This window comes from Pseudorca crassidens, chromosome 15, assembly GCF_039906515.1.
Source record: "Pseudorca crassidens isolate mPseCra1 chromosome 15, mPseCra1.hap1, whole genome shotgun sequence".
Classification (NCBI taxonomy): Eukaryota; Metazoa; Chordata; class Mammalia; order Artiodactyla; family Delphinidae; genus Pseudorca; species Pseudorca crassidens.
The window spans coordinates 6,687,110-6,956,881 of record NC_090310.1 but is presented as its reverse complement, the minus strand read 5'-3'; the positions used below and the strand labels follow the sequence as shown (position 1 = coordinate 6,956,881).

The window sequence follows — 269,772 nt, the reverse complement described above, 5'->3', positions numbered from 1 at the left end:
ACGCCGTCCTCCCGGGCCGGCCCGCCTCCTTCCCACCCCCGCGCTCCTAACGGTAGCTCTCCGGCCCTCGGAAGCCCGGCCCAGGCCCCCCGCCTACCCCCGCCCGCATCCTCCGCCCGGGGGCCCGGGACCCTAATGCCCGGTTCTCCCCGGAGATATCCACCAACGCGCCTCCGGTTTCTTATCGGCCTAAGCTGGGCCTGGCGAGTCTTAAAGTCCAAGCTTTCCGTGACTTCTGGCTAACGTGGAAGCCTCTCCTCTTAACCACAGCACTTCGCCTGGGTCTTCGCCTAAATTTCCTTTCAGCGAGCGACATTAGTGCTTGGTCATTGGGGTCTTCTTCCTCCCGGTTGCCCGGCCGTGTGAAACACCTTAGTCTGTCCTGTCGCCAGGCTGGGCCCTTCCCAGCCCATCTCCCCTGATGCAGCAGCTCCCCAGTCACGGCCCCTCACACTTTGCCTTTTTTTTTTTTCCAAGTTAACTTTAAAAAGACCCTCATCTCACACGTCTTACCCAGCCATTACTAGAATTCCCAGTGAGAGTACAGGTCTGGTCCATCATAGGGCCGGGCCTAGCCCCGGGGATAGATGCTCAACCAGTACTTGTTGGCCAGCTCTTTCTTCCAGTCACCCCAGTCTCACTCCCCTCTTGCTTCTCATTGCTGCTTTTCCAGAGATCAGCCTCCACAGCCTTTCTGCTGCCCGAGAGCTGACACGCGGTTGCAATTTAGCCCCCGCCCCTTGGCTTGCATCTGAAACACCTTGGGTACCAACAGGCTGGTCCCCTTAGCTTCTCACAGTGTGGGTGTTTGCTCTCTGGTCCTTCATCGGTACCGTTCCCTGTGCAGTCCCAGGCCACCCACCCTCACCCCAGACTCAGTTTTATTTCCTAGATGGTAGGTCTAGTGTGTCACTGGGCAGGGTTGGAACAGATCTGGGCGTTGTGTGGCTGCCATGGCCTGGACCAGGGACCTCGAGGGGTCCCACATGGTGATTACAGTCAAGTGAGTTCTGTTCTTAGACTCCTGGCCTGTCTTTCTCAGCCAGCAGATATGTCAGTGTTGTCTGTGGTTTGATGGATTAAAGGACCCCAGTTTGCCCTGGCTTTTACATCTGTAGTTGGAGTTTGGGATAGGAAAAAAAAAAAAAAAGCCCCACTTTAGAGCAGAGGAGGTGAGAAGTGGCTACGGGAAGGATTTTTTTGTTTGTTTTTTTTTTTGATGTGGACCATTTTTCAAGTCTTTATTGAATTTGTTACAGTATCGCTTCTGTGTTTTTTTTTGTATTTATGTTTTGGTTTTTTGGCTGCGAGGTATGTGGGATCTTAGCTCCCCAACCAGGGATCGAACCCACAGCCCCTGCATTGGAAGGTGAAGTCTTAACCACTGGACAGCCAGGGAAGTCCCTATGGGAAGGATTTTAAAAATTCTAACGAGAAATTAAAAATGGTTTAAAACTCACAAAGTGTGCTTGTGAATTCGGGGTGGTTCCTGCTGCACATGTGCCCCTTCTCCAGTCTCAGGTAGGGTGTCGGAGACGTCAGTGTCTCCTATCAGGGCAGCTGCAGCCTCTCTTCCTTGTTTTCTCTGCCTGGAGCCCAAGACTGAGCAAGTGGGCAGAAGGGATCAAATGAGGTAAAGTGTGAAAGTGTTTTGCAAACTTAACTACGAGACATGCTGCGGGGCGTTGTTATGATGGCTCAGAGGGCAGAGCTGGGAAAACTGACCAGCTGGGAAGAACATGGGCTTGCACCTCTTTTTAAGTCTCAAGAGTTCTCCTACCCCGCATGGAGAATCTTTCCATCCTGAGAAAGGGTGGAGTCGCCTCCAACAGGCTTGGGGCTGGGTGGTTGCTCAAATGTTGGGGAATTTGGTATTGTACTTCTGTTAATAGTGGTGCCTTCCTGTGCCAAAGCACATTGCTCTGGATTGGGGCTAATTTTCGCGGTGATGGAATGAGGAAATAATGTTCTTAACTTAGTGTGTACTGGGACTGCCTATTCTCTGGATTTTTTCCTTCTCCTGTAAGTTCTGAACCCCAGAGAACAGGGTCCCCTCGTGTTCCCTCAAGCCTGTCGTGAGCACCCAGGACCAGTGTGTGTCCTCTCCCTTGGACTCCGGCAGGGGGCAGTCTTTTAAGAGCAGTAATTCAGGTGTTCAGGGAGTGAGGGTATGCTGAGGCTTGAGAAGGAGAAGGGGGCGGGGTGTGGATAGATGTGGCAGACAGATGCTGAGAGGTGGGGGCTAAGCACAACATCCTTAGGTCAAGTAGCCGGGGAGGGATGCTGTCTCCGTCCGCTGCCTGCCACCTCCTCCTCTTTCCTTCACTGGAAGGGGATCCAAATGCTGGGCTTTCAAAGTTTGTGATAGACTCAGGACAATTTTGTTTAATCTATTCTTTTCCCGAGGATTTCCCTCCTGGCAGGATTGCAGGTTTCTCTCATGGGACAGTGTAATTAGGGAATGATTTCCTTGCTCTTCAGAGGCAGGAATGAGCTGGAGTAAATTTGGTTTCTCTTGTCTTACATTCTTCCCCATAAACAGACAGTAGGTATGGTTACCTTCTGCCTGCGGCACACAGTGGGGTTTCTTAACTGTGCCCCTGTTGGTAATCCGGGCCCAGACAGCTCTTTGCAGTGAGGGCCGTCCTGGGCAGCGTAGGATGTTGAGCAGCAACCCTGGCCTCTGCTCACTGGATGCCAGTGGCATTTCCCAGTCATACTGACCATAAATGTCCCCCGACATTGCCGCATGTGTCCTGGGAAGCAGAGTTGCCCCCAGCTGAGAAGCGGTGGCTTTGACGAAGGGCGTGGGAAAGACGCACGCCTGTTTGGAGCTAGAAACGGTGGGGCGCGTGTGTGCTGCCCACAGTCGGAGGGCCAGGCAGCCACCGGGCTTCTGGGAGCCAGGCCTCCCCTGGCTGGGCCCGCCTGGACGCTTGACCTTTCTCACCGGCCGCTCCTCCACTTCCTCTCGCCTGATTGCCTGTCTCTCTCGCCTCCGCAGTTTCCCTGCTTCTCACACCGGGAGCCAGCGCTTTTTCTCAGTTCGCTCCTTGCAACCAGGACAGAAGGGCGACGGCTGAAGTGGGAAGCGCCCGGCGGCCAGCCGCCTTTGCCACTCCCTGGAGGGGTGGGAGGGTGAGTTGTCCCCTTTCTGTCCTCTCACCCCGCAGCAGCTTTCCATGCTCGCAGGACTCTTTGTCCCATCCGTCTAGGATGGGGCTCTTCTGGGGTGGCCTGGAAGAGGCTCAGAACAGCCTCTCCTGAGTTTGTTTGAAGGAAGTGGGGTGTTTTTCTTGGAGTGACAAAGACTTAGTATGTGATAGCTATCCCCAAATGTCTTCTTTTCCCCCTAAGCCTTTTTTTTTTTTTTTACCAGTAATGTTTATTTTATTATTATTTTTTTTTGGCCGCACCACGCGGCATGTGGAATCCTAGTTCCCCGACCAGGGATCGAACTTGCGCCCCCTGCATTGGAAGCATGGAGTCCTAACCACTGGACTGCCAGGGAAGTCCCCCCACAAACCTTTTAAAAATGGTCAAATATAACATATACCATTTTAGCTATTTTTTAAAAATTATTTTTATTTTTTTGTTTTTGGTTGCATTGGGTCTTTGTTGCTGCGCGCGGGCTTTCTCTAGTTGTGGCAAGCGGGGGCTACCCTTCGTTGTGGTGTGCAGCTTCTCATTGCAGTGGCTTCTCGTTGTGGAGCACAGGCTCTAGGCACACGGGCTTCAGTAGTTGCGGCATGTGGGCTCAGTAGTTGTGGCTTGCGAGCTCTAGAGTGCAGGCTCAGTAGTTGTGGCTCACGGGCTTAGTTGCTTCGCAGCATGTGGGATCTTCCCGAACCAGGGCTTGACCCCGTGTCCCCTGCATTGGCAGGCGGATTCTTAACCACTGCACCACCAGGGAAGCCCCCACGCTAGCTATTTTTAAGGATACAATTCTGCAGCGTTAAATACATTCATCACGTTGTTGTGCAGCCATCCACCTCATCCCCAGAACTTTTTCATCTGCCCCATTTCAGCTGGAACTGTCCCTGTTAAACAACTCCCCACTCTCCTTGCCACCCCACCCCCAGCCCTGGCACCCACTGTCTACTCTGTTCTTCTGAATTTGACTCCCCTGGTAATCTCACGTGAGAGGAATCATCCAATATTTGTTCTTCCGTGACTGGTATGTTTTATTTAGCTAATGTTTTCAAGAGTCATTCGTTGGCCAAATTACATAAGGGTTGTAGCATAGACAGAACTAACCGGACTCGGCTGTTCTGGGAGGCCTACTCGAATTCAGTGACAGGAAGAGCTTTTCAACAGGCCTGTCTTCTCTGACGGCCGTGTGGGCTGTGGCGTGCTCCAGCTCCAGAAGTGGCTAGCTGAGGCTGTTGTAGAAGAGACGCCCGTGCCGGGGGAGGTCAGCCCTGCTCTGGATGGTCTCACAAGCTGCATTTCGCCCTAGGACGCTGGGATTCTGGGAGTGGGTCCCGTGGCTGTCGTGGAGTTTGCTCTGGGCTGCAGCTTTCCCCTGGCCCCTTTGGTGGAAACCCTTCTTCTTCCTTCCTTCCCAGAGTTGTGGAGTCTTGGAGTCGATGGGAACTGTGGAGGTGCTCCGGTCCCGCCTCCGCCCCAGCCAGTGAGGGAAGCCCTTACACGGCTCCCTGAGACCCTGCCCTCCCCCCATCTGCTTGGCACCACCAGGGATGTGCCGCCTCCTGAGAGCCGCCTCCGCTGTTCCTTAGAGGGACGGGTCGCTGCCACCACCACAACCGCTTCTGTCAGCCTCAGTAACTCTGACCTTATTCCCGCTTTGTGGTGAGGGAGCCTTCTTCCTAGCTTGTATCACGGTAACGTCGTTCCCTCCTTGGCTCTCTGTCCTTACGATCGGGCTCTTCCAATCCCAGGGACCGGGCCTCGGTGTTGACTCCGGTCTGGTGAGTGAGCCCTGGGCACGCTGGCTGGAGTGGCCGGCCACGGCCTTCAGCGTGCCCCACCTCAGGCTCTGGAATAGCCCCCGCTCCCCTTGTACTGGGTCTCTCCCCAAACTGAGTCTCTGGATTCTAGCTGCCAAGCGGCCAGACCTGAGTGTTCTCAGGGGAGAGGTAATTTTGCTCCCAGACAAACTTCTCACCCTCTTAATAACTGGCCTTTTCTCTCTCTAGAACATTTGGGACTCCAGTGGGTTTTTTGCTTGTGTGTGTGTGTGTTTTATCTTTGTCCTAAACATCCACGTGTATCTCAGGCACCCCTTCACTGAATGCTGGGCCACTTGGCGAGAGTGCCGAGCTGTCGGGAGGTGCCTGGCGTTCCCTGCCACACCCCCAGCACCTCCGCCGGGCTCGGCCGAGTGAACTGACTGCTCGAGAGGCCTGATGAGTGGAGGGCAGTGATGAGGAGGAGCAGGGCCTGGGCTGCCCTGTGCTCCGTAACCAGCGGCCTCCAGGCAGCTGTGGGCCTTCTCGTTATGCAGGACGGAGGAGGGCTGGAGGCAGGGAGGTCTGTCTCACCTTTAATTTAACCCCACTTTCTTTTCTTCGCCCCTCAATAAGGATCTTTCCCAGATGTGAAGGTCCCTCCCTGGGCACTGCTCTGGTCAGACCAACATCCAGTTGCCTGGGGACCCTGGTTCACTCCAGCACAGGCCCTTGCCTGGAGAGAGCCCAGCCCCTGCCCTGCCTGCTTCCCTGGGCAAGGCTGCCAGGTGAGTCTGGGCCAGAGGGAGGGCGTCCCCCTGCGGAAGCTGGAAGGGGCTCTGCCTGCCTGTTTTCCTCCCCTCCCCCAGGCCTTCCTCCACCGTGACTGTTTGGTTAACTCATGGTGTGAGTGGCACGTGGCTGGCTTAGGCGAGTCCTTACAGAGCCCATTACTGTACCCACCTAGTCCTCATACCCTCGGGCTCTCCGGCTGTGCTGTCTCCAAGGCCCAGTGTCCCCCACGTCTCCACAGGTGTTTGGAGAGTGAACACCCGGTACCCCCTCCCCTGCTCATCCCCTCGACCTCTAGGACACGCCCAGCTCCACAATGGCAGCAGAGACCCTCAACTTTGGGCCTGAGTGGTGAGTCAAGTGTGCTTTGGGTGGCGTAGAGAAGCCGGGAAGGACGGGGCTGCTCAGATTTCTGTCCCTCTCCTTCTCGTGCCCCTTCTGCAGGCTGAGGGCCCTTTCTAGTGGTGGCAGTGTGGCCTCCCCACCCCCATCCCCCGCCATGCCCAAATACAAGCTGGCCGACTATCGCTACGGGCGAGAGGAGATGCTGGCCCTCTATGTCAAGGAGAGCAAGGTAGGGGTGGGCGGGCGTGGGGTGTGGCCCAGTTGCCCGCTTGGCCTTGGCCGGTGGAGAGGGCCCCGGAGCATGTGATACCTCCTGCCCCCGTTGACAGGTCCCCGATGAGCTGCAAGACAAGGAGTTTGCTGCGGTGCTGCAGGAGGAGCCGCTGCAGCCCCTGGCGCTGGAGCCTCTGACTGAGGAGGAGCAGGTGGGGCCCTGCCGGCGGGTGCCACGTCTCCACCGTGGAGGGGGCTGGAGTTGGGAAGGCAGGTGGTGGAGTTGCGGTTGTGGATGGAGTGGGAGCGGTCAGGTGCCTGGGTCCTCACTCCCACCCCTGGCTCCCTCCTCAGAGAAACTTCTCCCTGTCAGTGAACAGTGTGGCTGTGCTGAGGCTGATGGGGAAAGGGGCTGGTCCCCCCCTAGGTGGCGCCTCCCGTGGCAGGGGCAGCACGCGGAGCCGAGGTAGAGGGGGGTTATGGCGTGTTCTGGGGCGGGCAGCGGTGGGATTCGCGGTCTTGAGGACTTGGAGGGGTGAGCCGGCAGGTTTCCCACGCGCACCTCATTCCTCCTCCAGGCCGCGGCCGCGGTGAAAGTTGCTTTTACCAAAGAAGCATTGAAGAAGGCGATGGGGCCTTTGGCCGAAACCCCCGGGAGATCCAGCGTAGCCAGAGTTGGGATGACAGGTGCAGGCTGGGAGAAGGGGGCACAGAGGCAGAGCAGAGAGGGGCCCCGGGGTTAGGGCCCAGGGTCTCACGGAGGAAGGCTTGGGTCTTGTCGTCAGAGGGCACCAGGAGACCCACCAGATCAGCCCTAGTCAGAGAGCTCTCTCTGTGCCCTCTGACCCCCTATGACCCTGCCCTTTTCCTTCCGATTCTCTGGGCACGCCCTTGGGCTTCCTTCCAAGCCCCCCCCCCCGTCCCCCTGCCCCCCCCGCCCCCTCCCGCACCTCTCGGGGCAGAATGAACAAGGTGAGCAGAGATCCTGCAGGTTGGGGGCGGAACTGTCCTCTGACCCACACCTGTCCCTCCCACAGAAGCGAGAGGCGGTTTGAGAAGTCGGCCAGGAGGGATGGAGGTATGGAGAGTGGCGAGGGTGGTGGCCAGGCCCTGAGTTCGTTAAGAGGTGGGGGAGGACTGAAATGGGTGGCCCCGGTTGGGGGATGTTTCCTGGGGGAGGTGGTAGGGGCAGGAGGGCCCGGAGCTGGGCTCCTCTTTCCCAGCAAGGTGTATAGTAAGAGTCTTGCAGGGACCGTGGCCGCCGCCCGCTGACTGTGTCTTCCCCTGCTCCCAAGCGCGATCCGGGTTTGATGAGGGAGGGGCTGGCCCGAGGAAGGAGCATGCCCGCTCAGATAGCGAGAACTGGCGTTCTCTCCGGGAGGAACAAGAGGAAGAGGAGGAGGGCAGCTGGAGACTTGGGGCAGGACCCCGGCGAGATGGCGACCGCTGGCGCTCTGCCAGCCCTGGTGAGATGGGGGCCAGGTGGGCGCCGTCGGGGGCGGCGGGTGGCGAGAACTTCCTGTGAGGGTGGGCACCTACGGCCAGGCAGAGGGAGCAGAGAGTTCTGGAGCGGGGCGGGTGGGAATGCAGTCCCGGAAGTGCCGGTTCCGGGCCGGGGGTCCCAGTGGGCGGCAGAAGAGTGGGGACTCTGGCTTGACTGGGATACCGATTCTCCTTCTCCGACTTTTCCTGCCCAGATGGCGGCCCCCGCTCTGCTGGCTGGCGGGAACATGGGGACCGGCGTCGGAAGTTTGAATTTGATTTGCGAGGGGATCGAGGAGGGTGTGGTGAAGAGGAGGGGAGGGGTGGGGGGGGCGGCTCTCACCTCCGGAGGGGCCGAGGGCCTGACGGCTTTGATGACGACAAGGATGGGCTCCCGGAGTGGTGTCTGGACGATGAGGATGAAGAAATGGGCACCTTCGATGCCTCCGGGGCCTTCTTGCCTGTCAAGGTATCTGCGAGGCGGCGAGGGGGAGACTTTTCTTAGAGGTTGGTGGGAACCTGCCCTGAGGGGGTCCTCTCACTCCACTCTTTTTTCCTCTGCCGTTCACCTCCCTGTCATATCCCCTAACCTGTGCAGAAGGGCCCCAAGGAGCCCATTCCTGAGGAGCAGGAGCTCGACTTCCAGGGTCTGGAGGAAGAGGAGGAAGAGCCTTCCGAAGGGCTGGACGAGGAGGGGCCTGAGGCGGGTAAGCCTGCGCGGTAGGGCAAGGAGGACGCCTGCAGCCTCGAGCGAGCGGGGTCCGCGGGCAACACGGAGGGAGGCCGGTGCCGACACAGTGTGGGGAGGAGCCTGCAAACAGCAGGGCTGTGTCCAGAAGGCCAAGGTTCAGATGAAAATCAAAGCAGAATCAAAATGACCTTCGACAGTCCCTCGAATCTGTCGAACACGGTATGAAACCAGTGGTATTGTGTGTACAGCCCCGGACGGTGATACGGATGCGTGTCCATTACCGCAGGGGCAAGAGAGGAAGTGTGCAAAGTGGGGTTTGTGGTGTCAGTTCACCGAACCTTAGTTGTGTTGACCAAAGATACGTGGGTGGACTCAATACCCAGAGGCCCTTCTGACCACAAATGGAAGGTTTGTGCTAAATCATTTTGAAGGCCTTCCGGCTCTTTGGTTTTGAATTCTGGTAATTACCCTTCCCTTTCAGGTGGGAAAGAACTGACCCCACTGCCTCCTCAGGAGGAGAAGTCCAGCTCCCCATCCCCACTGCCCAGCTTGGGCCCACTCTGGGGAGGCAACGGGGAAGGCGATGATGCTCTGGAGAAAGACCTGCCGGCAGCTGAAGGTAGCCAGAGGGCAGGGCCGCCCTTTCCCTGGAGCCTGGGGCTGGTGGGGAAGATGCTCCCCTTCCCTGTGGGAAGGAGGTGCAAGGAGTGTTTGTGGGGGGGCCAGAGTTAGCGCCGACTTTTCTGGAATAAGGGTGGTAGAAGGGGGACTGTCTCGCTCCCTTCTCTGGACTCACCCATTCCACCTTCCCTTCTTTGCTCCTTCTAGGAGACGATATGAGGGCAGTGCAGCTGAGTCCTGGGGTGGGTTCACCCCCTGGCCCACCTGGAGATCTGGAAGATGATGAAGGCTTGAAGCACCTGCAGCAGGTGTGAGGGGGCCTGAGAAGGCTCTGGGGATCCTCCCCTCTTGGAGGGACAGAGAGTCTTTATTCCGTCTGTCGTTGCCCCGGTTCCAGGCTCTTCCCCATTGGTCCCGCTGTGTTAGGACCTGCTCTCTTGACCCCACCCCACCTTAGCCCCAGCCCTGTCCGATGTTGCTGGGCTTGGCCGGTTAAGGCTTCCCCTCTCTCCCTGGGTTCCCAGGAGGCGGAGAAGCTCGTGGCCTCCCTGCAGGACAGCTCCCTGGAGGAGGAGCAGTTCACAGCCGCCATCCAGGCCCAGGGCCTGCGCCACTCTGCAGCTGCCACCGCCCTCCCCCTCAGCCATGGCGCGGCCCGGAAGTGGTTCTACAAGGACCCGCAGGGGGAGATCCAAGGTGCCCGTGGGAAACAGGGCATGCAGGAGGGGCTCCTGGGGCGTGGGGACAGCACCGTTCTCATCAAGGGCTCCTCTGGCGCACCTTTCTGACCACAGCCCCCTTTCCCTTGGCCCAGGCCCCTTCACGACACAGGAGATGGCGGAGTGGTTCCAGGCGGGCTATTTCTCTATGGCCCTGCTTGTGAAGCGGGGCTGTGATGAGGGCTTCCAGCCGTTGGGTGAGGTGATCAAGATGTGGGGTCGTGTGCCCTTTGCCCCTGGGCCCTCACCACCCCCACTGCTGGTGAGCATACCCCCCTTTGCACAGAGCAGGGACGGGAGGTGGGAGCCTGGCGGATGGCAGCGGGTGCTGCAGAGCAAGCCAAGGTCAGAGCCGCCGGAACTCTCTGGCCCTCACTCAGGGAAACATGGACCAGGAGCGGCTGAAGAAGCAGCAGGAGCTGGCGGCAGCCGCCTTGTACCAGCAGCTGCAGCACCAGCAGTTTCTGCAGCTGGTCGGCAGGTATGGGGGGCCCAGCAGGGCTTGTCAGTAGGGCTGCACTGGCCCTGTGGCCGGCCCACCTCATGCCCGTCCACTTCTCGGCAGCCGCCAGCTCCCGCAGTGTGCGCTCCGGGAAAAGGCGGCTCTGGGGGACCTGCCGCCGCCGCCGCAGCAGCAGCTCACCGCGTTCCTGCAGCAGCTCCAAGCTCTCAAGCCCCCCAGGTGTGTGGGATGCTCCATCCTCGCTCCGTGTTCCCGTGGCCACGCGCACAGCCCTCGGGTGGTGGGGGCGTGGGGTGCAGGCTGGAAATGGCTTTAGGGTGCTGAGTGTCAGTGCTTTGCTCCCCAGGGGTGGGGACCAGAACTTGCTCCCGACGATGAACCGGTCCCTGTCAGCGCCAGACTCGGGCCCCCTCTGGGACATACATACCTCAGCCTCATCACAGTCAGGTGTGTGGCCAGCCACTGCCCGCCCGGCCCATCCTGAGCCCTGAAGTCCCCTCCCTATCCCCGACGGCCGCGGGTGAGTGGGTACCCTGAGGCCTGAGCTCCCTCCTGCAGCTGCCTTTGTTCCCTGCAGGCGGTGAGGCCAGTCTTTGGGACATACCAATTAACTCTTCGACTCAGGGTCCAATTCTAGAACAACTCCAGCTGCAGCATAAAGTGAGTGGGCGTCTGGGGCTGGAGTCCTCGGGTATCGGGGGCCGGGCCACGGCAGGGAAGGCCTGACGTCAGGTCTGATGTCGACCGCTGCAGTTCCAGGAGCGCAGAGAAGTGGAGCTCAGGGCAAAGCGGGAGGAGGAGGAGCGCAAGCGCCGAGAGGAGAAGCGCCGCCAGCAGCAGCAGGAGGAGCAGAAGCGGCGGCAGGAAGAAGAGGAGCTGTTTCGGCGCAAGCAGGTGGGGGCCCGGCCGAGCGCACATCCTGCCTGGGCCAGGCGGGGGTGCCCGCCGGCCCTCACCGCGTCTCTGCCTCAGGTGCGGCAGCAGGAGCTCCTGCTGAAGCTGCTCCAGCAGCAGCAGGCGGTGGCTGCCGTCCCTGTGCCTCCTGCGCCCAGTTCCCCGCCCCCCCTGTGGGCCGGCCTGGCCAAGCAGGGCCTGTCGATGAAGACGCTGCTGGAGCTGCAGCTGGAGGGCGAGCGGCAGATGCATAAGCAGCCCCCACCTCGGGAGCCTTCGCGGGCCCAGGCTCCCAACCACCGCGTGGTGAGCAGGCTGGGCCTGGCCCCTGCTGGCTGGCACCTTGGGGCCCTCGGGAACCCCTTCCGGTCAGCTCCCGGGGTGACCCGGGGTGGGGGGCACACTGGTCCCCATGTGACCCTGGAGGCGCTCTCTTCTGTGAGGCCCTCACCTCACCTCACCCACCCGTCGTGCCACCTGAACGAACCTCCCACTCAGCGTTGAGTGTGTGTGTCCCGGCCTGGGCCACCCTAACTTACTGCCCTCTGTAGCAGCTCGGGGGCCTGGGCGCCACCCCCCTGAACCAGTGGGTGTCTGAGGCTGGGCCGCTGTGGGGCGGGCCCGACAAGAGTGGGGGCAGCAGCGGCCTGGGGCTCTGGGAGGACACCCTCAAGAGCAGCGGGAGCCTGGCCCGCAGCCTGGGCCTGAAGAACAGCCGCAGCAGCCCCTCTCTCAGGTGGGCGCCGGGGCCTGCGGGGGTGGGCGTGGGAGGGTGCGGGACTCCTGAGCTCATCAGGTGGGTCCCGGGGCCTGCGGGGGTGGGCGTGGGAGGGTGCGGGACTCTCTCAGGTGGGCGCCGGGGCCTGCGGGGGTGGGCGTGGGAGGGTGCGGGACTCTCTCAGGTGGGCGCCGGGGCCTGCGGGGGTGGGCGTGGGAGGGTGCGGGACTCTCTCAGGTGGGCGCCGGGGCCTGCGGGGGTGGGCGTGGGAGGGTGCGGGACTCCTGAGCTTCACCTCCATCCCGCTCAGTGACTCGTACAGCCACCTGTCGGGTCGGCCTGTGCGCAAAAAGACGGAAGAGGAAGAGAAGCTGCTGAAGCTGCTCCAGGGCATCCCCCGGCCCCAGGATGGCTTCACCCAGTGGTGTGAGCAGATGCTGCACACGCTGAGCACCACGGGCAGCCTGGACGGTACAGGCGGCTTTCCCCGGGAGGCCGGCTGGGGGTACCAGACCCGCATCGGTGGGCTCTGACAGCCCCATCCTGCCCCGCAGTGCCCATGGCTGTAGCGATCCTCAAGGAGGTGGAATCCCCCTACGACGTCCATGACTATATCCGTTCCTGCCTGGGGGACACGCTGGAAGCCAAAGAATTTGCCAAACAATTCCTGGAGCGGAGGGCCAAGCAGAAGGCCAGCCAGCAGCGGCAGCAGCAGCAGGTGAGGTTTCACAGAGCCCTGGCCAGAGGCAGTGAGGGCGCCCAGCGCTCCCCTGACCGCCCCCCTCCCTCTCTTCTGCTTGGCAGGAGGCTTGGCTGAGCAGTGGCTCCCTGCAGACAGCCTTTCAGACCAACCACAGCACCAAACTCGGCTCTGGGGAGGGCAGCAAAGCCAAGAGGCGGGCACTGATGCTGCACTCGGACCCCAGCATCTTGGGTGAGTTTGGAGTGGGGAGGAGGCTCCTTGCTCAGCACTGGGCAGGAGCCTGGGTGGGTGAGCTCAAACCCAGCTTCCCCTGGCTTCAGGGTACTCCCTGCATGGACCTTCTGGTGAGATCGAGAGCGTGGATGACTACTGACCAGCCCGTCCCACCAGCACCCTGGGCTATAGGCCAGGGGCAGCAGCAACGGCTTGGACCCCTGGGTCCCCGGCCTGCAGGCTCCCCACGAGGAGCATAGGAGGAAGCAGGGGCAGGGTCCCCAGCACTTGTTACAAACCACACGATGCACCTTAACTCACCCACCACGAGGCACTTTACAGATTGGGGGGAAGGGTTTTTTTGTTTTGTTTTTGTTTTTAATTTTAAACAACATTGAAGAAAACATTAGAGACAAAAAAAAATTGTTAAGAAGGAGACTCTAAGCACTCCCTTTCCCTTTTGGGGATGGGGGAGCAACAATGGAAGATCCACAGAGGTTTTTGTTTCGTTTTTTTTTCTTTTTTTTTCTTTTTTTTTAAGAAAAAAGAAAAACAAAAAAAAATGGTTAGGAGACTGAAAGAAAAAACACACTGTTATTTTGGGGCAGTGGGGACACGGGCCCCACGGACCTGTCCTGCCTGGCCCCCGAGGCTGCACTTACCCTCCCTGCCCCACACGGTGGGCCACTGGGGTAACTGGAAGCTGGGGTGCCAGCAGTTTGCACAGCGAGGCCCCCTCAGCCCCGCCGGCCGGACCCGCTGTGAACGGCTCCCTTGTTGCTGTGACTGTGGCAGAGGTGTCTGAGGTGGGGGCCGAAGTAGCCCCTTGGCTTCGCTGCTTCTGGGGAAAGTTGCACAAATGGGCCAGGCCGCCTCAGCGCCCCAGGCTGCCGCCCTGCACTGGCTGACAGGGTGGATGGGAGAGGGCCGGCAGTGCCAACCTCATCTGGCTGTCAGGCCGGCAGAACTTCCACTCTGGCCCTGGTGAGGGGCTTCCCCCTCCGCTGCCATTCGGGGGGCCGGCCTGGGTGCGAAGCTGAAAGTTCCAGCTCCCTGCCTTGCCACATGAATGTATTCTCTGGGCCACGAGCCCCTGCTCCGCCCGCTGCCTCAACCCGAGAGAGGTGGGGGCGGAGCAGTTCCTCCAGGAGCTGGAGAGAGAGGCGCCACTTCATGACTGTTGTTCCTCCTGTGAAGGGGGCAGGCGAGGGGCCAAGGAGGCCACGGAGTGGGCCGCTTGGGGCTTCTGGTTGCAGTGCGGGGCTGTTATAAGGGAGCCCCCCACCTGCAGCCAGCTGTGTGGGACATGGACCACCCAGCTCGGCCCTGACCCCTCCATTGACCAAATGGGAGAGGAGCAAGCGGCCTCTCCCCTCCCTGCTCCCCTCATGTTTTTAAATGTTGGGTAGGGTGGGGTGTCAAGAATGGGAGTGTCTATCTCTCCTGGGTCGGGGGTAGGCTGCCCTTCACCAACTTATTCCCAATCACCCACCTGGGTTTGTCTCCATTTGGGTTGTTTGTTTTTTTTTTTTTTTAAGTTTGTTGTATCTTTTGGATTTCTCATTTAACTTCTCCCGTGGACCTCATTGCTCAGAGCGCAGTATTAGGGCAAGATTCTGCCACTGCCTCCCCTCCATGAATGTATTTATCCTTCCTGCCCTGGGGAAATGGGGAGTGGCCCCAGTTTTCTTTCCCCATCTATCCCTAGAGAGATGATTTTTTAACTTTTTTTTTTTTTTTTTTTTTTGCACCAAAGTGGCAACTGGGTCAGTGTTGGGGGATAAAGCTGGCCTCGGGGGTGGAGGGGCCCCCTCCACCTGCTTCTCCCTGGTTTCAACAGTGTTAGCGTCCGTGAAAAGACAATATTCTCTCTAAAGCAATAAGGGGGTGATGGGCCAGGGGGAAATGTCTTGCTGCTGCTGGCCCCCCAGCTCCCCCTTTCCTCGAGCCAGTATTTGGTGGCATTAGAGGTGTTGGGGGAGTACTGTTGTGACTGAATGTAACTGCCCCCACCCCTGCCGCAGCCAATGCAGGGGGAGGGGGGATGACACTCTTCCCCGTCTCTTCCTTCCCCTCCCCCCCCAGCTAAAGAGACTTTGAATTTAGGGGGCCCTTGAGCCTGGAGAGGCCTTAACCCTGTGAGGAAGTGTAGGGGGAGCCCTCTCCCACCCCCATCCCCTTCTGAGAGTGGTCAATGTTTACAAGCCCCTGAGCCCCCCAGCCCAGGGACTCAGGCCCCTTGCTGTCCTTTCCCAGCCCGTCTTCCTGGGCCCCGGCTGCTCCCCCGCCCTTCCTGGGGTTAGGGTGGGTGCAGGGGTCATTCTGTATCCTTGTCTGCCTTGTACCCACCATCTCCCCAACCTGTGTGACTCCCTTCTCGTCTACCTGCCTCTGTAAATACTCCGCTTCCCCCCAATAAAACTTGGTGTGTGTTCTCCCCTTCTGCGTCTGAGTTGTTTCTTGGGGTAAGGGGATGTTGGGAACGAGAGGCACAGCTCAAAAGAGCTGGGAACTGAAAAAGCCACAGGCAAGGGGTGGCTATGGTCGGCCAGCCTAACCAGGCCAGACTAGAAATGGGAGGGCTGTGTGTGTGGAACACCTGTGACCTGCGGGCCAGAGAAGGTCCTCCCACCTGTGACTCCGCTTCTGGCTGAGGAGGAGTGGTAGTCCCCACCCCACTATTTGGAGCCCCACATCCCCCCAGCTGGTCTGCCGCTGGGGACAGATACCTAGAGCGAGGAAGACATAAGCAAAGGTAGAGACCAGGTACAGAGTTGGAATTGGTTCCTTTATGGAAAAACTGAAAATATAATAAAAATTAAAATAAAACCAGTTTTAAAAAAGCCAGCCCCTGGAGTTTCCACCTCCTGCCTCTGGCCCTCCAGAGGGATGAGGCCCTGACCCCAGGGCAGCAAAAGGATGAGGGCTTTCTGCCCCTCCTCTTCCCCCATTCTATTCCCATCTTAATCTCCACAGTGGGGGCCCCGGGAGGAACCAAACCTGGGTAGGGGAGCAGGGACCCGAGGCCCCGTGGCCCGAGGAGGGAGGCTCGGTGTGCACCCAGCCCCAGAGCTCCCGACCTGTAGTGTGGGCATGGGCAGGGCCCCTCCTAGCCTGGGCCCAGCTGGGGTCGGGGCTGTTAGTTCCAGATCTTGAGGAAGGAGTCCCAGGAGCCTGTGGCCACAGCCATGCCATCGTCAGTGACCCCAAGGCAGCTCACTCGGTTGTCGTGGCCTGCGAGGACACCTGGGACGGAGCGGGACGTCAGAACTCCAGCCTCGTTTCCCTGTCCCCACCCACCCCCTGCTCAGCTCCCAGCTCTCACCTGCACGGTCGCCCTTCATGGCATCCCAGATGTTGCAATTGAAGTCGTCGTAGCCAGCGAGCAACAGCCTGCCGCTGCGCGAGAAGGCAACAGAGGTGATGCCGCAGATGATGTTGTCATGGGAATACATGAGGAGCTCCTGGTCGGCCCGCAGGTCAAAGAGGCGGCACGTGGCGTCGTCAGAGCCCGTGGTGAAGGCATAGCCGTTGGGGAAGAACTGCAGGACACAAGACCAGAGTGGGATGAGGGTGCAGGGCAGGGCCTGGAGCCTGGCAAAGATGGGCCAACCCAGCTCGCCCAGAACTTACAGCCACGGCATTGATGTCGGACTCGTGGCCGATGAAGGTCTGTCGACACATCGAATCCCGCACGTCCCACAGCTTGATGGAGGCATCACAGGCGCCTGACACAAAGGTGCGGCCATCGGGGGCCAGTGACAGGGACATCACATCCCCACTGTGTCCAGCAAAACCCACCGTCTGCTGGCCTGTCTCAATGTCCCACAGGGCACTGGAGGGGTGACAGGAAGAAGGAATGGATCAGAGACGGGTGCAGAACAGACTCCCTCTCCCCTACCCCTCCACCCTGTGAGCCCAGGCCCAGTGAAGCCTCCACACAAGGGGCACCGGGAGCCACTGGGTGACAGAAGCCTGCTCCTGTCCCAGGTGAGAAGAGGTCCCCCACTTCCCCCTCCTTCCTGCCACCAGAGCAAAAGGCTGAGTGTTCAGAACAAGGGCTCTGCCGGTGCTTGCGCAGGGTGGGGACTACCGCCTGAGCACTGAGGCGGTGCTCCCTCCCCCGGCAGGAAGTGTAGGTGAGTCCCGACTGCCTAGCCCTGGCAGGGCCTCACCAGGTGGTGTCCCCAGAGCTGGTGATGATTTGGTTGTCATCCAGGAAGCGGCAGCATGACAGGTACCCTGGGGAAAGGGGCTGGTCAGCCGGGTCTTTAAGGGAGGGCAGCACAGCCCCTCACCCCGCAACAGTGCCTGTGCCTTGCCAGGCGCCTCTCACCAGTGTGGCCAGGCAGCTCCCGGCTGACCCTGACATTGCCCTCACGGGTCTTGAGGCTGTAGATGGAGCAGATGTTGTCCAATCCCCCACAGGCCACAAAGTTTCCTGAGGGCGCGTAGGCACAGGTCATGACCCAGGAGGAGCGCAGCGGGATGGCATGGACCTATGGACGAGGGGCAGTGCCCAGGGTCAGAGCCAGCCAGGGCCTGCAGCCCAGCCCCATCCGGCCTCAGGTGCCACCTCTACCTTGTTGGTGGTGTAGCTGTCCCAGATGATGAGCTTCCCGTCCTGGGAGGCACTGACCAGCAGCCTGTCGGAGAGTGGATGGAGACGCAGAGGGGTCAGGGTGGGAAGCCCCCTCTGGAGGCAGGACACCCTTCCCCCTCTCCCATCTGGTGGGAGACAACTCCCGGCAGCAGCTGAGAAGTTCCTGTCGGTATGGCCCTGTTTCCCATCCCCTGGGGATGTCTGGGAGTCATGGGCTTCCCAAACAGACTTGGCAACAGGGGCATCCTGTTTCTGGCACCAGACGTGCAAGGTTACCCCTGCCCACCCTGCCTGCCATAAACTCAGCCCAAGGCAAACACGACAGCTCAGCACACAGCCCCAGCCGCACCCACCTTGAGTCTGTCCCCCAGTGCATGGCGTAGATTTTTGCCAGGTGCCCACGGAGGGTCCTCCGTGTCCTCATTTGGATTCTCCCCACTGGGTCCAGCCCAGCTGTGATCTGGAGGTGGAGGCAGAATGGGCTCAGGAAGGTTCAGGCGGCAGGGCCCTCTGAGAAGTATGCTTCCAACCCGTGCTCCTTCCCTAAACCCAAGTCCAGCCCTGGATTCATCTCACCTGGGTCAGTGTTGAATCCCCACATGCTTTTCGGGCATCCTATAAGAGACGGCAGAGCCATTCATGGAGAGGCACGAAGATAAGACAGGAGGAGAGGAAAGAGAACAGGAAACAAGGGAATGGAGAGGATGAGACAGGAGTATATTAGGGTACCCCACCACCACCCACACACAAACCCCTCCCCTGGCCCGGTGCACACAAGCCACCCGGCCCTGCCCGCTCAGCCGCCGCAGCCCGGCGGCCAGGCCCTCACCCGGATCTGGTTCCGGAGCTGCTCAGCCTCCTGTCTCAGTTGCTCCAGCTCACTCATGGCGCCGGGCCCGTGGGGCGGGGTTGGGGGCGGCTGGGGGCCGCGGGACGGGGGCTGGGGGAGGCAGCTCCTCGCCGCTGGCCCGAGGCCTGGGGGATGCAGGGCTGACGTCAGGCCCAAGGCCGCCGGGGAAGAAAGGGGAAAGGCGGGGTTGACGCGCGGCCCGGAAGGGGTAAGTACAGGTCGGAGGGGGAGGGGGGCGCCAGCGGTGGCCGCGGTCCCCCGGACAGAGCACGGGCCTCTGGCACGGGAGAGACGTAGCCGGGGAACAGCTGACTTCCCCAATCTTCCTCCCGCCCCCCGGAAACGGAGCGGGAAGCTCAAGAGGAAGCGCAGGGGAAACTCCTCCCTCGGACAGCAGCCCGGGCGGGACACCCGCGGCAGGAACTGGGGTGCGGGAAGGGGCGGGGAGAGTCCCTTCGAAAACAGACCGGGCGTCCTCCCCGGCCCGCAGAGACACCGCCCTCCTAGCACCTAATTTTAAAAGGGACGGTGCCTCTTTAAATTCACCCCCATACACCGCACACCCTCCACACACACATCCCCAGCTTCGACTGGGGGTGGGGGAGACCAGAGGGGAAAGCTGGGCTGTTCGTGGGGTTGCCTAGGCAACCGTCACCCGGACTGAGAGCACCTCATTGGTGAAGTGCCCCCACCCTAGCCCGGTTGCCGAGGCAACCGCATCCACGGCTGAGACCTGTAGGGTGGATGACCCCACCCCCGGCCCCATCGCCCCCGCCCGACCCAGCCTCCCGCCCCTCCCCAGAACCAGCCAGGGTGGCTGTTTACAGGATTTGGGAAAAGCCGATTGGGCACTAATAGGTTCGGGACGGCTCACCCCGGATTATCCCTGGGCCGGCTGCGCCCCATTAGCCGCCCGCGGCGGGTGGAGGCGAGGTAGCCAGCCCCAAGCCGCTGCTCCCTCCAGCGGCTAGGCCGCCCGCTCCGGCGCGCCCGCAGAAAGCCCGTGGGAGCCGCTCTCGAGTAATTAGGACTCCAAAGAGAGGTCCCGGGCCCAGAGGCGCGGAGCTGCTCTCTCCCAGGCGCCGGCGGGCGGGCGAGCGGGCGGCCCCAGGCGGCCCGGCTCCCCAAGAGCCCAGCCCGCGGGCTCCGCGCCGGGGCCCCAGGGGCCTGGCTGGCTCCGCTCCAGGGCCCGGAGTCCTGCCCCCCCTCCCCTTTAGACACCTGTGTGATCTGGCCATGCACACTGCACTCTGCCCACCCAGGCGTCCCCCATCCTGCTCCCACTTCCCCCGTACCCTGGGCGTTCCTCTTCCCCACTGACATTTCCCCTCTGTTCAGCTTTTCTACACCCGCGCCCGAGGACGCCCCTCCAAAAAAGGGAGGGGGCAAAGCCCCCCACCCCACTTCCCCAGCTCCGGAGAAAGCCCCTTCCTTCCAGCTGCCGGCAGCCCAGGCGGGGCGGCAACGCCAGACGCCCGGGGCAGAAGGAAGCAGGCCGGGAGGAAGCCGCTGGGGGCGGGGGCGACGCTCCCAGACCTCAATCCCCATCACTCGCCAGGGCCCCCTAGGCGGCCCCGGGTTCTGGGCATACAGCAGCCGGGGGTACCACGGAGAAATGGGGGTGCAACCACCTCCGCAGGTCTAGTGGGGAGAAGGGGAAGGGACAAGGGAGGGTCCCCGGATCTGGCAGCTGGAAGGCGCGGGCCGGTGCCGCGCTGCTAAGCGCAGTGGGCCTGGTCCTCCGGCCCCCACGACCTCCATTTTGCCCAAATGAAAGCTAGGCGGGGGGGTGGGGGTGGGTGGGGGCCGCCTGGGAGCTAAGCGTGGGGTTAGGACTACTAAAGGTAAGAGGGTGCCGAGGTGTCCGGTCTAGGGTAATGTGGCCAGAAAACACGGGCAGACCCCAAATCGAGGTGGCGACGAGGAGAAGGGTAGCCTCGCGGCCCTGCCTGCCTCAGTGAGGATTCTGGAGTTTTGCAAGGCGAATGCCGGCGGGGGTGCGAAATGGGAGGACACGAGGGGTGCTACCCAGGGGCAGGCAAGGGGGTGGTAGAGGTGGGGAAAGGGGGCGGGGCGGGGCTTAGAGGAAGCCCCGAATTTAGACCCCCAACTTCTCAGGGAACAAGAGGTAGGTGGGGCTGGCCTGGGATCTGGGGTCAGGCAAAAAAACCCCGATGGTGCAGCGAGAGCGTGCGTTATTGGAGGCGAGGGTCCCCTGGTTTCCCTTCCGGGTTTGGGAGCGACGGGGCCAGAAAAAGGGAGGGGAGGTCTGGAGAGTTACGTCCGCTCCCGAGAGGCCAGACCGGGGAGACAGACAGAAGAGAGGTTCCCCCCTGGGAATTTGGGGCTTAGGGGGGGAATGAGGACTCCTTTTATCAGCGGAGGTACCTGTGGCGGTGGGACTCTGCGAAGGGTCGCTAGAGGAGCGCGAGAGGTCCTGTCTTCCTCCGCGGCGGAGGCGGCAGCGGCGGCGGCGCGGATGGATTTCCTCAGTCACCGCAACTCACCGTCCAGCTCTGCTCTCCCTAGAGCGGAGGGATCCCGCCCGCCAGTGACGCGGCCGTCGCCGCCGCGCCCAGGGCCCGGCTGGGCGAGACCAACTACTTAGTGGGGGGAGCCCGGAAGGGAAAATACCACCTAAGGGGCAAATATTGGCCCTGTCACATCAAAGATATTACTCCACGCTATTTCCACGCAAAACGGACCAAAACAGATGCTTTGCCTCCCCAAAAGGCGCAAGACATCTCCCCCGGGACTGGCAGAGATGGTACCGGCATAGGGGAGGGTGAAACCGCTGGATGATCACGTGACCTACCCTCCCGGATTGGGCGGCTCCAGACTGGGAAGGGGAGTTCGACGTCCCAGTTCGCGCCCTGGCTCCGCCCCCTGCACGTGAGGCCACGCCCCTACTTAGGGGGCGGAGTTAGAGAGTTCCTCACCCACGCAGGGCTAGCCCGCAGGCCTCAGCGCTGCAGAGGAAAGGGCAACGATGCCGAAGGTACCCGAGCAGGAAGGAGTGGGGGCAGCTTCTGCCCCTGGGAACTCAGGTGTGCTGGGAGAAAAGTCCTGCCCAGGCAGTGTCCCCACGTTGCTCAGTGGGCTTTTGTAGAACTCTTTACAGGGCTGCATGACACCGTAATAACAACTCATATTTATTGATTTCCATACTTATTTAACGCTCACGACAATATTATGAAGTTAAGTACTGGCATTGTTACCATTTTATAGTAGTGGAAACAGATTCCTAGGGCTGCAGAGTTAAGATGTGAACCAGGGCAGCTTTGTCGACTTTACTGTGTGCAGTGCTAGCCTCTTGATGAACCCCTGGACCATCCCTGTAAAGGGATGAGAATGTAAGTATAAGCCTCAGTTTCCACATTTACAAAATGAGGCTGTTGATAGCTAACTGCCCTGCAAGTCACCTTGGATTGTCATGAGATCCCCACAGATTGTGAAAATGTTTTGGTAAGTTCAAGTCAGTGAATAGCCTTCGCCTCCTCATGAAATTTAAAAGTATCAAAACAGACACTTTTCATGTAACCTCTGTTGAAGGCATTACAAATAGTTTTCAAAGCACCAATTTTTTTTGGGGGGGGTGCAGATCTTAGTTCCCCAACCAGGGATTAAACCCGGGCCCCAGCAGTGAAAGCACTGAGTCCTAACCCACTGGACCGCCAGGGAATTCCCGTCAAAGCACCAATTTTTTAAGAAAATAAGAAAAAAAGTCATTCTTACTTAAGCACAGATTCCATGTATGTGCACTCACCAATTCAGTGATATATTAGCAGTAGGTAAGAGATGTCAATTAGAATTTGGAAAGGACCTTATATTTACTTCAGTTTCAATCTCCAGATGGGCGAAGAGACTTCCCTAAAGTCATTTAGTAAACTAGCAGCCGATGACTAGAACCCAATTTTGTTAATCTCTATAGGGCATCTGACACTGCTTCCTCTCACTTGGGTTCTGTGCTAATATGCTTCCTTGTTTTAACCCAATCAGCAAATATTTATTGAGTCCCAAAGATGTATCAGGCACTGTCTTAGGCCCTGGTGATACAACCTCGAATTTGTGCACCCTCCTCTGCCTGCAGGGAGCTTACAATCTACAGAGGAGACAGATGGTAGACAACCATGGAAATAACTATTAGTACTGGAGGCTTGAAAGTGCCATTTACTGAGAGCAGAGCAGTTGGAAGGGGACATATTTGGGGAAGAAGATCAAGAGTTTTAAGTTGGGACGTGTTAGGCTTGAGGTGCCTAGGAGAGGTGCAAGGCAGAATGCTCAGTAGTGGCTGTCGAAGCAGGTCTGGGGCTCAGCAGGAGTCTGGGTTGGAATAGAGCCTTGAGAATGAGTGGCATTTTAGAGCAGATGAAATCATAAAGAGGTTCAGGGAAAAGACAAGATGGCCTAAGACCAAGCCCTGAGGAACTCCAACATTTAAAGGTCAGGCAGAGGAGAACAGGCTGCCAAAGGAGAAGCCAGAGAGCTAAGAAGAAAATCAGGAGAACGTGGAATTCTGGAACCCAACAGAATTTTTGGAAAATTCTGTTCCGAAAAAGGAATGGTAAACTGTGCTGAATGCTGCAGAGAGGTGAAACAAAGCTGGACTGGGAAGAGGGCATAGGACTGACTACCGGGGAGGCTGCTGCTGGCTTGGTCTGGAGCATCTGCAATGGATGCTTTGCTAGCAGCGGGCTGAGGACAAGTGAGAAATGAGGCGGTGGAGACAACCAAGGTGGCCAAGGCTTTGGGAATCTTGGCTGCAAGGGGGTATAGAAAGGTGGGGCGGCAATGGGAGGAGAATGTGGAGTCAAGAAATATGTGTTTTGATGGGAGCTCCTGGAGCTTGTTTAGATAATAATGAGAAGGGCTTCCCTGGTGGCACAGTGGTTAAGAATCTGCCTGCCAATGCAGGGGACACGGGTTCAAGCCCTGGTCCGGGAAGATCCCACATGCCGTGGAGCAACTAAACCCGTGTGCCACAACTACTGAGCCTGTGCTCTAGAGCCCGCAAGCCACAACTGCTGAGCCCGTGCGCCTAGAGCCCGTGCTCCGCAACAAGAGAAGCCACTGCAATGAGAAGCCCACGCACCGCAGCTAAGAGTACCCCCCACTCGCCACAATTAGAGAAAGCCCACGTGCAGCAACAAAGACCCAATGCAGCCAAAAATAATAAGTAAATTTATTAAAAAAAAACAAACCTTGTTTATAAAAATAATAAAAAAGATACTAATGAGAAGGACAGAAAGGAGAGAGAGGTGAAGATAGAGACAGGTAGGGGATGACCAGAGGATGACCAATCTCTCTGAGAAGGCAGAAGCCCTGGAGCACATGTGGAAAACCTGGCCCTGGTGGGTCATGGGACACTTTCTCCTCCCTCTGACTGTTCTTTCTCAGGCTTCTCCTCAGCCTTCTCCTCCTCTTCAGGACACTCTGTAAACGTTGATTTTCTCAGGATCCCAGCTTCAGCCTCCTCTTCTCACTCTCCATGTTATTCACTGGTGACTCCAGTCACTACTGGGACTTTCATTACCCCTTAATTGCTCATCACTCTCAGATCTCTGTCTCCACATGCAGACTTGGTGTCTGTCCAACTGCAGACTGAACGTCTCCACCTGCATGTTCATGGACAGTGGTGCACTGGAGTCAGCTCGTGCTAGCTTGGACCAGCTCACAAGAGGCCATTGTATACCTCTCTTCCCAACTCCTTATTCAATGATGTCATGTTGATAGTAGTAACTTGTAATCGTTGTGGTGAGAGTATTTACACCATGGAAGTCAGCAAATGCTTCAGATCGAAATTCCCCTTTCCCGAAGAGTTGATTGTTAAAACAGTGACTGCACATCACTGTTGACAGATGTCTCACATTCAACATATTCAAAACTAAAGTAATCCTCTTCCACCCTACCCCATCCTACCCAACCCTACTTCTCCTCTGAATCTCTTGGCCCAGTTAACAGCACCACCATCTGCCCAGGAGCTTCTCACCCCCTCATTCCCCATATCCAAAAGATGGTCAGTTAGTTAGGCTATAGTCCAAGCTGCTAGAACAAAGAGTCCCCAAAATTCAGTGGCTTAAGTGACAACCCCAGAATAGATCCTCCAGGACTGTGGGGCATCTCAGCCATCCTCAACCTGTGGCTTCCATCTCTGTGTCCAATGTGGCCCAGGCATTTCCCACTATTGTATCTGAATCCATCTCTTGGGAAGGGGGGTGGCATGGAAGCATGAGTTCTTTCCTGTTTAAGGACACCACTAACTTCTATTCAGAAGTTGGCCAGATGCAAGGAAGGCTGGGAAATGTAGTCTGTAGCCATATACCCAGTTAAAACATTGTTCATAAACAAAGAAGGGGGACTTCCCTGGTGGCACAGTGGTTAAGAATCTGCTGCCATTGCAGGGGACGTAGGTTCAGTCCCTGGTCTGGGAAGATCCCACATGCCGCAGAGCAACTAAGCCTGTGCGCTGCAACTACTGAGCCTGTGCTGTAGAGCCACAACTGCTGAAGCCTACGCGCCTAGGGCCCGTGCTCCACAGTAAGAGAAGCCACTGCAATGAGAAGTCCGCGCACCGCAATAAAGAGTAGCCCCCGCTCGCCACAACTAGAGAAAGCCCGCGCGCAGCAACAAAGACCCAACGCAGCCAAAAAAAACTAAAGTAAATAAACTTATTTTAAAAAAAAAGAAAGGAGGGAGATGGCTATTGATGTAAGGCTAGCAGTCTACGTCATCAGTGAATACATCTTGTCAGTGCTACCTCTCCAATATTACTTAAATCTATCCGTGCTACTGTACGCCAGCTGCTATTACCTTGGTTCTTGCCTATTTCCTGGCCTTTCAGGATAGTCCCTCTCTAATCAACCTACCAAATAGCTGCCAGGAGGTATCTTTCTAAAATGCAAGTTGGATCGTATAACTTTGCTGTTCAAAACCATGCAGTAGTTCCCCACTGACTCCATGACGAGGGCCAAACTTCTTTGCAAGACAGAGAGGCTGGGTCTTTTCCCCTCTATTAAGAATGCCTTCCACCCCCCATTCCAATTCTACTTCCTGTCAGCTGGGAAATTTTTCATTTTCTCAGTCTTAGTTTAAATATTGCTTCCCTAACTATGTCACTGTTTGTGCCCCACTGCAGTGCTGGCTCCGTGCCTATTGCAGTCTTTACTGGACTTTCTTTCTGGGCACTTGCCACCTGCACTAGGGGCTCCCTGGGAAGCCAGGGCACTTGGCTTGTCTGGAAGAGGGCTGGGTGAGAGCTCACCAAGCAATAAATAGACACAAACAAGATGCCAAATCCTATCCAAGGTGTGGGGTCTGGGGGTCATGGTCCTACCACCTTCAATATCATTACCAGGTGCTCAGGTTTGGCCAGTGTGAGAACCTCCAGATGACTTTATTGAGCTAATTGTTTAATCATCCATCTTCTAAAATAGACATTAAACTCAGTGAGAGTCACATCAAGTTATATGAGCCATTTTATTCCCAGTGCCTATCAGGTACCTGGAGAACATCTATGAAATGAATAGAAGTATGGCAACATTTTCCCCAGGACCAATACTCTTTACATGCCACAGTTCAAATCTCAGCTGTCCCTTACCAGCTGAGTGAACTTGGGCCAGTCATTTACCTCTCCATGCTTCTGTTTCCCTTACAAAATGGAGATGATGATCGGGTCATTATGAGGACTAAATTACTTAATATTTGTAAAGCATTTATGCAGTGCCTGGCACATAGCAGATGCTTTGTGTGCTAAGTAAAAACAGGGTTCAGGCATAAACGAGTTAATTTTTTTTTTTTTTTTTTTCCTGAGGTACGCGGGCCTCTCACTGTTGTGGCCTCTCCCGTTGCAGAACACAGGCTCCGGACGCGCAGGCTCAGCGGCCATGGCTTACGGGCCCAGCCGCTCCGCCGCGTGTGGGATCTTCCTGGACCGGGGCACGAAGCTGTGTCCCCTGCATCAGCAGGCAGACTCTCAACCACTGCGCCACCAGGGAAGCCTAACGAGTCAGTCTTTGACTATTTTTCTAGTTTCATCTTCCCCTGACGCTGGTCTCTGCCACCAGCTCATCTCCAACTCTCCTATTTCCACATATGGACCTTTGCTCACACTGTTCTCTGGGTGGAAGACCTTTCCCACCTTGTTCACCAGTGACCCCTATTTATCCTTCACAATTCAAACTTCACTTTTGGAAGCCTCCCTGGACTCTCAGAGACAGGTAGCCACTCCCTCCTCTGGGCCTCCATTTCACCCCACTTTCATGCATGTCTGAGCTCCCCACTGCACCAAGACTCCTTGAGAGCAGGGATATATCTTATGCACCTTAGTATTCCCATACCTTGTACAATGCCTGGCACACCGTAGGCATAAAAGATGTTTGTTGAATCAATGAATGGATGAATGAAATATATGAATAAACTTCACCTTAACCACTTCCATCATGCAACAGCATATCATGTCAGATCCTACGACAAATGGAAACTGGCCACAGTTGACTGGGCGGTAAATCAAGTCTAGTCGGTAGTTCGCTGACTTTAGCTTTTCTACCAACCATGAGAGGAAAAATCATTTTACCAGATAGACTACAGATTTCTATGAAAAAATGGATAATAATATTAAAGCCTCAAAAATGCCCTAGGGATTTTCTTAAGACCCAGTGTTTGCTGAATAGCCCTGTGTGCCCAGCTCTTAGCCAGGAACTTGATTCTTGAGTCCTCACCACCACCTGTCCTACAAATGGGGACAGTGAAGCTTGCAGAGGGACATAGAGGTGTTATGAAACAAGGTCATCTGTCAACTGGCTGATGAGAGATGTGAGTTCTAGTCCTGGCTCTGCCCCAGTGGGCTGTGTGACCCAAGACAGGGCCCTGCCTCTATCTGGGGAAATCCCTATAAAATCTAGGAGTTGTATCCAGGATCGGTAAGGTTTCCCCTGACTGGGGTAGTTTCTGAATCTGAGATCCTGACTGGGATGGGGGAGGGGATAGTGGGAATTGACAAGGTGAATTTACAAGGGGAGCGAAGCAACACTATTCAATGTCAACAAAAAGGAGAGGTGCAGACCATGAATAGAATCACTTTCCCCTCCAGTGTTCTCCTTTAATTCTCACCTCAGCATTTTGAAAGATGAAGAAATGAGGCGCTGAGAGGTTAAAGGGGCTGTTCCAATTCATCCAGGCCTCAATTTATAGAGGACAATGGTTGACCTAGGCTCACGCTGGGATATTTCTGTTTCCCAACTCCTGAATCAGCTCACCCCTCCCACTGAAGCCTCCAGTCTGGGGAGCCAGGCCTGGGCTCAGAACCACCCCTGGGCATGCGAAATGCCACTGTCGCCAGTGGGTAACGGATGAGCCAGCTCAAACCATCTGTCCTTTGGCTAAGGAAGGGTGGAGTCCCTTACAGAATGAGTATCTGATGAGCTGAGAACCTTCAGGGGCATTCGGCCGGCCATCACACAGAACCCTCTTCCAATGCTATCTCTGGTCTTATTGCCCCCCACCCCTAAACAAGTAGGTGGGAGTGCCCCCAACACATGCACATAGGCATATGCACACGAATGCTGACACACTCACATACGTACAGGCACACACCTACCCAGATGCTCACATAAGAGTCTCTCAGCTGAGCCAGGCTGTCAGAGCCACTCCTTCACCTTCTCTTTCAAAACTGCTGTGGAGATGGCCTCATGCCAGGAGCCAAGAAGGACCTAGGAGCCTATGAGGGGAAAATCTACTTGCTTGATAAATAACTCCTGAGAAGAACAGATGAAAAGAGAGGGAGAAGGAAAGGAAGCTAAAGCTGGGTTAGCTGAGCGCCATGTGTGAACGTGTGTACAGGTGCATAAACGTGTGTATGTATAAGGCCCAGGCACCAGAGGACCAGCGAGGAAAAGAGGGACCATCAGAAAGACAAGGGTGGCAAGAAACAGGGAGAAAATGGAGACGACCCCTTCCCGTACCTCTCCCCCTCCTTCCCTACCCTCCCTCTCCCAGTGATTTCATTCAGTCCTGGGTATGGCAGAACCTTGCTCAGGAGCCTGAGAATGGACGCGTCTCGGAGACGATGGCGCCCTTTTCTAGACCCCATTTTAAAAAGTAAGGGAGCAGGGGCCCAGTCAGTCACCCTACAGTCTCCGAATGGACAAGGTCTCCATCTCTTGCGTACTCCTGCTCTCTGCCAGCCTATCCCTTAGGGCCGGCCTCGAGGTCCTTTCTAATCCCCTCCCCGGCGCCTAAGGTTGAGGTTTCTGGCCCTTTAAAGCAGCGGCCCCCTGCCGGGTTATTGTCTGGCTTCTCAGCCTATCGGCGGCGCCGTTGGGGGCGGGGAACCTGGCCTCCCGATTGGCCGCCCCGCGCCCCGCCCCGCCCGGGGTCCCGGGAGCTGTCCGGCAGCCTCGGTGCTGATCCCGCCGCTGCCCACGGGCCGCGAGCAGCGCTGAGGGCACTATGAGCGGGGGCGTCTACGGCGGAGGTGAGCGAGCCTCGGGCTTCGGGCTCTCCAGCCTGGCGCGGCCTCGCCCGAATCCCAGCGCCCCGAACCCGCGAGACCCAAGCTCTGGGCACCCTGGGGCCTGGCACCTCGGCGCTCGAGCAGGTCTAGCCCCTGGTTTGTGTCCTGCGCCACTCCCACCTTCGACCCCCGACCCCGGACGTTCGCGCGCACCGGGCCCAACCTCTCTACCATTCAACCCACCACCGCCCGGCCCCCAGCCCAGCAAGGAGAGTGGCCTGAAAACGGCCACTGAGCAGAAAGGGACTTTGGGGTCTTGACCCCCACTCCCAGGACCCTAAACTGTTGGCCGAGCTCCCACCCGCACCGTCCGGCGTTGAAGGTGGCTCTGCCCTGACCTCCTTTCGGAACAATCCAAGAGGAGAGAGTTTGGGAGAGATCCCCTCACAAGTCTGTCTCCCCGCACAGATGAGGTGGGGGCGCTGGTCTTTGACATTGGCTCCTTCTCAGTCCGCGCTGGGTACGCTGGGGAGGACTGCCCCAAGGTGAGCCTTCCAGCCCCCTCCCCAAAACCTAGGGCTCCCCTCCAGGCTTCCCAGTGATCCAGGGCTCTCGGAGCCCAGAGAGAAGCTTTGCTGAGTGGGAATGAGGGAGTAAACCCAGGGGTGGGCTGAGGGCCCTGCCATGGGCCTGGAACCGGGCAAGAGATTGATTTCTCTCCGCCCATGCCCCCCTCCAGGCTGACTTTCCCACCACAGTGGGGCTGCTGGCCGCGGAGGAGGGGGGCGGGCTGGAGTTGGAGGGGGAGAAGGAGAAGAAAGGGAAGATCTTTCACATCGACACCAATGCCCTCCACGTGCCTCGGGATGGAGCAGAGGTCATGTCACCCCTCAAGAATGGCATGAGTACGGGGCCCCCACCCACTGCCTCCTGACACAGACTCAGAGCCCACACCCAACAACCTGGGGCACAGCACCCCACATCCACAGAGTCTTCCTTGCAGCGACCCAAGTCCCAGGGATGCCCTTACTTCTTCCCACAGCTGCCTGGTTCCTAACCAGGGGCCACCAGATTCCTGGGAAGGGGGGACTTCTGCTGGAGCTTGTCTTATTTCCCCTCCCCCGGATTTTCCTTCCCTCCTTCCTTTCCTTCCTGTCCCTGGACTCCTGCCTGCCCACCCTCATCTCTCCACTGATCTCCTGGCCCCAGTCGAGGACTGGGAGTGCTTCCGTGCGATCCTGGATCACACCTACAGCAAACACGTCAAGTCTGAGCCAAATCTACACCCAGTGCTCATGTCCGAGGCCCCGGTAAGTGCCTCATCCAGCTGCTAGTCAAGCCCTGGGGCCCACCATTCACCTCTCTCCTCAAGCCATCACTCACTCCACTTCGCTTTTCAAACTTTCCTTCCAACTCCATCATCTTCAACCACTTTCCTTCCTCCCTGGTTTAGTGTCCATGCCTTCCTCTCTCCTCCAGCTCTATCCACTTGCCCTTCCCCCAGTCAACCTTATACACTGCCCCACCACCCCAAGTCCTTTTATGACCTTTTAACTTACATTCTTTGTCAATATTATATATACATGTAAAGAATCAATTTGTTTTATAAAGTATGTTAAGAAAAAAAATGCCATTCATAGCCTCCTCCTTCTATTGCCCCTTTTCCAGAGGCAATTGCTCTTCTCTGTTTTAGCTTTTTTTTTTTTTGCTATTACCTTTTAAAAAAATATTTATTTATTATTATTTCTTAATGAATTTATTTATTTTTGGCTGCATTGGGTCTTTGTTGCTGCGTGCAGGCTTTCTCTAGTTGCAGTGAGTGAGGGCTACTCTCTGTTGCAGTGCGCAGGCTTCTTGCGGTGGCTTCTCTTGTTGCGGAGCGTAGGCTCTAGGTGCGTGGGCTCAGTAGTTGTGGCTCACGGGCTCTAGAGTGCAGGCTCAGTAGTTGCGGCACACGGATTTAGTTGCTCCACGGCATGTGGGATCTTCCCGGACCAGGGCTCGAACCTATGTCCCCTGCATTGGCAGATGGAGTCTTAACCACTGCGCCATCAGGGAAGCCCCTGTTTATTTATTTATTTATTTATTTATTTGGCTGCGTTGGATCTTAGTTGCGGCATGCTGGATCTTTCATTGCGGCACGGGCTCTTCGCTGTGGCCCACAGGTTCTCTCTAGTTGTGGTGTGCGTATTTTCTCTCTCTCGTTGTGGCATGCAGGCTCCAGGGCGCATGGGCTCTCTAGTTGAGGCGTGTGGTCTTGTTTGCCCTGCAGCATGTGGGATCTTAGTTCCAAGACCAGGGATCAAACCCATGTGCCCTGCATTGTAAGGCAGATTCTTTACCACTGGACCACCAGGAAGTCCCGCCATTACCTTTTATATCTCTAAATATCACACTTAAATTGCTGATTGTGAATTTTTTAGCTTTAAACATTATCTGTGGATTTCCCACTATAGAAAATGAGCATTTGGCTCTCTTTCCTCCCCAGCCCACACCACACACATTTCTTATTTCTTACCTAAAGTACAGTTGTAGTTTAGGGTTTTGGGTTTTTTTAAGATCAATATTCAGTATTTACACTCTTATTATTATGTATGCTAATCAGGCCTGAACCAGGCAATGAACTGTGGTTTATTTTCCTTTCCTGTGCAACTTTTTGTTTTCTCTAGCACTGAAAATTGTCTTGGTTCTGTTTTCCTTAGTTTTTCTGTCTACTTAATAATGTGGCCCTAAATTATTCATCAGTTATCTATATCTTTTCTCAAGACATTAATTCTTTAAGGTGTTCTATCAATTTCATCTTCAAGAAGTCTCCTCAGGAGCCCACTGACCTGCTCTACTTTGGACAAGTTACCTTCTACACAGAAGATGTAGCTATCATCCTGACATCTCCCTTCACCATCATCTTAAGGAAACACTTTGCCCCTCTCCTGTATTAGAAGTCCTGTTTCCTGTATCACATGACTCCTTTCCTTTATTTTCTTCCTTGTTTTTATGGGGCACATTTTCCACTAACTGCCTTAGAAAGGTCATAAGAAGTAACATTTTTGACACCTTGCATGTCTAACCTTGGATTGATAGTTTAGCTAGGTATAACACTCCAGGTTGGAAATCATTTTTCTTTGGAATCTTGAAGGCACTTCTCCAATGTCTTCTAGCATCTACTGTTACCATCAAGAAGGCCAAAAACATTTATTTCCTGATCCTTTGGTGTAACTTATTTTTCTTTCTTAGAGTTTATAAAAATTTTCACTTTGTCCTCAGTGTTTTACAATTTCACAATATTATATGGGTTTATTTTTGTCCATGGCTCTGGACACCCAGTGTGTCACTTTATTTTGGAAACCTATGCCTTTCAACTCAGTGAAAAAAATTTAATTACTTATTTGATGATTTATTTCTTTCAATTTTCTCTATTCTCTCTTTTGAGGAATCCTATTATTTGGATTTTGTACCTCCTGAACTGGTCTCCTAATGTTCTCGTCTTTTCTGTTATGTTTTCCAACTCTTTATCTTTTTCCTCTTATTTCCAAGATATTCCCTCACTTTGTTTTTCACCTCTTCTATTGAGTTTTTTGGGGTTTTTTGGTTTTTTTGTTTTTTGTTTTTTTGCTGTACACGGACCTCTCACTGTTGTGGCCTCTCGCGTTGTGGAGCACAGGCTCTGGACACACAGGCTCAGAGGCCATGGCTCATGCGCCTAGCCGCTCCGCGGCATGTGGGATCTTCCCGGACCGGGGCACAAACCCGCGTCCCCTGCATCGGCAGGCGGACTCTCAACCACTGCGCCACCAGGGAAGCCCCTATTGAGTTTTTAATTCATTCCTGCTCCTGTATTTTTATTTTCCGAGAGGTCTTTATTATTCCATGAATGTTACTCTTTAGAGCATCCTATTTTTATTTCATGGGTGCAATATTATTTGTTATCTCATAGGGATATTATTAGTTTTGTCTTTGGAAGTTTTCATCTCCTTGTATACTTATTGTTCTTCCAAGTTGCTTTTTTTCCCTGCCCTTTCTTGGGAGTCTTTATCTCATTTCCTAGGTTTTTCTCAAATTTCCACAAATCCTTGGTTGTCCACATATGTTTAGGAATGGGGGACTAAAAAGCTGATTGGGCAGGGGGACTTGCTGACTGCAGTCTTTGTTATAGGATGGTCTGACTGGGGTGTTGCATCTTTAGATCTTTGATGTAACTCACAGGGAAGACTTCCAACCTGAAGACAGGACTGCCCAACCCCTTTCTGGAAGCCAAGTGAGCAAATAGGGCTGATGTTATCAGCATTCAATATGCATGGCATCACTTAATTCCCCTCTTTTAAGTATAGTGTCCTCACTCCCAACAGTGACAAGTGTCCCACCAGTTCAGAGACCTTCAGTTTTACTCTCTCCAGAGAATAAATTTCCACTCTTCTGCTGAGGTTGGAGTGGGCAATAGCCTAGTGCCATGGAATTAGGATGAGAGTTTAGGGATCTGTTACTTGAATAGTTTTAAACAATCTTATTTTATTTCCCCTTTCCTTCCACTTCCAGAGCTACCTGAAACTACCAATTCCCAATCCCTGTGAGGATTCTGCCATTTAGCACAGGCTGTTGTTGGCTTTTTCCACTACCAGTTTAGGAGTCAGCATTCTTGAATCTGTTAAGTCAGTTACTGCTCACCTAACTGATTTCCAACCTTCAAAAATTTGTTGCTGTTTTCTCATTTCTTGTTCTTCTGAAGCTTTAAGGGTTTATGCCTCTCTGTCTCTCTCTCAGGTAAAATTCGCATGACATAAAATTAACCTTTTTTAAGTTAAAAATTCAGTGGCATTTAATACATTCACAATGTTCTGCAACCATCACCTCTATCTAGTTTCAAAACATTTTCATCGGCTTCCCTGGTGGCGCAGTGGTTGAGAGTCCGCCTGCCGATGCAGGGGACACGGGTTCGTGCCCCGGTCCGAGAAGATCCCACATGCCGTGGAGCGGCTGGGCCCGTGAGCCATGGCCGCTGAGCCTGCGCTTTCGGAGCCTGTGCTCCGCAACGGGAGAGACCACAACAGTGAGAGGCCCCCGTACTGAAAAAAAAAAAAAAAAAAAAAAAAAAAACACATTTTCATCACCCCCAAAGAAAACCCATTTTCATTTAGCAGTTTCTCTCCACTCCCCCTGCCCCCAGCCCTTGGCAACCATCAGTTGGTTTTCTGTCTCTATGGCTATATCTATTCTGGATCATTCATATAAATGGAATCATACAGTATGTGACGTTTTATGTCTGTATTAATGTTTTCGAGGTTCATTTATGTTGTAGCTGACTGAGTGATATTCCATTGTATGGATATACCACAATTTGTTTTACCGTTCATCTGCTGATGGACATTTGAGTTATTTCCACCTTGGCTGTTGTGAATAGAGCTGCTGTGGGCAGCTGTGTACAAGGATTTGTTTGAGCACCTGTTTGCAATTCCATTGGGTGTATAACTAGGAGTGAAATTGCTGGGGCATGTGATAATTCTATGTTAATTTTTTGAGGAACTGCCAATCATTTTCTACAGCTGAGCCATGTAACCTCCGCAACAGCAATGGACAAGGGTTCTGATGTCTCCACATCCTTTCCAACACTTGTTATTCTCTGTTTTTCGTTTTGTCTTGTTTTTAAATTATTATCACCACCCTAGTGGGTGTGAAGTGGAATCTCATTGTCCTTTTGATTTGCATTTCCCTAATGGCCAAAAATATTGAGTATCTTTTTTTTTTTTTTTTTGCGGTATGCAGGCCTCTCACTGTTGTGGCCTCTCCCGTTGTGGAGCACAGGCTCAGTGGCCATGGCTCACGGGCCTAGCCGCTCTGCGGCATGTGGAATCTTCCCGGACCGGGGCATGTGGAATCTTCCCGGACCGGGGCACGAACCCGTGTCCCCTGCATTAGCAGGCAGACTCTCAACCACTTTGCCACCAGGGAAGCCCTGAGCATCTTTTTATGTGCCTGTTGGCTTTTGTGAGTTTGGGGTTTTTTTGTTGTTGTTTTTTAAATTAATTCCCGCTCTATTATAGTTTTGCTGGGAACTTGGGAGGGAATAAAAGTAGATGTTTGTATTCAATCCAACATTTTTACCCAGAAATCTTCTTCCTCAGCTTTCTTGCCTCTGAGATGATTAGAGTGAAGAAGAGGGATGTACTGGCGGCTGGGGGTGGGGGTGCTGAAGTGCATATTGCACAATCAAGAGTCCTGGGCTACGAGTCAAGAGACTGTGACTCTAGACTCAGCTCTACCGAGAGGTTTCTGTGTGATCTGGGCCAGTTTCCCTCCCTGAGTTTTGTTTTCTTCAGTTGAGTTTGAATTGTGATCTTTAAAGCTCTTTATAGTTCTCACATTCTAAAGATCTCTGAGGGTCAGGGGACCTGCCCTCTGTCCTCAGCGCAAGATACGTGTTGGGGTGGCGGGTATGTACGTGGATCGGTGCCTTTCCCTTCCTGAATCTTCCCCTCTTGCACTTTCTCCTCAGTGGAACACACGGGCCAAGCGGGAGAAGCTGACGGAGCTGATGTTCGAGCAGTACAACATTCCTGCCTTCTTCTTGTGCAAGACAGCTGTGCTTACTGCGTATCCACTGGGTTAAGCTACTCTGCCGGAGTGGAGGGTCAGGGTGGGGTGTGTGGCGTTCTGAGCTGGAGGCTGGGCCTGATTCTATGGAGGGTAATATCCTGGATGGGCAGACAGCCCCCTGAGCCCCATTAGTGCAGAGGGCCCCTGGGGGCTAAGCACCTTGGACCTTGGGGTGGCCAGCTCAGCGGCCCTTTCCCATTCCTTGGATCAGGCTGGGCATTGAGAGTAAGGACAAGTAGACAGCAGGGGCTGGGGCTGGAGGGAGGAGGGAAGGGTATATGACACTGAGGTGTTTGTTCCCTTCCCAAGCAACCAATCAGCATTTATTTTATTTAAGGATCTGCCTTGCATTGAACCCTATGCTAGGCGGTGGGGCGATATAGCCCCTAATTTCAGAGAGCCCATGGGACATAGAACTAAACCTAAAGAGAGGCTGGGAGCTCAAAAGGAAGGAATAGAGGGAGAGAGTGTGATTCGGACAAGAAAAAAGTGACAAGGGTCTCAGCTGCCTTTCTCTAGCAGATGGGTCGCAAACTAGAAGGAGAGATTTGCAGACTGGGAATGGGCTGGATCCAGGAAAGAAGAGAGTGACTAGGCCAGACTCGGGTCCCAGCCCCCTCTTGCTGCTGTCTCTTTGACCTACCCATCCCACACCAGCTTTGCAAATGGACGCTCCACAGGTCTGGTGCTGGACAGTGGGGCCACCCACACCACGGCCATTCCAGTGCACGATGGCTACGTCCTGCAGCAAGGTGGGGCCTCGGCAGGGGTCGGGGGTGCCTTGAGGGACCAGGTCCTGACACCCCCTCCTTTCCAGGCATTGTCAAGTCACCCCTGGCAGGGGACTTCATCTCCATGCAGTGCCGAGAGCTCTTCCAGGAAATGGCAATTGATATCATCCCGCCTTACATGATCGCAGCCAAGGTGGGGCCTCTGGGATGTCCTGGACACTGACCCGTCAGATATCAGGGTGGGGAGCAGCCAGGCCCCAGAAGGACCCTCAGCCCTCAATTTGCAATTGAGGCATCAGAGATCTGGACAGGCTGAGGGATATGGCTGAGGTCCCACAGCCAACTGCTAGCAGGATGTGTATGTGAGGGCCAGCGTGGTGGGTACTGGTGTCCAGTAGACCCAGGTTCAAGGTCTGCTTCTGCCACAGAAGAGCTGTGTGACCTAGAGCATGAGACTGAAGCTCCCAAGCCTCAGTTTCCTCCCCTGTAAAATGGAATAACAGCATGTAGGGCTGCCGCGAGTGTTAAATGAGACACTGCATGCAAGGGATCCCCACGTGGAACATGGATCCGTAAAAGGCTGTTTCCTTAAGGTCTGGCCGCCTACTGGATTCCCCAGGCCCTCAGTGTTCTCTGACCAAAGCCTTTCAGATCAGCTGTACCCGCTGCACACATGGCATCTGTGGGGATGGGCTCTCCCCGTTCTCTCTCCTCTAACAGGGAAGGGGGAGAAACACCTTTTCCGGGCAACAGAGCAGAGAACCCAGTGCCCATTAGCTGCAGAGCTGGCAGGTGTGGTCAGGGTAGGCTGGGCCAGTGTGGGATGGGGTAGGGTGCTCACAGGCTGTGTCCCCACAGGAGCCCGTACGGGAGGGCGCCCCCCCAAACTGGAAGAAGAAGGAGAAGTTACCCCAGGTTTCCAAGTCCTGGCATAACTACATGTGCAATGTGAGGCGCTGGAGAAATCCCCCCAAACCCCCGCGCCCCCCACCTCCTAGTCCCCTGCCATGAGCCGCGGGGAGGGACAGAGGCCCAGCAGGTGGAGTGGGGTGTGCCCTGAGATGGGAACCCAGCCCTCACCACCTCCCTGGGTTCTCAGGAGGTGATCCAGGACTTCCAGGCCTCCGTGCTGCAGGTCTCGGACTCTCCCTATGACGAGCAGTAAGTGCAGCTCATGGCTGGGGGGTGGGGGGTGGAAAGGGGGCAGGCCTGGAGCTCAGCGGGGACCGCTGGTCTTTTGGGAGCACCCCCAAGCAGAGTCTTGCTCCTTCCTGGGCAGGGTGGCTGCGCAGATGCCCACAGTGCACTACGAGATGCCCAATGGCTACAACACAGACTATGGTGCGGAGCGGCTCCGCATCCCTGAGGGCCTGTTTGATCCCTCCAATGTCAAGGTGGGGCTGGGTGGAGGGCCCTGGATCCCGGGGTGTGGGAGAAGCTGGGAAGGATCACAGAGGTCTGGGAGAGGGGACAGAGGGCCCGAAGCCCAGTCACCTTTCTCTGCAGGGCCTTTCGGGGAACACCATGCTAGGTGTGGGCCACGTGGTGACCACCAGCATCGGCATGTGCGACATTGACATTCGCCCGGTGAGGCCCAAGCCTGAGTCTTGGCAGAGGGGCCCAGGAGAAGCTGGGGGGGGAGGGGCTGTCCCGTGACTGCTCACTCCTCCTCCCTGCTCTCAGGGCCTGTACGGCAGTGTCATTGTCACTGGTGGGAACACGCTGCTCCAAGGCTTCACTGACAGGCTCAATCGAGAGCTTTCCCAGAAGACTCCACCGGTAGGAACCCACCCCTGGCCAGGGCCCTGGACTCCAGTCCTGGCTCAGCCCTTCAGGACCAAGTCCTTCCTCCTCCCCACACATCAAGCAAACGTTCTGGCCACCAGAGTGGCCCCTTCCTGCTGTGGCTTCCCAGTCTTCCCTACCCCCAGCCCTGTCCCTTCCCAGAAGCCAGGTGTCTGCTTCCCTCAGCCCCTCTTTCTCCCCAGAGCATGAGACTGAAGCTCATCGCCAGCAACAGCACCATGGAGCGCAAGTTCAGCCCCTGGATCGGGGGCTCCATCCTGGCCTCACTGGTGAGAGGGGAGGGGCCTGGCCTAGTGCTGAATGTGGGGAAGGGCAGATCCAGACAGCCCCCATCGCCTTGCCTGCCTCCTCATTCATTCATTCAACAAACATTTATGAAAGGGCAGTCACTGCTCCCAGAAAGGTGGATCCCACATCAGGACACAAATCAGGGAGCGGAGGACAGGAAGCCGGAGAGGTTGGCTGGGATGAGATTGTGGTGGCCCTGTGTGCCAGGGTGAGACCCTGAAGGTTTGGGGCAAGGTGATGTGATGGCCACAGGCACGTTTGGGAAGGTTATGTCAGACATGAGTCTTTGGGGATCAGGGTATGAGCCAGATGTGAGGGGACCTTGCCAGGAGGTTCTTCCTATTGTCCTGGAGTCATGGAATGGGTAGCAGTGGGGATGGGGTGGTGAGCAAGGGGCAAACAGAAGGAGGCTGGCAGGTTGGTTCTGGGGCGGTAGGTGGGGAGTTCAGTCTGGACTAGCTGCTGGGGTAGAGGCAAGACGCTGAGCGAGAGGTGAAGATGCAAACTGCATCTGGGGGTGCAGGTGTCAGCCACACAGAGTGGGACAGCAGGGCCATGACAGGACAAGGAGGATATCCACTGCCCCCAAGGAGACAGAAACAATGGTCAGAGTGACAGGAGTCTGAACCCCTGAAATTAGCTCAGGGCTGAGAGTGTGTCAGTCACACAGTTGTTGAGGGCCTCCTGTGCACCTGAAGTGGACAGACAGCCCGACCTAGTCCCCGCCTCTGTGCGTGGGAACAGTCTGGAAGCCGAGATGATTAAACAGGAGGTCATCACAAAGTGTGGGGTGTTCCTTCAAAGGAAGACGTGATTTTGTTCAGGGGTCATGAAGGGCCTCTAAGGGGCACTCAAGCTGAGATGAAAGAGTGAGTAAGAACTTATGAGGCGAAGTGGGAGAGAGGGTGCTTGGCTCCTGGGGGGAGCTAGGCAAGGCCAAAGGCAGTGGGCAGATGCTGTGAGATCTGAGTTGAGTGAACTCACTTGGGCTGCAGAGCAGAGAGTGGATTGGAGAGGGCTGCTGTGGTCTCCACTGTGACCTGCGTTTGACGGCGGAGCAGATATCGGGGTGGAATTGAAAGCTTATCAGAGGTCTGACTGACAGAATGTGGACACTGTTTGGATATGCGAGGTAAGAGGGAACTGGCTCAAGGACGAGGCCCAGGATGCTAGATCCTGGCAGTGCTGTCCAAGAGGAATGTAATGTGAGCCACGTAGGTCATTTAAAATGTTTTAGTAGCCATAATTAAAAAGAGTCCAAAGAAACACGTGAAATTAAGTTTTAAGAATATATTGTATTTAATCCAATATATCCAAAGTATTATCATTTCAATATGCCATCAATATAAAAGTTAAGATGTTTTACATTCTTTTCCCTGGGTTTAGTCTTCAGTATCTGGTATATATTCGACATGTGGAGCATATCTCATTTCGGACTAGCCACACTTCAAGTGCTCAATAGCTCCATTTCAAATGTTCCATGTAGCGAATGGCCACTGGATTTGGACAGGGCAACTGTAGAAGGTGAGAATGACCAGAGAAGCAGGTTTGGGGCAGGTGTGGGCGAAGATAGTGAACACAGTTGTGGACATGTTGAGGGTGAGGTCCCAGGGGACACTGAGGAGGAGGTGTCCAAAGACAGCTGAGTACAGTAAGTCCCCTACTTACGAACCTTCGGGTTTCGAACTTTCAAAGATGCGAATGTTCGCATGTCCAATCACATAGTTAGTTCACGTGTCTGGCGTACATTGTCACATGCGTGCATCCTCCACAAGTGATTTGCTTTTGTGTACTTTACTGTACAGTACTGTATAGAGTACAGTAGTACAGTACTTGTAAAAAATAGAAGTGTTCATTTCATTGGCACTAGTGCAGAACTTCTTAGAATATGCAACCTTAGCATAAAATATTTCTTTAAAAATTATATTTCAAGCCCATAAAATAATTTCACTCTGAAGAATTTTGAATAGGAATGTACATTAGATATTATAGATATTGGAATGATAGATAAAAATCAGATATCATCTTTTTAATCCAGTTACTCCACTGTGACCACATTTGTTAAAACTGCGTTCAGTATTATGTGTGGTCTTCATGATTTCTTTGGATCCCTAGTATCTATATTTATTTCAGCAGACATAATATACTTGTGGGAAAAGTATTATAAGCCTATTACAGTACGGTACTATATAGCCGATTGTGTTAGTTGGGTACCTAGCTAACTTTGTTAGACTTAGAAACAAATTGGACTTAAGAACATGCTCTCAGAAGGAAACTCGTTGGTATATAGGGGCCTTACTGTATTTGGGTCTGGAACTCAGCGCAGAGATCTGCACTGGAAACCAGAAATGGTGGGAAGGGTGGGGCCTTGGCACGTGAGCAGAAGGGAGGGGAATGACCTGGTCCGTGTTCTTCCTGGACACGCCAAGGGACAGAAGCAGGGACACACACACTAACTTTCAGGCAGAGGCAGGACAACCACAGAGAGGGTACAGTCTGAAATGCCAGGGCTGGAGACCCTCAAGGCGCTTGTTTCAGCGGGAGGGTGGAGGTGGGGCGCCAAAGTGACGACATCCTAATATCCTGATGTTAGGTGGTGTCGGAATGGTGGGGAGGGAGGAGGAAAGATTTTTCTTGGGATGGAGGGCGACTTGGCGTGTTTGGAAGGCCTGACGGAGTGATAGGGTATCTGGTGGAGAATGGATGTGGAGTGTTGGGGCGCCGGTTGGCTGGCCTGGGGCTGTAAGCTCCACCTCCCAGCTCGAGAACAGCCCTCGGCCCCGGGCAGACTGGTGCTCAATAAATACTTGTTGAATGAATGAATCGTGGATTGAACGATATGAAGCAGGTATTCGCCCTCTGAATACGAAGGAGGGGACAGGAAGATGGGGACAGGAAGATGGGGCAAGTTGGTGGCTGCGGGAGGGCTGTGGGCTTGAGAGGAGGAGGTTCCGAGGGGTCGAGCCTGCGCGGGAGGCGTGTGGGGAGGCGCTTCTCCCTCTCTCCAGAGCCTCCCCGACCGCCGATGTCTCCCCCCCGACCCAGGGCACTTTCCAGCAAATGTGGATCTCCAAGCAGGAATATGAGGAGGGCGGGAAGCAGTGTGTGGAGCGGAAGTGCCCCTGAGGGCGCCCGCTCCCCGTCCACAGGCCCGCCTGCAGCGGTGGGGGAGGGAACGCGAAAGCAAGGAGATGGTTTCCCCCACCTCTGCTCCGCCAGCGCAGACCGAAGCCCCCAACGCTCCCAGCGCCCGCTTTTCTTCCCTTCCCCACTCGTCCTCTTAGATTGTGATGTTTCTGGGTTGAAAGGAGTAAAAATGTTTTAAGAAAAAAAAAAGTTGGCCTCTTTGGGGGTGGGCAGTGGGGGCAGGGGTCTGGAGAGAGGAGAAGGGAGGACCACACCTATACCCATTCGGAATCGCACGGTGGACGCCAGGGCAAGGTCTGCGGGCGGGGGCAGAGCCGTAGGAGCCACGGATGCCTCAGGTTTCAAAGGGGCCGCAATCCAGGGAGGATCACGCAGCGAGAACCCAGGAGAGTCGCTCAATTAGGCGCCCAGCGAGGAGCTGAGTTGCGGCGGGAAGTGGGAGCCGGAGAGAGGATGCGGCGGTAGGGGCGGGGCGGAGCCGAGGAGCCGGCCCAGGGGCGTGGCCTGGGCGTGGCCGGAGGTGGGGTCTCGGGTGGGCGGGGCCTCGGGCCTCCCGAGAGGCCGCACTTAAGCACCCCTGGACCCACAGCTCAGGTGAGACGGGACTGCGCTGTCTTTTCCGGGGCGCGAGGCGGTGACAAGAGTGGGGCAGGGAATGTGGCACCGGTACTCCCCAGAAGCTCAGAACTTCTCTCCCAACTTGGGTAGGAACTGAGGTCTCCCAGGAAGACCCCGACAGCGGGCCCTTGAGCCCTTCCATTCCAGAGCTCCTTGCCCCCTGCCTGAAACTGTAGGTGAAACTTAGTAGTTTGTGCCTGTGTTCTGAGGTCCCCAGACCCCAGAGAGATAGAAACCCGTGTGGTCCAAGTCCTCTGGTAACCAAAGAGGCACAGGTGCCCAGGGAGGACCATCACTTGTCCAACGTTACCCAGCTCTGCCCGTGCCTTGGCCAGGATTCTTTCCACTGATGCCTGGTGGGCCTTGACCCACAGATCGCTGACTCCAGGCAGGATCCCCATCCTGGAGCACTCACCGGCCCTGCCTGACCATGTGCTCCCACCCATGCACCTCCCTCCCCAGCAGCTAGCAGGAGCCTGGACCCCCCTTGCAGCCTGATTCCAACGGGACAGGCACCCACATGGCCAGGCCAAACCCCAGGTCACACCACTGTGGCCCCTTCAGCTAAGGATCCCACTGGGAGGGCAGCTAATGTGTTACAGGGCTTGGGTATTGGGGAGCCCGCAAGGCAGATGAGGAAGGGGCAGAGGTGTTCATGGTGGGGAGCTTAGGAAGGGGTCCCCGAGGACATTGGGAAGGGAGGAAGCAGGAGGGTGGAAGAGGCATCCATATCTCTGCCTTCCCCAGCCATCAGCCCTCCTCCCCCAGCCTTGACGGGAACTAGAGGCCAAAGTCTGCCCCAAGGCCAAAAAATTGATTGTTTTGCAAGAAGAGGGCAGGAGTGGGACTGCAGAGGGATTGGCAGGGGAGGGCACAGCCCCTCATCCTCTAGCCTGGGCTGGGGTTCGTGTCTGGAAGGCTGAACTGAAGCCCGGACTGTGCCCCCACCCTGGGACGGGGGAGGCAGAGAAGGGCCTGGGCTCAGGCTGCCTGCCAGGGCTGATAAGGGGCCTCTTGGGGCTCCCACAAACGGTTTATCACTGGGGGTGGGGGACAGACTGCAGGGCTCAGGAGGGGCACGAGCATGGAGCGGCTTTGGGGTCTACTCCAGAGAGCGGTAAGATAGCGTGGGGCTGGGGGACCCTTAGGCCTTCTCTCCAGGTCCTCAGTCCCCTCCCAAACCCCAAGGCGGGCCCCTCCCCTTCCCTACCTCCTACTCTCCCCCCGAGCCTGCTTCTTGGGGCCCTCTCCCCTGCCTTGTGCCCATGGCACCCCGAAGTCACTGACCCTGTTATCGCCAGATTCCTCCCCATCCTCCAGGCCTCTTTCCCCGATTTCATGTCCACCACGCCCCTACAGCAAAGGTTGTCCCCAGGACCCTCTCAGACCATCTACAAGCGTGTGGAGGGCACCCAGCAGGGGCCCCTGGAGGAGGAAGAGGAAGACAGGGAGGAGGGGACCGAGCCACCGGCCCACTTCTTCCCCATGGAGCTGAGGGGCCCCGAGCCCCTGGGCTCTCGACCAGCTCGGCAAAACCCCAGACTCTGGGCAGCAGCAGGACGAAGAGCCACCCCCTACCTGGTCCTGACAGCCCTACTGATCTTCACTGGGGGTGAGAGTCATCCCCACCCCCAGTGGAGGGGCTGGGCTGGGGGAAATATCTGGGGTCCAGAGAGGGGCACAAGGAGACTCTCCATCTTGCCGCCCACCAGCCTTCCTCCTGGGCTACGTGGTCTTCCGGGGGTCCTGCCAGGCATGTGGGGATGACGTGATGGTGGTCAGCGAGGACATGAACCATGAGCTGAGCCCGGACTCCCACCGGGGCACGTTGTACTGGAGCGACCTCCAGGCCATGTTTCTGCGGCACCTGGGGGAGGGGCGTCTGGAAGATACCATCAGGTGAGGATCAGCCAGTCCCATTCCAGGCCCTCAAAAACCATCATCTGCTCAGACTCAGCCTCCCTTCCTCTTCACCCGGGACCCTGAGTCCTTCCACCTGCCGCCCTGGCCTCCCTGTTCAGTGGTCCTGGGAAGGATAGAAGGCGTTTGGAGCTGAGGGGAGGGAGGGCAGCAGATGACATATTTGGAAGCTGAGGGAGCTGCCTGAATGAGCACAGAGGGCTCCAGCATCCACATATGAAGTGGGACAGACCCAGAAAAGTCTTGAATGCCACGTTGAGGCGCTTGGATTTTGACCTGTGGCAGTGGGGAGCTCTGGGGGGCTCTGAGAAGGGGGGACTTAGGGAATCAGAAAAAGAAGCAAATGTATGTGTGGGCAAAGACCATCCCCCAATCTGTGGGGTCTGCCAGCCCAGCGTGAGCAGGCTAGCATTTCTTTTGTCCTGCTGAGGTCACCTTTTCCTACTGGGATGGAGCTGCTCGGGTAGGTCCAGAGAAGAGGTCAGGAATCATTTCTTCAGTGGGTTTTCCTGGGTTTCCTAAGTAGAAAATTATATAATCTATATTTAGTGAGAGACGCATAGTTTCTTTTCCAATGCATATATCTTTTATATCTTTTTCATTTATTATTGCATTGGAGAGGACATGAATTTAGGTAATGAGATAGTAAATATCCTTGCCTAGTTCCTAACTTTCATAGGAATGTTTTTCTAATACTTTGTCATTGTCGCTTTTTTTTTTTGGGAACCCGGGCCCTCGGCAGTGACCGCCAGGGAATTCCCCCAGTTAGGTTTTTAAAAGCAAATTAAGGAAGTTTCCTTCTATTCCTAACTTACTGAGACTTTTTCTTTTTTTTTAATGATCAGGAAAGGAGGAACAAGAATCAATTTTTTTCAAATATTTTTCCAGAATGTATTGATATGATCACGATTTTTCTTCTTTAAAGTTTATGTAGTCATTTGTATTAATAGATTTCCTTGTCTTCATGAGATCAACATAAACTTGATCGAAGTGTATTATTATTTGTTGATACACTGCTGGATCCATTTTGCTTGAATCTGTGGCATCAACAACGTGCATGTTTTTTTGTTTTGGTTTGGTTTTTAAATTAATTAATTTATTTTTGGCTGCATCGGGTCTTCATTGCTGCGCGTGGGCTTTCTCTAGTTGCAGAGAGCGGAGGCTACTCTTCGTTGTGGTGTGCGGGCTTCTCATTGCAGTGGCTTCTCTTGTTGTGGAGCACGGGCTCTAGGCACATGGGCTTCAGTAGTTGTGGCGTGTGGGCTCAGTAGCTGTGGCACATGGGCTCAGTTGCTCTGCAGCATGTGGAATCCTCCTGGACCAGGGCTTGAACCCGTGTCCCCTGCATTGGCAGGTGGATTCCCAATCACCGCGCCACCAGGGAAGTCCCTACATGTATGGTGGGTTTTGTTGTTTTTTTTTCTGTTGAGCAACACTTAGTAGTCTGGGTACAGCCTGAGCAAGTAGATGGTTTGACAGATCTACGGGGGTGGGGGGTGGCACTGTGGATGCCATCAAAGGGCAGGGAGGCAAGACGGGAGCAGTGAGAGGGAGTGGGCAATGAGGTGATGTATGACTCTAGGTTGGTTGGGGAAGGAAGGGAAACCAGGGAGGAGCTGATAGACATGGAGAAATTGGACAGTGTGGAGTGCTCCAAGGAGTTGCAGAACAGGTATAGTGAGACTAAGGGAGTGAGTTCCAACCTGAAAAGCTCCGGTCAGGGAGTGAGATTCTGGAACTTTTAAGATTTATATGATAAACTGTGTCCTATTTATCTTGCAGTCTCCAGCACCTACCACCATGCCTAGCGCTTAGTAGGTGTTCAGTAAATTGGATCAGTATTCCAGAGATGGAGTTCTGGGGACAAGATCCAGGATGTGGCCAGGGAAGTGGCTGGCCAGATGCCAAAGTCTTCACTGAAAGTGGCTAAGTGACCAATTGGCTAAAAGATAACAGCAGCGAGGAAGGACAGAGGGTGGGACTGCTGGATGGCAGGGACTTTGACGGAAGAGAGTTTCGTGGTCAGAAACGTGAACAGTGGAGCCAGAAGCACACCTCCTCTCTGGGCCTGGGTGGTATGAGAGCCTGAGCTGCTTTTTTCACATGTCCCGAAGGAGACCTGGCCTCCCAAGGGACAGCCAGGTTTCTGCCAAGGCAAAAGGTAGAAGGGGTATTCGGTGCTGATGCTGAGAAGGGAAGTTTGTTTGCCATGGAAAGAGCACAGGTGGAGCTGGTTGAGAGAGAGGCCATGCAGGGGCCGTGCTGGCACAGGCAAATGGAAGATCAGGGAGCGTTCCAGTGACAGCAGGCTGGCTAGTTAGGTGGTGACTGTGGAAGAAGACAGGGTGAGGTCTCCAACCAGACAAGTGACCCCAGATTCCACCGGCAACCTTGGTGCAAGGTGTCTCCATTAGGCCCAGCTGGAGGATGAGAGAGATGCAGGGCCCCTCACCTCTGCCCAGATAGCCCTTTGGAAGAAAAGTGTTTTCATGCCTGGGGCAAAGCACAGGCTAGTTTGTGTATGTGTGGAGGGGACAGTAGGTAGACTGGTGAGTTTGGCCTGACCTGTGAAAAACCTAAGGGGTGGTGGACAGGACCCCTGGCTATCAGAAGCTGAGGTTTCAGCAGAAGGAGGCCCTGGAGACCCTCCAGCGCAACCCTGGTAGTGATGGCAGGAGAGCCTTAAGAGCCCCTCACTGCCCGGGGCTGGGGCCACCCCACACCTCTGGCATCCTTCCCCTGCTCCCGCCCTCTCCTCCAGGTCCCCAGAAGTCCCTGCCCCTCTCTCCTCCTGCGCCCCAATCCCCCCTCTCCCTGCGCAGGCAAACCAGCCTTCGGGAAAGGGTAGCCGGCTCGGCCGGGATGGCAGCCCTGGTTCAGGACCTCCGCGCGGTGCTCTTGAGCCAGAAGCTGGACCACGTGTGGATGGACACGCACTACGTGGGGCTGCAGTTCCCGGACCCGTGAGTGCATGGGGTGGGGTTGGGGGGCGAGGAGGGGTGGGCGGCCTGTGGGTGGGTCGCTCACCACCCCCGCTCCTCAGGGCTCACCCCAACGCCCTGCACTGGGTGGATGCCGCCGGGAAGCATGGGGAGCAGCTGCCACTGGAGGACCCGGACGTTTACTGCCCCTACAGCGCCACGGGCAACGCCACGGTGAGCGCCTCCTGCCCGGTCCCCAGGATGGGGCAGCGTGCACTTTCCCTGGCGGCGGAGCAGGGGCGCGCCTCACTGCCCTCCCCATCCTCCTCCCCAGGGAGAGCTGGTGTACGCCCACTACGGGCGGCCGGAGGACCTGCAGGACCTGCGGGCCCGGGGCGTGGAGCCGAAGGGGCGCCTCCTGCTGGTGCGCTTGGGGGTGATCAACTTTGCCCAGAAGGTGAGGGACCCTGGATGCGGGTTGGGGCGGAGCGGGGAGGGTGCCGGCTGGGAAGTCCGGGGATCGGATGGCGGCAAATAGGAAGCGTCTAGGAGGCGGTCACAGAGAGAAAAGGAAGAACCAAATGGGTCGTAAGAAACCGTTGGCAGGGAACAAAATCAGGAGGTTGGGGTGGGGAACAGAAACAGGAGGGGATGTGGGGTACAGTGAGGTCTGGGGGCTGCCGAGGCACTGCGGGAGGGCAGAAGGCGAGGTCCAGGGGGTGCCACAGCCTCTCTGTGGATCCACGGCTGATCAGAGGCCGTGCCATTCCACTTTCACTTGCTCCTTCAGCCTTTATAAATCCGTTTTCTCTGGGAGAAGGGGTCCTTTAGCCACCTCCCTTCCCCAGGTGGCCAGTGCCCAGGACTTTGGGGCCCAAGGAGTGCTCATATACCCGGACCCGGCAGACTTCTCCCAGGGCCCACACAAGCTTAGCCTGTCCAGCCACCGGGCTGTGTATGGACATGTGAGTCTCGGGGAGCCAGTAGTGCCTTCCTGTGGTCCCAGGGCTGCACAGCCTGCCTAGGATGAGGCTGGCGCCCTATTCTGGGGAGCCCAGCTCACAGTTTCAGTGTGGGCAACCCTCTCCCCACAGGTGCACCTGGGAACAGGAGATCCCTACACACCTGGCTTCCCTTCCTTCAATCAAACCCAGTTCCCTCCGGTCCAGTCCTCGGGCCTCCCCAGCATCCCAGCCCAGCCCATCAGCGCGGACACTGCCTCCCTCCTACTGAGGTGGGGGCCATGTGGGGACCAGGAGGGGAGGAGGCAGGGAGAGGTAGGCTGCAGCTAGCCCGTAAGGTGCCTTTGGGTGAACCAGAACAAGGTGGCTCTTCTGGGTGGGCATGGCCTCTTGCCATTTGGTGAGTGGAGCTCCAGCTGGATATCACACCCACCTCTGCTGGGCACTCTTGAGCAGGACACAACCTGCACAACTGTCCAAGGCAGCCCTGGCTGCACTGGCCCCTCAGGCAGAGTACAGATGCAGAGAGCTGGAGCCAGAGGGTGTGAGGGAGAGAAAGAGTGAAGTGGGGGCTTTGGGCTCTTCTATAGCCTGGGACTCTCTGCCACTTCTAACCCTTTCTGCTCTACCCCTCCCCAGGAAGCTTGAAGGCCCTGTGGCCCCCCAGGAATGGCAGGGGCACCTCCCAGTCTCCCCTTATCGCCTGGGCCCTGGGCCAGGCCTGCACCTAGGGGTCAACAACCACAGGGCCTCCACCCCCATCAGCAACATCTTTGGCTGCATCGAGGGCCGCTCAGAGCCAGGTGTGCCTGCTTATCCAGCGTCACCCACACCCTGCAGCAGGGGAGCTGGGGTTAGCAGGGAGGGAGGCTGGCAAGTTGGGGATGGGCTGGAACTGAGGGGGTGGCAGTGAGGAGACCTCACGGTTGAAGCTGTCCCAAGACAGAATGGGCAGTTCTGCACAGTAGTGAGTTCCCTAGCACCAGAGGTGAGCAAGCGTAAGTTGGGTGATGTTACAGCATGAAAGGGAGGTCAGACTAGATAGATGAACCTTTCAAGCATAACTTGTTGTGGATAACAGTGGGGAATCAAATTGGGTTCTTGAGCCAAAGAGTGTGGTACCTAGAAGCACTGAAGGAAGAGGCACAGGGAGGCCTGTGATGAGGCTCAGATGAGGATGCTGGTGGTGGGAGTGTGAGTGGGAAGGGTTAGAGAGACTTTAAACCTGTCAGGACTTTGTGAACAGAGGGGCACCCCGATCAGGCAGGTAATGGAGCCCAGAATGACCCCAGGCAATGTGATGAAGGAGCAGCCCACCCAGGAAGGGCCAAGGGGAGGAGAGGAACTCTCTTTAGGGGCAGCAGGGATTGCAGGGCTGGGGCTGCAGAGATGTGAGGGTCCTGCAGAAATGGACCCTCCCAGGGTCAAGGGAGAAGCCTCTGGGTTCTGCCCATGTAAGAGGTGGGCCCCAACATCCCCTCCCCCAGATCACTATGTTGTCATTGGGGCCCAGAGGGATGCATGGGGCCCAGGAGCAGCCAGGTCCGCCGTGGGGACCGCCATACTGCTGGAGCTGGTGCGGACCTTTTCCTCCATGGTGAGCAATGGTAAGGTCAGGGTCTGGGCCTGGGCCGGGCAGCTGGGGCTGTGGTCTGAGCTAGGACAGGGCAGAGAGGCAGTTACAAGCACAGGCTGGAGGGTGGCCACTGAGACCTGGGCTCCAAACCTGGCTCCTCCGTGTCCTGGCTGTGTGGCCCTGGGCAAGTCACTTCACCTCCATTTCCTCTTTTTTTTTTTTTTTGCGGTACGCGGGCCTCTCACTGTTGTGGCCTCTCCCGTTGCGGAGCACAGGCTCCGGACGCGCAGGCTCAGCGGCCATGGCTCACGGGCCCAGCCGCTCCGCGGCATGTGGGATCTTCCCGGACCGGGGCACGAACCCGTGTCCCCTGCATCGGCAGGTGGACTCTCAACCACTGCGCCACCAGGGAAGCCCCATTTCCTCATTTAAACATGAAAGTACTAATAGTCCATGTCTGAGTGAAGATTAAGCAGGAGATTCCCTATGTAAGCAATCCCCGTCACTGACACAGCTGAGTCAGGGCAGACCCGGGTGAGATGGGCTGGGATGGTGGCTTGATGGGAGGGAAGGAGAGATCCCAGGGGACCAGGACAGAGGAAGACAAAGAGGTGAGTCTTTGCCTGGCCCCCAGCCAAGCCCATCCTCCCTCCTTCCCCCCCCCCACCACCAGGCTTCCGGCCCCGCAGAAGTCTTCTCTTCATCAGCTGGGATGGTGGTGACTTTGGGAGTGTGGGCTCCATGGAGTGGCTGGAGGTAACCTGGGGTCCTGGGCAGGTAGTCAGGCAGTGGGGAGAGGCAGGGGGATTTCATACTCCACACCCCACACCCACAGGGCTACCTCAGCGTGCTGCACCTCAAAGCCGTAGTCTATGTGAGCCTGGACAACGCAGTGCTGGGTGAGCAGGGGCAGTGCCACCACCTGGGCCCCCTCTGGTGCACCCTGCCCTCCGGGCCAAGCCTTGAGCCCGGCATCCCTCTCCGCAGGGGATGACAAGTTCCACGCCAAGACCAGCCCCCTTCTGATCAGCCTCATCGAGAACATCCTAAAGCAGGTAAGAGCCTGGCCAGCAGTGGGGGATGAAGGGAAGCTGGTGGCCGCCAGAGCCTGACTGGTGCCCCCCACCCTGCCCCCAGGTGGACTCTCCTAACCGCAGTGGGCAGACCCTCTTCGAGCAGGTGGTGTTCAACAATCACAGCTGGGAAGCTGAGGTGTAAGTTGGGCAGGGAAGGGAGGGAAGAGAGCTGGGGGGGATATGTGGGGGGACCCTGAACCCACACAGCGCTCCAACCTGCCCATCCCCAGGATCCGGCCGCTGCCCATGGACAGCAGTGCCTATTCCTTCACGGCCTTTGCGGGGGTCCCTGCCGTTGAGTTCTCCTTCATGGAGGTGAGACTTCCGGGCCCTGCCCCAGAACAGCAGCCCCTGGGCCTGTTCGCACTGTGCCCGCGCGCCAGCCTCCGCCCTGTCCCGGCAGGATGGCCCGATGTACCCGTTCCTGCACACGAAGGACGACACCTATGAGAACCTGCACAGGGTACTGCGGGGCCGCCTGCCTGCCGTGGCCCAGGCTGTGGCCCAGCTCGCCGGGCAGCTCCTCATCCGGCTCAGCCACGATCACCTCCTGCCCCTCGACTTCGGCCGCTATGGGGATGTGGTCCTCAGGCACATTGGCAGCCTCAATGAGTTCTCTGGGGACCTCAAGGTCCAAGACGCCAACCCTGCTCCCGGCTTCTGGCGGTGGGGGGTGCTATATCCCATTAAAGTGCTGCCCGGGCCAGGGGATCTGGCCCCTCTCCCCTTGGCCTAGGGCCCCTCTGGCAACCTGGCCCCTTTACTCCTGCCCCAGTCACTAAGCCCCTAGGACCCAGCTAGCACCCGCCCAACAGCACAGGTCTTCTCTCTCCCTTCATTCTGCCCCCAGCATTCTGTCCCCCTATACCTCCCCACTCCTGCCAGGCCCGGGGTCCCAGCTCCGTCCCCCAGCACCTGGACCTCCACCCTAGGCCAGGGTCATGGCCCCTGCCGCTGGCTCCAGCCCGCGCCTTCGCCCTCAGGCCCGCGGGCTGACCCTCCAGTGGGTGTACTCGGCGCGGGGGGACTACATCCGGGCGGCCGAGAAGCTGCGGAAGGAGATCTACAGCTCGGAGGAGAGCGACGAGAGACTGACGCGCATGTACAACGTGCGCATTATGCGGGTGAGGCCCCGCCCAGCCCGGCCGCGGCCGGCGGCGCCGCCCCGCCCTCTTCCGGCGGCGTGGGGCCCCTCCTTTCGGCCCTGCGCCAGTGAGCTGTCCTACCCTCGTTCCGCTTTCATTTGTACCTGTCTTCGGGGCGTTCCCAGTCCTGGACTCACAGTGCTTTGCTCACAGACCCGTCAAGCTGGAGCGACCACAGAGGCGGGCCCGCAAAGTGATGAGACAGGGAGGGTCAGCCCCTTAGCCACAGTCGCCCGGCCACCGAATGGCAGAACTGGGACAACCGCGCCCCCTCCGGTTACCCACCGCCTCCTCTCCCTTCTGGAGAGAAGAAGCATGTCCACGGTGGTCCATGGTCTAAGAGGCACAGGATTATGGCTTGGGAGATGCAAATGGTGTAAACAATTCAGAGCGTAGAGAGCTCTGTTACTTCTGGTGAGATGGATGGAACCCAGAAAGGCTGCCTGGAGGAAGTGTCATGTGAAAGTTATACAAGATTATTATTCCCTCCTGCAGCCTGCACCCCAGCTCCAGTTCCAACCCATCCTCTTCCTTCCATTTCCTTACCCCAAGAACTCAACCCTGCGGCCCTTTGATCTCTGGAAATGGGTGGGTAGGGACTGTAGGCGAGGGGAAAAGTCTATAGGGCAAAATGATAAGCAGGGCCATCCTCAGTGAGTGTGGGGTGAACCGGGACCCCGCAGTGTACACATGCGCGGTTTGGGAAGGTCTTGTTCTTTCTCCCCCCTCCTTTTTCCTGTTGTGTCCCTGCCTGCTTCCCTTGGCATCACTCATACCGTCTTTCTGTTCGCAAGCCCACCCATCTTGCTCTTTGGTCCTGGCTCCTTTCTCCTGGAATGGGCGATTCATGCTCATTCACAGATCTTGCTTTAACCCCTGCTGTGCCAGACTCTAGAGACAAAAAAAGACACCCCCTCACCCTATCCCTCAAGTTGCAATGTGCCCACCAAGGGATAAAGGGCCTCTGTGTGTAAGGGACACGATTCAGACTCAGGGCTGGAGAGTAAAAGATGCAGGGCTTCAGAACCTCAAACAGGGCTGGGCCAGACCCAGGGAACTTTGTGGTTCTAACCCAGGGGTTGGTAAACTAGCCAGCAGGCCAAATCTGGCTTGCCACCTGTTTTTGTAAATGAAGTTTTATTTTAACACAGCCATGCTCGTTGATTTTTCTATTGTGTGTGGCTGCCTGTGTGCTACAGCAGCAAAGTTGAGTAGTTGCAACAGAAGCAGTGTGGCCTGCAAAGCCTACAATAGTTACGATCTGGCTTTTTCCAAAAAATGTTTGCTGACCCCTGCTTTAGACTATAATGTGGGTCTTGAGGAACAGACAGAACTTGGGTTGGTGCAAAAAGAGCATATTTCAGGATGGAGACACCAAGAATAAGGGCATGGCAGTGCACTAGGCCTGGCTTTCCTTGGGAGTAGTGTGTAGACCAGCAGAGCCAGAACAGAAGCCCTGTGGAGGAGTGGAGAGGAGTGGGTTAGGGATCAACTATGGGGAGACTTGAATGCCAGTATAAGAAGTTTGGGTTCTGGGACTTCCCTGGTGGTCCAGTGGTTAAGACTCCTCGCTTCCACTGCAGGGGGTACGGGTTCGATCCCTGGTCAGGGAACTAAGATCCCCGCATGCCACATGGCAAGACAAAAAAAAAAAAAAAAAAAAAAGGATGTCTGGGTTTTGAGGGTCTGGGCATCAAGGAAAGTTGGAAGGTTTTCGAGCAGGCCAGTGATGTGGGCAAAGTGGAATTTTAGGAAATACCTGGCCAGAGTGTAAATGGCTTGAAAAGGGAATGAAGTTAGTGATAGCTGAGCTCTGGGTGGGTGAGGGGATTGAGCTGGTGTGCGACATTTGGAAGGAAAAATGGACGGACTGGGTGTTGAGGGAAGAGGAGGAGAATAATAATAGCAGCTACCATTTATGGAGGGCTATCACGTGCTAAGGCTTCACTTCACTTCCTCCCGTAGGACTCCTCCAAATCCTGTGAGTTTGCTATTATTGTACACAGTAACTGAGGCTCAGAGAGGCTAAGTGACTTATTCAAAATCACACAGTAAGTGGTGAAGCTGAAATTAAGGACCAGGCAGTCTGATCCCAAAGAGAAACTGGAAACCAAAGTCTGACCCTGTGTCCACCCAACTCTTATTCACCTTTGAGGTTGAGAGCCTGGCACCTGGGGTACGCCATGGTGCTCATGAGGGAAGGTGGGTGCGAAGGTCAGGTTTTGGAAGAAGTTGGTGTCTACATGTGTGTGAGGCTGTGGCTGGGTACCCCCTACCCCAGTGGGGAGGTCCAGCAGACTGGGGGATAGGATTCCAGGCGATGATTTGTGGAGTAGACTTGGCAGTTGTCCCCATGAGGTCCCAGTTGAAGCCAGGGGCATGGATGAGCTCTCTGAGTGAAAGGTGGAGGACTTAAGAGACATGAGTGTGTGAGACCACCCCTAGAGATTCTGATTCTGCTGGGGTGGCACCCACGCAATGGTAATTTTAAAATCTTCCTCAAGTGATTCTAATGTGCAGCCAGGGTTGAAAACCATTGGATTGTAGGTAATGAGAAGAGAAGAAAGTAGAGGTCGAACCCTGGGCCTGCCCACAGGTGGGAACAGAAGGAACCGGAGAGGCTGGCAGAGAGGTGGGAGAACTGGGCTGGGAGCGCGGCCATCTCAGGAAAAACCAACAGCATCTGAGTCAAGAGGGTGAGGACCCAGAGTCAGGCACTTCATCAGGGCTGGCCTGTCCCCTTGTCGTTTGACTCTGGGTCGTGGGCATTCACGCAGGTGGGCAGGAATGACTGGGGTATGGGGAGGTGAGGAACAGCAGGACGATAGACGGTTCTTTGAGGCTTTGGGCAGGGAAGTGAATGGGTGAGGAAGAAAGATGCAGGCTTGGAAGCTCAAGGGGTAGAAAGAAAGGGATCCAACCCAAAACACAGTGGGAGGACGCATCCTACCTGACTACTGATGACGTTACAGAACGACCATTCCTGATTGGGTGGCCGAAGGGAGGTGGGACTTAAAGAGGCTGCTCAACAATATTTATTAAGCGCGCGTGAGGTCCCAAGGTTGGTCTGGAACTGGTGTTCGGGCTCCAACCACATCCCCTTCTCGGCGCAGGTGGAGTTCTACTTCCTGTCCCAGTACGTGTCGGCGGCCGACTCACCGTTCCGCCACATCTTCCTGGGTCGCGGAGACCACACACTGGGTGCCCTGGTGGACCACGTGCGGCTGCTGCGCTCGAGTGGCCCTGGGGCCCTTGGGGAGGAGGCCCAGGTGGCGCGGGGCCCGGGCTTCCAGGAGAGCCGCTTCCGGCGCCAGCTGGCCCTGCTCACCTGGACGCTGCAGGGGGCAGCCAACGCGCTGAGCGGGGACGTCTGGAACATCGATAACAACTTCTGAGGCCCGTGGTATGGTGGGGTCACGGCACATGCCCCTGACCCCTGCCGAGAGCGCCTGCTCTCCCTTCGAGTGATTTCTGGGTGACCGAGATGCCTGTGCACCACCTCCCATTGCTGACTCATTTTTAGCCCTTACCGTACCTCCAAGGGCCCCAGCAATGACGCCAGCGCAGACCCCCACACACCCCAGGCCCTGCAACGTAGGAGTAGGTGAGCAGTGCCTTCCATAATGGGATGGTCATACTGTCAGCTAATCAGGGAGCAGCATCTGCTCTCTCAATCACAGCCCCTTCCTCTTCAGGAGCAGGGTCCCCCCTCTACAGCTAGAGACCACTCTGGAAGGTTTCCGGGGACCTGGCCAGCCTTCTTGGTGGGAAAGATCTGCTGCGACCATAACTTTATGGCCAACCCATGTCGTGCAGTGGGAGGGGCTGGGGTTTGAACCTCAATAAACCACCTGTGGCATCTGTTGTTTACGGGCACTTTTATGCGTCTTCCTCACCCTCACCTCACCCAATCATCCCTCCCTTGAGAGCTAGGGAAGGGTTGGGCAGAAGAGGCCAGAGAGGATGCAAGTGGGAATGCTGTCTCCATGGGTTAAAGAGCTGTTCCCGTTACCTAAGGAACTAAGGAAACTGCCTGAGGAAATAAGGAGGGCCCTTCTCCAAAGACCACCATGGGTGGGGGGCTGGCTCTGTACCTTCTCCTGGGACCAGGGACGGCTACGTAATTTGCAAGGCCTGGTACAAAATGAAAATGTGGGGCCTTTTGTTCAAAAAGCAAGATTTCCCTGGTGGTCCGGTGTTTAAGACTTCACACTCCCAGTGCAGGGGGTGTGGGTTCAATCCCTGGTCATGGAGCTAAGATCCCGCATGTTATAAGGCACAGCCAAAAAAAATTTGTTTTTAAAAAGCAAGAACGAAGCTTTTTTCTTTCTTCCACAGTCTCTCAACCTGTCATGGTGGTTTTTAAGTTGTTATTTAATGTCCAGATCCCTGAGACAAGGAAATACTCTGGGGCAGATCCCCTTAGGCACGCAGGGTTCTGCCCCATGACTTGCTACAGATAGCACATGTGCCCAACCCTGACCCAGACCCAGACCTGGACCCTCCGTGTGCCTGCGCCCAGGTCCCTACTGGGGAAGGAAGGTGGCAGCTGTGGTTGGGTGGGGGCAGGGAGCCAACAGGTGAGAACCCATCCAGGGGAGGCAGGACCCCCAGCACATGCTCCACTGTCTCATTGGGCTGCACTTCCAAAACACAAATTCAGAGGTGAAATCATTAAGAATTTCAAGATAGAGACCGCAGGGCACTAACCCCTAAGCACAGGGCCCCATTTGGAGCACAGAGCCCTGTGAGACTGCACTGATTACACAGCCATTATATTAGCCCAGCCTGGGACCTCTCTCCCCTCTTGGGTCCCCTTTGGCCAATTGTCGTCCACTGAGGTGGAAGCTGCAGGAGAGCAGGGAATTACAGGTGCTGCTGCCACCACCTTACCTTTAATCATGGTCTCAGGAGGCTATGGCCCTCGTTCTTCCCGGCAGCTGCATAAATCCTAGGGTCCGCCTCTCAGGCTCCTGGTCCTCTCTTGCTCCCAGTATGGCGTGAGAGGTCCTAGCCTGCTCCTCAGATGCTGGGAAGTGAAGACTTCTTAGTTTACGGCTTGGGATGCTCCTGGGTTCCAAGATGAAACTGCCTCCTCCTTACCTCCCTGAGTCGTACTTGGTGGGTTCTCAGGAGCCTGGACTAGGGGTCAGAAGCCTCCTCGACACCTTACTTCCCTGACATACTGTCCAGAACAAATTTCCCAAAGTTGTTTCTCAGCCCTTCTCCACCTTGTCCATTTGTTCCCTGTAGTAGACAGAATAAAGTTCTGGACAAAGATGTCCACATCCTAATACCCAGAATCTGTGAATGAACGTTACCTTACACGACAAAAAGGGCTTTGCAGAGGTGATTAAGTCAGGGATCTTGAGATGGGGAGTGTTTGGGGCTGAATTGTTTCCCCCAAGTTCATATGTTGAAACCCTAACCTCTAGTACCTCAGAATGTGTTTGTGTTTGGAGATAGGGCCTCTAAAAAGGTGATTAAAGGACTTCCCTGGTGGCTCAGCGGCTGCCGATGCAGGGGACACGGGTTCAAGCCCTGGTCCAGGAAGATCGCACGTGCTGCGGAGCAACTAAGCCTGTGCGCCACAACTACTTAGCCTGTGCTCTAGAGCCTGCAAGCCACAACTACTGAGCCCACGCACCACAACTACTGAAGCCCTTGTGCTCTAGGGCCTGCGTGCCACAACTACTGAGCCCGCATGCTGCAACTACTGAAGTCTGCACGCCTAGAGCCTGTGCTCCGCAGCAAGAGAAGCCACCGCAATGAGAAGCCCGCACTCCGCAACGAAGAGTAGCCCCCGCTTGCCGCAACTAGAGAAAGCCCACGCGCAGCAACAAAGACCCAACGCAGCCAAAATTAAAAAAAAGAAGTGATTAAGTTAAAATGAGGCCATCAGAATGGGCCTAATCCAATCTGACTGACCTCCTTATAAGAAGAGGAAATTGGATGCACGGAGAGACACCAAGGATGTGCGTGCACAGGAGAAAGACCATGTGAGGACAGAGTGAGAAGGGTGCCACCTGCAAGTCAAGGAGAGTGGCTTCAGGAAAAACCAAACCTGTCGGCGGCTTGTCTTGGACACTAGCCTCCAGAACTGTGATCAAATAAATTTCTGGGTTTTTTTTGTTGTTTTTTTTTTACCGTACGCGGGCCTCTCGCTGTTGTGGCCTCTCTCGTTGCGGAGCACAGGCTCTGGACGCACAGGCTCAGCGGCCATGGCTCACGGGCCCAGCCGCTCCGCGGCATGTGGGATCCTCCCGGTCCGGGGCACGAACCCGTGTCCCCTGCATCGGCAGGCGGACTCTCAACCACTGCGCCACCAGGGAAGCCCTAATTTCTGTTTTTTAAGCCACCAAGTCTGTGGCAGCCTTAGCAAAGTGACACAGGGTGATTATGCTGGGGGTGGGGGTGGGGGACGTAATCACCAGGGTCCTTATTTTTATTATTTATTTATTTATTTTGGGTTGCGTTGGGTCTTCGTTGCTGCGCACAGGCTTTCTCTAGTTGCGGCGAGCAGGGGCTACTCTTTGTTGCGGTGCGTGGACTCCTCATTGCGGTGGCTTCTCTTTGTTGTGGAGCACGGGCTCTAGGCGCATGGGCCCCAGTAGTTGTGGCACGTGGGCTCAGTTGTTGTGGCGCACGGGCTTACTTGCTCCACGGCATGTGAGATCTTCCCGAACCAGGGCTCGAACCCGTGTCCACTGCATTGGCAGGCGGATGCTTAACCACTGCGCCACCAGGGAAGTCCTCAGGGTCCTTATTAAAGGAGGCAGGAGGATCAGAGATAGACAAAGGAGATGTGACAACAGAAGCAAAGGGTTAGAGTCAGAGATTTGAAGATGCTACACTCCTGGCTTTTTTTTTTTTTTTTTTAGTGACTTAAAACAGTGATCATTTGTTATTTCCACTCTTTGGCTTTAAAGATGGAGGAAGGGGTCACCACCCAAGGAGTGCAGATGGCCTCTAGAAACTCGAAAAGTCAAGGGAACATCCTCCCCAGGTGCCTCCAGGAACCAGCCCTGCTGACACCTTGATTTCATCCCCAGAAGACTCATTTTGGAGTTCGGACCCCCAAAACCATAAGAGAATTAATTTATGTTGTTTTAAGCCACTAGTTTGTGATAACCTGTTATAGCAGCCACAGGAAACTAACACCCACCCACTCCAATTACTGCCAGCTCAGTATTGTTTTCTAAGAAATTTACTTAAAATAATGTCTGTGGGGCTTCCCTGGTGGCGCAGTGGTTGAGAGTCCGCCTCCCGATGCAGGGGACACGAGTTCGTGCCCCGGTCCGGGAAGATGCCACATGCCGCGGAGCAGCTGGGCCCGTGAGCCATGGCCGCTGAGCCTGCGCGTCCGGAGCCTGTGCTCCGCAACGGGAGAGGCCACAACAGTGAGAGGCCCGCGTACCGGAAAAAAAAAAAAAAAATGTCTGTGACCCAAGCCCCTCCCACCCCTATAGCTGCCCTTCATAGCTTTGTCTCAGAAAGCCTCCTGATCCCGCTGGCAGCAAGGCCGTTTCCTAGCAGATATCCACAAGATCATTAATGTGCGATACTTCAGATGCCTTTTGGGGTCCTGGGCACAGACAGTCCAGTGTGGATGGTTTTGTGAGGGGTTTGCTGGACCGCGGGGAGAGCCCTCACATCCTAGACACAGGCTGCCATTCTCTGCACAGGATCAGGCTCACATGTCACCGGGGCCAGTTCTGGGTGTGGGAAGGGCAAGGTCCCCAGGGCAGAGGGGCAGCTCCCAAGGCCCCCAAAGTAAAGCTGGAACAACTGATAACCTTCCAGCAGCATAACAGACTGAGTCTGTCTTAACGTTATCTTGCTAATTCTTGTTCCCAATCAACAAACTTCCAGTGTCTTTGGCTTCCCTTCTTCCTTTCCTCCCCTCTCGCCTTACATCTGAAGGAGGGCTGGAAGCCTGCCTTTCAAGGAGTCCATTCTTTTCCTTTGCCCTAACTTCTCCTGCCTGGTTAGGCTGAGGTTATGGCAGGCAGTGCCATCTGTCCCCATCTTGTCAGAGACCTTGGTGTTTCTGACCCACAGGGGTTGAGGTCAAAGGAAGAGACAAAATAAAAGCAGGTAAAGGGACAGAAAGGCAGAAGAGGATTCTGGGGGTGGGGGTGGGGGGGGAAGCCCCCAGGCAACCCTGGCAAGAGGCTCTGATGGCTCAAGATGGCGGGACCTGAGTTCTCTAGCAGGTGGGAGTAGGTGGTATCGGGGTTTGTTTCTTTTTAGTTTAAGGCATGTTGGCTTAGGGGCAGGATCCTATCCCGAGGATAGGGCTAAGGGGGATCTTAAGAATCAACTTTCCCAATTCCCTCATTTTAGAGGCAGAAACTGAAGCTCAGAGAAATTCAATGACTTGCTCAAGGTCACACAGTTTTTTTCGGGGCAGAACCAAGCCTAAGACTCTGATCTTCTAAATCCTCACTGGGTCTCTTCGCTCCCTGATGCTCGAGGTCCCCTGGGAGTAGGAGGAACTGGAGGAGAGAAGTGGGAAGAAAGGGGCATGTTCCTTACATTTCTCAGTTCAATTTTACAAATTTATTTTATTCAGCTTGGAAAATGAATACAAACCCCTGGGTTTTGGGGGGAAGGGGACGGGCAGGAAGAAGGAAGTAGGAGTTGAGGCAAGGTTATGAGCATCACAGTGAATGTCTCACGTCCACGTCCAGGTCCACGTCCCTGCCTGGGGAGGGGGCGTGGAGGTCGAGCAGGGAGCTCAGGTCCGGAGGAACACCATGGTCAGGAGGCCTGGAGAGGGGAGGAAGAGCAAGGTCCTATGTGTAGCCCGCCAGCTCTGTACGCCCTCTTTCCAGCCCCGCTCTCCTCTCTTTGGGCCCGGATCCCCTACCACCACCGTGCTCACCCAAGACGTAGGCTGCCACCAACTTCTGTCCCAGGGAGACGTGAAGGATTTGGGGCAGCTGGCTGCCAAGTTCATCCTGGAGTGGCAGCAGCAGGAAGGCCACAGAGACTGTGCCCATCAGCAAGAAGAGGAGGAAGGAGCTGGTGGCCAGGTGTGGGAGGGGGTCTGGGAAACAAGGCCCATCAGGATCTCTAGCCTCCACTCCTGCCCAGCCCAACACCCTTCAGGGAGGAGGCTGAAGATGGAAGGTGTACCCACTTTCTGTTGGACATTGGAAGTGTTCTCTCCTCCCTGGAGCCTTCGTTCCCAAAGCCTCAGGAAACCCTCTCCCCTCTGGTCCCTCATCATTCGTTTTCTCTCAACTCTGCCTTGATTAAAGGCTCCTGTGTATCTGTGTGCCAGGCAGGGACCTCTGTCTCCCACAACTTGGTACATAATTGCTCAACCCGGTTTCTTATTATTTATTTATTTTTTATAAATGTATTTATTTATTTTTGGCTGCGTCAGCTCTTTGTTGCTGCGTGAGGGATTTCTCTAGTTGCGGTGAGTGGGGGCTACTCATTGCGGTGGCTTCTCTTGTTGTGAAGCACGGACTCTAGGTGCGCGCGCTTCAGTAGTTGTGGCACGTGGGCTCAGTAGCTGTGGTTCCGGGCTCTAGAGCACAGGCTCAGTAGTTGTGGCGCACAGGCTTAGTTGCTCCGTGGCGTGTGGGAATCTCCCCAGATAAGGGATCGAACCTGTGGCCCCTGCATTGGTAGGCGGATTCTCAACCACTGCCACCAGGGTAGCCGCCGGTTTCTTACTGAACTGAACTGAGCTGACACATGATGGGAAGTACTGAAGTCAGAGCTAAAGGAAGAATTTTTCTCTTTAAGTGGAGGCCAGAAACCAAGGAAACTGCAAAGTCTGCTTTTTCCCTAACCTGATATAAAATCTCAATTTCTAGAAATGTTTCCACCAAAAAGCAGAAAACTGAAACGGAAGGGAATTCCCTGGCGGTCCAGTGGTTAGGACTCCACTCTTTCACTGCCAGGACCCTGGATTTGATCCCTGGTTGGGGAACTAAGATCCCGCAAGCCACCAGGCACAGCCAAAAGAAAAAAAAAAAAAAAGTACTGAACCGGAAGACCTCTTCAACTCCAACTGAGCTCATCTCTAGGGTCATGCTAGGTCCTTCCTCCTTACAGAACTCAAGAATTCCCATCCCTAAACTCACTCTCTGGGAAGTGCTGAGCCGTGGGTGGTGCTGTCCAGGAAGGAGGCTCCGGGTGCGGCGTTGGGTCAGGCTGTCCCTGAAGCTCAAGGGGGTACGCTGGGGCCCTCAGAACCGAGGTGATGTCCTTGCGCCCCACCACTCGGCCGTCTGTTCCCTCCTCAGACAGCTCAATGCGGAAGCGGTCCTGGACGTCATAGTGGCTGGGATTGGGGGCCACGTGGCGAATCACACTGGTCCCAAGAAAGGAGAGCGGCCCATTGAAGGGCAGTGAGAGGCAGTGATCCAAGAGGATCCAGGCCCCACCCTCCCAGGAAAATTTCCCTTAGGGACACAGACAGAGGGTGGGGTAAACAGGTGGAAGAGGACCTGGTCTGAGGCTTAAGCCACGGCACAGTAAATGAGAGAAAGGTGGCAGCGACCCCTGGCTTCCATCAGCCTCCCCACCCTCTCAACTCACATGTCAATGCAGGACTGAGGCTTCACATATCCTTCCGCGTCAAACACTGTGTATTTGGCAGGTGCTGTGCACAGGACTGAGGGGAAAAGGCACACAGACAGAGACCGACTATTGCCTCAGACAACCTGCACAAGCCCCGCCCATGGAGTCCCCCCCTGCCTTCTACCCCAGGGCTGGACATCCGACCGTACTCATCTGACTGCTCCAGCCCACCCAGCTCCCCAGTGTTCTACCGCCAGCCCCCAGATCCCTAGCACGAAGCGCCCATCCCCATCACCTCGGAAGCGAAGCGCTGCTCCCGTGGGGTTATAGAGGGTCAGCAGCTGCCGAGATCCACTCCGCTGGTCCGCCCTGAATACTAGATCCGGGGGAAAGACGAGGACCGGGACAACAGGTCCCGAGGGAGGAGGGGCGCCCCGGGACCCCCGCCCAGGAGCCCCCGGACCCACCAGCTCCTGGTCCTGGGGCGCCCCACGGCGCATGCAAGCTCTGGGCGGTGGAACATCCGAGGGCAGAGCTCAGGGGACAGGGCCTGGAGTATAAAGCCGAGGGGCGAGAGGGGCGAAAGGGAACGGGATGAGATCGTAGGGCAGGGCCTGGACTGATGCCGCCGCCGCCTCGGAATCCCCCTAGATGAGGGCCCCGCAGGCCAGGCCCAGGCCCCCCAAACCCTTCCTCTCCACAGCTGTGCCTCAGGTCCCTTTAGGCCCCGCCCCCAAGCCCTACCTCGAGGGTCACGCCCACCCCGTAAACTCAGCCCCTCCCGGCTCCCAGCCCTGGCCCTAGTCTTCAGCCCCAGTTCCCGATCTCCATAAGCCCCGCCCCTCCCCGCCCCTTCCGGGCCTCCCAGGGCACCCGCCCCTCTCTTCGGCCCAATTCCGCTGGCCTCCGCGCCCTCTTCCGGAGTTGCCTTTTCCGTCTCCTGCTCTCCCGAGACCTGTATCTGTGCCTCCGATCCCCCCCTGAGTTCGGGCCCGCGCTTCTTCGGGCTTCCGCCTCCGAACGGCCGCTCACGCTATGAAGCTCACCTCTGGTCACAGCACCTGCCAATCAACCTGTGGCCGGACCAGGGCTGCCATCTTCCCGGCAGACCGTTTCTGCTCTTCCGCCGTACGACCTCTGTCATTGGCCAGGGCGGCCTCGTTTCAGCTCTAAGTATACACCGATTGGTGCACCTAAAGAGGTGATTGGCTTGATCCCAGTGACGTAAAACTTTACGAGCGTCTCTGGCTAGAACGCTAATCCTGGAATAAGTCGGGCGGCGAGGTCGGGGGGAGGGGCCCGGGCGAGGATGGGAGTCAGGCTTTGTTCCTTCCTCCCCACTCTGAGGCCGTCCAAATCACTAGAATCACATCCCACAAGGGAGCCCTCTTTCTCCACTTCAGTCCCAGGTTCTCCTAGACGCTTAAAAAGCAACGAAAGCCGTTTTCTGTAGTACGAGTTGGCGGTTGCTCCCAGTTGGACTCGGTTCGTAGCCCAGGGCACTTCTCTTGATTCCTTCCTGCACGGAACTCATATTTGAAATCACTCATATTTGCAGAGGGAATTAGTATTCAGAATCTTCAGCTCCCCTTACAGACGAGGAAACAGCCTCGACAAGGTGAGGAATCTCACGCATTTGGTTAGCAGCGGAGCGAAACAAAGTTACCCGAAAGCCTTCTCTAAGCACCCTATCAAATGTAGAATCTCCCTTTGCCTGTCCTCTTATCATGCTTTTGTTTTCTTCAGAGCACTCCTAGAGCTACTTGACATCATGTTTATTTTAGTTTATCTCTGCTCTGGTAGAATTTACTCTCCTGTCCACAAGAGCAGCGACTTAGTTTTGTTGTATTTTCAGCACCGAAAACAGTGCCTGCCATTTGGAATGCACAAATGAATGGGTGACTAGGATGAACTTCTGAGCTGAGATCTCACTGAAGTTAGGAAGTGAGCCAGGAGATGTCTGTGGTAGAGAATTCCGGATAGAGGGAACAGCAAAGGCAAAGCCCGGAAGCAGGTGTGTACTAGAAATGGCCAAGGAGCCAGTGTGATGGAAGAGATTGTAAGGGAGACAATATTCAGAGATGAGATGAGGTGGGAGGGAGGACACAGATCACCTAGAGCCTTAGAGCCCACAGTAGGACTTTGGATTTTATGCTGAGACTGATGGGAAACTATGGAAGAGTTGTTTTAATTCCTTTTTTTTTTTTTCTTTTTGGCTGCCCCAGGCAGCTTGCAGGATCTTAGTTCCCCAACCAGGGATTGAATCCCAGCCTTCAGCAGGGAAAGTGCTGGACTGCCAGGGAATTCCCTTAATTTCTTTTTTTTTTAAACAGCTTTATTGAGATATCTTTGACATATAAAAATTGTATATACTTAAGGTGTACAACTTGGTGTTTTGATATCTGTAGACATTGTGAAAAGATCAGCACAATCAAGCTAATTTACATATCCATCACCTCCACGTAGTGAGCATTTTCTGTGTGTGTTGAGCATCCGGGAGAATTTTGAGCAAAGGGGTGACAAGATTTGACTTACATTCTTCTGTATAGTAACTGTTGAGTTTAATGAATGAATGAAAACAAATCCCCAGAGGAGCACCAAAACCATACAAATGGACATGTGACCCCTTCCTCAAGTCTAGAAACATTTATTTGGATAAGAAAGGGGTCCCTAGGGCCAGGGTCCGGAGGCTGGCCTAGGCTCAGGCTTGGGATCCAGCAGCCTGAACAGGCTTGGAAGGGCACCTCTTGCTGAGGTTGGTGAGGATCTGGTGCTGGGTGGGCCGGTAGAGAACCACGAAGCTCTCTGGAGGAAGGATCGGACCTCTGTTTTCTTCCACCTGGCCCATCAGCAGATAACTGATTCCTAGGGAAGAGGAGGAAGGGATTGAGAGTTTGTGTAACTGAGACCTTATAGGTGTACCCCCTCGTCCCAGTCCCTCAGATTCTACTGCCTCCATCATTTTCATGAGGCTAAGTCCCCCTCTACATTTTCCCACATCTCCGTTACCTTTCTTCATGGGGGGGCACTGCTTGCAGGGCACATAGAACTTCAGGGAGGTGTCAGTGGGGGGAGAGGGCAGGTCCAGGCCTCCGGTTTTGTAAACACCAGTGAGACTGACAGTGACTGTGAGGCCCTCCCCTGGGCCCCGAACCATGGACTTCATCATTCCCGTCACCACTGTGGGAGAGAGAGGGAGAGGTGAGGAGACAGGAGGCCAGGGCAGGGCTGGAACCAGAAGGAGGGGGGCTTTGGGGACAGGAGGGGAGGTTAGAGGAGCTGGAAGGGCAGAGCTGGGGGATGGGGCTGCTTACCCAGGTCGCTGTTACAGAAGTGGCTCTGCAAGGTGCCTGCCCGCCGGCACTGTTTTGGGCAGGAGACACTGGGTGCATCTGGTGGGGGGGGGAAGGGGAAGGGGGGCACTGTTTGTGGAGGGTAACCTACCCAGGAGGTAGGAAGGACCACTTTCCCCACAAAAACCTCATTGCTTTGAACTTGTTCAGAGCTCTATCCAGCTTCGTGTCCCAGCACCCAGTACCAGCCATTAGCACGGAGGCGGCACCCGTGGGTGCTGTATTGAATGAATGAATGAGCGCAGGAAGGAACTCGGATACAACTCCCTCCAGCCTGCGGCCGCTTCCTCTGCCTTCCCAGACTCACCGGGGCCCACCGGAGTTGCCTCTGCCTTAGGCGCGGCCTTCGGTTTCTCCTCAGGTGGGACTTCGGGCTTGACTTTGGGCCCGACTCCGGGCTTGGGGCCCGGGCCTGGCCCTCCTTCGGTGGCGCCCCGCGGCAGGGTCCTGTAGGAGGCCGAGAAGCCGTCGGCCGTGACGCTGAGGTCCGAGACGAACTGGACGAGGAGCTCGTTCCCTTCGGAGGAGATGGGACTGCGGGCGCGGGGCATTGGGGGAGGTGTCAGGTGGGCAGCGCATCCTGCCCCCTACCCAGGCCGGCGGCCTTTTCACCTCTGCCCCTCGGTTGTCTGCGTTAGCTTCCCGATTTCGCAAGCCCCTCTCGCCTCTCCATCCACGGACCCCAGGCCTGGCGTCAAGCCTCGTCTTCTGCCTGGGCCGCTACCCGCTCCGCCCACCCGTTTGGGGCCGGCAGGTTCGCCTCCTGCGGCTTCAGCTCAGCCCCGCCCCTCCCACCAGCAGCGCTGTCCCCCCCGCTCCCGCACCAGGCGCGGCGGAGACTCCCGGACGCCGTCACCCACCCAGGTGCCGCCCCCTCACCCCGGGGCTGTGTCGCCGCAGAACTTCCCCAGCCGCTTGGCGTCGTCGCTCACGGCGCCGTTGAACACGCTGACCGAATCGTAGCGGCAGTAGGAGTCGGGCTCCAGGTCAAACTTCCCGAAGGTCAGTGAGATCACCTGGCGGCGGGGCAGAGGCGGAGGCTGCGCGGTGGGACCCCGGGCAGCCGAGGGAGCGGAGCTCTCACCTCTCACCTCCTCCGCCCGGCCGCCGCCTCCGGGACGCTCGCCGCGGCCTCCTCGCTCACCTCCCGCGTGCCCTCCAGCCCCCCTCTTAATGCATTCACACCACAGCTCGGAGGAACACACACATCCACGGGGGCCCTGCAGTGGCCTCGGTCGCCGTAGTCCGCAAGGTCAAGTCCTGGCTCATTCTCAAGGAACAGACCCAGAATCCACCTCCACCACCACTACACACACACCCACCCCCCACCCCCACGCACAAATCAGTTTATATATCAGCATCGGGTACCTCGCTCTCGTAAGATTCGTCACAGTCGTAATTTGACATTTTTTGTTTGGGTGCAAGCAGGTCTGGGTCTGTTTTTGCTGCCCACCATGCAAGCTCAGTGCTCGGGACATTGTAGATGTTCAATAAATCTTTGCAGGTTGCATACTGGAGGACGCCGCCTGGGTCCCCGAGGGCAGCCCGGGCAGGGGGTCAGTACCTGGTCCGGGGGCGCGATGATGTGCCAGGAACAGCTGATGCCCGGGGGGTAATCGGACTCGGGCCAGTTGGGCGTGGTCAGGGTTCCCTGGGCCTTCTCCAGCCGCCCCCCGCAAAATTGGTGCTCTGGGGAGGGGAGAGAGGAGTGGGGGTGGGGGGCGGTGGAGACCCTCGGTCAGCTGGAGGAGAACTCTAGGCTGGGAGCCCGTGCAGAAAGCTCAGACGTCTGGGTCTCGGGATGATGGGGCGAGAAGAGAGGGAGGAAGAAGGGGGGTAGGTTAGCAGAGATGGGGCTCGGAGGAGCGGGGCTCCGGGAGGTCTTGGACCGCGGGGGGGTAAGTCTCGGACCGCCGGGCACCCAGGCGGGCGGTGGTAGGGGGAGGAGGAATTGACTGGACACGCTCCCTTCTTGCCCCTCCCCCTGACCCGAGGCCACATCGCGAAGCCACATCGCGAAGCCACATCGCGAGGCCACATCGCTCCTCTTCCCCTGGAAGATCCCATCTCCCCGGCCCGGCAGAAAAGTCCCCGTCGCAGCTGGAGAGTCCCCATGTTGTGAGGGTGCCCTCAAATTGGGGCACAGCCCCGAGGCTCCTTTGGGGAGGTCCCTCCTTAAACATTTTAGGGGAGACTTCTGCCGCCAGGAGGAGGTGATGGGACCGCAATCGGGAGCCCCCGGGCTGGGTGTAGGGGGCTCCGGGTCGGGGGAACCTAGTCCCCCAGCCCGGGGGTGCCCCCTCGCGCCCGTCTGAGGGAGCCCGATTGCGGACGGGGGCGGGCAGTTACTCACCGTCCCAGTAACCCCAGGCCGCCCATTCCACCCGCGGGTCGGTGACCCATTTCCGCCTCGCGCCTGGGCGGGGGCCTGGAAGAGGGGGGGGGTGGGAGCGGGAAGGAGGGGAGAGAAGACGGGGAGGAGGGACTGAAGGGGCGGTTAGTGAGGAAAAAGGGTAAGGGAGATAATGGGGGTCCCAGGCTCTTGGGGTGGAGGTTAAGGCTGGGGTGGGGCCTGCGCCGGGGGCGGGGCCAGGAGAGGGGGACAGCGGAGGTGAGGGAGGTCTCACCAGTGCCTGAGGTGGCCCGCCCGCTGTACCAGAGCAGGAAGCCTCGTCCTCCCGTGCCCTCGTCCGATGTCATCCTCAGGGTCACCTGGTTGCCGGGGGCAACTAAGGGCGCTGGCCGGAAGGTCCCGCAGAAGCGTCCGAGCCGCTGGCCTGAGGTTCCAGGCCCGGCAAAGACCTCCAGAGCGTCATAACGGCAGGATGGGTGCAGCTCCAGGTCAAAGACTCGGAAGGAGAGGGACACAGTCTGGCCCTCAGGGACCTGATGGTGGGGACAGGGTCGGGGACCTGCAAAGTCAGGCCGGACACAACCAGGCAGAGGGGACTCTTTTTCCCCAAGCATTTCCTACAGAAACTGGGCCTGAAGCAGAGGGGACCCCATCAGGGTGCAGAGCAGAGGGCTTGTGGCTTGTGCAGGGGACAAGACCTGAGGTCTGTGGAGAGACCAGAGGGGATGGGGATGAAGGTGGGAATGGAGAAGCAGGCTCTGAGTTAAGGTGTGAGGATGCTTGCCACGTGTTACTGTGGGCACTGATGCTGTCAGTGACCAGAGGGGAGGGGGCTGGGACTTCCCCAGGGAGAAGCGGCGGTGCTTGCCAGGAGGGGGGTTCCCTTAGCAGTCTGGCCTCTGGCTGCCTGGACCCAGGCCTCGGGGAGACTTGGACAAGGGGACGGTGGCCAAAGGGGCCTTCTCACCGTTATCGTCCAGACGCACTCCTTATTGGCGGGGTAGAGGTTAGGGAAACCCTCGCTTGCCAGGTAACCCGACTCCCCAGTCACATCCCCTCCACACAGGAACACAGGTCTGCAGAACAGAAGAGAGGTCAGGCCTGAGTGGGGGAGTAGTGCAGGGACTGGGGTAGGGCAATGAGCATGGGGGCGCCAAGAAGGGCAGCCAGCGGGATGAGGAAGGGAGGCCCAAAGGATTCGAGGCGGCCTCAGCCAGCGGGGCTGGGACTGGGGTGGGAAATACTCCAGCAGGGAATCAGGAAAAAGTGGGACCAGCAACTTGGCTGTCCCTCCAGCCCCTCAGAGTTCCCACCCCCACCCCAGCAGGAATTCCCGGAATCCTCCTCGGCCCCCCTCCATCATTCCCCCGCCTCACCCTGCCTGGCAGTCAGGGCTTGGAGCGGCCTAACTACTTCCAGATGTGGACACAGCCTCGAGGTTGGGGGGGTGAGGGGGCGGGGAGATGAGGGAGAAGCAGCAGCCAGGGCCTTGCGCTCCCAACCTTTGCCCTGCTCCGGCTCCAGCTAACTACTGCGGTGACTGACTCCCACGTCTCCCACTTGCAGCCCCCTCTTCCCCCCACAGTCTCTGATTCCCTCCTGGAATCCAGATGTACAGCTACCAGGCAAGTTCAAGGTCTTGGTGCTCTCAGGTTCCATGGTGGGGCCAAGGGTCTGGATAGGTGGGGAGACTTAGAGGGCAGAGGACGGAGGGTGGAGGAGTGGGGAGCAGTGGTGACCGCAGGAGACAGTGGTCTTGCAGCAGGGAAGGAGGACTTGGGGGCCAGAGAAGGGTGAGGGCTGTGGAAGATCTGCGCGGGTGGTGTGTTAGCAAAAGAATCTACAAGCTCCACAGGCATAGCCCCCCAGGAATCAGGGATCTGAAGTTAACTCAAGCCATCTGGAAGGTGCCGAGAGACCTACCTGGTGTAGTTGGGGCTCTGGCCCTGGGTGAAAGGCAGCAGCAGAGCCCAGGCAGTGAGGAGGGGCCCCAAGAGGGAGGCTGTGGTAGTAGGCAGCATGGCCCGAGGGAGAGGCACTGGGGTCCTCAAGACAGAGGCAGCAGCTGAGTGTAGCAGCAGCAGCAGCGGCAGCGGCAGCAGCAGCAGCGGGGATAATCAGTGCCAGATGAGGCAGCCTTGGGCGTGTGGGCGTGGGGACTGGCCAGTGGGGCGGGCGGCGGGGAAGGCGGGACAGGGAGAGAAGAGCCGGGACAGTGGCGATTCCAGGGGCCTCTCTAGGTCCAGGACACATAAATACTGACCCAGTGTGGGAGCGGGGGTGGAGCAACGAAGGGCAGAGGGAGCATCAGACTCTCAGCATATTCCAGGCAGTCCAGTAACATCATCTGCAAGCCCACTCTGTCCAGTGCCCGAGCATCCTTCCAACACAGCCTCGGGTCCTTCCTGAGGACTCTCCAGCCCACCTGTGATCCTCCCCATTCCTGCTTCCTCAGCACCCAGAGGAAGTCCTTCCCTGGACTCCCAACCTCTAATCACTTACCCACTTCCTGACCACCCCCTGCTCCAGTTTATTTTCCACTTCAAATGTCTACTGTCCTCTCCATACCCGGGCCAGACTAGGCCACGGAGGAAGAATTCTGCTCACCCATCTTCTCTCCCAAATATTTGGAGGTATGGGTGGGGGCAGGGAGGCATGCTCTGTGGGTAAAGGGAGTGTCTTCCTTATTGAGGAAGAGGAGGATGGAGTAGAAAGTAAGGGAAAGGACATGTGAGATCAGATCTGGAAGGGAAACAGGAGGAGGAGAGCGGGGGTGGGGGGGGTGGGGGTGGGGGTGGGTTGGCTTCACAGGGATGAAGGGAAATGGGTAGGAAGCTTCCTGAACTCAGAGGAAGCGCCTTTCTCAGCCTGATGGACGGAGGATCCAAGTGACGGAACCAAGTAGGCATCGGGTCTTGGCGTTGGAGGGAAAAGGAAGCTGAAGGATCCAGGTGCTGTCAGCTCTGCAGCAACTGACAGCCTGAGCTGCGTCCACTCTGCCTGCCCACCCCTCCCCCCGCACCCCGCCCCACGTTCCTCCCAGGCCCCAGGGTTACAAACCGGGCCTCAATCAGCCTTTTATTCTATTTGTCCATCAAATCTTTTGTCCATGTCAGGTTGGGGGCCCCTCCTGGGCAGCTCCCTGAACATTTTACAAAACAGTCCCACCCTGACATGTCTAGCAGGCCCTAGCCCACTGCATCCCCCTCCCCACGCGCAGCATTCATTGCTGTCATTCCACCTCTCCTTAGCCCCTGGCCCAGGGCCAGACCCTCCCTCCAGGGGTGAGACCAGGAGAGGGGGGTCAGCTGTCAGGGGTTGGGGGGCCTTGGCCAACCCCTCCAAAAGCCCTCTGCAGCATGTCCAGGGTCTCCCAGAAGAAATCCTCCTGTGTGGCCATCAAGGGCATCCAGCCCACGATCACCTTCGTCGTTTCCATGCATTCCTGCAATGTGGGGCAACTGTGGATCTGGTCGAGGTACGGCTCACAGGCCTGCGCCGCCACCCCCTCAGGGTCCTGGGCTGCTTCGGCCCCCAGGCTGGGCTTGGGGGTCCCCGCCACCCTGCTGGCTGGTAGGTCCCGGTAGGCGGGATGGTGCTCGATGTCATGGCCGGACAGCACGTAGAGGCACTCTCTGGTAGGACAGAGGGAGCTGGCATACAAAGGGACCTTGGAGGAGAGACAGGGGGGGAGTGGCTGAGTGGGGCCCCGGGAAGGGGTTCCCAGGAAGCCCCAGCTGTTGTGCTTGTCCTGCTCAGACCAGCCCTGAGCCAGCGAGTGAGCTGGCTGGCTGAGCCCCAAGGTTGTGTGAGGTCGGAGCGGGCCAGCAGGGGCAGCTCAGGGAGAGAGCCAGGAGCCATGGTACGTGGCAGGAAAGGGCGGTGGGTGGTGCTGGAAGATGGGGTCCCTGGGTCCCTGTGGGAGCCCCAGCTACAGTCCTGTGGGCTCTACTGCTCTGGCCCTCCCTGGACGCCCGCTCCCTGGACCCTGCTCTGACCTTGATGTGGAGCTTAACGAAGGAGGCACTTCCCCTAGGCCAGCCTGGCAGGCGGCCTCTGGCCCCACATCCACAGCCCAGCAGCTCCTTGCTGAAGTCTGAGCGCTGGCTCAGCACCAGGGAGTGGTTGAGGCCACACCACAGGGCGACGGGACGCTGCAGATAACGTACCTGAGAACACAGGGCAGGGTCCCTAAGTGGGGAACACCAAGGCACCGTGGGGAGGGGCCGGGTTGGAGAAGGGTGACAGCTTCTCCTAGGGAAGCTAGGGGGAGGGAGGAGGTGGGCCCCAGAGTACCCTCCCCCTCCCCAACGAGGTCCGCCCTGCCGACTGCAGACTGGCAGCTATCACTCCTCCTTGGTTCTCCTGCAGCCCGTCTGACCACAGGGGCGCTAGCACGGCTGTTGGTTCCTCCTCTCGGTTCCCTGGAAAACAGGCCTCTTGCCTGAGGCCAGGGCCTGCTATCTGCTCCCTGGTCTCATCCCCCAGGCCTGGGCCTGTCCAGTCTCTCATTCTGCCTTCCAGCCTCGGGGGAGGAAGAGCCTTCCTCCCTGTCCCTGTGTAGTTCCAGGTTAGGCCCCTGGAAGGGCCTGCCTCCCACTGCGTCCTTCCTTCCGTCTCTAGCATTTTCAGTCTGTCATATCTTTATCTTTCAAAATGGCCACTCTTTTGGAAAAACATTTCCACCTGATTTCTGCTGCTTCCTACCTCTGTCTTTTAGGCAGTAGGACTGGCTACGTGATCAGTCTGAAGTGGACCACATTCTTGGTCTCACCACAGCCAGTCTCGCCTGAGACTCCCCACTCCCCACTACACTACGACTTCTCTCCAAAGGCACTGGACCTCCCAGCAGCCAAATCCCAGGGCCTCTCCTGCACGCTTGCTCCCGAGACTGTGAGCGCTTTACTTTTGAAGACATAGATAAGTAATTTCACGGCCATTACAGGAAAATTATAAAATACTGGCAAGCAAGAATTCATTTAAAAATCACTGGAAGCCCCACCACCCACTATTAACATCTTGCTGGACACTCTTCCTCACTGTTGCCTCAGCAAATATATACACGCAAGTTGTATATTTTTAAACCAAGATGGGATTGTGCTGTGTAAACCATTTCACGAATTTTTTTTTTTTTTTCACTGAAAAATATGGTATAGCCATCCTTCCATGTCAGGGAGCATATTCCTTCACTATCACTGTCACCACCCCCTCCTGGGTGAAACTTTCTGTGCCCGTGGCCTGTGAGACGTGGCATTTGAGGGTGTGTGTCTCTCTCAGAGACAACTCTTTCAGTCCCTCCACCCACAATCATGGCGACCACCCAGCTTTGCCCCTCTGCCTCTACTTTTGTCATTTCAACCTTGTTCCAACTTGGAATCCAGCTAGACATTTCTACTTTAGTGTTTTACTCTCACTGCAGAAGAAGCCTAAATTCACATTCTCTCCTCAAACCAGCATTCCTCGCCCACTGGCATGTTTACCATGTCTATTGCCAGAGCCACCTTTGTCCTACCCCACTGTCCTCATATCTAGTCAGTTTCCAGAGACTGTTCGTTTTCTTTCACTACACCTCATGTCTCCATTCCTCTCTGTTCCCGCCGCCACTGTACCAGCCCCAGTCCCCTGTCTCAAATGCTGGTGTCATTCAGCAGCCTCCCGGTGGGCCTCTCACTGTGCCCTCTGGCCACATGACCCGTTCTCCATCATCCAGGGGGTTGCCTTCTCCTGCTCCAGAACCTGCAACGGCTCTTTCCCAAATCGATACTTCTGTAGGCTCGCAAACACCTATACCACCTCGTAGCTACTGAGTTCCAAAACACACTCTGCTCTGGTCAGGCCGGGCCTTCCACCGTCCCAGGGATGTGCAAGCTTCGTCCCCATCCCCATTACATAGGATGCCTTTCCCTGTACCCACCCGAATCCTATCTAACCCACTAGGCCCTGCTTACATCTCACCTCTTGGAGTTACTTCGGCCCACCCAGGTCTCCCTGCTTCACTAAACTCTTACTGCACTTGTAGCATGAGCCACACAGAATGCACCTCGTGGTGCCAACCCCGGGTGAGATACAGTAGCACAGGCGTTACAAACTGGTTGGCTTAACATCCTAGGGAGTAGAAAGTGGATTCTATGGAAAGTAGAGATGTGGAGAGATCCAGGGGTCAGGGAATTAGAGGAAGGGGGGCAAGATGAGAGTAGCTGGGAAGCAATCTCACCTGTGTGGGTTCCCCTCGGTCCATTTTGTCCCCGGTTCCCAGCTGCCCATATCTGTTACTTCCCTGCATAAAGATTCGGCCAAATTCATCCACCAGGCCAAGGTGATTGTAGCCAAGAGCACAGAATAGGACCTAGGAGGTAAGGTAGAAAGGAGAAGTGGGCCTTCAGTCGTCTCCAGGGGAACTCTGAGCTCCAGTATCTCACAACTGCTAACCTGCCACACACAGCTGATCGCTTTTGGTCTTGCCCTCTAGGTCACCCCACTCCCTGGGTCCCTTGTCCCTCGCTGATCAATCATTTGATTCCTGCTCCTGTTTCAGACCTTCAGTACCTTGCGGGCCCCCTAAGGCCCCGCCCCCACTGGTCTGCCCCCAACCCCCCACCCCAGGATCCTACCTTGGCAGGCAGTGAGACCGGAAGTGGCATCTGCTGGTACGTGGGGTCAAAGGCTTCAAGGGTTCCAAAGAGATCACGATACACCCCTGGGGTATGCACCTCAAAATACACTCGCCCCTGGTCTGGGGGGTTTGGAGCCCTCAGCTCAGCAGCTCTGGGCACCCATTTCCTAGGGATCAGGCCCTACTTGGGATGAAAGATGTAAGATCTGGGGAGTCTCACACCCACTAGAAATGCACCAGCTATGATGTCTGGGAGCTTAAACACCTCTTTTGACTAGGATGCTCTACGGGTACCCCACAGAGCTGGAGTAAGGATAAGGGAGGGTTCTGTATCTGGAAGGTCTGTCCAAGGCTGGGGTCTGGAGAAGAAGGGAGGTGGCTCTTACCCGTAATGTAGAGAGTACTTCCCTGGTTGGAAGCCATGCAGGCCACACACAGGTGAGGGAGGTCATGGGACACCTTCCTCAAGGTCAGCTGACCTGTATAGGAGTGTGGCTGGTCCAGCTGGGCTTCATTCACTACCAAAGAGTAGATCTTTCCTTCCTCTGGGGGAGGGGGCGGGGAGGCAGACAATTGTGTGGGGGAGGGGACCCTCCAATAATCACATTAACCTCCCAAGAGACTCCCTAAGCCATACAGCATGAGACATTTGCTGCCCTAGAGTGGGGCTGGAAGGAAAAGGGTAGAGATGAAATAAGGGGGCAGTGACCTCAAGTATCCCAGCCTCCAGCCTTCACCACCGAAAATCAACCAGGGGAGCTCTTCAGTGTGAGGGATGAGTGCAGAGAAAACCGAGCAGTTGGATTTGGCGGAATCCAATTTGAGTGTTGGGAAGAATGATGTCTGGGGGTTCAGGGCCCTGCCTAGCATTAAGAAGTTCAGAAGCAGGGAATTCCCTGGCGGTCCAAAGCTTCCACTGCAGGGGTCCTGAAGAAGCTGCAGGAAACAGTTTGCAAACCACTGCTCTAAGCCTCACCTGTGAGGAGCAGCAGGGTCCGCTGGCTCTCCAGACCAACCAGCACCATCTGTTTGAAGCTCATGGCGCGGTGGAAGGTGATCTTGAAGACCCGCTGCCCGCTGGACTGCAGGTAGACCTCGACACAGTCGCAGGACTGGCTGTGGGCTGTGTCCACCACTCCCGGCTGCTCCCGAGTGGCCAACACATAGAGGTATTTACGGTAAATTGTGTCACCTCTCGGGTCCGAGGCAAACTGTAGGAAAAGACAAAGGTGTCCGGGATCTCCAGCCTTGCAGTGGGATGAGGCTGGGGCAGCTGGATCCTGGGGTGGGAGATGAGATACTTGGGTCCAGGGCTGGGAAAGGCAAACTTGGTTTCCAGTTCCTGGTATCGGAGGGTGGCTGTCCTAAGGATGCCACCTCAGGACTGGTGTGGGCCCTGGGTTCCCGGAAAAGAGGTGGGGTCTCAGCTGCTGGGGTCCTGGTACTCACATCCTTGGCTCCGTGACACAACACAACATAGCAGCAGGCCCGCTTCTGGCCAAGGGTGGAGGAGACCAGGGCATTTTTCAGGAAGAAGATGGTCCCCATGTAATCAAGAATGAAGATGTGGTCCTTGGTGGGCAAGAAGCGGCGGTAGCCATGGGCCAGCACAGGGGCTACACTCTTGCTGAGACAGCGGCGGCGGCCCCCAAATGCCTGGAAATACAGGCCCTTCGTGTCTGCAGAAGGGAAGGAGAGGGAGGTTTAAGGGGTCGGGGAGGCACAAGGGAGATGAAACAGAGCTTGGGAAAGCTAGATTTCTCAATGGATGGGTGTTTAGCTCCTCTCCATCCCCAGGCCTGGGGAAAGACCTCTTCCAAAGGGCACGTGGAAAGCTCAGAAGATATCTGAAATTATGCCCCATGTCTGAACTAAAGTTCTCTGCCCCACCTCAGCCCAGGGCCACACACATGCTTCTAAGTGAGCACTTCTTTGGTCCAAACTTGCATCAGAGACATCAAAGGAAATATAAGAATGCATAGAAAAGCAGAAAGAGGTGTGAAAAGGAATGACTGGGAAAGGCCAGTAACCCTTCCACACCCCTAGCTCTGGATCTGCTATCTGCATCTCCCTTCATCTCCGTTGTGTGAGACGAAGTTATTGGATAGGGGCTCCCTGGGAAGGGAGGGGACTAGAGCATATTTCTCAACCTGGGGGTGATTTTTGTCCCTCGGGGGACATTGGCTGTCAGAACTGGGGGAGGTGCTACTGGCCTCTAGTGGGTAGAGGCCAGGGATGTTGCTAAACATCCTACCATGCAAAGGACAGCACCTGACCCCTGCAAAGAATTATTTGGCTCAAAGTTTTAATAGTGACAATGTTGAAAAATCCTGGTTTAGAGGAGGGAAAGCTCCAGGTTTTGGGAGAGGAGGATATCTCAAGGTAAGATATGGAAGAGCTTGAATATGGTGGGCAACTTGGCAGGGATGCTAGGAATGGGGGCTCTGGGTGACAATGTCTGTCCGAGAGCAGCTTTAGAGACTTGGAGTAAGTCCTTGTTGGAGTATGTTTAAATCTAACAAGTTTCTTCCAGAGAAAGGGGCCCATTAGGCAATTTTATGGAGTAGGAGGGATCCCAGAATACGGTAGGACAGAAGCAGAGAGAACTAGAGGTTCCCGGGAAGGTGTACAGTTCAGAATCGCAGCTCTCTTCCAGGGCTGGACCCCAGAGCCCTGCTCTCGAAGTCGAGGACTGAGCCGGTGACAGATGCGTTTCCACACGCCCTCAGAGTCGCACACTTCGTGGAAGTAGTGGCAGGTCTGACCTAGAGAGACTACATCTCTGACTGGGAGGAATGAAATGATGTGCTCCACCTGTGGGGGCAGGAGGGGGAAAGCAGGGGTCATGGAGGCCCCTCAGCAGCCCCCAGTCCTTTATTCTCAGCACCAACCCGCGCCCCCAAGGACTCACCAGCTCTGGGGGGAACAACTGAATAGATATAGGGTTTCCTCTCCCCTTCTTCTCTTCACCCCCAGGCTCTGGGCCACATGAAGCGCAGCTCCGCTTCACCTACCCAAGGAGAAGAGGGTGCACAGGGGTTCCATGAGGGTCATGCCTCTTCCTTCTGTTAACTACTTATTAACCACTACCTTGGGGGCTCTGGGCTGTCAAATCCTCCCATCTTTCTCTCTAGGTCCGTGGGTTTACCCTTCCCTGTCTGCCTTGTTCCCTGTCCAACTTCTCCACATAACCCCTCCCCTGATCTCTGGCTGCCATCTTGCGGCCTTTGCTTCGCCCCCTGCCCCCTCACCCTGAGCCCCACCTCCGGTCTGCAGAGCCCGGTGACTTTTTGCAGCTTTCGTTTCTGGCTTCTCCTCACCATCCTGACTGCCCCCTCACTGCTCCTGCCCTCAAATCTCTGGGCCCCTTGGCCCCTTGTACTCAGCTCCCTGGCCTTTGTCCCTGCTGCCTTTCCCACACCATGCCCCCCCGCCTGGGCTTGGGGAACCTCTGGGGCCGCTTTGCCTCCTAGGCCCCTCCCCTATGTAGTCCGGGTCAGACAAACCTCTCTGTGACCTCACCACCCAGCCACTGTGACCTATTTCCCCCAACCTTGCCCGGGATTTTCTCTCTTAGCTCCTTGGTTCTAGCCCAGTTCTAGCCACCCAGTGGCTCATGGGATATGCACAGGACAGGAGCAATAAAGTGTGAACTACTGGTAGACGAGGCCTTTACTTTCAGGGAGTAGTAGGAGGTTTTTCCACTTGATACCCTTTTAGCACTAAGTGTAGAGAGACACTGGTGAATTCTTCACATCTCCGCAGTCCAGAGCCTCCAGGGAATTTGTAGCTCAAGGATATAAACTAAAAAAAAAAAAAGGTATAAACTCAGTTTGACAGGTGAGGGGGCAAGGTGACCCTGCTAATTAGACCATCTATCTCATGAAAACAGGCATCACATGAAAGTGGGCACAGCTGAGCACAGACTCAGGCAAAACACATCCAAAAGCAGACTGCTTTCCTGGGACAGTAACATGACTGCATGTATGAAGGGCAACCTCTTAAGGTGGAAGAAAGGGATGGATTTACTCTGAAAGCTTAGGTTATCTCCCGAAGTCTAAGCTATTAACTTACTCTTACGGCGGGGGTGGGGTGGGGGGGTGGGGGGGTGGGGAGAGGGATGACATGGGTGAGAAACAGCAGGAGCTGGGGCTGTGTCTGTCCACATAGGGGCAGAGGATCTACACCAATCCATCCAAGGGGTAGCTGGCTCTCCCATGAACTGAGGAATCCAGGCCTGGACAACCAGCCCTCAGCTGCATAGTATTACAGACTCATTTGTTTTCCGTGTTAGCTAAAAGACGGTCAACCATCCAATCAAACTCCCTTATTCAGAGGGACTAGTAAACAGCTCGTTTGGGACACGTAGGATGGAATTTTCATAATTCGATAAACGTTTCGGAATGTCAACGTGTGAGATGTGACTTATGGGAAAGAACCTTCAGCTATTTGTGGCTTGGCAACTATTAACCAATGAAGCGGATTATATTAGGTCCTATGCCACCTAACAGGATGCTAAGATCTCTCAGCAGACGGAGCGAGTATCTGCAGCTTCCTCTTGTAACTGGGTCCCGTTGATCCACTCCATTTCACCTCGGGAGGCAAAGAAGAGGGTACGAACAGTAAAAGTCCACCGCAAAAGCTGCTGCAGGGGGAAGCCTGGCTTCTAGTGTGAGCTGTCAGTAACCTGCTGTTTGCTCTGGACAGCTCATCGACTTCCCTCCGCCTCAGTTTCCTCATTTGTAAAACGGAGGACTTCTTCTAGGTGGGGTGGTCCCTTCTAGACTAACCCCCCAGGTCTGATCATCACAATTCCTGCCCAGGCGCGCTCCTTTGGGCAGGGGTGTAGGCCGGGCGGTATTTTCGAGGCTTTCCCGGTCTCCCTTAACCTTCCCTCGAGGCGTTGAAGCTGGGCCTTTCCAGCCCCTGGGAAGCCACAGGTCCGCCCGGACTCCGGAGATTGTCGCGGGGCCTCGGTCTCCGCAGCCAGGATGACATCCAAGGTCCCTTCGGCTGCAACGACCCCCTGTACACTAGCCTCAGGCATCACCTTGCCTCCCGCTCCCCCCATCCCTACGGTCACCCTGGCGCCCGCAAAGCTGGCTCGCTCCCTAACACGTCTAGCTCGCACACACTACTGCAATCCCTGCACTGCTTCCAGCCAGCCCAGCGTGCCGCACTCACATTCTTTACCTCTACCTCAAAGTTCTAGTTCACCCATCTCCTCCTGAGCGAAGGGACACACTTCTCGCCCATGCTATTGGTAGGTAGAGCAGTCCCTCAGAGAAGAGGCCGGGCCAGGTTCCCTCTGGAGGGTCTAATTGGCCTTCTTTACAGTCACTCGGCTGTATCTAGCTTGCGATTGGTTTTCGTTGGAAGAGGACAAGGGTTTGCGTTTCTCGGCCTCTATCCCTTCTAGTGGAGGGCCGACGTCCCCGCCTCCTGATTGGACCTGATTGGCTCCATCTCCACTCCTAAGATTTGTGATTGGATGCGGCTGCGCGGGGCGGGCCGGCCTGGAGAGTAGGCCGTTGGCGAGCACTCTATTCTAGTCCCCCTCCCTTCTCTCGCCTCTCTTCAGCGCCGGAGTCTCCACCCCGCCGGCGGGTTCTGATTAGCCACTTCCGACGCGTCTCGGGATCCCGATTGGTCCGTCGGGTCCCTGAGCCCGCTTCCTCCCCCTGGAAGCGACTACGGCGGCTCCGAGGAGGGGGAGGGGCAAGGAGGGACGGCCGGTCCCGTCAGTCAGGCAGCGGGAGCCGCCGGGAGCGGATGGCGGCGGCGGTAGCGGCCTCTCTCGCCGCCGGGGGTGAGGAGGCGGCGGCCACGACCTCCGTTCCAGGGTCTCCGGGTCTGCCCGGGAGCCGCAGTGCAGAGCGGGCTCTAGAGGAGGCCGTGGCCACCGGGACCCTGAACCTGTCTAACCGGCGTTTGAAGCACTTCCCCCGGGGCGCGGCCCGCAGCTACGACCTGTCAGACATCACCCAGGCTGGTGAGTGCACCCGGCTCCGAGCCCCGCCGGGACCCTCATTTGCATAGCCCCGCCCCTCGCTTGTTTCTTCCCGGGCCCGGGAGTCTGGCCCGCCCCATCACCTGGCCGTCGGAGTTCTAGATTCTGCTGATTTGCATAAGTCTGCCACCACCCCCTCCCCACCTTAAGAACTACTAGACAATGAGCGCTTTTCTGGTTTGCACGGAACGGTCAAGAATCTCTGGCCGAGCGTCGTGAGCGCCCGCCTACCCCGCCCCGCTTCTCTTTATTTGCATATCTGCGCACCTGTAGAATGGTCCTGCCCCTCACCTGCTTGGCTCATTTGCGTGATCTCTTCAACCTCAGTTCTGATCGTTCCATAAAGCAGCCCTCACGAGCCCCCCCCATGACTCCTTTCTCTTTCTCCACTTAGTCTCCAACTCTTTCCCCTGTTCCACCAAAGATAAGAGCAGCCCCAGGCCCCCGCTTCCATGCGTTTGCCCCTGACAGCCCCAAGTTTCTGTTTTCTTTGCTTGTAGTCCCGCCCCCTAAGGCCGCTGACTCTCTCCATTCTTCCCCCAGCCAGCCTGTGGGAAAAAAGCAAATCTCCCACCTCCCCCAACTCTTTTCTCCGCGAGCTCTTCCTCCTATTATCCCTGACTCCTTTATCTGCGACTCCTCCTCCTTCTTGCGTGTGTGAGGTCACTGTGGAGCCTGTGATCTCACAGAGACCCTAGAATTCCCATTTCAGTTTCTGCTTTCCCCACGGGGGAGGGACTTGAGGCAGCTGCTGAAAGGAGGGAAATCTTATCTCCCAGCTAGGAGTGCTGGGAAGCTAGAGACGGCCCAACTGTCCTTCCTAGTCCCCCACCCATAGGATCCCTCCACCCTGGTGTCTGTTGATGGTAGGGTGCAGGGACTCCACTGTGACGAGTGAGTCAGGCTCAGCTGCTCAGGAGGCAAACTCTGACCTTGGGCTGGCAGCTGGGGGGTGGGGATTGGAAGAGGGGTGGAGGACTGCATTCCCAAAGCCCCACCCCAGCCGAGCCCAGGGTGGGACTTGGGGCTGGATGAGAGTGTCCCCCTGATGCCACTGCCCTGGGACTGCACTGCCCCCCTAGCAGGTGCCTGCTCGCCTGCAAACACCCTAGTGGGCGCCGACGCACACTCTTTCCTCGACTGTTCTGGAGAGAACCAGTTGAAACCACTCCCGTTGTCTTGGGTTGCTAGGTAAACTCACTCGCCCACTCTTCGGCGAGTGAGTTCAGGGCAGCCTGAGTTCAGGGCAGCCGAGAGCCACTGCTGTCCCTCTCAGTCTCCCCGAGCCGCCTAACCCCCCAGCTCCAGACTGACCTCAGCAGCTGTGTGACACTTGCCGTCTGTTCCCTTTCCCCTCCCCCTTGCTTGTTTTTTGACAGAGACCAAATGTTATTCTTTACTTCCTTAGGGCTCTGTCTGTGTGAGTGGACTCCTGGGGAAAACTCCCAAGACCTCCCGGGCCCCCTCCCAGCTCCCACCCCCTCTCCGCCTCCTCCCCCAGCATTCCGGCTCAGGGTGCAGCCCGTTCTCCAGGGCAAGTGGGACAATCCCAACTTCCTGAGAACCTCTCTCTACCCTGCTCTCCACACAGGAATCCTCAGTCCTTTCAGGGCCCAGGTTCTAGGCCAGGTGGGTCTCTCTCGTCCAGAACTCTCTCCTCCGGCCCCTCTCCCCAAGCAGGGTGCCTGTAGCTTGGGGTGGAAAGAGGAAGTGACAGGAACCCAGTCTGTTGCCCATACCCTGCTCTCCACACTTCCTTGCCCTTCAACCCTGATGGACTAAAAACTTCAGCTCTGCTGACTGAATCTTGTGGAACCTCTCCTCCTGTTTCCGCAGCTCTTTCTGAACCAGCGTTTTCCTTGCACGTGTGCTGTGTGGAAGGTCCCTGCTGTCCCTTGGACTTGGTCCCCGGGCCCTGATAGTAGGATGAATCCTGAGGTGGGGGGAAGGGCTGCTCTCACAAAAGAGAAGTGCAGCTCATTCTCTCGCAGACCGCATCCTGTGCCTCCTGTGCACCGCTCCTCCAGCCCCGCTCCCTTCCGCTCACTCGCTCTGAGCTTTTGCCCCCGCTCCCTGGCCCGCCCCATCACAGCTTGCCCTCCACCCCCCTCATCCACATGCGCGTGCAGCACACACATTTGTGGATGCAGAGGAAGCGGGCAGGTGGAGGGGGAGGGCGGGAGGACTGCATCGCATCCTCCAACCCTCTCTGGAACTGTCTTCTCCTGTGACAGGTCTTTTTTCTGTGCACACCAGGGCTGGGAGCAGAGAGGGTTCTTGGGGCGTCAGGCTGTCGTCCGCCCTGGTAAACACAGGGCCCAGAGACAGAACCTGACAGGTTATTTCTACTTCATTTCCTGTCACAAGACTCATTTCCTTGGGGGATATACCCCCGCTTCCCCTCCCCTCGGCTTTTGCTTGCCCCTCCGTGGAGAGGGCCCTCTAAGAAGCTCACCCAAGCTCTGTTCCCTGGGACTTCCCCAGCAGGCCCTGGGCCCCTCCCAATACAGGCTGGGCAGAGGGAGCAGAGACCCGGGCTTGTAGCAGTCTAAGCAGTGAGAGCCTTCAGACTGGCAGGAACCCCGTACTGGACGCCTTGCACTGGTCTAGCAAGCCGCTGGTTGAGATAAAAGGATGCTAGTAGACTCTCCCGTCCTTTCCGCCCTGTCCACTCCTCGCCCGTGCCCAAGACTCGAGGCAAAGGAGCTGGTCTGAAGTCCGGGTCAGCAAGAGAGGAAGTAGAAGCAGGCCGTTGAGACTGTAAGAGGGCAGGAAGGAGGCCAGCTCTGAGGAAGGTGTGCCTGGGACTCCACCTCCCACCTCCAGCTTGGTCCATTTGCCTTTCTCTCCAGGTCCTTGGGAATCTGTGACTTCATAGTCCCTTGGACCTGGCTTGCTGATCCCAGGGGCTGGTGAAAAACCGGTGGCCAGTGTCAGGTCTCCAGAGCCAGGCTATGATAACCCTTGGTGGCCAGTGTCAGGTCTCCAGAGCCAGGCTATAATAACCCTTGGTGGAAAATAGGTAGAGGTTGGGAGACAGGGCGCCTAGGAGGGGTGAGCTTTCTAGGTCGTGTCCCCCAGGGGTTGTTCATATTCTTACCTTGAACCTCCCAGCCCATCACCTTGCTAGTTCCTTTGGAGCACCAACCTTCTCCTGTGACCTTTGCCTTCCACCTCTCCAGGCATCACAGAACAACAGAAACCACAAGAGTTATAGAATCCAGCCACCCTTACAGGATAGCCCTGCATTTGTGCGTTTGAAGATGGTGTTCATGGCTCGCCCCCTTCCCCCAAGTCTAGGCTTCTCCAGCCCAGAGACCCCAAGGCCTTTGCCTTCCCTTTGCCGCTCTGGCTACGCTTGGAATGGGCTCCAGGTTACGGAAGGCTTTCTTCTTGCTCCAGAGGGTCCAGGTTTATAGGTCTGATTCCTTGGCTCTGGGGAAGTTCAAGGTCTTCCTGTCCAGGGCTGGGTCTTTGCAAGCTCTCCGCTGACACTTGCTTCCCCTAGACCTGTCCCGGAACCGGTTCCCCGAGGTGCCAGAGGCAGCGTGCCAGCTGGTGTCCCTGGAGGGTCTGAGCCTCTACCACAATTGTCTGAGATGCCTGAACCCAGCCTTGGGGAATCTCACAGCTCTCACCTACCTCAACCTCAGGTAGGGAGGCAGGGCCACTGCAGGGTAGGGGGTGGTCCTTCTCGGCCCCAAGTACCAGTGAACAGCACCCTGAGTGACCCTCCCGGTGACCCTGAAAGGACAGCGCCATGCCTGGAGGGTGAGCCCACTGCCGTCCTCCCTCCCACAGCCGAAACCAGCTGTCATCGCTGCCGCCCTACATCTGCCAGCTGCCCCTGCGAGTACTCATTGTCAGCAACAACAAACTGGGGGCCCTACCTCCCGACATCAGCGCCCTGGGAAGCCTGCGGCAGCTCGTGAGGATGGGGAGCAGGGTGACAAGAGGGACTGATGAGCCAGGCACTAGGGACCTCTGGGGGGCGGGGGAGGGCAGGAAAAGGAGGGATGCACCCTAGGGGAAAAGCCGAGACTAAAGCAGGTGGCCAGGTCCAGGAGGTGGTTTCTGATGCTCGGGGTCTGTGGCTCCTTCCCTACTTCTTTCCTCATCCTAGGATGTGAGCAGCAATGAGTTGCCATCTCTCCCAGCGGAGCTGTGTGGCCTCCCTTCCCTGCGGGATCTCAATGTTCGGAGGAACCAGCTCAGCGCCCTGCCTGATGGTGAGGAAAAGGAAGCACTGGAGGGGTGTGAGGATGTGTGTGTGTCTGTGTGTGTGTCTGTGTCTGTGTATCTACCTTGGAGGAGTCACAGACAAGGAATCTTCAAGGAAAAATAATGCCTTAGTTGCCTAGGGTTTTGCAATGCATGAGACATGCTGTAAATTATTTTCTTTGCTCTTGACCAGCAGCCCTCTGAGGCTGGCAAAGCATGGGTTATTAGCCGTGCTTGACAAATCTGGGGAAGGGTACAGGAAGGGGAGTGGTGAGTGCATTGGCACCCTGTAGAATTTCACAGTCAAGAGGAGCCCTCAAGGTCACCCAGTGTTACCATTTAGCGCCCACGAAGCTCTCAAAACCTGAGTCAGGTGAGGTCCTGTGCTGCCTCCCCAGAGATTCTGAACCAGTGAGCTGGAGCTCAGGCAACCCCATTTTAATGGGCTAATTGTGATGCACCCGACACTTGATAGCCTTTGCTCCAAAGCAGGCACACCTTCCTTTATTCAGCCAACATTGTTGTGTGTGTGTGTTTCCTGTGTTTTAGGTGGGGAACAGGTAGATGTGAGTGATGTCACTCAGATCTGGGGCCAACTCTTAAGATTTAGTGGCTTAATGGGGAGAGACAAGCAGAGGGAAGCGCTAGAACAGGAAACTTAGCGCCGTAGGGGCTAGAGGGAGCCGTGTGGCTCTGCTCAGGGACCCGGGGAAGGCCTCAGTCAGCCCAGAGGTGCAGCAGGAGCTGACCTCTGAAGGAGAGTTCTCCATCCTTCTGCAACCCAGGCAGAAGCAACCCTGTGTGTAAAGCACGGAGGTCCAGCACAGACGTGGTTAGAAAGGCAAGCCAGGGCTAGGTGGGAAGGCTGGGGCCATGCTACCCATGGTTTTGAAGAACAAGAGAGGGGAGTCAGGTGGCCATCCATTTTCTCTAGGCTCCCCCCCACTCCTTCTTTCCTTCTAAGACAGTAGGGGTACAAATAAGCATTTGATCAGGGCTCTCTCTGGGCCATAAAAGAGACCCCAGCAAAATGCCCTGGGGGCCCAGAGGAAGGAGCAATAAATTCCAACCTAGTGTTTAGAAAGATTTCATAGAAGAAATGACCCTTAAGCTGAACCTTGAAAGATGCATGGACAGAAAAATGGGGTTCTCCTACCTGAGCAGACAGCATGTGGAGAGGCCCAGAACAAAGGGGGTGGAGGGTTGTCTGATGTGGTGTGAGGGTGGGCAGCGAGGTGCGAGACATGGGCGGAGCCAGATCATGAACTCCTTAACCAGGGAGGGGTGCTTGACCAGAGAGCAGTGATTTTTTCTTTTCTTTTCTTTTTTTTTTTGCTTTTTCCCCACACATGAACATTTATTAAACATTTTGAGTATTATACACAGTTTCTTTCTTTTACTTAGCAATTTTTGGCATTTTCCTGTCAGTACTTCATTGTTTTTAACTGCTGTAGATGTTACATTTTATAGACATATTGGTTAGTTATTTCTTATTAATCAACATTTGGGCTGTTTCCAAGTTTGAAAAAAAAAAGTTGCAACAAATACTCTTGGGTCCATTTCTTTGTTCAGGATTAATTTCTAGAAGTGGAAGTTCTGGGTCCAAACCCAGAATATTTTGAATTTTAATTGATGTTGCTAACTTACACTCTAAAAAGCTTGTACCAATTTATAAGGCAGAAAATGCTTTTTTTTTTTTTTTTTTGGATACATAATCTGAATCTTTGCTAACGTGTTGGGTAAAACATGTTTTAATTTTCATTTTTTAATTCTGTGAAGTTTAGTTTCTAACTTGCTAATTTTGGTTTCTAGCAATATTCATTCTCAATTTATTACCTCTTTGAATTTTTAATTTTAGCCATTATGCTTGATATTAGATTATTCTTTTTTGTAAAGAGCAGCCAATTCTTGTTCTGTCATTGTAACATCCCATGCAATGTTACTGAAGATCAGAAACAAAGTTTTTTAAGGTCTCAGACCTTCTCCTTTAACCACCAAAAAGGTAGTCTTGTACCTGCCTCTTTACTATCCCTGTGGAATATCCTGGATTTTTCAACTTATTGATTCCTGGTCTGAGTGAAGAGAATTTTTTTCAGAAGTGTGATATAAAGTAATTCATAGTCCCTCTTTTGATCTGATTCTAATAACTGAATGCTAGCTCTTCTGTTTATAATCCATTTCTGACCTTGCACCCATCTGCCTAGCTCCTAGCTCTATGGGCTCTGGTTTCAGCTCATGCTGCCAGGGCGCTCTCCCACTTCGGGCTGTCTTGGTAGACGTTCTGCCCTAGGCAGGTGCTGCTCACCTATTCTTGACTCTTGGTGGACATTCAGGAAGTTACAGCAAGAAATGTTTCACAGATGGTATCTGATACAGTCTAGTTAAGATTAATGGGGAATAAAAGTACTTTGCTTAGAAATAATTATCCACAGATCTAAAGTCAACAAAAGTCTATACAACAAAAAATACATAATTTTTTCGGGGGAAGGAGGAGGCTTGAAATAGATCAGAAAACACTTTCACGTTAATTGTTCTTTTCATATACTTCAAATTTGTACTTAATGCCTTTCTCCTCCTGGACATCAGAAGGAACACCTGGATATTCTGAGATAAGTTTATATTTTTCCAAATCAATTTCTGGAAAAAATGTGTCACTTTCAAATTCCTGCATGGTCCTTGTCACAAATACTCTAAGATGGCCTGGCTTGTTCATGGCTTCCTTATAAACAGAACTGCCTCCCACTATCCGGACCATGTCCACTTTATTTGTTAATTCTGGTCGCTCAGTAAGTTTTAAGGCATCATCCAGACTTCTGGCAAGAAAATGAGCTCCCTGTGGAGGTTCCGTGAGTTCTCTACTGAGAACTATATTAATTCTGTCCTTTAAAGGTCGATTCTTCTCTGGAATGGAGAACCAGGTTTTCCTACCCATAATCACCGAATTCTGTTTCCCTTCTACTGAAGAGGTTGTGGTCATTCTTTGGAAATACTTGTATTCGTTCCTGAGCGAGGGCCAGGGCAGGTCCCCGTTCTTGCTGATGCCCATGTTCTGGGACACAGTGATGATGCAGTTTAGCGGACGAACCATGATAGCGGCAGAAAACACTTCCGAGCTAGCATGTCACACTGACACGGGGATTACCTGCCAGCTTGGCGCGAAATTTTTCAGAGCAGTGATTTTTATTCTTATTCTGTGTCTCAGGGCACCACTAATCCAGCTGTGCCTTTCTGAGAAGTGGAGAAGGGTACCCTCTCCTGCGGGTGGGCCAGGGCTTGGCTAGTGGAGCGCTGTACGGTCGCAGCAGCCCCCTCTCCCCGTGCCTTTGTGCACGGTGCAGCCCGCTAACCCGCAGCAGCCCCGCCTGCAGATCCTGGAAGGCTTTTGAGCAACGCGGTGGCACAGCTTGGTTTGGGCCCTGTGACGGACACTTGAGAAGGAGGAAGTGGTGGTGGGGTGGGAGGACAAGGCGAGGGAAGCACGTGGGGTGGGCAGCAGCTGAAGTTGGTCTGAGCGGGAAGAGGAGCAGGGAGGTGGGTCCTGGGGAGTGCCCTCAGCCAACCAGGGCGGAGGCGCGGCGGCCCCAGGGGTGACCCACTAGCCAGAGCAGGGGGCAGAGGAAGTGAGCACAAGGCCCCGCGCCGGGGCATGCTTCTAACTCTTCCCTCACCCACCGCCAGAGCTGGGAGACCTTCCTCTTGTCCGCCTGGATTTCTCCTGTAACCGTGTCTCCCGCATCCCGGTCTCCTTCTGCCGCCTTAGGCACCTGCAGGTCATTTTGCTGGACAGCAACCCCCTGCAAAGCCCACCTGCACAGGTGAGGACGGGCCTGAGAATGGGCAGGAGTTGGGGGCATAGGTCCCTTTGGTAGCCAAGCAGGATCTGGGAGGCCCCCCTCTCTTCCCCTAACTACCCCCCATGCGCCTCCACATCTAGATCTGCCTGAAGGGGAAACTTCACATCTTCAAGTATTTGTCAACAGAGGCTGGGCGGCGCGGGGGGTCTGCACTGGGGGACCTGGCCCCTTCCCGCCCCCCGAGTTTCAGCCCCTGGTAAGTTTCAAGTGGGAAGGAAGGAAGCCCCTGGATACTTAAACCCCTTCCTAGCACCAGGGACCCCATGGTTTCTGGAGGGCGGATGACGGGGTTGCTGCCCAGAATGGAGCTGACCAGCTCTCCCTGGCTGGCCCCAGCCCCGCTGAGGACTTGTTTCCGGGACGTCGGTATGACGGAGGGCTGGACTCAGGCTTCCACAGCGTTGACAGTGGCAGCAAGAGGTGGTCTGGAAATGAGGTAAGGGCCTCCTTTCCAAGGATCATGGGGGATCTCAGCCCCAGGGGAGAACCTCTGAGCCGGGACCCTTCGCCTACTACCTCTGAAGCTCAGAGTGACTGGTGATGGCTGGAGTCCTCTTCCTTCGCTTGCCCAAGTGTCTCGCGGGGAAGGGCTGGCTCAGCAGCAGAGCCTGGGGCCCTGAACCCCATGGGCCCCGGGACTCCAGAGAGGCTGTCTCCTATCTCTGCATTTCTGCATTTACAGTCAACTGATGAATTTTCCGAGTTGTCGTTCCGGATCTCAGAGCTGGCCCGGGAGCCTCGGGGACCCAGGGAGCGGCGGGAGGATGGCTCTGGTGTGTAGTGGGGTCACGGGCTAGGGGCCGGGGGGCGGGGCATGGACGAGGGCCTAACGCCCGCATTGGCTCGCTGATGCGCACTGCTCTCTCTAGCTGACGGAGACCCTGAGCAGGTTGACTTCATCGACAGCCACGTCCCTGGGGAGGACGAAGAGCGAGGTGCTGGCGAGGTGAGGGGAGCCCGCGTCCGCCTGTCCATCCACCATGAGAGAGCTGGAGGAGGGGAGCCAGTGCAGGCTCGGGCAACCCCCTCAGCCCCTCTGCTGTTCTTTCTTCAGGAGCAGCGGCCACCAGAATCGAGCCCTGTGGCGGGGGATGGGGAGAGGGCACCAAGCAGCAGGTACCCGGAGCCACCTGAGGCGGCGCCTCCTCCCTTTACTTACTTCATCGCCCGCCCCCCTGTCCTCTCCTCCGGCCCGCTCCACCTCTCATCCTGCCTCTGCCCCGCAGGCGGGAGGAGCCGGCAGGGGAGGAGAGGCGGCGCCCAGACACCTTGCAGCTGTGGCAGGAGCGCGAGCGGCGGCAGCAGCAGCAGAGTGGAGTGTGGGGTTCCCCAAGGAAGGACAGGTGTGGGCGTGGGAGCAGCTGCCCTGGCGGTGAGGCCTCCTGAGCTTCCCTGCCTCTCGGGGTTGGCGGAGCCCCGCCTGGCACTGCTGACCCCACACCTTCATTTTCTAGTTTTCCGAAGCTGGGGGTCAGGGCTTCTGGCGGGGGTGCTGCCGCCTCGTCCGCTCAGGCCACCTACAAGTATGTGTCCTCCTGGACCCCGCCTCTCTCGGTCCTCGCCTTACACGCCCTTCCCCTGAGCATCCCCTCGATTCCCCTTCTGTCTCTCCTCAGCGGCAAGCCCAAGTCCAATGCCACCCAGCTGGGAGCTTCGGGGGGGCAGGGTGCTCCCACCCCCGCCTCCACCTCCCAGGAGCCCCTTCCTACAGCGGGACCAGGTGGGACGGCGGCGCTGGGAGGAGGGTGCGGGCCTGTGTAGGTGGGGGGGCGGGTTGAGACCTGGTGGCCTGAGGGAGGAGTAGGACACTGAGGGGATGCTTCTCCTGCCCCCTGGCTCCGGCCTCCAGCAACCGCACCTGCTCCCCGGCCACTCAGCTCCATTCAGAGACCAAACAGCTTCCTCTTCCGTTCTTCCTCTCAGAGCAGCTCAGGTGGGTCTTCCCTCCTCCCCAGTACTAACCCGGTGCTAATCCAGCACTAACCCCGGCGCTGGGGCCGTCCCTTCTGGCCTGGGAGTTCTCTGGTCAGTTGTCCCATTGTGTTGAAAATCCCACAAGCGCAGAGGCAGGTGATGTGGGTGCCAGACCCTGCGACCGGGCTGCAAAGTCGATGGTGCGTAGTGGAGGTGGCCCCACACCCTCCTCTCTCTCCAGGCCCTTCCTCACCGGACTCTGTCTTGAGACCTCGGCGATCCCCCCAGCTTTTGGACGAAAAGGAGGTGATGGCTCAGCTGCGCCAGGTATGAGAGGTGGGGTCTGCGTGGGTGGAGCCTGGGCTCCACGTGGTGCCTGGAGGTTCCCGGCTTCCCTCAGCAGCCTTTTTGCCTACCCTGGTACCTCCCCTGAGACGGAAGGGGCAGGAGGGCGTTCCCTGCTGACCCTGACCTCTCCCCCTCCTTCCCCTGCCTCCCAGGTGCTTGAGTCCCAGCTGCAGCGGCCCCTACCCGAGGACCTGGCAGAGGCTCTAGCCAATGGGGTCATCCTCTGTCAGCTGGCCAACCAGCTGCGGCCCCGCTCCGTGCCCTTCATTCACGTGCCCTCACCTGCTGTGGTCAGTTGGGGCCCAGGCAGGAAGTAGGGGTTGGGACGGGGCCTCCTGGGGCCTCCCCCTTACTCTCTTTTTCCTTTCTTACCCACCCCCAGCCAAAACTCAGTGCCCTCAAGTCTCGGAAGAATGTGGAGAGTTTCTTAGAAGCTTGTCGAAAAATGGGGGTGCCTGAGGTATGGGGGTGTGTTCTCAGGGGCCCAGGGCTGGTCTCTCCTATAAAGGGTGCAGTGTCCTGGGCTCAGCGGGGCACCCTGCATGGATGGCAGGGTTCCATTCACGGGGGTGTCTGCTTCTCAACAGGAAGCACATCCGCCAGCCCCTGTCCCGCATGTCTCCCCTGCATGCCTCCCTTCCTTGCACTCTGCATGTCGGCGTGGCTCTGGCCCTGGCACGTGAGGGCAGGGGGTGGGAAGGATTGTCCTGCTGCTGCTGCTGCTGACGTCCTTTGTCCTTGTCCATCTGTCCTACTCTCCCTTCCCAGGCTGACCTGTGCTCGCCCTCGGATCTCCTCCAGGGCACTGCCCAGGGGCTGTGGACCACCCTGGAGGCTGTGAAGCGGGCGGGGGGCAGGTCCCCCCCGCCCCTCTGGCCCCCCTCTGGTCTGGGAGGCTTCGTCCTCTTCTACGTGGTCCTCATGCTGCTGCTCTGTGTCGTCTACACTCGGCTCCTGGGTTCCTAGGACCTGACGTCACCCCTCCCCCTACCCCCTTGCCCTACTTCTATTTATAAGACTCCTGTGCAAACCCCCTTCCCCGCCGGTGGTGCCTTCAGCCCCTACCAAAGACACTAGTGAACCCCCCTCCCCTCATAAACACTGACCTCAGAGGCCCCACTCTGGTGCCCCCAGACCCTGGGTCCCCAGCCTCTGGCCACCCTCCTGTAGCCCCTCCCTTCTCAGTGCTGATGGTGCCTTTTAAGTCCTCTCCCTGCCCTGCCCTCTGCTTCCCTAGAGGGTGGGTCTTAACCTTCCTTCTTGCACCATCCCCCCCCCCAGCTGCTATAGGGGGCTAAATTATCTATATTTTGTAGAGAGAACTCTATATTTGTAGGGGATGCAGGGGCCCAGGCTGGGTCTCTGTCTCTTGTATAAATTGTACAGAGAGAGAGAGAGAGAGAGAGAGAGAGAGAGAGAGAGTGAGAGAGAGAGAGAGAGAGAGAGTGTGTGTGTGTGTGTGTGTGTGTGTGTGTGTGTGTGTGTGGTTGCGTGCGTCTGCTCCTGCTGTGCCGGGGGCCCATCCCTCCCTGGCCATGTCTCCTGGGCTCTATGTGCCAGCTTGCCTACTCCAGCATTTCCCTTTGGAAATGGCAGGTCTGTCCTTCCCTCTGAGCCTTGGCCCCCTGTGTCATCTCCCTTCTGTTATCCTCTGGCAGCTTCCTTGCATCTCATTTGTCCCCAAGCCATGTCCAGGGTGCCCTTGACCCTTGCCTGCTACATTCTGTCAGCTTCCTTTGCCCAGGCTCCTTTAGGGTGTCTCCCACCCTACAGCTGAGAGGAGGTGACAAGGAGAACTTAACCTGGGCCCCTCCCTGTAGGAGTCCCTGTGCCAGCCCCACCACATCCTGGAAGAGGAGGGGGCCCCGGGAAGGGGCCTCCCCTACATCGCTGCTGTCATCCATGCACTGCTGGAACGGCCTTAGGGGTTGAGGTCGGGGTGCAGGGGCCCGACCCGGCGGGAACCCCAGGAACAGAGAAGACAGCCACACCTGGGCTCTGCTCTCTAGCGAGGACTGGTGAGGGCGGCCTCGGGCCTGGCCCTGTGCCTCGGGCACCTGTCTGCCCGGGAGCTTGGAAGCAGGCTGGCCCAGCAAGGCGCGAGGCCGCCTCTGGGCGTGGTCGAGGGTATGGGATGGAAGACTGGGGGCTGGGTGTCGTGTCACGTGCAATAAACGGAAGCCGGAAGCCCTCTAGGTTGCCCCTTAGCTGTGTGTGTGTGTGTCTGCGAACGAGCGGTGTGTGCTGGGGACGGTGTAGCTTCCACGTGCGGGCGCCGCAATTCCCTCTGGCCGTTTTCACCCTTCCGTGCGGCCCCGCTGTCCGCGCCGCCAGGAGGCGCTCGCGGGCTCCCGGCGGGACCGTGCGCCACGTGGCCCGGAAACGCGCTGGACGCCTGCGCCGCGAAGCCTTGAGAGGTGGGCCGCAAGCTGGGCGCGCAGGGCAGCGCGGGCCGCTGAGGGAGGCTGCGCCCGAGTGGGAGCCGGGAGGTGGCAGGCGGGCGGCGAGGGGCCCTGACCTGCCCTCCGCGTGGACGCGGCATGTTGCCCTGGACCCCCCGGCGGTGGGGCGCGGGTGAGGAGCAGGCGCCCGAGGAACAAGGCCCCTCGGCGGGCAGCGACCCCGGCCAGGCCTGGGACTCTGGAGAGGAAGCCCTGCGGGAGCCAAGAACAACCCCACAGGACAGGTGAGGGGCTCTGCCAGCGGCACTTGGGCGAAACCCGACGGGGGCCCACAGTGTGAGAATATCTCAGTTGTTTCTAGTAGCGAAGAAAGGGTATGATCAGCTTCCCCGCACCGGGGACCCTTGGCCCGGCCTTGGAAGTATTCAGACTTGGAGCAGGGAGGTGATTGCGGGAGGCTGTGACCGAAGCATCTCAGTACCGCCCCTTCCCAGTCCTCAGCCCTGGTCCCGAAGGCCTTCCTGGACCCAGAAAGAGCAGCAGCTGCCTCGGCCGCCCCCAGGCCTGGCTGCCGAGCGGTCACCGGGAACCCCAGGTAGGTACAGGGTCCTGCCATCTTTACCCCCAAGACCTTTTTACCGACTCTTGAGCCGATTTTAATCTCTTCAAGTCCTCCCCCCCAGTTCCCCTCCCCCCCCAGATGACCTGGGAGGTGGCCCCGTCAAGGATGACCCTGCTGGCGCCACAGGACCCCAGCTGTGAAGCTAAACCGGGACCTCAGCTGGTGTGGGTGAGTTGGGGGTACCTGTGGCACCAGCCTCGGGTGGGGCAGGGATGCCTTGGGAGGGGGCTGAAGCTCCAGGAATCTTTCCCATCCCTCCACAGGGGCTCAGCTGTGAGTCAGGCACCTCCTTCTCAGGCCGGACCTTGCGCCATCCCTCATTCTGCCCTCTGTACGAGGCAGCCTCAGGCAGAGGCCTCAGGCCCAGTCTAGCAGGACGTCAGAGTGGAGAGCAGGTGCCCAGGGATGCAGGTATGGCCCTTGGTCCCCTCAGGCTCCGCGGAGAACCAGTGCAGCGCTTGCCACCCTAGCAGCTTCTCCTCCCCAGGGTTCCCGGTGATGTGCCGTGAAGATGTCTTTCTTTCTGACCATGTGCTGCCCTGTGGGCAGCGTGTTCCCCTGTACCGGTCTCAGGCCCGTCAGCAGGTGAGCGCTCTTCCTGCCCTGGCCTCACCCCAGCCTTCACGCAGGGCTCGGGGGGAGACACTTGCCTCTCCTTTCTCCTCAGGTGATGGGCTCTCTGAAGCTGCTGCTCCCACCCCCAGTCATGTCCCCCAGGGTCCTCCCCGCTCCATCCTCTGGCTGCTCCACCGCCTGGCTCAGTGGGCCTGAGCTGATCGCCCTCACTGGCCTCTTGCAGATGAGCCAGGGGGAGCCAAGACCCAGCTCCCCGGGGGCTCCCATGCCCCCTGCTGGCCCCCCAGACCCTGCCTCTGACCACCCAGGTGCCAGTGGTGGCCAGAGCTGTTCTCACTGCATGGACCCATCTCTCCCACGGGCCCCAGACAGCCAAGGTCCATAGCCCCTGTGGGGGAGAGTGGGCCCCTTACTTCCCCAGGCAGGTTCTGTTGACAATAAACAGCGTTGGTTTGCAAACTGGCTCCTTGTGGCAGATAGCAGAGTGGGGCGAGGAGGCAGGGATGGGGGTCTCTTCTTCCACCACGGCTTTGGTTGCTCTCCCCTGAGATTCTTGTTACTCATTCCCCCTACAGTCGGGCAGGGGAATCCATGGACCTAAGACTTTTCCAGGCTCACCCAGCAGGGAAACTTTAATGGGGGTGGGGTGCACAGTATAGACCCCTAGACTAGATTAAGTATATTAGAAGCAAGGACTCCATCAGTTCTGCCAGGCCCGGGAGAAGGAGAATTGTGTGAGCACGTAGCTGGCGTTGGGAGAGGCAAAGTAGGGGGTAGGGGGTGTCATCACTTCGGGAGGGCACTAGTGTAAGATACCTGTTGCTCTCATCCTTCTTGCTCTGGGGTCCCAGGAGTTCAGCGGACACCAGGCAAGCACAGCAGGTGTGTGTGTGGGGGGGAGGGGTAGATCTCTGTCTTCGTGGTCGTCATCATTGGAGGCAGGGTGTGGGGCCAAGGCTGACTTGAGACTCTGGAGCGATGCTGCAGGAACTCTGTGGGGAAACAGAGGGTCAGGGCTTTGGCTGAGAAGGTCCAGAAATTTGTAGGGGTTTTGTTTTAAGGGGGGAAGAGTTCTAGAATTTTCTCCCTTAAAAGAATCCAACTTCTTGGGGAACCTCCTCCCGAAGACTTCACAGGTGCCACAGTTGGAAGGGGCAGAGCCCTTAGGCAGCCCGTCCTAAGGGGCAGCTCAGCACTTCTGCTGGTCACACGTCCTAGGGGACATCTGGGCTGTAGAGCCTCTCCATCGGGCAGAAGGGGATTATGGGGTTCAGCGGGGTGGGCAGGAAGGCATTCTTAACTTTGCCCTTTTTTTCTTCCTCCACTCCCGTCTGTCTCTCCATCCATCAGCTATACCCAGGGGCCACGGGGGTCTCCTCACCGGGGCCTCCCTGAGGTTCTGGAACTCGATGTGTGCGTAGCTGTGTGGGCGGTTCCTGGCCCCGGGGGCGTCGCCTTGCACCTCCAGGGGAGGGACCAGGTCCAGGTCTACATAGTTGAGGCCACCGTCAGGGGGCTCGGGGATGTCAGTGCCCATTCCTATGTAGTCGGCGGCCGCGTACTCAATGCACACGTACTCCCCGGCTAACTCTGACGGCGGCTGCAAGCAGCGCTGAGCCCCTGCGGATCCCCAGTCGTCTCCCACGCCTAGATGAGGGCCTTGGAGCCCGGGTCCAGGCTCCCCGGCCCCAGGCCTGTAGGAAAGAGGCAAGAAGCTCGAGGAAAAGGACCGTGGTGCACAGAGGCTCATGGACACATATTCAGTGACCCCTCCATCCTGGAGCAGCTGGTGGGAAGCGGCTTTGGCTGAGGCAGGAAGGCCCGGGGTTGCCATCACCACGTAGCCACTGGCTTGGCCGCCCCCCATGGGTTCGTAGTCACTCCTGGCTCCCTTGGTTATGTAGACCCCGCCCAGCTCCAACCCCTCGGGGTGTGAGGCTGCTGCCCCCGGCCTGGCCAGGCTCTTGAGGGTTGCTTGCTCGCTTCTCTCACTCAGGCGCCCCGGACGGTACAGGCTGCTTGATTGGGCCGCAGAGGCTGGGGTCTCATAAGATTGAGGGACAGAGGGTGTGGAGGCGCTCGTCGGGGGCTTTCTTGGCAGTGGCTCAGCCCTGCCGCCGGCACCACTGTCCCCGATTCGTTTCATGGCGGCCAGGACAGTCTCGTGAATGCTTTGGGCCACGACGGCGTCGGGCGCCTGTAGCCACAGCTCCCCGGGACCCGTGGGTGCCGAGCGGCCAAGCTCCAGGAAGAAAAAAGCGTCGGCATGGCCACAGCGGCGCACGCTGAGCAGGGACAAGCGCAGGGCCGGCGGCGGAGATGGCCGGGAGGCCCTGGAGCTTCTGCCCCCGGGCTTCCGCAGCAGGCTCAGTACCCCAGAACCCAGGCACAGGCAATAGTCGCCGCTGCCCAGGCCTCGTGCCCGCCCCAGCCCCTTGGGCCGCAGCGTCACGGGCCAGACGTCCTGAAACGGAGCGAGGATCCAGGCCCCTGGGTCCTCGTGGGAGTCGGGACCTGGAGAGACAATGGTCTGGTGACAGGGGCTCCCGGGCCGGCAGGCTGGATTCACTGTGGCCCGGGAACTGAAAACGTGTAAACCCTTCACGTTTGGTCTTGATTTCGGAGAGCGGGGGAAGGGACAGACTACGGATAAACCAAATCCACGATCATCCACCTCCCCCGCACCCCCCCCCCCCCGCCGGGGCTCGGGCCTCACCGGCGGCGGCGGCGCGCGCCTGGAGCAGGGCGCTGTACCACGCCTGCTGCTCCGCCTCGCTGGCCGCCGCCACGCCCAGGCTGCGGTCGCGCGTGTACAGGACGATCAGGTGTCGCTGACGCGCGTCCACGCGCTTACTGATGGTGCACGCGCCCTCCAGGCTCACGCTGAACTTAGGCGGCGCTCGGCCGGCGCGGAACTTCTTCTCGCTCTCGTAACACTCGAGGCGCTGCGGGTAGGCGCGGAGCACAAAGAAGCGGCGGCGCTGGGACTTCTGCTTCCGCAGGTGGCCGCAGAGCCGCACGTCAGCCGGGCAGGCCCAGGGCCGCGGCGGACCCAGGGCCACGTCGGCCGACTCGAACTCCGGGGTCGTCGTGGGGCCTCCGGGCTTCATCCCGGACCCAAAGCAGTAAAGTGTCCGGAGCAGGGGCTGGAACGGCAGAGGTGGGGTAGACGTAGCGGCCCCTGGAGAGGGGGGCGGCATCCTGACAGGCGACCACCCGTCTTGATGCCCAGCGTCTTTCCCCCCACTCCCGACTTGAAGTTTGGGGCAGGGGGTCCGCACCGTGTGCCCCAGTGGCTGCCCGGTGGCCTGAGACACCCGAGGCTCCGACAGACTCTGAGGCTTGACCCCTGCGCCTCTCGTCGCCTCCTCTCCTGTCCTCTCCCCTCCCTCCCAGCGCGGATCGCGCCGAAGTCCCCACCCCTGCGAGGTTAACCCTTGCGCGCCCCGGAGCTGGACGCCGGGCGGTGGGAGTGGAGTGTGAGTGGGGAAATCCAGGAGAGGCGGCCTCCGCCTCACCCCACCCCGTGTCCTGGGACTGGGCTTTTGCAGGGGCGGGGGTGGGGTGGCGTCTCTACTGGTCTGAGCTGCCGGCCGGCCGAGAAAGCGGTGAGGTGAGGTGAGTGTGCGTGGAGCCACGTCTGTGGTGACCGCGCTGGTGGCGTCTGCAGTCCTGGAGGTGAGCGGGTCACTGAGCCGGGCCACCCTTACAGTGGCACCCCCTTCCGGCCTCTGCCACTCCCCACTCAGAATGGTGTCTCCTCTTCCCACCCAGGAGTGGCTCTGTTCTCTGCCTTCCCAAGTAATCCCAGGAGCCAGGGCTACGGAGCACTGGCCTATGCTGATCTTGGAGGAGCTGGAGGTTCAGTTTCTTTGCGGGGTTGGGGCCATAGGAGGTGTCTTGGGGTAAGTTAACTTCTGGATCGGTCCCTGTGCACAGACCATACCCACCAGGGTTCCAGTCAAGTGGCACTGAAGGAGAGCCAGTAGAGGAAGAGACCATCTCTCAGGGGCACTGCCCTCTTGCTGCACCATTGCCCTCAGCCCCTTCTCACCACCTCTGTTCAAAAATAACGCTGCCCAGGCCAGCTGAAGGCTCTGATCACATAAGTGCAGACTCTCTGCACTGGCGGAGGTACCCTTTGCCCCTTGCATCCCGGGAGGCTTGAAATGGGGTTGGGATTCAGACATTTTTACACCCCACTTCTGATCCTTCCAAGGACCACTGACTCACGTTGGGGGCGATGGCGCCGGTCAGTGCGCACTCTGTGAGACAAACCGGTAGTTGACACATGGGTGGGGGCCTTAGAGGACCTTATGATTTCACTGTCATGGCAAGTAGGACACCTACAGTGGGGGAGCTGAGGGTTTGGGAGAGGGCAGCTGTGGCCCCTATTAAAGATGGTATTTGGGGAGGAGTGCCTTCAGGTGAGTTAGGAGCTGTACCAGGAGTACTGAAGCAAGGCCACCTGGTTCTTTTTCTCCAGCTAGTCCAAGGGCCAGGAAAGCCTGAGTAGGAAGGGCTGGGCTTCCCACCCCGGCTCCTCCACTTCCCAGGCGTGGGAGGAAGGGGTTGGTCTATGAGCTGGAATACTGGAGAAGCCAACAGTGCGTGCGGTGTGCAGGAAGGCTCAGATTCTTGAACGCCCTTTAAAGGTCATGCTGAAAGTGTGATGCAGGGCACCACCTGGTATCATGAGGATGGGCATCTGGCCAGCAGGCAGCAGCGCCCAGGTTCTGCTCCAGGTGCCCCCCCCCCACCCAGGTCAGCCAAAGCCTCTCCAAGGTGCCAGAGAGGTGGCGGCAGCTCAGGTGGTGCACGTGGGCCAGCGGCAGCCTCCACCGTTGATGGGTGTTGGCCAGGGAGAGGCAGGTATGTGAGAGATCCTGAAGTGGACACCAGAAGTATATTCAAGGTCATAGCCTCCAGTGTGGCCTCAACATATGCGCCATGGAGAAGTGGCAGGGACACAAAAGACATCTGCAGGCCTTTCCCCTTCCTAGTTTTGGTGCTGCCTTGAGGAGCAGGGCACCCATGGGGGCCACGTACCTGCTGCGCTCCTGCCTGGAGCCTTACTCCCCAGGTTTGATTTGAAGCTACGCACAGGAGGGTCTCTTCACATCTGCTCCTTCCCGCTTCCCACCAACCAGTCCACCTTGGAGCACCCCAGTCCTTGTGAAATCACAGCCGCTGTCACAGAGACCAGCTCCAGACAGCCTTGTGTCATTGAACCCCTAAGTGCTGGGTAAAGATAAAGCAGGAAGCAGCAGGGATTGGACAAGCAAACGTGGTCGGGTGGGTTGGTAATCAATGCCAGGTGATTTAGCCTGCTGGGTACCAGGAAAAGCCTGGAGCCAAACGACTGACTTAATCAGTTGCCCTGGCAACAACATTGCCCTTGGCTCTACCCAGACAAGATTGATTTGAGCCTGTTGCCCTGGTAACTCGTGTTGCTCCCCCGGGACAGGAAGTAACAGAACTTCAGCTCCGTTGGGTGAGAACACCTCCCCCAACCTGAGGAGGTCCACCTGTGCATCCCGCTGCCAGGTGCAGGGCAGCAGTGGGATGGGCTCTCCACATTCTAAGTGCCTATGGAAGACTCTTGTTACCAAAGGGGAGCCCCCAGGAAGGAAGCTGGGGCACTAGGGCCAGGCTCTTCCCGTGTGCCCCTCTCTCCTCCCTCCAGGTTCTCACTCCTCTGGAGGGGTCTGCAGGGACAGCGCCAGCCCCTTCCTCCATCGGAGAGCTTGCTAGAGGTCCTGGGCACTGGCTCCTGCTTCCTCACCCGCAGAGGCAGCCATCAGTGACCTACTGAAGGCTGGGGTCAAGCCAGAGGACTGTTGCCTGCAGAGCACTGTCACAGCATTGGCCAGGGGGACATGAGCACTTGGTCAGAAGCCTGGTGGCAGTCTGGGTGAGTCCTTCCAGCCCCATGGTGTGGGTCCAGATTTGTAACCACCAGGCAGGGCCTGCAGGGAGGCCCTGGGTGATGGGGCGGGGGGAGCACAGCCCAGTCATTTAGACATTTCCTGAGGCCAGGGGTTCTTCCATCTTTGCTGCCTGCCTGGAGAGAGGACGCCGGGTGGAGGCAGCACCAGGCTGTTCCACACCGAGACAGGCAGCTGCAGTCCCGGTCTCAGCCTACGCCCTGTGAACTCTTGATTTTTCTGCCCTGGAGTTGGATGCTGACCCGTTGTAACTTCTCTGACTGGTCATCCTGCCCTGGCCAGTGAGCTGGTGGGGGTCCATGTCGGACAGAGTGACTGAGAAGCGTGGAGTGGGGACTGCAGGGAGGTCCTGCGCCCAGGCACTGAGCAGTTGAGGAGATCCCTGGGAAACAGCGGCAGTGTGACTCAAACAGTAAGAAGCACTGCAGCTGCTGGTCCTTTAAATCTCACCTCCAAACCTCAGTGTTTTTGGTTAGGAAAGGAGGCGCCAGGGAGCTGGGGAAAAAGAAGGCTCCTCCTCCCCCTCCTTCTCCACCACAAGATTCCAGCTTCCCTCCTGTCCCTGGCTCTGAGCAGAGAATGGGGAAGACACAGATAATCAAGGGTGACAGAGAATACCCAGGGAAAAAAAAAGATGGTCCACCCTGGGAGCGCCACCAGGAGATGGAAGGAGAGTAGAGGCTGGAGAACGGGAACCACAGACACAAGACAGGATGAGGACTGAGCCCTGGGAAGGTGGGGAGGCCACGCCTGGCTGTGCAAAGAACAGCAGCTGAAGGTATTTACAGGAAAAATCCTCAAAGTAAATCAGTGATAAGACTGTCCCGGCCTCTCCTTGCTGTCAGGTTAAAGGTCATTGGGTGGAAAGACTCAGAGAAATCCCAAGAAGGGAAGACTGAAGGGGCCAGAGTTCCCAGGCAGCCTTAGGAAAGGGAGAGGCGCTCACAGCAGGGCTGAGTTCGGGGCCTCTCCTCCCCCAGGTGAGGTGTCTAACCCAAGCCGGCTGTCTTGTTACCACACACACAGCCTAGACACTGTTGACACAACATCCCCAGGTGGCAAGGGTCTGGGGAGGGGCTGAGGAGGCAGCTGACCTGGGACAGCTGGACTTTGACTAGGCCCTGCCCGACCCCCATGCCGGGTCCTCCTCTGCACCCTCTCCCCCGCTCCCTCCACTGCTAAAACTGGACTCCAGTTCAGACAGGGACTGGCTCTGTCCTTGGCGAACAGCAGCATGGGCACCGACCCAAGAAGTCACGTTGACTGACATGGGGCCCCTCAAGCTGGCCCAAAGCAAGACCACGAGAGCCGTTTTTTCCTTTCAAATGCAGTTCTTTTCCAACATTGCCTGCAACAGCTTCGGTGCAGAGATCTGGGGCCAGGGGGAGGAGCGGGGGAGGCACAAGGGAAGAAGAAAGGAAAAAAAAAGCCAGCTGCACAAAGCCTTTCTCTGGAAAAGCCCAGGCTCGGGGTGGTCGAGAAGTGTGCCTCCTTCCCCACCATCCCCTGGAGCTCCGGCTTTGCGAGGCACAGATCCCATTCCCCGTGTGAAAGAGCTGTCTGGGAGAGGAAGAATGGCTGCATCTGGATACGTATGTGTATGCATATATATAGATATATATATATAATAGGCTATATTAGAAAATTCTCTATGTATAAATATAAAACACTGGTATCCAAACATGACACCACAGCTAACTAAAGTGCTTGACGGAAGTTGGGCATGTATAAGTATGTAGGTAAAACTATTCATCCTGAGGGAGCTGGGGAAGTGAAAACATGGAGAAAGGGGTGCTGTCCCAAGCCAGGGCCCCAAGGGCACTCAGGCTCCCCAGGACCTCCACGTCCCGTCTGATCGCCATCCCATGTCAACACCATGCACGCCTCATCCCCACCTCCGCCCTGCTTTCCCCACTGTGCTTCCTCCCACGAGGAGAACAGTGTTAGACAGCTGGGCAGTGGGGAGTTGTTCCCACAAGGAGCACAGCTCAGCCTGTGCCCCCAGCTTCCTCTGCTCACAGGGTTCGGAGTGAAGGGAGCGCTGGGGGCAGGAGAGGAGGACTCTTGTCATCATAATTAGTAATTTGAAAAATAAAACACCAAGGCTCCTCTAGGCCAGGCTCTGCCAGCCCGCCTCCCGGGCCCCCTGCCTGGGTGGGGGCTGGAGGAAGAAGGAAGAAGCCTTGGGGTGGCTGACCCGGGAAGCTGCCCTTTTATCTGCAAGCCCCAAGCAAAGCATTAGCACCTCCACCATCCCCAGACCCCTACCCTTCGAAACAAGACCCATCTGGTCTCAGACCCGCAAAACTGCCACAGGCAAGTGGTCATCGGAGCTCCAGGGAGTAGAGGGGCCCCAGAGAGCAGCCCCCCGGACACAGTGCTACAAGAATGGGTTGGTGTTTGGAGGGTTGCAGGCAAACGGGATTGATGAGGATCCAGTCTGGAAAGAAACAATCACCACAAATTGTTAGATTAGGGAGGAAAAGCTGGAGGCCACAGAAGAAATGCAGCTCAGGATTCTTTTCTCCCTCAAAATTACTGTGCTGAGGGAAGAGGGAAAATAAGGGAGCTAGGAGGCAAGCAGAGGGGCGGGGAGTGCAGAGGCTCCTTAACTAGCCCACTCATCCCTGGCTGGGCCAAGGCAGTTTCGCGAGGAAGGGGCGTGGTTCCGCCCCACATTGCCCTCTTCTCCTGGAAGGATTCTGTCCCAACCCCCAGAGTGAAAGGCCACACCCACACCAGGCCCGGGCCCTGCACCGGCCACTCACCATGAAGGGGTTGGTGGAGATCCCAGCTGGCTGGCTCAGTGGCCTCTGCCCCAGCTTGGCAGATCCCTGGTCTCCGAAGGAAGAGCCTGGCAGGAAGAGCAAAAACTCAGCTGACGGGAACCCTGCCCCTCGGGGCTAGTGCTGCCTAGCTCGCCTGCCTCCCTGCAGGGCAGGCCCAGTTACATCCCAAGGTGGTCAGGCAGCGGGGGCCTCCCCAAAGCCAGGAAAAAATCTGTGGAACAGTCAGAGGACAGAGGACACAGGCAGGTCTGTTGCTTCCCTGGTCTCCCCCTGCTGGTCCAAAAGGGAACTAGCTCAGATGTCTGGCTCCCTAATACGTATTACACACACACACACACACACACACACACACACACACACACACACACACACACACACACACACACACACACACACACACACACACACACACACACACACACACACACACACACACACACACACACACACACACACACACACACACACACACACACACACACACGTCCCTGGGGGTGGGAATGGGGTAAGAAAGGAGGGCGCGCGCGCGCGCGCACACACACACACAGAGCAGAGTCCCTGGGGGTGGGAATGGGGTAAGAAAGGAGGGCGCGGTCTGAATCCCTTACCATTCTGCTGCTGAGTCACTGAGGTCGGTGGGGGGAAGAGCGGTGGGGGGAAGAGCGGTGGGGGGAAGGGGCTGGAAAAAGCCCCGGTGGGTGGCACCGTCTGGGGGAAGCCAGGCCCAGCACCGCTCATCCCAAAGCCTGGCCCTGTGGCGGGAGGGAGGGACATGAGGTAGGTGAGGTTCTGGAAGGTGGGCAGGAGAACAGTTCTTCCTAAGTCCCTCCAAGACACAGAAATGGGATATAGTTTTTCACCACCCAGAGGTGTGGAAGTACCCGAAATGAGCACGAAACCCTTCAGCGTCCAAGCATCGTGTCAACCCTGCCCTCTCCGGCCTGTGGCCTGTGGCTCGGACAGCAGGGTAGTTATGATCATGGGGTCAGCTTTCTGCCACCTCTTAAACTGCATAAATCAAAGCAAATTACCAGCCCTCTCTGCCTCAGTTCTCTCATCTCTAAAACGGGGACCATGCCTATCTCCTCGGACTGCTGTGAAAATCAAATAATGGATGTAAAGCCCTAAGTGTTGGGCCTGCCACGTGGGTCAGCTTGGTAGCAAATATTATTCTCTCTTCCTGGCCTGAAGGTTTTAGAGGAACAACAAAAAAACAACAAAAAACAAACAAAAAAACGAAGGGGGGCATGAGTGTGAGTTTGGAGAGAGAAAAGCAGAGGCAGGGGCTGGGGAGGGGCAGGAGACCACAGGTCTCCAGCTGAGGAGGGCAGGGAACAGGGCCATGGTTTCAGGTGGGACACAGAAGGGAAGGAGGCTGGGCTCCCAGAGGGAAACTGAGGATTGGAGAAAAAAGAATCACCACCACTACCAGTCAGCCTTAACCCTTCGGAACTGGCTCAGGGAAGGGGCAGCCTGTCTTTTCTAACTCCGAAATTCTGATTTGGTGACTTAGGGGCCTCTAGTTTTTGCCCACTAGGTGGACTGGAAATTAAACCGGCCTGGCCTGGGCTGGTGACTATGGAGAGAGTCAGGGCCAGGGGACAGTCTGGGAGGCTTACCTGTGGCCAAGCCATTGGGCTGGAAAGGGTTGGTGGAAGGCAGCTGGGCGTGAGCAGCAGGTGTGGTGAAAGGGTTGAAGGCTGCTCAGGGTGGAATGGGGTAGAGGAGGGATGAAGAGCTGGTTATTTTTTTCTCATCTGGTTAATATCGTGATAACTGAGCATTCCTCTAAATCCTGGTGTGCATCTCTCCCCACTTCCCTCCCTCCAGGGTCCCCAATTTCCTCTTGGCCTTAGATCCCCTCCCTGGGTCTCTACACACAAGACTCACCTCCAAAGGAGAGCCCTGTGCTTCCGCCTCCACCAGTGGTGGCCGACTGGAGCGTGGGGACCTGGCTGGCCATCCCGAACATGCTGTGATATGGGGAGAAAAGTCGGCGTGCACATCATCTAGCACCAAGGAGGTGAGCTGGGCAAGGAACTAGGAGATGGCAAACTCTGTCCTGCCGGACGGGAGGAGCCGAGTGGCTGGTATAAGCAAGGCCAGGCTTTCCTGGCCGGCTCTCCTGCCCGATGGCAAGCTCCCCAACATCTGGACCTACCTGCTAGGGATGCCTCCAGCTGATGCCCCGGGTCCCAGGAGGCTGCCCGTATCTGCAAGGCTGTTGGGCTGACTGGCAGGTGCCAGAGGAGAGGCACCAAATGGAGTCCCCTGGCTGCTCCCTGGGCAGGCACAGGAAGTAAAACAGGGGGTGCTGGCATGAGACAGGACGGAAAGGGCAGGAGGAGAGATGGAGGCAGAGGTGCAGTGGAGGGGGAGGGGAGGGATGGCACAAACGGGGTCCTCTGAGGCAGCCCGTTCTTCCCCCGGATCGGATCACCCAGTTCAGGAGGGTTTGTCTCCCACCGAGAATTCTAGGCGATGTGAGACTCAGCCCTTCTTAATCTCCCTAGCGCTCAAAACCGCCACCGCAGAGAGAGAAGCAGTTCTTCCTCCTCGTCCAGGTCACCGTCCCTCCTGCTCTAGTCTGGATTACACTTCCCATTTTTGTCCGTAAGAGATGGAAACGTCTGTCTTTTGCCTAAACCAGCATTTCCATTTATGAATAAATCATATGAAGGGGCAGGTAGAGGGGTGGGGAAGGAGCTGTGAAGGGCAGAAAGGCTCAGGGACACTTGGGTGACTCGGGGAACGCGGAGATGGCACTGGAGGTGCTGAGCATAAATCTCCGGCCTCGCCAGCACCCTTCTCACTCCCATCGAGCCGCCTGCTCCCCTCTCAGGAGCCCCCTGACGCCAGGACCTCAGATCAGGGCTGGGACGCACTGCCCACGGCGCAGGGCGGACAGCAGGGCTCTCCTGCCCTCCCTGGTCTTCATAGTCAACATGGAAGAGCCTCACAGGGGAAGTTTACAGAACAGCCCTCGGGGCGGGTTAGGGTTAGGGTTAGGGTCCGGGTCCAATCAGCAACCTGGTCTCGAAGGAAGAGGCCTGAGGCCCTGTCATTTTAAGAAAGCCTCTTTATCTGAGTGTCTAAGTCTCATTTGTAGTGTGGGGTCCTGCCAACTACTCTGGGCTACAGTGAGGGTAAAATGAGGCTACAAATGGGGAAAAGCTTGATTTTTCTGAGTGCTGGAAGACTTTTTGTTACCGAAGGGAAACACACTTTACACAGTGCCCGCCTCCTGACGGTGCTCTGGAAGGGTTTGCTGAATGAACAGCTGAACAGGCAGAGGGAGAAGAACTGGATTCCAGTTGTGGTTCTGCCACCTGCTACCGCTGTGACTTCAGCAAACCATCTCTCTCACTCTCTGGAGCCCACTTTTGTTCTTGCTCCCCAACCCCGCCCCCTGTAGGGTGGCTGTAAAGGCCCTCTGAGATAAAGTATTTTGAAATCTACAAAGCATAACACAAATGTGAGGTATTATCATACCTATGAGATACTACTTCCAGGGTCAGAGAAGCAAGACAAGGTCTCAAAGGAAACACAGGATGGCTGGCTCAGATGGTAAACACGAGCGGAAAGGGCCCGACCCACAGCCCTCAGCTCTGGCCTTTCCACGCTGCCTTGAACAAGAGGCCTTGCCCATGGCCTTGGCCTGCTACCTCCTACTCACCCTGCAGGCTTAACAGAACCATGTCTTCCATGGGCCTTCCTGACTCCAGTGTTTGATCCTGGTTTTCCTCTCCTAGCACCTTGTTCTTTTCCTTCCTAGCACTTGACATATTTATAGTGATGTATTTTTGTTTATTTCTGTATCAACTGGGTCCCCACTATACCAATTCCACTGCCAAGAATTCCCTTACAGATATAACTTGCCAATGTGCCGAAGCAGGGTTATTAACTGCAGCGCTGTTTAACAGCAAAAGACTGGAACATCCTAAATATTCAACAACAGGGAACTGAGCAGATAAATTATGGTCTAGACATAAGTTGGACAGTGGTGCAGCTATACAAAAGAATGAGGAAGCTCTTAATGTACTACTAAAAAAAAATCTAGGGCTTCCCTGGTGGTGCAGTGGTTGAGAGTCCGCCTGCCGATGCAGGGGACGCGGGTTCGTGCCCCGGTCCGGGAAGATCCCACATGCTGCAGCGCGGCTGGGCCCGTGAGCCGTGGCCGCTGAGCCTGCGCGTCTGGAGCCTGTGCTCTGCAACGGGAGACGCCACAACAGTGAGAGGCCCGAGTACCGCTAAAAAAAAAAAAAAAAAAAAAAAAATCTAACAGTACTGTTATTTTATTTATTTATTTTTTTGGCCGCACCACGCGGCTTGCAGGGTCTTAGTTTCCCAACCAGGGATCAAACCCATGCCCCCTGCAGTGGAAGCGTGGAGTCCTAACCACTGGACCGCCAGGGAAGTCCCTAATAGTACTGTTAAGTTAAAGAAAAATCAAGGTTCAGAACAGCTTGTATATTATGCCATAAAATGCTCAGTAAAAAAAAAAGAGAGAAAACAGGACAATAAAAGATGAGTAAGTGAAGGCTACTGACTCCTTTCCCCAGAGGCACAGCTGTGGAGAGGTGAGACGAGAGACCAGCGTGGGTCAGGCTGCAGAGACATTTTGTAGGACGGGAACTTGAAGTGTATTTGTGGGAAAAAGGGGCATGCCGGTAGAGGTGGAGAAAGTGGAGGTGAAATTCAGATAGGAAAGCTGATGGGACCAAGCCCTGCAGAAAGTGGGAAAGGACGAGGGAGGTAACCTTCACAAGGGAAGATACTTCTCTTTCTCAGACACGAGAGGAAGAAGAGGGAAAGGAAAAGATAAAGACACAAGGCAAGGAAGGAAATGGCAGGGCCGGGGTGGTTCTCAAATCCGCGTTGCTCCCTGGTCCCCTCAAACCTCAGCCCTCGTTTCTTGTCAGTACAGTTGTGGGCTTTCTTCTGAGCACCTCAGAACTGCAATGTGGATCTTCCTTTTCTAAGGGGTGAGGCTGCTGTGTTCATCCAAACCCCTCTGTTAAGGGTATCTTCCTGGTGCCAGGCACAGAGCATACCTGATGGGGATGGGGGACCGGCTGTAACGTGGAAGGGCTGAGAAGCCAGCAGGGAAGCCGAGTGCCCAGGGCCTGCCTGCGAGGTTCCAGGGATGGGCCGCTTCTTGAGAGCCAGCACTCAGGGGACAGTGCTCTCCTCAGCCCCTCTCCCTCCCCAACCCCTGGGCTTTCCTGAGGGACAGTGCTAGGCTGTGGCCACTGCGAGCCCTGGTCTTCAGTCCTCTCGCACCCACAGGCTGTGAGGAAGGCTGGGAAGCCACCAGGGCGGTGGTGGATCTTTGGCTTCTCAGACCCCAGGCCTTTCCTTTGCCCGACGGACTCGAGGTACATGGACTTTCCCAGCGGACACAGCTCCCCGTCCTTACTGGGGTCCGACTCCTCAGTCTTGCTCTGGGCCCTTGGGTCAGGGTGCTCCCCTCAGTGAGGACCAGGCTCTCCGCCGAGGGCGGGGAGAGAGTGCTGTGTGCCTCCTGGCCGGCGCTAGAGGGCAGAGCGGCCCTGGCTCAGGCAGGCTGGGCTCCCTGCACCGAGGGCGCGTCCTCAGAAAGGAGGCCGACGCTCCCAATACCTGTGCTCCTTTGCTTCCTATCCACTGCCAGAGCCTCACTCCACACAGCTGGATTAGTAGACTTGCCTTCTAACAGTTTCAGGGGAAACCGCACTTTTAGAAACCCCCCTTCTCCATACTCCCCCTCAGATATATAACAATACAACCAGCCTTGTCAGAAGAGACATCCACCTCTCACCCAAATCTTCCTACTTCCTCCCCAGTGGTTCCTCACGTCACACTCACAGTAACCCCCTCGTGGTCATGGTGTGGCTGGGAATGAATGGGATCTGCCACTGATCACACATTTGATTTTGGCCAAGCTGAGCCAGTTTCCTCAGCTGCAAAACAGAGATCTTCCTTTCCTCATGGAGATGATACGGGGGTGCTCCCCAAGCACCGTCAGCGCTGGTGGGCTCTGGGTCCGGCCGTGGGCTGTCTGCTTCTTGAGATGAGCAGACACTGGACAGACGGTCCATCCCAGGTTCAGCCTGGGATGGCTCCAGGGCTGACGCCTCCCTTCTCTCCTTTAAAGCTTGGCACTTTAAGCACTCCCTTTAAACTAATCAGTTGCGCTAGGAAGGCATCTCTGAACCAACCAATTTATAACCACCTTGTAATAGGCTGTTTCCTTTCCAGATCCCATTCCTGGGAATAGTTCCCTCTTGCTAAATTGATTATTCCTGTACCAGTATACACGTTTGCCAACAGCATACAAAAGGGCCTATTTCCCCACACAATACTGGCCATTATTCATCTTTAAAAATTTTGTGAATATAATGTGCAAAATTACTATCTTATTCTAACTTGTGTTTCCCCTGATTAGTTAGGTTGAGGACATTTTCATGTTTTTTTCTGGGTATTATCTGCTTCTATCCCTTGTCCATTATTCTAGTCTTTCTTATTAATAGGAGTTTAAAAAGGCACCTTATGGTTATTAGCTTTTTGTCTCTTTTCCATGTTGTAAGTGTCTTCTCCTCATCTGCTTCATGCCTTTAAGGACATGAAACATTGTGTGGGGACATTTTTTAGGACATCTTTTACCATATAGAATAACATGTTATATAGAATAACATGTTATATAGAATAACATGTTATATAGAATAACATAACAATTTCTCCTTGTTAGAGTTTATGGAGATTTTGTTTCCCAGTATATGGTCAAATTATAAAAGGGTTATATGTTTGAAAATAATGTATATTCTGTATTTTTGTTACAAAGTTCTACTTATACTTCTTAGGTCAAACTTGTTAAAGTCTTCCTCAAATGGTCAACTCTCTTCCCTCCTCGTCTATCTACTCCACCTATGAATCTTGTGAGAGAATCTATTATAGTCTCCATCTGTTGGTTTATCAGATTTTCTTTCTGTCTAATAGTTTTTGCTTTATGGATTTCAAGGCTACTCTGTCAGTTACTTTAAGTTCACAATGTGAGAACTCTGTTGTGAATTTTAAATTCTGTCAATATAAAATGTCTCTTCCTGTTCCATTCAAAAAATTAAAGACAAGAGCAACAGTGGGAGGTGGGGGCGCTGTGGACAGAGCAGAGAGTCAGGAAGTCTGCGCTGTGGGATGGGCTCTGCTGGGCTGTGGGCTGCATGACTAGGGAAACTGCTAACTGCCTCCTTTGTTAAAGGCTAAATTTGAGGGGTTCCTTCCAGACCTCAAAACTCTAGGGTCAGAGGACCTGAGACAGAGGCTTCTGCCTTGGGTCGGCTGTGGAGTGGGAGGAATAACTTACCGAAGCTGTGACTTCCAGTTAGCATCCGACTGGCTGGCAGTGAGGGTGGGGCAGGGAAAGGGCAGGTAGGTGGGGAGGAGAGAGAGAGTGTCAGTCACTGGCCGGCCCCAGACATCTGTCCTCACAGCGCTCCGGCTGCCCTCCTGTGTGCAGGGTGTCCAAAGGAAGGAGGCAGCCCGAAAGCTCTGAAGCCTGATTGATGTCTGGGAGCTTCGGGAGGGACCGAGTGCTTTAGGGGCCTTTAGACTCTCTTTCCATCCCACAGGAACAACACGACGCAGTGTTGGCAGGCTTCTGCTCTAAGAGGGATGCCTGAGGACTTCTGGAGACCACCTAGGACGCTGACCCAGACCTTGCCCTGGGGGCCCTCTCGGGGAAAGGTCATGTCCATTCTCATGTTTTCTAGGACTCGGGTCTCCATTACTTCCCAGTCAGCGACCTCCTAGTGCACAGCCTGCACAACTCCTGATGCAGTTTTAGCCATTTCCTTACATGAAGAAAGAGAACAGAGTCCCTTCTTCCCGACAAGAACCTCATTAGACTGCCCTCATCCTTTCCTGGAGCTTCTCCTCTTTGTGCGGTACTTTGGATGGGTGCAGATGTGAATGCAGGGTGATGTATGGGTGTGGACATGTGGGTCACAGTTGCAAGCAAGGAAGCCAGAGGGGCAGAGCTTACCTGGGGGTGCTGGCTGCGCCTGGAACGGGGCTTGGCCAGCTGGAGGCATGCTTCCAAATGCAGAAGAGCCAGGGCTACTGCCAAAGGCATCGAAGTTGGCAAAGCCCCCATGGGAAGGCGTCTGACCTATAGGTGGAAAGAATATAAAGGTTATGTTTATATATGATGTATATGTAATCCATACCACACGGACTAGTTCTGAAGGCCAAGGGCTGCTCAATGGGACATCTGCCTTCCTGCAGGGTCCTCTTCAGAGGGAGCTGGCAGGAGCCTGGGGCAGAGAGCCGGACACATGCAGGGGAAAGGGCATCTCAGAGGCCTCCAAGTTCACTCCCCATTTTTTGTCCTTACTCCGTGAGGCATTAACATTTTTGTCAGGGTCTGGTTTAGGCGGAATCATGGGAAAAGATTTTGCCGCGGGAAGGGCTTTAAAAAGGAAAAAGGGAAACTAGATAATCACTTTGTTCCACCCTCTACTGGCTACTACTGATCTTCTGGAAGAGGGCAGGGGAAATGGAACCTGTGACAATCCCCTTGCCCCATTTTAACAGAGAGAGAAACTAAGAAAAAGGCTCTTTCCAATGCTCTAAGAGGGAGGGCTGGGAGCCCCCAACTGCCATGCTTTCTGGTCAAACTCCCAAAACTAATCCCGGCTGTACTCATCTGACCCACACCCTCCCAGCCGTGATACTTCAGAATTACCATCACATTCATTCCTGTGCAGAGAGCTAGGGCCGAGTGAATTCCTTGTGTGATGCGGACATATGTTGTAGGAAGGTTCTCTTCCCAAGTCCCACTTACCCCCAAAGGCTGGGAATGCAGCAAAAGCTGGTGCCACCTGGGGAGCAGCAAAGGGGTCTCCGCCGATGTCGGCCAGCAGGTCAGTACTGGCTTTCTTGACCGAGGAGGGGGGAGGTGGCTGAGAGCTCCGGGGCTGGGACGTCCGGGGCTGAGACTGACTGACAGACTTGGAGGAGAAGGCAGTACATATAGCACTCGGAATCCCAGCCATGACCCAGGCCCTTGCATGGCTCCCCGGGCTGCCCCCAGATAGGCGAGTGGAGAGAGAAGAGAGGCAGAAACTACCCTCAACCCAGAGGGTTCCCGGGCAAAAGGTGCCTGAGCCCTTCTCATCCCTAATTCCTCTGTCCTCTCAGTGCAGCAGCTCCCAGAACCACATATTTTAGAGCACGTTAGTCAAGGCAACCCTGAGATACACAGGGATGTCACCCAACAGCCCCTCCTCATCTTTCCCAGGCGCCTGAAGCAGTGTCCTGGCCCCTGTTTTTCCTTGGAGGAATGGTCACGTTTGAAGTTGATACTCTGACTTCCCTAAATACCACTTCCTGTTGGGGTCTTTCTTCCAAAACATACAGATCCAAGGTGAGAGATGCAAGACATGGGAACAGCAGGGCTGAGAACCTGCTCACACCTCTTGGACCGTCGTCTGCTAAGTTCAGGCGATTGGATTTAGGAAACTGATACCCCTGCCTCCCAAATCCCAAAATAAGTTGCAGGGCACATCTGAGAGTTACCTGGCTGGAAGTGGAGGCAGCAGCCGAGAGAGATGGCACAGGATCCCCCAGAAGTGTCCGCGGGGGCTTCCCTTCTGGAATGGAGCCCTGGACGGGGGTGGAGGTGCCACCTTTGGTATAAGTGGGCCCTTTCACTTGGTCTGGGGGGACATACCTTGGAGAAAGAACAGTTAGGCTAAGAGGAGAGGGGTGAAACCTTGGACCTTGCTCAGCTTAGGTGCTTGAGAAAACACAGGTTACAGCAGTCAAAGTCCTTTCTCACTTTCCCTACTGATTCTCTTTTTTGAACTAAAGGGAATTTAGCAACTTAGCAAAGTTCTGCCTAACTTGAGCTTCCCCTTTACTGTCAGGTGCTCATTTTTTTCCTGCAGGGATGTTCAGTTGGCTCTGGCTTGTGCCCGTCTTCCCCTCATCTCTCCCTCCTCTTTCTGACACATCAAACCATCTGGGTTTCAAGTAATAACACCTGCAATCATGCTGAGCAACAGGTGATCCTATTTTCCAACTTCCTACTCAAGGGCCCCCTTTTATTTCCTGGGAGTATCTTCAGGTTCCTCCTCCTCTGCCACCTCATCTTCTAAGTGCTCACGGTCTATCCTGCCGGCTGCTGCGCCTTCTGATCAAATCCCCTTCCACTCCAGTGGATGCGGTCTCTACTCCGGATGTATTTTCTTTATCCCAAGGACCGCCCCCCGAAGGGACTCCAAAATTCTGTTTTATCCACACCAGTCTCCTTGCTCCCTGAATTCTCTTCTCCACCCCAGAGTTACCCCCAACCATGCACACCCCCCACCCCCCAGAAATCGAACAATAGGAAGTGACACCTGGGGAGAGAAAAGGCAAGAGAGAACAGAGATGCTGTTTCCTCAGCAGGAAAACAGGGGACATATGAATCACGGGTTAAAAGCATGAAGCTAGAGGACATGTGCTCCCAGCCACCTCTCTCCATAAATGAGATCAGCTGAGCTATAAAAATGAACCCAGACTCCCTAGTGGGGGCCCTAGCTCTCCCCTCCAACCAGTCTACTGTCTCCCCAAAAGAGGGGACATCGAATCTGCAAGGTTAGTGACCAAGAGCAAGTTGTTCTTTCCTGTACCTTTGTTATTTTGAAGTCAGAATTCGGCCCTAACTGCATCTGAAGGGAACAGACTCAACCCTCGTCTAGCCTTTGAGAGAAGCCCCAGTTCAGCTCTGGAAACTGGACTGTAAGATGAAGTGTGTCTTGGACACATGTCTCCAGAGCAATCTCTTTCCTCCTCCTTACCATCTCTTCTTCTCATATTTTTCCTGGAGAAACTCCTTCACCTTCTGAGGATCCCTGGAATCTGGTATTAAAGATGTGCGAGCATCGAAAAGACCCAGCCAAATCTTCCTGCAAACCTAAAGGAATGAAGTCAGGTGGCAAAGAAACTGAGGCAGAAAGCATGAAATGGGAGTCAAACCATTTCCAGCTCGTTCATCAATAGACGTTTATCGAGCATGGACACAATGTGAGGATCTGGGTACACCTACAAAACAGACATGATCCCTGTCCTCGCAGAGTGGATCATCTAACGGGGAGGTCATGCCTTAGATAAATAAAAATACATTTATAATGACACACTGTGACACATCTTGTGAAAGAAAACAGAGGGCCATGAGAACTAAGAGGGACTAAATTTGGATGGAGGTGGGGTCAGGAGCCATTTTCAGAACTGTGGCTTCCAGAACACCCCCTAGAGGCCCTTGTTTGCACCCTCCAAGTTAAGTCTGTCACCCATAAGCTAGGGATGCTGCTGACACCAAGGCTGGCATCTTCCCACCAGCAGATTTAGCTGGAGAAGGGGTTTAACTCCCTTTCAAGTAAACGACATGGCTTAGACCCAGTTGCCGCGGCTCCAGTCAGCAGAGCCGGCTCCAGGCGCTCTTGCTCGGAGGGCCTGGCTCAGCCAACCCTGAGCGCTCGTCACTGTGGAGCACTCCCCCTCGAGTGCCCCCGAGCCACCCCCGACAGGGATTTTGCTTCTTCCCCTGATCCTTCCAACAAGGGGCCTGGACAAACCCCAAATTTTATAACTAAGTCTGTAAATGTACACCTGGACATAAGTGAAGATACCTTACATATTAAAAAATAAGGGAAACTCGAACAAAAAAGAAAACTGCAGGGCTTTTCTATACTCTTGAGGCAAAGCTCCACCGACAGATAGGGCAACTGCAGCCTGGAACCCTTCCGTCTGGGGTGGCTCACCTCGTTTCCACGGGATTGCAGGAACACTACTTCAGGCTCAGTGAAAGTTGTCATGGAGATGGACTTGACACGATGAGGGGGGTTCAGGCCTCTCCTGTGGGAGACAAACAGAAAAAAAGAGAAGTAGAATGCCACTAGCACTGCAGGTCTGTTTATGGGAGGAGAGGGAGGGGGAAAGGATAAAACTACACGTACACGAAACTCTCTGACTGAAGCTACTTCCTAACTCAAGGAAAGAAGGGAGGCAAGAATGTTCTGGAAGCTTCTCATGAGAGACAGGGAACCCCAGTCATTCTGGAGAGAAAGGTAGAACCTGCCCATCCAGAAGCCTCCTCTACCTCGGCTCAGACCACAGCAGCTGAGTGTTCAGACTGAGGGGTATTTCTGGGAACTCTGGCATGGGCCCACTTCCCGTTTCCTGCTTCATCACTGTTTGAGACCTATGGCACATCCTCAGGGTCCCAGAGCCCATGGAGACACAAATCCCTCATGCATGAGGGAAAGCAAAAACGAAGGCCCGTGACTATCCCTGATAATACCAACACAGATAAGATTTGGAGACAAGAGTCCCTAGGCTGGCTGCTCCCCCTCTTGACTACACAGGAGGGCGGTGTGGTGGAGGGATGGAGCGGGCCCCCCTTTTTAGGGAGTGATCTCTGGGAAAAGAAGTATTCCAGACTTTCTTTCACTTCTAGATCTTTCAATGAAGCAGGAGGAAATCAGGTTCAATCATGAGTATGAGACGGGCATGAGTCAGGAACATATACCCTGTAGGGATGCTTTTGTGCCAGCTCTGTGTATTCTGTTAACTCCCTGGGAGTCCAGCTCTGCCCACAGATGCCCTGTGGAGATTACAGCTGAGAAGGCTTCCTCACCCCCATTCAGCTGCCCTCCAGAGTGCTCTAACGGGAGCCTGGGGCCAAGCCAGGCAGGCTTTCAGAGGTTCCCCTTTCCTTACCTTCAGTTTTACTCTAGTCTGAACCTATGGCCCTCATCACATGAAAACACAACTGGCTGAACCAAAACAAATAAATTAGACCCTGGGGTCAGGAGTGAAAGACCACGGGCACATGCAAGAAAGACAGTCTCAACTGATAAGCCCTCTTCTGGTTTTCACTCCCCTGGAAAAAATGGGCAAAGCAAGACGTGAAAATAAAAGTAACTCTAGAATACGGTCCTGGCTGACGCCCTCAGGAAAGCGAACAAAATTTACCAGATGGAAATCTTAGGGAAAGGTGGAGAAATCACACATGCAGGCTTACAGGTACACACGATGAATACAGGTGCCCAGGCGAGCCTGGCAGAACGGCAGTGCGTGGGTTAGCATAAGTGAAGGCAGCCTGGGCGGGGAGAATGGACAGAGGACAGAGTACAAGGTAAACAGTGAAGGACAGCTGCTCTTTTGGACAAGTTACCGATTATGGGATTCTAACCAAGGACAGGAAGGACACTGGAGGCTACAACTGGGGGCGTTTTCAGCAATTCTGCTACTAGACTTGGATGGGTTTCAAAATACCCCTTTAAAAGATAAGCAATATCAAAGAGGACGGATGCCCTGAGGAAAGATGAGAGCCGGGAAAACCAAAAGCCAGGCTTTGTAACTCGGTGTCAAACCATAGCTCTTAAACCTGATTTGACCTGAAGACTCTCTTCTGATTGCATTTCAGAGACTTCAGTTTTCTCTCCTAAAGTCTTACCAGTGGCTTGGTTCTGTTTTGGTCCTGAAGTCCAGACATCCCGCAGTCCAGACATCCCACTTTGATACTCTTTCCCTTGCCCTTTCTCACCTTAACCACTGTGCCCTTCCCCCTGGGAATGCCAGGCCTTTCCGAGGTCTAGCCAGAGCAGACCTCTCTGTTCCTATGATCCCGGGCCGCCCTATCACCTCCCACTGACAAATATTTACTTTGCTAAATAAAACACAAGGCATTGCGTTTGGCACTGTGGGGGATGCAAAAATTATAGGACCTAGTCCTCGATCACTTGCTTCCAAGAAGGAGCCAAAGAGCCCGGAGAGGGTACTTCGCAATGCAGCAGGCGCACAGTCAGATGGGGGAGGACGTGGCACCAGGATGCAGCAGTGAGGGAAGAGAAATGGTCATGGGAAAAGTAAAATGTATTATGTTTACACTAGAAAAACAGATTCTAAGCCTATCACAAAAAGGTCATTGACATTTCCTGACAGGACAACCAGGAACTGTTAGCAAAGTATAAACAGGGAGGTGTGCTTCCTTGGCAGGGGTGGGGGGTGGGGAACTTGACCCACTCATCAGTCTAGAGGGGATGCTTAGAGCAACAGAACTTCCTCTGGCTGAGCTTGGATTGGAGGGATTTTGAGGTGGGGTGGAGAAAGGATAAAGGAAAGGCAGAGAAAAGAAGTGATTTAGGTGCTTTGGGCCAAATGAATCTTGTGGAACAGGATGTTTCCATAGCACAGTACAAAAAGCAGTGCTCTGACCTTGATGTCTGTAGACTGGATCATGTATAACCAGAGCCACGGTTTGGGGGCAGGGAGAGTCTACAAGGCAACACTGCAGTCCAGGAAGAGGGCCTCGTTACACGGCCTATGAGTCAGAGCGTTTGTCTCTGAATCACAGGGAGGCCACTGCTGGCCAAGAGAAGCAATTTAGAAATGAGAGCCCCTCTCCTCCCAGGAGCCGAAATCAAATGGTCTAGGAGTGTTGTGTGTTACCGAGTACAAACCAGGGTCATGCACTGGGCCAGATGGGAATCACTGGCCTGGAATTAAACAGACCCAACTCTCCAACTTGCAGCCAGTCTCCCCAACATAACTCTCAGGTTCTCCCCGAAACAAGAAGAAGTGAGAGCTTGAAGGAGGCACTGCTCTTTGGTTATCACAGCAAATTTATTCTATTATTTCTAACCAGGAGGAGCTGGGGAGATAGAGATAAAGGTATTTGCCCAGAATAGGGCAAGTTTCTCTAGTTGAAGGCAAGTACATTACTAGGGCTCAAGCCTTCAGCCCAGTCATGATGTCTTCTTCTACTTCAGTTTCCTTTTCACAGGGCACCTAAATGGCACTTGAAGTACTCTGACTCACTCTCTGAAGCACTCTGAATCACTTGGCAAGTGAAGCGACTTGCAGAGATCCTAAAGTCTGCCCAATCCTCCCTCTCTTTGCCTCTCTCCCTTCCCTTTGCTTGTATTAAGCATACTACTATTTCTGCAAATACCACATCTTTTGTTTCTCTGTGGTCATCACCCTCAAACTGGCCCATGTTTTGTTTCTATCTTGCTTCATAGAAGCCTCAAACCTGCTCAGCTGCTCAGATAAGAAGGGTTCTGCCAGGTCGACAGTGGAAAAAACCAGTTCTACCCAGCACCCAAGTTCCTTCATTTGTGCCAGATTTGGACTCGGGCATTCCTTACCTCTGAATATTTGTGTTCAAATTCATACACTCTAGATTGTGTTTCTTTGCCCCTGGGATTCCATTCCTCTGCCTCTGAGCAGGGTTCAGCTAAACCAGGTTAGCTTTTATCTTGGACCCAAACATTACCAAGAAGAGTTCCTCTTAGGAAGGCTCCCCATTACCCTGCTCCAGGGTCAATTTCACTAATTTTAAGGAACTCCTTCCTAACTGAAAGTCCCCTGCTTCGACCCATTTCCTGAAGTTCTTCCTCAGTGACAATAATAAACAGCTGCCCTCACGTAGAGACACGTGGACTCCTGATACTACCAGCTACCTTCCTCTTCAGGCTCAATCTCAATCCTTTCACATTTTGCCCCCTTTCTTCTCACCCCTTTGTTAAGTTGTTATTTTCTTAGGAGCTTTTCAAGTTGTCCAAAGGCCCTATACAATAAAATGCCTAAATCTGTAATTTTAGAGACTCTGTCCATCTCTGCCTGGCAGAAGTGAATATGAAAGGAGAGGTGCGGACTTCCCTGGTAGAGCAGTGGTTAAGAATCCGCCTGCCAATGCAGGGGACACAGGTTTGATCCCTGGTCCGGGAAGATCCCACATGCCGTGGAGCAACTAAGCCCATGCGCCACAACTACTGAGCCTGTGCTCTAGAGCCCGCGAGCCACAACTACTGAGCCCTTGTGCCTCAACTACTGAAGCCCATGCGCCTAGAGCCCGTGCTCCATAACAAGAAGCTCACATACCGCAACGAAGAGTAGCCCCCTCTCGCCGCAACTACAGAAAGCCCGCACGCAGCAACAAAGATCCAGCGCAGCCAAAAATAAAATAAAATAATTTTTTTTAAAAAAGAAAGGTGAGGTGCGAGGGGATGGAGGGACAGGACTAAAATAAGGGCAAGGCATACGTCTACCTCTCCAGCCCAGACAGATGGAAAAGTACTGAATTATTGAACAACATACTATACCTTTCCTTCCATGGAGATAAAAGTGTTTCGGTTAGGAACAGCTATTAGCGAGCCAGACAGGGAAACTAAGGCACCAGGAGGGTAGCAACTTGTCACAAATAGAGAGCTGTCAAGCACATCTCTTGACATCCAGTCCAGGGCTCCGTCCACCTCAATCCTGACTTAATCCCACTGTCAGAATAAAGTTGTAAAGAAGTAGAAGAGACAAATAGCCACTACTGAGACCTGAAAGATGATGGATTAAAGGATAGACTCAGACAGACAGGTCAGGGAAGCATGTCACATACTTGGCTGAAAAACTGGGTGTCAAAGATAGTGCCTAGCCCAGATGCCAATGAGATCTCAGGCCTCTCCGTCTATTTCCTTTTTAAAGAAAAGTTGAGGCATTTTTCTTTTCTTTTCATTTCTCCATTGAGGCATCCAAGCAAACCAGAACAAGAAGGAACACTGAGGCACTGCTTTGGAAAGAAGTCCTTTTCTGTGGCAATTTTTACCCCCCCTAGCTTCAAATGGCAGATTCGTCTTCTAGTTGAAGAGTTAGAAGTATAACTGAACAGACAAGCGCATGAATAGATTAGGGAGAGTAAAAGGATCTCTATCCAGGTTAAGGAAATTAGGTATTGGAAGAAAACCAAATGAATAAAACTAGGTCAAATTTGGGACCTACCACTGTGGCAGCATGTATGTAAATTTAGAAACGGCAGAAATTAGCAGCCTCTCTCTCAGGCCCTCACACCAACACTGTGGGTTTCTGCTTGAGCTGAGAAAAAATTTCTCATTGAAAAAGACAGAAAGAATGAGCTCGCATATGCAGAGCTGAAGGCACAGCCATACCCACCCCCACTATTAAAATCTCAATTTTTCTTCAGATCTTGGGAAATTCAACTTTGGCTGGAACAGTCAACTTTGTTATTATCAGTCAATCCAGCCAGATGGGAACCCTGGCAATTCTGCTCACTGCCCCAGAACACTCCAGCCCCCTAAGTGGTCGACATATTTGTAACACACTCAACAGAAAACTGGCTTTCAAAAGATAGCCAAGCCTCTGTCTCCTTTCTCTGGCTATGGTGGGAAGTATGATACTTCAATTTCCTCCCCTTCAGTATCCTCTTTAAGCATGAATATTTCTTCTCTTTTCATCATCATAGCTGAATATGAGCTCTCATCACTCTCTAGCCCATGCTGAACTTTAGTTTACTTCGTAGCACTTATCACTACCTGAAATTATATATTTCATGATTTATTTAGAGTCCAAGGCCTCCCCTAGGATGCAAGCTACATGAAGATAGGACTTTGTCAGTTTTGTTCATTACCACAACTCCAGTGCCTAAAACAGTGTCTGGGGCTCAAAGACACTTGACAAACATTTGTTGACTGATAGACTGATGCAAGATATTGGCCTACTACTACGATTTTCACTAGCACCACAAAATCCAAATCTGTGGGCAAGCAACCATGTGGATTTAAGACGTTGACTGGTGTGTGGGTCACCGTGGAGCCACGCCTCTCCATTGCCTGCTGGGCTGTGTGCCCCCTCCTCACTCTACAGCCAGCAGTAAGCACGCCCCACCTCACATTCTGCCTATGGCCCACCTGCCAGCTCCCAGCCCTTCCCAAGGTACATCAAAGGACACTGGTAATACTTTGTGAAGACCCCTTTTAAAGCTTTACATGCTTTGCCCTAGTCCATGCTATTACGACTCCAATTAGCAAAGGAGAAGTACCAAACCACCAGAACCCCGGCAGATGGTCACAGCCAGGGCAACTAAAGCTTTCTTGTAGAGTTTCTTTTGAAATTTGTCTCTTTATAATCTCAACATGCCTTCAGTTCAGCTTCATTTATTGGTCCAGCTTCTTGACCCTTCACTCTACCCTCACTTCCTGCTAACAAACAGTTGGCCTAGCTTCTCATTTCCCCACCACCAAAATGCGTTCCCTAAAGTCTACCACCTTGAGAATCACTCCGAGTGATTCCCATAATGCTTTACCAAAACACTAAGCAAAAATGTCCTTTCGAGAATCTTTTGAAACTAAAAGAAAAGGGGGAGGCTGGTAGACTCCCACCACTTGGTCCTATAGGAACTTAGCTTCCTAAGGAGCTAAGCCCCTAGTTGGAAGTTACGTGCGCCACAGACAGAGACAGGCCTCTTGAGGTACTTCTCTATTAAGCAACCTTAGGCCATCGTCAGCCCCACCCACTGTCTGTCCAGATCACAGGTGTTTGACTTTTCACCAGTGAGCTCAACAATAGTGACCACAGGAGGAAGTGGTAAAGTTCTGCAAATTGTGCACTGATGTTTAAGGAGTTAACTTGTCCAGCAAAAGAAACCGGGTTTTTAATGTGAGCCAGATCCCTTGGCCCTCCTTCTGTCCTGATTGAGGGACATTCATTATAGAAGGGAAGTGTTGTCTATGGGATACTTTAAACCAAGATCTATAAAATAATGATAATGATGTCAGCACTTTCCATTTATTCAGCGTTTTAGCTTTCACGCCTTCGCAGCTGACTAGGGGAATGAGTTAACACTGCTTCCTGGTATTTTCTTCCTGGGACCTAGACTCTGATATGCCATCGGTGTTATCCCCCTGCTTCCTTTGACTTCTCTCCAGACTCTGTAATCAGATTTGCCTTCTCATAACAGGATCTTCAGGAATCTGCTCTCTTTGTACTCTGCACTATAAATATTCCTAAACTTTGCTCCTATTCTCCTCAAAGTACTTGTCCCAGTCTCGAGTCTCTATCCTTTGACTTCCTTTGAGCCTCTATCTCAACTTTTGACACGTTACTGTTCGTGTTCTAAACCACTATCCCAAGAGCCACAATGCTTTTACTTAGACGAAAGTCAAGTCTATCCTCACAACACACAAGTAAGGTTGATTAAAACATAGAAGTTTGGCTAAGGAAGTAAGAATCGAATAGAGAAATAATCCTAAACTGCATGAGGAGACCTGGACCCTCATTTCTGCTCTGCCATGATCATAACTAATATGGAACAACAAATGCTGAAAACAGCAACCCCCATCTGGCACTGGATAAGTTACTAAACCTCTCTTTGCTTCTGTTCTCCCATCTGTCACGCAAGAACAATACCACTCCCTCCTCAGCTCCTAAAGATGTAAGAACAAGGAAAGCGCTCCTAGTTAAAAATGAAACCAACCAAACTAATGTATTAATACTAAAAAAGTCAAAATAAAGCCCCTGATAAGCTTATAAAGATAGACATGCAGGCTTGGTATCAAATGTTAGTCATGCATCTAACCAGATAACTCCCTTAGGGGGAAAAAAGAACCTTACTATATAACCAGAAATCTGGGCTAGAAATCTGTGGCTCTAAATTAGCTCAGGCATGACCAAGTTCAGTGCCAGTGCCAAGGTAGCACTGCAGATTATTCAACAACGCCCCCCCCCAAATCTAGAAAGAGTCGCCAGATGTTACTACCACGAGCAAGCCATGGTAACAAGGAGCTTAAAGGTGTAAATTATTACACTTAAGGATGGCTCATCCAGACCCCCAAACCTCTGGAAAAGTTAAGTTCTCTAACAGGGCAACCCATCAGCATTCATCTCTTAGAATTGTAAGAAATCTCCCTCTGGGTAGCATTCTAAAGCCCTGCAAGATTAGGATCTGTTCCTGAACACTGGAACGTGGCTCTTTACCTGCCATTACCGTTGTGCTGTCAACCTGGGTTAACTTACCTATTTTAAATGGGTTTCTCCGTCTCACAATCCAGGATGGGCACAAGCCAGAAGGAAGAAAGGTACCCCTTCATGTTGAGTCTAGCTTGCTCTACCTCTTTCCTGTTTGCCCTCCACCTACATGAAGTTCCCTTTCAAGGTGTCTATCATTCTCTGGCCCCTTAAATCTCTAACCCCCACCCGACCCCAGTTTCCTTCAATTCTCCCCACTTTCGGATCGCCTCGCCTCCTTTAGGGAGTTTCTCCAGTTCTCACGCTGTCTTTCCTTTCCCCTGCATCGCGACTCCAATCGTTTTTTGTCGCCCCTGACCCTTCGCCTTCCCCGTGACACCCCTGCAGCAGACGACCCTCTCGGCACATCCTGCGCGTCCCAGGCCTCCCCACCGCCCCCGACCTCGGCTCTGTCCCTTCGCCCCGGGTCCCCGCTGTCCTCAACGCCAACTCTCCGCCGCTCCTTCCCGGTCCTCCCCCCGCGCCGGTCCACTCACAGGAGGCCGGAGCAGGTGGTGCAGACGAAGCTGCCCACGGTGATATCCACGTAGGTGACCCCGCGCTGGGCGCACTCGAAGCAGTGGCGGTTCCCGGCCTGGCTGCAGCCTCCCAGCTCCCGCACCCGGCGACACCACACCTCCGAGGCCGCCTCCGCCTCCGCCTTTCCCCCGCCGACCCCGCCACCCGGCCCTGGGCCCTTCTTCGCTGCCATCACCATGGCTGCTCAACCCCTCGGACCTCCTCCCTGCAAGTCAGGAATCGCCCCTTCAACCACTGCCGCCTTCCCGCCTCCTCAACCGCCCCCGCACGCCCGGCTCCCCCGACAGAAGCTAGGGAGCCGGCGGCAGCCGCGCGAGACTCCTCAACCCCCTGCTTCTCCTGTCCTGCACGCTAATTGGCTAGCCTCCTCCACCTCCTCAGTCTGATTGGCCCGGCATTGGACGGCCTCGAGTTGCGGGAGCTGCCAACGCCACGCCCCACTGCCTTCAGACCTCAGGCCTCTCGGATTGGGCTGCTGAGACCCCGGCTGCGAGAACTGTGCGTGCTCTCTCCTTGTTCCCGCCCCCTCTCGCCACTGCCTCCAGGGCTGACCGCCTCCCACACTCGATTGGTGAGTCTTCGGAACTCGGCTCCGACGATAACTCTGATTGGCTGTCGAGGCTGCAAAGATTGCTTACGAGAAAGAGTGGGTGTCCTGCGCGTGCGCAGCTATGGTCCTCCTGAGGGATGATAATTCCCGCTAAATTTCAAAGGACTAGTTTCAGCTAGAGTGTGCCGAGAGGAACGCAAAGCCGAAGGGAAGTGGCCAAGTGAGGGGCCAAAGAGAAGGAGAAAAGACGGGAGCTCTCAGAGTAAGGAAGGGAGAAGGAGAGGGAGTGCTTTATAAACGCTATATATGTATATATTTTTTACTCCTACCCTATGCTGTAGGAAATCTCATTTTACAGAGAGTCTTAGGTATACAACTTAGGTAGGTCACACGACTGATTCGTGGCCCAGCCAGTGTTCTGTTCTGGGACGTCTGACTTTAGAAGTCCTGCTTTTAACCACCACCCTATCCGTGGAACAGTATTTGAGCATTCATTTGACAAACACTTATTGAGTAGTTTACTAGGGTTCAGGAACTGTTGTAGACACTTGGACTACAGCAGTGAACCAACCAATCAAAATTCCTATCCTCATGGAATTTACATTCTAGTAGGAGAGGCAGACAATAAACAAAGAATCATCAGCTCTGGTAAGTTCTATGCAGAGAACCAAAGTAAGGTATTGTAAAAGAGAGTGACTTGGGTATTTCAGATTGGTCAGGGGACCATCTCTGAAGCAGTGATATTTAAAGCTAAGACCTGAATAACACAAAAGGAGCAACCCAGGCAGAAGGAAAAGCAAGTTCGAAGGCCCTAAAGCTTGAGGAAGCTTGGTGTGTGGAAGCAGCAAAGAACAAAGCAGGTTGGAGTGATTATACTGGAGTGGGACCTGATCGTGTAGAACCTTACAGACTTCAGTAAGGAACTTGGGATTTTCTTCTAAGTGTGATGGGAAGCTGTATTAGAATTAAGTCCCACTATGACAGAATACCTCACATAATCGGGGCTTAAACAAGATGAAGTTTATTTCTCTCTCATGTAAAAGTCTAGGTAGGTGTTCCAGGGCTGGTGGGTTGCTCCACTGTGTCAGGGACCCACACTCCCTCTATCTTGTTGCTCCACAGTGCATGACCTCCCCTCCCAAGTTCACCTCATGGTCTATTCCAGCTTTGGCCATCATGTCTGTTACAGCAGCAGGAAGAACCTGCTCTTTTTAAGGACATACACACAACCTCGTTGGCTCACCCTGGTCAGAATTCAGTCACATGACCACACCTAAGTGCAAGGAGGGACTCTGGAAAATGTTTTCTTTATTTTGGGCTTCTATGTGCTCACCTAAACTTCAGAGGTTCTATTACCGAGGTGGAAGGGGAGAAAGGATATTAGGATAAAACCACAGCCTCTGCCACAGAAACCATTGGAAGGATTGTAGCAGGAGCAAGAGATGATCTGATGTTCAGTTTCAAAAAGAATCATTCTGTCTGCTATAGCGGAAATGGTTACAGTGGGGATGATTGAAACTAGGGCAATTAAGAAGTGAGTTCAGCAGTCGGGGTGAAAGGTGATGGTGGCAGAGACTAGGGTTGTAGGAGTAGGTTGGAGAGTAATGGATTGATTCAGGGAATGTTTTGGAGGTAAAATCCATGGGGTTTGTCAATGGATTACATGTGGGAGGTGAGGGAAAGAGGAATCAATGGCAACCTCTCTAGAGAAGCACTGTCCAATAGATCTCTCTGTGATGATGGAAATGTTCTGTATCTGACTGTCCAGTATGGTAGCTACTAGCTACGTGTGGCCATTGAGCACTTGAAATGTGGCTAATAAAGCTGAGAACCTGAAATTTTTATTTTACTTTATTTTAATTAATTAAAATTTAAATTGAAGTGGTTACATGTGGTTAGTGGCTACCATATTGGACAGGGCAGCTCTAGATTTTTGTTTTGAGCAACTGGGTGGCTTATGGTGCCATTTATTGACCAAAAAAAGGAGACTGTGGCAGAAGAAGGTTAGGGGATGCTGATAGCCAGAAATCAGTAGCTTTGCTTTGGATATATTGATTTGAGACACTTGTGAGGCCTCCAAGTAGTTGATCAAGTAGGCAGGTGGATATATAGTTTGGATTTGCAGGTGAGGCCGGAAGTGAAAATGTAGGTTTAGGAGTCATCGGTGTACAGGAGCTAGTTAAAGCCATGAGACTGTGTGAGGTTGCTTAGGTGCAGCACGTAGACAGAGAAGAGGGCCCAGAACTAAGCTCTGGGCACCCCGATGTGTACTTGGTTTCATCTCTCCAGTTATCACAGCCGCAAATGCACTTAAACGCTGCCCCCACCCTGCCCCCCAGAAAAAAAGATGACACCAAGTCACATCCAGATATGCAGCTGTGACATCTCGGACCACTTTAAACATTCCTTCTGGAGTTCACAGTTTCCAAGTGCTGCCCATTCCTCCTGTATTTCCCGTCAGCCGAGGGTTGTTTCTTACTATCCTGAAACCTTGAACAAATTGGTAGTCTTAGCTACCGCAAACCCTGGTGTACAGGATAGTCGTGGGGGAGGAAAATTAGAACGTTAATATGCACTGTGATCGTTTTCGGTTAATTTGTGCCACTGGGTGTGGTGGTGCAAGGAGGCAACCTCCTCTGCCCCTCCCAAACCCTATCGGGGAGTAACAACCCCATTTCCCCTGTATAATCAGAGCACAGCTAGCACGGGAACACCCTTTTCTGCCATTAGCCTGTGGTGGGAGGAGTCCCAGATGGCCAGGTGGAACCCTCACCGGGTTCCCTGGTGAAAATACCTCGCCCACTTGGACAGTCAAGTCCACAGAACATGAGTGATTTGGGGGATGGAAAGGAAATATTTTTAGAGATCAAAGTAATAGTGAGAGCTGCCACCTTCCACCCCCGACCCCAGCCCTTGGTTTCTGAACATCTAATATCGGCTGAGGGAGAATTGACACTGCGTTTCAGTCACTGTGTGAGATCACATATCATTTTCTTTTCTTTTCTTTTTTTTCCACGTATCATTTTCTACAAGAAAGTGTCCCAGCCTCACAGGTGCAGTCTCCTGGGTACTGCTAGATCTGCTTTCAGAACACCGTTTCATTGTTCTATAGGACCAGCTGCTTCTTGTGGATGGGAAATATGATCATGGTCCATGGCTGGCCAACTGTCTTATTTCTCTCACTAGGAAATGAGTTTCCTGGTTGGAGAGATTTTGTCTGGACCCCCCTGTGTTATGCAAAGTCAGTAATTCCAGGGTTGGTGAAATACTCAGAGGCATGACCTGCTGGGAAAGAAAACCCAAATACAGAATAAGTGTTTCTTCCAGAATGTTTAAATGACCACACCCTCAGTGAAGGGATCTGATAGACATGACCTGCCACTACATTCCTGACAGTTTCCCAAGAAACCTGGTGCTCCATTCGGGCCTCAGGACTGTATCCAACCTCCTACTGATTTCACTTACTGTTTATAATACTTTTTTTTTTCGGTTATTTTCTTCATTTTTTCTAGGTAGAGATCCCCTGATATTCAAATAGTGATAGTTTTAACTTCTTTTGATTTTTTAAAATCTCTAATTTCTCTTGTGTAATTTAGTTTTTGAGCATCTAGAACTAGTTAAATAATAGTGGATATCTTTTCTCCTTCTTTAAGGAGAGAAATTTCAGAAGAAACTCTACAAGAAAGCTTTAGTTGCCCTGGCTGTGACCATCTGCCGGGGTTCTGGTGGTTTGGTACTTCTCCTTTGCTAATTGGAGTCGTAATAGCATGGACTAGGGCAAAGCATGTAAAGCTTTAAAAGGGGTCTTCACAAAGTATTACCAGTGCCCTTTGATGTACCTTGGGAAGGGCTGGGAGCTGGCAGGTGGGCCATAGGCAGAATGTGAGGTGGGGCGTGCTTACTGCTGGCTGTAGAGTGAGGAGGGGGCACACAGCCCAGCAGGCAATGGAGAGGCGTGGCTCCACGGTGACCCACACACCAGTCAACGTCTTAAAGATCTTAATTTCTTGCGTTGGATGCTTACTTATTTTATTTTAATTTTTTATTAATTGAGGCTAAAAACATTTCATATAAGCACTGTTTTAGGGAATTCCCTGGCGGTCCAGCGGTTAGGACTCAGCGCTTTCACTTTGGGGGTCCGGGTTCGATCCCGCAAGCTGCATGGTGCGGCCAAAAAAAAAAAAATTTTTTTTAAAAGCACTGTTTTAGCTGTATCTCATAGATTCTGTAAGGTTGTGGTTTTGTTATTTTCTAAATATTCTGCATTTTGATTTGTACTTCTTTATTGACTCAAGTTTCTTTTAAAGAAATATATGTAGAAGCTATAGAACTTTTCTACAACAAAGCTGTAGCTGGTATGAATAACCTCCCTTCTTCACCAGCCGGTTCATGTTTCCTTTGCCTTCAGCCTGAAAAAAAAAAAGAGTTCTTTTAAAAGAGAAAAATAAAAAAATATTCAGGTCATAGGGACATTTTTTTTCTCTTAGTTTTAATCTTAATGTTTAGTGATACTACACAGTGATCAGAGAATGATGGATGTGTATTAGTTCTATTTTTTCAAGCTTAACAAGGCTTTCTTTGTAGCCTAATATATAGCCAAGTTTTGTGAATTTTCTTTGGGTACCTGAAACTAAGGTGTGTTTGATAATATCAGACCTACCTTATTATGCTGTTGAGTTCATCCAACTCCCTGTTTACTTACTTGTAGAGTTTTTCATAATGTAAAGTGTCTCTCTCTCTCTCTCTTTTTTTTTTTTTTTAGCTGCACCATGTGGCAAGCGGGATCTTACTTCCCCGACCAGGGATCCGAGCCCTCATCCCCTGCAGTGGAAGCACGGAGTCTTAACCACTGGACCACCAGGGATGTCCGGTAAAGTCCCTCTTTTACCTTGCTACCCCAGAGAGAGAGAGAGAGAGGGCCTCATGCCAGGACTTGCCGGTCTGACTGTCATTCACTCCAACTCTTCTGTTTCTCTGAGTTAAACTGGGTCCAGGAAGGTCCTCTCTGACCTACTCAGTTCCCCATCTCAAACACCTGAGACAGACCCTCAAGGGCTTTTGCGTGCCATGGTATGCCCCTCATCCTTGAGAACTGTATTGTCCTGGCTGTTTTTGAGATCTGCAATAGCAGTGACCTTGCTACCCTTCCTTCCACACACACCTCTAGAACTCCACTACTTTCGGCAGCCATTCCATTGGAATTGTGGTTTGAAGCTGGAGCTAGTTGATTGTTTTGCTGAAATTGGAATTTGTGTTTTTGTTTCTTATTCTCTCCATTGCTCTTGGATGGTTGCGAGAAGGTAGAGAGGAAATGCTGCCTTTATGCTACCATCTTCAAAATGAAACTGTCTATGGGCTTTTGATTGAATAACGCTGAACCAGTTCACTTCTAGGTAGTACTAGCATACTACAAGGAACCATCTGTAAATCTGGCTAGAGTCTCTTTTTACCCTCGTTTACCTCGTCATAGGGGACTCCCTCCCAAATGGGCCAAGTGAAAACATATGTGACAGGGGAGGGGAGAAGCATACAAAGATGTAAACGATGTCTCAGGTAGCTTACTTAGGCCTTCAGAATCTGGAGTGTACTTAGTTATGGAAAGCTCTGGGTTGCCCCATTCTGAGGCGAGATGGATAAACAGTGCTCAGTTCAGGTTTCATGGTAAATTTCTATCCCCGATATTTACACCAGACTTCAGGAGCACAATAGAAGATGCTTCCTGAAGGGAGAATAGTTATCTGCTGAAATGTCATCTTGCTTCAAACCCGCAGGAGCCCCACTGTGATGCTCTGTTGGCCATGCCAAAGTTCAGTGGACTAGACACCTCCAGCACTATGGTTGGCAAGGCCATAAGGGCATTTTGCTCTGCAGTCTGGACAAAACTTCCTTTTTTGTCCTCTCCTCCCTCGAAGTTTCAAAACTTCCTTTTTTGTCCTCTCCTCCCTCGAATGGACATATTTTCAGGCCAACTGGTAAATGAGTCAAAGAAGGAGTCCTAAGCAGGCTCACTCTACGCAAGTTGGCCATGGGCCCATCCGGGCTCACAGATTCTTCTAAGGAAATCAGCCCCGTCTTCCCATGGCCCACACTGAGTGGGCAGCCCACTGTAGCAGTAGAATTTTGTGCTTAGGGTCACTGACCGCAACTGATGGGAAAGGTGGGAAGACGCATGATCCTAAGACATACAAATCATACCATGACCTATGGCCTTTAAAGTTGTCTGCTGTGATGAGACAAGCAAGGACACTTCATCTCTGCCCATGATGGAGTAACAGGGACTGCATTCACCCTCCCACTTTAAATGACTTAAGAATGGGCAAAGGGGAATTCCCTGGCAGTTCAGCGGTTAGGACTCCGCACTCTCACTGCTGAGGATCCGGGTTCAATCCCTGGTCTGGGAACTAAGATCCCACAAGTCGCGCGGTGCAGCCAAATTGAAAAAAGGGGCAAAGTATATAAAACAATTGTTTTCAGATATTGGACAGTGGGCAGCACAGGACATTGGTACCTGAGAAAAGGGAAAAGAACGAGGTCAGCCCTATCATTGCCCCAGCTTGCTGTCTGGATAGAGTTCCCAGGCTGCAGTACAAGAAGGGGGACCTGACACGCAGCCCACTGGGTTCCCTGAGTTGAGGAGATAGAGCTTAGGCCAAGAGAGCTTGAGTTTACAGGGCAAAGTATTGGAAGGAGAGCTGCACAGAGACAGAGAAAGAGGTCCTGAAATCTTCAGAGGGTTCCTCTTGAGTCTTTGGCTGAGTACTTATCATCACGTGTGGATGAAGAAACTACTCAAGGCTGGATACTGAACCACCAGAAAGGAACAGGTGAAACACTTTCTAGAGAGCACACAAGTCTAGGAATATTTCACATTCCTAACAGCCAGAATGGAAAACCTCATAATACACAAGGCATTGAGAGTACTCCGAAAGGTATTTGCTAAATAGTACTGTAGCCAAATTAGCCCTAGACTAAAGACTGCTTTGGTCCCCACTGACAAATCTTAAAAGCAAGCCTTGAAAAAAAATTACAAACTATTTCCAAATAGCTTAGCTGCATCCCAACAGAGAAGCCAAAAATATTTAAAGGAATACAAAGAAATTCAGCACCCAGATGTAAAATTCACGGTGTCTGACGTCTAATATAAAAAGAGTCAGATATGAATTCTCTGGCGGTCCAGTGGTTAGGACTCCACGCTTTCACTGCCAAGGGTGCGGGTTCAATCCCTGGTCCGGGCACTAAGGTCCCACAAGCCATGCAGCGTGGAAGAAAAAAAAAAAGAATCAGTGATTCAAAAAAGCAGGAAAACAACCCATAGTGAGGCAAGAAAATCAAACAATAGAGACAGACCCAGAAATGACACAGATGATAGAATTAGTAGACAAGGAGAGCAAAACAGCTGTTCAAAATATATATCTTATGTTGAAGAAGGTAGAGGAAAGTATGAGCATGATAAGAGGAGATAAAGAGGATATAAAAAGGCCCAAATCTAAGTTCTAGAAATGACAAATAAAATGTCTGAGATGAAAAGTATGGTGAATGGGGTAAACAGTGGACTAGACACTACAGAAAAAAAGATTATGAACTTGAAGTCATACCAATAGAAACTACTGAAAATGAAATACAGGGGGGATAAAAAGATGGGAAAAACACCCACAAACAGAACCCCAGTAAGCTGTGGCACAACTTCAGGTGCACCCCTCAGGAACTGGTGGCAGCAGGTACCTCTGGAAGTGGGGTTAATATAGAGACTAAAAATAAGATGTGAGATTTAATTGAAAGTCAGTTTACAAAGGCATTAGACTCAACAACAAAAAGAAAAACCACCCAATTTAAAAGATGGGCAAAGGACTTGATTAGACATTTCTCCAAAGAAGATATATGAAAAGCTATAAGCACATGAAAAGATGGTCAGTGTATCATTAGTCATTAGGAAATGCAAATCAAAACCACTTCACCCCCACTAGGATGACTATAATTTTTCAAAAAAAGGAAAGATAAAAGTGACAGTTGTCAGACAGGATGTGTAGAAATTGGAACCCTTGTACACTGCTGATGGGCAGCCTCTGTGGAAAACAGTTTGACAGTTCCTCACAAAGGTAAATATAGAATTACCATATGACTCAGTAGTTCCACTCCTAGGTACAGGCGTACCTCGGAGATATTGTGGGTTTGGTTCTGGACCACCGAAATAAAGCGAATATCACAGTAAAGTGAGTCACACAAATTTTTTGGTTTCCCAGTGCATATAAAAGTTATGTTTACACTATACTGTAGTCTCTTAAGTGTGCAATAGCATTATGTCTAAAAAACAATGTATATACTTTAATTTAAAAATACGTTATTGCTGAGACTTCCCTGGTGGTCCAGTGGCTGAGGCTCCATGCTCCCAATGCAGGGGGCCCGGGTTCGATCCCTGGTCAGGGAACTAGATTCCACGTGACACAACTAAGAGTTTGCATGCTGCAACTAAAGATCCTACGTGCCGCAACTAAGACCCGTGTGGCGCAGCCAAATAAATAAATAAATATTTTTTTAAAAGAGGGGGTGAGAAACATTTTTAAAAAAATACTTTATTGCTAAAAATGCTAACCATCATCTGAGCCCTCAGCAAGTCATAATCTTTTTGCTGGTGGAGGGTCTTGCCTCAGTGTGGATGGCTGCTGACTGATGAGGGTGATGGTTACTGAAGGCTGGGGTGGCCGTGGCAGTCGCTTAAAGTAAGACAGCAGTGACGTTTGCCACATTGATTGACACTTCCTTCCACAAATGATTTTTTTTGTAGCCTGCAATGCTGTTTGATAGCGTTTTACCCAGAGTAGAACTTCTTTCAAAATTGGAGTCAATCCTTTCAAACCCTGCCGCTGCTTTATCAACTAAGTTTATGTAATATTCTAAATCCTTTGTTGTCGTTTCAACAATCTTCACAGCTTCTGCACCAGGAGTAGTTTCCACCTCAAGAAACCACTTTCTTTGCTCATCCAGAAGAGAAAACTCTGCATCCATGAAGGTTTTATCATGAGATTGTAGCAATTTGTTCACATCTTTAGGCTCCCCTTCTAAATCTAGTTCTCTTGCTCTTTCCACCACATCTGCAGTTGCTTCCTCCACTGAAGTCTTGAGTCGTCCATGAGGGTTGGAATCAACTTCTTCCAAACTCCTGTTAATGTTGGTATTTTGACCTCTTCTAATGAATCATGAATGTTCTTCATGGTGAATCCTTTCCAGAAGGTTTTCAGTTGATTGCCACGATCCATCAGAAGAATCACTATCTGTGATAGCTATAACCTTAAGAAATGTATTTCTTAAATAATAAGACTTTACTACTATATATAAAATAGATAACCAACAAGGACCTACTGTATAGCACAGGGAACTATACTCAATATTTTGTAATAACCTATAAGGGAAAAGAATCTGAAAAAGAAGATATATATCTGAATCCCTGTGCTATACCCTTGAAACTAACACAACATTGTAAATCAACTATACTTCAATAAAATTTAAAAACAAAGCAAAGGGAAGAAAATAAGACTTGAAAGTCAAAATGACTCCTTGAACCATGGGCTGGATGTTATGTTAGCAGGCATGAAAACATTAATCTTGTGGTCCATCTCCATCAGAGCTCCTGGGTGACCGGGTACATTGTCAATGAGCAGTAATATTTTGAAAGAAATCTTTTTTTCTGAGCAGTAGTTCTCAACAGTGGGCTTAAATATTCAGTAAACCATGTTGTAAACAGATGTGCTGTCATGCAGGCTTTGTTGTTCCATTTATAGAGCAGAGTAGATTTAGCCTAATTCTTTATTTATTTTTATTTATTTATTTTGGATGCATTGGGTCTTTGTTGCTGCATGTGAGCTTTCTCTAGTTGCGGTGAGCGGGGGCTACTCTTCGTTGTGGTGCGCGGGCTTCTCACTGCAGTGGCTTCTCTTGTTGCGGAGCACAGGCTCTAGGCACGTGGGCTTCAGTAGTTGTGGCACGTGGGCTCAGTAATGTGGGCTCCGGAGCACAGGCTCAGTAGTTGTGGCGCACGGGCTTAGTTGCTCTGCAGCATGTGGGATCTTCCCAGACCAGGGCTCGAACCTGTGTCCCCTGCATTGACAGGCTGATTCTTAACCACTGTGCCACCAGGGAAGCCCATGGAGACAACTTTTTTCCTTCAACGTCCTGAACCAACCTCTGCTAGCTTCAGATTTTTCTTCTGCAGCTTCCTAGCCTTTCTCAGCCTTCACAGAATTGAAGAGAGTTGGAGCTTTGCTCTGAATTAGGCTTTGGCTTAAGGGAATGTTGTGGCTGGTTTGATCTTCTGTACAGATCATAAAACTTTCTCCATATCAGCAGTAAGGCTGTTTTGCTTTCTTATCATTCATATGATCACTGAACTAGCACTTTTAATTTCCTTCCAGAACTTTTCCTTTGCATTTACAACTTGGTTAACTGTTTGATGCAAGAGGCCTAGCTTTTGGTCTGTCTTGACTTTCAGCATGCCTTCCTCATTAAGCTTAATCATTTCTAGCTTTTGATTTAAAGTGACAGACATGTGACTCTTCCTTTCACTTGAACACTCAGAGGCCATTGTAGGGTTATTAATTAGCCTAATTTCAATATTGTTGTCTTAGGGAATAGAGGGGCCCCAAAAGAGGGAGAAAGGTGGGGGAATAGCCCGTCAGTGGAGAAGTCAGAACACACACAACATTTATTGCTTACGTTTGTTGTCTTATATGAGCGCGGTTTGTGGTGCCCTAAAACAATTACAATAGTAACATCAAAGATCACACATCACTGTAACAAGTATAATAATAATGAAAAAGCTTGAAATATTTCGAGAATTACTAAACTGTAATTTAGAGTTTAGAGTAACATAGAGACATGACGTGAGCAAATGCTGTTGGAAAAATGATGCAGATAGACTTGCTCAGTGCAGCGTTACCACAAACCTTCAATTTGTAAAACAAAACAGGACAAAACAAAAAAACCCCCCATACCTGTGAAGTGCAGTAAAATGAGGTATACACCCAAAAGGATTGAAAACAGGTACTCAAACAAATACTTGTACACAAATGTTCATAGCAGCATTATTCACAATAGGCAAAAGGTGGAAACAACCCAAATGTCCATCAGTGGTTGAATGGATAAAGAAATTGTGGTACATACATATGATGGAATATTGTTCAGCCATAAAAAGGAATGAAGTGCCGTCACATGTGACAGTGTAGAGAAATCTCAAAAACGTTATGCTAAGTAAAAGAGTTCAGATACAAAAGGGCACAAGTTGTATGATTCCATTTATAGGAAATGTCCAGAATGGGTAACTCCATAGAGACAGAAAGCATGTTGGTGGCTGGATCTGGGGGAGACGGGAATGAGGAGTGATGGCTTAAGGTCTGTGAGGCTTTCTTTGGGGGTGATGAAAATGCTTTAGAACTAGACAGACACTGTGAATGTACTAAATGCCCCTGAACTGTATACTTTACAATGGTTAGTTGTATGTTATGTGAATTTCACCTCAATTTATAAAAAAGACATTAGACAACTAGGTTCCATTCCCCTTTAGGGCCCGCAGGTAGGTGACTGTCCCTTCTCTACCTCGAAAGAACACTGGAAGTTTATTCCTGGAGAAGGTTTCTGGACTGTGGGATCCAAGCCCAGTTGAAGATGAAGGTACCTTATTGAAAATATGGGGATTTAAAGAAAGCTAAAGTGCACCAAATGTTGGGACACCAAACCCACCTCCGCCCCCAACCTCCGCTCCCAAAATGCTGGTAGCCAGCCTTGATCCTCCAGGCAGAAGCTTAAAAGTATATTTTGAAATATGACTAGCCCCAAAGAAATATTTTCTGAAATATGACTAGCCGAAGAGAATAGACTTAAAGACATTGCGTTTGGAGTTTCTCCATGGAAATGGTTGAGCTGGATCACCCTACAGTGAACCCCAAAGGCAGAAAGCTCTACCGAGGCACACAGAGCTGCCAGTCACCTTTTAGTACTCACTGCGGTGCCCTGCTAAGGATCGCTGGTATTTCTGAGGGAAACACCTTGTATGAAAGGCATAGATACAAAAACAAAAACAAACAAAAAACCAAAACCGAAAACAGAAATAAGCAACCTGAAAGAAACAGATACAATGCAGAGAGAAGATTTTACAAAAAAACCCATAATTAATATCCTTAGAGAGATAAGATACTACTTTCATGAAACAAAAATAAGATGCTTTTTTAAAAAGAATAGTCAGAGAACGAGAAAGAAATGTTGGAAATTAAAAATACGAAAAAATATGAGAAGAGAAAAAAACGGAGGGAAAAGTGTAACTGAAAAAATTTAAGAAATTTCCCAGAATAGAAGGGCATGAGTTTCTAGATATAAAGGGCCTATCAAGTGTCCCAACACAACTGAGAAAAACCAAGAACCTCACCAAGGCTCATCCTTGTGAAACTGAAAATAGTGGAGATTAAATATATGTATTTAATACATATATATTTCTAAGGATACAAACAAATGGTCCAAATTAGTATTTATAATAGCACCTCTGGAAGCTAGAAGGCAAAGGAGCAATGCATTAAAAATTCTGTCAAAAAATAATTTCCAACCTGCAATTCCGTACACAGCTAACCTGCAATTATGAATTACTCTGGAATAAAGGCATATTCATTAATTCGAGGTTCGGATGCAAGCGACAGAAAACCCAAAACAATAGTTACAATTTTCTTTCTTTCTCACATAAAAATCCAGGTCACTAGAGTGGTTCTGTTCCATGAAACTCTCAGCAACTCAGGTTCATTCCAGCCCTCACTCTGCCATGCCCAGAGTGTGGGCTTCATCCTCATGGTCCAGGATGGTAGCATCTGAGTACCAGCCACCAGATGGAGAAAGGGATGATGAAGAAGGAGCAAGGGGCATTTGCCAGCTATGTCTTTAGGAAGTTTCTCAGAAGCTGCTAAATGACACTTCTGCTTACATCCCATTGGTCAGAATTTGGCCACATGGCCACACGAAGCTGCAAGGGAGGCTGGAAATGTAGAAATAAAGACTTGATTTTGGATGATCTTGTGCCCAGCTAAAAACTTTATTACTAAGGAAAAATAGAAGACAGACGTGTGGAATAAGTAGCAGTCTCTGCTACACAGTCGTGAACATTTCCTGAGCACTCTTTTTCAGAAGCCACTTGTATACAGTTGTCCCTCAGTATCTGCAGGGGACTCAGACCAGAACCGTCCCTACCAAAACTCCATGATGCTCAAGTTCCTTATATAAAATGGCACAGTATTGTTGGCCCTCCATATCCGTGGGTTCTGTGGAGGGTCAACTGACCAAAGTGAAGGGCTAAAGCAAGAAAGAGGAAGACTTGGGATCCATGAGTGAGGGTCCAACACCAGAAAGATAAAGGGACTCCCCGGGGTGTTGATTAAAGGAGATTTCAAGATGACAGCTGAGCTACAGGCCTAAATGGCAGCCAGCCCAGAGTAAAGAAGGTCAGATGGTTCTAGTAGGGATTTCTTTAAGAAGATGAAACTGACAGAAGACCTCATAATTAACCTTCACCTGGCAGGCACAGCAACGTACCTTTACTTCTGTGACAGTCTACTCCATATGTTTGAATATAATGAGAAGACATTTATGTATCAGGGGGTCAATTAGGAATAAATGCTTAGAAAACGAGGCAAACGAAAAGATGAGGCAATTATGAACTCCTAGGCAGTGAACTCCAAGGAAAACATGTGGGAAAGTAATAACATTATAACATATGGCTCAGTTGTGAATAGCATTTACATAGTTATAAAATTATAATCCTAAATATCTTTCTAACTAAAATTCTAAATGTATATTTGGAGCATGGTGACATGGGGTGTGTGTAGGGGGTGGGTGGGCGTGGAGACTGGGTAATGGAAGAGAGCTAGATCTCCTTGTCCCACAGTGGTAAGTCAATAGATAATGGTTAAAACTGGAAAAATCAAGAATTCTAAATATAACCATATTATTTGGAAATATGGAGATAAATACCAAGTACCAAAATAATCAGCTAAAGAACTGAAAAAGTGCCTACTTCCGAAGAGCTGGAAATAAAGAAGGGTTGAAAGGATTCTTCCATTTTTTTTCTAACAAGCCTTTGGAAGTATCTAACTCTTTAAATTATGTACACGCCAAACTTTATTAAACATAAAACATAAATTTTTAAAAAGAAAAGGTAATCAGATTCTCTTTCTCGGGCTCTTCAGGTGAGAAATGTGGAATCAGATGGTAGGAGACAAACACTAACAGGAGTGGTAGACAGTGGCTAAGCCACACAAACAATCTGGGATAGAAGAAAATCCACAAATTCCTATTCCCAGAGTTCTCCTGGACTCCACACTTCCTTGGGTTTCAATTTATGTGAAGCCTGATCCCACTAGAGCCTCAGATCTGGGAGACTTCATCTCTCTCATCAATGTTTCCCTTACCTGAGCTTTGTGAACTTTTGTTTCTTGCAATGAAAAAAAGCCCTGCTAAAATAGAGATATGCGGTGCTTCCAAAACTCCTTATTAGGTGAAAGGGTATAAAATGTAGCAACTTGTCCTTCATGGTCTCCCCCTGCCCCTTCATTTTGAGGGAGAGATTCCATTATACTTTGACCTCCTAAGAACTTCACTGATGTGGCAGGTCCTTTTATTTCTGCAAATTTTCGCTCACACCCCCATTACATTCATGTCCCAAGAAGATAACAAAGATGCTTGTTCCTTTGTAATGTCCAGGCCAATCAGCATGATATCATCAATGTAGCAGATTAAGGTGACATTCATGGAAGAGCAAATTAGTGTGATCAAGCATCCCTGTTTGCTAGGGACCCAGGGGTTTCCTGGGATGCAGAACTTTCAGACAGCCCTGGGCAAACCCGATAGTTGGTCATCTTTGCTAAGGTGGACTAGGTCCCTGTGAAGATATGCTGTTCTACCTGCCAGTGGAAGAGAAATAGCTTCTGCTGGTATGGGTAAAGAGATCAGGAAAAAAAAAATTTTATCATATATCAAGTACCCACCTAATTAAGCTTGAGGTAACCCTCCATTATTTTTCAAGTCCTGTCAACCTTTGGTACCAACCAGCCTGGAGAATGGAATGGTGCTTTAGCAGCCTTGCTCCAAGGTTCCCAAGCTCTAGGTCAATAACTGACTCAGGGATGTTTACGGTCAGAGGGCATGTGACTGTGTAGTGTGCTGGCTTGAGTTACATCTTTGTTTGTTAAACTAAGGAATTATTTTGCTGTACAAATCAAGCAGAACCCAGACCTGCCCATCTGTCCTGTTCCTGCCCATGCCTCAAGCAGGAGCCAAAACCTCAACTCAGTGAGTTAGGCCATTTCTTGTACCAAAAGTACCACACCTACTTGGCTTTGGCCTTTTTTGTGGCCACAGCTAGGGGTGATATTCAACATATTTAGCAGCTGGTTACCACATGGCCACCAGCCAATTAGAATAGGCACTGACTTTAGCACAGAGATAGATTCCAGGAGGCCAAGAGCTGTGCTGGGTGTTAACCCTTTAGAAGCAGGATCAGAGGGAGGTCCAGTGGCCTGGAGGCAGGTAGGTGGGGGTGAGGCATCAGAGGACTCTAGGCTGCTATTTCCCAATTGATAGGAGAGCATTTCAATCCATCAACAACGAGTGTGGCCACAGGCAGAAGGTCAGCCTGGCCTCAGCAGAGAACAGAGACTGGTTGGTCCACTCACTTTGCTATTTATTTATTTATGATTGCGTTGGGTGTTGGTTGCTGCGCACAGGCTTTCTCTAGTTGTGGCAAGCAGGGGCTACTCCTCGTTGCGGTGCGCAGGCTTCTCATTGCGGTGGCTTCTCCTGTTGTGGAGCATGGGCTCTAGGTGCACGGGCTTCAGTACTTGTGGCACATGGGCTCAGTAGTTGTGGCTCGCGGCTCTAGAGCGCAGGCTTAGTAGTTGTGGAGCACGGGCTTAGTTGTTCCGCGGCATGTGGGATCTTCCCGGACCAGGGCTCGAACCCGTGTCCCCTGCACTGGCAGGCGGATTCTTAACCACTGCGCCACCAGGGAAGCCCCTCACTTTGCTTTTTACACCTGCCTCCCTTTGAGTCTGCCTCCTTTTTTTTTTGCAAATATATTCTCTTTTTATTAAACTCCAATGGTTTTGACTCTTAACGGTTTATCTTAGTCAAATCAAGCGATCAGCCACCATAGTCTAAGACTATAAACCAGGCAGTGATCTGTTGTTCATTGGTAATGCTTCTTTTCTCCTGTGATCCTGAGTCACTGACTCCTGGATGCCAGCAGTGTGGGGATTTCCGGCTAGAAGGAGGCGTCATGCAAAACAGAACCCAATGCTGGCTCTCCACAGGGAGAAAGCTTCATTACTGTAGATGCTGTAAAAGTGGCACGTGGAAAAGGCAGACCCCACACAAGTGGGACTCGGCATGGAATTCACTCTGCATGATAAACCATTGAGTCCTATGAAGCAAATTAAGAGTTCATTTTTAGTGACTGCCCATCAATAAGAGTCTCCAGCACAGAAAGTGAATCCTCCACCCCAGGCATCAGCCTTCCAGGTTCTTTGTAAGCCTTTCCCCAGAGGCTCTTAAGGCGACGTCTCAATAAATCTGTCATGGTCCTCGTGTCTTCTTGGACCTCCCAGTCCCTGGAGAAAGTTGCCAGTTGCTGCCCTTGGGAACAGTTTGAAAACTGGAAAAGGCTGGAAAACATCCTGTTCTCTTGAGTGTCTGGAAAGATGGCATCTTGGAAATTGACTCCATGAGGCAAGAGGTGCTTTCATTGTGGTTAATCACTGTCCTTGCATGTTCCTGGCTGGCACAGCTCTTCTGGTGTACCACCCTGACCCCCCTCAACAGAGAGGCTGTACTAATTAGTGTTTTCATCAGTGGTGAATTTTTCCGAAGAAGACGAGGTTTGTGTGTTGTGGGGAGGGAGGGAAGTAGCCATCAGCAGGTCACTGGTGACATACTGTCACTCCTTCTCCTTCATTCTTGGTATTTTTTTCATCTAGGATGGTGTACCAAGAACCGTCAAGCTCTTCAGTGTCAGCTCAACAAAGTATCATCAGCCAAACTCTGTGCAGGAAGAGAAGGAAAATGGGGGCGGGGTGGGGAGGAGGGAACAGAGACAGAGACAGAGAAATAAAGGGACGAAGGAGGCAGGAAGGGAATGAAGTCATAGTCTAGCCTCCTTTATTCCATCTTTCTTGATTATGAACCCTTAGAATTCAATTCCACATAGTCACTCCGGCAGCAACTCCCTAGAAAATTTCTGCAATTCATTTTGCCTGTAATTCCTCTTTTTCCTCCTCAGATTTTGCACACCATCCTTGGTTTCACAGTTTTTCCAAACTCCTATGACCAGATGTTCCTCATTAAGAGGTGACTCATCACATTTGCTTGGCAATCGTGGTGAATGAAGTAGAAATTATTTGGAGGGGCCCAGGAGACTGGGGAGTTCCATCCCTTAAGATATTGCTATTCCAACTGCCAGGATTTCAGTCTTTGATAATCAAGACCTTAATTTTAACCATAGAAACCCAGGACAGTTGTGAAGTTAGCAAACACTGTACTTTGGCAATTTACAATATCTTTTTTTACTGTAAAATATTTGGCAGGAAAATTTCATGATAACATATTTGAAAATATGCAAAGAATACATATTACACATATTATCTATGATGCATTAAAATAAATGAACACTGGTAAACCTGCCACTCAAGCTGAAAAATAGAATATGATCAATATTCACTTTAGAGAGAATATGATAAAAATTCACTGAAATTTAATTTTCAGTGGTTTCCAATAGTAAAATGGTTTCTCCTTACAGGGCCACAAAGTAGCCTTGAATATTGTTATCTGGTTCTATCCAGGTACTCTGGGTCTAAAATTTGTTCCTTCTTGATTCAAATCACCTAATGCTGTGAAAAATGTCCCTACAGTCCTTACACTCCTTATTCCCTTAGAATGTCTCTCAAGCTGTGGTTCTTAAACTCTGATGTACTTTAGGATCAGTTGGGGAGATCTGAAAAATCTTGATGCCCTGCCCCTGCCCCAGAACAAGTAAATCAGAATATCTATGGGTGTAACCCAGGCACCCATGCTTTTTAAAGTGCTTTAGGTGATCTAATGTACTTTAAAGGAATAGCAATAATGTCCACCAAAGCTTTACTTTCAGTGGACATAATATCTGAATACCAAGACTTCATTAACTGTTTTATTAATCTATGGAATTCTAACTTCCCATTCAGGGATGTAGAAATTGTCTCTGTCTCTTCCTCCAGTGTACTGCTACAGAAGATTCCATAGCTCTTCTGAGAGTCTGTTGCTTGCAACTCCACTCCTGGAATAAACTTCTATGTTTGTTAGGGTAGTTTGGTATTTTGTTTGCAAGAAATAGGGCTAACTCTGAAAATATTAGGAAAAAAAAGTGTGTGGGTATACTGTGAGGATATAGGTGGGCTGGAACTGGAAATCTACCCAGAATCTGAGGTTGGGCTGGGGTCTGGTTAGTGTCTCTTCTGTGTCTCAGTAGACCTGTAACAAGAGATTGAATCACAAAACAAAACAAACAAACTACACACAAAGAAAAGCCCAAGTCCCTATATCCTCACTGGTGAATTCTACCAATATAGACAAGAGGATTAATACCAATTATTCACAGACTCTTCAAAAAAAATAGAATAGGAAGGAATACTTTCCAAGTCATTCCATGAGACCAGTATTACCCTGATACTAAAACCAGGCAAAGACATCAAAGAAAAGAAAACTATAGACCACTATGAATATGGACACAAAAATCATCAACAAAATATGTGCAAACTAAATCCAGAAACATATAAAAAGGATTACATAGCATGGCTAAGTGGGATTTATCTCTGGAATGCTAGATCAGTTTAACATCCAAAACCCAATTAATGGAATACACCGTATCAGTAGGATAAAAACCAAAAATCAAAATATGACCATCTCAATAGATGCAGAAAAAGCATTTGATAAAATCTAACACTCCTTCATTATAAAAGTACTAAAAAAAACTAGGATTGAAGGGAACTTCTCCAATCTGATAAAGGAAATCTGCAAAAAAAACCTACAGCTAGGATCACGCTTAATAGTGAAAGACTGAATGCTTCCCTTTAAGTTCAGGAACAAAACAAAGATGTCCTATCTCACCACTTTTGTTAAACATTATACTGGAGGTCTAGCCAGGGTGATTGGGCAAGAAAGTGAAATAAAAGTCATCTAGACTGGAAAAGAAGAAGTAAAACTATCTCTGTACACAGATGACATTATCTTGTATATCAACAATCCTTAGGAATCCACTAAAAAACTATTAGAACTAATAAATGAGTTCAGCAAGGTTGCAGGATACAAGACCAATAAACAAAAATCTAGACTATATAAAGAACTATTTATATACAATAGCAATGAACAGTCTGAAAGTGAAATTAAGAAAACAACTCAAGGGCTTCCCTGGTGACGCAGTGGTTGAGAGTCCGCCTGCTGATGCAGGGGACAAGGGTTCGTGCCCCGGTCCGGGAAGATCCCACATGCCGCGGAGCGGCTGGGCCCGTGGGCCATGGCCACTGAGCCTGCGCGTCCGGAGCCTGTGCGCCGCAACGGAAGAGGCCACAGCAGTGAGAGGCCCGCGTACCGCAAAAAAAAAAAGAAAACAACTCAATTTACAATAGCATCAAAAAGAATAAAATACTTAGGAATAAATTTAACAAAAGAAGTGTAAGTTTCATATACTCTGAAACTTACAAAACATTGTTGAAAGAAATTTTAAAAAGAATGAAATAAGTGGAAAGACATTCTCTATTCATGGGTTGGAAGACTTAATATTAAGATGGCAATACTTCCCAAATTGATCTTCAGATTCAATACAATCCCCATCAAAATTCCAGGTAGCTTCTTTGCGGAATTTGACAACCTGATTCTAAAATTCATATGGAAATTCGAGGGACTCAGAAGAGCCAAAACAATCTTGGAAAAGAAGAACAGAGTTGGAAGACTCACACTTTCTGATTTCAAAAATTGTGACAGGGACTTTCCTGGCGGTCCAGTGGTTAAGACTCCACGTTCCCCATGCAGGGGACACGGGTTCAATCCCTGGTTGGGAAACTAAGATCCCGCATACTGCACGGTGTGGCCTAAAACAACAACAACAACAAAAAATTGTGACAAAGCTACCGTAACCAATACAATGTGGTACTAACATAAGGATTAGACATATAGTTCAATGGAACAGAATTGAAAGTCCAGAAATAAACCCTATATTTTTGGTAAATTGATTTTTGATAAGGGTGCCAAGAAAACTATATGGGGAAAGAATAGACTTTTCAACAAACACTAATGGGACAACTGGATAACTACATGCAAAAGAATGAAGTTGGACTCCTAACTCATACTGTATACAAAAATTAATTCAAAATGGAGCAAAGACAGAAATGTAAAAGCTAAAGCTATAAAACTCTTAGAAGAAAATATAGGCATAAATCTTTGTGACCTTGTATTTGGCAAAATTTCTTAGATATGACACCTCAAGCATTAACAACCAAAGAAAAAATAAACAAATTAGACTTCATCAAAATTAAAAACTTCTTTGTTTCAAAGGACATCATCAAAAAGCAAAAAGACAACACACAGGATAGAATGAGAGAATATTTTTGCAAATCATATATTTTGCAAAGGATAAAAGATTTGTATCTAGAATATATAAAGAACTATTACAACTCAATTTTAATAAGACTAATAACCTAATTAAAAATGGGAAAAGGACCTGAAAAGACATTTCCCTAAAGAAGATATACAAATGGCCAATAAGCACACAAAAACATGCTCAACATCATTAGTCATTAGGGAAATGCAAATTAAAACTGCAAATCAATGAGATAGCATTTCACACCCAGTAGGATGGCTATAGTAAAAAACGATAGAAGTATCAGTAAGGATGTAGAGAAATTGGAACTCTCATACACTGCTGATGGGAATGTAAAGTGCTTTGGAAAAGAGTCTGGAAGTTAGTCAAAGAGTTACAACAGTCAAAAAGTGGAAACAGGGGCTTCCCTGGTGGCGCAGTGGTTGAGAGTCCACCTGCCGATGCAGGGGACACAGGTTCGTGCCCCGGTCCGGGAAGATCCCACATGCTGCAGAGCGGCTGGGCCCGTGAGCCATGGCCGCTGAGCCTGCGCGTCCGGAGCCTGTGCTCTGCAACGGGAGAGGCCACAACAGTGAGAGGCCCGAGTACCGCAAAAAAAAAAAAGTGGAAACAATCCAGACGTCCATCAACTGATGAATGGATAAACAAAATGTGGGACAGCCAAACAGTGAAATATTATTTGACAATAAAAAGGAATGAAGTACTGATACACGCTACTACATGGACGATGCTTGAAAACATTATGCTAAGAGAAAAAAGCCAGACACAAAAAAGACCACACATTGTATGATTTCATTTATATGACATGTCAGAATAAACAAGTGTATAGAGACATAAAGTGAATTAGTGGTTGTACAGGGCTGGGAGGGGTTGAGGGCATTGAGGAGTGACAGATAAGGGTATGGGGTTTCTTTGGAGTATTATAAAAGTGTTCTAAAACTGATGGCTGCGCAACTTGCGGAGCACAGGCTCCGGACGCGCAGGCTCAGCGGCCATGGCTCATGGGCCCAGCCGCTCCGCGGCATGTGGGGTCTTCCTGGACCGGGGCATGAACCCGCATCCCCTGCATCGGCAGCGGACTCTCAACCACTGCGCCACCAGGGAAGCCCAATGGTTGCACAACTTTGTGAATACCCTAAAAACGATTGAGATGTATACCTACAAAAATAAATAGAGCAAGGCTGCTTTTCTTCAGTGGTTGGGAGCAGTGTAACTGGAAGGTATCGTGAAGATTTACAGCCTGCCCCAGGCAAGAGACCAGGATGGGGAAGACTGAGCTGAGGCCTTAGCAATGAATGTGCTACAATCATGTGGTGATTTGATGCGCGTGGGGACTGAGAAAAGGAACTGATCCAGTAAGAATCTTGTTCACTCTCCATGTTCAATTAGTTACCATGTCCTGCTGGCTCCTAACAGATCTCCCTGTTGCCTCCCTCTTCCCCTGCAATTGACTGGATGTCGTGTCCCCCCAGTATTCATACAGTGAAATCCTAACCCACAGTGTGATAGTACTCGGAGACGGGGCCTTTGGGAAGTGGGCCCTTTTGGCATGAGCCCTCATCAACGTGATAGTTCCCTTATAAGAGAGACCCCGGAGAACTCCCTCGCCCCTTCTATGAGGACACAGTGAGAAGACAGCTGTCTACGAGCCAGGAAGGAGACCCTCACCTGACACCGAATCTGCCAGCGCCTTGATCTTGGACTTCCAGTCTCCTGAAGTGTGAGAAATAAATTTCCTCTCTATGGGATTCTGTTATAATATAAGGGACAGACCTTAAGGGATACCCCCTCCCCATTCAATCCATCTTCTAAACCAGAGTTTCCTTCCTAAAACTCAAATCTAACTATATCACTTTCTCAGAATCTGTCAAGTAATCTGTACCCAGTTTACCTCACGCAGCTCTCCCACAACCTCCCCTCCCCCACCGTGCACACATCTTTCATTATAGCCACAGGGAACCACGTGACTTCTTTGATGTCAGCACATCCCTCCTCTGCTCACCCCGTTCCCTCAAGTAGGAATGTTCTGCTTCCACATCTACAGCAAGGGTGGAAATTCTCTCCATTCTTCAAGGCCTGGTTATAATTACACCACCTTCGTGTAACTTTCTTTTTTTTTCATTTTACTCCCTGCTCTTGGAGCACACAATCTGTTAGAGGAGATAAAGGAGACAATTGAGTTCTGTATTACCAGGCGATAAGACTCTGGCTGTGAGCACCGTGTCTTAGGAGGCCAGGGGTGGAGGGCAGAAACTGTTCCATCAGCTGAAAGACTGAAAATTCCACACTCAAGTTGACTTCCCAGTCCAAGGGCTGAGAACTCGGTGAGGAGGCATTGACTTAATCCTAATGGATACCTTGCCACTAATCTGCTATTTTCTTAAGAGTAAGGCCGATGTTTTTAAAAATTGTTATTATTATTATTGAAGTATAGTTGATTTACAATGGTGTGCCAATCTCTGCTGTACAGCAAAGTGACTCAGTTATATACATATACACATTCTTTTTTTTAATATTCTTTTCCATTATGGTTTATCCCAGGAGATGGGATACAGTTCCCTGTGCTATACAGTAGGACCCTGTTGTTTACCCATTCTAAATGTAATAGTTTGCATCTACCAACCCCAGACTCCCACTCCATCCCTCTCCCTTCCCACCTCCTCCTTGGCAACCACAAGCCTGCCTGAACTCTATGTCTGTGAGTCTGTTTCTGTTTTGTAGATATGTTCATTTGTGCCATATTTTAGATTCCACATACAAGTGATATCATATGGTATCTGTCTTTCTCTTTCTGACTTACTTCACTTAGTATGATAATCTCTATAAGGGCTATGTTTTTAATTTCCGTACCTACAGCACCTAGTAGGGGTCCTAGCCTACTGGTGACAAGAAATCTTTACAGAAGGCTGAATGAATGGGAAGGGTTGTCTAACTCTCCTTGGAGAGGGAGCAGGAAGTACTTCCTAGAAGAGGTAACACATGGGTTGGATCCTGGAATGTGAGTGGAGATGAGCCCCCGGAGGTTAGGGGAGGAAAGGGGGGTCCAAGTAGAGGAAACGTGACAAGGGCATGGAGGTATGAGAGACCCAGACCCCTCGGGGAATTGGAAGGAGGCCAGCAGTCCTGAACCAGAGGTAAACTGGCTTCAGATTATCTGAAAGATTTTGAGAAAGTAAGTGACATAGTTAGGTCTGAGTTTTAGGAAGGAAACTATGGTGGTGGTTTAGAAGATGGATTGAATAGGAGGTGTCTTAGTTTGTTCGTGCTGTTATGACAGGATATCTTGGGCTGGGGAGACTTATAAACAACAGACATTTATTTCTCACAGTTCTGAACCAGAGATCTTGGAAGAGAAGGCAGAGAGAGAGAGAGAGAGAGAGAGCTGAAAAGGACTGGATCACAAGGGCTGTGAATGCTGTGTTGATGAATTTGAAATTGATGCAAAAAGCAGTGAGGAGCTGCTCAAGGATTTTGTGAGAGAAGTTCGGCTGCCTGTGAGTGATATTAAGGAGATGGAATCTAAATCCATCGACGCCAACCTATTTGGAGGACTCTCCTTTCTTAGAATTTCAATTCAATTTGGTTTTGAAAAATAAGCAAGGGACTTCCCTGGTGGTCCAGTGGCTAAGACTCCACGCTCCCAATGCAGGGGGCCCAGTTCGATCCCTGGTCAGGGAACTAGATCCCGCATGCCGCAACTAAAGATCCCACATGCCGCAACTAAGACCCGGTGCAGCCAAATAAATAAATAAATATATATATATTAAAAAAAAAAAAAGAGGAAAAGCAATACGGTCACACCATTCAAAATACAAAAGATGCTGAGGGTATATTGTGGAAAAATGTCTCTGCCTAGCCCTCATCTCCAGACTGTGTGGTCTACAGCTCTGCTTCCATCTTTCTTCTCTGGGGGAGACCATGTGTACCAGAGTCCCCAGTGCTGTTACGGGCATGTATACAACTTGTAGCCCACCGCTTTTGCAACTTGCTTTTTCCAGTTAACAATATATCTTAGAGGTCATTCCATATCAGTTCCTAAAGTACTTCTTCATTCTTTTTCATGGCTATCTAGTATTCCATTGTCTGGTTATTCCATAATTTATTTACATTTTTCACAGGTACAAGTATATCTGTGGCACTAATTTTAGGGATCTCTCTTTAACACCAAAAAGTTTCACGGATCCCTATGAAGATAACTGTTGATGGAAAAAAATACGTATTACCAAAGACTTCTCTGAATTCAGGAATACTTTAAGGTGAATTTGTACTTTAACATGTTATTTAAATTTGAAACTATGTATAAATGAGATATCATTTATCCAATCCATACTCAGTGTACATGTGGATCCAAACACCCCCCTGCACTGAGTGTTTCCCCCTGGCTCCTTGCCCCTCATTGTAGGACTTAACATCTGAGTGGTTGGGGGGAAAAAGCAGAGGTGGGAATACAGAATGGTGCCCAGGCTTTTGATGTCCTTCACTGGAATGATGACACGACGGGAGCGGCAGGTTTGGGAGAGAGACAGGCACACAGTTTGGGAGAGGGACAGGCACATATGTCTCTAGAACGTGTACGTTATATTTTAAGCTCTATAGCATTGTACTAATATCGCACCCTAAACCTTGAAATATCCTACCCAAGCCTGAGGGATTTGCTAGGAGAGTGTTGTGGGCACTTGGAGGACACATCAGACAGCCTGGACCACTGAATCCAAGTTTCTTGAGTCCATTCTCAGAAGCCAGAGAAGGTTCAACTGCTCTGTCATCAGGGTGATTAAATTCTCTGATATCCAAGCAATAGCTAATTATCTTTTGAGTGCTCCCTTGGTGCCAGGCCCTGTGTCAGAGCCCTGTTACGGGGGTGCCCACAGAGAAACGTGTAATTAAATATTATGTAATGCAAAATGGTTGTGGTGGTCCTAAAATATGTCCACATATTCTGTGATGCTCCTCCCTCCAAAAAGTAGAATCTAATTCCCCTCCCCTTGAATGTTTGCTAGCCTTAGGGACTCACTCCCAACAGATAGAATGTGACGGAAAGATAGTATGTGACTTCTGAGTCTGGGTCATAAAAGACTCTGGGCTTCCTTGCTGTCTCTTGCACCTCCCATTCTGGGGGAAGCCAGCTGCCGTATCCGGGGCCATCCAAGCAGACAGCAGAGAGGCCCGCACAGGGAGGATCTGAGACCTCTGCCAATAGCTAGCACCAACTCACCTGCCATGGGCCGTGACCCATCTGGGAAATGAATTCTCCAGCCTCAGTCAAGCCTGCAGGTGACTTCAGCCCTCCAGGCTTCTAGTCTTCCAGCTGAGGCCCAAACACTGTGGGGCAGAGACAAGCCATGTCCTGAATTCCTGACCCACAGACACTGGGAGATAATAAATTATAATTGTTTCAAGCCACTATGTTTTGAGGTAATTTGTTATAGCTCATATACAATGATGGCAGGTGGACACACAGAACACTAAGGGAACACGAATTAGCTCAATAAGAGAGGTCAAGGAGGCTTTCTGAAGGAAAGGAAATTTGCACTGAGTCTTGGAGGATGCATAAGAATTGTCCAGAAAGATTGGAAGGGTATTCAGGCATAGGGGGACAGGACAGGTAAAGGCCAGGGAGGCTTAAAAGAATGGAGCGTGGGAATGAGCTACATATATAACTTACCCCCTTCGAATAGGGTCCCAAATGGATGGGCTTGACACCTGGTTCTGCTCTAGAATAACTATATTTGTTACAAGTTTCCTATTGGCAAATATACTTAGCATACGATCGGGGGTCTGAACTTTTTAATCTGTTGACCTTTCATACAAAGAATTTCTGAAGTTCAAGAGTCTCAGACTATACACAGTTTGACATAATTTTTTTTTTTTAACATTGGAATACTTCATTTTCTCAAAAGAGGTTTCTGAACCTAGACAAGCATCAGAATCACGTGGGAACTTTTAAAAAATCAGATTTCTGGGCCTCAACCCAGAGCTGCTAAATCTTATCTGGGTAGGGCTCAGGATTTAATCCAAACTTCTCACTTTACAGATAAGAAAAAAAGACTCAGGGACAGAGTTGAGACTCGAATCCTGGCTTTTCATTTGTTTGCGATCTTGCTGCTGTATTCCTCTGCTGTCACCAGAGTTTCTTCCTTTCTCAGCATCATGGCCAATCCCAGCTGTGTGTTAAATATTGTGTGAGCGTCAGAGGTTTAGCCCACAAGGTAGATCTTGATCTTAACATTCCGCCTCTCCACAATCCATAACAAAAAGAGAATTTGATATACTATTAAATTTTTAGGTCTCTTACTTTAAATTTTTTTGTCCCTGCTAAGTGGTTAGGGCTCCTCGTTTCCACTGCAGGGGGCATGGGTTTGATCCCTGGTCGGGGAACTAAGATCCCACAAGGCTCGCAGCGCGGCCCGGAAAAAAAAAAAAAAAAGAGATGTAATTCCTATACCACAAAATTCACCATCTTGAAGTATACAGTTTGGTGGTTTCTAGCATATTCATATAAATGGACTTATACAATACGTAACCTTTTTGTGTCTGGATTCTTTCACTTAGCACCGTGTTTTTAGGGTTCATCTATGTTGTGTGTGTCAGTACTTCATTTTTATGGCTGAATGATATTCCACTGTATAGATAAACCACACTTTGTTTTTCCACTCATCTGCTGATGAACATTTGAATTGTTTCCACTTTTTGGCTATTATGAATAATGCTGCAATGAACATTCATGTATACGTTTTGGTGTGGACATATGTTTATTTCTTTTTATTTTTTATTTGCTTGCGGGATCCTAGATTCCTGACCAGGGATTGAACCCGGGCCCTTGGCAGTGAAAGTGCATGCAGAGTCCTAACCACTGGACTGCCAGGGAATTCCCTGGACATATGTTTATAATTCTCTTGGGTATATACCTGGGAGTGGAATTGCTAGGTGATATGATAACTCTGTTTAACTTTTTGAGGAAATGCTAAACTGTTTTTCATAATCATGTATATTTTTACATTGAGGAAATAACACTTTTTAAAAAATTGAAAGCCACTTACCCACAAGGGGAAAAATAATCAGAAATTATATCACTCAGAAGTAACACAATTTAGAGACTAAGTATGGAGGTACACTCACATTTACCTCTTCTCCTTCCTGAAACCCCACTGAAAAAATAGTTTACAAATTTCTTTAAGATGTGAACCCTCATGGATAAAGAAGACAAAAAGGAGAAAATGATAACAAAATGTTTTGAAATTGAAAAGCAGATGGACCACGGCACGTGACTCACAGCAGACCAAAGAAAGCTAAGACCTAAGCTAGCAATGGGGGAGCTCAGTAGAAAGCTGACATGGGTTGCACAACAGTGTGAATGGACTTTTCACTACTGAACTGTATGCTGGTTAAGGTGGTTAAGATGATGAATTTTTTGTTAAGTGTATTTTACCCAGTTAAAATTAAGTTGATAAAGAAATAGATTCTTAGCTCCCCTTCTTCACCCTGAACAAGATGGCGGTCCCTCCTTCAATCGAGGGTGAAGATGTGATGCTGACTCTCTGGAGAGGTTGAGCAAGAGGAACTCTGGGCCAGAGGATGTAACACAGCTGAGGGCAGGGGGCTTATCAGGGCCAGCGAGACCTCCAGCAGCCCCTCTCCCTTCATTCACATTTCTTAGTGCTAGAAGCTAAGATTATGACCTCTGTTCCCACTCCCACATCCCCACTGATGATCGGTGGAGTCCTTTCTGGATTAACTGATGGCTCAAGAGAAAGACCTTCGGATACTGACATATAAATGGAGAGCTGAAGGTCACACCAGCCTTTGACCATAAAAGACAGAAACCAGGGCTTCCCTGGTGGCGCAGTGGTTGAGAGTCCGCCTGCCGATGCAGGGGACACGGGTTCGTGCCCCGTTCCGGGAAGATCCCACATGCCGCGGAGCGGCTGGGCCTGTGAGCCATGGCCGCTGAGCCTGCGCGTCCGGAGCCTGTGCTCTGCAACGGGAGAGGCCACAGCAGTGAGAGGCACGCATACCGAAAAAAACAAAACAAAACAAAAAAAAGACAGAAACCAAAGCAACAAAGAGAGAGAGAGAAAAAAAAAATGACCTTGGCAGGAGCAGAGCAGAAGAAAATCTTAGAGAAAAAATTAATATTGTTAGTTGTTGGCTAGATAAGACTGATACTTCATCCTTGAAATAAATTAAAAATACCATGTAAAAGGAACATTCAGAGAACAACAAAAAATCTCTTAAAAATTAAAACTATGGTACTGAAAATGAAAAATTCAGTAGAAGCGTTGGAAAGTAAACGTGAAAAAAATCTCCTGGATAGTAGAACAAATAGCAAAGACACAAAACAATGAGAAAATTCAATATGGCACAAATGAATCTATCTATGAAACAGAAACAGACTCACAGACATAGAGATCAGACTTGTGGTTGCCGAGGGGTGATGGGGTGGGGGGAGGAAGGGATGGGCTGCGAGTCTGGAGTTGGTAGATGCAAATGCAATAACATCTAGAATAGATAAACAACAAGGTCCTACTGTATAGCACAAGGAATTATATCCAATCTCCTGGGATAGATCATAATGGAAAAGAATATTTAAAAAAAGAATGTATATATGTGTATAATTGAGTCACTTTGCTCTACAGCAGAGATTGGCACACCATTGTAAATCGACTACAGTAAAAAAAAAAGAAAAGAAAAAGAAAAGTCAAGGATCTGTTTAGGAGATTGATCCAACATCAAAAAACTAGACAGGAAGAAATTATCAAAATAAAATAAAATAAACCTCTAGAAAAATTGCCAGAATTGAAGAAACTAAATTTCTAGGTGGAGAGGCCCCATGTGTCATTGAATACATTGAATTAAAATAAACCCATATGAAGACAGATAATCTTGAAATTTCAGAATGCAGAATCCGAAGCAAAGATCCTGCAAGTTTATAGAAAGAAAGAACAGGAAATCAGAGTGACTTGACTTTTCAACATCATTGAAAACTAGAAGACAATAAAGCAATGCCTTCAAAATTCTGAGGAAATATGCTTACAAAAAATCATTATGCTGTACACCTAAAACTAACACAATGTTATATGTCAATTACAGCACAATTTTTTAAAAAAGCAAGCCTTCCATGGAAAAGCATGATATTAGTCTTAATACAGTTTATTGAAAAACTATTATCAAAAGAGACTGATAACGAAATTTAAGGAAAAGTCTGAGGAAGGATGATTGAAAATCTAGAATTCTGTACCTCGCCAAACTATCAGTCCAGTTAGGGTAAAAGACATTTTCAGGTATATGAAGTCGCAAAAAAATTATCTCCCTGGCACACTTTCCCAGGAAGCTGTTGGAAGAGAGGCTCCAATAAGATGAAGGAATAATCCAACAGAGAGGAAACAGGGCTCAGGAACAGGAACAGGGGAGAGAGGTGAACAGTGTCCTAGGATCACAGCTGTGTCGCAGCTTACAGCAAACCACCTAGAGCCTCCTAACGGGATGAAGGGCTACAAGACAGATGTCTTCAAGAAGATTAGCCTGGGGGACTTCCCTGACGGCGCAGTGGTTAAGAATCCGCCTGCCAGTGCAGAGGACACGGGTTCGAGCCCTGGCCTGGGAAGACCCCACATGTCTCGGAGCAACTCAGCCCGTGCGCCACAACTACTGAAGGCTGCAGGCCGAGAGCCCGTGCTCCGCAACAAGAAGCCACTGCAATGAGAAGCCCACGCACCACAACGAAGAGTAGCCCCCGCTCACTGCAACTAGAGAAAGCCCTTGTGCAGCAACGAAGACCCAACGCAGCCAAAAATAAAAATTAAAAAAAAAAAAGATTAGGCTGATCGATCACCTTTGCGATAGGTACCTGGAAAACTAGACAAAAACTTGTTAATTTGACAATTAACTCCAGGGGAAGAAAACTCCAAGAAAGAAAATACAATCATAGTCTATCACGTGGCTCAGCTGTAAATAATATTTGTATAATAATAATAATGTTATAAACACTGTATTCTGCTCTGACCAAAAATTAGGATATAATTTTTTTCAGGGAGGACGAGGGAAGGGGAAGAGTTGTGTATGTGTGTGGATTCAGGTGCCAGAGTTAAGCTCTCATTTTCTGTTTTAAGAAATCATATCTAAAACTGAACAAAATGGAGAAATAGCTGCACAAGCATGCTGTTTAGAAACAGGGAGGTACATACCAGAAGGAACGGCTGAAAGACTTGAAAATGATTGAATCTGAGAAGCAGGTGGAGAGTGTAATGAGGTGAGGTTGCCTTTATTTATTTATTTTTGGTCACAGCATACGGCTTGTGGGATCTTAGTTCCCCAACCAGGGATCGAACCCAGGCCCTCAGCAGTGAAAGAGCAGAATCCTAACCACTGGACTGCCAGGGAGTTCCCTGGGGTTGTTTTTCTTCAGGATTAGTCTTTGACTTTGTATTTGAGTATTTGACTTTTAAAATGATGTACGTGTCTAACTTGATAAAAATAAAAACAAATTAATTAAATCGAAGGCCAGGGGAAGGAGCAATAAAATGAAGGAGAGACTTAGGTGGAGCCATGGAACATTCTGTCCCTTTGCATTTTAAGTAGGGGCAGGGCACATCAAACTATATAATATGTGCAATGCATAATAAAAGATAGGATTTATATGGGACCAATTATAGAGCAAAGATGAGGAGAGACAGATGATGAGAGAGAGCAAGTGATAGAGAAAGAAAGAAAGGAAGGGGAGAGTGAGAGAGAAACAAATGCTAAGACACAGAAAGACAGAGACGCAGAAAGATATACCCAGATGCACATACACAAGCGAGAAACATGAAGAGATACAACAGGAAGAAATCCACAAGTACACTACTGGAGTATATACCCCACATGTGTGCACACAACCAAGTAAGGACAGAAACCCAAGTCTTCATAGGTAACATCTCAAGCTTTTGTTAAATGGCACAGAATTCGATTATTACCGCTAAATATCACTTCCACCACCACCATGAAACTGAAACTCCTCCACTTTCAAGACTTAGCTGAAGACTCCTCTTCTTGGGAGCCTTCCCGGCCACACCCGTCTGGAGCCACTGTTCTGTCTCCTCAACTTCTAGAGAAAGAAGGTCTTGCCTTGCCACTCACTTGGGGGAAAAACATAGATGGCCTTGTGACATTCTAACATAGCTATATTAAGCTGTTGCTCTTTAGCTTCCCAACGTTCACACGTTGCTCTTCAACTTGGTTATAAGCATATGGCGGTCAGAGGAGCCAATCCTTACTCACTGAGGAATCTGCCACAGGCCCAGCTCCCAGGGAGGCTGTGAATTGGAATACCTTCTCTGCCATTCACTTGCCATGTGACTTGGGGCAAGTTACTTGACTCCACTGTGCGTCAGGGTCCTAAATCTATAAAGCAGAGCTAGTATGGGGTTGAGTTATACGATATTGCCAATATTCTACCGTATTTGACCAACAAAAATGGCAACTTTATATGGTCCAACCTAATAAAACTGCAGCCTCTTAGGTGGTTTGTGGATTATATGCAGTGCATGTTGAATCGTAAGCAAGCACCACCCTGCTGCATGAAATGTGGACCTGGTAGTAAGCCACTCAGACCTTGTGGAACAAAGGCAACACCCTTGGAATGCAGAGCAACCAAGCAGAAAGAGCAAGAGCCTGGCCCTGGATATCCTGCAGCCTTCAGATCTGCTATGGACTGCTTATGTCTAGATGCGTATATGAGCAAGAAATAACTTCCCATTTAGGTTAAACTGTTGTTTGGGTCTGTTTTGAAGCAGTTAAATTGATATCCTAATGAATAAAGGGTGTGTGTGAGAGAGAAAGGATACCAGTATCTCTGCCTCCGGAGACTGGATGTGATGCTGTTGAGGCAGCAGCCTAAGACACCGCAGGTGGCTTGCGGGGAGGATAACGAGTGCAGGAAACTGACCTGTTCTCTTGGAGCCCAGGAGAGAGGTTGGAAATACTAGTTTGGGAATCACATGTGTATATATGATTATTGTAATCTTGGAAAGGGTGTGATCATCCTGGGAAGACATGTAGATACAGAAAAAAGAGACTGTATTAGCCAAGTATATCATGAAACGGTGAGGACGCTAATGACCATGATTATTATGACCACTGCTGAAGCCCTTCGACGTGAGCCAGGCGGGCTCTGAGCTAAATGCTTCAAGTGTGTCAGTTTAATTCTCAGGATAACCCCTTTGGTGGATGTCATTAATCCAATTTTACTGACGAGAAAACAGGCTTAGTGGATGGCAGAGCTGGGATTTGAACTGAGGTCTGATTGACTTCAAAGTCCACATTTCTAATCCTTACTCCATAAGTCTAAAACATAGTTTGGGTTTTTTTTTTTTAAACTTGTGGATGCAGGCATATAGAGTTGTCAAAACTCATCAAACTGTAGGCTTGAAATGGGTACATTTTGTTATATGTAAATTATACCTCGATAAAACTGATCTAAAAGAATAGAAATGTGATTTCAGAGTTTTCATTGTGCATGCATCAGGGGTCAATAACCAGTTGTTAACAGGACAGAATATAAACATAAAGTGTTAGCAAGTGATAAAGGTTAGAGCCCAAGGAAGATTTTGTGTAATTCCCCACCCCCACCCAATCTGAGTTTGAAATAAGTCTTATTGGCACACTCAAAAACATACAAAAACTGGTGGATGAAATAAAGTTGTTAGGTTTTACCACAGGAATCTCAAGGTACCACATTCTAAAGGTTAAGATCCTCTAACTCAGGGCTTCTTAACCACAAGGCGCAAGGTTTTTGTTTTTTTATTTACTTTATTTATTTTTGGCTGTGTTGGGTCTTCATTGCTGCACACAGGCTTTCTCTGTTGCGGCAAGCGGGGGCTACTCTTCGTTGCGGTGCTCGGGCTTCTCATTGCGCTGGCTTCTCTTGTTGGGGAGCATGGGCTCTAGGCGCGCAGGCTTCAGTAGTTGTGGCTCACGGGCTCTAGAGCGCAGGCTCGGTTGTTGTGGCACATGGCTTTAGTTGCTCTGCAGCATGTGGGATCTTCCCGAGCCAGGGCTCGAACCCGTGTCCCCTGCATTGGCAGGCGGATTCTTAACCACTGCACCACCAGGGGAGTCCCAAGACACAAGGTTTCTTGATCTCAATGCTATTGACATTTCAGACCAGAAGCTTCTTTCAGACCAGGTGCTGGTAGGGGGACTGTCCTGTGCATTGTAGGATATTTAGGCAGCCCCTCTGGCCTCTACCTGCTAGATGCCAGGAGCAACTCCATTTTCAGTTGAAACAACCAATAGTATTGCCAGACGTCCCCTGGGGGGGCAAAAGCGCCCAGTTGAGAACCATGCAATTAGCACATCAGCTGGGTGGTAGAGTCTCCTCTTGGGCCGCAGTACCACCAGAGTCAGGGACTCTTGTCCACTGGGCCTACCCAGGGTGCCACAGTCACTTTCTGGCCACCTGAGCTCATCCCACTCACCCTTCTGGGAGGGACAGCTGTTGATTGCCTCCTTGGCTGGATGCCTCTACAGCTGCACCCCGTCCATCCTCTCCCTGAATTGATCTGGTGGTTTGATGCTGTTTCTTCATCTGCACCAGCAATGGCTGGCCTCGCTGCTGTCCTCTTGTACCTGCCCCCATTGCATACACTGTAAAGCCCAAGTGGACTCCCCTTCCAAGGTGTAAAGAGCAGTGGTCTGTTGGTGGACGGGGCAATGCCCCTTCTCCCAGAGAGGCACCCCCACACTTCAGAAGGGCAGTGGAAGGGCAATCCTCCATCCATCATGAGAAGGGTGGGCTGGGGGCAGGCCTCATTCAAAGCAATGATTGAGGGCAGCAATGTTGGGTAGGCAGCCACCTATTCTCTTCTTGGGAAGGATGCGGATAACCCCCACCCCAGCAGGGAATTCTAGAAGCCGACTCTCCCTGTTCAGGTCTGTTCTGTGGTCAGGGGCCCTTCCCTCCCCGGGTGTATGGCTTTGCCTGTATAAGAAGTTCCTATTAGGAGCTGTCTTCTTTCTCTTGCCTTAGGACCTGCTAGGTGGGAAAGGAAGAAAGAAAAAAAAGGAGAGCAGGGGAACTTTTCCCCATAGACCTTTCCACTCACCCACCCCAACCTCAAAATCGAGGGGGGAGGTGTCCTCCATTTTTTAGATTTCCTTATCTCTAAGTAGACCAACCATGACAGTTTTATGACCCAAATGCAAGGATGCATTTTATGTTACTAAATGAGCAAAGTGACTTCAGATCTGAATGGGCAGTGAGATAAGTAATATATATAATTTAAAAATTTCCCTCTGGTTGCTAATTTTTCCAGAAAGTCTCCCCTCATGACTCTGAAATTTCTGGAATGTGTACATCTCGCCGTTCCACCCATCCCTGGGCTTTAAGGCAGGAATGTCAAACACAATCAGCATAAGGTCACCAGTTGGTCAGTGGAAATTTTTTGAAATGGTGGTGACACCAACCTCTGGTGCCTCCAGCCTGCGGTTTCTGGCTCCCAGCCATTTTTGGTAGCAAAAGATTGCCCTGGGGTGGTAGCAGAGGCCAGTGGGTGGCCTGGCTGAGTCCCCAGCCAACAATGCTCCTCACTTCATCCTGGGGGCAGTTTGGACCGGGCAGAGGAGCAAGCAAGAATGGAAGCTGTACCCTCAAAACAGGCTGCCCCTCTGAAGGTGCGTCTATTAGGGGCACCCGAGTCTGAATAGCAAGCGACTCTAACTCTTTGTGCCTATAAACCTTAGAGGCACCCTGAGGAAACAACCAAGCACAATGCAGGGAGTGTGAGTTATGGGAACAAAGGAAGCAAAGATAATGTGTCAAATTAGACGAGACAAAGAAACATAACCACCGGTTGCATTGCCTGGTTCTGGATAGAATCTCGGTCTGAAAATCACATGTTGAATATGCTCCAGTGTGATAGCATTTGGGAGGGAGATCTTTGAGAGGTGATTAGGTTTACATGATGTCATGGGGGTGGGGCCCTAATCCTTAAGAGGATTAGTGTCCTCTGAAGAGAAAGAAAGACTAGAGCTGCTCTCTCTCCACCAAGTGAAGACACAATAAGAAGGTGGCTGGCTGGCTGCAAACCAGGAAGACACCTCTCACCAGGAACGGAATTGGCCAGCACCTTGATCTTGGACTTCCCAGCCTCCAGAACTGTGAGAAATAAACGTCTGTTGTTTAAGCCACTCACTCTATGGTATTTTGTTATGGCAGCCCATGCTGATTAAGACACCAGGACACTTTGGGGCACAATTAGGGAAATGTATATACAACCTGGATATTAGATAAATTGAAAATCTATTGGGACTTCCCTGGTGGCGTAGTGGTTAAGAATCCGCCTGCCAGTGCAGGGAACACGGGTTTGAGCCCAGGCCCGGGAAGATCCCACAAGCCACGGAGCAACTAAGCCCGCATGCCCTAACTACTGAGCCCACGCACCACAACTACTGAAGCCCAGAAGCCTAGAGCCCATGCTCCTCAACAAAGAGAAGCCACCGCAATGAGAAGCCCTCGCACTGCAACGAAGAGTAGCCCCCGCTCACTGCAGCTAGAGAAAGCCCACGCACAGCAACAAAGACCCAAAGCAGCCAAAAATAAATAAATAAATTTATTTAAAAAACAAAAAAAGAAAATCTATTGACATGGGGAAGTGGAGACCATTAATGGAGAATAGCGGCTTTCAAAACAGCATGTGCAAGATAATCTCATTGTTAAAAAACATATATATGCATAGGAAAAGTCCTGTAATGTTATACAGTAAGCTGTGAAATGGTAACCTCTGGGTGGTGGAAATATGGTGTGTATTTTTTTCTTTTCAATATTTGATGACTTTCTAAAATGCATATATATTGCTTTGTAAAAATAAAAGGTTATTTTTAATTAGAGAGGGAGTGTGGTCTGGGAGGGGCTTCATAGATTGTTTGATCACAACCCTCATTTTTTTTCAAAGGAGGAAAATTTTTGACTCATCACACTGACTTTTAAAAAAACAACAACCCTTTTTATTGTGGAAAATTTCAAACAGACCCAAGTGTAGACAAAACATTCTACCAGCCTCAACAATGATCAACTCATGGTCATTCTTGTTTCATCCCCCCTCCCCTCCAGACCCAATGCACTTTCTCCCTTTCCTTTTTATTCTGAAGCGAATCCCAGACCTCACATAATTTATCCCATTAATATTTCAGTACTATCTCTTTAAGGACTCAAAAATACACAACCACAATACATTATCATGCCTAAAAAATTAATAATTCCTTAATATCATCCAATATCCAGCCAGTAGCCATAATCCCAATTGTCTCATAAATGTAAGAAGTCAGTTTATTTGGTTGAATCAGGATCTAAATAAGGTCCATAAATCACAGTGGATGATATGTCTTTTGCAGTCTCTTTTAATCTATGGGTTGTTGCTCCATCTCTTTATTTTCCCTGGTGATATATTTGTGGAGGAATCCAGGTGGTTTGCCCCGAGGTGTTTCCCACAGTCCTAATTTTGCTGGTGTTCAATGTGTTCTCCTCTCCTCTGTATTTCCTGTAATTGGTAGTGGCATCTAGAGGCTTGATCATATTCCTAGGTTCGATTTTTAGGGGGCAACAACACTTCATAGGTGGTGGTGCATTCTTCCATCAGGAGGCATAGAATGTCTGGTTGTCTCTTATGATGTGCTATGTGATGTTAGCTGCTGTTGAAACTCAACACCTGGATCCACTCCTTCAGGGTGATGCTCCAATTCTAAAATTCTATCTTTGTTCATTAGCTGGAAGAGTTCTATAAAGAAAAACTTCCCTTCACCGGTGATCTGATAAAGGCAGATAGATGCTTGATTTTTCCCTTTACTTACGAGTTTTCAAAATAATGAAGTGATTCTCTGGCATCCTCCAAAGGCGAGCAATTTTTCAGCCATTATGTACTCATGAATTTAACTCAGTCCACTGCAGTTCTTACCCTTCCTGATGCTCCAATTATCCCATCCTTTGGCCATTGGGAGCCTCTTCAGATTTGCTCCTGAGTCTTTTTGATGTGATCCTAGTAATCTTTGATAGAAATCTCTCATCAGAGCTGAAACATGATCTCAATGGGTAAAATGGGCCATGAAAGATAAGGCAGGTGTTATTTCTGAGGTCTTTTTTTTCTCTCCCCTTTGGTTCGAAAAGCATTCCCTCCCCAGTAAAGGTCTCCCCGACCCAGCTCCTGCCTCCCTCTTGACTTCAATGTTCCAGGGCCTTCTCACCTCTGGCTGTGCTGCCCTAGAGTTCCCTGCTTTGCTGGGGTTTCAAAAAGTAGAAAGTCAGCGTCGGAAGTGCCTTGGTGACCCCAGGAAGGGATGTGGAGTCCCAGGTGAGTTTTACCAGGTGTCAGGCAGGCAGGGCTGGGTCCAGGCTGACTTCCCAGGGGATGCTCATTCCTCCAGATGCTATGTGAGGTTTATAATTCCAGCACACCCTGTTCTTTCAACTTCTAACTCTTCTCAGGCCTTTGATCTTGTACACCTAGCAGAAGGGCTGTGTACCTCTGGCTCATGGCAGCCTCAGCTGCCTGCCTCTGCCTGAGCCCCTCCTACCCTGACTCTGTCACTCCAGCCTTGCTGAGGTTCTGGTCTCTTTCTCATCTCCCCCATCTTGGTCTGTATCCCTACCCATCTCTCTTCAGCCTCAAATGAGGTACTGTGCTATCTTATTCAATCTCCTCAACAACCCTCTAATCATTCCCATTTTATAGATAAGGAAAGTGAAAAACTTAGCTGTTAGTGCTGATCTGGGACTTGAACCCACACACGCCAGCTCCACAGTCCCTGACACCTCGTGCCTGCCTCTGCTTCTTGTCACTGAGCACTGTTTTTCTTTTTTAGAAAATAATATCTATTTTCTGATTTCAGAATGAAGACATAAAAATTCAAGCAATATAAATGTTACTATTTTTTAAAAGTAAACTTAGGTCCCCTCTCTTCTCAGACCTCAAAATCATCACCATCAACTATCTGGTGTATTTCCTTCCAGACCTACATAAACGTTTATGAATAAATAATTTTTCTAAAACTGGGCTTTCTCTGTATGTCCTTTTCTGCACATTGCTTTATTCACTTATTAATTTATTGGGAACTGCTTCTTGTGTTTAGAACATCTATATTTCCTGCATTCTATTTAACAGTTTTAGTTTTCCATTGTTCCCATAATTATTTAGTCAGTGCCATACTGATGAACTTTGGGGTTGTTTCCAATTTTTCATTATTTCAAACAATGCTGCAATTAGCACCCTTGTGCATTTAGCTTTGCACACCTGTGTAACTATTTCCGTAGGATAAATTCCTGGAAATGGAATTTCTGAGTCAAAACCATGCACATTTAAGATTTTCATAAATATTTTTAAACCAACCTCCAGAGAGACTGTATTAATTTACATTTACACAATGAATGCCTGTCTTCTGCACATACTTGCCAGACTGATGTTACGAGTTTTTTTCAGTTTTGTCTGATGGGTGAAAAGTGTTTTATTATGGTTTTATTTTGCAGTACTTATTGTTAAGGTTGAGCACGTACATTTGTTGGTAATTTCTCTTTCTTTGGTGAATTGTCTGTTCATGTCCTTTGTTCACGTTTGCTGGGGTTGTTTTTTCTTTTTCTTATCAACTCACAAATCTTTCTTATATATTGTATCAATCTTTTTAATATGTGTTAGAAATAACTTCCTTGTTTAATGTTTCTAGTTTGGATTTGCCATATAGAAGTTTTAGCTGTGAATGAGATCAGACTTAAATGCCTTTTGGTTTATTTGTTACTGTTTTTTTTTTTTTCTAATTTTTATTGGAGTATAGTTGATTTACATGTTACTGGTTTTCATATCATTTTAGAAGGGCCTCCTCCCTCCCAAGGTTATAAGAATGTTCACCCACTTCTCCCTTTTAATATTTTGTTTTTACATTTAAATCTTTCGATGTAATGAATGAAATAGAAATCCAGCTTCCCACACTCTCCCTTGACTAGCTAATTGTTCAAGAAACAATTATCAAATAATCTTTTCCCCACTATTCAAGTGCCACCTTTATCATGTACATGCTAGATTCCCATGTGCCTTTGCTGCTATTTCTGGACTCTGTTCTGATAGATTGTGCCATTCCTGTGCCAATCCCAGCTCACTGTGCTTTCAATATTTGATAGGCCAGGTCCCCCCCTTACTCATCTGTTTCGGAATGTTCTGGTTTTTCTCATTATCATTCTGGATAAACTTTTGAATAGTTTTGTCAAGTTTCCCAAATTATCCTTTTGAGATTTAGAGACTTCATTGAATTTACTGATTTAGGGAAGACTTACATCTTTTACATTACGGTCTTCCTATTTAAGAACTAGTTATTACTCTGCCTATTCAAGTCTTCCTTGCTTGAGAAACTCAAAGTACTTTAGTTTTATTGATTAATCGAATAGAGGTCCTATACTTTTCTTGTTAAAGTACTCTTAGATATTTTATGATTCTTGTTGCTCTTATAAATGAGATATTTCCTTCCATTAACTTCCTAACTAATTATTAAAAAGCTATTGGAAATCCTGCCATTTTCGACAACATGGATGGACCTTGAAGGCATGATGCTAAGTGAAATAAGTCAGACAGAGAAAGGCAAATACCGTATGATCTCATTTATATGTAGAATCTGAAAAAAAAAAAAAGAAAGAAAACCAAACTCATAGATACAGAGAGATTGGTTGCCAGAGCTGGGAGGTGGGAGGTGGGGAAAAATGGGAGGTGGTCAAAAGGTACAAACTTCCAGTTATAAGATAAGTAAGTCCTGGAGAGGTCATGTGCAGCATGGTAACTATAATTAACAATACTATATTCTATGTTTGAAAGTTGCTAAGAGGGTACATCTTAAAAGTTCTCATCACAAGAAAAAAAAATTGTAAGTATTTGTGGTGATGGATGTCAACTAAACTTATCACGGTGATCATTTCACTATATATATATATAGTGAAATTTAAAAGAAACATAAATAATTTAAAAGCTATTCCTTGTTCTTAACTCTTATCTCTGTCCACACCCTCTCTATGGAGCTCAGTCTTGGCCTTGAGTACCATCTCTATGTTGATGACTCCTAACATCCAGTCTTGTCGGCTCTCCCAAACCATCATCGTCTTATCTCTAACTTGGTATTTCCTAAATTTCAAAAATTCTCACACCACTGTCATAATTTTTCGTATTCTGTATTCCACCTGTACTGTTATTTATTTGCTTACTGTTTTTCTTTAAACCAATTCATTAAAAATAAATTTAGCCTTATCTTGTGCAATAACTGCTGTGACATAACAAGTAGTGTTCTGATGTGCTGATTAGAATTTCTCTAATATGCATCCGTATAAATACAGAACTAAAAGGCATCTCTGGTATCATCCTTGCATTTTTGAATCTCTGGTCTAGCTGGTAACAAACCTGAATATTCGCCATTGCTTCCCAGTCAACATTCTTCCCTCACGGCCCCTCTCAACCCCACTTTCCATGCTGTGTCAGGCTGATCATTTCCTCAGCCACCTGAGCGCCCAACTTGGGCTTCGTGGATACCCGCTTTGGCCCCTTCATCCCCATCAGAGGATGTTTTCTTTCAGTTGCATCTTGCAAACTGTCCCTTTGCCTTCCATTCTCCCAGACACTCTTTTTATCCTCCTCCCTGGATTCCTTCTTGAGGACCAGCCTCTTGCTTTGAGGCCCCTCCTTCTCCACCAGCTTCATCAAGGTTGACTCACTGCCCTCAGCATCATTTAAACACAGTTGCTGTGCCCATCCCACCACGGCAGATAATCATGACACGAGCTTGGGACCTTCCCCCTGCTCATCCAAACCTTACCTGTACTTTTAGGCTCACTGTACCTTGTCGGAGGAGTCCAGCTCTCTCCCTCTCCTACTCCTGGAGCACTGCCTGGTGTCGGCTCAGGTATCTCACCTCCCTGAATAGACTACAAGCTGCTTGAGGACAGGCTTCAGTCGGAACGTTCCTTCTGCATCGGCGCACGGCCACGCACACATCAGATGCTCAATTAGGGTTTGCTGAGTCACTGCACGGTGGCGTTCCCAAAGACTTTCCTCCAGCTCCACCTCTCCCTCTCACGTGCCATAGTAACCCGCCCTGCACAACCTCTGGCTCCCACCAACCAGGGGCAAGAGTGAAAACGGGACGGGTATATGAAAGGCGGAGCGCACTGAAACATAAGAAGCCAGTTCTAGGATCGTTAGTCTTTTAATATATTATTCTGAAAAGAAAGGAATTAAAAAAAAGTTCCTGACATCTCTTCTGAGTTTTTTGTTTTGCTTTTTAATTTAAATAAATACCCTGCCCGCCCCCCACCCGCGAAAATTTCCCTCCTTCCCCATCATCCCCCCCATCCCAGGTGCCAGACCCTCACCCCGGAGCTAAGTAAGATGCCTGCTTCAGAGCAGGCCAAGCTCACTACCAAATACTGGCGACTTGTAAATACTGTAAATGAGCCCTCTGGCCCCCGGGCTCCCCGGAGCCCCTCCCTTCTCCTGCTCCACTCCCCACTCCAGACCTGTCCCTAGCTTTGGCGGGGCGTGGATAGCAGGGCCTTTAGGCGTTGGGGAGAGTGCCAGCTTGGTTCCCTTTACTTGCCTGCAATTCCCCACTCCCTGTTCAGGAGTAGATCAGAAGGGCCAAGAATTGCCCCCCAGCCCAAAATAAATAACAAAATAAACAGCACCTCCCCCACTCCCCACTCTCTAAAAGAGCCCCTCTACCTCTCACTCTCCGGTCCCTGTCCCTCGCTGACCCGCCCCCCCTTCTTCCTCCCTGACCCTTCCCTCCTTCCCCATGCTGACCTGGGCTTGGCCTTCGCCCCCTCAAGAGAAGGGGTCTGCTTGGCTCAGTGGGAAGAGCGGCGGAGGGCCTCACTCCCAACCTCAAGCCAACCCTCCCCCAAGTTTCTGGGGGTGCTGCTTGGCGCCCCCAACCCGATGGGCCCGGCCGACTCCCCGTCTCGGGGGCTAGGGTGGAGGGCAGAGGTTCTCCCCGGCTCTCTCTCACCTGGTCCTTCAAGCGTCCCTCTTTCGAGGCCGGTCTCCCCCGCCCCGCTCCCCGGTCCCGGCGCCCCGGCCTCCTCAGATAGCGGTGTCCCAGAGGACTGTGTGCTGCCGGCGGCAGGGCGGGGTGCCGGACTTGCGGGGCTCAGGCCCGCGCCGCCAGCTGGGGAGGATGGGCATGCTCTCCTGCTTGCAGAGGCCGCGGTCGGGACGGTGGCGCGCCTTGATCTCCTTGCACACGCAGCGCTTGCGCTCGATCACCTCCAGCAGCTTGCCGTCGCGCTCGCGGGTGGCCTGGGGCGGCAGGGGCAGCGGCAGCGGCAGCGGCAGCGCAGGCTGGATCTGTGTCCCTTCCTCCCGCCGCCGGCCCCGACGGGGATGGGGGGGGAGGGAGGAATAAGGGGGTCAAGGACCTCAGAGTCACCCGGCCCTGTCCCCACCGCCGAGCGCCGAGGCCAATGCTTGGCCCAGAAACAAGTCCTCTCTTGCCCCCAAGGCCTCCGTCCTCTCTCCCTGCGCCCTGGTGCCAGGCGGTGCGTGTCTCACCCCAGGAAGGGGCGCCTTTTCAAAGCTGTCTTCCCAGCAGGATGCATTTTTCCACCCAGAAGGGATGTCTCTTTCTAAACGCAACGCACAAAGGCGCACGTCGGCCAGTGGCGGCCCTGGCTGGCTACCCAGGATCTCCCCCACCCCCTCGCTCTCCAGCCGTCCCCGTTAGTCTGTGGCAGGCCCCAGCCTGAAGTCTTGCCTTTCTTCACTCACCCGGGCCTTCTTGCCTACCTGTTCCTTCACAAATAAAATGCCCAACCCCGTCTCCCTCCTCACCTGGCTCGGGGCATCCCTGGGCTGGCTGCAGGGCCGAGGGGTGTGGAGCGCGGCCTGCCGGACTCCTGAGGTGGAGGCGGAGCGCCCCAGGCGGTAGCCTCCCGTGAAGTCTGAGGCAGAAGACAGAGGGGTGAGAAGGGAAGGGGCTTCCACGTTCCCCTCCCCCAGTTCCCTGAGGACAGCCCGTGCCAGGCCGCCCCCACCCCCAGCCTCATTAGAGGAGGAAAGGGGTTGGAGATGTGGTATTATAATGTAGGGCCCACGGGCTTCCCGGGTGGCACAGTGGTTGGGAGTCCGCCTGCCGATGCAGGGGACGCGGGTTCGTGCCCCGGTCAGGGAGGATCCCACATGCCACGGAGCGGCTGGGCCCGTGAGCCATGGCCGCTGGGCCTGTGCGTCCGGAGCCTGTGCTCCGCAACCGGAGAGGCCACAGCAGTGAGAGGCCCGCGTACAGCAAAAAAAAAAAAAAAAAAAAAAGAATGTAGGGCCCCGGATGAGGACCCTGAGAGATTCCCCCCAGCCCGCCCATCTGTGTGCTGGTGTACGAGGGCTTGAGCGTGTCACCTCCGTTGCGGTGGCAGGCGGGGAAGGTCTGGCAGGGTATGGGCAGCGCGGGGCGGCTTCCTCCTCGGTCCCCTCCGTGGTGGATCCTGGCCAGCAGGCCCTCTGCCCCCTGGCTCCTCACTGGGATCCCTGATGCCACAGAGCCTCTGTCCTCACGCTCCACCTTGCCTGCACCCTCGGCACTGCCATTCCAGGCCTGGACACTGTCCTCGACCTCTCCTGGGTGACAAGGAGAGCTCTGAGACTGTACAAGGAGAAGGGTCTTGCTGTCCCCCCAGCTATACACACCGCGGCCTGGATGGACCATAAGTAACTTGCCCCGTTGCAGGTCACAGCTGGGAAGTGGGGGGGGCCCTGCTTCACACAGAACATACACAGAAGGAGGGACGCCAGTCCTGGCACCACCCCTGGGCTGAGAATCATAGATATTTACTGCTGCCAAACCCTCTTCCCTGTTCAGAGGGGTCTCCCCTACCCCAGTTTAACTTCAGAGCCCCTCCAGCCCCAGACAGTGCCAGAATAAACACCGTCTGAAACAGAGACCGGGGGGGCTGTTCCCTAGGAGGGGGAGAATTCCCAAAGCCGGGAAGTGAGAAGGGGGGCATTGGGGGAAGGGCTGCATGTGAACTAAGCTCATCTCCCAGAGTAAGCCTGGCAGAGCATTGCGTTGCCAAGCAACGGTAGGGGCCTCCCTCTCCTCTCCCTCCTGTCTGGATGGGTTGCCATGGTAACGGCTGGGAGGCAGCTGTGTTTAGCTCCTAGTGTGCGCACACTCACAAACACACACCCCTGCAGCCCAGCGAAGGGAGGGGCAGGGAATAGAGCGGGACAGGGCAGGAGGAGGAGACCAGATTCTACCCCGTCCCCATCCCAGGTCTTCCTGCCCCTCCAGAGCACACACGGGGACCCCATCCCTTCAGTCTGCTGCATGCCCCCATCCCTCTTGTCTCCCAGAAAAGTTCCCAGTTCAGGACAATGGGCTGTGGCTTCCAAGTATGCCCTTCAACACCTCCCCCAAATCATCACGGACATCCCCTGTCCCCTCCCCGTCACCCCCTCCTCACTCACTGTCCAGCTCTTTCGCCTTCCTCCCGCCATACAGGACCTTCCTCTGCAGAGCCCAGCCTGCCCCAAACGTCGAGGCGCCCATCTCCTCTTCTTCCTCTTCTGGTGTCCCCGCGCTGGCGATGACGTGGGCACAAGAAAGGCTGGCAAAGGCCCCCCCGTCGGTCCCTTGCTCCTGCAGCTGGATCTTGACCACGGGGGATGGAGCCCCCATTCCACAGCCCTTATTCAGCACCCCCCCAGCCTTGAGGCTCTCATAGGCAGGGGGTCTCTTGAGCCCAGCTGCCGCAGCTGGGTAGGTCCAGAGGGGGGTCAGGGGGCCTGCAGTTGGGTCCGGAAGGCTGTGTGGGGAGGCCAGGCAGGCGCGGTGGTGGAGAACCCCAGCTGCTGCGCCCATAGCCCCGCCATGGGGGCTGGACTTCCCAGGCACGGGGGGTCTCGAGCGGGTGCACAGCATCCCGTGGAGGACTGAGATCTCCTTCTCCGTCTTTGGCTCCCCAGCGCCCAGGGGCGGACCGGTGGGCAGGACGGAGTGCGTGGTCACCTTGACTGCTGAGTACACCATGGTGTAAGACACGGCCTTGTCCTTGGGGGGGCCGGGGAGCAAGGCAGCCGGGGCAGGAGGGGCTGCCGGCACCCCTGCCGCCTTGGGGCAGATCATGCTGTGGGAATTGGGGAGCTCCCTCTCCCCCCGGGGCTGGCCAGAGCCCTGGGGCGGCAAGGGTGTCGAGTGGCTCCGGGCTCGGCCCGAGGGTCCCAGCAGCAGCAGGTTGGCAGCGGGAGGCGGAGGCGGTGGGGGAGGCGTCTCCCGCTCCCGGGCAGGCACTTGGGGAGCTGGGGTGGAGCCGGCTGGCTCCTTGGAGTGGCAAAGGACTGGTAGCCTCGAGACCCCATCGCCAGGGGCTCGGGAAGCAGGCTTGGCCTGGGGGAAGGCCAGGAGTGGAGGACGGTGCTGGAGGAGGTTGGGGAAGGGCGGCGGGATTTCACAAGGAGTGGTCTTCGTGGGCGTCCCCTCCCTCCGGCTCGGGAGGGCTGAAGCTGGACGGCGCTGGGTGTGGAGCTGAAGGGCGTGAGGCTGGTGCGGTGTGGAGCTTGCCGTCAACGGAGGGGCCCCATTGGCGCGGCCTTCCCCGGCCTCCTCGGGCAGCGGGTACTTCATCTCCTCGTATATGGCCTCGCTCTCTTCTGAGTCCGAATCAGCGCCAGCCGTTGGGGTCGGCCCCCCCCCACCCCCAAGAGGGGGCCCAGTCAGTCCCCCTCCACTCCGCCCTCCTCCCCTGAAGACATCCCCCACCATCTCAATGTACACCGGTTCCTCTTCCTGGGCACCCACCTCAGGGTCCCCAGCTACACAGGACCCCCTACTGAGGCGGTGAAGGGGCGGGTTCCCCCCTCGAGGAGAGGCGGCTGGGGGACAGGACTCATCAAAGGAGACAGAGAGCTGGGTGTTGGGACTTCGCCTGGGCTTCTGTGGAGGAACCTTCCGGCTGGACTCGCGGCCCTCCGGGGTTGGCTTTTGTGAGCCTGGGCAGGAGTGGGAAAGAGAACAAGAAACCGGGCTGTAAGTCGAGGAAGGAAATGGGGAGAGCCAGTGTGACCTCTTGACTCACCGGCAAGGACATTTCTGCCTCTTCATTTTCCCCACATCCCTCAACTTACAGCCCCAGTGGGTTCTTTTCCTACCGGTCTGCCTCCTGTCCTTCTAATGAACGCCCCAGAATCTGCAGCTCCCACCCTCAATTCTCCCTGACCCTCAAGGCCCTCCAGGGCCACCCCTTTCCCAAGAATGAACTTTTCAAGGATCTTCCCCTGCCCTTGAATGGTTCATCTCAGGCCCTTCCAAAAAGGAACCCCCCCACTCCTTCTGAGAATGGAACCTTCCACTTCCTTGGTTCTTCCCTGAATGAACCCTCCCGGCAGGCCTCCCCTGGCCTGGAATGGATCCTCCCAGCTCCCGGCTCCTACTGGGCAGGGGTGCTGGTGTCTCACCTGCTTTCTTGCTGGGGGGCGTCTCTGCCCCCGGCCCTGCCATGCTGAGCTTGGTGCTGGGGTGTCTCCGGGGCTTGGCCGGGGGTCTTCGGGTGCTGCCGTCCTCTGTGAGGCCCCCCCCGCCCCCCCCAGGCACGCCCCCCACGCTGTCCATGCTGCCCACCGAGTGGCAGGAGAGGGAGCGTGGGGCCATGGCGCTGCGGCAGGGGTGGGGGGTGTGCTCTTGGGAGGCGGGCATCGTCATGAAGCCCATCCTGAGCGAGCGGCGCAGCGAGGCAACGTCCCGCACGCGGACCCCCGGCCCTGGGCCGGCCCCGGGCCCCGAGGAGCCTGCAGGAGCCCCCTCCTTACTGGAGCTGGGGAGAGAAGGCCCAGATGGAGCAGAGGTCGGGCCTCAGGCCTGGGCCTCCGGCTCCCATACCCCAAGAGGGGTTTGCAACCCTGTGGCCTCCCAGGTAGGAGGAGGGGGGCCGGGGTGGAGATGGGGGGAGCCTGAGGGTCCAAAGCACTAAAGAAGCTTCAGACTGAATTTCTAGGCTTTGAAAAAGGCAGGGATGAGAGAAGGGGTGAGCCTGTGTGCAAGGGAGCATTCCTGGAGCTGGCCGACCCCAGCCTGGGCATCTCTGGTGCACACACACGTGTGGACAACTTCGTACATAGAGATGCAAACCCAGGCAGCGCAGCCCCGCCTGGCACATGCTTCTGCCACCCTGGCTCTGCTCCTTCTCACCCTCACGCTGGCCCACACCTGGCCTCTGGCCTCCCTTCATGTCTGGCTGCTGCGGCCTCCACTCCCACACCACCTCCTTTCCCAGACCCGGGCTGTACCGCCGCATCCTCAGAGCGGCCTCCCGCAGCTGATCCTTCTTCCTCCCTGCCTCTCTCTCTTTCTTTCTTTCCTTCTCTTTCCCTCTCCCTCTCCCTCTCCCTCGGCGCTGTCCTCTCTCTGTCACCCTCCCAGGCTTACCCCCCATTCCCTTTCACTGTCTCTGAGCTTCTGTGTAAGTGAAGAGGGGGTGCGGCTGGCAGGGAAGAGGGGAGAGCTGCGGTGGGGTGGGCTCTCATTAAGGCCCTGTCTGCTAACCCTTCATTAGGGAGAGATCAGTGCAGTGATAGCTCTGATTAATCTAATTAACAACAAGAATTAAACTCCACAGTTTTGAGGAGGGAGAAGGGAGCAGGGAGGTGGCTCTGACTCAGGCTCCGAGCGGCTGTGCCACCAATGGGAATGAAGAGAAAGGAGCAAGACAGAAGAGGCCAGGTGCCAGGTCCCTGGGAGGGCAAGGAGAGGGGGCGACCTGTGTGTGTGTGTGTGTGGTGGTGGTGGGGTATTGGTTCCCAGCCCTGGCTCCTCTGCAGGGCCAGCCTGCCCCCCTCCCACACACACACAGCCCCATCACTGGGAGGGGGCCAAATGGATCATCTCTGGTGCCCCTCAAATGACCCATCCCTGGACTGTGAGGGCAGCAGGGCCTGCCCCTTCCAAGGTCAGGTGACAGGGGAACCAGGAGCCAGGCCCACACTGACAGAGAGGAGGACATCACAGGCCAGAGGTGAGTCAGGAAGGAGTGTCTTGGGCCTCTGGGGATGGGGAAGAGCCCCAGGGTGTCCCTGGGCTGGAAGCCCCCTGAGAGGCCAGGGCAGGGGCTGGAGCCAGGAGCCAGGAGCCGGGCAGGGACAGGGCGTGTGCAATTCCAGCAATTCTGTAGTGAGCACGGCTCTGAGATCAGACTGATGACCAGGCTGTTGGAGTCAGGAAGGGCAGAGGGATGTGGCCCCGCCACGAGGGAAGCAGAGGTGGGACAGGTGAGGGGGCAATCTGGGATGCGGCCTTACCTCCTCTTGGCCTCCTCTTCCTTGTGCTGCCTCCACTCCAGCTTGGTTTTTCGGTAGAGGAGGTTCATGTCGTGGGGCAGGAGGCAGGTGCTGGGGATTCCTGCTCAGCGCCACCAGGCCCGGGGGGCGACCCTCCCTGGGTCCCGGATCCACTTGGTGGGGGGGAATGGAAAGGAAAAAAAAAGAAAGATGTGGGGTGGTCGGGGCCAGGAATGAATGAGAAAGAGAGAGAAGGGAGCAGAGATGTGACTCTGGTCCTCAGAGAGAGGAAAACAGATGGAAGCACAGAAAACCCAACGCCGCCTTCAGGACCCACACACGTACAGACACAGACGGACATGTATCCAGAGTCACACACCCTGACAAAGGTGTTCAGAGCCACAGATACACACTCTGGAGAGATCAGACTGACACAGAATCCCATCCTGTAAATACATCCTGAGCCACCACACAGACAGGCCCCACCAACCTACAGCAACCCTGCGGCCACACAAACACACGTTCAGACCCACAAACCACCGGGCCACAGACCCATATCTACCAACAGAGGACCAGACACGCTGATTGGCACAGGTAAACACAACCTAGGAACAGCCAGACACACAGACATAAACACCCCGACACACCCACAGCACACACAGACCTCCAGACACACACAAATCGGCGCACCGAACTGGACGTACCTATAGACAAGGAGTCATGCCGGGGCCTACTTGCCTACACTGCACCCCGCTGGGGAAGGGGGAGACGGTCAGACTCCCCACCCCCTCTTGGGGCCTGAGGCTGGGGGGTGTCATGAGGGCAGGGCGGGGATGCTGGAGAAAGGGTGGGGGCATTCTGAGTTGGGCAGCTACAAGACCACCCATCCATGTCTCTCCATTCCCTGCCGACCCCCTCACCAGTCCTTCGCCTGGGCCCGGGCTTCCGTCCACCCCTATTCCTGCACCCTGGCCCCTCAGCGAAGGTCTCCGCCTCCCTCGCTGAGCGCCCAAATCACCTTCCTCCTCAGGGATCTGGGAGGCTCTCGGCTTCCCTCTCGCAGTCCCCGCCCCTCCATCCCACCCGGGGGTCTCCAGTCTGGCCTCATAGCTACCTTCTGAGCTGCGGCCTCCATACCTGCCCTGGTTTCCCTTCCCCCAAACACACTCTCCTTTGCGCTTTCTGCCTCACCTCTCCTTCTAGGCGCCCCTCCTCACTGCCGTCCTCTCCCTTCCCTGTTTGTTCCAAACCTGGCCGGCTTCATCCCCCTCTCCATCCAAAGGCCCCAGGTTCCCGGGCACCCCTCCCCTTCCCCTTGTCCTGCTACCCTGGGTTTCTCCGTCTCTCGCCCCGCCAATCCTCCCTACCCCTTGTGCCCCCATCCCACCTCCCCGCACCAAGCCTCCCCAATTTCTACATCACCGTACCTGGCCTGCCGGGCGCCGGCCCCCCCATGCCGGGCTCCGCCCGGAGCAGGAGGAGGGAGGAGGAGAGACAGAGAGAGACCGGGGGGGAGCCGAACAGGGCCCTGCCGCAGAGACAGCCCCGCCTCCGGGTCCGCCCCCAGACCCGCCCCCGGCCCCAAACCCACCCTTCCACACCCTCCAAGGACGGAGCAGGAGTGGCCGTGCTGCGCTGCGCCGCTAGGCTGCGGTGGGGGGCACTGGGCCAGCGGAGCCGGCGGGGGGACTCGGAGAAACGTCGTGGGGTGCAGGGGACCCGGCGCCAGCCCGTCCCCGCTTTGGGGCGTCCGCTCCTTGTAGCCCTCGCCCCTGCCCGGCAGGGCCGTGCTGGGTTTGGTGTCCAAGGCCCCGGCGGAGCGAAGCTGGGCGCAGCGCGCAGCGGCGCCTCCCAGCGGCGACCCGGGGCCTGCGCCCACGCGCGTACCCCGTGCAGCCGGCGCTCCCCGGGTGCGCACACCACGTCCGGCCCGGGCGAGGTTGCGGCTGCGGGGCCCGGGGTGCAGTGAGGCGGCGAGGCCGGCAGGGGGGGCCGGTTTCCGGGCTGAGGGGCTCTGAGAGTCGGGAGCTGGACCATCCGCGTCTTTGTCCAGCAGGGGGCGAGCTCCCTGGGCCGCGCCCCGTCTTCCAGCCGCCCCCCAGGTACAGGGAGGGCACTGGAGCTGGCTCTCTTGGTGCTCGTCGCCAATCCCTGCAGGTTCCCAGGGGTCCAGGCCTGTTTCACCGCCAGGGCTCAAAATCTTTTGCCCGTCCGCCCCCGCGGCCCAAGTCATCCTCCCAGTAACCTTTGACTCCGCAAAGTAATGAATATAAAGAGTAAGTCGTAAATGGCCCCATATATTAAAAGGCTATTACAAATGCCCCTGGGAGAGTTAACACATTAAAATACATAACTATCCTTTCACATTTACACCTTAGTGTGAATAAACTCTTATTTATTCATTCAACAAACATTTCCACAGAGACCAACAATGTCCCTGGGACTGTAGACACGGAGGAGTCCAAGATGATGTTGATTGTCTGAGTTGGTGGGAAGAGGAGGATGCAAAGATAAGGTTGAATACTTTGTAGCGAGCTATCGCAGAGGGAAGGAGGATCTAGGGGCGGAGTAGCGGGGCTGTGTTCTGAATATTGCCAGAGGGGAGAGGGTCTGGGGGTGGGGGTGGGGCCGTTGCGTGGGAGGCTGCTTCCTGCACCTCACCACTTGGGAGGCCTCAGGATCGAGCTCCGGTAGTCATTGTTACCATTTGAAGGGAGAGAGACAGGCAGATGCATTTTAACAACGAGATAAAGATAAACTGGGGGCAAGGGGGTTTGCATTATTTTGTTTTTGTCTAATCCTAAAGGGTGGTTAAAAATTTCCATGAGCTAAAGCTGAGGAAGGAAGGATGTGTCAGACAGCCCAGAGCCAGTCTCAATGCCATCAAATGCTGGCTCTGAGGCCTTGGGCAAGTAACCCAAGCCTCAGTGTCCTTAGCAGAGCCACTGGAGCTCAAAACCCACCCCATTTCTGCCCAGGGCTGTTTTGAGAATCCATGAGATAATTATGTAGAGTGGACAAATATGAAGAATTTTAATATGCTTGAAAAGAGTTCCATATGACCCAAATTAATTAGAATCCATTTCCTTCTGAACCTGGGAGTGAAGGCAGATACGGTCGTTAGACGCTGCTTTTGCTAAAATAATTCTTGTCAGAATGTTGTTGGGGGGCGCAAAAAAGAGAAAATGGAAGTTGGAGGTTTATTCTTTCATGCCAAGCACATAGTAGGCCCTTTATGAGTGTGTGTGGATTCTCCACAGTGAGCAGGGGATGGGATGGAGAGGTGGGAAGAGTGAGAGGTGGGTGTGTGGGGAAGGGTCCAGGCTTGTGGCCAGCCAGGTTCCTCCTTCGGCAGGCACATCTGTACGGGTGCCTGTGTGTGACCCGCGGTTGGAGAGAAAATGCAAGTCAGCACGTTCCTGAATGTGTCTCTGTCATTTCTCTATCCCGATCTAGGGAGCCAGACAAGGACACACCTGAGTGTGAGAAATGTCCCTGCTCTACCACTGATAGCCTTTCTGAATGTCCTGGGTCTCAATTTCCACATCTAACAAGAGGAACAGTACGATGTTTGGGGTTTGATTCAAATACTCCAGCACACTACAACAAAAGATATTGAAACAAGATTGAGTTTCAATTGTGAGTTGACAACTGTTGAAACCCCCTGCTGGGTCCCTAGGGGTTCATTTTACCATTCTCTCTAGTTTGGGGCATGTTTGAAAATTGTCATAAGGATCCACTTGAAAAAATAAGGACCGGGGAGAAAAACAGTATCTTCCTCGTACGGTTGCTGTGAAAACCAGCGACGATATGACAATAACAGCTGCAGCAGCACCAGAACAATTTACTGGGCGCTTACGGAGTAGCAGGCACCCAGCAGGATCCTGGTAAGTTCCTCCCCACTGTTCCGTGCGTCCGTAGGCCAATGGCAGCAAGTGCCTACAAGTAAGGGAATCCCGGGCCTCCCCGCAAACTCCTCCCCTTTCTCTCCGCCCTCCGCGGCCCCTCCCTCCGAGGAAGAGCTGGGCTCGGGCCCAGCAGGTGTGGGGTTAAGGCATCCTGTTCCGGGCCCCTGGAACAGCAGCGGCAGCGGCAACTGCACCAGCAGTGGCCGGGGCAGACCTGGCCCCGGGCCAGCTGGCTGGGAGCCCCAGGAGCGAGAAAGGGCGGAGGAAGGGGAGGAAGAGGGGAAAGAGGAGGAGGAGGAGGAGAGGAGCAGTCAGCAGGCCCGAGGAGGCAGGACTTCCTGGCGTGGGGGTTGTCAACAGCCCCGAAAGAGAAAGACCGAGAGGAGCGGAGGGAGACCCAGCGGTGCCACGCGGAAGGAGACTTGGGAGAGCCACTCGCCGCGACGACCACCGAGGCGGCTCCACCTGCAGGGTCGGGGGCTAAGGCGCCCCCTCCCGCATCGGTCCGCAGACCCTTGGGGCTTCGGAGGCCGCGCCTGGGCTCCGCCAAGGAGGCGGGGGTTCCTTCTTTTCTGGACAGCAAACTTTCCGCGGAGATGCCTTTCGGGGCGAGGTGCGGCCCCCGAAGAGGACCGGCCAGCCTCTAATTGCCGCCTGCGCCCCCGAGCTGCTGGGGCCACGAGGCCCCGGGGAAGGGACAACCCAACATCTTAGGCGGCCGGGACCCCCGGCCCAGCTCGGTGGCCGCGGCCGAGAGGTAGGGCTCTGGGTTGGGCGGGGCGGCGGGGCGGCGGGGCAGGGCCTGCCTCAGGGATGGGGGAGCTGCGGTGCAGGGGGCCTCGGTGGCCCAGCACAGGCCTCCCGGCGGCCTGGCCGGGCTGAGGAGCGGCTTCACTCCTGTTCACCCAGGCCTTGGAGCCCTTGCTCTTGGGACGACTTGGGTCCCGTGAGTTTGAATCCCAGCGAGAAATGCCCAACTTTGGGTCTGGGCCGCCTCTTCCTGCTCTCTGCGCCCGCCCGGATCTGTCCCCTCTGCTCTGGTCTCTGTCATTTCTGTCTCTTTGTCTCTGGCGGTTTCCCCTTCCTCCCCCCATTCCGCTCCCCAGAGAGGAAGCCCCGGAGGTGGCCTGCCCACTGCTTTCTCACACATTCTCTCTCTGTCTCTCTCTCTCTCTCTCTCTCTCCAGTTTGCAAACTCAGCTCTGGAGTTCGGCGGTGGCAGCGACAGCAGCAGGAAAAACCTGCCCCTGCCCCCCCAGCTCCCGCCACCTCCCCTACCCTGTTCTCCCTTCACCAACCAGGCACCCCCAGTTCCCGTAAGGCCCTCCTGCCATGTCGGACCCAGACATCCCCAGGGGCCCTGATGTCCCCACCATGTGGCCCCCCTGTTCCAGGGGTGCCTGAGCCCCTCGAAGAGCCACCACCGCCCCCCTGCCCACCTTGGCCCAGTCCTGAGCCCCAGGGACCATGAGTGGGGGCAAGAAGAAGAGTAGTTTCCAAATCACCAGCGTCACCACGGACTACGAGGGTCCGGGGAGCCCAGGGGGTCCAGATCCCCCTGCCCTGCCGGCTCCCACTGGGCCCCCGCCCCGCGTGCCCAACGAGGAGCCCAACCCCGAGCCAGGGGGCAAGGGCACCCCCCGGAATGGCTCCCCACCGCCTGGGGCCCCCGCCTCCCGTTTCCGGGTGGTGAAGCTGCCCCAAGGCCTGGGAGAGCCTTATCGCCGAGGCCGTTGGACATGTGTGGATGTTTACGAGAGAGACCTGGAGCCCCCTAGCTTTGGCCGGCTCCTGGAAGGGATTCGAGGGGCCTCAGGGGGCAATGGGGGCAGGTCTTTGGATTCCAGGTTGGAGCTGGCCAGCTTAGGCCTGGCCACCCCTACCCCACAGCCAGGCCTGTCTCAGGGCCCCACCTCCTGGCTCCGCCCGCCCCCCACCTCCCCTGGACCTCAGGCCCGCTCCTTCACCGGGGGGCTGGGCCAGCTGGCAGTGCCCGGCAAGGCCAAGTTGGAGACAACCCCCCTGTCAGCCTCCGCGCCCCAGCAGCGCCCCCCAGAGGCCGGGACGGGGGATAGCGCGGGCACTTCCCGGGCTGCCACGCCCCTGCCCTCTTTGAGGGTAGAAGTGGAGGCAGGGGGCTCAACAGCAGGGACCCCTCCACTGTCGCGTACGAAGGATGGAGCTCTGCGGCTGAGGATGGAGTTGGTTGCTCCAGAGGAGATGGGGCAGGTAAGAGCTGGGTTCAGGGTTGGGGGAGACACCTGAGGGGTGGTGCTTGTCGATTTCGACCTTGGCCTCTGCTTCCATACTGACCTCTCCCCGCTCCATTGTCACCTGTCCGTCACATCAGACAGCCCCGTCTTTTTTCTTCCTGCTCTCTCACTTGGCCCTTGTTTTCTCTCTTAGGCTCCGTCTTCCCCACGTTCTGCACTTTCTTTCTCTTTGGTCTTTCATTTGTTGCCTTTGGCCCGAGTCTCCAGCTCCAGGTAGCCCAGTCCTGTCTCTCCATCATGGAGATGTGACCTCCTCACTTTGGCCTTCACCTTCTGTCTTGGTCTCACTTCTTCACGCACTGAGAGTGGAGGCCCCAGGCAGGGCTGGGGTAGTTGGGCCTGCTGGGGTTGGGAGGGAAGGGCAAAAAGTAGGCATTCCACTGTAAATTTCTCCTTTGCAGTTCCATCTCCAGTTGGGTGTGTGTGGGGGGGTCTTCTTTCCACTCACCACCCAGCCCCACCTCCAGCTTTGTCCCAAAACAAACTTCCCCAAGACATTGAAGAATTGGGTGGGGGTGAGGGAACCCATTACAAGGACGGGACGTTGGCTGGTTCGTCTTTTCTACTCCCAGTTGTCAGCCTGCGTCTGGGTCTCTCCAGGATCAATCACTGGGGGTGGCCACCATGCGGTGGGAGAGAGGTGGGGAGCAGCCGAGAAAGAGTTAAATCCTTTGCTCATTCTGCTTCCTGCCTCCAAAAGACGAACAAGTCCGGGCTGGGGGGCAGGATGCCTGGGTCCTTGGGGTGGGGGGTGGGCAGCAAGGGGTGTTGCATGTGTCTGTCCTGAAGGAGAAAATAACACGTTGGATGCAGGAGGAAAGGCAGGTAGTGTGAGGATGAGAACTTTTCCCCTTCTTGGCCTTGGGCACAAACCACAGTATAAAAATAACCTGAGACTGTGTGTCTGGGCCTTTTCAGGACCGGCTCCCCCCACCCGCTCCTGGCCTCAAACTCACGTCTCTCATGCCACCCCCCACTTTTCTTGAGTTCTTTCATTCAGTTCCTACCCCAGGGGAGAAGATGCGTTTTCTTTACTGGTCCCTGTGCACACACTCTTCCAAAGCAAGCTCCCTTTGCCCCCAGCCTCAGCTCTCTCTATCCTTAAGCCCTGCCTGAGCTTCCCTTGGGCCCACAGACCCTGCCCCTCTCCCCTCTGTGCCCCCAGTTCCCTTTCCTTCCCCCACGTCCTGATTCCTTCTTATGCCCCTGCCTCTGTGCTGCTGTTTCCCTGCCCCAAAGTTTGTCTTCCTCCTACACTCCCCCATGCCTCTTCTCCCCGGGTTGCCTCTAACAGGGGCCTGGAGGAGGGCAGGGGGCACCACCTGGGCCCCCTTCCTCTGTTCTGTCCCGCCAACCACCCTGGACTCTCTGTTCTTGGCTTTTTCCTAGAAGCTGGGGCCTCCTGGGGCCTCACAGAGGCGTCTTGTTCCTGTGGCCCCCGCCCTTTTGCAGCCACCCCCAGCGCCTGTTGGGCTGTGTGGGTCCACACCCAGGCTCCGCCTCTCTCCATCTCTGTAACCGCTCCGGTCCCCAACCCCCAAGAGCCAAGCTCAGGAGCAGAACTTCACCTGAGTCCCTAGAAGTTTGAGAGGAGAGGCTAGAATGGGTAGAGGAGTGGGGAGGGGGGAGGAGGGGGAGGACCAGTTTCTGAGGATTCATTCTACAAATGGCTGTTGAACAAACTACAAGCTCTGCCCTCTGGAGCTTACCTTCCAGCAGCAGGGAGGCAAAAATAATTTCAGATAATATTAGGGGCTATAAAAAAAAAAGAACAGTTCAGTTGAATTCACGAGTCACAGGATGGAGAAATGCCTCTCTGAGGAAGTGACATTTGAGTCGCCTTAAGAAGTCAGGTAACAGAAGGCACAGTCTCTGACTGGCCTCTGATTAGGGGTCCTAGTTCAGGTGGTGGAAGGGTACTGGAGTGCAGACCAGAGCCCCTCTCCGATACCCCATGAGCCACTTTTTCGAAGCCACTCACCCAGTCCTCAGGATGGGTGCTGTTTCCCTTGTCTCTAGTACCTCCCCCCAGATCCGGGGGTAAGAGGGGCTGCGGGGGCAGGACGCCTGGGTCCCTTGTCTTCAGAAGATGGGGGTGTGTGGGGAGAGCTGGGGAGGGAGGAACACTACTAGGCAAGTTGTAAGGTGGCTGGATCCTTTCTCTCACTCAATGTGACAGTTCCCACCTGTCTGTCTCCAGGTGCCCCCACTCGACTCTCGCCCCAGCTCCCCAGCCCTCTACTTCTTCCCCGATGCCAGTCTGGTTCACAAGTCTCCAGACCCCTTTGGAACAGCGGCTGCCCAGAGCCTCAGCTTCGCCCGCTCCATGCTGGCCATCAGTGGCCACCTGGACAGTGATGACGATAGGTAGGTGGGCTCCGGTTCCCCACCCAGCACCTGGGAAAGCTGAGTGAAACTGCCTGGTAGGTGTCCTTCCCTCTACTTGAACTTGGGGAGGACCCCTTAAACTGAGAATCCTGGCCTGGGCATAACACATTGGGCAAAGCTGATTTGAGACCTACTCCCTCCCTGTGGAGAGAGCTGGGTGGGACTCCCTGGCTTAGGACTGTCAAATGGTAGACTTTTTTAGAGTTTGAAGGGAGTCATTGTTGTCAAATTCCAGAGCTCTTGCAGATTTAGCGATCATCTGGCCAACCCGAAGAATTTACTGGCAAGTGTTCAGGAGACCAGAATAGGGAGTCGGTCTCCTCCCAGATCTCCCTCTCCCTACCGAGGGGAATGGGACTCCTGCAGGGTCCACGCAGCCTACTTTAGGACCCTGGGACCTCTGGGACCAAGAAAGCATGTCCCTAAGGTTCGGTTCTCTGTGCTAGGATCACCATGGGGGCTAAGCACTCCCCGGAGGCCAAGGCCAAGCCAAAGCCGTGGAGAGGCTGGCTGTCGGCCACAGGGAAGGCACAGGAGAGCAGGATCTCCTGGGGTTCGCCCTTCAGGGGAGAATGTCCTGTTCATGGCACGGTGGGCAGAACTTCCTGTTTTGAGGGCCAGGTTTCAACGTAGCAAAGTCAGCAAGCTGAAAGGGGAGGAACAAAATCGCGAGTCAGATGGCCTAGCTGCTCCTTTCTGGCTGTGGACTGATACGAACCCAGGAGAGGGGCCAGGGAGTTGCCACTTTCATTTTGGAGGGAGGAGTGGGACTTCCGGTTCGAAGCCTGGGGGAGGGACTTCCTGTTTGGAAGGCACTAAGGGGCGGGGCTTAGTGGGAAGTGGGGGACTTATTTCAGCGGAGTTTCTCCTTCCTGCCTTCCAGTCACGTGGCGACCCCGCCCCCCACCCCCCCCTTCTCCAGTCAGGGACTGAGGCCTTGGGGGGGTGCAGAGAGAAAAGAGAAGGGGGGATAGGGGCCGGTGGGATGGAGGGCAAGGGGCCTGGTGAAGGTACTTGGAGAATGAGGGACAGAGCAGGGCTGGGCAGGGAGCCGCATCTGAGCTCCCTGCTCTAAGGAATGTGTGAGGTGTGAGGTCGGCCAGGCCCGGGAGAGTCACCTGCCCCCATCGCTGCTATTCTCAGCGCTTCCCACCCGCTCCCCTCCCACTTGGGAGGTTCCCTGGCACGGAGGGCTCCCTGTCCCTCCCCCACCCCTGTTGATTTGAGAGGCCAGCTTCCAGCTTTCTCTTAGAGAGTTCTGCCTCTAGAAGCCTCCTGAACTCTATTCTTTTGGCTTGTCCCCTCCCTCCCCTCCTCCCTCTGTCCCACCCCCTCAAACACCCCAGTCTGACCGGTCTGCCTCCCAGCCTCCACTTTACTCTGCTGAGCTCCAAGCCTCTGGGGCTGAGGCCCAACCCCTCGTGCTCCACCCTGCTGGGTCAGCGTGTTTGGGCTGGGCCACCTCCTTGGCCCCCTGGAATGGGGCGTGTAGCCCCCACCTCACCTCTCTGGTGTGCCGGGAGCTGGCAGAACAGGGTCTGAGTGGCATGGGACCTCCCTTTTGAGAGGGAAAGTGGACTGGGGTATTAAGTGCCTGGATCCCAGATGGGGAGTTGGGGATGCCTGACCAATCCTAAATCTGGGGATGGGAGAACAGAGGGTACATGGTGAATTCATGCCCCCAACAGGGCCTGGCAGTTGGGAGGTACTTGAATAAGTGGATGGATGGATGCATGAGGGGATGGTTGCATAGGTGGGTAGATGGCCAGCATGGGGGATCCAGGCATTACGGGGAATGAATTCCAGGAACTCAGGAAAGAAAAGGTATGTTTATCCAGTGCTTCCTTGGGGTCAGATGCTACCTCTTATGTCACATAATTCTTAAGAGCAACCCCAGGATCCCCACTATCCACATGAAGAAACAGAGAGGAGGAGGGTTTTTAGAAACTTGCCCACTGTCACCAGCTAGTAAGTGGCAGGACTGCTGTTGGAGCCTGGGTCGGACCCCAAAGCCACTTTCTCTGCCCTCTCCTCCTGGAATGCCTGTGTCCCAAGAGAAGAGGAGGAAGCAAACATCTCTGCGATGCCCTTTCTCTCCAGGACAGAGGCAGGGACAGCTCTCCCAATCTGGGCAAAGAGCCATCCCCCGCCAACCCCCCCTCCCAGATCCAGGAGGGAGTGTAGACGGGGCAGCCAGGCTCCTGGGGGCTCATCAAAACACGGTGAGGGAGCAGGGCTGGCCCTTGTCCCTGGCATCAGAACCTCCCCACCTCTCCCAGATGTCCTGTTTCTTCATCTGATCCTCATTTTGAAGCTGTTTCATTTGACCTTCAAAAAGGAAGACGAGCCTCTACAGCTGTCCTTGCCCCAGGACCTAAGAGTCCTGCAGGGCCAGAGTCCCCAGGTGTGCATGTCGTGCTCTGCACAACTCCAGGGGGCGCCACTCACATTTGAAGTCACTGTTGACACTTGAAGTCATGACAGTTTTCGAGAAGATGGCAATAAGTCTTGAAAATTTTATTCTGACTCATACAAAGTTGCTTTGGGGGCTTGTGGTGAAGGCTGATCCGTCCAGTCAACCCCAAACTTCCCACTCCTGACCCTGCTCAGAGATCCCAGCACAGCGCCAGGCAGACCTTCTCTCAGGGGTTCTCAAAGGGAGGACTTGGGTTGCCAGAGTCCTGGTCCCTTGAAGCGTTAATGTTAGAATGTGCCAGTGGAAAGTGCAGTCAGAAACTCTCCAGTGCTAGTCAAACAGGAGATAATCATCTGTCAGCCGACAAATGTTTACTGTTGTATTATTCCTTTATTTCTGGCAAGAAGGAACAACTTACTTGGCATCTTTACTGAGTGTTCGCCAAGCAAGGCCAGTGTTCCTATTCCTGTGAATCTGCCCCTCTTTGGTCTCTGTGTGTCTGTGTACCGGTGGCTGGGGGGAGGGTTCTGTGGTGGCCCAGTCTCCACCCAGGTGTCTCGGTTTGAAATAGCTTGAAAACTGCTTTGACGCTGCAGCTGGCTGGCCTCGCTCTGCTCTCAAACTTGTTTCCTCCCCCCAACCCCAGGAGTCCCAGGTCTCCGTCCCCCACCTCATCCTGTCCTGCTCTCTCAGGCCTGGTCACCCTCTTCGTTACTCCACCTGTCAGCGCCTTCTGCACCCAGAGCTTGGATGGGAAATGGAAAATTCCCAGTGCCCTCGTGCTCCCTTCCTGGCTGCAGGGCCTCATCCAAGGGTCACCTTGGATTGAGCGCTAATTCCCCCCACAGGAAAGCAAGTTGGAACTGACAACCAGGAGAGAGGGCTGGACAAGGGAGCGCAAGGGTGAGGGAGGCGGCATGTTGGGGCCACCTCCCCTGAGAGGGGCAAAACTGGGGGCTGGAGGTCAGGACTGGTGATCCTGCGGTACTGGGAGGCATAGGTGGAGGGCTGGCCCCGGGGCCGAGGCAGCTGAGGCGAAGCTGGACAGGTGTGGGTGGTGAGCCGCAGGGTGAGGCAGGAACCTGGGGCCTGAGTGGTGGGGAGAGGGAGCTTTGGAGGAAAGGACAGGGTGCAAAGGACGGTGCAGGTTCTGGGACCCAAAGCCTGGGCTTGGGGACTCTTGAGCCAGGCCTGAGTCGACCTCTGGTGGCCACTTAATAAACTGCAGCCAGACCTGCTCTCCCCTCCCTGTCTTCTGTTCCCGGGACTCTTCAGAGCGCCTGCACTTACTCCCAGTATCCCACCTCCAGCCTCACCTTCTCACCTCTCCTTATGCCCTCACTGCCTCCAGGATCCCAAACACCAGACTCGGGTCCCAGGTCCATAGGCTGTACTCGTGTTTCAGGCTCTGTTTCTGTTGCCGTGGTAACTTGCCCATTCCTCCTCACCCTCACTGTGGGAGGAGGGGAACTCTCTGGCTAGGCCCCAGGGGTCATCCCTGCTGTGGGCTTTGTTTCAGGGAGCTGTTCATAATCCAAGGAAGACCACAAGCATATCAGAAACACCCCCCACCGTATCGCCTTCACTCCCTTTCTCACCTCCTGGCTGAGAGCAGCTGAGGCCTTGAGGGAGGCCAGTGTTCGCCCAGAGGGGGCAGGATGGGGTCAGAGGTGGGAAGAGGCCTCCTGGGGCCAGGCTGTCCCTCACCCTTCACACCCTTCCCTGCCCCAGGCCTCTGGCCCCGCAGCCCCTCCCCCGACTCGGCCCCCCAGCTGACTGTTCTCAGCCGGCCCCCCTCCCCTCCGCTCTGGGATTGGTGCCAGGGTGAGAAGGGGACACTGGCACTGACCGTGTCTGGGAATTCCCGCCCACCATGGAGCTGGCGGGAGGGGGTCCCCGTGTCCCTGAGGAGCCAATAGCAACCAGGCTTTGCCCTGGGGAGTGGTATATAGCTTTCAGGCCAGCACCCCCTAGGCGCTGTCTCCTTTCTGCCTGCCTGGCACCAGCCAGACTCTGCTCTGCCCGGGGGGGCTTTGAGCCCCCCAGGCAGTCCTTATGATACAGCGCTCTCCCTCTGGGGAGGCCCAAGGATCCTTTCCCCTTGGGGATGGCCCAGCCAGGGGTCTCAGTCAAGTCCCTGGTATCCTCGTATGAGACCCGAGTGGTGGGGATGGCTCCGGGGCCTCCCCGGAAGAGGGGCTGTGTCTCCTCTCCTTGTTCCCCTCGGGGAGCATCCCCCATCCGAGGGGCATCTGGACCCCCACCGCACCGGGGCCTGGGGGGGCCCGGGCAGCGGCCCTCACCCCGTCGGGGGATGGACAAAACTCTCCTCTCCCTGATTCTCTGCTGTCACAGGTACAGGCAGGGGTGTGGGTGGGAGGCTGCAGCAAATGGGGCTTGTGGAGGAGGCCAGAGGCTGCTCTGAGAAGCACCTGGAAGGCAGCAGGCTGGGGTGTCCAGACACCTGGCTTGGCACCTGTTCCTCCTCCTTACCTCTCATCTCCCTGTGTCTCTCCAGTGGCTCCGGAAGCCTGGTTGGCATTGACAACAAGATCGAACAAGCCATGGTAAGAGAAGCCATCTTGGTCCCAGCAGGTCCCGGCTCGTGTGCTGATGCCCAGGCCCCTGCTTCTGTTGGCCGGCCCAGTACTCCATCCCTGCTGTCCTCATTATTAGGGAATACTGGCTTCTGCTCCTCGGCCTGCTCCCAGCTGGGTTCCCTGGGGTCCTTCGCCCCCTCCTGAACCCTTGACATACCTTGCTTCCTAGCCTGCTCCTGGCCCCCGTCTCCATCTTTGAGCCCTGACCTTGCCTCTGTCCGGCATCCGTGCCCATCCCGATACCCCACCCCCTGCGCCTTCCCTGTTTGACTTCTTCCCCGGTGGTCCCCCATCATCTGGGAGCAGGACGCTCTCCCACACCTGGCTCCTCAAGGCACTGGGCAGGGGATGAGGTTGGGGTGGCCTGGGACCCCTGACGCTTTGCCTGTCCCTGGACCCCCAGGACTTGGTGAAGTCCCACCTCATGTTTGCGGTCCGGGAGGAGGTGGAGGTGCTGAAGGAGCAGATTCGGGACCTGGCCGAGCGGAATGCCGCGCTGGAGCAGGAGAATGGACTGCTGCGTGCCTTGGCCAGCCCCGAGCAGCTGGCCCAGCTGCCTTCCTCGGGGGTCCCGCGGCTGGGGCCCCCAGCGCCCAATGGGCCCTCAGTCTGAGCCTCCCTTCCTTCACAATGTGCCTTTGGGGGCCGCCACAGCTGCTAGGCCTTGAGCCAGCTGCCTGCCCCCTCTTCCTATGCAGCTTTAATGCCCCCTGATCCCCGGGGATGGGAGTTGAAGGCTCAGAAGTGGCCTGTCCCCCGCCCTTCCTTGATCTCCCCATAGTGCCCAGGGACTGGGCTGGGGCATCCCTAGACCTTGATGGAGGAGGGAGGGCATCAGGACAGGGTGTTAGGTGGAGCCCCCCTCCTCCCTCCCTAGGGGTCAGTGTTCTGGGACCGCCCCGGCAATAGATGGCTTGGGGGTGTTGGAGGCTGCCTGGCAGACATCCCCACCTTGTTCCCTGGAGTGGCCCCCTCTCCTCTGCCCAGGGGAGGGAGTACGGAAAGTATTTGGAAGTTCTGGGATTCAGGTTGTTATTAAAATAATAATTATAATTAAAAAATCCGAAGAAACTTGAATCTGGAGGTTGGCATCTCGTTGCTTGTGTCCAGATGCGGGACCTGCACCAACAGTTTCCACCTGTGGGAGAGCAACTTGAGGCTGTGGGCTCCCCTGGAGATCTTGTCCAGACTGCGGAGGTTTAATGTGGCTCAGAGTGGAGATGCGGAAGGAAAAGGGAGCCAGCGGCCTGGGTCCTGGGAAGGGGCAGGCGAGGCGAGGTTGGGGGGGGGGGGCGTCGGCCCACGTGCTGGTGGGGGACAGGAGAACAATGGAGCCTTTGGTGATTGTGCAGGATCCACCCCCGGCTTCCCAGCGTGTCCCCTCTGCGGGCTGGATCTGGGTGGCTGCTTGGGGGTGGGGCGGGGGGCCCTGAATGGGCCCCTTGTCTCAACCCTGGGTGTGGGCCAGGCTCCCCGGGCACACGGTGCCCTCGCCAGGCCTGGCTGGCCTCCGTGGCCTCCACCCCCAGCTGGCTGAAGATGGGGCCCTGTGGGTGAGCAGGCCCCTCCCCGACAGCCTCGGCTCCGGCCCAGGCGGAAGAGGCAGGTAGGGAGACGGACCCCATCTAGTGGGGAAGCGGGGAAAGCGGCAGCCTCCACTTGAGGAGAACCCTGGCCCCACTAGGGGGGACCTGCTGAGAGTGGGATCCTGGAGGCAGACCTGGTTTGTACTCCCCGCCCTGTGGCTCCCTAGGTTTATGACTTGGGCAGCTTCTTTGGTTTTTCTGAATCGCAGCTTCCTCCTGGGTAAAATGGTGCTGACAATAATACCTCCCTGAAGGGCAACTGGGAGGGTTACGTGACATCAGACATGGGAAATGCCCAAGGAGTACCAGGTGCTCAGTAAATGTTAGTTTTCCTTCCTTGGATTCCGGGGAAGGAGGGCCAAGGGTGCAGGGATTGGCTCCGGGCATCCTGGAAGGGTCTCGGGGGTTGGGGTCAGGGCCAGGCAGGCTCTCACAATGGGCTAGAACTCTCCCTCCCTCTGGGTTCTCATCAACTTTGACTCCTCTCCCTGTCCCAGGGAGGGGAGGAAGGGCCTAGGATGAGTCACCGGGGGGAGTTTTCCTCCTGGATTCTCTATTTCTTTCTTCACTGCTGTGCTAGAGGCTCCCCAGAGACCCCTTAGGTGGCGACCACTGGCCTGCAGCCTGTCCTCCCCACTGAACTGAATGCCGGTTCTGCCCCCTGCTTGGGGCTTGTGTATCGGAAGAAATGGCCGTGGTCCTGAGGTTCTTCCGATGGATTTGGCGCAAGATTAGTCACTCGGTGAGTTTCAGAGATTGCCCCTTCCTCTTGCCCTGCTGGGGTGGGAAGTGCTGGTCAATGACCTCTAGGTCACAGAAACCTGCACTTCCTCACCTGGCCTCCCTCCTCTCCTGGCCACCTGTGGCCAAACAAGATGGAGAGGGAGGTGGTGAGGGACAGGACAGCTGGGGAGGAGGCCCCTTCTCCTCTGGGCCTTCCGTTCTGACTGTTGTCTCTTGCTCTGCCCCTCACTTCTGTCTGTCCTCTCCCTGTCTCGGTTCTTAGGTCTTCTTCTGGAAACACAAAGCTAAGTCAACCATCGCAGAATTCACTGACTCCAAGAAAAATGAGTTGAAGGAGAAGGAGTTGGAGTTGAAGGAGTTGAAGGAGAAGGAGAAGGAGTTGAAGGAGAATGAGTTGAAGGAGAAGACTTCCAAGGTGTCTGAGACTTTCAAGTTGGTTGAGTCCCCCAAGGAGGCTAAGGTCTCCAAGATGGATGTGTCCTCCAAGGCGGCTGACCCCTGCGTGTTGGCCAAGACCACCACGGATGGGGCTGCGGTGGAGGTGGGCCATGGGCCGAGATCGCTGTTGCAGCTGCTCCGGACTGCCGTCAAATCTGTCTCCACGCTCATGGTCTCCGCCCTGCAGTCTGGCTGGCAGATGTGCAGCTGGAAGGTCAGCACGTTGTCCCCCTTGTCCCCAGCAGCACCCCCCTCCTATCCCCCATGACTCATTCACGCTGGTGGGAATGTAAAATGGTGTGGCCACTCTGGAAAAACAGTGTGGTCAGTTCTTCTAAAACTAAACATGCAGTTATCATATGGCCTAGTGATTGTACTCCTGGACATTTATCCCAGATAAATGAAATTTTATGTTCACACAAAAGTCTGTACGTGAACATTCATAGCAGCTTTATTCATAAGAGCCCAAACCAACCCAAATGTCCTTCAATGGGTGAGTGGTTAAACTGTGATATATCATGGAATGATACTGCTCAGCCATAAAAAGGAACAAACTATTGATATATGCAACAACTTGGATGGATCTCAAGGGAATCATGCTGCGTGAAAACAACCAATCCCAAAAGATTATATATCGTATGATTCCATTTATACTATATACCATTGCAGAAATAACCAAATTAGAGAAGTGGGGATCCAGTTAGTGGTTTAGTGGTTGCCAGGGGCTGCGCATGGAGGGAGAGACGGGGGAGATGGGTTGGTTATAAAAGGGCAACATGAGGGATCCTTGCGACAATGGAAATCTCCATTGTAGTTGAATTCATGAACCTGCACGTGTCATGTAAAATTGGGAAGAATTCAACACACACACACACACACACACACACGAATACAAGTAAAACTGGAGAAATATGAATAAATTCAGATCAGTGGATTGTATTGATGTCAGTATTCTATAATACTACTAGAGTTTTGAAAGATTTTACTATAGGGGGAAAATAGGTAAAGAGTATAAGTATTATTTCTCACAAGTGCATGTGAACCTACAATTATCTCAGTCAAAATTTTAATTTAAAAAGGGAAGTGTCTAGGTTACTACCAAGTCAATTTATTTTGGTTTTGAATTAGGTATTACTGCATTAATAATAATTTTTGAAAGTTCACCTGGGGAATTCCTTGGCAGTTCAGTGGTTAGGACTTGGCGCTCTCACTGCCGAGGCCCAGGTTCACTCCCTGGTCGGGGAACTGAGATCCCACAAGCCGCGCAGTGTGGTCAAAAATAAAATAAAATAAAATAAAATATTCTGGGCCGGGAGAGAGGCATCAGGTAGAACAAGTTAATGGATTGGAGTGATATTTAAGAGGTAGAATTGTTGTCCCACGTGGTTGATTGCATGACGGTGAGGAGCGAGGGAGAGACAGACATGAAAACAGGCTGGAGCCATTCACTGGAAGGAGAGCCGACTTAGGGGAGAAAGTAACGACTTTAGGGCGTTGGGACAGGATGAGTTGAAGTGTCAGATGGACATCTGCAGGGAGGCGCCTAGGAGGCAGTGGGATATACAGGCCTGGAGGTCAGGCGAGAGCTTTGGGTTGGAGACAGAGTTGGGGGTGTCATTCTGGCCTTCATTTTAATGCACTCTCCATGGAACCCTAGTGGGGACTCAAAGGTGGGTCGGACATGGTCCCTGTCTTCCAGGAGCTTGCATGGTGGTATTGAAAACAGATGAGTCCGCAGAACAAATAGTGCATAAAATGTGGTGTGACAGGGTGAACACCAGAGTAGAGACAGGCCGAGAAGGCTTCCTGGAGGAGGCGTTGCCCAAGCTGAGGCTTGACAGGGCAGGTGGAATTAGACAAGCCTTTGCCGTTTATCTGCAGGTGGTTCCACCAGTGGTTTCCCCCTAGACCAAGCTGTTCATCTGTGCTCATCTTCTCTCTTTCACAGTCATCTGTGAGTTCTACCTCAGTCACCTCCCAAATGAAGACCGGGTCCCCTTTGGAGTCGAGAGGGACTGAGATGCTGCAGGAAGTGTACCTGGTGCTGTGGGCCGTTCGGAAACGACTGCAGCGGCTGGCCCGCAGGCAGGAGAGGCAGCGACGGCGCCACATCCGGGCCCACATCTGTCCCCAACCTGACCCAGTTCAGGGCTTGAGACAGGATTCCCAGAGTCCCCTCTAGGGGGGAACCCCACATCCTCAGAAAGCCCCCACCTCACTCTTAGGTAAGGTTGATAGGAGAGGTTAGGGCAGCAGGCCAGGAGTTGTGGGTGAGGAGAAGTTTTCAAACCGTCACCTCTCATCGGGACCCCAAGGCCTGGCCTGGGGGCCCACGTACTCTCCTTCATTCCTTTTATTCAATTTGTAAAAAATTATCAAAATGTTGGGAAATAAATATCGGAAATTTCTGAGTAGAGGTAGAGTGTGTTTGTGGATGGCCCGAGGCACTGAGGGGAACTTGGGTGGGATAGGGAGGGGCACCTGGGGCGCTGGCCCAAATATGTGTGGGAGTAACGGGGGTCGGGGTGGCGGGCAGCCCCACACACACTTTTAGGGGCTGAATTGCCTTTGGCAACTGTGCCGGGCCAGTAACGATAGTCTCAGAGGCACCGGTTCATTGAGGACATGCTGGGTACCAGGTGCTGAGCCTGGGCTCTCGCTGGAAATCCTACAAGACAGACTATTGCTGATGTTACGGGACTTGTCCAGGGCCCTACGGAGAACGAGACCTCGCTGGAAATTCCGCCTCCTCAGCTGGTCCACTGCCCTGCCTCTCTGCCGCTCTTGGGCCCGGCCATGGCGAGGGTCAGGGTCCCTCACTTGGCGGACGCGCACACGCCTCAGGCTCTGTGGGCCCCGCCCCTGCCGAGGGCGGCCGAAAACTACAGCTCCCAGGGTTCCCGGCGGTGAGGCTGGGCCGCCGGGCGCAAAGGCCCCGGGCCGGGGGCCAGCAGTGTCGGCGGTCGGAGAGCGCGGGAGGGTGTCTGCCTGGCGCCGCGGGAGCAGAGGCTGGAGACCGTGGCGATCTGGTGCGAGGTTGGGGGGCGGGGGCAACACGAGGGGAGACCGTGGAGCCTCAAGTCCCCTCTCCGCCTTAGCCTGCCGTCTTGCCGGGCCACGCGAGGGCGCAGAGGTGGCTCCCCAAGGAAAAGCAGGGATATTTCACGAGACGATAAAATTCGGGGATGTCAGAATTCACAGGGCTTGGAGGTGGGGGAAGGTGCAAGGGCTGGCAGCCGCGCCCGAGCCTAGGGGGCAGCAGAGGCCCTGGGAGCGGGGGAGGGACGGCTGTGCTACTGGGTCTTGCTCACCGAGAAATTAGGTGTGAGCAGGAGGCGTTAGCAAAGCTGGGAGCCGGTGAGCAGCAGGGATGGTTTGCTGGAAGCGCCCAGTTCACTAGAAAAGTCAGCAAACTCTCCTCCTGGCCCCCAACCCCACCCCCCGCAGCTCTGGCAAAGTTGGACACCATTGCTGGGAATTTGAGTGGTCTTTCCCAGAAGTCCGGAGCAGCCCCCGGCTGCCGTGCCCGATGCCCTACAGCTCTGCTACCCTGAGCCTGTTAGCTGTGCACCGCACCCCAACATTTACAGCCCTCGTCATACCACCCACCACTTATTAAACACCTACTGTGACTATTTTTATGTCTTGTTCTAAGTACTGTAATTCTCACAGTGGCTTTATGATGAAGTATTATCACTTCCATGTTTTGGAGAGGAAAACCGAGGGACAGAAAGGTCATGTTTAAGGTCGTGCAGCTTTCATTCATCCAACGAATGTTTAGCTCACACAGGACATGTTACATACATGTTACACAGCAGGTGTTCAATACATGAATGTGGTGGCTTCTCCAGGAATCAGTTCTGAGCTTAGCCTGAAGCCAGTCAGGCCCTCAAAACATTCTAATACACAGTGGCTCAATTCTGGGGCTTTCAATCACCAATTATTCACCACATCTCCATTGTGTGCCAGGAACTGTTCTGGGGCCGAACAGGCCATGGTGGGTCTGTCCCAGGAAGCCTGGAGGACTAATGGGTCCCAGGGTTTTGGAGTAGTGCCTCACTGTCTAAGGTCCAGAACCAGCCCCTCCAAATCCTTAGAGATATGCTCCTCTTCCTACTGGGGACCTAATAGGAAATTTCAGTGAGAGGAGGGTAGGAAGGCTGGGCGCCCTGAGGGTCACTAGTAAATAGCCTTGCAAGTAGCTACAGGCCCAGGAGCCAATGGGCTTGAGGCTGTGGGCTTGTGGGAAGGAATACACCTCCCATTTTTCTCTGGCTTCTTCAGCGTCGTTAGGAGGCAAGGGGAGGAAAGGAAGGTGAGTTCAGCCAGCAGCCACGGGAGCTGCTGGCACCTCCCACCGTCTCTCCCTCCCCAGACATGATGGAGTCCTGTCTGGGCTTGGCCAAGCGGGGGCAGGAAACTCATAAACTCATGGGAGAGAAAGGGATGGGACGGAGGGAGAAAGTCCATAGAACTTGCTTTTCCTAGATGTCCCAGTGCACCCAGGCAGCCTCCTTCCTCCCCATCCCAAGTAATCTAGTCCAGAGCCCTGGAGAAGGCCCGTGTTGGGACGTGAGGACGATATTCCCAACTGGGGGGAATATAGGATTATATAGGAATATAGAATTATAGGATTATATAGGAATATAGAATTATAGGATTATTATAGCATATAGGATCTCCTGGGGTGGAGATTTGTGTGGGGGGTGGGATTCTTACCCACCCAGCCCTTTCCTGGTAGAGAGCAGTGGGGGGGACAGTGTGACCCCTGGGGAAATCTTCCTCCTGATGAGTCTTTTTTTTTTTTTGGCGGCGCTGGGTCTTCGTTGCTGCACGTGGGCTTTCTCTAGTTGCGGAGAGGGGAGACCACTCTTAGTCGCAGTGTGCGGGCTTCTCATTGTGGTGGCTTTTCTTGTTATGGAGCATGGGCTCTAGGCGCAAGGGTTTCAGTAGTTGTGGCATGCGGGCTCAGTAGTTGTGCCACATGGGTTGCTCCACAGCATGTGGGAAATTCCTGGACCAGGGCTCGAACCTGTGTCCTCTGCAGTGGCAGACGGATTCTTAACCACTGTGCCACCAGGGAAGTCCCCTGATGAGAGTTTTAAGCAGAAATCCCACCTTGGCCAAAAAAAAAGAAAAAGACAAAAAAGAAAAAAAAGGGACTTCCCTGGTGGTCCAGTGGTTAAGAATCCGAGTTTCCATTGCTGGGGGCGCAGAACTGCTGGTTGGGAAAGTAAGATCCCGCATGCCACGTGGCACAGCCAAAAGAAAAAAAAATCTCGCCTTGGCAGCTCGGTGCCTTATGTCCACCTAGGGGGTGGGATAGGGAGGGTGGGAGGGTGATGCAAGAGGGAGGAGATATGGGGATATATGTATATGTATAGCTGATTCACTTTGTTATACAGCAGAAACTAACACACCATTGTAAAGCAATTATACTCCAATAAAGATGTTAATTAAAAAAAAAAAAGCTCGCCTTGGACACCTTGCCCTCCTGTCCCCATCAGACCCCAAGCACTTCCCCTCCCCCAAGGCTGCTGGACTCCATGAGGCAGAGGTGGTAGGGCTATAGGTGGGCCCAGCTGGAACCAGGGGTCTTGATTTTCAAATCCCACCCATCCTAATGGGGCGGGGGCCCCTGGAAGTGTGGGGAGCAAAGGAGAGTGCTGGTCCCGGATGCCCCTGCTCTATTCTCAGTCCTGCCTCATCTCCCCTCCACCCCTTCATTATCAGATTTCCTGAAAATGTCAGATCTCTTCTTTTTCCCTGGGATCCCTCTACAATCTATTCATCACACAGCAAAACATGTCACTGCCTTGCTTAAACCTTCCAATGGCTTTCCATCACCCTTGGAACAAAACCCAAACTGTCCCCTTTGTTTAAAATGCCCTTCTCTCAGATCTTGTCATGGTGGGCTCCTTGCCCCTCTGGATTCTGTACAGACGTCGCTATGTCTTTGTGGACTCTTGCCCTGACCACCGGACCTACAGATTGGGAGAGAGCCACTGTCAAGGTCATCCTCTATCTCTCACCATGTTTTATTTTTTCATAGTACTTAACAGTATCTGAAATTATCATATTGATTTGTTTACCAGTATATTTGGGTGGCAGCAGTGGAATGCAGTAGTTAAGAGCATGGGAAGTGGTTTAAGCGAACACTTCCTTGACGTGTAATCTTGGGTAAATTGGTTAACCTCCCTGAGCCTCGGTTTCCTCGTTTGTGAAGTGGGGCATGGTAGTAGTATTGGTGTCATAGGTCTGTCATGAGGGTCAGGGAGGTGATGACTGGCACACCATAAGGGCTCAGTAAATGTTATGTGCTATTATGATGCTAATGGTTATGATCTATTGTTTATGATTATTATCTCCGTGGCCTAAAACAGTGCTGAATGAACCAGAAAGTAAACCTTCACCTAGTGTGTGGGAAGCACTTTGCAAACAGCTCTCTGGTGGAGGGAACGCCAGTTTTGGAAGTGACAAAGAATGGCATGTGCCGTGAGTAACAGGAAGAGTACTTGAGAGAGAGTCAGGAGATCCTGGTCCTGGTCTCAGTACTGCTGCCACTTTGCTGTGGGACTCTGGTGAATCCCTCTTCTTCTTTGGACCTCAAGCTCTTCAGATAAAATGATGGGTTGAAACGGCTGGTTGGTCTGTCCCCAGCCAGCTTCCAGGGGGTTCCAGTCGGGTCCTGTGCTCCCTTTATCCACTGCATGCTTTTCAGTGTTGGGGACACATGGTGCCTTTAGCTCCCTCAGCTCTGCTTGCTAACAGTTCAAAGCTGCCACAGAGAGAGTTGACCCAGGGTAAAATATTCTTGGTTTAAGCCTTTGAACCCAGAGACAAAGTCCCAGCCCTGGACACTGGATCATCTTTCTACCCCTGTCCTTCCCTCCTCTTCAGCGTCATCCACGTTCGTATTTGAGCCCTGGGGGAGGAGAGCGAGTCCTGAGCCCCACTGTGGGCTGGGCAAAGGCATGAAGGTCTTGGCCTCAGACACGCAGGCAGGGTGTGTGTACAGCTGGAAGTACACACATGGATGTGCCTGTGTGCACTTGTGGGTCTCTGTAATATTTTAACTTGTTCCTGTTTTCCTCTCAGGAGTGGCAGGACTGCAATTAATTAGAGGAAAAGGTTGTAGGATGGCAGGGATGGCATTCTCTACCCTCTACCTAAGGGAAGATGTCACCTGTCAAATGAGATATTAGTCTCTAGGCCTGTTGTAGGGCTAGCTTCCTTTGTCTACCCCCTCCCCCCCAAATAGGCACATGGTCCTCCAGGACTTGAGGGAGGAGGGGGATGAGAGGGGAGCACCTTTGGGATTCAGAGGGCTGGAGCTCTTCCAAGGGGCCAGGAGGGCTGCAGGCCTGGGAGCAGGTGTTTCTGGTGGTGGCCTCATGCTGAGTCCTTTGTCCCCTGGGTCATTGCTGCCCAATTTGCCAGCGCTGTCTACTCCTTACTGGAGCTGCCTATCTGCTCACTGGGTCAGTCTGCGGGGACAGGGTAGACTGGCTGGTAAGACCTCCAAGGGAGGGGCTCTTTTCTTCCCTTTTCTGTCCTCTTTGTTTCAAAAGCTGAGCCTACCTGCCCCACACCTGTCTCCCAGCTCACCTGGGATGCTGTGTCTGTCTCCCTGCTAAAGCTGAGTCCTGGCCTGCCAGTCTCCCTTTCCCTCAGTTCCTCCTGGAGCAGGTGGCTGCAGAGGGGCAGGTTTTGGAAGGCGGGGATTGGTCTTTTTGTGTTGAAGGAGGAGTCTGTGCCTTGTGTAATGAGGTGTGACGTGGGCTGGGCTTGCCCAAGCTGGGGCAGATGGGGCCCTTAAGAAGATTGGTTCCCAGGGTGCAGGGAGGTCTGCACCACCCTTCTCTGGATTTCTCTCCTCTCCTGTAAGACCCAGTTGTTTTTCTTTTACCGTTTCTATGCTCTGACAATATTTCTAGTCTTTTCTAGAGACCCACAGAGTTTAAGAGTTTGCATTCTGGAGCCAGACTGCTGGGTTTTGAATCCTGGCGCTACCACTTACTAGCTCTGTGGCCTTGGGCAAGGTGCTTAACCTCTCTGTGCCTTAGTCACCTCACGTATAAAATGGAGATGATATGGGAATGATGTGAGAATTTAATGAATGAATGCATTGAAAAAACTTAGAACAGTACTTGCTACATATTATGTGCTGTATACATGTTTAGTTTTGTTATTAATTCTTTGTCGAGAAACTCTTTAAATGTGAGCGGCATCAGCCCTTTATGATATGAGTTGCAAATATTTTAACATAGTCCTCTGTTTTCTTTTTTTTAACTTTTATTTAGAAATAACGTGGATTCATATGCAATCGTCAGAAATAATAGAGCTCTTGTATACCCTTCATCCGGACGTTACTCAGTGATAGCATCTTGCGTAACTGCAGTACAATGTCACCGCCAGGAAATTGACATTAATGCACTCCACTGACCTTATCCAGATTGCACCCATTTTACATGTACTTATTTGTGTATGTGTGTGTGTGTATTTAGTTCCATGTAATTTTATGACATGTAGATTCCTGTGACCACCACCACCAGTTCAGTTCCATCAAAGGGTTATCTTGTGCTGCCCTCTTATATCCTTAGCCATATCTTTCCCTCTCCCCTCCCTAACCTTTGGCAACTACTAACCTGTTCTCCCTCTGTATAATTTTGTCATTTCAAGAATATAATATAAATGGAATCCTGTAGTACATAGCCTTTTGGGATTGGCTTTTTTTCATGCAACATAATTCCCTTGAGATTCGTCCAAGTTGTGCATGTATCAATAACACGTTCTTTTTTATTGCTGACTAGTATTCCATGGTATAGTTGTTCCATAGCTTGTTTAACCAGCCAATGAAAGACATTTGGGTTTTTCCAGTTGGGAGCTCTTCCAAATAAAGCTGCGAACATTTGTATGCAGATTTTTGTGTAAGTTTTCATTTCATGCACAAGTGTGCAATTGCTGGGTCACAAGTTAAGTGTGTGTTTCATTTTGTTAGAAACTGCCAGGCACTTCCCTGGTGGTGCAATGGTTAAGAATCCGCCTGCCAATGCAGGGGACACGGGTTCGAGCCCTGGCCAGGGAAGATCCCACATGCTGCGGAGCAACTGAGCATGTGTGCCACAACTGCTGAGCCTGTGCTCTAGAGTCCATGAGCCACAACTACTGAACCCGCGTGCCACAACTACTGAAGCCCGCGTGCCTAGAGCCCATGCTCCGCAACAAGGGAAGCCATTGCAATGAGAAGCCCGCTCACCGCAACTAGAGAAAGCCTGCGCACAGCAACGAAGACCCAACGCGGCCAAAAATAAATGAATACATTTATAAAAAAGAAAAAAAAGAAACTGGCATACGCTTTTCCAGAGTGGCTGTTTCATTTTACATTCCCATCAGCAATGTGTGAGTAATCCAGTTACTCCACATCCTTACCAGCATTTGCTCTTATCACTATTTTTAATTTTAGCCATTCCGACAGGTGTGTAGTGATATCTCATTCTGCTTTTAATTTTCATTTTCCTAGTGGCTAATGCTGTTGAACATCTTTTCATTTATGTTCAAATAATTACCATCCGTTTAGCCTCTTTTTTTGGGGGGGGCGGGCTGTGGCACGCAGCATGCAGGATCTTAGTTCCCCGACCAGGGATTGAACCTGTGCCCCCTGCAGTGGAAGCGTGGAGTCTTAACCACTGGACCGCCAGGGAAGTCCCCATATAGCCTCTTTAGTGAAATGTCTGTTCATGTGTTTTGCCCATTTTCTGATTGGATTGTTTGTTTTTTACAGTGTTGAGAGTTTAAAAAAATATTCTTTATATATATATATGTACTTTGTTGGAGATGTTATTTGCAAATATATTCTCCCAGTCTGTAGCTGCCATTTCATCCTCTTAGCAGGGTCTTCCACAAAGTAAAAAATTTTAATTTTGATGAGGTCCAATTTATCAAGTTTTCCTTTTATGGACTGTGCCTTTGGTATCAAGTCTAAGAACTCTTCCCCTAGGTCTAGGTTCTGAAGATTTTCATCTGTTTTTTTCCCTATATTTTATAGTTTTGTATTGAAGTCTGTGATACATTTTGAGTTAATTTTTGTATAAGGTGTGAGGTTTAGGGCAAAGTTCATTTTTTTGCTTATGGATGTGCAACTGCTCCAGCACCATTTTTTGAAAAGATCATCCTTTCTCCACTGAATTCCTTTCACCCCTTTGTCAAAAATCAGTTGGATCGGGTCTTCCCTGGTGGCGCAGTGGTTGGGAATCTGCCTACCAATGCAGGAGACACGGGTTCGAGCCCTGGTCTGGGAAGATCCCACATGCCGTGGAGCAACTAGGCCCGTGAGCCACAACTACTGAGCCTGCGCATCTCGAGCTTGTGCTCCGCAACAAGAGAGACTGCGACAGTGAGAGACCCGCGCACTGCGATGAAGAGTGGCCCCCGCTCACCGCAACTAGAGGAAGCCCTCACACAGAAACGAAGACCCAACACAGCCATAAATAAATAAATAAATAAAATAAAATTTTAAAAAGTTGGATCATATATTCACTTTTCTCTTTAAAACAAAAAATCAGTTGGATCTAATTCTGAGTTCTCTATTCTGTTCCATAGATCTATATGTCTGTCCCTTGCTAATACCCCACTGCCTTGATTACTGAAGTAAGCCCTAACTTCAGGTAGTGATTCCTCCCACTTTATTCATTTTAGCTGTTATTTTCTTTTTCAAATATACAATACAGTATTATTAACTATAGGCACCATGCTGTACATTATATCCCCAGGACTTATTTTATAACTTGAAGTTTGTGCCTTTGGACCCCCTTCACTCAGTTTGCCCACCCCCTACCCCTCTGCCTCTGGCAACCACCAATCTGTTTTCTGTATCTATGAGTTTGGTGTTTTTTAATTTCACATATAGGTGAGATCATACAGTATTTGTCTTTCTCTGTCTGACATTTCACTTAGCATAATGTCCTCAAGGTCCATCCATGTTGTTGCAAATGTCAGGATTTCCTTCTTTTTTATGACTGAATAATATATACACATTTTCATTATCCATTCATCCATCAATGGACACACTTAGGTTGCTTCCATGTCTTGGCTATTGTAAATAATGCTGCAATTTATTTATTTATTTTTATTTATTTATTTTTGGCTGCACTGGGTCTTCATTGCTGCACATGGGCTTTCTCTAGTTGGGCGAGCGGGGGCTACTCTTCTTGCTGTGCACGGGCTCCTCATTGCGGTGGCTTCCCTTGTTGCTGAGCATGAGCTCTAGGCGCGCGGCCTCAGTAATTGTGGCTCACGGGCCCTAGAGCGCAGGCTCAGTAGTTGTGGCACACGGGCTTAGTTGCTCCACGGCATGGGATCTTCCCGGACCAGGGCTCGAACGCATGGCCCCTGCACTGGCAGGCGGATTACTAACCACTGCGCCACCAGGGAAGCCCAGTGTTTTTATTTCTTTTGGACAAATCTCCAGAAGTGGGATTGTTGGATCATATGGTAGTTCTATTTTTTTTAATTTTATTTCTTTGGCCACGCCACGAAGCTTGTGGGATCTTAGTTTCCTGACCAGGGATCGAATCCAGGCCCACGGCAGTGAAAGCACCAAGTCTTAACCACTGGACTGCCAGGGAATTCCCTGGTAGATCTATTTTTAATTTTTTGAGGAACCTCTCTACTCTTTTCTATAATGACTGCACCAATTTGCATTCTCATCAGTGCACAAGGGTTCCGTTTTCTCCATGTCCTTGCCAACACTTGTTATTTCTTGTCTTTTTCTGATAGCCATTCCAACAGGGGTGAGGTTATTTTACATTCTTTTATTTTATTTTTTACCACACAGATATATTTTTGAAAATTTTTATGGGGTTATGTAGAGATTTCAGTGTAACTTGGAGCATGTCATCTCTCCACTTAAGATCTTTTCAGGGCATCCTGTAGCATTTAGGATAAAATCCGAACTCCTTGCCTCAGCGCCTGGCTGTGGCCCCTGCCCACCTGCCTGGCCTCATCTCTCCAGGTGTCCCTTTGCAGTCACTTCTGCTGTGCTTGGCTAGTCTCAGTTCATTTCCTCTTGCAAATGCTGATTGTTCTGTTTTGAAAGTGGTTCCCCCACATTTTTCACTTGGCTTGCTCTCATTCCTCCTTCGGATTTAGTCTCTAGCTACCTCAGAGAGAGGTGCCTTCCCTGAATTCCCGTCCCCCTGTCCCCTGGGCTTTGTTCAGGGCTGTGTCCCAGACCTCACCTCAGCACAGTGCCTGGCATGCACAGGGCAATAGGGTTTGGGGTAAGGAAGGATGACTCAGGTAGGTAGTATGTACCCCTGGGTCCTAGTCTGCCCACCCGATGGGGTCAGACTCCTTCCGTTTGGCGTCCTGTCTCTGGCCCCCCATCTGTGCTCCCTTTCCAGGCTGTGCTCCCCTCCCCAAGGGAACCTTTAAGACCCAGGAGCCAGTGAGGAGAGGCAGAAAGCTGGGGGCTGCGAGGAAGAGGCAGAGGAGAATGAGCACAGTCCCGAAGGGCTGCTGACCCCTGTCTCAGGCCCGCTCCACAGAAGTAGGGGTTAGGGGGTGACGAAGGAGAAACCCGGCTCTGAAGTAGACAGGAGTAGGAAGTCCCAGGTGGGACTCCTCATCCGTAACAGCCCACCTACATTTGCTGTCTTCCTCACCACCCTGTCCTTCACCTGAGATGTGCTATGCAACTCTCCACCCCGTCAGCAGCTGTGGCTTGACAGCTGTGGCTTGACCTGTGGCTTGACCTGTGTGTCCCTGCCCCCAAGGAAAGTCTTCCCCTGGGGCCTGTCGGGGCAAAACCTCCAGGCAGGAGTGACCAGGTGCCCGGGCACCTGTGTGGCTCACCCCCCCCCTTTTCCTCTCAGGACCCCATGGTCCTGCCTCCCTCCTGCTCTTCCTGTAACAGCCAAGTGTCCTTCCTTCTCCTAGTCCCCGCGATCTAACCAGGAGACTCTGGAGCCGATCAGAGAGAAGTCAGGGCAACTTCCACTCCAATGTGAGTGGGAGCGAAGGAACGAGGGGTCAGCACCACGTGAGGAATAGGCTTCTCTGTCTTTTCTTCATGAACTCTCTGGGCAGAAAAACTGGTACCCAGCAAAGACAGTTCCTTGAACCTAAGGCAATGCGGGAGGGGGGCTTCAGAGCCCCATCCTGCACTTCTCAGCAGTGCATGGGAGGCTGAACCAGCCCAGCCTTTGGATTCAGAAAGACCTGGTTCAAATCCTGCCCTTCCTGGCTGTGTGACCTTGAGCAAGTGAGTTAACTTGTCTGAATCTCACTTTCCTTATCCGGGAAAAATGGTAAATATTTATTTCACATGGCTGTATGAATGTGAAGCGCCTTGCACAGGGCTTGGTACCCGGTGAATTGACAACAGGTGAAAACTCTTCTCCAAAATGTATCATTAAAGAAGTGGTTCTCCCAGTGTGGTCCTGGACCAGCAACATCAGCGTCCCCGGAGACAGGTAGAAATGCAGACTCTCAGACCCCACACCTCCTGAATCAGAAACTCTGAGGATGGGGCCCAACAGCCCATTTTAACAAGCCCACTGAAGTTTGAGAACTGCTGCCACTTTGAATGAGAATGTGGACAATGAGATTCTGAAGCTTAGAAGACATCAGAACCACCTGGAAGCTTGTTAAAAATACAGATTCCTGGCCTCAAAGCCAGAGACTGAGGTGGGACCTGGGAATCTATATTTTAACCTGCGGTTAGTTTGATGGGGGACCCTGCACCAGAGGCTGCCCTGGGGGAAGGTCATGGAAGCCGCTTCGAGTCATAGAAGGCTCCAGCCTGGGGAGCTGAGGGCTTCCCGTGGGTGGAGAAGGGGATTTCAAGCTGGAGAAAGGAGGAATTTGGACTTTACCCTAAAGTCCCTGTGGAACGGGGAGGAGTAGTGCCCAATGAGGGAAGGGCGTGCCCTCCGTGGACATCTGCCCAACCCCGTGACGTCACCCCACGAGCCGGGAGCCCTAGCGCTCCGAAGGGGCGTGGCCTCTGGGAAGGCGGGGGTGTCTCTCGCCTCCGCCCTCCGTCTAGTCGGACCTCCCTTCACGACAGGTGGGTGCTGGTGGGGAGAGGCCTGGCCCGAGGGCACCGAGCGCAGGGTGGGCCCTGTGGGGGCGGAGGGGTCAGCGGGGCGGCCGCCGAGCTGGGGCACGTGGAAGACCGGTTGCCTCGCGGTCCTGAGCTCCGGGGGCGCTGCGGTGCGCGGACGCCGTTACTCCCGCGTCGTCTCCATGGCCGTCTCGCCGAGCCTCACTGGGCCTCGGGTTTGGGAACTCGCAGCAGCCTTGCGGGGACGGCGGCGGAGCTGCGGGTGGCCTCGTGTTGGTGTCCGCGAACAGGGAGAAGTACCATCGTGAGCCCTTGAGCCCCGATCGAGGGGCCGGCTCCCCCCGCAGCCCCGACGGCGTTAGCCGATGGAGGATTATGGAGGAGCTCCTACCCCGTATCCTTAAACACTCAGGGTCACCCGTGGTGACACGGGCCATTGGAGACACTGGTTTCACGGGACAGCTAATCTCTAGTTAAAACAACTCAACAAGCTAGTGAAACCATGTCCTTTGGCCTGGAACAGCCGGCCTCTCTCTCCCTCTTTCCCTCTCTCTGTGTCCTGCTCTTGTTGCCAAGTCCACCACCATCGGGGCACTTACTTCATGTCGAGCGAGATTTGCATCAGCTTCTCATTTAATCCTAAGGGCAGGCCGTCCCTTAGGCCCTAAAGGCATCACCCCCATTTTCCAAATCAGTAAATTGTGGTTTAGAGGGGTTCAGTAACTTCGGCAAGTTTCCAGTTAGTGCTATGAGAGTGAAAAAATGTCTGCCAGGCCGGTGCCCTTGTCACGGACCACTGCTTTCCCCACCTCTCTGATTGGACCCAGGGGTCCCTCCTTCTCTCTCCCGGAGGCCCCCTCCTCCATCCCTCTGCTTGCCATTGTGCAGGTTGTACACTGCACAACTCCACAGTCGACAGATGTATAGAACCATTAGGGCAATTTTCCATCAGATGGCATTAAAGAGCTTTGAGGAAGGGGCACACTTTTCTCATTTGCACAAAGTCTCCTTCTAGGCTGCCCTGCTGTCCTTGCAGCCATCTCCTCACGTTTCTTTTTCCTCTCCCTGGCACAGTACTTGTTCCTGGTGGGGGATCTGACCTCATCCACCCCTTTAGCTCTCATTGCACCCACTTCATGCTTCTAGGGTTTTCTCTCCTGCCAAGGAGCAGCTGATCTTCAGCATCCAGCATCCCCCAAACCTGCCACTTCTGAGCTGTATCAGGAGACCTGCTGCTTCCTGCTCTGTCTGGTAGGCCTTGCTGTTGTGGGCATGCTCTCTCTACACAGTCATCCTGAGCTGCTGCTGCTGCTGGGAGTGAGGCTGGTGGAGGCTGGATGGGGAGGCTGCTTCGGCCGATGGGGAGTGGGGGATGCTGGAGTCCTGGGGAGAAGTGGAAGTCCTGGATAGGAGAGAGGAAGGGGCTGGCTGCAGGAGATGCCAAGGAGAGGGGACTAGCCCCTGGTAGTGGCAAATGACTGAAATTAGTGTGTGTGTGTGTGTGTGTGTATGTGCGTGTGCTGTTGGGGAAAGGGATGTATTGTCTGAAACAGAAGGTGCTCAGAGATCAACTAGTGTAGCTCCCCTCCCCCCATTTTACAGATGAGGAGACTGAGGCCCAACGAGGAAAAAGATGGTGTTGCTGGAGGTCTGGGGATCCTCTGATTTCTGGTCCCAGGCCCAGTCCTCTGTCTAATGTGAGTCCCTCCTACTCCTCTCCCTGTCCCCCAGGGGCAGACTTTGGACCTGGGACTGTAGATGTGGTCTCAGTGCTGTGGTCACAGCACACTGCTGATTGGTGTCAAAAGGCCTCTTTCTCTACCGATTTCACTTCCTGCTAGACTACCCAGTCCCCGCCTGCAGCCTCCTCTGTCCCTCCAGCCCAGAATCAACCCAGCCTCAACCCTTTTTTGCCCAAGTAGCAGCCTTTCTGCGGCCTGGGATGCCAGCAGGAAATGTACTGGGCATTTGGGGGTTCTCTCAGGTTGAAGGACTGACACCATGTGTGTGGGGAGTAACTTGCAGAAAGGGGGCTGGTTCCTGATTCCTAGGTCTCTGCTAGCAGCCTACGTTTCCTAAAACTTAGTGTCTAAGGCTTCAGTTTCTTTAGTACCCTTCCTGGTTGCCTCGGCAGCCTGACACTTGCTAAGTATGATTGGTGACCAGCTGGGTGGCCACCCCCAGAAGTTTAAGATCTTGGGGGCCCCTGGGTGGGCATGGCTGGATGTAGACCTACCCCCATCAACTTCTCCACACAACAGACCGCCCCATGGCCACCCCTCCCCCCTGTGCTGTCAAGGCTCCTGCTTCCTTCTCCCCACACAGAGGGACTCACGGGGGGCCAGTCATTCCTCTGTAATCCCAACACCAGGCTCCCCTCTCCAGTGCCCCCAACACTCCACCTGTCTTCCACCACCCACCCTTTCTCCTCCTGCCTTTGCCCTGGTTTCCCTTGGCAACTCTCTGGAGCCTGGAGAAGCCCTCAAAGGAAAGATGGTCCTTGATGGCCAAATCCTTCCCACCACAGGGCCTCCAATCCCAGCCCTCCAAGGATGGGGATGCTGCCAAGGCGAAGGTGTGGGTGAGATCCTGGGGGACATGGTGGCCTGAGCCTGAGGGGCAGCCCAGACCTTTCCTTCAGCTACATTAGTTTTCTGAGGCTGCAGTAACACATTGCCACCAACTTGGTGGCCTAAAACGACAGAAATTCATTCTTTCAGGGTTCTGGGGGCCAGAGGTTGAAAATCAGTTTCACTGAGTTGAAACCAAGCTGTGAGCAGAGCTGTGCTCCCTCCAGAGGTTCTAAAGGAGAATCCATTCCTTGTTTCATCCAGCCTCTGGTGGGTGCTGTCACTCCAATCTCTGCCTTTGTCACATTGTCTCTTTTTCTTCTGTATCAAGTGTCCTGCTGCCTCCCTCTTTTAAGGGTAATTGGGATTGAACCTGACATCTTTGAGAGGTCAGTTATTACACCAGCCTTCCGCCAAATACACACGTAAGTGTTGATCGCTTAGTCCAGCAGTCCCCAACCTTTTTGGCACCAGAGACCGGTTTCGTGGAAGACGATTTTTCCACCAGCGGGGGGTGGGACGGTTCAGGAGGTAATCTGAGCAATGGGGAGCGATGGGGGCCGCAGATGAAGCTTCACTCGCTCGCCTGCTGCACAGTTCCTGCTGGGCGGCCCTGTTCCATTACCGGTCTGCGGCCCAGGGCTTAGGGAGCCCTGGCTTAGTCTACAAGTTGTGGGAAACAGCCAGGAAAGGAGTTGAGAAGTAAGGAGGAGAGGTCCCAGGACCAGCTCTAGGCCAGACTCTCAGTAGCTTCCAGGTAGGCTCACCTGGGGGTGGGGATGAGGGGCGTGAAAGACCAGAAGGGCGATTGCATTTCTCCCCAAGTTGTGCAAACAGAACTTGCCTAAAGGCCTCCTTCATGCCACCTGCCCTGCTCTCAGGTTAGGAAGCACTAGGGATTGTGGGTAAGAGCCTGGGCAGTCACACCGACCTGGGTGTAGACCAACACCTCACCCATTACCAGCTGTGGTTCTTAAAGTGTGGACCAGGGGCCAGCAGCATCAGCATCTCCTGGGAGTTTATTAGAAACACAATTTCTAGGGCCCCACTCCAGACGTACTGAATTAGAAACTCTATGGTGGAGCCCAGCACTGTGTTCAACAAGATCTCCAGGAGATTCTGATGCGTGCTGGAGTTTGAGAGCCACTGTCTTAGACTCCTCAAAAATGTGCATGATAGCACCCACAGCAAACACACAGTGATTGGTAGGATTAAACAAAGCTGTGTCCACAGAGGACTTAACTGCAGCCCTAGATTTTCAGAGTAGGTGCTCGGTACATATTTGTGGGATGAATGAAAGAGCTTTACAATGAGTAATGGAATACAAGTGGTGTGGTTTTCATTCACTCAGCAAACTTTTACTGAGTGCTAGGTCCTCCCTGGGGCAGTTTTGAAGATGATTCACTCCAGCCCAGTACACAGCTGAGAGAAGGTAAATTGATAGTCTCAATGCGGGGTGAGAAATGCCCCAGCTGAGGGATGGTCAGATGTGCTGAGGGAGCCCAAAGATGGAAGGAAGGAAACCATTGTTGACTTAGGTGCTTTCACACATGCATTATCTTTTTAGATGTACGAGAAGAGCCTTAGAGTGTAGTCCCATTTCCTGTACCTACTTGCTGTGTGACTTTGAGCAAATCACTTGGCCTCTTTGTATGCGGATGTATTTCCCCATCTGCAAAATGGGGATGATAATACCACACAGGGTTTTGTTTCAAGCAGTTAGCATAACCCCTAGCATGTAGTGGGTTCTGAAAGATGTTAAATGTCTTCTTGTAATCCTCCCAGCAATCCTGTGATGCAGGTGTTCCATTTACTTTTTAAAGTCTCAAAGGAGCTAAATGTGCTAGAAACCTAGGCCAATGTCAGTTACTGCAATCTGGCCCAACTTTAGCATTGAGCTCCCTGGCAGCCACAGAAAAGGAGGAAAAGTGATGGTTACCTGGAGAGCTGCTTAATTTACATAACAAAAGGAGACCACCTGGCTCCTTGGGGGACCCTCAGCAGGGCTACTACCCCCAGGCTGGCTGTCTCACCTGCCCTCCCTCCTGCTCCAGTTCCCAGCTAGTGTGGTGATTGGCTTGTGGGGAGCAGAGTTGTTTCAGTGAAGGCGGATGTGAGTCAGATTCAAGGGGAGGGAATGTACACTGCGCCTCTCAATGGAAGGAATGTCAAAGAATTTTGGGCCAATTAAAAAAAAAGTCATCATATTAGTCAAATCCTAAATTGTCAGAATCAGGGATAGTGTTTAAAACCTGAAAAGAATACTTTTTTCTCATTTGGCAAATATTTATCTTCTCTCTCTGTGGTGGGCCTGTGCTGGGCTCTGGGGAACATGGCCACCCTCTTGCCTGAGCATAAATGGCGGGTGGGGAGAGGAAGGCTGGGCACCACACAGAGGAGGGTGCCTTGGGCTCAGGCCCTGGCTCTGCACCTACCAGCTGCTGGCCCTGGGTCAGTTTTCTCATAGACTCTAAAATCCCCTCTGCATTGCAGGTCCTGGGAGAGGGCTCAGTCTGGGCCTGGGCACCTCTTGGGGGCAGCTTAGGGGAGATGGGGAGAGTGTGGAGGCAGAGACACAGGTTGAGATAAAGGGGAAGAGTTCGGGGAGCTGGGTCAGACTTTGACAAGGGAGGGTGGTGGTCTGCGGAGGCTGGGACCCCCTGTCCCAGTAGTTTTTGGGGAGGAGAGTCCTATTGCCCCACCCAAGCTTCCCATAGCCTCAGCAGTGGCGGACACCAGTGGGCTCTGGGCCAGGGTTCCTTCTCCACCATCTTGGAACCTCCTGCAGCCTCAGGACCAAGGCAGGACCTCAGAGCTTCAGTTCCCTCTCAGGCCTTCTCCCTTTTACCCCCGGCCCTGGTCCCTCCTCAAGTTTCTGCACAGCTGCCCAAGCTGAGGTTATTGCTGGGGAACGTGGCCCCTGCCTCTTAGTCACTTAATGATGTCCCAGCCCCCAATACCTTGTCTCTGCCCCCCTTGACCCCCCGTCTCTCCTCTTCGCCTAGAGCACCTCTCACCCCTACCTGGAAACTTTATGTTTCCCATCCCTCCCAGCATGCCCCCTCCTCTCCTTCCCCCGCCCCCCACCCTGTCTTTTCCTGTTGGGTTGACATTTGGCAGATGGTCCTGGGACCACGGCAGAGAGTGGAGTCAGAGGGACTCTGATCCTTCTCTTCCACCAGCCAGCCTTGGGCTGTGCAAAGACCTCACACCAGCATCTGCCTGTTTGACCTAGAGGTTCCCGCGAATCACCCTTCACCCTAGGGATCCCCCAGCATATCCTGTGTGCCCTCCCTCATTGAGTAGCAGACTGCCCCCATCCCATTTTTTTGAGGTGCCGACTCTTAGCCAGGCAGAGATCTGTTAGGACCTGTATCCTAGGTTAAGGCCAGCAGTTTACCATGTGTCCCTCTGCATAGTTAAATTTCCCCTACCCATGGCCCCATCTTCCTGGTTTATGGCCATATGTTTTGTGGCTCTAACCCCACCCACCTTGCTCATGGCCTCTATCCCCTTTCTTGTAGCTCCAGTGGTTTTTGACCAGCCTCTCCCCAGGCTCTTTTAGGCCCTAACCAACGGGCATCAACTTCTGTTCCCTATGTTGACATCAAGGACATCCCCTCCCCAGCAAGCCCAGGCTCGCAATCTAATACTCTCCCCTTTGCCAAGCCCAACTCCACTGAATTCTCCATACCTCCAACCCTGAAAATCTGTTTCTCTCTGTTTTCCTAGTGTCATCCAATTTCCCCTTCTTCATTCTCTACCCCACCCAGACTGTGGACAGCTTCTTCCGAATGAGACCTTATTCCCTACCCTCAAATCTCCATCCCAGAAGCTGGTCTCATCCCATATCCCTGGAGACTCAGACATAAGGGGTGTCATCCTGGCCCTCCTGTTCCTTTCCCTGCTTCTGGAGGGGCCAGGCCGAGGGGCTCAGAGTCAGTGCGTTGGCGGGCAGCCGGACCTGTGCCCTCGCCTCCAGGTGTCGGTCTGTTCCTTCTGGGTTGGGAGAAAGGAGTGGAGGGCTCAGGCCCTCTGCTGGGGGGTGGTTTACCCTGCCAATCCCTGAGATTAGGTAGGATGGGAAAGTACACTGGGGCTGGGAGCCTGGACGTGTGTGTGGCTGAGGGGTGGGTTACAGCTGTTGAAGTGCAAGGTCAGCCACTCCCATCCTCCAGCATCCCCTGTGTGACAGGGACACAGTGAGGAGGTGTCTCTGGGTTGACCCCTCGGCAGCAGCCAGTTTGGGAGTGGGAGACGGGAAGTGAGGGGTCCCTGCACGTGGGGTTTGCAGAGGGTGGTGGTGGAGGGCTGCTGCCTCATCTCTTTGACGTGTCTGGGCCCTATTGGAGGGCGCTTTCCTGGATGGAACCATGGCTCTTCCCCTGCCTTCTCAGCTGGGGCGGGTCTTCCTAGCTGCCTGCTGCCATGGTCCCAGTCACACCACTGTGCTGGATGCATGCTGGTACTACTCAACAGCATGGTCCCTTGAAGGACCTCTGGCCCTGTCCTGTCTGCTGTCCCACCTTAGCCCACCTATAGTGTCTGGCCCAGCAGAACCTCAGGAATGACCCTGAATGACCCCTTCCAGCACCTAGCCTTGTCTGTCCCAAGCCAGGATCCGTGTCTGGGATTGCCTGTCCTAGATGACTAAAGGGAGCACCACTACCTGGTGAGTGTAACCGATCAAGACAAAACCCAAGAACCCGAAGCATGACCTCTTCCTGGGGGTCTTCTTGTGCTCCTTTCCCTCTTCCTTCAGCACTGTTTCTTCTCTCCTCTCGCACCCTCCCCAGGATGGGAAGTGATGCAGAGGTGGGACCTCCCCAGCCTGGAGAGTGGAGGGAGGGGCTAGTTGATGAGGGCTCGGGCAGGGCCCCCTCACTTGGCAATCTCAGTTAACGGGGTTCGGGGAAGCTTCTCTGTTCCTCCTCCCCTTTGCTTTGAGTAGGTGGGGTGTGTGTGTCAGTTCCTGGACCACATTTACAATCTCTCTCCTCACTCCCTCCTCCTGGGTTCCCCCTTCACACTTTCTGCTGCCCCTAGTCAGGGCTTGGTTTTTCTGTGGTGTGTAACTGGAATCCATCTTTGCAGAAGAGGGTACAGCTCTAGAACATGCCACCACGAGGGGACTCTGAAGTTCAGGATAGAGAAGGAATCTTCCTTGCTTATCAGTTCCATCTTAAAGGGGGGACTTTTTTTTTTTTTAGAGAGGAAGAGCAACATCAAATTGTATTAACATAAATATGTACATGATAATTAAAAAAAAAAAAAAGAGCACAAGCAATTCCAGCCAAAAAAATCCTAGGCAGAGTGGAGGTTGGACTGAGACCCCTCATTCCCTCACCTCCACTTACCCATCCTCATATTCATATTGTTTCTTTAAAGTTGTTCGGTGAACTTTACACTTCTTGGAGGCCCATAACATAAGCTAGCAAACAGAATGGCTTGGGGTTTTTTTGGCCCGTGCTGCATAGCTTGCGGGATTTTAGTTCCCCAACTAGGGATCAAACCCAGGACCCCGGCAATGAAAGCGCCAAGTCCTAACCACTGGACCGTCAGGGAATTCCCGGGAATGGCTTGTTTTAATCTCTGTATCCAGGCCTAAGAAGAGGTAGCGGCCAGATTTCTAAAAAATGTTTTATAGTTATTCTTTTTGCTTAAAAATCAATTATTTAATTAATTATTTTTAACGAAATACAGTTGATTTACAATGTTGTGTTAGTTTCAGGTATACAGAAAAGTGATTCACTTATACGTACATTCATTCTCTTTACATCCTCTTCAATTATAGGTTATTATAAGATACTGAGTATAGTTCCCTGTGCTATATAGGCTGTACAGTAGGTCCTTATTGGTTACCTATTTTATACAGAGTAGTGTGTATATTTTAATCGCAAACTCTTAATTTATCCACCTCCCTTTCACCTTTGGTAACCATAGTTTGTTTCCTGTGTCTGTGAGTCTATTTCTGTTTTGTAAATAAGTTTATTTGTATCATTTTTATAGATTTCACATGTAAGGGATATCATATGATATTTGTCTTTCTCTGTCTAGCTTATTTCACTTAGTATGATAATCTCTAGGTCCATCCATGTTGCTGCAGATGGCATTATTTCATTCCTTTTTATGGCTGAGTAATATTCCATTTTGTGTGTGTGTGTGTGTGTGTGTGTGTGTGTGTGTATACATACCACATCTTCTTTATCCATTCATCTGTTGATGGACACTTAGGTTGTTTCCATGTCTTGGCTGTTGTAAATATTACTGCTATGAACATTGGGGTGCATGAATCTTTTCGAATTATGGTTTTCTCCAGGTACATGCCCAGGAGTGGGATTGCTGGATTATATGGTAGCTCTATTTTTATTTTTCTAAGGAACCTCCATACTGTTCTCCACAGTGGCTGTATCAATTTACATTCCCACCAACAGTGTAGGAGGGTTCCTTTTTCTCCACACCCTCTCCAGCATTTACTGTTTGTAGACTTTTTTTTTTTTTTTTTTTTTTTTTTTTGTGGTACGCGGGCCTCTCACTGTTGTGGCCTCTCCGGTTGCGGAGCACAGGCTCTGGGCGCGCAGGCTCAGCGGCCATGGCTCATGGGCCCAGCCGCTCCGCGGCATGTGGGATCTTCCCGGAACGGGGCACGAACCCGTGTCCCCTGCATTGGCAGGTGGACTCTCAACCACTGCGCCACCAGGGAAGCCCTATTTGTAGACCTTTTTTTTTTTTTTTTTTTGTAGACTTTTTGATGATGGCCATTCTGATTGATGTGAGGTGAAGTGGCTGGATTTTAAGACTGAGGAATTGAGTTTACTGAATTCATGGCTAGGGTTCCTGTAGGGCATTTATATCCATCATCACAGCCCAGGCCTGAGGGTTGGGGGATAGGGTGCAGTTTCAAGTTTCAGCTCCAACACTTCCTGGGTGCCAAAGCTATCTCAGCCTCCTTTAAAAAAAATAAACCCAAAGTTTTTTTTTTTTTTTCCTAAATCATAGAAATGTTCTAATATATACAAAAGTAAAGAAAAATATTATGATAAACCCCCATGTACCCATCACCCAGCTTCACCAATCACCCACATTTGGCTAATCTTGTTTCCTCTATACACCCACCCTCACACACTGCCCTTCTTCCCAGCCCCAGCATTACTTTTAATTAAAATTTTTATTGAGATCACTGTAGATTCACATGCAGTTGTAAGAAATAATACAGAAACATCCCTCGTACACTTTCCACAGTTTTCCCCCATAGTAACTGCTATAGACTGAATAGTTGTGTCCCCTGAAAGTTTCTATAATGAAACCTAATCCCCAAAGTGTTGGTATTTGGATGTAGGGTCTTTGGGAGGTGATTAGGTGATTAGTGCCCTTACAAAAGAGACCCCAGAGAGCTCCCTTACCCCTCTCGCCATGTGAGGGCACAATGAGAAGATAGCTACCTGTGAACCAAGAAGTGGTTCCTCACCAGACATGGAATCTGCCAGGACCTTGATCTTGGACTTCCCAGCCTCCAGAACTGTGAGAAATCAAGTTCTGTTGTTTATAGCCACCCAGTCTGTGGTATTCTGTTAATAGCAGCATGAACCGACTAAAGCAGTAACATTTTGCAAAACTATACTATTCTGTGACAACCAGGATGTTGCCATTCACATAATACACCAATCTCATTAACATTTCCCAGTTTTATACTCGTGTGTATGTGTGTGTGTGTGTGTATGTATTAAGTTCTAAATAGCTTTTAAAAAATTTTTTAAATTTAATTTTTTTTATATTGGGGTATAGTTGATTTACAATGTTGTCTTAGTTTCAGGTGTACAGCAAAGTGGTTCAGTTATACATATACATATACACATTCTTTTTCAGATTCTTTTCCCATATAGGTTATTACAGAATATTGAGTAGAGTTCCCTGTGCTATACAGTAGGTCCTTGTTGGTTATCTACCTTATATATAGTAGTGTGTATATGTTAATCCCAAGCTCCTAATTTATGCCCCCTCCACCTTTCCCCTTTGATAACCATACGTTTGTTTTTGAAGTCTGTGAGTCTGTTTCTGTTTTGTAAATAAGTTCATTTGTATTATCTTTTTAGATTCCACATTATAAGTGACATCATATGCTATTTGTCTTTCTCTGTTTGACTGACTTCACTTAATGTGATAATCTCTAGGTCCATCCATGTTGCTGCCAATGGCATTATTTCATTCTTTTTCTAATGGCTGAGTAGTATCCCATTGGATATATGTACCACCTCTTCTTTATCCATTCCTCTGTCGATGGATATTTAGGTTGCTTCCATGTCTTGGCTATTGTAAATAGTGCTGCTATGAACATTGGGGTGCATGTATATTTTCAAACTATGGTTTTCTCCAGATATATGCCCAGGGGTGGGATTGCTGGATTATATGGTAGTTCTATTTTTATTTTTTTAAGGAACCTCCATACTATTCTCCATAGTGGTTGGACCAATTTTCATTCCCATCAAGAGTGTAGGAGGGTTCCCTTTTCTCCATACCCTCTCCAGCATTTATTGTTTGTAAACTTTTTGATGATGGCCATTCTGAGTAGTGTGAGGTGATACCTCATTGTAGTTTTGGTTTGAATTTCTCTAATAATTAGCGATGTTGAGCATCTTTTCATGTGCTTTTTGGAGCACTGTATATCTTCTTTGGAGAAATGTCTATTTAGATCTTCTGCCTTTTTTTTTTTTTTTTTTTCCTTTTTTTTTTTGCGGTACGCGGGCCTCTCACTGCTGTGGCCTCTCCCTCTGCGGAGCACAGGCTCCGGACGCGCAGGCCCAGCGGCCATGGCTCACGGGCCCAGCCGCTCCGCGGCATGCGGGACCCTCCCGGACCAGGGCACGAACACGCGTCCCCCGCATCGGCAGGCGGACTCCCAACCACTGCGCCACCAGGGAAGCCCCTCTTCTGCCTTTTTTTGATTGGGTTGTTTTTTTTGATATTGAGCTGCACAAGCTGTTTGTATATTTTGGAGATTAATCCCTTGTCGGTAGCATCGTTTGCAAATATTTTCTCCCATTCTGTGCATTGTCTTTTCATTTTGTTTATGGTTTCCTTTGCTGTGCAAAAGCTTTGAAGTTTCATTAGGTCCCATTTGTTTATTTTTGTTTTTATTTTCATTACTCTAGGAGGTGGATCCAAAAAGATATTGCTGTGATTTATGTCAAAGAGTGTTCTGCCTATGTTTTCCTCTAAGTGTTTTATAGTATCTGGTCTTACATTTAGGTCTTTAATCCATTTTGAGTTTATTTTTTTGTATGGTGTTAGGGAATGTTCTAATTTCATTCTTTTACATGTAGCTGCACAGTTTTCCCAGCACCCCTTATTGAAGAAACTGTCTTTTCTCCATTGTATATTCTTGCCTCCTTTGTCGTAGATTAATTCTATCCTGTTCCATTGATCTATATTTCTGTTCTTGTGCCAGTATCATACTGTTTTGATTACTGTAGTATAGTTTATAGTATATTTTGAAGTCAGGGAGCCTGATTCCTCCAGCTCCATTTTTCTTTCTCAGGATTGCTTTGGCTATTCAGGGTCTTTTTTGTTTCTATACAAATTAAATTTTTTTTTGTTCCAGTTCTGTGAAAAATGCCATTGGTAATTTGATAGGGATTGTATTGAATCTGTGGTTGCCTTGGGTAGTATAGTCATTTTGACAATATTGATTCTTCCAATCCAAGAACATGGTATATCTTTCCATCTGTTTGTGTCATCTTTGATTTCTTTCATCAGCATCTTATAGTTTTCAGAGTACAGGTCTTTTGCCTCCTCAGGTAGGTGTATTCCTAGGTATGTTGTTCTTTTTGATGTGATGGTAAATGGGCTTGTTTCCTTAATTTCTGTTTCAGATCTTTCGTTGAAGTTCTGTGTAGTTTTATCACCTGTGTAGGTCCCTGTATCCACCACAGTAAAGGAAATGAACAGTTCCAACACCAAAGAAAAACTCTGGGGTTACACCTTTTATGACCACACCCACCTCCTTCCCACCACCTGCATCTCTTCCACTTCGTCCCTAACACTTGGCAACCACGAAATCTGTCTTCCATTCCTAAATGTTTGTCATTTCCAAAATGTCATATAAATGGAACCATATAGCATCTAATTTTTTTGAGTTGACTTTTTTTGCTCAGCATAATAACCTGGCAATTTATCCAAGTTGTTGCATGTTATCAATAGTGTGCACCTTTTGATTGCTGATTAGTACTCTATGGCATTAAGTGAACCATAGTTTAAGTCCTTACCTGTTGGAGGACACTGAGTTGTTTTCAGTTTTTGTCTATTATGAATAAAGCTGCTATGAACATTGGCGTGTAGGTTTTGAAATGCCCAGGGATATGAAATTAGCTACCACATTCTGGAGGCCAGGGGTGCTTACTGGGTCCATCATTGCTTCTAAGGGCTTTTCAGTAGACAGAATTAGTATATGCTTTTAAATTTAAACTAAAATATTCCATGGGTTCATAAGATACTTCCTAAATTCAACAGTATAGGGAATTTGCATAACATCATTGATTTTATATTTGTATGTCTTTTCTCCTATGCCAAAATTCCAGTTCTGATAACATCAACATAATTATGTTCTATCCTACCCATTTTCACTTATTCCCAACAATATGACTACTGAATATAATTTAAGATTTTATGGCAGTTTAAAATTTTTTTAAACAGCAGTTAATTTTGTCTTTAGGGTAGATTTTTTGGATGTATAGCTAAATTACTGTGTTTTTCAAGTCATTCAGAAGAGTTCCCATCTGTGTAGTTAGTTAGTTCCCATCTGTGTAGTAAATATACATTTAGGTTCATTTGTTTCATCTTGCTTTCAACTTTTAGGGACTGATTTTTAAAAATTAATTTGTATCATATAATCATGTAAAACATATAAGTTTCCAAAGTCAAATATACAAAACAAAGTATACAGATGGTCCCTGACCTGTGACGGTTTGATTTACGATTTTTCAACTTTATGATGGTGTGAAAGCAATAAGCATTCAGTAGAAACCGTACTTCAAATTTTGAATTTTGATCTTTTTCCCGGGCTTGCAATATATGGTACCATACTGTCTTGTGATGCTGGGCAGAGGCAGTGAGTTGCAGCTTCCAGTCAACCTCGTGGTCATGAGGGTAAGCAACGTGATACACTTAAAACCATTCTGTACCCACTTTCAGCACAGTATTCAATACATTACATGAGATATTCAACACTTTATTATAAAATAGGCTTTGTGTTACATGATTCTGTCCAACTATATGCTAAATTAAGTGTTCTGAGCACATTTAAGTTAGGCTAGGCTAAGCTATGATGGTCAGTAGGTTAGGTGTATTAAATGCATTTTCGACTTAACGATATATTTCTCTCAACATAACCCCATCATAAGTGGAGGAAGATCTGCAGTAGAGGAAATGGGCATACTTATTCCTGACTTTAGCAGGAAAGCCTCTAGTTTCACCATTGAGATTCTCGAAAACTTTTTTTGTAAAATATGGGTAACGCCATCCATTCTATCTGATCTTCCACAGCATTTCTTGGAAGATAAAGTATGTGAAAACAAACTGAAAAGTGACACAAAAACATGCCTGTTGACTGTTAACGCATTTTGGGAGAGCCTCAAAAGTCTTGAACCCAACTTAGTACATTTTACAGAAGAAGAAACAGAGGCTCACAGAACTGAGAGGGCCTACCCCAAGGAACATTAGGGAATGAGGCGAGAGCTCCCGTTTCCTGCCCTGCAGTCCGGGATAAATCCACGGAGCCTTTTTTTAAAAAACTGTACTTATATGCAGATATTTATTTTTTATATAGATGAATATTTTAGTGGATCTTCGAAGGGGAAAAAGTCACAAAAGGCCGCAAACTGAATGAGGCTGCTGTCGCCCAGGCAACCACGGTCACCTAGGAGGGGGCCCGGGGCTGGAGTCAGTGAGCCACGCCCTCATTCAAACTGGGGAGCTCCGGTCCGAGTTTGGGGGCGACGGAACACCCGGAGATGCTGTGGAGGCACGGAGTAGGGAGATCCAGTATGGGGACGCTGGACCGTTAATAGGGAGGACTGACACACTCTGGATTCCAGCGGAGGCCAGGTGGTGGCGATTGGATAGGGCAACGACGCTGTAGCGCAAGTTTCTAGATGAAAATGGTCCTAATGAGGACCCGTAGAGCTTCCAAGGGCTTCAGCTCTAAAACCCCGGCCTGGGGGCGGGGCAAGGCTTTGTGGGCGGAAGCTTTCCGGGAGGCGGGGAGCGGGGTAACGGAAATGACGCTTAGGCGCACCAATAGGGCGGGGCGGGCGCTAACGGTTTTCGGTACCGCTGTCTTAGAAGGGCGGGGGAGAGGAGGTGGCGAGTCTGTGTTCCCTGACCCTTGGGCCCCAGCGACCCCGCACCCCTGCAGACACCCCAAGATGATGGGCTGTGAGGAGCCAGAGCTGGAGTCGGTGGAAGGGGGAGAGGCCGTGGCTGACCCAGGGCCACTCCCAGAACCCCGAGCCCCCGTGCCCGGAGCCCCCGTGCCGGAGCCCGGCCTGGACCTGAGCCTAAGTCTGAGCCCTCTGTCCGAGAGCCCCGGGCGCGGGCGGTCCAACTGCAGCCCGGGACGGCGGAAGGGGCGGGCGGACCGGCGGGGCGGGGCCCGCAAGGGGCGGCAGGTGAGCTGGGGGAAGGCCTGGCCGCCAGCCCGCCGACGACCCCGCGCCTACTTCTTCACCGCCCCGCTCTCTGCTTCCAGGTCCGCTTCCGCCTGGCGCCGCCCTCCCCGGTACGGTCCCAGCCGCCGCCGGCCGCCACCGCACCGAGCGAGAAGCTCGCGGCGCCGCAGGACCTGGGGACGCCCGTGCAGCAGAGCAGCCTGGCCCTGAGCTTCGAGCTGCAGGCCGCGCGGGCCGCAGCCGGGGGCCAGTTCGATGCCGCGAAGGCCGTGGAAGAACAGCTGAGAAAGTCGTTCCAGACCCGCTGTAGCCTGGAAGAGAGCGTGGCCGAGGGTGAGGGGGGCAGGCGGCCGGCCGGGCGCGGGAGCGGGGGTGCGAGGCGCCGCTCACTTCCGCTCCTGCGGTCTCAGGGCTGAACGTGCCGCGCTCCAAGCGGCTCTTCCGAGACCTGGTGAGCCTGCAGGTGCCCGAGGAACAGGTTCTGAACGCCGCGCTGAGGGAGAAACTGGCGCTCCTGCCGCCGCAGGCCCGAGCCCCGCCTCCAAAGGTGAGGGACCTGGGCTTGAGTCTCCCCTACCCCGTCCCCCCTCCTCCCCAACTGCCAGGGGTTCTGTCCCCTCCCCGAGGGTAACCTTGCTTTTTGCTCCAACTCCAACAGGAGCCATCTGGGCCAGGGCCAGACATGACCATTTTGTGTGATCCAGAAACATTATTTTATGAATCTCCACACCTGACCCTGGAAGGTCTGCCCCCTCTCCGGCTTCAACTCCGGCCCCGCCCTTCAGAGGATACCTTCCTTATGCATCGGACACTGAGGCGATGGGAAGCGTAGACTTGGGAGGCTCCCTGGATTGCTAGTTCATATCTTTTTGTTTTTAAACTATGAGAATAAAGTGGTTTTGCTAACAAATGGGACTCTTCTTGGGAGCCTTGAGATGGGGTCAAGCCTCAGGTTGGAAGCTGCCAGAAAGTCAAGGTTTTGGCCCTCCTTTAAAGGAACTTGGTAGTGATGAGAAATAGAGCAGGCAGGTGGTCTGGTCCTAAAAGTGCCTTTTTCTAGTTCCACTTCGACTCCACGGTTAACTTCCAAAGTTAGCTTTGTGCCCAAAACTTACGTAAAAAAGTTTTGTCAGTGTTTCTTTGGGGGAGGATAGATTCTTCAGGTTTCACATCAAAGTTCACATACCCCTTTTTCCTGGCCTAGGGTTCTGTACACTTGGGTGTGGGTCTCGTTAGCATTCAACAGCCTTCCCAACCATTGAAAAACCTGCCCTCTTCCTTAAGACTATAGTTTGGGCAGAGAGGAAGCACAGGTTCTACCAGGAGGCACCGTGTCCCCCACCCCCACCCCCCGCCCCCAACTAGAATGTGCTAGACAGGTGTGTGGGCCACTGCCCTAAACATCAAGTTTATTGTGCTGTTCTCACATTCCAAACCCAACCCCCTCTCCCAGTGAGGGACAGCAGAGGGAAGGATTTTCACAGTACCTGCATGCCTCCCCAGCAACGTCCCCCTTTTAACCCTCAGTCCATCTATCCGTGGTCCACTGAAACGCAGCTAGGGACAAGGGCCGAGGAGAAATGGGAACCTCTCCTTGGGAGAACAGGAGGAAGAGGCTAGAGAACTTGATACCCCCCAGCTCCCATGCCCTCGGAGAACAGAGGGCAGCAAACAGTCCATGCCATCCAGCCCAGTGGGCTAGGGGAGAGGAAGATGATGGTGACTCCAGCACAGCTGGGCTTGCTGCTTAGGTGCCAGAGGTGTAGGGAAGAGGCTGGGGCAGCAACACAGGAAAAGCTTTCTCTGCAGATCCAGGAGAGGAAACTATTTTTGGAGGCAGAAAGAAAAGACCTTGGGATACTTTCCTCTCCCCCCCCAGGTCCTCTGGAGCAGCGGGCAGCTTCACACTTTCTGTTCAGGGGGCCACTTAGTGGCTGGGGGAATGGGCCTTGTGGAACAGGTACACAGGACGCTGGAAGCCTGAGGGAAGAGTGTGCAATCAGGAGGGGTTTTGGCAGGACCTTAAGACTCCACAGGGTCTGCACCCTGCACCAGGACTGGCCTCCCTTCCTCCCCCAACAAAATAAGCCAGCCTTACCTCTGGAGGTGTTGTGGGGTGTGGCCACAAGCTCATAGCTGGAGAAGCCCACCTCTGGGGATGTCAGGTAGGAACTGAACTGCTCTGGCTTCAGCTGAATTCGATAGTAGTTCTTGTAGATTGCTTCCTAGGGAGGACGACAAGGGATCACTTTAGCTCGTTGCCTTCTCTGCTGGTGGAGGATGATGCCCACCCAGGGGGCCTTTTCACCTTGTTCAGAAAGTCCTCTTTCTGCTTCTTTGAGGCCTTCCTTGCCTCAACTAAAGGAAGGATAGGCCCAACTTCCAGAAACCCCAACTCACCGTGAGAGTCTTTCTCCTGCCGTAGGATGACCAAGGCTGGGGCTCCAGGACCAGGATGCCCCCAGGATGTAGGTGCCGGTAGATTCGACGAAACATGCGCTTCAGCCCCTCGTCTCCCCAGTTGAGATGCACCCACTTGGTGAGGCTGAGGCAGAGCACCACATCATACTCAGGTTTTTGGGCCTCCACCAGCTCATCTCGATCCAGCACATAGTTACCCTGAGAGCAAGAATTGGGGGTGAGGTCAACAGAGGCATAAAAGAACCACTGCCCCCTCACAACCCACTCTGCAGCCTCACTTTAGTCCTTGGCCACAATCTGCTTTGACACTTCTCAAAATAACTCCCAAATGGTACCCTGTTTGAGTCTCATTTTCTTGCTTTCTATTGGTGGTAAGCCAATCAAACATAAAAAGGGAGCTTGGGTAACTTTATTTTTTTGCGGTACACGGGCCTCTCACTGTTGTGGCCTCTCCCGTTGCGGAGCACAGGCTCCGGACGCGCAGGCTCAGCGGCCATGGCTCACGGGCTCAGCCGCTCCGTGGCATGTGGGATCTTCCTGGACTGGGGCACAAACCCGTGTCCCCTGCATCGGCAGGCGGACTCTCAACCACTGCGCCACCAGGGAAGCCCGGTAACTTTAAATTGAGCAAATTATCCACGAGATCACCAAAGCTGGGGTCAAATTGCAGAGAAAGAATGGTGGGGTTCTCCCAAGACCCTGTCCGCTACTTATTCCCACCCCACAGTCATTAAGCTGAGAGATTCAACGTTATGCAAAGGGCCCCAACCCAGGTTTGAAAGGGAGACCTGTGGGTTCCTTCCCTGTAGTTGGGACTGGCAAAGTTTCAGGCCTATTCTTTTTCTCCCAGAGAAATGAAGAACCCCATCCCGCAGGAAACCTTTTCTAGATGATAAGCTCATTACCACCCTCTGCAAAGTCCATTCTTCTAGGTTGTAACCCAACACACTGCCAACTATTCCTGTAGCTGGCCTAACTGGAGCATTTTACGGGAATCCACCTGCAGTCAGGGGACAGACACTGAAGACATGGTACTCTCTCCTGCTTCCCCAAGGTACTCTTTCTGACACTTCCCCATCCCACCATCTTGGGTCAGTGTGGAGATGACCTTAGGCCAAGCCGCTTAGGTTCCTGGCCACTGACAATCAATTCTGCATCTAATGCAAACAAGGTCCCCATCAAAGGACAGAAACTGTAATTAGTCAGCCACTACCCTAATCCTCTCCCCCATCCCAAGACATTGCATGTCTGAAACCCACCCCTTCATGCACCTTCAGTAGGTTGGAGGACAAGTTTTCATCTGGACCACATCCTCTTAACGGGGAAGGTGGACAAGTCTGGATTACAGTACTGGCCAAGAGCAGGGCAAGAGGAGTCTGCCCCAATTCTGGGGCTTGCAGTCATGAGAAAGGACTCCAAGTAGAGCCACCGCCACCGCCCCCCCGACCCAGGTTATAGGGGGGGAGACACACCCAGTGGAATCAATCGCAGATTCAGACCCTTCTCTGGAGGATTTGGTTTTCCTAGGGAGGGGTGCATGCACAGACACCCTCTGGGTTATAACCTTTCCCTGCCATGTTCCCATTTAACCTCATCTTCACTCCTGGTCCCTATCCCAAGAGCCTGTGAACCCTCTTACCGTGACGAAGACAACATTGTTGGGGAAGACGGATGTGTCTGCTCCATCCAAGGGCACTTGGGGTGCAGCAATGGGACCCCGGCTGGCCGTCAGTGAGGCCGGGAAGTAGCTTCTCTTTCGGACGGTTGTGGTCCCTTCCTCACTCTCTGCTCCTGGGGCCCCGTCAGAAGTCTGGGGTGGCAGACGCAGCTCTTCGGACAGGTAGTGTCGGATGTTTTGGCGGGCCGAATGGATGAGCTGGGCATCAATATCCAGGCCCACCATGCGGGACGGGCCCCACTTACAGGCAATGCTCAGGGTCAAATGGCCCACATTGCAGCCCAGATCTAGGACGTCCCGACCCCGAAACCACTCAGGCTTCAACACCCGAAGGCGCCCGTCCTCACAGGAAGGATTGCGGTACCCATAGTACTTGCAAAAATTCCCATACTGGAACTTGCACTGTTGCTTTTTGAAGCCCGCAGCAGGTAGTGGGTGGAGGTGGTGGCGGCCTCCCCCACTCCCTCGGCCCTTTTCCTTGGGACCCTGGCCTCCACCCCTAGCCCCTGCCTCTGACTTGCTGGAAGTCCTGCGACGTTTGCGATGTCGTGAGGAGGAAGACGAGGATGCAGAGGTAACTGAGGCAGCTGGAGGGGCTGAAAGGGAGCCTGAGGGACCCTGTAGGGCAGATGGAAGGGGAGACACGACCTCATCCCTGCAGTTGATGGCTGTGTTGAGTTCATAGGGTTCGGGGGCGTCCCGGTTCTGGCCTCTATGCTGCTGCTGCTGCTGCGGGGTGCCCTCCCCATGGAGTGAGGAAGTGAGGGGGGCTGTGGGCAGCACGGAGTGGCTATCATTCCCTCCAGCTGCCTGCTGCTGCTGCTGCTGCTGGTGGTGCTGTCCCCGGTGTCTATGCCGCTTCCGACCAGTCTTGAGTGGCGAAGCAAGGACTACTTGGGCCTCATCAGTGCAAGTATTGAGACTGAGAGGGTCTGTAATATCTTTGGGGATGAGGATCTCCACTGGATCTCGCCCCTTGGCCGGAAGTGGGGATGACTTAGGGGTCTCCGCATTGAGTGCGCGGCTCACTTCCTCATCCAGGAGACTATTCAGGTTCAATGGATCAAAGATATTGCCCCCCAGGAGGAAGTTGGAGGGTAAGACAGAGTCACAGTCCGAATTGACCCGCCTGCGCCTCTTGAAGGCCGGATGTTTGAAGCCTCCACCACCTCCCCCTACATTACAGCTATTTCTCCTCTTGCCCCCACCTCCCCCAGGGGGCCGGTGGGGCTGATAGCCATTACGGGGTCGAGGAGGAGCAGGGGGGCCCAGTTCTGTTCCGCCCCCTCCCCGTCGCTCCTCCCCCACGTCCGGCGGAGCGGCTCTCCCGGGGGGATCCGACAAGCAGGCCTCCCCGTGCGACTGCGCCTGGGGGCCGCCCCCTCGTTGCTGCTGCGACTGACCGCCCCGAGGGGTGGGTGCAGCCCCGGGGCTCTCCTTGCCGGCCTCAGAAGCCGGGGATCCCGCCGAGTGTGCGCGCGGGCCCGGCCCACGCTGTGTTCCGCCGCGGAGCTCCCCGGAGGCTGCCTCTCGGTGCGGTTGCACAGTGGGGCCGCCCCCTCCGCCCGACTCATCTTTAAGCGGCGGCGGCGGGGCCGGCACCAGAAACGGCTCCTTCTCCGCCGCCATCTCGATCATTTCCTCCCCTTATTCCGTCCCAGTCGAGGGCAACCGGGGGGACAGGGGGCTTAACCCCCCTTCCTAAACCCCGCTCGCTTCCCCCCCTTTCGCGAGTGCGCGCGCAGTTCTGCTCTTCTCCCCTAGTCTCGCGCCCAAGCGCCTCCCCCGAAGCGCGCCCTACTCGCCCGCGAGACCAAAACAAGATGCCCGCGAGACCCGAACAACTCGAGGAATCAACCGCGCGTGCGCCGACCCCTTTCTCCACTACCACTACCGCTTCGCCGCGAGCGCGCACTGCTGGGGCGCGTTCCTCTCTCCCTGGAATCACGCATGCGCACTCCGCCACCACCCTGGTTGCGCGCGCATCGGAGTACGAACCAACTTAACGGCTCCGGGAGTTTAAATATAGCCCCCTCAGCCCCCCCAAAAGCCCACCACCCCAAACTGACACCCTACTTCCCTTCGCAGCTATGTCCGTCCCTACTGATATCCTTTGTCTCTGCCGCGCGATCCCACCCACCGTAGGCGGGGGACGGGGAGCTGGTGTGAAAAGGTCTCCTTGACACCCGACCCTTGTTCCTGAGGAATGAGTCTCAGCGGTCTCCGCCCGGCTCTAAACCCAGCAACCTCCCTACCCCGCCTCCTTCCTCCCCCTAGTGGGCAGCGCCTGCGCACACCCTTTTGGGCTTGCGCGGGTAGATGCAGCACGTGCTGGAGATGACGCCCCGCCCTCCGTCCTAGGGGCGGGAACTGTTACGTTGCTTCCTCAGGTTTGGTACACGCATCATGCGTCAGCACGACTCGGAGGGGTGTGGCTAAGGAACGGGGCGGCCCTCATGAATTATTCATGACCTGGTTGCCCCCTGTGTCCACCTATTTAGAAGGGCTTCCGAGGGAGTGGAGGGGGTGAACCTAGAAGTAGGGGAGGGGAAGGAGCGGAGCGTACTGCCCGTCTTCCTACTAACTGTTCTCAGTATAATACGACAGGTCATTTTAACTCACCCCCTTGAAAATATTCTCTGCTGAACTGGAAAAAAAAAAACTAAAACAGGCAATGTTGTCCAACTTCCTCTTCCCTCGAAACGGCCGAGTAGTTCTCTCGCTCCTCCGCCTTCCCCCAATCGCAATCACCTGGGGACACTACGCCCTCTTCTCAGCCTCCCCATCCACCGCCCGGACACCAACGCCTCCGCCCACCACCCGACGTCTGCGCACGAGCCCCCCAGCCCGCGGAGAGCGACCCCGACGCCCACCACAGCCACCAATAGCAGTACACCCACCACCACCGCCCCCTCGTACGCAGGCCTTCCCAAGCACACGTTGTGGCTTCGCGCCGCCTTATATAAAAACGAATGTGGGCGGAGAAGAGGCTTTGGCCTGCTTTGGGGACCCCCTGCCTCAGTCAATGGGGAAGAAGCTACTCGACGGCCTTTCCAGAGGGTGCTTTGTGGCTCGTTCTCCTTGCCAACAGCGCTTGGGGTGCGGGTCCTGTGGCTGAGAAGAGGGAGGAAGAGGCGAGAATGGGGTTAAGGATAGTCTCAAAATAAAATATCAAAATAAGGGCATGAAGGAGACTAAGAGGAAGAATGGGAATCAGGGCACGATTCCCAGAGGAAGGAAAAGGCAGTCTCGAGCACAGAGTAAAGTTAGTAAAAGGAATATGTGCATCTTGAACGATCAGGCGCTATTGCTGCCACCTAAAAAAAGTGAGGCCACCGAGGATTATGGGATTTGTAGTTTTACAGGGCGTTTTGTTGGAAGATGGCGGCAATAACTCAGCTGCGCAGACGCAGAAGCCGATTCCAGTTGCGCATGCGCCTTACCTCTGCGAGCAGGCCGCCGGTGGGGGTGGAGGTGGACCTTGTGCGCGGCCTCGCGCCTTTCCCTGGTGGCGGGAAAACTGGCTCGAGGTTTGAGGGGCTTGGAGAATCTCTGCATTACCCCACTCTGCTCCTCGCCCTTAGGTTCTCATCTCTCCAGAAGGTAGTTCCGCTTGCAGCTGAAGGTGCTAGGCGTGGCCAATCCTGACACCTGTCGCCTGAGAAGTTTTCTCTTCAGGGTGCCGTCCAACTCTTAACCCCTGTCCTCAGAATCTCTAACCGCAAACTTACTCCCAACAAACAAACAAAAGTAACTCAATATCACGGCGGGCGACGACGGACCTGAGGGAGAATGCGGATCCTGGTGCTTCCGCGGGTTGCGGGTGGGAGCTGAGGGGAAATTCTCTCATGGCGGGGGAGTTGTTGATGGGGAAGAGACGCTAGAAAGCCACTCTTTTACCCTTTGAGGGGAGTCAAGGACTTTTGGCTCTGTGGTACCTCCGGTCTTAAATGTTGTGCTTAAGACGGAATTGGTGAGGGAAGAGAGAGGGAAATATGTGGGTCCGTCAGAGTTCTTCCCTCTGGTTTATAAGGTGGAATCAGGCCTTTTATTGTTCCAAACGTCACCTTGGTGCTCTGTGAGTCAAAATGCTGCCGGAGTCTGGGAGTCCATGGGCATGACCCCTTTAAGCGAAAGCAATACAAAAAGGCTAGTTTGAGGTCGGCAATAGTTTGGGGCCAGTATGCAAGCTTTCCGGGAGTTAGATAGCAAGGGTCTGAACCAGGATCAGGGTCCTAAAGAAAGAGTCTGCTTTGGTGATAAGTCCCCGTATCTCTGTGCTTCCTTGCACTCTCTGAACCGAGAAGCTTTAGTCACCATTAATTTATTTATAAGATTATGTAAAAGGTTTAGTTCAGGTAGTTATGACAGTAAATGTCTTGTTAGGTAGTCTGTTATGGGCAGTAAGCGTAGTGGGGATCATTTTTTCCTTCTGTCTTGTTAAAAGTTTTAAATCATGCTTGCTGAGTGCACATGAGAGAAAGAAGGAAGAAAGAGACAGGAAGGAAGGAAGAGAGAAAGAGAAAAAGAACTCTTACTGACGGAGGAATGATAATGAGCAGGGATCTACATACCGTTAGACATTAAGACAAAAATCAAACTCCAGCTTAAAGGATATTTAAAATATAGTCTTTATTTATTTATTTAAGAGTTATGTTTTATCTGGTGGCCATATGGAGGACTTCAAGCCTGGGAGGCAGCATCTCAAGTAACCCTGAGAAAACTGCTCCCAAAATATAGTCTTTATTTATTTAGTTTACAATATATATTTACTTATTTTTGTATGTGTCTATCTACTCCCACTAGAATGTCAGCTCAGTGAGAACAGAAACTCGATCTTTCTTGTTCTCTGCTCAAAATATAGTCTTTTTTTTTTCAAAATATAGTCTTTAAATACAGTTTTTTGAGGCTCACGGAGTCTGTGTTAGAGGACAATTCTAAAGGGTTTCTTTTGTTCTTTTAGACCAAGGATTCCAGGGACAATATAAAGAGGGAATAATTGGATACTTAAGAGGGGAGAAATTTGTGAACATATTCTAAATGGGGGAAAGGGAGAGGAGGATTAATGCTTTTTGAAAAATATTGACAAGACTGAATTTATTTAGCTAGATCAATTCTCAAACATTTTGGTCTCAGAATCCTTTTATACTCTTAAAAATTATGAAGGATTCCAAACATTGGTTTATATCTATTTATGGATCTATTGATACTAGTATATTAGAAATTAAACTGAGAAAAAAATTAAGCATTTATTTATTAATTTTAAAATAACAATAATAAACCCATTACATAATGTTAACGTAGATAATATTTTAATGAAAATATATTTTCCTAAATGAAAGAAAATTTAGTATGAAGAATGGTGTTTTACATTTCTGCAATCTCTTTCATGTCTGGCTGGATTTTCATCTGTTTCTGAATTCAATCTGTTATGATATCTTGTTTTGGTTGAAGAGTATGAGAAAACCCAGCCTAACACAGATAAGTAGTTGAAAAAGGGAGGGGGCCCTCAGGGGTCTTTAGATCGCACTTTGAGATCTGCTGAGCTAGGTGATTTCATTCTATAATCAGTGTCATGATTTTTAGTGTTCTAAATGAAAGAAAACTATTTTTTGGAATAGCTCATTCACCTTCCCTTGGTTCCCTTTATTATTTCTAAGTTATTTTCCCCTCCTTATTCACCCTTCTTTCTTATGTCAGTTCAATAGTTAGGATCTGGTTATGGAACTTTCACACTTAAAGCTTTATTGGATTTTTTTGTCTCTCTTTTTTCATCTAAGGTCAGAAAAAAGAAATTAAAACCTCAAATGTTATTCCTGGGTCTAGAGCCCCCAGTCATTTCCTAGCTGGCCAGGTGAAAGTTGGTGGTATTTTGTATATTTTTTAACTTCCTTAAAATTGTTTTTCTCTCTCTGAAGTAGATTTCAACATTCGTTATTGTGGAAGAAAATACTTCGCCTGAAACAGAGGAGCAGAGACTTGACTTGTCAGACGGTGACTTCCAGATTTTCCCTTCTCTATTGATCAGGTTAGAGATTTTATTTAAAAGTAATGTTCTTCATCACACCCTCACTGTAGGTTAAGGAAAACCAGTATTCATTGCTGCTTGTATATTTACTACATCTTATTAACTCAACGATGATCCACAATTTTATCTAGTTGCTTGGGGCTCCAGTAACACACTTTTGCCTAGAGAGGTCAGTATAGGTTTAGATAATGATTTGAACCTAAATATTGGAAAAATTTTGCCTTTTTAGGTTGATTAAAATACTCTTTTTATTTTAAAAAATCACTTTGAAATGGTGGTATATGTATAAAATGCTAGAGTTACACAAGAGGGTACAGTAGAGAGCTCATTTCCACCCCCAGCCACCCGTTTCCAGTCTGCTGAGACACTTTTGTCAGTTTCTTGTGTATTCTTCCAGAGATAGTTTACGGATACACAAGGATCTTATATAGAGGAACATTTAAAAAAATCAAATTTTGTCATCTCAGGTACACTAATTTTCATTTTGTTTTTCTCATTTAGTATAGTTTTATAATTCTGATTGTCTTCATAGGGACTTCTCAGGATCATTTTTGGAATTCTAGAGTCTGGGAGAAGATATGTTTGTCATTTATTATTATTATTCCTTTTGCAGCCTAATTTTATTCAGTTTCTAGCTTCTATTTAGGATTATCGTAAAGAAGGGACCAGTTTGCTGCAGTGATTCTCCCCCAATGTCCCACTTGCTTTTTTTCCAGTGTCAAATAAGTTTGGGAGTTGGTGGTGAAAAGTTAAGATGGAAACAATGATAAAATGTGCTCCTTAATATATAGGAAAAGTAGTTACTGCAGAATAGCACATATCAATTATTCGCATTTATGGAATGAAGAAAAAGAACAGAAAAATACCAAAAAAAAATTAAAAATACTTTATATTCAGCCATGCTGTGGCCACACTAAGTCAAGTCTCCAGTACCTTTTGAATTCATCTTGGGATCTGGAGGGAGGAATTCTACACCCTGAACAACTGAGTGTTTAGCTTGGACATTTGAGGGTTGTAAAATTTTCAGCCCCTTTAGAGGGAAGACTGTATGAACCCAAAGATCCATTTTATGCTGCTTTTGGATCTCTTTATAGTGGGAGATGGCAGAGTAGGAAGATTGAGTTTCAGGTCCAGGGCCTTCAAAGCACTCAAAACCAACAGCCAGAAATAAGATCACTGAGAAGAACAGACATGTTATTAGAATTCGGAAGCCAAAACCTGGGTTCATCTTGACTCTACCATATATTAACACTGAGGTTTTGGGCAAACCACAGCTGGGTAGAAATAATATTAATGGTGGAAAGTGAAAACTGGAAAAATGTACAAGTTCTTGGAACATCACAAGATGAGTCTTGGCACTGTGCTGGGTCACAAATGACTTATAGCTGTGTAGAGATGTTAACCTCTTCAGCCTTTAGTGTGGCTGGAGGCCCCCCACTCCCATCCCTCAGTTGTATATGGATGTGGGCAGCCTGGTCCTTTTACCCTAGAGTACCTAGAAATATTTTCTGTGTTTCAATGTGTACTTTTAATGTATGCTTTACATGTGTGCTGTGATATTAAGGTTATTGTGAAGCACTGAACTACTGAACTAGACGATTGGGATGTAGTGTAGCACAATTCATAACGCAAACTTATAAATCAGACAGATTCTAATCCTGATTTTTACCACTTTATCGATTACTTAATGTCTCTAAATCCCTCTAAGCCTCAGTTTCCCCAAATGTAAAATGGTATCAATCTCACAGATTTATTGGGAGAATTAAATGAGATGACATATTCAAAGATTATAGTGAGTGCTCAATAAGTGTTACTCATTATTATTAGTCACAACTTTGGTAGAAATAATGAAGCATGCTGATATAGAACATCTGTGTTCTACATCTGTAGAACATCTGTGAGTAGATAGCTACAGATAAACTATGGATATAGAGTGAATATGCTAGATTCCTTTTACTAGCTTCTCTGGGGACCTCTGCTGATTACTAAATACTTCTGAGCCATGAATAGAAATTGCGAGAGTCCAGCACATTCGGAAATTTATTAGACTAGAAGATTTAGGTAAAGGGAAGATATACATTATAGTGATGTTAATAAAGGGGGTTCTCTATGCATAGGGATGTCTGAATTAGGTAGGAGAATTTATAGGTTATTTGTCTTTTAAGTATTCAGGAGAACCTTGTGAAATGAGGTTATCCCTCTGAAGAAAACTCTCACTGTTTAACTCCCAGGACTGTCCACACCCTACTACCACTACTCTGCTACTATTTATACTTCTGGCTGTTAAAAACGTGTCTTGCTTTAATAAGAGCACCAAATGGGGTTGCTTATGCTAAGCCCCAAGTCACTAAACCAAGACAACTTAATTACAATGTTAGGTCTCCCAGAAATGGAATCTTAAACCAGTCAGTCAGGAATTGCCTGATCATCACTAGTTGGGTAATCTGCCTGATAGACTCCAGTAGTCCCTTAAAGGAAAGTAACCTTGTATGACCAACCTGCTTTTTTTTTTTTTTTGCCTAGTATTACTTCCTTCTTCCTGCTCCCTTCTGCCTGTAAAAGTCTTTAATTTTGCATAGCTCCTTGGACCTCCTGTCTATCTGGTAGATTGGATGCTGCCCAATTCGTGAATTGTTGAATAAAGCCAATAAGATCCTCAAAATTTACTCAGTTGAATTTTTTTTAATTTATTTTTTTTTTGGTTGCGTTGGGTCTTTATCACTGCACGCGGGCTTTCTCTAGTTGTGGTGAGCGGGGGCTACTCTTTGTTGCGGTGTGCGGGCTTCTCACTGCAGTGGCTTCTCTTGTTGCCAAGCACGGGCTCTAGGTGGGCGGACTCAGTAGTTGTGGCATGCAGGCTCTAGAGCACAGGCTCAGTAGTTGTGGTTCACGGGCTTAGTTGCTCCGCAGCATGTGGGATCTTCCCTCACCAGGGCTTGAACCCGTTTCCCCTGCATTAGCAGGCAGGTTCTTAACCACTGTACCACCAGGGAAGCCCCTGAATTTTGTTTTTTAACACATCACTGCCACTATCATTTCTACCTACTTACAAGTGCCTGCCTCATGTTGCACATGGTTCTAGGCACTTAAAACACTAAGGATTGTTGCTGATCTTTAAAACAGCAACTTTTATTATCCTCCAGCATGTAATTGGCACTGCTGAGGAGTAGAATTGTAATCAAGAAGGTAGAAAATGTAGTTCAAGTGTCCCAGGCAAAGAGACCCTGAACCCAAGAAGACAGGTAGAGGAGAAAGTTTAAAATCATGTTCGATCAGGGCTTCCCTGGTGGCGCAGTGGTTGAGAGTCCGCCTGCCGATGCAGGGGACATGGGTTCGTGCCCCGGTCTGGGGGGATCCCACATGCGGCGGAGCGGCTGGGCCTGTGAGCCATGGCCGCTGAGCCTGCGCGTCTGGAGCCTGTGCTCCGCAACGGGAGAGGCCACAATGGTGAGAGGCCCACGTACCGCAAAAAAAAAAAAAAAAAAAAAAAAAAAAATCATGTTCGATCAGCACTGTATAGCACAGGGAACTATATTCAGTATCCTGTGATAAACCATAATGATGAAGAATATGAAAAAGAATATATATAAGTTTAACTGAATCACTTTGCTGTGCAGCAGAAATTAACAACATTGTAAATCAACTAGGCTTCAATAAAATTTGAAAAATCATGTTCAGAGTAATAGCAGTTCATTTCTTTTTTCTAACAGAGGCATAAAGAAAAGTGTAGCTTCTGAGCTGAATGATGACAACCTTGCAGAGTAAAGGTGAGTCAAGAGTCACTTTCCTCTTCTTTCTCAGCCGTTGGTCATCTGGACATCTTTCCCCCCAAAGGGAAGCTCAATTCACATGTATTTCCTGTCCACTTTGTTAAAGTTACTACTTTTCTAGACACTTTGAGTGAAATACATTTGACTTAGAAACAGTCTTATTCAAGAAATGTATGAACTCGTAGGGAGAGAAGAGACATTTAGATATTTAAAACATAAATTTGAATGTGGTAAATGCCACAGGACAGGTACAAAGTATTATGGAAGCTCAGAAGAAAGATACATTACTTATACCTGGGAGGATCAGTACAATTTTCATTGCATCGTTTGTAGATTTTGACTAGGTTTTTAAAAATTTCTCTAATTTCTCCTAAAATTTTGTGAAAAGTTAAAACAAGCAAATTAAAAAAAAAAATTCACATTTGAATAATTCAGCTTCCTGCATACTTATATTTATCACCTTTGACTTACTCAGTGGTTCTTAAACCTGGTAGTGCATCAGAATCATCTAGATAGCCTCATAAAATTACAGATTCTTGGGCCTCACTTCAAACTACTTCATCAGAATCTTAGGGCAGGGATGAGAGGGTGGGGGGCTGGGAGGGTTGGGGAAGGAAGGCCTAGGAATCTGTTAAATAATAATTTATTTTTTTTCATATTATAATATTTCATTATAATATTAATATTTCATATTATAATATTATTAATATTTCATATCCAGATAATTCTGATATGGTCAATCAATGGTAGTGTTTGGCAATTTCTGTGTTAGATTCTATATTTCATAAATTCCATTTGATGATCAAATTTCTTTCAGAATGCGGGAAGGGACCAAAGAAAACCTTTGCCCCACCTGCACAAAAACTGCATAGCCTGATGCCCTATAACCTTAACTCATCGAAGGAGGAGATCCTGGGAATCAGTTCCCCAGAGGCAGAGACCAGGCCAAGCCTGCTAAAGGCCAGGTTAGAGAAGAAGAAGGAGAAAACAACCAAAGAGAATGGTACAAGCAGTGGCCAGGAGATAAAAGGAAAGGCTCAAGACAGCAAGAAAGCAGAGAAGAAAGAAAAGGTAAAAATCACAATGATGGGCTCTAGTGGGACAGTTTCTCCTAGTCACCCAGCCTGGGCAAACAGGATCTTTTCATTTCAGAAGACATTTAAATATTTATAACATAAATTTGAATGTAGTAAATCCCACAGGGAAAATTCATCCTGTAGTTTCCGTTTTTAATTTCTTTTTGGGGCTTCTATTTTCTTCTCTAAGAGGTAAAAAGTGTTTTGATGAAAGCGTTTAGCAGGGCATACTGGGCAGGGAGGGGCTGAGGTGGGATGGAGGTGAGAGTAGAAGTAGACAGAAATTTTATAAACTTTTTCCTTTTCTTTGACTCCTTTACTCCCAGGAGATCTGGGATAGAATTTATGGAATCCTTAGGTTGACTTTATGCTCTCAGTCTTGTGAACTTACTGCCTTATCTAAAGGAGGCTTCCTTGACTAGTCACAGAGGAGGACTGGGGAAAGATGAGCAGTTTTTCTCCCCTACCCTTCTCTCTGCAGGGAAAATCAACTCTTACAAATGCAGAATTTGAGGAGATTGTCCAGATTGTGCTACAGAAGTCCCTCCAGGAGTGCTTGGGTATGGCTTATAGTGAGAGTAAAAGAGTTTCAGTTTGGCAAAGAAATTGTTATCTGAGGGGTAGAATAAGTCGATAGCTTCTCTCCTTCCCTCCATCTTTCTAAGTAAAGAAATATTAGATGAGACTTTGAAATATTTTTAAATACTTCATCTTCTATCAACAGGACTATAGCTAAACCACCTTAGACAGAGGGTACAGACTTTTAGAAAAATAGATTACATTGACTTCAGAATATAAAAATAGTCTCATCTAGATTTTTAAAATGTAATTTAAATTTATTTCTATATGTTTACAATATTCATAGAAAAGATAACTTATTTTTCCCAGATTTGAAGAACTTAGTCTCCATCTCCATCTACCGTTGTATATTTCTGTTTCTAATACTGCTTTAACATGTGCTCAGGAATTTGATTTTAGAATAAGGAACTCTATAGCATAGGTCGTGAGGCCTTCTCCATAAGGTCATGAGGCTAAGGACAGTGGTTTGACATTTTCAGCTATTCTTAGGTATACTTCCATTCCTAGAGAAAGTTTGAGGAGCAAATGATATAAAACATGGTACATAAAATTTCTGTTATGTACACAAAATAAAGTTAACATTACCTGGCTATCCTAGAATAGGCAAATCAATCTGGAAAGGCTTGCAGAAGGATATAGATTTGTAGTTTTTCCTGAGAATTAAAAAACTTGAAAGTTGGAACTTCCCTGGTAGCACAGTGGTTGAGACTCCACGCTCCCAATGCAGGGGGCCCGGGTTCAATCCCTGGTTGGGGAACTAAATCCCACATGCATGCCGCAACTAAGAGTTTGCATGCCACAACTAAGGAGCCGGTAAGCTGCAACTAAGTAGACTGTGAGCCACAGCTGAGGACCCCGCCTGCTGCAACTAAGACCTGGCACAAATAAATAAATAAATAAATAAATATTAAAAAAAACCCAAAAAACTTGTAAGTTCTATGGTGTGGCAAAAGTCCAAAGGTAAGCTCTTCCAGGCAACTGATGGGAGATATTTTAATGAAAGTTTACAGTTTGGAAATAATGGAGTAGCTGTTTTCTTTAATTGCTTCTCTGCTTATAGTATTTTGTTTTGGGAGGGATGGAATCTAGCCTCGATTTTGCAGAGACTTCCTGTGCCCAGCCTACAAGATGTACCCAGTTAGACAAGGAACCAGGAATTGCTTCTTCTACTACTGATAATAATAGTGCTGATGGGTAAGTTTATCCCAGTGAGGCGAGTTGATCACAGGGTAGACTTAATATTGATAAATGGTTATCCATCTATCTATCTATGTAGTCATTTTTCATATCTCTATAGCTTTCTCTCATCTCAGGAAAGATACTTGAGTTGAGTTGGGAAAAATAGGCCAGTAGATGGATAAAATGACCTCAGGAGGCCATAGAGAGCTTACAATTCTTCTGTCCTCCTAACTTTTATCCTTGGGTTTTTTCAAAAGAGGGGTACTACAAATTGCCCCTTTATACCTTTTAATTAAAAATCTTATTTGCAGAGAGAGGGTAGTGGTACCGCATATTCTAGAGATTTCAGCCTCTCAGGAAGGTGGAGTAATCCCTGAGATAAAGACATCTAAGCCAGGCCAGCCAGATCCTGCACCCTCTGAGAAGAAATTCAATAAACTCTCCTTAAGCAAAAGAAAGAAGACCGCTCGTAAGTATAGTCAGATACATTTTGACACCTGGCTCAAGTACTTACTCCATGAAATTAGGGAATTGGACAGTGGGCATACTGAGAATTTTCAGCCCAAGACTTGAAACTATTGAGCTATGATTCTTCTTCCTTCTTTAACTGGCCTCTACTATCTACAGAGATTCTCTTCTTCATCTCCCTACCCTACAATGTTTTCTTTTTTTTTTTTTTTTTTTTTTTTTTTTGCGGTACGCGGGCCTCTCTCTGTTGTGGCCTCTCCTGTTGCGGAGCACACGCTCCGGACGCGCAGGCTTAGCGGCATGGCTCATGTGTTTTCTTTTATCTTCCCAGAAAATGAGAAAATGGAGAAAGCCCAAAGTGGACATGAGCACAGGCAGAAAGATCAACTGAAGAAAACAGTTCAGGATCATTCTCAGATCAGGGACCAACAAAAAGGAGAGGGAAGTGGTTTTGGTGAGTTCAGCCATGGTTTGAAAAACCTACCTTGGGCTTGAAAATTGGAGGTGGAGGAGAGAGGTAAGGGTTAAGATGTTAGAGGAAATTCTGCAAAGACTATAATTTATCCCTCACAGCTGCTTGTTAGAGGATATGGTGCTGAGGAAGAGAGAGAACTATTTCATTCATTCAGTTATTAAGTCATATAATCCACAGGTGTTTGGTGCTTGCTAAATTCTAGGCATTTTAGGAGGTACTGAGTAAATGCAGAGGAAACAAATAAAAGCCTGTCGCGCGCGAGAGAAGCTTGTGAGGAAGGCCAACAAGAAAGCTACAAATTGGGAGTAGTCCTGGGAAAGTTTCCAAGAAAAAGATATCACTTGAGCCAGATCTTGAAGTATAATTTAGTCAGACGAACTAAGGTGGGAATGGGGGTCAGAGTGATAATTATTGGCAGAGTAATGGAGGAGGGCTAATGTTTGTAGCTTTTGGGTATTTTGGGGAGTAGGAGGTTGTAGGGGTGGGGGAGATAAGGTTAGAGGCAAGTAAGCCCCAGATCTTAAAGGACCTTACAAGTCAGGCTAAGGAAGTTGGATTTTATTTTAAAAGTAAAGAGGAACGATTGACATTAAGTAGGCAAAACTTGATAAGATTTGCATTTTAGAAAGCTTGCTCTGACACTAGCATGGAAGGTGGATTGGCAGGAGAAAGACTAGACCCATAGAAATAATTATCCAGGCAAGGAAGACAGACAATAGCAGTGAAGAGGAAGAGATAAAATTGAGATCTTTAGGACGCAAGATCAATATGATACGATTGCTGCTGGGTATGAGAGCTGAAGAAGAGTGAGGCCTCTAGGATGGTCCTGTTTTCCGGCATGAGTGACTGAGTGGATGAAGAATCATGATCTGAAGTGGAAAATATAGAAGAAAGAGCAAGTTGAAGATGATGGATTGAGCTTTGCCTGAGTTAGGGGGTCTGTGATGAGATTTAGAGCTCAAGAAAGGGGTCTGGGCTCTCGGAGATACAGATTCGGGAGTCATCTGCATCAATAGGAATAGATGAAATTTTCCAAGAAGAGGGTGTAGAGTGAAAAGGGAACATTGGATAAAAACCCTGGGGGAGCATAATGTTTAGGGTTGAGCAGAGGAAGAGGTACCCAGGGAGAAAGCTAAGAAGAACTAAGAGAAAGCTCAGAAAGGTAGGAGGAAAACTAGGAGAGTGTGGTATCACAGATTCCAGGGGAGGAGAGAATGTCAGGAAAGAGGGAGTGTTTAGCCATGTTAAATTCTACTACAGAGATAACAAAAAGAATAAAGATTTGAAAATCAACAGATATCACAATTAGGAAATCATTAGGGTTGATTAGAGCAACCATAGGGGTTGGTGAGGGTGAATGGCAGGTTATTGTTGGTTGAAGAATAGATACTTTTTTCAATTAGTTTAGATGTGAAAACTAGGAGGGAAAAAATAGTAAATAAAGGGGAGTGGGTATAAAGTAGATGGAAGATTTTTCTTTCTTTTTTTTTTTAGCTTTCTTTTAAAAGAAAGACACTTGACCTCTTTATTGCCAGCATATTTATATGCTGAGAGAAAATTGTTTATAGAGAGGGAGAGATTAAAGAAGAGAATGAGAAGAGAATCAGAGGGTTTATTTTGAGTCAGAAAGGACTCAGCCTTTCAGATTGGATGGAGAGAAATAAGGATGCATATAGATTTATTTATTCTTTTAACAATAGTTTTTAATGCCTTATATTATATGCCAGGCATTGTGCTGGGTACTAGAAATATATTAGTGAACAAAATAGATAATCCTTGCTGTCATAGAATTTACAGTTTTAGTGTGCTAGATAGATAACAAACAAATACATTATATGAAATAACCTTGGTAATATTGGGAAATTTTAGTATGATAAATAAAATAGATCATACAATATATTAGTATGTTTAAAATTTTGAAAATAAGTAGACTTAATCTGGGGGAAAACAGGCTTGCACCAAAAAAGAAAAAAACCAAAAACCAGAACCCTAAGATTAAGGAACAGTGGACTAAACAATCAGCTGGTGTCTAATAGGCATGCGTGTATATATATATATATATATATATATATATATATATAAAATTTGGATTATAGAAGAATAATATGGTTTGTACATACTGGAAAGAAAACTCTAGGAAGACTATGCAGGTACGAAACAAGGTAGTCTAGGGCAGTAAACCACTCCTCGTGTTGTAATGACATGGCAATCAGTATAAAGAGCTGGAGGTATAAGTCTAATTTGGGTAGTCGGGTGGTCTGGGTAGTAGTGTTCCATCTGTAACTCTCAGTATTAAGACGAGGGATAGATTTTAGACTGGGAGATGGAAATTCACTCCTTTGGCAGTGCTCGTGAGTTGAATTGTGGTTGTAGTGACTGTGTAAGCCTCTTCCTATTAATGAACCACTCTTCCTGTTTTTCACAGTTGCCAAGGAGAGGTGGGTGCTCCTGGAGCAGGAAGTAGAAAGGGAGTATCCAGTAAATAAAATTTGCATTAAGTTCTGTGAAGGGAAGGAAAAGAATGTCATGAGAGGAAATGGTGGAGACCTAATTAAGATTGGGTCAGCTAGAGAAAGCATTTGTAAGGAAATAACATTTAAGCTGAAACCTGGAGCAAGACTAGAAGTTAGCAAAGTGAAGCGTAGGAGACAGTTTTGGGTAAAGTGGAGATTGTCTTACTCCAGATACTAAAAGAAAGCTGGTATAATTGGGATTCAGAGAGCAAGGGAAGCAAGGCTGGAAAGTGACTCTGGATAAATGTAAGGAGGTAGGCAGTGGCTAGATCAAAGACCATGTTACAAAGTGAGAATTTTATCTTAAGTGTAGTGGGAAGCCCCTGGTGGGTTTTAACCAGGGAAGTGACATCATCAAATTGATGTTTTAAAAGTACCCCTTTGGTGATTAATTGGAGAATGGAGTATGGGGAGACAAGAGTAGACCAGCTAGGAAGTTAGCGCTAGGATTAGATATTTTGGTGGCTTGGATTAGGATGATGAAGGAGACAAGAAGTGAATGGTTTTAAGATATATTTTAGAGGTAAAATTTTCAGAACTTGGTAATGAGCTGGATATTGGGAGGTGAGAGAGAGGAGAGGGTTTGTCAAAGATGATTGGCTTCTGGCTTGAGCAGTTATGTGAAAGGAGGTGGGAAAAGACAGTTCTGTAGGATAAGATCAAGCATTTGGGTTTGGGCGCATTAGGTTTGAGATCGTTGTGAGACATCCAGATAGAGATACCAAAGAGCAAGATGGCTATAGGAACCGGGAGCTCAGAACGGAGGCTGTTAACGTACTTCTGTGTGTTGTCAGGTGTGAAAGTGGATTTCAAAGCTGAGGGAATGGATGAGCCGGCCTCAGGAGAAAGTGCAGCATGGGGAGTGAAGACCCATGATTAGGCTTTGGAACTCCAACTCAGGGATTTAGAGATTGGACAGAGAGCGAGGAGAATTCAGTAAAAGAGACTGAGGAGGGAGTTACCAGAAAGATGGGATGGGGGAATGGGAGAATGAGGGATCACAGAACCCAAGAAAGCTAGTGTTTCAAGAATGAGCAGTCAACTGAAATGCTCTTGACCTGTGTCTATGACATCAGCCTTCATTATCACGGAGGCACATCGTGAGCCTCAAACACTGTTTTCAAACACCTCTTCTTTCTAAGTTGCTTAAGAGGAAACTTTAAGGAACTGTATGTCTTTAAAAACTGTCTTTGGAAAGTTCATCCTAAACCATAAATATCTAGTTTTATAGCATTAGGATGATTTTCCCCCACTCATTTCCTCTTTAATATTCATTATTTTTACAACCACCGTTTATTTGATTGATCTCTGTTCACTTTTATGGTCCCTGGCCCTTTCCCCCACTCTTTTCTTCTAGTCTTTCCAGGTCACCTCTGTAAACATCCAAAACTATCATTGGAAACTGTCTCTTCAGACTAATATATCATTCTCAACCAGTACTTTATTCTTCAAAATAAAGTAATTGAGAAGGTGATCCATAATATGAGATATTGTGAAGGGACCCAAATGTAAGCCAACTGCTTTTCTGAGGGATGATTTTGGTGGGATGGAGGGCACCCTTATGTTTTGGCATTCAAGGTAAAATTTGACAGTGGGAGAGTGAACTAACTAGAGAAACATATTGGTTGATATTGTTAGCTGTGAATATATAGTATACCTAGGTGGCTGGTCAGTGATTTTTCTCTAGCAATGCTCAGTCAAATGAGTATAGGCACAGAAAAAGGAGAGTGGGTTCATTCAGAATTGTGTTTGCTAGCTGGGCAGGAGGAAGGACAGAGGGAAAGGGAGTTGTTGATGTCTGCAAGAGAATCTAAGGAAATCAAACCTGCGTAAGTACAGAGTGAAGAAAAACAGTTAATCTTAATTGCTACTAGATTGAGAGAAAGGTAGGGACCAGTGGATTGGAGATCTAGATAAACTGAAAGTTGCCACAGGGGTCTTGGAGCAAGTAAGGTGGAAGAATGGGGCATTTTTATCAGAGAGGGGTTTAGATAAGTGGTTCAGGGGAGTGTGCGGTCCCTGCAGATGACTGGGTGTGGCATGCAGGGTGGGAGTGGGTTCCTGAGGTGAGGGGGTGACCGAGGTGGCATGGAGGAGAACATACGGGGTGCCTTGTGAGTTTACTCCTGTGGCTGTAGTGGTCATCTACGAGGGCAGGAGGTGGAGAGAAGACTGAACCAGATGCCAGCATCGTGACAAGGGTGATGAGAGGGCAGTGTAGTCCCATGGCATAGACCTCGAGGGAGGAAGGATTTTATAGGAGGGAGGATAGTAATGGTCTGCAAGTGTCAATGGGGAGTAAGGATGATGCTGACCCCACTTTCTGGCGTGGGGTGTGTGAGAAGGACAGGCTCTTCTTAAAGGGCTTCAGCGGTGGGGTGGGGTCGGGTTGGGGCAGTGTCATTAGCGCATCACCAGATTTCAGAAGGGAGGCAGAATTTCAGAGAAGAGATTGAAGACATGTGGACTTTTGTTGCTTTTGTTTGGAATCCCAAAGACTATAGTGGAAGAGTTTGGGAGGGAGAGAGGAGAGGCTGTGTGGGACGTTGGGTCAACTTAGAAGATGTGGGGGTAGAGAAAGGTGGGGATGAGAGTTTGGAAGGTAATGGATAAAAGGAGTGTTTGGCCATTGAGCACAGCCTGAAGTAAACAGTTTGAGAAACGATAGGCTTAAACCTGTCTTTTGGAGAGGGGTGAACTCAGGGCTGTTGGTCCCAAAGGCTGCAACTTGGTGATTTGGTGTCAGGTTAATTTGTTGAGGTTGAAACAGGAACTCCAGATGCTGTGCACAAAAGAAGTGCTGGTTAGTCCTTCAGAAGAACTTTTTAGTAGTGACATGCCCTCAGAGAAATGAGGCACTAGCCAGAAATATGCCAGACAACCTTTTTAAGAACTGTCAATACGGGAAACACTCCTTTCTGCCTTGGGGGAGGAGAGGTGATAGCATGGTATAGGAGAAAGATTGAGATGTGAGACCTGGGCTCTTAGTTCAGCTTTGCCACCACTTTAGACTGATCTTTAGCAGTCAGTTATCTCCTCTGAGCTTTTGGTTTTACCATTTATAAATTAGGGATTGGATGAGTTGATCTCTAAGGCTTTGTGATTCTGGCAGAGGTGGTGGTGGCAGGGAGTATATTGATTTTAATTAAATTGAAGAAGGAAGAACATATTTTTGAGTCTCTTATATCAGGCTTTTTCCTGTGACAGGTCAATGTCTAGTCTGGGTCCAGTGTTCCTCTCCAAACTGTGAGAAATGGAGGCGGCTACGTGGGAACATTGACCCCTCAGTCCTCCCAGATAATTGGTCCTGTGACCAGAATACAGGTAGAATGGAGTGGAAATTTTTTTTTCAGTTTTTATTGTTCGTCCCTTTCTTTCCCTGCTTCCATCCTTTAGATTAAATATGACAAAAGTATATTTAGGACTCCAGGGGTCCTTGTAGTTAGTGTTTGGGGAGAGGGAGGGATCTTGCTGTCATGACAAGATGAATCTGGCATAAAGGGCTAGAGGAAGACACCCTGAAGAGCTATGTTGTGAGGAGAGTCCTGGAATCTAAACATATGTTCTGAGTGAATTCCATCTTCTTCAGCATTGGTTTGAGCCTGTCAATCTGATTAGATTGTTGGTATTGGGTTGGCAGATAGGAAGGGATATGGGATGTATGGGGAAAAGCCAGTGAGAGAGATTCAGTGTCTTAGAATTCTAGAATGTTTGAAACTACTTGAAAGAGATTAGGAAGCTCTAGTCTAGCCCAACTATTTTACAGATGAGAAAACAGAATATCAGAGAAATTACCTTCATGATGTTACACTGATGGAAGCAGGGTCAGACTCGTGGGATGTAGGTAGAAGTTTGGAGTCTCTTTCTACAGAGCATAACGAGGCAACTCTCCTACTTCTCCAGGCTCTGGCTGCATTTCCTTCATGGGTCTCCCAGGTGTCCTTTTGGTCCTACCTGCTGCATATACCAATTTCTTCTTGTCCTCTCCTCTGCCCTCATCCAGATTTTCACCTTATGAGGCTCTTTCCATCCCTTCATTCCTCCTCTCTTTTGGCAGATTTGGAGTATAATCACTGTGATATCCCTGAGGAGACCTGGACAGGGCATGAGAATGAAGTGGCCTATGCCTCCTACATCCCAGGATCCATCATCTGGGCCAAGCAATACGGTTACCCCTGGTAGGGCGCTATGGCAGAGTCAGAGCATCCTTCATGAACTTGGGAGTGGTAGATTCAAGCAGGGAGGGAGGAAATGGAAGGGATTTATAATGGAAATGGTACCTGCCTTAGAAAGAGCATGGGTGAGGGAGAATATAAAGTGCTAAGCTTGGAGGCTTTGAAAGAACCTGTTTTCTAGAGGTTTCACGATGGAGGTGGTATCTCCCTGGAAAAAAGGGTTGGACAGTTCTACCCTGGATGGGTAGAAAGAGAAGAGTGGCTCTAAGATATTTTTTTAGACATTGGAAAATGAGAGATATACAAAGTAAAGAGAACAAGGAAGGGTGGAATAGCTTCTTTTTTGGAGATGTCCCTAGTCAAAAGATTTTTTTCTCAGGGTTGCCAGAAGGCCTAGAAGGATAAGGTATTTTTACTAGAAAGATTCTGAGCTTCTTTGTACATTGATGAAAGTCACTTCAATCATTTGGTAGTGACCACTGTGGAGGGTTGACAGAGGGGTCTATTTTGGGGGTCCTTTATTTGCGAAACATATTGCCCTTTTATGTACATGTATATTGATGAGTTTGTGTTCTGTTCACCTAACCCCTTCTCTTCCATCCCCTACACCCATCTGTCTTCTCCAGGTGGCCAGGCATGGTAGAATCTGATCCTGACCTGGGGGAATATTTTCTTTTTGCATCTCATCTTGATTCCCTGCCGGTGAGTTCTCCTGATTCAGGGTGGGTAGGTGCTCAGGCCAAAGTAATGAACAAATCCATCCTAACAGATGTACATAGTTAGAAATATAGACATAGCCAGCAGACACAAGCAGAAACAGATTTTTAGCTAGAGTGACAAAAAGATATAGAAACAAATTTGTATCTAATTAAAATTTATTCATTACTAGGACATTCATGTTTTGATAAATATGCTTTGGTTAGGACTCCTGAGGTCAGGATGGAAGAACAATGGAATGAGGTGGGATATGTGGGTCAGGTTTAAAGGAACAGAGAAGGCCCAGCCCCTGCTTCCTTGTAAATCCTCAGTTCTTCTCCTGCCTTTTCTGGCTAGAGGGCCAAAGCAAGAAGAAGGACAAGAGTCTATAACAGAACCATCTTTTATTACAGTCCAAGTACCATGTGACATTTTTTGGAGAAACAGTCTCTCGTGCTTGGATCCCAGTCAACATGCTAAAGAACTTCCAGGAGCTATCCCTGGAGTTAGCTGCAGTGGTGAGCAACCCTCAGGGGTCAGTTGTGATATAGGGAACTTGAAAAACTAAATCTTCTCTTTATTAAACCTGATTTCTCCCAGGGGAAGCTGTGTGAGGAGAAAGTACATATCTGACCAAGTATGCAAGGGTGAGGTTATTCATGAGGTACACTTCTTTCTACCAGGATTGCAGCAGGATAATAATTTTTCTTAGTCTCTTTCCCTGTCTGCAGATAGAGGGCCTTCCTAAAGACCATGGTTTTCTACAGTTTAGCCAAAGCAGGTGTGATAGAAATGATTAACTTGGGGTTTCTCAGTCTTGACACTTGACATTTTGGGCCAGATAATTTTTTGTTGTGAGGGGATTCCTAGGCATTGTAGGAGGTTTAGCAGCATCCTACTGGCATCTAGCCAGTAGGACCCCTAACCCTAGCTGTGACAACCAAAAAATTGTCTCTAGACATTGCCAAATCTATTATGGGGGGGGGAATCTCCCCTGGTTGAGAACCACTGAATTAACTAAATAATATTTCTTCCCTATAATCAGTTTGGGCTTGATGAGCCTTGCAAATGAGCAGAGGTTTAGGAGCTCAGGGACCTTAGAAAATCAGGCAGTGAGTACTAAATCAAGCAGCTGGATCTAAAGAAACTTGTGAGAAGCTTAGAAGTACAGTCATCCGAACTCCTTTAATTTTGCCTTTACAAATTTCCATGGGCTTTACTTTGGAGAGGACACCAAAATGTTGGTTGAAAATTTTGCTAGGAATTGATGAAAGGTTTGTTTGGGTATAAGACGGGATTGTGTCTCTGAGCTCAAAAGATTAAGAATAGGAGTATCATATCAATACCAGAAACTGGAAATAAATGTAAAGGTAATGTCTGGTGAGTAGCAGTTTGTTGGAGTTACTTTTCTGAAATCTTTCATTTCAGAAAAAGTGCAAGAATAAGGACTTCAGCCAGAAACTGGGGGCAGCCCTGATGATGGCCCAAGAGGCAGAGCAGATCAGTATTCAGGTGGGAAAGTTTAGATCACATACCTGCTTCTCTTTGGGACTTGGGACACAAAGCAAGTTATGCATTTCCTACTGTGGAAAACCGGCTGTCCTTCCCCATTACACAGTCTTAGTCCTAGAACTAGTCTTTTCTTCCCAGGCCAGCTTCCCTTGATGCCTTAAATCATCCATTCTTTTCCCTACCCTTGGACAAATGGGATCTTTTCTCAGTCCAAACAGGGACTGTTAGTAGGGGGAATCCCACCAACCTATTTAACTTCGAGTCTCAGGTGTATGTACCTTATCTTCTCTCTTACGTGGAGTCAGTTTTTACCCTCAGATTCTGCTTTTGGGGACGGTAGAGAATGACAGTGAATTTCCCCTTCCCAGTTATTAACTGAATTATAAACAAACTGGAAAAAGAAGTTATAATAATATTGTATATTATCATATTATAACATTATAATAGTTAAGCTCTACAAAATCTAGATAGAAAGTATGAAATTTCAAGTGAAAATGGTATGGAATATTAATACAAATTCTATAACTAAAAACCTTGAAGACAGGACAAAAATAGCCCCTGGGAGAGTAGTAGATGATGCTTTTGTTTCTTGGTTCCCTCAGGAGCGGGTTAACCTGTTTGGTTTCTGGAGCCGATACAGTGGATCTGACTACAGTGGGGAAGGAAAAGGTAGGATAAGTAGGAGGTTAAAGACTAGAGAGAGAGGGAAGGGATTCCTTCATGAGGGCAGCAACTGAAGCTTTTATTTTATATCCAATATCATCAACCTAGTTCTGGATTCTATAATAGGAGGCTCTTCATGAATGCCATTGACCAAGTGTCCAGGATGGATGGATGCACAGATGGGTAGAGAGAGGAATGGAGAAAAAAAGGGAGTAGGGAGGGAGGGTGCATGTTGAATAGTGACAGGACTTTGAAAAGGGTGGAACCATGATAATCTAGGATCAGATTTCGTGGAGAAAATGTGACTTGGACCTGAAAGGCAGAATTAGAAGACTGATTCTCTGGGGTCAGCTCCACTAACTCATCACCTATTTTATCGGATAAATTATTTAGCCTTTCCTTCCTATTCCTGTTCTAGACGTAATGCTCTCTGGGGCTAACAGCTTAGATTCCTGCTTGGAGAAAGAAGAGGAAGAGTCAGAGTTGGAGGAAGAGGAGGAAGAGCAACAAAAAAAAGTAAGATTGATCTTGGGGATTCCTTTTAGGAGATTGCTGTAGGCCATCTGGTTAGCATGGATTTATATTTTCTAAGGAACCGTCCTGTCCCTGCATCAGAGTAGCCCTGACTGGCTGGCTGGTTTTATCTCTTAGGGGGTCTTCAGGGAAGGAGAGTCTCCTCTTTCCTCAGTTATTCTCTCTAATATCTCATATCTCTAGGAACTTATCTTTTTTTTTTTTTTTTGTGGTACGTGGGCCTCTCACTGTTGTGGCCTCTCCCGTTGCAGAGCACAGGCTCCGGACGCGCAGGCTCAGTGGTCATGGCTCATGGGCCTAGCCGCTCCGCGGCATGTGGGATCTTCCCGGACCGGGGCATGAACCCATGTCCCCTGCATCGGCAGGCAGACTCTCAACCACTGCACCACCAGGGAAGCCCGGAACTTATCTTTTGATTACAATCTCAGTTCCTACTGTAGTTCTTTGGTTCCTACTGGAGCAATTTCAGAGAATAGCAGGTTGCCTCTCTTCACTGTCCTTTCTTCCCTTTGTGAACACTTAGGATATTCATTATTTTATTTCCTTAATCTGTTTTCAGGCATATGAAATACATATATTTTTCATATTTAAAGACTTTTTAAGAGCAGTTTTTTGTTCACAGGAAAACTGAGAAGAAGGTACAGAGAGTCCCTGTGTACCTCCTGCCCCCACACATGTATAGCCTCCTCTGTTATCAACATCCCACCAGAGTGGTGCATTTGTTTACAGTTGCTGAACCTATATTGACACATCATAATCACACAAAGTCCATAGTTTACATTAGGACTCACTCTTGGTGTTGTACATTCTATGGGCCTGGACACATATATAATGACACATATCCATCATTATGGTATCATACAGAGTATTTTTACTGCCCTAAAAATTTTGTGTGTTCCATTTACTCATTCCTTTTCTCCCATACCCCTTAACCACTGAGAACCACTGATTTTTTTTTACTGTCTCCATAGTTTTGCCTTCTCTGAAATACCATATAGTGGGAATCATACAGTACGTGTAACCTTCTCAGACTAGCTTCTTTCGCTTACAAGTATGCATTTATGATTCCTCCATGTATTCTCATGGCTTGATAGCTCATTTATTAATTTTTTTTGGCTGAATAATATTGTATTTTTCTGGATATACCACAGTTTATTTATACATTCACCTACAGAAGGACATCTTGGTTGCTTCCAAGTTTGAGCAATTATGGATAAAGCCACTATAACTATGGTTTTGTGGGAACATAAGTTTTTAACTCCTTTGGAGTAAATATTAGGGAGCTTAATTGCTGGATTGTATGGTAAGAGTATGTTTTGTTTCGTAAGAAACCATCAAACTGTCTTCCAAAGTGGCTGTACCATTTTGCATTCCCACCAACAATGAATGAGAGTTCCTATTGCTCCACATCCTTGCTGGCATTTGGTATTGTCAGTGTTCTGGATTTTGGCCATTTTAATAGGTGTGTAGTGGTATCTTGTTGTTTTAATTTGCATTTTCCTGATGACATATGATGTGGAGCATCTTTTTATATTCTTATTGGCCATTTGTATATCTCCTTTGGTGAGATATCCATTAAGGTATGTGGCCCATTTTTAAATTGAGTTGTTTATTTTTTATTGTTGAGTTTTATGAGTTCTTTGTATGTTTTATTTTATTGAAGTGTAGTTGATTTATCATATGTTAGTTTCATATGTGTACAGTGATTCAGTGCCATATATATATATTCTTTTTCAGATTCTTTTCCCTTATAGGTTATTACAAAATATTGTGATATATAGTAGGTCCTTGTTGGTTATCTATTTTATATATAGTAGTGTATATATGTTAATCTCAACCTCCTAATTTATTCCTCCCCCCTTTCCCCTTTGGTAACCATAACTTTGTTTTCTATGTCTGTGGGTCTATTTCTGTTCTGTAAATAAGTTCATTTGTCTTTGTTTATTTTAGATAATAGTCCTCTATCGTGAGTCTTTTTTTTTTTTTTTCGGTACGTGGGCCTCTCACTGTTGTGGCCTCTCCTGTTGCGGAGCACAGGCTCCGGACACGTAGGCTCAGCGGCCACAGCCCACGGGCCCAGCCGCTCCGCGGCATGTGGGATCCTCCCAGACCGGGGCACGAACCCGTGTCCCCTGCATCGGCAGGCAGACTCCCAACCACTGCGCCACCAGGGAAGCCCCTCAATTATTTCTTTTATGGATTGTGCCTTCAGTGTTGTACATAAAAACTCATTGCCATACCGAAGGTTATCCAGATTTTCTCCTGTGTTATCGTCTAGCAGTTTTATAGCTTTACATTTTACACTGAGATCTATAATACATTTTGAGTTAATTTTTGTGAGGGGTATAAGGTTTGTGCCTAGATTAATTTTTTTGTAGTTCCACCACTATTTGTTGAAAAGACTATCTTTGCTCCATTTTATTGCCTTTGCTTCGTTGTTAAAGATCAGCTGACTATATTTATCTGGGTCTGTTTCTGGGCTCTCTAGTCTGTTCCATTGACCCATTTGTCTGTTCTTTTACCAATACCACACTGTCTTGATTACGGTAGCTTTACACTAAGTCTTGAAGTTAGATGGGGTCAGTCCCCCAACTTTGTCCTTCTCTTTCAATATTGTATTGGCTATTCTAGATCTATTGTTTTTCCATATAACTTTAGAATCAGTTTGTTGATATCCACAGAATAACTTGCTGGGATTTTGATTGAAGTTACATTGATTCTATAGATCAAGCTGGGAAAAACTAACATCTTGACAATATTGAATCTTCTTATCTACAAACATGGACTATTTCTCCATTTACTTAGTTTTTCATTGATTTCATTCACTGGAGTTTTGTAGTTTTCCTCATATAGACCTTGTATATATTTTGCTAGATTTATACCTAATTATTTAATTTTTTTGGTGCTAATATAAATGGTATATAAATGTATTTTTAAATATCAAATTCCATTTTATATTGCTGGTATGTAGAAAAGTGATGAACTTTTGTATATTAACCTTGTGTCCTGCAACCTTGCTATAATCACTTATTAGTTCCTAGAGTTTTTAGTTGATACTTTTGGGTTTTCTACATAGATAATCATGTGACCTGCAAACAAAATTTCATTTCTTCCTTCTCAGTCTCTATACCTTTTATTTCCTTTGTCTTATTGCATTACCTGGAACTTCCACTATGATGTTGAAAAGGAGTGGTGAGAGGGAACATCCTTGCCTTATTCTTGATCTTAGTGGGAAAGCTTCTAGTTTCTCACCATTAAGTGTGATGTTAGTTGTAGGTTTTGTGTATATATTCTTTATGAAGTTGAGGAAGTTCCTCTCTATTCCTTACTTACTGAGAGTTTTTATTATGAATGGGTGTTGGATTTTGTCAAATGCTTTTTCTGCATCTGTTGATAGGATCACATGATTTTTCTTCCTTAGCTGTTGATGTGATGGATTACATGAATTGATTTTCGAATGTTGAACTAGCCTTGCATGCCTTGGATAAATCTCACTTGTTCATGGTGTATAATTCTTCTTATACATTGTTGGATTTGATTTGCCTAATATGTTGTTGAGGATTTTTACATCTCTTCATCAGACATATTGATCTATAGTTTTCTTTTCTTGTAACGTCTTTGTCTGGTTTCGGTATTAGGGTAATGCTGGCCTCATAGAATCAGTTAGGAAATACTCTCTGCTTCTATCCTCTGAAAGAGATTATAGAGAATTGGTATAATCTGTTCACTAAATGTTTAGTAAAATTCACTGTGAACCCATCTGGGCCTGGTGCTTTCTGCTCTAGAAGGATATTAATTACTGATTCAATTTATTTATTAGATGTAGGCCTATTCAAGTGGTCTATTTCTTCTTGTGTGAGTTTTGGCAGATTGTGTCTTTTAAGGAAGTGGTCCATTTCATTTTGGTTATCAAATTTGTGGGCATACATTCTTTGTAGTATTCCTTTATTAGTCTTTTAATATCCTTGGGATCTATAGTGATGTCGCCTCTTTAATTGCTGATATTAATTTGTTTCCTCTCTCTTTTTTCTTAGTTAGCCTACCTAGAGGCTTATCAATTTTATTGATCGTCTCAACGAACCAACTTTTAGTTTTGTTGATTTTTTCCTATGGATTTCCTGTTTTCAATTTCATTGATTTATGCTCTAATTATATATTTTCTTCTGCTTGCTTTGGATTTAACTTGCTCTTTTTCTAATTTTTCTGGTTTCCTAAGGTTGAAACCTACATCATTGATTTTAGATCTTTCTTTTTTTCTAATATATCATTCAATGCTATAAATTTCCCACTAAGCACTGCTTTCACTGCATCCCACAAATTTTGATAAGTTATATTTTCATTTTATTTAGTTCAATACATTAAAAAATTTCTCTTAAGATTTCTTCTTTGACCTATGTTATTTAGAAGTGTGTAATATCCACGTGTTTTGGGAGTTTTCCAGTTATCTCTCTGTTAATTCCATTGTGGTATAAAAGCAGACATAGTATGATTTCTATTCTTTTTTTTTTTTTTTGGCGGCTCTGGGTCTTCATTGCTGTGCATGGGCTTTCTCTAGTTGTGGTGACCGGAGGCTACTCATAATTGCGGTGCGCAGGCTTCTCATTGCAGTGGCTTCTCTTGTTGCAGAGCACAAGCTCTAGGCACACAGGCTTCAGTAGTTGTGGCGAGTGGGCTCTAGAGCGCAGGTGCAGTAGTTGTGGCGCACGGGCTCAGTTGCTCCATGGCATGTGGGATCTTCCCGGACCAGGCCTCGAACCCGTGTCCCCTGCACTGGCAGGCGGATTCTTAACCACTGTGCCACCAGGGAAGCCCCTGATTTCTATTCTTTTAAAGTTGTTAATTTGTATTTTATGGCCCAGTGGTCAGTCTTGGTGAGTGCTCCATGTGAGCTTGAGAAGAATGTGTATTCTGCTGTTGTTGGATAAAGTAGTCTATAGATGCCAGTTATATCTAGTTGATTGATGGTGTCGTTGAGTTCAACTGTGTCCTCACTGATTTTCTGCCTGCTGAACCTGTCGATTTATGATAGAGGGTTGTTGAAATTTCCAGCTATGATAGTGGGATCAACTATTTCTCTTTGCAGTTCTGTCAGTTTTTGCCTCATGTAGTTTGGTGTTCTCTTGTTAGGTGCATACACTTTAAGGATTGTTATGTGTTCTTGGAGAATTAACCCCTTTATCATTATGTAATGCCCTTTTTTATCCCTGATAACTTTACTTGCTTTGAAGTCTGCTCTGTCTGAAATTAACATATAGCTACTCCTGCTTTCTTTCTTTTTTTTTTTTTTTTTTTTTTGCAGTACGCGGGCCTCTCACTGTTGTGGCCTCTCCCGTTGCGGAGCACAGGCTCCGGACACGCAGGCTCAGCGGCCATGGCTCACGTGCTCAGCCACTCCGCGGCATGTGGGATCTTCCCGGACCAGGGCACGAACCCGTGTCCCCTGCATCGGCAGGCGGACTCTCAACCACTGCGCCACCAGGGAAGCCCACTCCTGCTTTCTTTTGATTAGTGTTAGCGTGGTATATTTTTCTGCATCCATTTACTTTTACAATCTATATGTGTCTTTATATTTAAAGTGGGGTTCTTGTAGGCAATATATAGTTGGGTCTTGTTTTTTGATCTATTCAGACAATCTGTGTCTTTTAATTGGTCATTTTAGACAGTCATTTAGACTGTTGATGTTCAAAGTAATTATTAATACAGTTGTATTATTATCTACAATATTTGTTACTGTTTTCTATTTGTTGCCCTTGTTCTTTCTTCCTACTTTTGTCTTCCATTCTTTTTCTGCCTTTTGTGGTTTTGATTGAGCTTTTATATGATTCCATTTTCTCCCCTTCCTTAGCATATCAGGTAAGATTTTTTTTCCTTTGGCTTCTTTCAGGACTTTAATTTTCTGTAGTTTGAAAATAATATGCCTTGGTGTGACTGTTTGGCATTTATCCTTCTTGGTGTTCTCTGAGCTTCCTGGATCTGTGGTTTGGTGTCTGACATTAATTTGGGAAATTCTCAGTCATTATTGTTTTCAATATTTCTCTTTTTCTTATCCTTCTGGTATTCCCATTACACATATCTATACATTCTGTAGTCATCCTACAATCTTTGGATATTGCATTCTTTTTTCCAGTCTTTGTTCTCTTTGATTTTCAGTTTTGAAGGTTTCTTTTGAGATATCCTCAAGTTCAGAGATTCTTTCCTCAGCTGTGACCAGTCTACCAATAAGTTCGTCAAAAGCATTCTTCATTTTAGTTACAGTGTTTTTGATCCTCAGCCTTTCTTTTTGATTCTTTCTTAGGATTTCCATCTCTTTGCTGACATTGCTCATCGGTTCTTGAATGCTGTCTACTTTAGCCTTCAGAGCCCTGTGCATATTAATCATATTTGCTTTAAATTTCCAATCTGATAATTCTCTAGCATGTTTGGTTTTGATACTTTTTTAAAATTAATTTATTTATTTTTGGCTGTGTTGAGTCTTCATTGCTGCACGCGGGCTTTCTCTAGTTGCAGGGAGTGGGGGCTACTCTTTGTTGCAGTGCGCAGGCTTCTCACTGCAGTGGCTTCTCTTGTTGTGGAGCACGGGCTTCAGTAGTTGTGGCACGTGGGCTCAGTAGTTGTGGCTTATGGGCTGTAGAGCGGAGGCTCAGTAGTTGTGGCTCACGGGCTTAGTTGCTCCGTAGCATGTGGAATCTTCCCGGACCAGGGCTCGAACCCGTGTCCCCTGCATTGACAGGCGGATTCTTAACCACTGTGCCACCAAGGAAGTCCCTGGTTTTGATACTTGCTCTGTCTCTTCAGGTTGTGTTTTTGCCATTTGATATGCCTTGTAGTTTTTTTCTTGATTGCCAAACATGATGTGCTGTAAGTATATCTTTAGTAATGTGGTGGTAAGGTGTCAGGGGAGGGGAAGTGTTCTATATCCTGTGATTGGGTCTAAGTCTATTAATGAACTTATGCCTCTGGACTGTAAACTTCACAGTGTTTCTTAGTTTTTTCCCACCCCCTTAGGTGGGGCGGGGTGATTAGAGTGGGCTGAAGTTGGGTGTTTCCCTATCGCCAGGACAGTTAGGCTCTGTTAACACCCTAGTAGGTTAGGCTCTGGTTAACTGGTTTCTCCTGAGGGTAGGTTTTGTTAAGAAGAACAGAATGCTCTGGTATATTTCAAAATGGTTCTTTCCCCCTCTCCCTGCTGGAAGCATGAAGGAGTTTTTCTCTGATATTTTCTGTGAGAATCTGGTTGAGCTCCTGGAAGGAAAACTCACAAAAAGTCTGGAAGTCCCCCATGACTGGGTATCCCTGGAGTTTTTAACTCTCAGACTTGTCCACACTGAGCAATTCCTTTATTACTGTTGAGGTTTTCCTATCCTGACACTAGTTCTCTTGGTGGTTTCTGCTTGTGAGTGTATGTTCTGATAAGCATGACTCCCTGTATTTGCCTGTGTATCTTCAGTTTTGAGGGCAGAGGTTTTCCCTGTGTCCTCACTGTTCTTATGGATCTAAGAAGAGTTATTGGTATTTCAGTCTGTTCAGCTTTTTAGTTGTTGTTAGAACACAGTTACAGCTTCCAAGCTCCTTGTGTGTAGATCTGGAAACTAGAAGCTCTGAAGTGTATATTTTTCACTTTCTCTTTTAATTTTTAATTTACCAGTTTTTATCATGTTTGTGGCCTAACTTTATTTCCTTCTGTTGTGCATAAAGCCTTGCATTGACTAATAACAAATAGAATGGGAAGGATGAACATTTTTATCTTCGTTGTCATTTACTTATTTATTTTTAAACATTAAAAAAAATTATTTATATATTTTTGGCTGCGTTGGGTCTTTGTTGCTGTGTGGGGGCTTCTCTGGTTGCAGTGAGGGGGGCTACTCTTCATTGCGGTGCATGGGCTTCTCATTGCAGTGGCTTCTCTTGTTTCGGAGCACAGGCTCTAGGCGCATGGGCTTCAGTAGTTGTGGCATGTGGGTTTTAGAGCACAGGCTCAGTAGTTGTGGCACACGGGCTTAGCTGCTCCGCAGCATGTGGGATCTTCCTGGACCAGGGCTTGAACCTGTGACCCCTTCATTGGCAGGTGGATTCTTAACCACTGTACCACCAGGGAAGTGCTGTCATTGATTTAAATAGTATCAGACTCACAGAACCTAATTTGAACTCCCTTAAGTGCACTCATCATTTCTGTAGCGTCCCACTCTATTAAATCACAATTATGTGACTTCATTTATATTTTCTTATTTTTCTCTCCTTATTTTTCTCAGGATCCAACTTTGCCTGGTCCCAAGCCAGCCAAAATTCAGACAAAAAAACCCAAGGCAAGAGGTAAGCAAGTCAGCTGGAAATCAGACATGTGCTACAGTTAAGGCAAGGCAGAAGCAGAGAGTGGGAGGGTCTGCATGTGGCTGGGCCTTACTGATGTCTCAGCTCCAGAACCTGAGAAAATGAGCAAGACTCATGCTAGGGGCTTCCCTGGTGGCGCAGTGGTTGAGAGTCCACCTGCCGATGCAGGGGACACGGGTTTGTGCCCCGGTCCGGGAAGATCCCACATGCTGTGGAGCGGCTGGGCCTGTGAGCCATGGCCGCTGAGCCTGCGTGTCCGGAGCCTGTGCTCCACAACGGGAGAGGTCACAACAGTGAGAGGCCCGCGTACCGAGAAAAAAAAAAAAAGAAAAAAAAGACTCATGCTAATGTTGTCAGGGAAGCTGTAGCCTTCTCACTTCTGTGAGTTGAATTACAAAATCTTAGGTTAAAGGTGGAATGAATGTTTTAAATTCTTAGCCAAGAAGGATGACTTCTTGGAGGAGGCAGGTTCTGAGGTGAACTATAAAGAGAAGACCCAGGGGGAAGAAAAAGGAAATATTTGGGGAAAAGAAAGGAACCACGAGGACTCACTAGATTGAAAATGAGCAGAAGATGCAAGGCGGAGGACAAATGTGGGGAGTCTATGGACCCTAGGCATGCTGTCACTCAGTGAGAAATAAACCAATGTCTTTCACGGTTGGGGGTTGGGGGTGATGCAGGTGGAGCACATGGACGAGATGGAACCCCGCAAAGGAAGACAATGAAGAGATCTCTGGGAAATGAATCTGCAGCTCCATCTTTACCCATCATGGGAAGGAAAAAAGGGCATGGGAATTCAGAACCTGAGCAGCCAGGTAAGGCTCAAGACTTGGGGAGAACTGTGGGGAAATGAGGTTCATGTCTGCATTTTCCCTCCTTTGATCATTTTTTAATAATTTCACAGCTTTTCATTACTTAAAAAAAAAAGTTTGGCCAAAAGGGTGTCATCCAAATTGTAGAACACAGCACACACTGTAGAAACATTTAGTGGTTATTATTCGATTTGATTCAGGAACATTCAGGGATAGGAGAATGGTAAGGAGGTGGGAATTAACATTTATGGATATTTCCATGGGCCGGCTAGATAGATACTTCTATACTTGTTCCCTTTAATTCTTTCAGTATCTCTATGGCTGGATATTTGCCATTTTACAGATAAGGAGACTGAGGTTTAAAGGGTTTAAAGTTTGCTCAAGACCCATGTCTAGCCTGTGGATCCAAGTCTTTCTGACTCCAAACCCCATTTACTTTCTTTTAAGAAAGGTCATCTTTTCCAGAGATTGTTTTGGTAATAGAAATTTAGGAGTTTGACTTGTAAAAGGTGAGGACAGGTGACCCAATAAGTCTCTCAGTTTTATCACTTTTTCATTTAGGCCCTAAGAAAAAATTTAAAGCTCCCCAAAGCAAGGCCCCAGTAAGCAGCTCATCTGAGGAAAAAGAAGCTAGAATAGTGCCAGAGGTCCTGACCCCACCAGCTCCTCCCGGGGCCTGTCCCGTGGTGGGGAAAAAAGGGCCTGCACCCCAGGAGCCATGGCCTCAGGAAGCTGGAAGTGTCCTCTCTGATGATGGAGCCTCCAGTGACCTGGACCTGGACCAACTCATGGAGGATGTTGGAGAAGAGCTGGAGCAGAGGGAGGAGCCACAGCACAGAGATGACGCAGGGGAGCTCGCCGTGACCTTCTGTGAGGAATAGCCGTGGGCTCGCACCTCCTGCCTGCTCTCTCATCCCTTCTGTGGGAGCAGGAGGCAGAGCCTCTCAGAGGATCCCCGAGAAGCTGATAAATGTTGGGGTTGTTCATTGGCTGTGAGGTTGGTTGGCTAAGGTCAGAGTTGTGCAGTTTATGTTAATAAACCAGGTTACTGGTTTAGTTGGTTTGGTTCGTCTCAACCACTTGCTTTCTTTTGGCTTCTCTCCCTCCTCCTCCGTGTCACTGTGGCACGTCATGCTTTCTGGTGGGAGGCCTGTCAGTATAGGGATCTGGGAAGGCGATGACACCCGAGTCCTAGGAGAAGGACACTGAGAAGGACAGGTCTGGGTTCAAATCCTGCCTCAGCCACTTACTAGCTACATGACCTTAGGAAAAACACTGTAACCATTCTGGGTCTTGTTATCCTGCCTCAGATGGTACATCCAGTGCCATATAGGGTTGTTGATGATGCTGAAATGAAGTAAACCACTAACACAATGCATGCTAATTATTATCATGAGGGAAGTAGAATGGTTAAATTAGGAGACAGACCTTGGGTTCCAGACTGACTACCAGTGTTTGGGGATTTACTGGTCCCTGGCCTGAGGCAGTCACTGAACAAAAGTACTAGGGGAGGGATCTTGGGTGTGAGCTATCTATTATGGTTCCTTTATGGCAAGAAGGACAGAAGTTGAAGGTGATGTCAGCTTTCTCCTTAGATGCATTCAGGCAGATTGTACAGGGACTTTTATTTTTGTGGTCAAGGGCTAGGAAGTTGAAGAGGGAACTGGAGCAGGTGGCTGTGTGTCTCTCAGGTCCTTGGTGGCCTTCAACACCTGCTGGCTTCTGAGTTGTCTGTGTCTGTCCAGGGTGATTATGAGAAACTGAGATCCCTGTGTGCAGCTGACTCTAAGCAGGTCCTCACTCAGTCTCACTCCTTAGGCCTCTATGACAGAGTATAGGGTCTCTTCCTGGGGGCCCTCTTGGGGAGGCGGGTGGGGAGACGCTGCTGGTGAGGTCAAGCTGGAGAGGGTGAGGGAGGCATACCAGATGCCGTCATCCTGGGGGAGAATGGAAAGGGGAAGGGGTTAGGCAGCAGAGGGGGAGCTGTCCCATCTTAGAGCCGCAATCCCACAGCTGATGCCCTGCCAAAACCACAGTCCCTCTGTTCTTCCACCCCACCTTCTCCAAACGTTCCTTTAATTCTTTCAGGCCCTAATCTGAGCTGCTTACCTTGGTGTCCAGCTTGGGGCCTGTATGTTGTCCTAGAAAAAATCAAGATGTGCCAGGGTTAGGTGGCCTGGCAGCAAGGGGGCTCCAGTGGTGAGGTCATCTTTAGGTCAGGAACAGGGTCTGGGAGAGGGTGGGTGAGGCGGGGGAGAGAGGAGGATGCTGAGGGCACGTGTGTAGGGAGGGGGTGTGCGGGGGGAAGGACGGCCCAGGTGGAGAGCAGGGATGATGGCGGCAGGACCTACCTTTATTCCCAATGTTCTCGTATTTCTCCTCTGGGTTTTGGAAGGATCCCCTGTGTGGGAACAGGAAGGGGGCGATGTGTCAGAGGCTGGGCAGAAAAGAGTTACCACCTGCATCGGGCTGGTTCTCTTGGTGAGGGCTCTGTGACCTGCCTGGACACACTCAGAAGATGAAGGCAGAGGTCTGAGGCTCTCAGAAGGAGGCCGCCTGGACGGGGTTGAGGGGTCATTTGCGGTGTAGCCCTGTCCCTGAGTGCTGACTGAGGTGGATTGTTCTGGAGAAGCGGCTTTACTGCAGGGGCACAGGGAGGAGAAGCAGGAGGGGGAACTTCTGTTCTCTCTGCCGCAGCGCCTCAGTTAAAACTGGAGCCTCAGTTAAAACCAGGAAGCTAATCTCAGGTTCCCTGGCCATCGCCATGGGGAGGGGTCCGAGGAGGGCAGCTATCAAGAGTCAGGAGGGAGAGGAAAGAGGGAGGGGCTGAGAGAAGGAAAAGCCTGGAAGTGGAAGGAAAGATGGAGAAAGGAAAGAGGTGGGCCATGAGGAGGGTAAGAGCTCAGGAAAGGAAGAGGAGCTGGGGCCCGAGGAGAGGGAGCCAGGCTGGAAGCCAGGAGGGAAGTTGATCTGAGTAAAGACAGAGGGCAGAGCAGCTGGAGGTCCCGCGTCACAGGGGAAAAGGACAGATCGGATGAGGGGCAAGAAAGAGGACAGAACGTGGAGGTGGTAGGTGTGTTCAGGAAGGATGAGGTGGAGAGAAACCAGGATGAACGGAGGAAAAGGCTGAGAACTGGGGATGAAGGAGGAAAGGGGCAGCCAGAGAAAGACAAAGGGAGATGTTCTGGGAAAGAATCAGAGAAAGTGCTGGTCCACTGTTCTCGATTTTTTAAAGAGCTGGAGCCTCCGGAAGTGAAGAGTCTGGCCTGTTAGGGGACTTGGGAGGGTGTGGATGGAGAGTCCAGGAGGGGAGGGGCTGTGAAAGGCTCCCTAGTGCTGTTCTCAGAAAGAAACTTCCTGCTTCACAAAACAGCACCCCCTCCCGCCTTGGAGGAGAAGCGCTCACCTGGCTGGGGTTCTGGCTTTAGTCTGCAGACCTGTAGGGGGACCAACAGTGTGTCAATGTGTCATCCATGGAGGCCTGTCTCCTGCCTGCCTTCTCTGCCCCGCCCCACTCTGAGCTAATCCTTGGAGAGACCAGAGCAGCGAAGCGGCTCGGCTGAAACCCGCCTGGGAGGGCCTGGGACTCTGAGCCTGCACCCAGCAGGCACCCTGAGGCTGCCCACACCGATCCTGCCTTGTCCTCAACACCCATCAGGAGAGCAGCTCTTCCCTGCACCCTGCGCCCCTTCACCTTCTGAACACATTGGACTTGCCCACTTCCCCCAACTCCAGTGACCTCTGCTCCACTCAGCCACACCCTGGGCCTTTTTTTTTTTAAATCACTCGAGCTGAGACCCCTGACCTAGTAAATGCTAGTATCATAGTTATGCTACTACTGTCTTTCCTTCCAGCTCTCTTTTGTCATCATCCCTCTGTACCTGTGCTTAACCTCACTAACTCTTGTCTCTTGATGATCCACTTTCTTTCAGGTTATCCAGGCTCCCTGCTGAGTCCTCTACTCTCCATCTGTGCCCTCTTACTCGCTCCTTGACCTCCTGTGTTCCCCTGTCCTTCTGCCACACTTGCTGACACATCTTCAATCCTGGATGTGTCCTAAAGCAGGGAATGCTATTTGCTTATCCCAATATCCATTTGATTCTTCTTATTCAGTTACAGAACCTTGATTTTATTTGGAGTGGCAGTGTGCCCCCCTACAGATAGATGTGGGACCTATGACTAAGGGGAAGTTGTAGGTAGGACTTTCAGGAAAGCTCTTTAAAGGGAGGACAGAAAGCTGGGTCATAGTCTTTTTGTCCTTTCCTCCTACATCCTGTTTCCTGTTTAGATTCACAAATCATGCCTGGAGTCCTAGCAGCCATCTTGCACCATAAAGCACCCTTCAGGATAGAAGTCAGTATCCAGGACAGTGAGCAGGAAGTTAGGAGCCTGAGTGCTTAAGGACGGTGTCGTCTGCTTTCTGGCTCCAGATCCTTTTAGATGAGGAAAAAAGAAACCCTCTGTGTTACTTAACCCACTGTTACTTCTGTTCTCTGATGCTAGCAGCTGAACACAACTTTTTTTCTTTGGCTGTGGCACGGCTTGCGGGATCTTAGTTCCCCAACCAGGGATCGAACCCAGGCCCTCGGCAGTGAAAGTACAGGGTCCAACCACTGGACCGCCAGGGAATTCCCTGAACACAACTTTTAATCAGCAATTCCTAAAGGTTTCTAAACCTGCATGGTTGAATACTGCTGAAAAAAAACAGTCATGTGCAATGATGCTTTATGGCTTCTCATCTGAGTTGATCCTCAAATACCATCTTGCATTTCCTCAGTGACTATGTCACATTTTCTCTACATCTTGAACGTTCATCCTCACTCTCAGGACACAACCACTGTGGTTTTTGCTCTGCAGAGCTAAAATAACAATTTTAGACTGACCCCAGCCTGGCCCACCTCTGGCCCTTCCACTGCAGACACTGTATCTGCAAGGCCAAGCTGAGGTTGCCACTTTGCTTTATCACATTGCTGCTGGGATTAGAGGCTCTGGGGTGTGATTTACAAGGTCTTCTTCTCTCATCTCCTGCCTCCTCCACAGCTGTGAGCTACTTAGAGTTCCCAGCATGGTTTCCTTCCCCTGGAAGGACAGTGACCTCTACAGCACCCTCACCACCTGGCTAATTCTTTTTCATTCTTTGAGACTTTTTGCAGGTGTCACTTCCTCTGGGAAGTGCTCCTTGATTACCCCTCCTTCCTCCCAACCTACCATAGCTATTTGCAAATGAGGCCATTAGCCCTTGAGGCATATCCCCCAGTTATATCCCCATATCCTCCTATCCCCCAGTTCCTTGAAAGCAGGGCCTGTGCTTTATTTACTTTTGCATCTCCAGTTATAACCCAGACCCTGAAAAATGGGTGTCCAACCAGTGCTTGCTGAGTGGAGCCACCTTCCTGTCCCTTCTGTTCTCTCCTTACATTTCCCAGAGCAGATCCTCCCTACCCTTGCACTAAAAGGTGAGGACAAATGAGAAATGATTAAGTCAAATGAAAAGAACTGGAAACGATCAGATTTGTGGAGAGGGATTGGTCTTGAGCGGTGGTTCCCAAACTTGATACACAAATACCACCTGAGGAGACCATTAAAAATGCAGATTCCCAAGCTCAGATCTCAAGCCCAGCAGGGATCTGCATTTTTAATGGGCATCTATGGTCATTCAGATGCAGGAGTGTTCTGAGGAACACCCAGTTGGGAATCTTGGGGAGAGATTGGGGGTCCCAGACCACTTACCTTTGCTTCTCTTCCACCTGAGGTACACAGTCAGTCCCACAATTGCAGTTATGAGCACAGCGCTGGCCAGTGCCAACCCGACTGTAGCTTCAGTACTCAAGGGCCAAGACCATGAACTCCTTTTGCCCTCTGGGACCCTGAGGCCAGCTGTGGTGGTGATGGTGGTGGTGGGACCTTGAGTGGTTGTCTTGGTGGCTGGGAAGACATGAGAAATATGCAAATTCTTCACTAAAGGGCTGGAGGTATCTGGGTGAAGCTGTCACATCTTGTTCCCTAGTTTGGGGAATGTGGGGGTGTGGGGAGCAAGTCTCTGAAGCTCTCCCACAGGGAGGGGAGTAACAAGGGCAGATACTGGAAGCCCTGAATCCTCATCACTCTGTTTAAATCCTGACCCTACCACTGATCAGTGCTGTGATCTCAGAACCTCATTTCATCACCTACAAATAGGGACAACTAAGTCACAGGATCAAAAAAATTAATGTGGTAAAATATACGTAACACAGATTTACCATTTTAACCATATTTAAGTGTATAGTTCAGTGACATCAAGTGTATTCACATTATCGTGCAACCATCACCACCATCCATCTTCCGAAATTTTTCATCTTTCCAAACTGAAACTCTGTCCCTATTAAACACCAACTCCCCATTCCCCCTTTCCCCAGCCCCTGGCACTCACCATTCTACTTTCTGACCCTAAGCATTTGACTACTCTAGGTACCTCATAGAAGTGGATTCAAACAGTATTTGTCATTTTACATGATTGTCTTAATAAGTGAGAAAACATCTGTAAAGCACCTAGTGTATCCTGGAAATATATTATTATGGTTAAATTAATATGTATTGAACTTTAGTTCCTACACACAGATTGTATCTTTGTAGATGTTTAAGGCACCATTAAAAAATTGACATAGGGCTTCCCTGGTGGCACAGTGGTTGAGAGTCCGCCTGCCGATGCAGGGGACACGGGTTCGTGCCCCAGTCCGGGAGGATCCCGCAGGCCACGGAACGGCTGGGCCCGTGAGCCACGGCCGCTGAGCTTGCACGTCCAGAGACTGCTCCGCAACGGGAGAGGCCACAACAGTGAGGGGCCGCATACCGCAAAAAAAAAAAAAAAAAAAAAAAAAAAATTGACATAATACTAAGCCACATACAGAAAATCCAACTCCAATAAAATCTTCAGGTTAGTGTGGACTGAATTTTCTGTCCACTTGTAGAAATTAATAATAAAAGTGTGAATCCCATCACTCAGTTGAGATAAAAAATTTTAAGTTCTTAGTCAAATAAATATATATAATGACATGCTATTTAGAAAATAAAAACGAGCAAGATGTATTTTTTAAAAACTCCTGGAATATGACTAAACCACACTCTAAGCTAAATTCATAGTATTAAATGCTGTAATTATTTAAAATGGGAAGAAATTTTTAAAGTGAATGGAAATTTCCAAAGAAAAAAATTACCAAACAGAGAGGAGCCAGCTCTAAGGAAACTCATAGTTTGAAAGTAATGAAAACCTATGTTGGAATAAATGTTTTTATGAAACAGAACAGCAGAAGGAATAACAAATACAGGAAGTGGTTAGAGAAAAAACAAACAAGAAGACAGATAAGACTCCTGCAGATTTAACAACCACAAAGAGTCTGTTGAAATCATGAGTGATGTGTGCTCAATCATAGGTTGATAATTCTAAAAAATTTCTGTGAAATTGATGATTTTCTGAGACAAATAATAATTTTTTTTTTTTTTTGTCTTAACTCCTTTATCCCAGTGCCCAGATTAGGACCTGACATATAATAGTCACTCAGTCAGTGCTTGTTATTTCATTTGTTAAATGAATAAATGAAATAATTTTCCCTTGGAATTTCACAACATTCAACCACTGTCCTCCAGCTTCCTCTATTGCTATTGAGAGAGTCAAGCCACTCTGATTCCTGAATCTCTTTATGTGGCCAGTTGATTTCCTCCTTGGAAATGTATTGGATCTTCCTTTATCCCTGGTGTTTTGAAATTTCATGTTGCAGTGCCCCAGGGTTGGTCTCTTTATTTTTATCCATTTTGCTGGGTTCTTTCATTCTGGAAAATTTCTAGAGTAATTTTGTTGATAATTTCTTCCCCCATGGGCTTCTTTTTTCTCTGTTTTTAAAACTATTATTCAGGGGTTGGAACTCTTGGACCAATTCTCAATTTTTCTTATCCTTCCTTATAATTCCTATATTACATTTCTATGGCTGCTATGACAAATTGCCACAAGCTGGGTGACTCTAAACAACAGAAGTTTACTCACAGATCTGGAGGCCAGAAGTCAGAAATCGAGGTGTCAGCCACGCTGCGCTCACTCAGGAGGCTCTGAAGCGGAATCTGTTCCTTGCTTCTTCCAGCTTCTGGTGGCTGCTTCATTACAGTCTCTGCCTCTGTGGTCACACTGCCTTCTCTTCCATCTGTGTCAAATCTCCCACTGCCCCTCTCTTATAAGGACACTTTTATTACTATTTAGAGCCCACTCAGATAATCCCAGATAATCTCATCTCAAATTCCTCAACTGAATCACATCTCCAACAGTATAAGGCAGTATTCACATTATTCAGTATAAAGTTCTGGGGATTAGGATGTAGACATGACCTTTGGGGGGCTGCTGTTCACCCACTACAATATCCAAATCTTTGAATTTTTTTCTACCTTCTGAGATATTTCCACAAACTTCATCTTTCAATCATTTATTGAGTTTTCCATCTTTGCTAGTATACCTATAATTTCCAAGACCTTTTTTTGTTTCAGAAGCTCCTTTGTAAAGCACCCTTTTGTGTTATATACATGAAATTCCTTAACTCTCTGAGGATGGTAGTTATTTGAAAATTTTAATCTTTCATAATTTTGGATTCTTCCAGATGCCCTTTCCCCCCAGATTGTTCTGTTCTCTGCATTTCATGGGAAAAGCATTCTTTAAATGTTTAGTTCAGTCATTTTTAAAACAGCTTCTGTAGCCTCAAGCAACCTGGGCACAGCTGAGGTGAGGGTACAATCCTTAGTGCAGGGGATTTGGTGCAAGGCCGAGACCCCAATCACCTTACCCCCTTGGCTCCCAGCATACAGGAAGCTGTGTGTGTTATAGCAGAAAAGGCATGTCAGTTAGTGGGCTGTAGAGTGATCTGTTATATTTCTAGATCTTTTCAGGCCCATCAGATAGATATCCCAGAGAAGAGTCTCCTAATATTCTGCCCTTGGTGGGTGGGTTGTGGGTACCAGCCTGGCTACCTGCATCCTGGGAGGCTCCCTCAGGGGTCAAGTTGTTTAAGGTCTCATCAGTTCACCAAATCTCCAGATTTAAGAACTAAATCCTTGTCGCCAGTTAGGCCCCAGGGTACTCCCCCCAGGCTCCTTGTGGGTTATCGTTTCTAGAAAGCAAATATCCACTCTTTGGCCGGGGTTGTGGGTGGGGGTACGGAGGTGTCTCTGCTTCTTAAATACATTTCAACTAGTCCTCTAGTTTTCAGGCCCCCTTCCACCCCCAGTTTCACGAGTACTAGGAGCTGCCATTCCTGACCCTTTAAAGGGTTTTGCAGTGTAAATCGCCTTCCTTCTGGGTGTCCCTGCTGGTGGCTTAGGGTTTAACTCCTCTGGTCTCCTGAGCCAGTTACATTAGTCTATCTGTTTCCAGCATCCCCAATTTTGTTTCTGTTCACCTGGATTGCAAATACTTTGTCTTTGTGGGGTTTTGTCTTAAAAAATTCCCTTTGCTGTCATTTTAGTAGATTTTGGGAGGGAGTGGCGGTAAACATGTGCATATAACCCAGCATCTTGGCCAGAATTTATGCATTACTTTTAAAATGAAAATTATAACAAGTATACATTTTTAAATGTTGCACATTAATAATAAAAGTAGAGAATAGGAAAAAGTCTTGTGAGGCATTTGCATGATCTTTGGAAGAACATTACAAGGGTTTACTGAGGGATACAAAATAGGACCCTTTCCTCAGTGAGAAGATTGCACATCATACTGATTTCAGTTTCTGTCAATTGCTTTATAGGTTTAATGCAATTCTTATTTAAAAAATCAACATAAGCATTTTTCTAGGTACTTGGCAAACTTATTCTAACATTTATGTGGAAGAATAGGCGGGCAACAAATAAAGTTTTTGAGGAAGAAATATGTGGTTGTGATGGCAAAAGTCTTAACAGTCATTGAAACATGATAAAGTTTTAATAACTAAAACAGTGTCGTACTAATATAAGAAAACACAGACTAGTGAAACAGAATAGACAGACCAGAAATGGATGCTATTCTACAAAAGAACTTAAAAGCTAGGCCTATGAATCAATGGAAAAAAGAAGAAATATTCAATAAATGAAGTAAGGACAACTGATTTGTTTCTTGGTATAAAGATCAACTTAGTTCTTTATCTCACACTATATACCAAAATAAATTCTCACTATGTTGAAGAATTTTATTATGAAAAGTAATCAAATCTTACAAAAATTAGGAAAAAATATTTTCACCCCTAGTGGGATGTGGGGTTTTCAGCTTAGAAATAAAAGAGAAAAACTACAAATGAGAATATAATTAGATTTGGCTACAAAAGTAAACCGTTTGTAAAAAAAATTAATAAGCCAATCTCAAACTTATGAGATATGTTTGCTACAGATATTCCTTTGGTGTGATGTTTTTGCATGGTGGTACTTCACTGGGATTAAAAACATTTCTTTTTATTACTTTCTTGTATCTTTTAAAAAGTAATGAGCATGACCATCCAATTAATTGAATTAATTGAAAAAAATTAACTTATTGATGAAAAAACTCACAGTAAGTGTGACTGAAACACAGAAATGAGAAAAAGAAGGAAGAATTAGGAAAGGAAGAAGAGGGATTTAAGGAGAGACGAAGTCCCTCAAAAAAGGCCATTTAAGGAAATATGGAGGAGGTGCAGGAAATACTAATCCAAGGCTGTCTTGCTTAATTCAGGTTGTGAGTCACTATCTATTTGCTTTAAAACCAGCATAGTGGTCAAGAAGGGGCAATGGTTTTCCGAGGGGGAGACACGGGGAGTGTCCATCCCAGCCGGGAGCAGAAATTCATCACTGATACTGCTTAGAATTGCCAGCACAAGTGATTATAAAAAGCAAACAAACGTAGACGATTTTCAAAAAAATAATCTACAGACAACACACTCCTTTATTGCCTGTACCTGGGAGAGAACCCCTCACCTCTGCCCTGGAGTCAGATACACTGAGGTTCAAGTTCAACGCCCCACTGAATGACAGAGGGAGATCCGTTGATGCTACACGGCCATTATTAGGTGAAAAATAGTCAAAACAAGATGATCAGGTCAGTACCCGAGGCCAAGCGGCTCATGGTTAAGAGAAGAGGCTCTGGGGTTAAACTGGGGTCAAACCCCACCTGCACCAGGAGTGACTTCGGGCAGGTGTTTGCTGTGTGAGCCTCGGTCTCCCTTCCTGTAACAGGAGGATGGCAGAAGGGCCGACTGTTACCGGGGTCGTGGGGAAGGTTAGCTGGGGTTTAGCTGGGATGATGCTGCCAAGGTGTCCAGCCGGGAGGCAGGGCACAGTCAGCGGGAGCTGCCTTTACCGCTGCTGCTGCCTCGTCATGACCAGGACAGAGGAGCAAAATCAGGGTGGACAACGGGGACAGTGTGACTAGAACCACACAGGGAGAGGTGCGGGGGAGGCAAGGAGGTAAAGAGGGTGGAAGTGGGGGAAGAGGAGATGGGAAAGAGGTGGGATGGGGGTGGGAGCGTTGAGGGCCATGTTCTGGGGAGCAGAGCAGCAGAAGGAAGGGGGAGATGGGAAACAGGTGATGGGGACACGGGATGCCTCGGGCCACCATTGGTGGCCACCACACACCTACTGTGTGTGTGGGCTGAGCTCATGGCCGTGGGGAGACAGACATGGGGTAGCTGAGTCCCCACACATGGACACATGACAAAGGGGAGGCAGCCACATCCCAAAGATGTCAAGTCACCTGGAGGACATGGGGTGAGGGCAGGGGAGGGGCAGCCCCAGCTTGGAGCAAGAGAGGAGAATAGCCGGGAGCCCAGAGGGCGGAGGCCTGAGGATGAGGGAGGGGGCAGAGAGGAGGATGGGCAAGGGAGGTAGCGCAGGGCTGGGGAAGATTAAGGTGAAAAGGGGTTGATAGAGGCCTGGGGAGGAGTAGAGGGGGCAGGGAGAGGAGTTTGAGAGAAGAGAGGAAGAGAGGGCCTGGGCCAGGCCTGGGAGACAAGACCCCAGTGGCCTCCAAGAGCCTCAGGCAGGACAGCTGGACTCACGGGGGGTGATGGTGAGTGTGGTTCCGTTGATGGACTGCCACATCTTCTTGCCGTTTCCCCGTGTGTCCATCTCCACCCGGCAGAAGTAGCTAGCCGCATCCTCCCTCCGCAGTTTCGAGATCTGGAGGGAGCCGTTCTTCCCACCCTTTGTCCAATTCAGGAGGAGCCGGTCCTTGAAATCATTATGGATGAACATCGGGGTCGTGTTGTAGATGAACTCCCCATGGAAGTGTTTCCATCTCCAGAATATATTCACGTTGGGAACCCTGTATAATTTCCAGGAGTGATAGAAGAAGAAGGGGATGTCGATGGAGCCACCCTCGGGGGCTGAGATTTCCTTTGGTTGGTTCATCCCAAAGGCAGTGTTTGGATTGGGTTCTGCCCAGTGACCTAGAGGAGGGAGGGAAAGGGAGAGACATTGAAGGTGACCCCAGACCGTCAGCCACCCTCACCTACAGTGGGATGTGTGACAGGTGGTAGGACTGGCCCTCTGGCCTGGGTGAGCCCCTCTCCAGGCTTGGGGCGGGGAGGAGGGTGCGGGGTTGGGGGGACCCGGCACTGTGGGACCAGCTCTTTGTTTGTTGGGGGTGGGAGGCCTGGCCGGCTACCCCAGGGGACACTTCTACAGATACCCAGCCATAGCCCCTCCCCAGGGGGGTGGTCCCTGTGGCCCTAGGCAGAGCAGGACAGTCCCGGCCTCTCACCTGCCTGCAGAGATGCCAGGGGCAGCAGCAGGGTCAGCAGCAGGGGCAGACCCATGGCCTTGCCCTCCTCCCGGGATGAGAAGACAAGCAGAGCCTTCAAGGCCAGAGGGGAGGCCTGTGGAGGGGCCGCCTGCGGGGAGTCTCAGCACCAGGAGAGCGAGGACCAGGCTCCTTCCGAGGACTGAGGAGGGTAGGGGCCTTCCCCAAACCCGCCCACCCCTGCCATGACTGACACTTCCTTTATCAATCTGGCTTCTTTTCCTATATTGCAAAAGGGCCTCTCTGTGGTCAGTGCAAAGGGAACCATGACCTAGGGCTCCCTGCCCCCCTCTGCACACTGAGGGGCTGGTCCTGACCTGGGCCAGCTGGGGCCTCTCCTCTCTCCCTCAGCTCCCTGCCTCTGCCACCCCCTTGGCATCTCCTTAGGAGTCAGTCTCTGTGTCTCTGTGTGTCTCTCTCTCCTTTTCTCTGCTTCTCTGAGTGTCTCTCTCCTCCCAGGGAAAGGGGTGACAGCAGGACCAGTTCAGGCTCCTTCAGGGAGAGGTCCACGGCCCTGAGTCCCTGCCCAGCTACAGCCCCTTAGAGAGGAGGAGGAGGGAGCTGCTGGTGGTCAAGCCTCAGCCCCCAGCCCAGGCACCAGGGGCACCCAGCATGCTGGTGGTCTCTCTCTCTGCAGGTAGGGGACACTGCAGTGCCCCCCTTCATCCCCAGGCAGAACCAAGGCCCACCAGGCCCCTCCCGCCCTGCTCTGCTCCCTGTGTGCAGTCTCACACCCTCCCTGAGTTGAGGTGAGGGTGGGCGCAGGTTCCCACCTACCCAGAGGGTGGGCCTTCTGGAGGCCACACCTCCACCCAGAGATGCAGGACTGGATCTGCAGGGCCCTCTGTCCTCACACTCTACAAGGAGGACACCGGGGCTCAGACACGCCCTGCCCCACGTCCAGGACTCTGAGGTGGCGGGTCCAGGACTTGAACTCCAGTCTTGCTGAGCCCACAGAGCCTTCTGCTCCTTCTGGATGCTTCCTCCTGGCTGCACCACAGAATCTCTGGGCCTCACCCTGTGAGTGCAGAGCTCTGGGGGGTGAGCCCAGAGGCTGTATTTAATAACGCTTCTCAGGGGGTTCCATCTGCAGCTGTGCGACCCTGGCTCATCCAGAGCCTTCGCTGGACAGAGGGGATGAAGGTCAGAGCAGTCATGAGCCATCCAGCTGACAGTCCCTGGGACCCCCTCTGATGGAGGCCCTGCCCGCCTATGACTGGTGGTGGGCGGGGTGAGAGATTGGGGGCTGGGAACTTTGGTGGCCCCCCAGGGCTGGCTGGGATGGAGGCTCTGCTCACCCGCTCTCCAGGATGACGTTGGCATTGGTTCACAGAATGGACCATGGGGGTGGGAGGACATGATTTGAACTTCCTTTTTCCTTTTCTCAGTTTCTTTCCCAATCCTAATAGATGTTTTCCACAGTTCTCTCGTGGCCAGCCAGGTAGTCCTGGCTTCCTCTATGTGCCTGCACTTACAGGCCTCAGAGGACAGATTCTGCACTTTCATGGAACCCTCTTATCTGAGTCAAGCCCTAAACCTGCGTTTTCTCATTTTCAGCTTTACAACATTCTGTGGTGATGTATCCTTATGTTCATTTTACCCAGGGAGAAACTGAGGCCCAGAGCCTTAATGCATGGAGAGTCCCAAACTCTCCCAT

General features: G+C 51.4%; 18 protein-coding genes and 2 long non-coding RNA genes across 68 annotated transcripts in view; 10 read left to right on the top strand and 10 right to left on the bottom strand.

Annotated features, from left to right (window-relative positions):
* Window positions 1–15,203, top strand: part of GIGYF1 (GRB10 interacting GYF protein 1) — a 15,631-nt gene extending 428 nt beyond the window's left edge. Inside the window, exons 2-28 of one of the 13 annotated variants that reach the window (XM_067705770.1) lie at window positions 3,005–3,138; window positions 4,569–4,812; window positions 5,547–5,698; window positions 5,944–6,053; window positions 6,147–6,276; window positions 6,377–6,472; window positions 6,615–6,726; window positions 6,839–6,947; window positions 7,298–7,338; window positions 7,556–7,726; window positions 7,958–8,211; window positions 8,341–8,449; window positions 8,915–9,052; window positions 9,262–9,362; window positions 9,579–9,750; window positions 9,869–10,029; window positions 10,136–10,254; window positions 10,339–10,455; window positions 10,583–10,683; window positions 10,814–10,896; window positions 10,990–11,130; window positions 11,209–11,436; window positions 11,682–11,866; window positions 12,159–12,319; window positions 12,403–12,566; window positions 12,653–12,782; window positions 12,872–15,203. In XM_067705770.1, coding sequence (XP_067561871.1) covers window positions 6,019–6,053; window positions 6,147–6,276; window positions 6,377–6,472; window positions 6,615–6,726; window positions 6,839–6,947; window positions 7,298–7,338; window positions 7,556–7,726; window positions 7,958–8,211; window positions 8,341–8,449; window positions 8,915–9,052; window positions 9,262–9,362; window positions 9,579–9,750; window positions 9,869–10,029; window positions 10,136–10,254; window positions 10,339–10,455; window positions 10,583–10,683; window positions 10,814–10,896; window positions 10,990–11,130; window positions 11,209–11,436; window positions 11,682–11,866; window positions 12,159–12,319; window positions 12,403–12,566; window positions 12,653–12,782; window positions 12,872–12,924 — 3,111 coding nt within the window. In that variant the 5' untranslated portion in view covers window positions 3,005–3,138; window positions 4,569–4,812; window positions 5,547–5,698; window positions 5,944–6,018 and the 3' untranslated portion in view covers window positions 12,925–15,203. Of the gene's footprint in view, window positions 1–101; window positions 3,139–4,568; window positions 5,699–5,943; window positions 6,054–6,146; window positions 6,277–6,376; window positions 6,473–6,614; window positions 6,727–6,838; window positions 6,948–7,297; window positions 7,339–7,509; window positions 7,727–7,957; window positions 8,212–8,340; window positions 8,450–8,914; window positions 9,053–9,261; window positions 9,363–9,578; window positions 9,751–9,868; window positions 10,036–10,135; window positions 10,255–10,338; window positions 10,456–10,582; window positions 10,684–10,813; window positions 10,897–10,989; window positions 11,131–11,208; window positions 11,437–11,681; window positions 11,867–12,158; window positions 12,320–12,402; window positions 12,567–12,652; window positions 12,783–12,871 lie in introns of those variants that run through there. The other 12 variants (XM_067705771.1, XM_067705776.1, XM_067705773.1 and 9 more) reach the window with 12 other exon arrangements.
* Window positions 15,204–15,531: 328 nt separating this feature from the next.
* Window positions 15,532–20,771, bottom strand: GNB2 (G protein subunit beta 2). Of its 3 annotated transcripts, XM_067705781.1 has the most exons (10): window positions 20,606–20,771; window positions 18,197–18,342; window positions 17,944–17,982; window positions 17,721–17,827; window positions 17,347–17,410; window positions 17,101–17,263; window positions 16,940–17,006; window positions 16,398–16,599; window positions 16,090–16,306; window positions 15,532–16,010 (listed from the first exon to the last, which is right to left on the bottom strand). In XM_067705781.1, exons 2-10 carry the CDS (start codon window positions 18,251–18,253, stop codon window positions 15,904–15,906), a joined length of 1,023 nt encoding a protein of 340 aa, XP_067561882.1. In that variant the 5' UTR covers window positions 18,254–18,342; window positions 20,606–20,771; the 3' UTR covers window positions 15,532–15,903. The 3 variants fall into 3 exon arrangements, with proteins under 3 accessions (XP_067561882.1, XP_067561884.1, XP_067561883.1); XM_067705783.1 differs by lacking the exon at window positions 18,197–18,342 and having other exon boundaries at window positions 20,606–20,770; XM_067705782.1 differs by lacking the exon at window positions 20,606–20,771 and having other exon boundaries at window positions 18,197–18,357.
* A 7,785-nt stretch (window positions 20,772–28,556) lies between these two features.
* ACTL6B (actin like 6B) lies at window positions 28,557–41,412 on the top strand. The gene is made up of 14 exons (XM_067705765.1): window positions 28,557–28,688; window positions 29,136–29,212; window positions 29,407–29,572; window positions 29,877–29,977; window positions 35,155–35,252; window positions 35,913–36,007; window positions 36,073–36,179; window positions 36,845–36,934; window positions 37,086–37,147; window positions 37,266–37,380; window positions 37,493–37,573; window positions 37,670–37,765; window positions 37,975–38,061; window positions 41,126–41,412. The coding sequence occupies exons 1-14, from the start codon at window positions 28,664–28,666 to the stop codon at window positions 41,204–41,206; spliced, it is 1,281 nt and encodes a 426-aa protein (XP_067561866.1). The 5' UTR covers window positions 28,557–28,663; the 3' UTR covers window positions 41,207–41,412.
* A 374-nt stretch (window positions 41,413–41,786) lies between these two features.
* Window positions 41,787–55,310, top strand: TFR2 (transferrin receptor 2). Of its 6 annotated transcripts, XM_067705759.1 has the most exons (20): window positions 41,787–41,821; window positions 42,903–42,962; window positions 43,205–43,457; window positions 43,558–43,744; window positions 46,588–46,728; window positions 46,809–46,920; window positions 47,021–47,143; window positions 47,535–47,651; window positions 47,781–47,920; window positions 48,288–48,451; window positions 49,136–49,255; window positions 49,898–49,980; window positions 50,060–50,123; window positions 50,212–50,279; window positions 50,362–50,438; window positions 50,531–50,615; window positions 50,704–50,931; window positions 51,284–51,424; window positions 53,993–54,141; window positions 54,559–55,310. In XM_067705759.1, the coding sequence occupies exons 2-20, from the start codon at window positions 42,930–42,932 to the stop codon at window positions 54,803–54,805; spliced, it is 2,532 nt and encodes an 843-aa protein (XP_067561860.1). In that variant the 5' UTR covers window positions 41,787–41,821; window positions 42,903–42,929; the 3' UTR covers window positions 54,806–55,310. The 6 variants fall into 6 exon arrangements, with proteins under 6 accessions (XP_067561860.1, XP_067561861.1, XP_067561864.1 ...); XM_067705760.1 differs by lacking the exon at window positions 41,787–41,821 and having other exon boundaries at window positions 42,236–42,962; window positions 49,162–49,245; XM_067705758.1 differs by lacking the exon at window positions 41,787–41,821 and having other exon boundaries at window positions 42,238–42,962.
* A 4,682-nt stretch (window positions 55,311–59,992) lies between these two features.
* MOSPD3 (motile sperm domain containing 3) lies at window positions 59,993–63,182 on the bottom strand. Of its 4 annotated transcripts, none has more exons than XM_067705753.1 (6): window positions 63,034–63,182; window positions 62,283–62,537; window positions 62,006–62,081; window positions 61,549–61,778; window positions 60,333–60,497; window positions 59,993–60,217 (listed from the first exon to the last, which is right to left on the bottom strand). In XM_067705753.1, exons 2-6 carry the CDS (start codon window positions 62,485–62,487, stop codon window positions 60,186–60,188), a joined length of 708 nt encoding a protein of 235 aa, XP_067561854.1. In that variant the 5' UTR covers window positions 62,488–62,537; window positions 63,034–63,182; the 3' UTR covers window positions 59,993–60,185. The 4 variants fall into 4 exon arrangements, with proteins under 4 accessions (XP_067561854.1, XP_067561855.1, XP_067561853.1 ...); XM_067705754.1 differs by having other exon boundaries at window positions 62,943–63,042; XM_067705752.1 differs by lacking the exon at window positions 63,034–63,182 and having other exon boundaries at window positions 62,283–62,760.
* A 1,436-nt stretch (window positions 63,183–64,618) lies between these two features.
* On the bottom strand, window positions 64,619–69,880 carry PCOLCE (procollagen C-endopeptidase enhancer). 2 transcript variants are annotated; one of them, XM_067705744.1, is made up of 10 exons: window positions 69,617–69,880; window positions 68,661–68,769; window positions 67,968–68,226; window positions 67,694–67,768; window positions 66,905–67,029; window positions 66,220–66,356; window positions 65,648–65,874; window positions 65,302–65,379; window positions 64,997–65,167; window positions 64,619–64,852 (listed from the first exon to the last, which is right to left on the bottom strand). In XM_067705744.1, the coding sequence occupies exons 1-10, from the start codon at window positions 69,712–69,714 to the stop codon at window positions 64,689–64,691; spliced, it is 1,443 nt and encodes a 480-aa protein (XP_067561845.1). In that variant the 5' UTR covers window positions 69,715–69,880; the 3' UTR covers window positions 64,619–64,688. The 2 variants fall into 2 exon arrangements, with proteins under 2 accessions (XP_067561845.1, XP_067561846.1); XM_067705745.1 differs by lacking the exon at window positions 67,694–67,768 and having other exon boundaries at window positions 69,617–69,872.
* Window positions 69,152–92,860, top strand: LRCH4 (leucine rich repeats and calponin homology domain containing 4). 4 transcript variants are annotated; one of them, XM_067705730.1, is made up of 20 exons: window positions 69,153–69,318; window positions 79,888–80,298; window positions 83,825–83,969; window positions 84,118–84,244; window positions 84,440–84,545; window positions 88,216–88,352; window positions 88,472–88,587; window positions 88,728–88,827; window positions 89,074–89,164; window positions 89,261–89,337; window positions 89,446–89,507; window positions 89,618–89,734; window positions 89,846–89,914; window positions 90,008–90,111; window positions 90,241–90,324; window positions 90,547–90,632; window positions 90,806–90,943; window positions 91,036–91,113; window positions 91,422–92,033; window positions 92,096–92,860. In XM_067705730.1, the coding sequence occupies exons 2-19, from the start codon at window positions 80,079–80,081 to the stop codon at window positions 91,617–91,619; spliced, it is 2,055 nt and encodes a 684-aa protein (XP_067561831.1). In that variant the 5' UTR covers window positions 69,153–69,318; window positions 79,888–80,078; the 3' UTR covers window positions 91,620–92,033; window positions 92,096–92,860. The 4 variants fall into 4 exon arrangements, with proteins under 4 accessions (XP_067561834.1, XP_067561831.1, XP_067561832.1 ...); XM_067705731.1 differs by having other exon boundaries at window positions 92,086–92,860; XM_067705732.1 differs by lacking the exon at window positions 91,422–92,033 and having other exon boundaries at window positions 92,474–92,860.
* FBXO24 (F-box protein 24) lies at window positions 70,759–77,757 on the bottom strand. Of its 3 annotated transcripts, XM_067705737.1 has the most exons (10): window positions 77,558–77,757; window positions 77,218–77,316; window positions 76,937–77,120; window positions 75,756–75,985; window positions 75,283–75,517; window positions 74,693–74,851; window positions 74,305–74,426; window positions 73,908–74,039; window positions 71,692–71,862; window positions 70,759–71,363 (listed from the first exon to the last, which is right to left on the bottom strand). In XM_067705737.1, the coding sequence occupies exons 1-10, from the start codon at window positions 77,627–77,629 to the stop codon at window positions 70,998–71,000; spliced, it is 1,770 nt and encodes a 589-aa protein (XP_067561838.1). In that variant the 5' UTR covers window positions 77,630–77,757; the 3' UTR covers window positions 70,759–70,997. The 3 variants fall into 3 exon arrangements, with proteins under 3 accessions (XP_067561838.1, XP_067561836.1, XP_067561837.1); XM_067705735.1 differs by lacking the exons at window positions 77,218–77,316; window positions 77,558–77,757 and having other exon boundaries at window positions 74,786–74,851; window positions 76,937–77,168; XM_067705736.1 differs by lacking the exons at window positions 71,692–71,862; window positions 77,218–77,316; window positions 77,558–77,757 and having other exon boundaries at window positions 76,937–77,168.
* On the bottom strand, window positions 86,774–87,676 carry LOC137206720 (dihydrofolate reductase-like). Its single transcript, XM_067705756.1, has one exon. The coding sequence runs from the start codon at window positions 87,623–87,625 to the stop codon at window positions 87,062–87,064; it is 564 nt and encodes a 187-aa protein (XP_067561857.1). The 5' UTR covers window positions 87,626–87,676; the 3' UTR covers window positions 86,774–87,061.
* Window positions 92,861–93,004: 144 nt separating the features above from the next.
* SAP25 (Sin3A associated protein 25) lies at window positions 93,005–94,712 on the top strand. The gene is made up of 6 exons (XM_067705751.1): window positions 93,005–93,339; window positions 93,550–93,650; window positions 93,739–93,845; window positions 93,941–94,088; window positions 94,165–94,262; window positions 94,345–94,712. The coding sequence occupies exons 1-6, from the start codon at window positions 93,194–93,196 to the stop codon at window positions 94,636–94,638; spliced, it is 894 nt and encodes a 297-aa protein (XP_067561852.1). The 5' UTR covers window positions 93,005–93,193; the 3' UTR covers window positions 94,639–94,712.
* On the bottom strand, window positions 94,367–97,665 carry LOC137206712 (insulin receptor substrate 1-like). Its single transcript, XM_067705734.1, has 3 exons — window positions 96,970–97,665; window positions 95,635–96,767; window positions 94,367–95,245 (listed from the first exon to the last, which is right to left on the bottom strand). The coding sequence occupies exons 1-3, from the start codon at window positions 97,451–97,453 to the stop codon at window positions 95,183–95,185; spliced, it is 1,680 nt and encodes a 559-aa protein (XP_067561835.1). The 5' UTR covers window positions 97,454–97,665; the 3' UTR covers window positions 94,367–95,182.
* Window positions 97,666–97,929: 264 nt separating this feature from the next.
* LOC137206721 (uncharacterized) lies at window positions 97,930–114,146 on the top strand. The gene is made up of 4 exons (XR_010934808.1): window positions 97,930–98,158; window positions 99,940–100,167; window positions 104,821–105,013; window positions 110,739–114,146. It is a non-coding gene; the product is annotated as an uncharacterized lncRNA (long non-coding RNA).
* AGFG2 (ArfGAP with FG repeats 2) lies at window positions 101,821–123,526 on the bottom strand. 5 transcript variants are annotated; one of them, XM_067705738.1, is made up of 13 exons: window positions 123,306–123,526; window positions 114,774–114,867; window positions 113,811–113,926; window positions 112,546–112,699; window positions 111,812–111,977; window positions 111,011–111,136; window positions 110,333–110,365; window positions 105,152–105,272; window positions 104,881–104,963; window positions 104,610–104,690; window positions 103,599–103,742; window positions 102,970–103,055; window positions 101,821–102,641 (listed from the first exon to the last, which is right to left on the bottom strand). In XM_067705738.1, the coding sequence occupies exons 1-13, from the start codon at window positions 123,524–123,526 to the stop codon at window positions 102,582–102,584; spliced, it is 1,485 nt and encodes a 494-aa protein (XP_067561839.1). In that variant the 3' UTR covers window positions 101,821–102,581. The 5 variants fall into 5 exon arrangements, with proteins under 5 accessions (XP_067561839.1, XP_067561844.1, XP_067561843.1 ...); XM_067705743.1 differs by lacking the exon at window positions 123,306–123,526 and adding an exon at window positions 122,818–123,228; XM_067705742.1 differs by lacking the exon at window positions 103,599–103,742.
* Window positions 123,527–123,803: 277 nt separating this feature from the next.
* On the top strand, window positions 123,804–165,796 carry LOC137206722 (uncharacterized). Of its 2 annotated transcripts, none has more exons than XR_010934809.1 (3): window positions 123,804–123,919; window positions 128,661–128,768; window positions 165,369–165,796. It is a non-coding gene; the product is annotated as an uncharacterized lncRNA (long non-coding RNA). The 2 variants fall into 2 exon arrangements; XR_010934810.1 differs by lacking the exon at window positions 165,369–165,796 and adding an exon at window positions 132,994–133,747.
* Window positions 163,278–174,374, bottom strand: NYAP1 (neuronal tyrosine phosphorylated phosphoinositide-3-kinase adaptor 1). Of its 2 annotated transcripts, none has more exons than XM_067705728.1 (7): window positions 174,229–174,374; window positions 172,823–172,974; window positions 170,987–171,342; window positions 169,001–170,521; window positions 167,933–168,151; window positions 167,369–167,478; window positions 163,278–166,885 (listed from the first exon to the last, which is right to left on the bottom strand). In XM_067705728.1, exons 2-7 carry the CDS (start codon window positions 172,888–172,890, stop codon window positions 166,622–166,624), a joined length of 2,538 nt encoding a protein of 845 aa, XP_067561829.1. In that variant the 5' UTR covers window positions 172,891–172,974; window positions 174,229–174,374; the 3' UTR covers window positions 163,278–166,621. The 2 variants fall into 2 exon arrangements, with proteins under 2 accessions (XP_067561829.1, XP_067561830.1); XM_067705729.1 differs by lacking the exon at window positions 174,229–174,374 and adding an exon at window positions 173,506–174,206.
* Window positions 174,375–176,783: 2,409 nt separating this feature from the next.
* Window positions 176,784–191,562, top strand: LOC137206717 (TSC22 domain family protein 4). 4 transcript variants are annotated; one of them, XM_067705750.1, is made up of 6 exons: window positions 176,784–177,466; window positions 177,897–178,938; window positions 181,183–181,349; window positions 186,305–186,353; window positions 188,979–189,368; window positions 191,103–191,562. In XM_067705750.1, the coding sequence occupies exons 2-6, from the start codon at window positions 178,177–178,179 to the stop codon at window positions 191,334–191,336; spliced, it is 1,602 nt and encodes a 533-aa protein (XP_067561851.1). In that variant the 5' UTR covers window positions 176,784–177,466; window positions 177,897–178,176; the 3' UTR covers window positions 191,337–191,562. The 4 variants fall into 4 exon arrangements, with proteins under 4 accessions (XP_067561851.1, XP_067561847.1, XP_067561848.1 ...); XM_067705746.1 differs by lacking the exons at window positions 188,979–189,368; window positions 191,103–191,562 and adding an exon at window positions 186,790–187,463 and having other exon boundaries at window positions 176,792–177,466; XM_067705747.1 differs by lacking the exons at window positions 176,784–177,466; window positions 188,979–189,368; window positions 191,103–191,562 and adding exons at window positions 177,516–177,655; window positions 186,790–187,463.
* A 26,507-nt stretch (window positions 191,563–218,069) lies between these two features.
* Window positions 218,070–219,364, top strand: PPP1R35 (protein phosphatase 1 regulatory subunit 35). The gene is made up of 4 exons (XM_067705727.1): window positions 218,070–218,454; window positions 218,535–218,787; window positions 218,865–219,001; window positions 219,113–219,364. Exons 1-4 carry the CDS (start codon window positions 218,212–218,214, stop codon window positions 219,284–219,286), a joined length of 807 nt encoding a protein of 268 aa, XP_067561828.1. The 5' UTR covers window positions 218,070–218,211; the 3' UTR covers window positions 219,287–219,364.
* Window positions 219,365–219,834: 470 nt separating this feature from the next.
* Window positions 219,835–225,379, bottom strand: MEPCE (methylphosphate capping enzyme). Of its 2 annotated transcripts, none has more exons than XM_067705724.1 (4): window positions 222,515–225,379; window positions 220,855–221,073; window positions 220,553–220,679; window positions 219,835–220,278 (listed from the first exon to the last, which is right to left on the bottom strand). In XM_067705724.1, exons 1-4 carry the CDS (start codon window positions 224,189–224,191, stop codon window positions 220,202–220,204), a joined length of 2,100 nt encoding a protein of 699 aa, XP_067561825.1. In that variant the 5' UTR covers window positions 224,192–225,379; the 3' UTR covers window positions 219,835–220,201. The 2 variants fall into 2 exon arrangements, with proteins under 2 accessions (XP_067561825.1, XP_067561826.1); XM_067705725.1 differs by having other exon boundaries at window positions 219,835–220,434; window positions 222,515–225,373.
* A 605-nt stretch (window positions 225,380–225,984) lies between these two features.
* ZCWPW1 (zinc finger CW-type and PWWP domain containing 1) lies at window positions 225,985–256,422 on the top strand. Of its 8 annotated transcripts, none has more exons than XM_067705715.1 (18): window positions 225,985–226,083; window positions 228,475–228,581; window positions 232,292–232,348; window positions 233,169–233,422; window positions 233,909–233,987; window positions 235,110–235,200; window positions 235,497–235,654; window positions 235,985–236,107; window positions 241,849–241,965; window positions 242,699–242,819; window positions 243,443–243,518; window positions 243,926–244,030; window positions 244,941–245,024; window positions 245,627–245,693; window positions 246,106–246,203; window positions 254,471–254,531; window positions 255,230–255,364; window positions 255,923–256,422. In XM_067705715.1, the coding sequence occupies exons 3-18, from the start codon at window positions 232,324–232,326 to the stop codon at window positions 256,240–256,242; spliced, it is 1,914 nt and encodes a 637-aa protein (XP_067561816.1). In that variant the 5' UTR covers window positions 225,985–226,083; window positions 228,475–228,581; window positions 232,292–232,323; the 3' UTR covers window positions 256,243–256,422. The 8 variants fall into 8 exon arrangements, with proteins under 8 accessions (XP_067561816.1, XP_067561814.1, XP_067561815.1 ...); XM_067705713.1 differs by having other exon boundaries at window positions 225,998–226,156; XM_067705714.1 differs by having other exon boundaries at window positions 225,998–226,156; window positions 228,472–228,581.
* Window positions 256,423–256,969: 547 nt separating this feature from the next.
* LOC137206707 (paired immunoglobulin-like type 2 receptor alpha) lies at window positions 256,970–268,292 on the bottom strand. 4 transcript variants are annotated; one of them, XM_067705722.1, is made up of 7 exons: window positions 268,077–268,286; window positions 267,373–267,762; window positions 261,092–261,286; window positions 258,768–258,798; window positions 257,713–257,762; window positions 257,471–257,502; window positions 256,970–257,298 (listed from the first exon to the last, which is right to left on the bottom strand). In XM_067705722.1, exons 1-7 carry the CDS (start codon window positions 268,129–268,131, stop codon window positions 257,176–257,178), a joined length of 876 nt encoding a protein of 291 aa, XP_067561823.1. In that variant the 5' UTR covers window positions 268,132–268,286; the 3' UTR covers window positions 256,970–257,175. The 4 variants fall into 4 exon arrangements, 2 of the variants coding, with proteins under 2 accessions (XP_067561823.1, XP_067561824.1); XM_067705723.1 differs by lacking the exon at window positions 258,768–258,798 and having other exon boundaries at window positions 268,077–268,289; XR_010934806.1 differs by lacking the exons at window positions 256,970–257,298; window positions 257,471–257,502 and adding an exon at window positions 263,379–263,559 and having other exon boundaries at window positions 268,077–268,292.
* Between the last annotated feature and the right edge of the window lie 1,480 nt (window positions 268,293–269,772).

What these genes read in the sequence shown, in the direction of transcription:
- GNB2 (XM_067705781.1), bottom strand. Translation starts at nt 18,253, where the DNA reads ATGAGTGAGCTGGAGCAACTGAGACAGGAGGCTGAGCAGCTCCGGAAC. An exon ending in GGGATTCAACACTGACCCAG is followed by an intron (nt 17,828 to 17,943) that starts GTGAGATGAATC and finishes CTCCACCTCCAG; the next exon opens with ATCACAGCTGGGCTGGACCC. An exon ending in CACTGGGGGACAGACTCAAG is followed by an intron (nt 17,411 to 17,720) that starts GTGGGTGCGGCT and finishes ACTCTCCGACAG; the next exon opens with GCTGCTGGTCAGTGCCTCCC.
- ACTL6B (XM_067705765.1), top strand. Translation starts at nt 28,664, where the DNA reads ATGAGCGGGGGCGTCTACGGCGGAG. An exon ending in AAGACAGCTGTGCTTACTGC is followed by an intron (nt 35,253 to 35,912) that starts GTATCCACTGGG and finishes ATCCCACACCAG; the next exon opens with CTTTGCAAATGGACGCTCCA. An exon ending in TTGATCCCTCCAATGTCAAG is followed by an intron (nt 37,381 to 37,492) that starts GTGGGGCTGGGT and finishes CTTTCTCTGCAG; the next exon opens with GGCCTTTCGGGGAACACCAT.
- TFR2 (XM_067705759.1), top strand. Translation starts at nt 42,930, where the DNA reads ATGGAGCGGCTTTGGGGTCTACTCCAGAGAGCG. An exon ending in ACCGGGCTGTGTATGGACAT is followed by an intron (nt 47,652 to 47,780) that starts GTGAGTCTCGGG and finishes CTCTCCCCACAG; the next exon opens with GTGCACCTGGGAACAGGAGA. An exon ending in CCTGGACAACGCAGTGCTGG is followed by an intron (nt 50,124 to 50,211) that starts GTGAGCAGGGGC and finishes CCCTCTCCGCAG; the next exon opens with GGGATGACAAGTTCCACGCC.
- MOSPD3 (XM_067705753.1), bottom strand. Translation starts at nt 62,487, where the DNA reads ATGCGCCGTGGGGCGCCCCAGGACCAGGAGCTGGTGGGTCCGGGGGCT. An exon ending in CCTCAGTCCTGCATTGACAT is followed by an intron (nt 61,779 to 62,005) that starts GTGAGTTGAGAG and finishes TCTTGGGACCAG; the next exon opens with TGTGATTCGCCACGTGGCCC. An exon ending in GGCTCAGCACTTCCCAGAGA is followed by an intron (nt 60,498 to 61,548) that starts GTGAGTTTAGGG and finishes CTTGTTTCCCAG; the next exon opens with ACCCCCTCCCACACCTGGCC.
- PCOLCE (XM_067705744.1), bottom strand. Translation starts at nt 69,714, where the DNA reads ATGCTGCCTACTACCACAGCCTCCCTCTTGGGGCCCCTCCTCACTGCC. An exon ending in TCATCGCGCCCCCGGACCAG is followed by an intron (nt 66,357 to 66,904) that starts GTACTGACCCCC and finishes CCCCGCCGCCAG; the next exon opens with GTGATCTCACTGACCTTCGG. An exon ending in GTGCCCCCCCATGAAGAAAG is followed by an intron (nt 64,853 to 64,996) that starts GTAACGGAGATG and finishes CCTCTTCCCTAG; the next exon opens with GAATCAGTTATCTGCTGATG.
- FBXO24 (XM_067705737.1), bottom strand. Translation starts at nt 77,629, where the DNA reads ATGGTGAGGAGAAGCCAGAAACGAAAGCTGCAAAAAGTCACCGGGCTC. An exon ending in GACCCTGCTGCTCCTCACAG is followed by an intron (nt 74,852 to 75,282) that starts GTGAGGCTTAGA and finishes CCCCTCCCCCAG; the next exon opens with AGGAAGGAAAGATCTACTCT. An exon ending in TCGTTAAGCTCCACATCAAG is followed by an intron (nt 71,364 to 71,691) that starts GTCAGAGCAGGG and finishes CTCTCCTCCAAG; the next exon opens with GTCCCTTTGTATGCCAGCTC.
- LRCH4 (XM_067705730.1), top strand. Translation starts at nt 80,079, where the DNA reads ATGGCGGCGGCGGTAGCGGCCTCTCTCGCCGCCGGGGGTGAGGAGGCG. An exon ending in CTCACCTACCTCAACCTCAG is followed by an intron (nt 83,970 to 84,117) that starts GTAGGGAGGCAG and finishes TCCCTCCCACAG; the next exon opens with CCGAAACCAGCTGTCATCGC. An exon ending in TGATGGCTCAGCTGCGCCAG is followed by an intron (nt 90,633 to 90,805) that starts GTATGAGAGGTG and finishes CCTGCCTCCCAG; the next exon opens with GTGCTTGAGTCCCAGCTGCA.
- LOC137206720 (XM_067705756.1), bottom strand. Translation starts at nt 87,625, where the DNA reads ATGGTTCGTCCGCTAAACTGCATCATCACTGTGTCCCAGAACATGGGC.
- SAP25 (XM_067705751.1), top strand. Translation starts at nt 93,194, where the DNA reads ATGTTGCCCTGGACCCCCCGGCGGTGGGGCGCGGGTGAGGAGCAGGCG. An exon ending in GCGGTCACCGGGAACCCCAG is followed by an intron (nt 93,651 to 93,738) that starts GTAGGTACAGGG and finishes CCTCCCCCCCAG; the next exon opens with TTCCCCTCCCCCCCCAGATG. An exon ending in GCAGGTGCCCAGGGATGCAG is followed by an intron (nt 94,089 to 94,164) that starts GTATGGCCCTTG and finishes TCTCCTCCCCAG; the next exon opens with GGTTCCCGGTGATGTGCCGT.
- LOC137206712 (XM_067705734.1), bottom strand. Translation starts at nt 97,453, where the DNA reads ATGCCGCCCCCCTCTCCAGGGGCCGCTACGTCTACCCCACCTCTGCCG. An exon ending in GGCGCGCGCCGCCGCCGCCG is followed by an intron (nt 96,768 to 96,969) that starts GTGAGGCCCGAG and finishes TTGTCTCTCCAG; the next exon opens with GTCCCGACTCCCACGAGGAC. An exon ending in AGAACCTCAGGGAGGCCCCG is followed by an intron (nt 95,246 to 95,634) that starts GTGAGGAGACCC and finishes GTTTCCCCACAG; the next exon opens with AGTTCCTGCAGCATCGCTCC.
- AGFG2 (XM_067705738.1), bottom strand. Translation starts at nt 123,526, where the DNA reads ATGGTGATGGCAGCGAAGAAGGGCCCAGGGCCGGGTGGCGGGGTCGGC. An exon ending in ACCACCTGCTCCGGCCTCCT is followed by an intron (nt 114,868 to 123,305) that starts GTGAGTGGACCG and finishes TGTCTCCCACAG; the next exon opens with GAGAGGCCTGAACCCCCCTC. An exon ending in GGCGCAGCCAGCACCCCCAG is followed by an intron (nt 110,366 to 111,010) that starts GTAAGCTCTGCC and finishes CCTCACTGCCAG; the next exon opens with CCAGTCGGATGCTAACTGGA.
- NYAP1 (XM_067705728.1), bottom strand. Translation starts at nt 172,890, where the DNA reads ATGAACCTCCTCTACCGAAAAACCAAGCTGGAGTGGAGGCAGCACAAG. An exon ending in GAAGAGGAGGCCAAGAGGAG is followed by an intron (nt 171,343 to 172,822) that starts GTAAGGCCGCAT and finishes TTCTCTCCCCAG; the next exon opens with CTCCAGTAAGGAGGGGGCTC. An exon ending in CCAGGGATGCCCCGAGCCAG is followed by an intron (nt 166,886 to 167,368) that starts GTGAGGAGGGAG and finishes GAAGGGACACAG; the next exon opens with ATCCAGCCTGCGCTGCCGCT.
- LOC137206717 (XM_067705750.1), top strand. Translation starts at nt 178,177, where the DNA reads ATGAGTGGGGGCAAGAAGAAGAGTAGTTTCCAAATCACCAGCGTCACC. An exon ending in CTCCAGAGGAGATGGGGCAG is followed by an intron (nt 178,939 to 181,182) that starts GTAAGAGCTGGG and finishes GTCTGTCTCCAG; the next exon opens with GTGCCCCCACTCGACTCTCG. An exon ending in CTGGACAGTGATGACGATAG is followed by an intron (nt 181,350 to 186,304) that starts GTAGGTGGGCTC and finishes GTGTCTCTCCAG; the next exon opens with TGGCTCCGGAAGCCTGGTTG.
- PPP1R35 (XM_067705727.1), top strand. Translation starts at nt 218,212, where the DNA reads ATGATGGGCTGTGAGGAGCCAGAGCTGGAGTCGGTGGAAGGGGGAGAG. An exon ending in GGAAGAGAGCGTGGCCGAGG is followed by an intron (nt 218,788 to 218,864) that starts GTGAGGGGGGCA and finishes CTGCGGTCTCAG; the next exon opens with GGCTGAACGTGCCGCGCTCC. An exon ending in CCCGAGCCCCGCCTCCAAAG is followed by an intron (nt 219,002 to 219,112) that starts GTGAGGGACCTG and finishes CAACTCCAACAG; the next exon opens with GAGCCATCTGGGCCAGGGCC.
- MEPCE (XM_067705724.1), bottom strand. Translation starts at nt 224,191, where the DNA reads ATGATCGAGATGGCGGCGGAGAAGGAGCCGTTTCTGGTGCCGGCCCCG. An exon ending in ACAATGTTGTCTTCGTCACG is followed by an intron (nt 221,074 to 222,514) that starts GTAAGAGGGTTC and finishes TCTTGCTCTCAG; the next exon opens with GGTAACTATGTGCTGGATCG. An exon ending in ACCCCACAACACCTCCAGAG is followed by an intron (nt 220,279 to 220,552) that starts GTAAGGCTGGCT and finishes CTCCAAAAATAG; the next exon opens with TTTCCTCTCCTGGATCTGCA.
- ZCWPW1 (XM_067705715.1), top strand. Translation starts at nt 232,324, where the DNA reads ATGATGACAACCTTGCAGAGTAAAG. An exon ending in GACAACCTTGCAGAGTAAAG is followed by an intron (nt 232,349 to 233,168) that starts GTGAGTCAAGAG and finishes AATTTCTTTCAG; the next exon opens with AATGCGGGAAGGGACCAAAG. An exon ending in CTACAGTGGGGAAGGAAAAG is followed by an intron (nt 245,694 to 246,105) that starts GTAGGATAAGTA and finishes TTCCTGTTCTAG; the next exon opens with ACGTAATGCTCTCTGGGGCT.
- LOC137206707 (XM_067705722.1), bottom strand. Translation starts at nt 268,131, where the DNA reads ATGGGTCTGCCCCTGCTGCTGACCCTGCTGCTGCCCCTGGCATCTCTG. An exon ending in CACACTCACCATCACCCCCC is followed by an intron (nt 261,287 to 267,372) that starts GTGAGTCCAGCT and finishes ATGTCTTCCCAG; the next exon opens with CCACCAAGACAACCACTCAA. An exon ending in GCCCCAAGCTGGACACCAAG is followed by an intron (nt 257,299 to 257,470) that starts GTAAGCAGCTCA and finishes ATTCTCCCCCAG; the next exon opens with GATGACGGCATCTGGTATGC.